The following is a 249921-nucleotide window of genomic DNA, read 5'->3' on the forward strand; positions in this document are numbered from 1 at the left end:
ACTTGTCTTTGGAGCATCTTGAAGATCCCAATAATTAGGTCACCGAATATGATTAGTTTGGATTGTTAGTGAGAGTCTGTTAGCTGCCAGGAGATGTACTGTATTGTAACTGCTTTTTATAGATCATTAATCTCTGGTCTGAGGAGCACAGACAAAGCACTACTAGACGAAAAATATGGGGGACAAACAAGTTAAGTAAATAAGGTTCAGTGTGTACATCTGGAAAAAGCTTGTTTGATTTCACTTACAAAACAGACAGTTTGAAGCACAAATTAGAGCTTGCCCTTAACTTTTCCTCCCTGGATGTAGTATTGTCCTGCTCTTAGTCGTGGACAGACAGGCCAGGCCAGGAAGTGACTGCAGCAGCTGCAGCTGTTGGGTGTAACTAATGTTTCCCCTGGCTGGGTTTACATAAAAGACCCTGGTGAATCATTGCTCTGGGCCAAAGTGTGCCCTGGTGACCGAAACAGAGAGTACCAGCCAGGGGAATGAAAGGCTAAAGCCAGAGTGAGGTCAAAGCTAAAGATTGATGGTTAGGCTAAGGCGGGGTGTTGTCTCCAAGAGCCTTCAGCAGGTGGCGCTATTGATCTGAAATGTATAAGTGTTCTCAAGGTAATGACTATACCACAAAAACACTTCACTACAGCGTTCAACTCAATTACTGTACAGTAGGTTTGAACAGCTTTGAGACAGAAACATCTTTAGTGTGTGGTTCTTCTTTGTATTGAGCTTCTCTATGATAAACTGGCGTGTATATCAGAAAGAGTTTTCCTGCTTTCTGGCCAAAGCCAGAGGACCACAATGGAAATAAGTTGCGAAACATTGTGTAACTTGTGTGGCTGAATTGTGTTTCTAATTTGTGAAATCCAACCCAAATGTATGTGTTATTGGGTGTGTATTTACAGGAGTGGTTTGCAGTGTACGTAGAGCTGAACCAGCAGATAGCAGCGTTGCTGAGTGCTGGAGACGAGGAGGACCTAGTGGAGTTAAAGGGTCTTCAGCAGCAGCTCAGTGATGTCTGTTACAGACAGGCCAGCCAACTGGAGTCCAGACAAAACGTACTGCAGTCAGCACACGAGTTCCACGGCACAGCACAGGACGTATGTATCATTGATTGATTGATTTGAATGGATCATTACAAAATACGTATAAAGCCAAGAACAAGAACTACAGTGACTCCTACTCTAAATCACAAAGTCAATCCCTAGGCCCTTGTGTATATCTTTGAGGATTTGATAGGTGTAAGCAATATGGCCACAATCAGAGGGCAAGATGGAGCTCCAACCACCCATATTGCTTACACTTATCCAGTCATCTGATCTACATACTGTAAGTGCCTAGGGTTGAAGGGATGGGGGTCATAATATACTGAAAAAAATACATTTTCAAAGATTTTACTGAGTTACAGTTCATATAAAGAAATCAGTCAATTGAAATAAATAAATTAGGCCTTAATCTATGGATTTCACATGACTAGGAATACAGATATGCATCTGTTGGTCACAGATACCTGGGAAAAAAAGGTAGGGGTGGATCAGAAAGCCAGTCAGTATCTGGTATGACCACCATTTGCCTCATGCGAGTTGATCAGGCTATTGATTGTGGCCTGTGGAATGTTGTCCCACTCCACTTCAATGGCAGTGTGAAGTTGCTAGATATTGATGGGAACTGGAACACGCTGTCATACATGTTGATCCAGAGCATACCCAAACATGCTCAATGGGTGACATGTCTGGTGAGTATGCAAGCCATGGAAGAACTGGGACATTTTCAGCTTTCAGGAATTGTGTACAGATCCTTGCGACATGGGGCTGTGCATTATCATGCTGAAACATGAGGTGATGGCAGTGGATGAATGGCACGACAATGGGCCTCAGGATCTCGTCATGGTATCTCTGCATTCAAATTGGCATTGATAAAATGCAATCGTGTTCGTTGTCCATGGCTTATGTTCGTTGTCCGTAGCTTAACCCACTATGAGGCACTCTGTTCACAATGTTGACATCAGCAAACCGCTCGCCCACACGGCGCCATCACCTGCCATCTGCCCAGTACAGTAGGAACTGGAATTCATCTGTGAAGAGCACACTTCTCCAGCGTGCCAGTGGCCATCGAGGGTGAGCATTTGCCCACTGAAGTCTGTTGCTATGCCGAACTGTATTCAGGTCAAAATTCCTCAGTTGTGCAAACCCACAGATTCATCAGCTGTCCAGGTGGCTGGTCTCAGACGATCCAGGTGAAGAAGCCAGATGTGGAGGTCCTGGGCTGGCAGTTACATAGTTACATGTGGTCTGCGGTTGTGAGGCTGGTTGGATGTACTGCCAAATTCTCAAAAATGACGTTGAAGGCGGCTAATAGTAAAGAAATGAACATTAAATTATCTGGCGACAGCTCTGGTGGCATTCCTATAGTCAGCATGCCAATTGCACACTCCCTCAATTTGAGACATCTTTGACATTGTGTTTTAGAGTGACCTTTTATTGCACATTTTAGAGTGGCCCTTTATTGTCCCCAACACAAGGTGCACCTGTGTAGTGATCATGCTGTTTAATCAGCTTCTTGATATGCCACACCTGTCAGATGGATGGATGGATTAGCTTGGCAAAGGAGAAATGCTCACTAACAGGGATGGAAACAAGTTTGTGCAAAGATATTGAAAGAAATAAGCTTTTTGTGCATATGGAACATTTCTGGTATGTTTTATTGCAGATCATGAAGCATGGGACCAACACTTTACATGTTGTGTTTGTATTTTTGTTCAGTGTAGTATAGACTACTAACTGTTTGGCCTAGAGCTCTTTGTTGGCTTTGTAATAACGCCCCAGTTTACCCTCCCAGCTGTCCCAACAACTGGATGGTCTACTGGGCATGCTCTGTGCCGATGTGGCACCTGCTGACGGGGCTGCCATCCAACAAACACTCAAACACCTCGAGGAGAAACTCAAGAGCGTCGGTAAGCACAATTAAATGTATTATTCACTGTTATTTTTTTGTTATATGATAGCAAGCCTTCAATAGATAACTGCAGAGTAGAATTAAAAAACTGATATTGAGAAAGGTATTTGTGCTGAAACATTGACAGTCTTAACTATATCCCCTCTTCTTGTATTGTTTTCTAATGGATAACTGCAAGAATAATATTTTACATTTGAAATAACTTTCAGTAGTGTTAGATGAGTAATTCATGAGTATTATTTGATGTGTATTTCTGCCCAGACGGAGCCCTGGTAGGCCTGAGGGAGAAAGGCCAGGTCCTGATGGATCAGATGTCCAACCAGACTTCCTGGTCCTATGGGAAAGACGTGCCCATCGATAACAAAGACAACGTTGATCACATCCAAGGTGTCATGGAGGACATGCAGCTCCGGAAACAAAGGTTTGCTCAGATTTATTTTCAGTCTTTTTTTGATGATGTAAGGCCGCAGGCCTCAAAATGATACTGGAGTTGTTTACAAAGGTTCCACGAGTCAAGCGATTTCTGGAATATCCTGGAATTTTGGCCGTTGTCACGGAACTTGTCATGGAAATGGCTTTTGTCATGTTTTAAAAGAGTTTTGGTCCTGTTTAGATGTGAGGACATGGTGGATGTCAGGAGACTGAAGATGCTTCAGATGGTCCAGCTGTTCAAGTGTGAGGAAGATGCATCACAAGTCAGTAGATAGGCTTCCTTCTGTTCATCCCTGTTTTTTTTTTATTTTTTTTTTTTACCTCTGTTGGTTCTGGACTGCAAACTTAAGTGTGTTGTTATTATTGACATGTTGTTGTTGACATGTTGTTATTGTTGTTGACAATACCTTGTAAACCCCAGCTCATGTCACTGTGTTAACTCTCAGGCGGTGGAGTGGCTGGGTGAGCTCCTTGATGCTCTTCTAAAGACCCACATCAGACTAGGGGACGACTCACAGGAAACCAAAGTGCTGCTGGAGAAACACAAGAAGTTTGTGGATGTTGCACAGGTATGTACTACAAGAGCAGAGTTCAGACAGCTTGAGGAAGACTGAGGGGTTCTCTCTCTCCCGCTCTTGTCACTCCCTCAATTGTTCTGTCTGCCCCCTCCTCTCTCTCTGTCTCTCTTCTCTCTCCATGTCTTTCAAAGGGAAATAGAGGGGGAAGGGGAGAGTTGGGTAAGTTGAGCCAAAGGGGTAAGTTGAGCCACCCTTGTGTCTAGAAAACCATACACAAAGTTAATAAATTGACAAATTATTTAGGAAGAGGTCATCATTTCATGGAGTCTGTCAAGGAATAAACCACATGGAAAAACAGGTAAGCAAGTTAGGTCCAAAAAACAGATTTTCACCAAGTCAAATTAACGCTTGTATCTAAACCAAAGTAGATCATTGTAAGATTGTTCCATACATCAGTTGGGGTCTCTATAAGATTCAGTATGCGGCCCTAAACCTAGCATGAAAGTGCAATGGTAGCTGTGTGGGTGGGCTAATATTGTAGAATAATAGTGAAGACATCACAACTATGAAATAACACATTTGGAATCGGGTAGTAACCAAAAAAGTGTTAAACAAATCCAAATATATTTTATATTTGAGATTCTTTAAAGTAGCCACCCTTTGCCTTGATGACAGCTTTGCACACTCTTGGAATTCTCTCAACCAGCTTCATGAGATAGTCACCTGGAATGCATTTCAATTAACAGGTGTGCCTTATTAATTTGTGGAATTTATTTCCTTCTTAATGTGTTTGAGCCAATCAGTTGTGTTGTGATAAGGTAGGGTTGGTATAAAGAAGATATTCCTATTTGGTAAAAGACCAAGTCCATATTATTGCAAGAACAGCTCAAATAAGCAAAGAGAAACGACAGTCCATCATTACTTTAAGACATGAATGTCAGTCAATCCGGAAAAGGTCAAGAACTTTGAAAGTTTCTTCAAGTGCAGTTCCAAAAACCCTCAAGCTCTCATGAGGACCACCACAGGAAAGGAAGACCGAGGGTTACCTCTGCTCTGGTATGATGAAACTGGCTCTCATGAGGACCACCACAGGAAAGGAAGACCGAGGGTTACCTCTGCTGTGGTATGATGAAACTGGCTCTCATGAGGACCACCACAGGAAAGGAAGACCGAGGGTTACCTCTGCTGTGGTATGATGAAACCGGCTCTCATGAGGACCACCACAGGAAAGGAAGACCGAGGGTTACCTCTGCTGTGGTATGATGAAACTGGCTCTCATGAGGACCACCACAGGAAAGGAAGACCGAGGGTTACCTCTGCTGTGGTATGATGAAACTGGCTCTCATGAGGACCACCACAGGAAAGGAAGACCGAGGGTTACCTCTGCTGTGGTATGATGAAACTGGCTCTCATGAGGACCACCACAGGAAAGGAAGACCGAGGGTTACCTCTGCTGTGGTATGATGAAACTGGCTCTCATGAGGACCACCACAGGAAAGGAAGACCGAGGGTTACCTCTGCTGTGGTATGATGAAACTGGCTCTCATGAGGACCACCACAGGAAAGGAAGACCGAGGGTTACCTCTGCTGTGGTATGATGAAACTGGCTCTCATGAGGACCACCACAGGAAAGGAAGACCGAGGGTTACCTCTGCTGCAGAGGATAGGTTCATTGGAGTTACCAGCCTCAAAAATTGCAGTCCAAATAAATGCTTCACAGAGTTCAAGTAACAGACACAACTCAACATCAACTGTTCAGAGGAGACTGCATGAATCAGGCCTTCATGGGTGAATTGCTGCAGAGACACCATTACTTAAGGACACCAATAAGAAGAAGAGAGTTGCTTGGGCCAAGAAACACGAGCAATGGACATTAGACTGGTGGAAATCTGTTATTTGGGCTTTGAGTCCAAATGTAAGATTTTTGGTTCCAACCGCCGTGCCTTTGTGAGACGCAGAGTAGGTGAACGGATGATCTCTGCATGTGTGGTTCCCACCGTAAAGTATGGAGGAGGAGGTGTGATGGTGTGGGGTTGCTTTGCTGGTGACACTGTCTGTGATTTATTTAGAATTCAAGGCACACTTAACTAGCATGGCTACCACAGCATTCTGCAGCGATACGCCATCCCATCTGGTTTCCGCTTAGTGGGACTATCATTAGTTTTTCAACAGGACAATGACCCAACACACCTCCAGGCTGTGTAAGGGCTATTTGACCAAGAAGGAGAGTGATGGAGTGCTGTGTCAGGTGACTTGGCCTGCACAATAACCCCACCTCAAACCAGTTGAGATGGTTTGGGATGAGTTGGACTGCAGAGTGAAAGAAAAGCTGGCAACAAGTGCTCAGAATATGTGGGAACTCCTTCAAGACTGTTGGAAAAGCATTCCAGGTTGAGAGAATGCCAAGAGTGCAAAACTGTCATCAAGGCAAAGGGTGGATACTTTGAAGGATCTGAAATCTAAAATAGATTTTGATTTGTTTAACACTTTTATGGATACTACATGATTCCATATGTGTTATTTCATAGTTTTGATGTCTTCACTATTTTTTCTACAATAAAGAAAATAGTAAAGTTTTGACTGGTACTGTATATAGATTTCTTTGTTAGAAGAGTACTATATTTCCCTTGACAGAGTGATGCTGAATGTAATAAATGGCTCAACTTACCCCACTGCCCCCTACTAGGTACTAGGTATTGTGTTAACCTGGCTCTCTCTTTCTGTGTCCAGAGCACCTATGACTACGGCCGTCAGCTGCTCCAGGCGACGGTGGTGTTGTGTCAGTCTCTACGGTGCTCCACGCGCTCCTCTGGTGACACCCTGCCACGCCTCAACCGGGTCTGGAAACAGTTTACTGTCACCACTGAGGAGAGGGTCCATCGGCTGGAGATGGCCTGCTGCTTTCACACCGCAGCTGAGAAGGTAGGAAAAGAATGACAGTTGTGAAAATGAAACCTTATATTATCAAGAAGATGTTAATATATTATTGAATTACCTTTGTGACAGCCAAATAATACACCTTCTTCTTAGCAAATATTGCAAAGGTTTTGTCTTCTTTGTGCTCTAGTCAGTGAACCCTGTTTGGAAGTGTTGAATTATTGGGATATGCATGTATGCCACTTAACAGATACTTATCTAAAGTGACTAACAGTTCAGTGAGTACATACTTTTTTGTTGATGGTCCTCTTCTGTTTCCATTCCCTCCTGTCTCCTCCATCCCAGGTGCTTGTCCAAGCCAGCCCAGACCAGGGTGATCTCCCAGTCGAGGTGGAGCAAGAGACCTACGAGGAGGTGGAGACTGTGGGGAAGGCTCTACTGGACAGACTCACTGTCCCTGTTATATTCCCAGACGGGTAAGAAACAATGGACATTTCACACTGAGACATGCCTGGCTTTACCAAGATGCAAGATCTAATGATGCATGCCATTTTGATCATAGACTGTCAATCCTTGCATCCATAGCCCAACCTATGACCCTGCTGAGTCCTTCTGCCCCTTTTGTCCCCCCTTCAGGAGCGAGCAGTACTTTGGCAGTCCTGGAGACATGGCGTCCTCTGCTGAACACATCCGGGACAAGATGAAGCTGGTGGAGGACAGGAAACTGACTCTGCACGAGGAAGATGAAGAGGATGAAGACATTGAGCAGCTACCGTATCAGCAGCTACAGTATGAGCAGATACATGACCAGGTCGAAGAGCTACACAATGATGAAGAACTACAAGACGACCAGGAACTACATGATGAAGAACTACAGGATGTAGACAATGAACTACAAGATGGGGAGGAACTAGAACTGGAGAACGAGACGGACACTTAGGAATGCTAATGGAGCTCTTATAACAGCTTGCCTGGTCCCAGATCAGTTTGTGCTGTCTTGCCAAATCCTATGGCCATTGGCGTGACAATAACCATAGCAGTTGACAAGAGAGCATAAACAGATCTGGGGCCAGGCTGCAGACCTATAACAGCAGCAACTAGCAGTCCACCAGACATTGAGGACAGGAAAGGACACCTCCGACCTTCGACGTTAAGACTACACAGCACCTGACCATCACGCACTCCAGATCTCTAGAATCCCGTTAATCTCCCGGTGTGACCGCATTCCTTCCATCTCGGTTGTACTCTGCCTCGTCCAGCCATATTAATTTACCAATAGCAGTTAAAGATAGAATATGGTCCTCTAGGATCCACTTACATTGCTTACAATACATGACATGGAGAAGAGAGGAGTGGAGGAGGGAAACAAAAGAAAGAAACTGAAAGCACTGACTGGAATGAAGTCTGAAATTGACTATTTTTCCTTAAAGCTTTACCTTGCCTGTCGCTTGTCCCTCTGAATTTGTGTTCACGCTGATCTTGGCCCAGGGGTTGTTTTAACCCAGGGTTAAGGTTAGGCCTGGGTTAAGAACACGTAGTGTGAAAAGCCCTTAAGACAGAGAACTCAAGCTTTTACATGGTTCTACTAAACCCTCTAGAGTGTACAGAAAGCAAAGCACCATCTGTCTCTCTCCTTGTATTTACCTTTGCGGTGCTTTAGAGTTTCTAGGCCTTTCTCTTTCTTGTCAAACTGCATTGTTTGACTATTTTATATTTTCCCTCTGTTGTTTTTTGTTCAATACTTTCAAGTGGTTTCTGGAAGAAGAAAAACAAGTGTAAAAAGCTGTGCCAATATGTACATCTATTCTCATTCTCAATGCCTTTGAATTTGGCACTAACTTCCCAGCCCACTGTTTCCGGTATAGACGGACTGTTGTATATTACGAGGATGGATGGGTGCAGTCAACCAGTCACTTGTGTGCATCAAGTTAAAATGTCTAATCAGACCTTTGTTATAAACCTAGTTTAGAGTGGTAGATCCAAGGCTTTTGTTTTTATTCATAAAATGTGATATGATATCTCTTCATAATTGTCATTCTAATGTATACATACAGTACATACGCCTTTTGCATCGTGAGGCATGCTATTGAAATATTGATTCTGTATTTATTTTGTTTTGTATATTGGTATTTTACATACCAGTCCAAGACATAATGCTTGTGGAGATTTTAGGTTTGCGAGGCTAATCATGTATTTCTTGAAAATCTGGGTCCTGCGAAATAAACAAGCAAACATTTTAAAGATTTCTTGGAGATAATGTAGTTATTTGTCTTTTGATTCATAAGCATAGTCTTACAAGACAATGTTGTCTCGTACACATACACAAGGTATGACTTCAGGCTTCAATTTAATTTGACACATCATGAAAAGCAGGATCGGACTACTTGGGGCCCTGGGGCATATTTACACATTTTTGCCATGAGGCTGAGAGAAAATGTTGCAGTTTTAAAGCTAATATCCTATTCAAAAAATAAATGCCATGATGCTGAGAGAATTTTGCAGTTCCTGCAATTATACACATTTTGACAAAATAAATCCAAATTGGTTGGGGGGCCCACCTACTGCCCTTTCGGTAATTTGGCCCTGATGAAAAGCATATTTTATAGAATAACTTAAATTTACCAGTTGTCATATTAAATAGGATATTTGAAGGTTTTCAATAAAGCTGCCCAGTTGTCAGATTAAATATGATATTTTAAGAGTTTAAATAAAGCAGCCACGCATTCACATATCTTCAAGGTGTGTACTCACAGATTAGACTGAGCTATGAAAAACATGTTACCTCAAGAACAGCTCCTCATGAATAAAGAGTATGGGCATCATAAAATAACCTTCCCTAATAATGGCATAAACCATTCACACATTTAACGGTAAATTCTCAACAGTCATTGGTAATTCACTTCAAATGAAATGCTATTCGACATTACACATTACAATGGTAAACAATTAACACGTTACTCAAAACAAAGACATCATTAACATTTGCATAAACTTTAGCATTTATATTTAAACATTGAATACACCCCTTAACCTGAAATGGCAATTTGGCGCGCAAACTCCTGAATTCATCAGCGTTCGCTTTCCTGGAAGTTCCTGGAGCCAGCAGTTCACACAACGGTTGAAGGGAAATACACACATCGTGAGTCATCTTCAAAACTATCATACCATCTTTAGTTTTCTAACCATTCCACTACAAACACAACTTTCAAGGTATCAAAACACTGGAGTTGTTCAGTATTGCTTTTTGTAAATGTCCCAGCAACACGACTTCATTCAGTAGCCTAGCATCCATATACTGTATTTCCAGATGATGTTCCTACCGCTAGAACGGGGGAGGCCCGTAAGCCTGCTTATCTTCAGAGCCTCGGGCAAAACTGCGAAAGATATGGTTGCTGTAATGTTGGGCCATTGAAAAGAAGCAATGTTGCTTATTTATTATAAATGCTTCTTCAGTATTTAAGGGTGTGTTTGAAGGTTGTATTTGTGGATCTAGGCCAGAGCTCCCTAACTGTCGGCCCGCATTTTCATTGTTGGACATAAAAGACCGTATAAACACCAAATCAGCTCCAAGTGATTTTAATTTTGGATGTCTGGTCCCAAGTATTCCCACTCAATACAGAGACACATCTGATCTCATACAAATGTAAGCATGGTTTAAAATGATGTTTTAGGGAAATATTATATTTGTTCTTCTTGGGAATTTGCAGTATACACATCATTTGTAATTATGTTCCGGGGTTTTGCCGAAATTCTCCCCCCTGCCAGAATCCCCCTCCTTACGTGAACGCGCACACACTCAATTTTTCATTGCTGCGATTTGCCTGCTAGTTAAGATTTCTGCTCTTTACTCCGTTGTCAGTTTAGCCTACATTTCACTGATCTTAGTAGCATAAAGCTTTTTTTATGTCCTGCAAGGCAGCTGTCAATAATCACGTTAGGCTGCGTTTCATTTAATTTAATGTTTATGGCGGTTTGATCGCGGGGGAGGCACTAGTAATATCTGCAGTTTTCGGTTTGGCCATTTGTTTCAAGTGTATTAGTGTATAAATAAATCTCTTTGCCAAAATTCGTCATCTCTCACATGTTTTATTCGACAAGTAGTTGTTCTGAAATGTTTATTGCCTACATTTTACTCCCTCCTCTATGTTTAATACAACACGCATACATTCATTATTAATTTTGGTTGCTTTCAGTTACTTTCTATAGAACAAAACGGGTTGCCTATCCTGAGTGAAGTTTGTTCTATAGAAAGTATTTGACTCTGATGTGTGCCACAGAAAGTATTTGACTCTAGCCACACAATTAAAACCAGTTGAGTCTATGGGGGCGCTATTTCACTATTGGATAAAAAAAAACGTGCCCGTTTTAAGCACAATATTTTGTCACGAAAAGATGCTCGACTATGCATATAATTGACAGCTTTGGAAAGAAAACAGTCTAACGTTTCCAAAACTGCAAAGATATTATCTGTGAGTGCCACAGAACTCATGCTACAGGCGAAACCAAGATGACACTTCAAACAGGAAATGAGCAGAATTTCTGAAGCTCTGTTTTCCGATGTCTCCTTATATGGCTGTGAATGCACCAGGAACGAGCCTGCGCTTTCTGTCGTTTCTTCAAGATGTCTGCAGCATTGTGACGTATTTGTAGGCATATAATTGGAAGATTGGCCATAAGAGACTACATTTTCCAGGGGTCCGCCCGGTGTCCTTTGTCTAAATTGGTGCGTAATCTTCAGTTGCGGGCATTTTCTCCTGGGATTCAGGACAGAAAGCACACTTCCACGAACGATATATCATCGAAGAGATATGTGAAAAACACCTTGAGGATTGGTTCTAAACAACGTTTGCCATGTTTCAGTCGATATTATGGAGTTAATTTGGAAAAAAGTTCGGCGTTTTGATGACTGGATTTTCGGGTTTTTTTGGTAGCCAAACGTGACGCACCAAACGGAGTGATTTCTACTAAACAAATAATCTTTCAGGAAAAACTGAACATTTGCTATCTAACAGAGTCTCCTCATTGAAAACATCTGAAGTTCTTCAAAGGTAAATGATTTTATTTGAATGCTTTTCTGGTTTTTGTGAAAATGTTGCCTGCTGAATGCTAATGCTAAATGCTACGCTAGCTAGCTACTGTTACACAAATGATTGTTTTCCTATGGTTGAGAAGCATATTTTGAAAATCTGAGATGACAGTGTTGTTAACAAAATGCTAAGCTTGAGAGCTAGCATATTTATTTCATTTCATTTGCGATTTTCATGAATAGTTAACGTTGCGTTATGGTAATGAGCTTGAGGCTGTACTCACGATCCCGGATCCGGGATGGCTAAGTGCTAGAGGTTAAGGAAATTAGAAGGGGGGGGTGGGATTTTCGGCAGGCAAGAAAATACCCCCCCCCCCCTCTAAATTCCTTAATTGTTTGGCTAGAGTCAAATACTTTCTGTGGCACACACTACTGGTCAACATGAGCTACCAAAATGATTCAACATGAGCTACCAACATTTCAGAACAACTACTAGTCGAGTAAGACATGGGAGAGATGATACATTTTGACAAAGAGATGTATTTATAGACTAACCCACTTGAAACAAATAGCCAAATTGACAGCTGCCTTGAAGGACACAAATAAAAATAAAATGATTTTACTAAGATCAGTGAAATGTAGGCTAAACTGACAACGGAGTAAAGAACAGAAATCTTAACTAGCACGCAAGTCACAGCAATGATTTTCGGCACAACACCGGCAGCCAACATCGGGAGTCTGTGCATTGGTTGGACAAAGGGAGTCCAGAGGACTCCACACAGACTCCCTATGTTGTGTACCAAATCTAGGTGCAGGGCAGGCTCTGGCTGCTTAGCTTCATCTGTGAACCAGCAGAGGGAGTAGGGTTTTTTGGTGCCTTTTGTACTACTAGTTCTTCAATTGTTCATGTCTATTGTTATTTTGTGAAGCCATAGTAACTATTATAGAAACAAAGAGACACTTTCTAATAAACAAATATGCCTATTTATTTTCAGACATCAAAGGTGTAAACATATTCAAAGTGAGCTTTGTAACACAACAAACAAATATTCCACCACATGGGGGTGATGGTGATACTGTTAATTAAGTTACAATGTTTGAATCCATCCAACCCAGTACCTTTTAAATCTTGAAGGTGATAGATGTTGCTGTAGCTGTTCTCAATGCTTATAATGACATGAAGATGATGGTGAGGCTATATTTAACCCTCTCTGATTTCTCTCAGCTGGAACGGGCTGCTCAGATTGTGCGTCCCAAATGATGACATATCCCCTTTATAGTGCACTACTATTGACCAGGGCCCTAAAGGGAATATGGGGCCTTTTGGGCTGCTCAGAGAGATGGTAGCTGGGACAGAATTATGAGGAGACCCCAGCAGATGGCTGGGTGGGGTGAGGGAGGGAGGCCTTCCAGGTCCTCCCAGTCTGTCCTGGGCTATGCCCAAATCGGCTGATTTGTGTGTGTGTCTGCTCAACTTGACTGCTCTGTCTGTGTGTCTCTGTGTGTGTCTGTCTGTGTGTGTCTGTCTGTGTGTGTCTGTCTGTGTGTGTCTGTGTGTGTGTGTCTGTGTGTGTATGTGTGCTCCCGACTCGGCTGATCTCGCAGTGTCTTACTTTCTCAGCTGTTTCTTTAACTTCTCTAACAGCTGCAACACTAGTCCATGACAGACCTGGGTTCAAATACTATTTGAAATAATGAAAAACATTTTAGCTGTGGTTGATTGAGCTTGCTTGTTGCTTTGCAAACCCTTGTCTTGCACCCCCGGAGATCCCAAAATCTGGCACACCCGGCAGGAAAATGCAAAAAATATTTGTAGATTTAAATTAGTAACCTATTTGAACCCAGGTCTGAGTGTAGTGTCATTGGTTAAGCGTGACATGCAGATCCAAGTAGTCCTGTTAACAATTACAACACATTTCACACAAATGTCTTCCCTTAAGTATCTGAGTCAGGCACTGTTGTTTGGCAGTGGCACATACACACACACAGTGACGTCCCGCAATGTACAGTTGAAGTCGGAAGTTAACATACACTTAGGTTGGAATCTTTAAAACTTGTTTTTCAACCACTCCACAAATTTCTTGTGAACAAACTATAGTTTTGGCAAGTCGGTTAGGACATCTACTTTGTGTGTCACACAAGTAATTCTTCCAACATTTGTTTACAGACAGATTATTTAACTTATAATTCATTGTATCTCAATTCCAGTGGGTCAGAAGTTTACATACACTAAGTTGACTGTGCCTTTAAACAGCTTGGGAAAATTCCAGAAAATTATGTCATGGCTTTAGAAGCTTCTGATTGGCTAATTGACATCATTTGAGTCAATTGGAGGTGTACCTGTAGATGTATTTCAAGGCCTACCTTCAAACTCAGTGCCTCTTTGCTTGACATCATGGGAAAGTCAAAAGAAATCAGCCAAGACCTCAGAAAAAAATTGTAGACCTCCACAAGTCTGGTTCATCCATGGGAGCAATTTCCAAACGCCTGAAGGTACCACGTTCATCTGTACAAACAATAGTATGCAAGTATAAACACCATGGGACCATGCAGCCGTCATACCGCTCAGGAAGGAGACGCGTTCTGTCACCTAAAAATGTACATACTTTGGTGCGAAAAGTGCAAATTGATCCCAGAACAACAGCAAAGGACCCTGTGAAGATGCTGGTGGAAATAGGAACAAAAGTATATATCCACAGTAGAATGAGACCTATATCGACATAACCTGAAAGGCCGCTCAGCAAGGAAGAAGCCACTGCTCCAAAACCACCATAAAAAAAGCCAGACTACGATTTGCAACTGCGCATGGGGACAAAGATCGTACTTTTTAGAGAAATGTCCTCTGGTCTGATGAAACAAAAATAGAACTGTTTGGCCATAATGACCATCGTTATGTTTGGAGGAAAAAGGGGGAGGCTTGCAAGCCGAAGAACACCATGGGGGTGGCAGCATCATGTTGTGGGGGTGCTTTGCTGCAGTTGGGACTGGTGCACTTCACAAAATAGATGGCATTATGAGGACGGAAAATTATGTGGATATATTGAAGCAACATCTCAAGACATCGGTCAGGAAGTTAAAGTTTGGTCATAAATGGGTCTTCCAAATGGACAATGATCCCAAGCATACTTCCAAAGTTGTGGCAAAATGGTTAAGGACAACGAAGTAAAGGTATTGGAGTGGCCATCACAAAGCCCTGACCTCAATCCTATAGAACATTTTTGGGCAGAACTGAAAGTCTGTGCGAGCAAGGAGGCCTACAAACCTGACTCAGTTACACCAGTTGTGCCAGGAGGAATGGGCCAATATTCACCCAAATTATTGTGGGAAGCTTGTGGAAGGATAACCAAAACGTTTGACCCAAGTTAAACAATTTAAAGGCAATGCTACCAAATACTAATTGAGTGTATGTAAACTTCTAACCCACTGGGAATGCGATGAAGAATAAAAGCTGAAATAAATCATTCTCTCTACTATTATTCTGACATTTCACATTCTTAGAATAAAGTCGTGATCCTAACTGACCATAGACTGGGAATTTTTTACTAGGATTAAATGTCAGGAATTGTGAAAAACTGAGTTTAAATATGTTTGGCTAAGGTGTATGTTAACTTCTGACTTCAACTTTAAATACTGAACAGTGATTTTATTCCCTAGTTGATGGAGCATTTATACCCAGTATGAAACCCAGTTTGATTATTCACCTCCTCCACAGTGCTGCCCATTACAGACAGTCAGCTCTCAGTCCTTTAGCCTTGGCATGCATTCTATCTAAGCTCCTCTGTCAAGGCTCAGGGGAAGATCCAGATGCAGACAGTGTCTAAGCAACAAAAGTTTATTTCAAAAACAGGGGGGCAGGCAAATGACAGGTTAAGGGCATGCAGAGGTGTCGGCAGCAGGTAGCCTAGTGGTTAGAGCGTTGGACTAGTAACTGAAAGGTTGCAAGATAAAATCCCCGAGCTGACAAGGTAGAAATCTGCCGTTCTGCCCCTGAACAAGGGCCCACTGTTCCTAAACTGTCATTGAAAATAAGAATTTGTTCTTAACTGACTTGCCTGGTAAAATAAATAAATAAAAATAGGTCAGTAGAGCAGAGTTAGAAAGGTAGAGAACAGCGGTCAGGGTAGGCAGAGGTCATGGCAGTCAGGTCAAGGCAGGCAGAATGGTCAAAAACAGGAACTAGAGAAAGACAGGAGCACGGGAAAACAGGCTTGATGAAACACAACGAACTGGCAACAGAGAACACTGGTATAATTATACTTGGGATAAAGGAGACAAGCACAAAGACAGGTGAAACACCCTCCTCCTATGCAAAATAGTACAATTATTATATTGCACATTATAACTGTACTTTGTGGACATTTTGCATCTTGTCAAATATATCAAATAATGTTTCTACGCACGACATACTAGTAAGATGGGTAGATGATTTAAGTAGTTGTACACTGGGAAGTTTTGCATCTTGTCTACACAGAAAAATGTGTGCTGTGTTGTTCTAAAAGTTGTTGATTTGATACGAAATGACCTCGGTGATCTCTGGTATCCTGAGGCCCATGGTAACAATGGGCCTTACAGTAGGCTTTATCATTTGGACACACACACACACACACACACACACACGCACACACACACACACACACACACACACACACACACACACACACACACACACACACACACACAACATATGCACACACAGACACACTCATATCTATTGTGTTTGTTGTTTGTTTGTTTCTCCAGTTTACAGTAGTATGTCACTGCACCTTAGGAGAGTAACACATACCTCTCACTATTGGATCTATTGATGTACTCCTAACTATCAAAGAGACTCATCACAGTTGGGAAGCTGAGGTCTGTTTGTGTTCCCCTGCTGTTTACCTACTGTATCAGAATCTATCTCTCTCTCTCTCAATTTCAATTCAATTTAAGGGCTTTATTTTCATGGGAAACATATGTTAACATTGCCAAAGCAAGTGAAGTAGGTAATAAACAACAGTGAAATAAACAATAAAAATTAACAGTAAACATTACACTCACAGAAGTTCCAAAAGAATAAAGACATTTCAAATGTCATATTATGTCTATATACAGTTGCCCTTTTCTTGTGGCAACAGGTCACAAATCTTGCTGCTGGGATGGCACACTGTGGTTTTTCATCCAGTAGATATCGGAGTTGATCAAAATTGGGTTTGTTTTCGAATTCTTTCTGGATCTGTGTAATCTGAGGGAAATATCTCTCTCTCGCTCTCTCCCCCCCCCATGTCTCTCTCTCGCCCTCTCTCTCTTTTCCTGCCATTGTGCTGTCGTCAGGGAATAAAGAGCTGATTCTCATTAGGACAATACTAACACCCCCTAACTCTCTGACACTCATACCTCTTTCTATTGGATCTAGTGATGTACTACTAAGTATCAAAGAGACTCATCAAAGTTGGGCCAGCAGAAAGCTGAGGTCTGTTTGTCCTGCTGTTTCCTTACTGTATCAGAATGTACTCTCTCTCTCTCTCTCTCTCTGTCTCTCTCTCTCTCTCTCTCTCCCTTTCTATATCTCTAGTCTCTCTCTCTGTTGCTCTCTGTCTCTCTCTCTCTCTCTCTCTCTCTCTCTCTCTCCCTTTCTATATCTCTAGTCTCTCTCTCTGTTGCTCTCTGTCTCTCTCTCTCTCTCTCTCTCTCTCTCTCTCCGTTTCTATATCTCTAGTCTCTCTCTCTGTTGCTCTGTCTCTCTCTCTCTCTCCCTTTCTATATCTATAGTCTCTCTCTCTGTTGCTCTCTGTCTCTGTCTCCCTCTGTCTCTCTCTCTCTCTTTCTCTTTCAGTCTCTCCCCTCCATCTCTCTCTTTTTCTCTAGTCTCTCTCTCTCTCTCTCTCACCCTGCCTCTATCTCTTTTCCTTCCATTGTGCTGTAGTCAGGGAATAAAGAGCTGATTCTCATTAGGACAATACTAACTCAATACTAACTCCCCCTAGCTCTCTGACACACTGGCTTGTTCCCCAAAGGGAAATTGATATTTTAAATAAAACATCTCTAAAGAATGTAAGTTTCCTCAAAATAAATAATACAGACATGTACTGTGTTTGAGAGAGTGGCCAAATATATCAGGTTTGAAGGTAAGACCCAAATGCAGACTGTGTGGAAGTAACAATGTTTATTACAGCAACAAGGACAGGCAAACGATAGGTCAAGGCAGGCAGGGGTAGATAATCCATAGTAGTGGGGCAAAGGTACAGGACGGCAGGCAGGCTCAGGGTCAGGTCAGGCAGAGGTCGGTAATCCAGAGTAGAGGCAAAGGTACAGGACGATAGGCAGGCTCAGGGTCAGGTCAGGCAGAGGTTGGTAATCCAGAGTAGAGACGATATGCCTAAAGGGGGTGTCTAGCCAGCCAGGCAAGGTAGTGTTAAATAGAAGCAGTCAGCCAGTGAGAGTGTGGGCTTTTCTCTCTTAAAAGATACTTAAACACTAGTGCAACATACCAGTGTGAAGTGTGCTTGGCTTTTGTCTGTAATAATATAATAATAATAAATGCCATTTAGCAGACGCCTTTATCTAAAGCGACTCACAGTCACGTAGAGGGGACACCAATGGAAAAACTTATTCACAGACTTAGAGAAGCAAGATAAAAATCTATCCAGCTATGACAACTCACAGGGTATTTTCCCTTCTATTGGAAGAAAGATAGGCCTACCAATATGATATTCCATGGATGGACTGGTGCCTATGTGGGGTTGTCTGTGTTAGTGATGCACCAATATTATATTTTTGGCCGATACTGGTGTATTGGTGCTAGCTAGTTACCAAGCTAAAGCTAGCTACCCCAGAAGTTCCGGTCAAAGAAATTATGCTTTATTACCAAAGCGGTATTGAAAACACATCGTTCATGGTCGTGTTTACTTGTTTGCAGACTTTTTTGTCCAGCTTTGGCAGTGCTACTGTATCTTTTTTGACACGCAATGACCCAAACAGCGTTCCATAGTATGTATGTTGTGAAGCTAATAGCAGTGACTCTATTACTGAAAAATAGTGAACTTGGTAGTGTGTACCCGGTGCTCGACCAGTCGGCGAAAGCCAACATCACCCACGACGGAGAACGGTTGATTGTCAAGGACAATGAATTCCAGTATCTTGGCTTTAATGGATTTTTGAGCTGTCTCGCTGAAATGTTATTACCCTTTCAAATGACTGCTCAATCCACACAGCAGACATTGTGGGCTAGGTTAGGAATGCTGTGTTGCACGTGTAGCGCAAAATATTACGTGGCGTCATTACTGGATGGAAATTACAAGTGTAATGGCTGTGCTATAAATGTAGATCCTTCAAACACCCCCAAACAGGGAAACGCATCCCAATCAAAGGTGTTATCACGTGCTCCACTAAGGCAGTTATTTATCTTAACTGTGGTAAAAATTATGTGGGTAAAACAAAGCACAAATTAAAGTACGTATCTCAGAGCATCATAGCGCCATTAGGTGCAAAAACTCAACTTACCCAGTTGTGGCCCACTTTTTGGAAGCAAACCACTCGATTTCTGCTTTATATTCCTATTTATACTCGGCTCTGCTTTATATTGGCATCGAGCATGTCACCCTCCCTAGGAGAGTAGGTGACCTTGATCATTTATTGTTAAAATGAGAGGCTGCTTGGATCTTTAATTTAAAGACCCTTGTTCCCTTCTGTCTCAACGTAGACTTTGATCTGAAGCCATTCTTGTGATTATTGTGAATTTGCCGTTGTAATTGTTTGTAGACTTATGTAGTCTAAATTGAATCTGTGCTAACCATTTGCTTTTTGTATATTGTTCGTTGTATGTCCTTTTAATATTTGTGAATTAACCAATGATATTAGGCCATACTTGGCCATGATTACAGACACCTGTGTGTGTGTCTTTTGACACTATATAAACGGGTCACCCTGCAGTGTTTGTGATTATACCCAGATGAAGACAGCGTGTCTGTCGAAATGTTGGACATTACATTTTTGCATCTGAGCTCTTAGAGTGTGCGGCTCTCCTTTATTTTCAAGTTTTCCACTCCGCTAGCCAGCACCTCGCCTAAATAGGTGTGCGTTTCTTTTTCCTCTAGATTGTCATTACGTCATGTATAGGTATGCACGTCAGCTTTGACATCGGTTTTGCAAATCAGCGTTAAACTAGACATCGGTCGACACCGATGTTGGCATTTTTAGCTAATGCCTCCCTCATACACAGACTAGGAATGCACGATATATCGGTGAACATATCGGAATCGGCCGACATTAGCTAAAAATGCCAACATCGGTATCGGCCGATTCCTATATGTTCACCGATATATCATGCATTCCTAGTCTGTGTATGAGGGAGGCAGGAGAGGATAAAGAGGGGCCGAGTGGGACTGGGAGAGAGGCAGGCAGGGAGAGGGGAGGGTTGTGTAGAAAGACCAGAGTGGAGCGGAGCCACCAAACTAGGGGTGTGTCAAATGGCTTCCAGCACAGCACAGTGTGATAATCCTAGTGGATAGTTCTATTTTTAACACACTGGCCAGCCGTGTTCTGCCCTGTCACCCTGCTCTGTGTCTCCTGCTTGTTGAGCTTCAGGCAGTACGTTGATGCTAGTGGCTCTGATCTGTTGTGCTGTGGCTCGGCTGTGGGACTGGAGGGAGTGGAAGGAGGATATAACACCGCTGCTGAAACATACACCTTCCGACTGGATTTTTTTTGCGCCTGTTGGATGAGGGGACAGAGGGGTCTCTCGACTGTTGTTTTTTGCTTGGTCACTCTATCTTCAACTGAAATATTGAAGGACTGTTGAGTTTGGAAGCACCCAGAGACTGAAATGAGAGAACAGGACAGAGACTAGGATTTGCAGGATCCAGAGAGAAGAGAGTGGACAGTAAGGGCTGTAAAGCTCATCTTATACTTTATGAAGTTAAGTTTGGACGGGGGAGACAATGTCCAACGAAAGTGACACTGGAGGTCAACCTGCTGCGACAACAACAATCAGCACTATCGCCGTGCAGGCTGGCGATTCTCAGATTATTGTTACTGTGTTCAAGGTACCAAACTCCTAAAATGTTCTTCAGTTGTATCTTTGGGTTGCTTTGGCTGTCTTTAGTTGTCTTTTTAAGCGTATTTCAGTCCTTGAAAAGCCTTATATAAAACCCATGTATTATTTTTCAGTTTGTTGATATCTCATTTGAACAGAATAGAAGTGCTTAGATATATGCCGCTCAGAACTCTTCTTTGGCCAGAAATGGTCGTTCACTCCACAGTGATGGAGATGGAGAAGATCAATCTTTCCAAGCATTTTTAACAGAAATGTTGTCTAATATTACTATAGTGTTAGTCAGTGCCTATCAAAATAGATTATGGATATGTCTGAATCTGATAGACACTGACCTCACAGTGATCATCCATTGATCTCTTTCTTTCCAAAGTGCTGCTGCTATTAAAGGATCTTTCCCAAATGGCACCCTATTCCCTTCATAGTGCACTACTTATGACTATGGGTTCGATCAAAAGAAGTGCGCTAGCCTACAGTATATATGGAATATAGCCATTTGAGACACAAGCAGACAAAGGCATTTAAAGTTGTCCATGATGTCACAAGCTTGCATAGTCCACATTGTTAAAGCTAGTGTCCTGGGATGTCAATAGCTCTCTCTGTTTGTCCATTATGCTTATAGGACTAGCTCCCAGCCAAACCAGCAGCCTTATCTCAATGCCTCACATACTAACGCCGTACATCTCAACATGTAGGCAGGGCTTTCCCACAGTAGTGATAATAAGACAACTGACATTAGGTAGGTCTTTTTTTTTTCACGTTTACTGTTCTAAGTTATTCTTTTCCCACATGGCAGTCAAATACATGGTAAAGTTCAAATGTACAAGATATTATATATGATAAAACACAGAAAGGAGATTGTTTTCAAGTATTATTTAATATTCCTACTAGAGAAGGAAAAGCCTATGTTTTGTTTTAAGAGAGATATGTTTGTTGTCCTCTGTTGTATCCTCTGGCGCCAATTTTGCTGACCAATTTTGGTCGTGAAGGGGAAAGGGGTAATGGTAACGGTGTTCCCCTGAGTCCCCTTTAAAGTGACTGCCACGGCTGCAATCTAAGGCATGCAATGATTAAAGGGCAAAGCATGCAGAGTAGGAAATAGGCCTAATCTCCACCTCCAGCACCGTCAGCGTTACAGTGCCCATGCACAGTCTGTGGCTGTAACCACATAACTAACCACCGTTGTCATTGACATATGAATTATTGTCTCAGTGAAAGTTTCCTTACATCTGAAACAACAGGCTACTGTAATGAGTGTGACACTATGTATAAATCTTGTAATATAGTTTAACAGTTGTTGGTGATCCTCACACTGCCTAGTATGAACACTTTGTAGCTGTTACAACCACTGTTGTCATTGACAAATCAATTACTGTACCGTCTTTCCAAATATATACAGGCATTATGTAGTAATACTGTCATATAGGCTACAGCAACAGCTGTTGGTGCTTTTTACGGTCAGGGTGACACTTCCACGAAAAGCTTGGCTTTAAGTTAATGTGTGTCACCCAGAGCGGTACCAGTCATTACATTAAAGGAATACCTCAGTTTAATGGATTGACATTGTCCTGGGATGTGTCCCAAATGGCACCCTATTCTCGATATACTGCACTACTTTTGAACAGGGTCCATAGAGCTCTGGTGAAAAGTAGTGCACTATATAGGGAATAGGGTGCCATTTGGGACGTATACCCTAATTGCGTTCCCGGGACAGCACAATATATTGGAAAAGGAGCCCCACATTGCAGACGATATTTCCATACTCTGTTTACACACTGTGAAATTCACAGGAGGACCATGTGGGTGTCCACAGGTATAATATTACACCAACCTGCCCTGCTCGCAGTCGGATCATAAACAACATGTTACATGGCCTTGGCAGGGAAACACAAACAGACCTCGGCTTCCTGCTGGTCTAACTTTGAGTCTCTTTGATTCTTAGTATCAAAGATTGTTCCAATGGATACAGACAGGCCGTTTACTCCTGAAGTATAGTAATAATTATAAACAGGTTGGTTCAAGCCCTGAATGCTGATTGGCTGATAGCCGTGGTATATCAGTCCGTATACCACGTGTATGACAAAACATTTATTTTTACTGCTCTAATTACGTTGGTAACCAGTAGCAATAAGGGGTTTGTGGTATGTGACCAATATACCATGGCTAAGGGCTGTATCTAAGCACTCCTCATGCATAAGAACAGCTCTTAGCTGTGGTATATTGGCCATATACCACAAACCCCCGACGTGCCGTATTGCTTAAATATGTACTGACAGCAAAAGGGAGAAAACAAACACTGTGTTTTGTAGTGTGAGGCACTGGTGCAGCTGCAGTTGACTGAAGCCAATCCCAACCTGTTGGAGATCGGCAGCAACCAGGATGAAACCAAGAAACTACTGCATGAACACGAGCAGCTCCTGATCAAACTCAAGGTAATCCTCTCATTGGAAATAGATGTTACCACTATGGGGTCCTGGGTGGTGCAGTGGTCAAAAGCACTGCACCGCAGTGTAGAGGTGCCACTACAGCCTGGGGTTCGATCCCACCGACCAGGATTCCCGTAGGATGGGGCACAATTGGTCCGGGGTAGGGGAGGGTTTTCTTGGCTCATTGTGCTCTTGTGACAGGGCTGGGCGCAAGCTGTCTCTGGTCGTCAGTCAAACGGTGTTTCCTCCAGGTTAGGCAAGCAGTGTGCTAAGAAGTAGGCGGCCATGTTTTGGAGGACACATGATTCGACCTTCACCTCTCCTGAGCCCATTGAGGACTTAGCCAAGGGACCTAATTCAGGGAGAAAATGGGGGTAAAAAAAATATGCTTGTGGCCATACCATCCTGAACAGGCCTGTTCAGGGTTGGGCCTGATTGGTACCGGGACAGGAGACCACCTGGGAATACCAGGAGCCGTAAAGAAAATATGTACATTCTCTGCCTCGTTCTCGTTGTAGTATTTCTTCTTCATTCCTATAACTAATATGTCGTGATCAGAAATCTCAATTAGCAAGCAAGTCGCAGCAGTGAAGAATTGAGTTTGTGCGCGTTCACGTGAGGGATTCTGGAAGGTGGGAGATTTTCGGCACAACACCGGCCTCGTTTGACTCTGTCTCGTTGAAACACCGTCAATGCTTTTCTTTTCTCAGAGCTGGAACATGAAACTACTTCAGTCACTTTCATTGCCTTGGTGGAAGGTGGAATGTTCATAACAGCCTTTTGATTTATATTATTTCCACTCAAAGCCTTTTCCCCAGCCTTGTTATAGACAAAATGTTCTAAATGGTTCACCCGATATGGATGAAAATACCCTTAAATGAAAGCTGACAGTCTGCACATAATCATTGTGTCATAAAATCCGAAGTGATGGGGCACAGAACCAAAACAACAAAAAATGGGTCACTGTCCCAATACTTTTGGAGCTCACTCATCGCTCACATATGTACATATTGGTGCCAGCCTATTGTAAGGCAGTGTGCTAATAAGAATGTAGCCTGCAAAAAACCCCGGTCCATTTACAATGTTGATTTACATGCAAGTATATGGTAATGCAACAATTTTTAATAAGACAGTGCTCTAAACAGAATGCCTCCTCTGTGTCAGAAGCATGAGTGTAAATCCAAAAAAGGAGGCCTGTATAATGCAGAGACGATACTTGAATGAACTAGGTACAGTATATTTTAGAGACTTCTCTCTTTCCAGAAACATGAGGCAGGCGTGTGGGCCTTGCTGGAGGAGGCAGACAGGACGGCAGAGGAGAAGGAAGATGAAGGGGAGGTGTATGAGGCCATGGCTGTCTCGCTGAGCGACGCCTGGAGAACCATGATCTCACTGCTAGAGAAGCGCCGGTCACTGCTACACCTGGCCTCAGAGTTCTTCGACAGGGCTCTTGAGGTAGGTAGGCTAACAGAAAGGAGATGTTCTAGCTACATAGACCATACATAGACCCTGAGCTCACTGCTAGAGAAGTGCTGGTCACTGCTACAACTGGCCTCAAGAGTTCTTTGACGGGGCACTTGATGTATTGGCCAGGCTAATAAACAGACCGTTATAGCTACACTATAGCTACATAGAACTCACATGGAGCATACATAGACCCTAACAGATCAGAGCTGTATTTCAGTTCATGTACATGTAGGCTATGCCACAAGGGTTTTCATTGTACTAAGCCTGTTAGAAAGTGGAATTTCAACCAGTTCTGTTCTGAAATGGAAAGTCTGTTTTTCATTATTTTGTTTGTTGGAGGAAATATGAAATGGCATGATAGCTATCAACACAGAATCCAGTGTTGTTGTTTTGTTATTACTTTGTTGTTACAGTGCGTCTGTTTCCTCCTCTGAAGTTTGCTTCAAAAGACAAAAGAAAACAGCTCATTGTTTTATCAGCTTTGTTAGCATTTGTGTCTACGTACTGGAAAATAAAGATATATGTTTTTTTCCACTAGATAACATTGTAACTGAGAAGGGTCCGTTTGTACTGCAATTAGATATGAGGGGAATTTACTGCCATTGTGTCACAATGGTGCAGTTTCCATGCCATCAGTCCACAGACAGTGCCTCAGAAGAAGAGCGTTGTGTTTTGTGATATTGTAGGCCTATGTGCTGTAATTTAACCAGGCTCTAACGGCTGACCACCCCGGGTGCTGCCACACAAAGCAGACACATTAGAGTTGGTGTGATGATTATGAAACATGATGAGTGGAAGTGTGAAAGATAAAGGAAGCAGATGGTTCCCCCTGGATAACCTCACTGTGGATGTGCCTGAGAATTAAACAAATAGCAGAACTGTTTGTACTGTCTGTCCTTTTACATGTTTCATCACTGACCAAACAGTGTTCCTTTTTCAATGTTTTACCTCTTTATGACATCTATTGTGAATGTACTAAGCCTTTGGAGATCACCATGAATACATGTGCAAACCCAGAGCACATTCTAGGATAAATTACACTGTTGTCTAACTATACAGATAGATTAATGCTGTCTTCCTCCACCTCCTTCACTGTTGTCTAACTATACAGATAGATTAATGCTGTCTTCCTCCACCTCCTTCACTGTTGTCTAACTATACAGATAGATTAATGCTGTCTTCCTCCATCTTCTTCACTGTTGTCTAACTATACAGATAGATTAATGCTGTCTTCCTCCACCTCCTTCACTGTTGTCTAACTATACAGATAGATGAATGCTGTCTTCCTCCACCTCCTTCACTGTTGTCTAACTATACAGATAGATTAATGCTGTCTTCCTCCACCTCCTTCACTGTTGTCTAACTATACAGATAGATTAATGCTGTCTTCCTCCATCTTCTTCACTGTTGTCTAACTATACAGATAGATTAATGCTGTCTTCCTCCACCTCCTTCACTGTTGTCTAACTATACATATAGATTCATGCTGTCTTCCTCCAACTCCTTCACTGTTGTCTAACTATACAGATAGATTAATGCTGTCTTCCTCCACCTCCTTCACTGTTGTCTAACTATACAGATAGATTAATGCTGTCTTCCTCCACCTCCTTCACTGTTGTCTAACTATACATATAGATTAATGCTGTCTTCCTCCAACTCCTTCACTGTTGTCTAACTATACAGATAGATTAATGCTGTCTTCCTCCAACTCCTTCACTGTTGTCTAACTATACAGATAGATTAATGCTGTCTTCCTCCAACTCCTTCACTGTTGTCTAACTATACAGATAGATTAATGCTGTCTTCCTCCACCTCCTTCAGTTTGCTATCAGAATAGACGAGGCAGAAGAGTTCCAGAGCAGAGAGCAGGAGCTGGCAGATGCGGAGTGTCTGAAAGAACTGCTCATGAAACACAGCGTTATGAAGAGAGGTGGGTATTATGTTGATACACCTATAGTACAGCCTCCCTTGGAGAAATTCTGTATTTATTCCCTTTGGCAAATCCCCTTAGAGTAATGACTTCTGGGTCACTGTTCCAGATGTCTGGTAGATAATACACAACCTCAGTCTGATCCTGACAGTCATTCAGTTCACCTGAATGAAATGAAAAAAGAGATTCTGCACACTACAATCTATGATCCCATGTGGTATGTTGGTGATAACGTTTTGACTACTTAGGTTTTCATCTGGTCCATATTGTTTTCATTTCCAGCACCTGCTCAAAGACGTTGTATGTGCACATGTAATCATATTTTCTTATTCTGGCCCATATCTGTCCCTCGGGTCTACTGGAGGAGTCAATGCTGGTTCTAAACAAGAGAGTCTTTTTAATGAGAAACTTGTCAATGGTATCACATAATTCAGATTTTTGCTGCTATTGGCACTAGCTATGTAATGCCTCCAAGTAATAGTAAATAAACCTCTCCCTCTTTCTCTATCGCTTTCTTGCTCTCGCTCTCCTCTGTCGTTGACACCTCCCCCTCCCTCTCTCTTTCCCCAGGCCTCCTGGAGAAGTCAATGTTGGTTCTGAACAAGAGTCGTGATCTTCTAGACTTCCTGAGAGAGTTCCAGACTGAGGATGGTCTTCAGAGGAGTGAGGCGTTGAGAGGGGCTGACAGCAGCTATGGCCGGGTGGAAAGTCTGATGGAGATACTGCAGGACAGGAGGAGACAGGTGGATCAACACATGAAGCAGCAGCTCATTGACCTGGAAGTGATCCTTAACATCTACCAATGGGATCGCCAGGAACAGGAAGTGAGTCACAAACTGTCAGGAAATGTCTATCTAAGATCAATCCGTGTCAGAAATCTCCTTTTGACTTAAAACTTTCACCTATCTCAGGGATGGGCAACTTTGATGGGAGTGGGGCCAAAAAGAAATCTGAACACATCATGAGTTGCCTGCACCCATGTAGAGTAGAAACAAATGGTCTACCTAGAAATATATTATATAGTACCTTCTGGCTTGTTGAGCCATATGGGGTCATGTGTTAAGCTGATGGAAGTACAGATGCCTCTGGGTTTAATATTCTATCTACTGCTTAGTGTAAGGCAGAGCAGTAATGCAGCATAAAACACTTCCTTTGAAATCATTTACATAAGTACCCAAGTATAAATGCAGTAATGTCCTGACTGCAGTTATAATGTCTGGTATTTTATTCAGGTAACCCACTGGTTCAAAAACAAAGCTGACTTGTACTTTGAAAAAGATCATTTGGGCTCAGCTCTCACAGAAAATGAAGAGCTCCTTCAGGAATACAAAGAGTTTGAAGAGAAAGCCAAGGTATGATACTTTAAATATGAATACACTTTGGGACATATTTGCCAAGTGATTGACTGATATTTTCAACAGTTAACAACAAAGCTATAACAAGCTTTTATTAGGGCATGTCCAATGTTACTGTTATGTGTGAGTATTATAATACTAGGGCCATGAGCATGACATCTAGGTGACTTTAGTATAGAAAAAATATTTGATCTACAGCCAATCTAATATTCCCTGTGTGTGTGTGTGTGTGTGTGTGTGCGTGTGTGTGTGCGTGTGTGTGTGCGTGTGTGTGTGTGTGTGTGTGTGTGTGTGTGCATGCTTGCATCCTGTTCTGCAGGACTGGAGTGTGTTGGTGGAGAAGCTGCTAGCCCAAGCTTCAGAGCTGCATGTGGGGGAAGCAGAGGGCTGTGCTGAGGCTGAGACGGGCCATGTCTCTGAGAGAAGTGTGGCTCTCAAAGCCTTGCACAATCACTTCTGGAACCTCATGATGGGCCGGCTGGCACAGCTACAGGAGAGCAATTCCTTCTTCAGCAGCGCTAACACGGTACAGACACAACTGACTACTATACAACCCCCCCCCCTTAGGAGAGTAGGTACTGCATTAGCAGTAGAAGGTAGCTAGTGTAACTATACATATCACCTACAGGAGAGCAATGGCTTCTTTAACAGTGGCAACAAGGTACAGTAGTTTCTCTACATGTCTTATGGCCATAGATTATCAGGGCCACCAAGGCAATTGCTGATTAGTGGTCCTAGAGATAAAACTGTTCTATATCTATGCTTGTGTACAAGTAACCTTCAGGAGAGAAATGCCTTCAGTGTCATCAAGATAGTCTCTGTAACCTTCTTAAGCACTGCCAATAAGGTACGCTATAACAAAGAAATGGAGGCTAAACTCGTAGGATATAGTCAGACCATCCAAACATGTCTGTGCAGGAAGATTAAAACAATGCAAACAATTCTGCTACTTTCAACGCGTTACAGTTTCTCACAACCTATCCTGGACCTCTTTTTTTTTTAGCAGTGCCAACCAGGTACCTAGTGTAGCGACTGTAGGCTTGTAATACATATCACCTTCAGGAAAGCCTTCTTTAGCAGTGCCAACCAGGTGCCTAGTGTAGCTACTGTAGGCTTGTAATACACATCACCTTCAGGAAAGCCTTCTTTAGCAGTGCCAACAAGGTAGCTACTATACATGTAATATCATGTGCCCGACAAATTTGTGATGAGTAATTATTATTGCAGTACTAAGTGCTTACAACTGTATTTGAGGTACTCTACAAAAGACTAGGGAACTAGTGACATTAATTTGATTTGAACATGGTGCCCTCTAGTGGACAACAAGGACATACTATTTGTGCCATCTACTGCATCATGAATTGTGACTGTTATTATAATGAGCAATATTACATTTATTCAGGACTTCTGCTGAACCATCTGTCATGTTTACATGAGTACTTAATGCATATTGTCCTATCCTCTCATTCCTGTTTTGTCAGGCTTTTGAGGTCCTGGGAACTGTTGAGAGTAAACTTAAGGGGTTGAAGACCCAGACACTATGGTTGCCTGAGTTGGCCAAAAAGCACGAGGACCTGTTGCGAAGCATCAAAGAGTCAGCCAATGACCCTCTACAGAGAGGGCAGCTCATACTACAGAAGGCCAAACCACAGAGGTAAGGAGGGAAAATGGCATCCATATTAGGACATCCTTAGTCCTCAGACTCAAAACCTCATCCCCACCCTAGTCAAGTGTAAAACCTGCTGTGGTCAAGAATCACCACAGACTGCTTATCACTGGTGTAGCAAAACAGAGATTTTGAGTAACATGTGATTTCAATAGTAAAGATGTCACTGCTATCACTGTATTATGAAATCAAATATGCTTGTTATATCCAATGCAGTGTGTTCAAACTAGGCCTTTATATTAATAGATGGATGGATCAAGACTGCGGATAATATGATTACTACATGGAGCATTTCACAGCAGATATGCCTCTTACTATATTTCTAGTACCCAAGTAGAAGGCGTGAAAAGGATGCTGGGATATGTCAGAGACCGGGTTGATGCTCTAAGTCAGGAGTGCCATGCTCACCAAGCACTGGCAGCCAAGAGACAGCAGCTGGTGTCCCAATGTGAAGACCTCATAGACAAGGTAAATCAAATCAAATTGTATTTGTCACGTACACATGGTTAGCAGATGTTAATGCGAGTGTAGCGAAATGCTTGTGTTTCTCGTTCCTACCATGCAGTAATATCTAACAAGTAATCTAACCTAACAATTTCACAACAAGGTACACACAAGCCTTACGATTTGTCCCAAATGGCACCCTATTCCCTTTATAGCACCCTATTCCCACAATATAGGAAATAGGGTGCCATTTGGGACGAACCCGTAGCTATATTTTTATTGAATTACGTTATATTATGCCTTTGAGCTGCCAAAATAAACAGTGCCCATACGCCATACCGGTAAACATGAGACTATCACAATAATTAAAACGAAGATGACAACAAAACTGTAGGCTATTACACTATAATTGATCAATTTCACATGTCAGTCACATGAAAAAATGTGTGAATGGACTTGAAAATGTGTGGAATACTCTCCAAAATGCAGTGTGGGTCAACAATAAAGTGACAATTCGCGAAGGTAGAGATGAGTGGCCAAGACAGAGAGGCGCTCGGACAGCAGTGGACGCATACATTCATAATCATTAGGCTGTACATCAAGTTTTTAATTTAATACATTTTTTGTACTTCATTGTTCTTAATAGCCAGTGTGTATTATTTTTAACATACTACTAAAATAATATAACTTACTTTTATTTACTAGGCAAGTCAGTTAAGAACAAATTCATATTTTCAATGACAGCCTAGGAACAGTGGGATACTGGCCTTGTCCAGGGGCCGAACAACATGTTTTTACCTTGGGGATTTGATCTTGCAACTCTTTCAGTTACTAGTCTAACGCTCTAACCACTAGGCTACCTGGGAAATTGGTTACGACTTGCTATCTATCCCATAAACCCATCAACAAAAATCTATTTTTATCTTCTGTGGTTTGGTAACTTCCTGTTCTTCAACCGACTCTGACTGGACTGAAGAAGACGCACATCTTCGAAAAGTTCAAAGTATGTAACGAAGCCTTCAACTGCAAAGGGGCATTGTGATTCCACTCCGTTGTGGACGGTCCCCATACAAATGAATGCCATCCACCGTAACGTAACGGAGTGCTTATGGTTAATGTGAATGAGGCATTATTATGAATGTCATTATTAATGCAGGACAGTCACTGAATGTCATTCATTACACATTTGGTGTTTTGTAACAGATGTCTCTTCCCATTCGTCAAATGGCGGGTGCACAGTGCATTGTATGGATGTGGGACAGCGGGAATTATTTTAGTGGACGAATGTGCACAGGTAGCCAGGTTTACACAGGAGCCTTGCGATGTGATTGTTTGACAATCAAATGGTTGTGTTTATGCCACATTAAAAGGTTTGCCTAATACATTTTAAAAGTAAAACAACAAATCTGTAGTATTAGGCCCACAGAGATGCTATTAAATGAATAGGTATTCTTAATATGTCTCACTGGGCTGGATTCAGAGTTGAGGTAAGCATGTGCAAGTTTAGACTTTTGAATAATATAAAGTGCATAAAAGCAATATACAGTGGGACAAAAAAGTATTTAGTCAGCCACCAATTGTGCAAGTTCTCCCACTTAAAAAGATGAGAGAGGCCTGTAATTTTCATCATAGGTACACTTCAACTATGACAGACAAAATGAGAGAAAAAATCCAGAAAATCACATTGTAGGATTTTTTATGAATTTATTTGCAAATTATGGTGGAAAATAAGTATTTGGGCACCTACAAACAAGCAAGATTTCTGGCTCTCACAGACCTGCTCTCACAGACCTTCAACTTCTTTAAGAGGCTCCTCTGTCCTCCACTTGTTACCTGTATTAATGGCGCCTGTTTGAACTTGTTATCAGTATAAAGGACACCTGTCCACAACCTCAAACAGTCACACTCCAAACTCCACTATGGCCAAGACCAAAGAGCTGTCAAAGGACACCAGAAACAAAATTGTAGACCTGTACCAGGCTGGGAAGACGGTATCTGCAATAGGTAAGCAGCTTGGTTTGAAGAAATCAACTGTGGGAGCAATTATTAGAAAATGGAAGACATACAAGACCACTGATAATCTCCCTCGATCTGGGGCTCCACGCAAGGTCTCACCCCGTGGGGTCAAAATGATCACAAGAACGGTGAGCAAAAATCCCAGAACCACACGGGGGGACCTAGTGAAAGACCTGCAGAGAGCTGGGACCAAAGTAACAAAGCCTACCATCAGTAACACACTACGCCGCCAGGGACTCAAATCCTGCAGTGCCAGATGTGTCCCCCTGCTTAAGCCAGTACATGTCCAAGAGTATTTGGATGATCCAGAAGAAGATTGGGAGAATGTCATATGGTCAGATGAAACCAAAATATAACTTTTTGGTAAAAACTCAACTCGTCGTGTTTGGAGGACAAAGAATGCTGAGTTGCATCCAAAGAACACCATACCTACTGTGAAGCATGGGGGTGGAAACATCATGCTTTGGGGCTGTTTTTCTGCAAAGGGACCAGGACGACTGATCCGTGTAAAGGAAAGAATGAATGGGGCCATGTATCGTGAGATTTTGAGTGAAAACCTCCTTCCATCAGCAAGGGCATTGAAGATGAAACGTGACTGGGTCTTTCAGCATGAAAATTATCCAAAACACACCGCCCGGGCAACGAAGGAGTGGATTCGTAAGAAGCATTTCAAGGTCCTGGAGTGACCTAGACAGTCTCCAGATCTCAACCCCATAGAAAATCTTTGGAGGGAGTTGAAAGTCTGTGTTGCCCAGCAACAGCCCAAAAACATCACTGCTCTAGAGGAGGTTTACATGGAGGAATGGGCCAAAATACCAGCAACAGTGTGTGAAAACCTTGTGAAGACTTACAGAAAACGTTTGACCTCTGTCATTGCCAACAAAAGGGTATATAACAAAGTATTGAGATAAACTTTTGTTATTGACCATATACTTATTTTCCACCATAATTTGCAAATAAATTCATTAAAAATCCTACAATGTGATTTTCTGGATTTTCTATTCTCATTTTGTCTGTCATAGTTGAAGTGTACCTATGATGAAAATTACAGGCCTCTCTCATCTTTTTAAGTGAGAGAACTTGCACAATTCGTGGCTGACTAAATACTTTTCTGCCCCACTGTATTACATTTAACAGGCACATTCATCCAAAGTAACTTACAGTCATGCGTGCATACATTTTACACATGGATGGTCCCAGGAATTGAACCCACTACCCTGGTGTTAACAAGCACCATGCTTTACCAACTGAGCTACAAAGGGCCAGTTAAACATATCTAAAGTCAGATTACAGCCCATTCTCAGACGTGTAGTAAGGCTAGTTGACAGCCTACGATCAACTGCTAATACTTTCACGTGTGTGTAAATGTCCATGTATTTCAGTTGACTGCATTTGACTGAATTGTGGAACTCATAAAGTAAAAGTCATGTGTTTCTGTCCCAGATCTCGGTGTGGCTAAAGAGCAGCAACGGTGTCCTCTCCAACAACACTGAGCCAGGCTCCCTGCTCTCTCAGTCTGAAGACATGCTCAACAAACACCTGGAACTCTCCTCACAGACACAGGTAGAGTCAGGAATATCACCTGTAGACTTATTCAAATGTATGACCCCTTTGTTTATTTACCCAGCTCTTATACAAAGGTTGGGTCACTTTCATTTCAATTCAGGAATCTCAGTTTACTTCCTGAATGTTGTTTTCAAATAGACCTAACCCTGTCTTGTACTGTAGTGAAGTATACACACTACATGACCAAAAGTATGTGGACACCTGCTCGTCGAACATCCCATTCAAAAATCATGGGCATTAATATGGTGTTGGTCCCCCCTTTGCTGCTATAACAGCCTCCACTCCACTTCTGGGAAAGCTTTCAACTAGATCTTGGAACATTGCTAATCGGCGATTAGGCCTGGCTCGCAGTAGGCGTTCCAATTCATCCCAATTCATCCCAAAGATGTTCGATGGGGTTGAGGTCAGAGCTTTGTGCAGGCCAGTCAAGTTCTTCCATACCGATCTCAACAAACCATTTCTGTATGGACCTCGCTTTGTGCACGGGGGCATTGTCATGCTGAGACAGGAAAAGGCCTTCCCCAGGGTGTTAGCACAAAGTTGGAAGTAAATAATAATCTAGAATGTAATTGTATGCTGTAGTGTTTAGATTTCCCTTCACTGGAGCTAAGGGGCCTAGCCCGAAACATGAAAAATAGCCCCAGAACATTATTCCTCCTCCACCAAACTTTACAGTTGGCACTATGCATTTGGGCAGGTAGCATTCTCTTGGCATCCGCCAAACCCAAATTCATCCGTCAGACTGCCAAATGGTGAAGTGTGATTTATCACTCCAGAGAACACGTTTCCACTGCTCCAGAGTCCAATGGCGGCGAGCTTTACATAACTCCAGCCGACACTTGGCATTGTGCATGGTGATCTTAGACTTGAGTGCGGCTGCTCACAAATGTAAAGTGGTGTCCACATACTTTTGTGTATATATAGAGTATGTGTTACCATAGAGTTTTCTCAACCCTGGCCATTTGTTTTTCAGCAAACAGCCAGTGAGGCAGAGGCCATGGCAGAGCTGATAAAGGAACTGAGAACACTGGGGTATCCTGAAGCCACTGAGTTTTCCAACAAAGCAACACTTCTAGAGGAGGAGCTGAAGACAGTCACCAGGAACATCACATCTCGCATCGAGAATATCCACCTATACGTGGGCTTCTTGCGAATAGCAGAGGAGGTTATTTTCTCTTATCATTTCATGAAACTTAGGAAAGATATGGTTGTTAAATGTCTGTATAGTTTGGTACAGTGGTGTCTGACTAAATATTGTTACCTAGTTATGTAGTGTACATTAAACTTGATGTATTTCATTCATATTATGTTGAAAACACAGGTGATTTAACTGAAATGTGTCAATAAACAAAAGGGAAATCAATCTGAAATGCAATGTTGGGGAAGCTACTCTGAAAATATAATTTACCAAGCTGCCAGTTACTTAACCCTAGAAGATGTTAAGCTCGACTAAAGTTACTCTTAATAAGAAAAATATAGTTCAAACTACTTAATGAAAAACTATCATATGTAAATTTCAAATGTCATAGATGACAAATTGCAAGAACAGATCACTTTGGGATCATATGTTAACAAAATGTGTAATTTAGCCTATTAAACACAAAAACAATGTTTCAAGTGAGAATCAGGCAGGTCGGATGCCGTAAAAGAAAGTCAACGATTGCTTTCTTTACCCATATTTTAATTTCCTTTTGCAAGAAGAGTAATGTTGAGTTCCAGTAGTTAGTTGTACAACCACATGGCAAAAAAAAAAAATTTGCTACTGAAAACAATAACTAGATTTGAATTTAGTTCAACTACCACCAAGCTTCTGCAAAAAGTAGTTCAATTACTAGTTGAACTTCTTGTAGTTCACTACTCCACAACACTGCTGAAATGTAATATTCTGAAATGTGTGACTCCTATGCTTGTTCAGGTGGAGGAACAGATGCAGAGTCTACATGAAAGCTATAACAGGAAGCAAGAGGAGGAGGAGGAGAATGAGGAGAGTTTAGTCACTTCTAAGGAGATAGCTGACGCTAAGTGGCAGTCCATGTTGGAACGCTTCCTCACCATGCTGGACCTGGGAAACAACTACATCAACTTCTCAAACATGGTGAGAGACATTATTACATCTCAACCCCTCCATGCACTGTTATCCAGGTTAACGTTGAGCCTTCCTATAAGCCATTGCTTTTCTGCCTACACATAATAATAATAATAATACCTTTTATTTAAGCACTTTTCAAGACACCCCAAATCACTTTACAAGATAATCAGCAGGATAAAAAGCAACAATATCACACATTTAAATAAGTAAGTACAGTATATAAAAGTACACCAAATATTTGTATTACCTTTATTTAACTAGGCAAGTCAGTTAAGAACAAATTATTATCAAATTATTATTTTCTATGACGGCCTAGGAACAGTGGGTTATAACTGCCTGTTCAGGGGCAGAACGAGAGATTTGTACCTTGTCAGCTCTGGGGTTTGAACTTGCAACCTTCCGATTACTAGTCCAACGCTCTAACCACTAGGCGACCCTGCCGCCCTGAAATATAAAGATAGACTAACCATGGACATCACTAAACATAATGACAGACTAACCAGGGCAATGAACTAAACAGGGTTTCAGCAGTGGAGTTAGTTAGAGAGGGTCTGAGTCGTGAGATGTTTTTTAGGTGGAAGAAGGCTGACTTTGTGATGTTTTGGATTTTGTGTCCATTTGACAGAGTGGGGGTCAAATGTAACACCCAGTTCCTGACTGTGGAGTTGGGAGTGGATGGTGCAGACGTCGATTGTCATGTTGAATTGACCCAGTTTCTTGATGAGGGAGTTGGGACCCAGTTTCTTGATGAGGGAGTTGGGGCCCATGAGCATGATATCTGTTTTGTTGTCATTTAGTTTAAAAAGGTTATTGCTTATTAAAACTAAATGATGATAAAACAGAGGTCATGCCTAAATTAGACAAACCTTACAACCATTGATTATTGCATTTCATTATAAGTATGGTTAGCATGGTTATTATGTCTTGCTTTGGAAAAATAACTTCCACCCACATCCAGGAGCCCTTCGTAAGGGCTGTAGGATACAGATAACAATGGATTCTTTATGTTGACATCTTCAGGTGAGTGAGAACCTGAACCTGAATGTGAGGGCAGCCATCGGTGTGGTGGAGAAGACCATGGAGGAGCTGAACAAGAAGAAGGTGGATCTGTCAGACCTCTGGACCTCCTGGCAGCTCCACGTCAGTCAGGTGAAGTCTGTCAAGAAACAGTGGATGAAATACAAAGAACAACTGAAAAAGGTACATAAAAATATGTATGCAATGTATACTGAACAAAAATATACACTCAACATGTAAAGTGTTGGTCCCATTTTAGATGAGCTGAAATACAAGATCCCAGACATTTTCCATACGTACAAAATGTCTCTCAAATGTTGTGCACAAATTTGTTTACATCCCTGTTAGTGAGCATTTCTCCTTTTCCAAGATAATCCATCCACCTGACAGGTGTGACACAGGTGCACTTTGTGCTGGGGACAATAAAAGGCCACTCTAAAATGTGCAGTTTTGTCACACAACACAATGTCACAGATGTCTCAAGTTTTGAGGGAGAGTGCAATTGGCATGCTCACTGCAGGAATGTCCACCAGAGCTGTTGCCAGAGAAGTGAATGTTAATTTATCTACCATAAGCCGCCTCCAACGTCGTTTTAGATAATTTGGCAGTATGTCCAACTGGTCTCACAACCGCAGACCACGTGTAACCACGCCAGCCCAAGACCTCCACATCCGGCTTCTTCCCCTGTGGGATCTTCCAAGACCATCCACCCGGACAGCTAATGAAAATGAGGAGTATTTCTGTCTGAAATAAAGCCCATTTGTGGGGAAAAACAAATTCTGATTGACTGGGCCTGGCTACACAGTGAGTGCCCTATGCCCTCCCAGGCCCACCCGTGGAGGCGCCCCTGCCCAGTCATGTGAAATCCATAGATTAGGGCTTAAAGAATTTATTTCAATTGACTGATTTCCTTATATGAACTGTAACAGTAAATTCATTGAAATTGTTGCATGCTGCATTTATATTTTTGTTCAGTATATATCCATTACAAATTCCTGAATCACAACCAATTTATTCTCAATTGATCATAAATGCAATCTCATTTAGTGTCAAGAACCCCCCTGTTTTCTTTTTTTAATTTAGTTTTTTTTTTACAGACTGTTCATGACCTAAATAGTGTGGAGGAGGTTCTTGTCCCAACCTCTAAAGTTGATCTGGGAAGTGATCTTCAGACTGTGTCCAAGCTACTGGAGAACTTTAACCTAGCTAAGCCCCACTTCCTGGTAAGAACTATAGCCTATTGGCCTGTCATAAATAGTAGGTAGAAGAAATCATAACATTATTATGTATAATATTTTTTACAGAAACCCAATGTTTAATACTTTTACAATAGTACCAATAGTCTATGTTAGTAGTTAGTTAGTATACACTTTACCATATGTATACAGTATCTTTACAGTGGCTCTAAGTAGCATGACACTATGCCTACATTTGTGTTCTGGTCCATTATGTGATATCCTATAGGTAAATATGTATTATTATTCTACTATATCTCTATTTCCTGTGTGTCCCCTGTAGCAGTTGAATGCTGCGGTAGAATACATGGTGAAGACATCAGAACTGTTGGCACTGAAAGGAATTCCAATAAAAGAGAAGAATGAGAAAGTCACAGAGATGCTTCACCTTCATCAGAGAGTGAAAGATAAAATCAAAGAGTACGAGTCTGTCCTCAACATGGCCGTGAAGTTCCACCAGCTCTATGATGAGGTAACAACACATCGTCTAAGGGTGCGCTACCACCCTATTGGGTACAACCCTATTCCCTAAGGAATAGTGCACTACATTTGAACAGGACTAATAAGGTGCATTATTTAGGGAATAGGGTGAAATTTGGGACGCACTCATAGTCTTACATACTGTATCAGGGAGGGTGTTATCTTTGCTGTAGTCTCTTCAGAGTCATTGTATCTGGGTCTGTCATGGAAAACTATATTTGCTGTGTGTTTGAGAGAACACATGGCATCAGTTTAGGATAGCGCAAAGCTAACCTGCCCTTCACAGACATGTTCAGCTTGAAATGTCACAAATACTGTAACTATCAGAGAGTTACTTACCTATCTAGCTTTTCTGTAGACACCAAAGAACACAGGATCAGTTAAGAGAGGCCCTGGAGATACCTCGTGGACCTTTTTAGACAGAAATGTACCATAAAAGATTGATATTTTGGATGCTTTGCAGGTTTCCCAGAAAAGATACCGCAGAAGACACTAACAGAATATGACCGCATTACTTAGTAATTTTAAAACCAATTATTTAACAGCTGGTGATATACAAACATCATTAAACACACATAGATTCTGATCAGAGAAACAAATAAACAGCCTCCTAATTGGTTCATTGTTTTGTCCCCAGTTGGATAAGCTGTCAATGTTGGAGCCTGTGACGGGGTTCAGCGAGACAAGCCAGGCTAAGATCCAGCTGATCCAACATCAGGACAGACAGAGTCACATCAGACACCTGTACAAGTTGGCTATCTCTCTGGGAGGAGATATCAGCAACACTGTACAACAGTTGGTGAGAAGACACACACAGCCACGTCAGACACCTGTACAAGCTGGCTATCTCTCTGGGAGGAGATATCAGCAACACTGTACAACAGTTGGTGAGAAGACACACACAGTCACGTCAGACACCTGTACAAGCTGGCTATCTCTCTGGGAGGAGATATCAGCAACACTGTACAACAGTTGGTGAGAAGACACACACAGTCACGTCAGACACCTGTACAAGCTGGCTATCTCTCTGGGAGGAGATATCAGCAACACTGTACAACAGTTGGTGAGAAGACACACACAGTCACGTCAGACACCTGTACAAGCTGGCTATCTCTCTGGGAGGAGATATCAGCAACACTGTACAACAGTTGGTGAGAAGACACACACAGTCACGTCAGACACCTGTACAAGCTGGCTATCTCTCTGGGAGGAGATATCAGCAACACTGTACAACAGTTGGTGAGAAGACACACACAGCCACCTGTACAAGCTGGCTATCTCTCAGTAACACTGTCGGTGAGACTGCAAGGCAACACCTGATCATTCACCGCTGTTTGTCTTGACCCTGAGTGTTTATTTTTATTTTTTCATTTAAAACTTTCCTTTAATAGTTTTTTTCCCCAGGGACAACCCATACTAATGATATGCTAAATAATACATATTAGTGTACTTTTGAAGATTGTTACATTTCCTGATCATGATCTAATAATAAAATAATTATCTTTCCTGCCGTCCCAGCACGACACAGGTTTCTCTGTACAGCGTCTGCATGAGCGTCTGGAGATACTGGAGAGAAGATGTGTTAACTGGAGTGCTGAAGCCAACAGGTGTGAAGAGAGCCTCACTAGCAACGTGTACTACTGTGTCTTCAAGGAGGAGATCACTGAGGTGAAACCCTCTCACACACACACACACACAGACACACACACAGACAGACACACTTCTTCAGTGAAACAAACAGTGAAACAAACAACCCTTTGGCTTTATCTCAATTAGTCTATTAGTGTGGGTCAGGGCTCTCCAATCCTGTTCCTGGAGAGCTACCCTCCTGTAGGTTTTTACTCCAACCCTGTTCCTGGAGAGCTACCCTCCTGTAGGTTTTAACTCCAGCCCTGTTCCTGGAGAGCTACCCTCCTGTAGGTTTTAACTCCAACTCTGTTCCTGGAGAGCTACCCTTCCTGTAGGTTTTAAATCCAACTCTGTTCCTGGAGAGCTACCCTCCTGTAGGTTTTAAATCCAACTCTGTTCCTGGAGAGCTACCCTTCCTGTAGGTTTTAACTCAAACCCTGTTCCTGGAGAGCTACCCTCCTGTAGGTTTTAACTCCAACCCTGTTTTTGGAGAGCTACCCTCCTGTAGGTTTTTGCTCCAACCCGAGTTTTAGCTAATCTGATTCAACCAGCTAATTATTGGTATCAGGTGTGCTAGATTAGGGTTGGAGTGAACCTACAGGATGGTAGCTCTCCAGGAACAGGGTTATGCACCCCAATTTATCTAACCCAGGCCACAGATCAAGATCTCAATTTATCTAACCCAGGCCCCAGATCAAGAGCTCAATGAATCTAACCCAGGCCCCAGATCAAGAGCTCAATGTATCTAACCCAGGCCCCAGATCAAGAGCTCAATTTTTCTAACACAGAACTCAGATCAAGAGCTCAATTGATCTAACCCAGATCAATAACTCAATTGATCTAACCTAGGCCCCAGATCAAGAGCTCAAGATTGGGGCTTTTAGGACTGTGATCCTTGTCTCTAGAGGGTCTATATTCAAAGTGACATTCCCTCCCTCCCTCTCTCTCCTCCCTCTCTTTTTCCTTCCCCCTCCATCCATGTCTCACGTTACTCCAGTCAAGAGAGCAGATTCCTCTCCTATCAGCTGTGAAAGGGAGAACCAAATGAGAGGCCTCAATACCAGGGCCTCATCCCCTACTTATTTAGGAATTCCCTTGGCCTAAAAATGATTATATCTGCATGTCATATGTAGGCCTGTGGGTGGTACTAATCTAAAGTTTGCACACGTCTTTATCAGTGAACATGTTTCCTGTTCCAAATCTATTCATGCCACTCTATTTTTACTCCAACACACCCTTTATGGCACAGCCAAGAGGTTTGTCCTCTACCTCCATCCAGTGGACGATGTTGTCAGTATGTAAGTGTTGATACAACTTGAGATGCTCTGTTTTAATATAATTTTTGGGGTCCATTTCTTATTAATTCACCACTATATCAGTTTTCATTGTTAATAACTGCCATCAGAATGTTGTTTTCATTACGGTGTTTCTGTTACCTCACACTGCTTGTTTATACATACCCTAGAAAGGCTCCATCTAATGTATAATACAGTAGATGAGGGCATAATTATTATTTTCTGGTTAGGTTATTTCATCTGGCCAGCAGAGGGAGTCGCTGTAGCCTCCTGAGAGAAAGTAGAGCGGTCCTAAATATATCACCTTGCTTGGACCATTACTTGGAATACATGTGATACAGGTTGACATACATCTCTGTTCTCACTATGCTAAGGACACCATACAGTTGGCTGAGCATACCTAGACTTTTACCAGACACTGCTGCAGGGGTGTACTCTTTCGGTGCATTCGGAAAGTATTCAGACCCCTTGACTTTTTCAACATTTTATTACAATACAACCTTATTCTAAAATGGGTTATATAGTTTTTTCCCCTCATTAATCTACACACAATACCCCATAATGACAAAGCAAAAACAGGTTTTTGTTTGCAAAAAAAAAAAAAATGATATCACATTATCACATTTCAATATCACATTTCCATAAGTAAACCCAGACCCTTTACTCTGTACTTTGTTGAAGCACCTTCGGCAGCGATTACAGCCTCAAGTCTTCTTTGGTGTGACACTACAAGCTTGGCACACCTGTATTTGGGGAGTTTCTCACATTCTTCTCTGCAGATCTTCACAAGCTCTGTCAGGTTTGATGGGGAGCATCACTGCACAGCTATTTTCAGGTCTGTTCGATCGGGTTCAAGTTCAGGCTCTGGCTGGGCCACTCAAGGACATTCAGACACTTGTCCCAAAGCCACTCCTGCGTTGTCTTGGTTGTGTGCTTAATGTCGTTGTCCTGTTGGAAGCTGGACATTCACCAAAGTCTGAGCTCCTGACCGCTCTGGAGCAGGTTTCCATCAAGGATATCTCTGTACTTTGCTCCATTCTCTCTGTACTTTGCTCCCTCCATCCTGACTTGTCTCCCTGTCCCTGAAAAACATCCCCATAGCATGATGCTGCAACCGCCATGCTTCATCGTAGGGATGGATTTCCTCTAGACGTGACTCTTGGCATTAAGGCTGAAGAGTTCAATCTTGGTTTCCAGAAAATCTTGTTACTCATAGTCTGAGAGTCCTTTAGGTGCCTTTTGGCAAACTCCAAGCGGTCTGTCATGTGCCTTTTACTGAGGAGTGGCTTCTGTCTGGCCACTCTACCATGAAGGCCTGATTGGTGGAGTGCTGCAGAGATGGTTGTCCTTCTGGAAGGTTCTCCCATCTACACAAAGGAACTCTGTAAGAGTGACCATCGTGTTCTTGGTCACCTCCCTGATCAAGACCTTTCTCCCCCGATTGCTCAGTTTGGCCAGGCTTCTTGTGTGGTTCCAAACTTCTTCCATTTAAGAAGGATAAAGGCCACTGTGATCTTGGGGACCTTCAATGCTGCAGACATTTTGTGGTACCCTTTCCCAGATCTGTGCCTCAACACCATCCTCTCGGAGCACTATGGGCAATTCCTTCAACCTCATGGCTTGTTTTTTTTTGCTCCGACGTGCACTGTCAACTGTGAGACCTTAACTAGACAGGTGTATGCCTTTCCAAAGCATGTCCAGTCAAGTTGTAGAAACATCTCCAGGATGATTAATGGAAACAGGATGCACCTGAGCTCAATTTTGAGTCTCATAGCAAAGGGTCTGTAAACTTATGTAAAAAAACTGTTTTCGCTTTGTCTACACTTTGCATAGATTGATGAGAAACATGTATTCAATACATTTTAGAATAAGGCTGTAATGTAACAAAATGTGGAAAAGGTCAAGGGGTCTGAATACTTTCCCAATGCACTATTTAAAAGTTGGTGTTAATTCCATTTAAAATCAGGAAGTACAGTAAATTGAAATTCCAATGTCAATTGCCTTAAATAGCATAGGAATTTCTGTTTACTTCCTGAATTGACATGGAATAAACTCCGATCATGTCTTATGTAATCGTACAGACCACTCTACAATAATGTTTTTGTGCATGAATAAAGATACATTAGTAACAACTAAGTATTTCATATTAATAACATCAGTGTTAAACTGTAATGGTATGAAATTGAAAGAAATTTAGCTTAGAAATTGAAAGGAGGGACTCTCTCTTTGCTGTGCCATGAAATAGACAGATGGGATATAGCTTAACAGAATTTACCAGGATTGACCTTTTGTAGCAGGTTAAGAGAACTAACGCAGCAGGTTAGGAAAAGGGTTAGGCTTAGCTAAAAGGCAAAAAATGTCAACTTTAGATGTCCATTTGACTAGCCAAAAGCCTTTTATAAATATGGATGAGTAGACATGGTATTTTATTAGCAGGAGCAGTTGCTGCTGCCCATCAGCTGGGGTGAGACTCAATTTAAAGCCGATCAAGCTCTGACCGTACCCTCAATATACAGTAGCACAGCCTAGGCTAGGCCTACTTCCCTCAAGGGCCATACTGCTCTGGTTCTGCAAACTAAAGGCCCATTTTTATTCTTGAGCGGATGGTCAGGGGGCCGGAGCATAAATTCTAGACTGCAAATTGACCGCAAGAAGCCCAAACATATCATATTTGACAAATGTACCATTTCAAACCTTGCTTATAACTTACAATCATATACAGTATATTTCTATTATGCTGTTACGCAACACCCTGCTACAACTCAACTCTCCGTGAAGCGAAAGAGGTATGGGCTGTAGGTGTGAGTAAGGATGACAAAAGGCAGAGAATTTACCATTTACTAGGAATGTATTCCTTCACACGGTAATATGGGGAAAAGGGGCTGGACAGAACCAAAGAAAGTAAATATCAAAGCCCCTTCTATCTAACCTGCCTAACCACTACTTACCTAATTTAGCACCACCTGGTGCCCTAACCAAAATACAGGGTGTGCCTGTATTAGTGTGCCTAGACAGTGAATATACTATGGGTATATGTATGCCCACGGGCCTCTTGCCTAAGCACTCCCTAGGTGCCTTCCCCTTCCCCCCTGGGAACAAATGAAACAGAATATTAACAATTTCAAACACACTGAGAAACACGTCATCAAATAGGCTCTGACTGAGCAACAAACTCACAGAACATACCACAGTTGTTCCCATCTACAACTGACATAGTACACACCAACTGCCTGAGAAACAACCAACATATGCTATAACCATCAGCCTCCTCTCTCAGCAATCATCTTTCTTCAATGACCTCTCAGCAATCATCTCTCTCCTGAACAACAGGCTTTTATAACTGGAGAAGGAGTCTAATGGGATACAGCTGTAACTTGACGAGGGGGCGGGGTCAGATCCACTTAGCCGTGGAGTCGACCAATCAGCTGCTTGGGGGATTTCAGGAAGCCATTTCCTGAAACACACTCAAATACAAACTACAACACAGAAACTGGGGAACGTAACATATGCATGGGAATCTTTGTCATCTGTAATCTCGAAATAGTATTTCTTAATGGGTATGTTTATAGTTCTCTAAAGGTTATTTACTTTGGTTCTATTAAGTTATCAGTGGGTCAGGTCTCAGTTAGGTCTCTGTAGCATCTGGCTCAGTAGCTATACAGTAATTGCTTTGCGACATCAAACAGACTTTCCTTAATGTTTCCTTGTTTCTCTCTCTCTCTCAAAATTCACTTTAAGGGCTTCATTGGCATGGTAAACATATGTTAACATTGCCAAAGCAAGTCAAGTAGATAATAAACAATAAAAATTAAAAGTAAACATTCCACTCACAAAAGTTAAAATATTAGACATTTCAAATGGCATATTATGTGCAAATTGTTAAAGTACACAAGGGAAAATAAATATGGGTTGTATTTACAATGGTGTTTGTTCTTCACTGGTTGCCCTTTCCTTGTGGCAACAGGTCACAAATATTGCTGCTTTGATGGCACACTGTGGTATTTCACCCTGTAGATAAGGGAGTTTATCAAAATTTGGTTTGTTTTCAAGTTATTTGTAGATCTTTGTAATCTGAGGGAAATATGTGTCTCTAATATGGTCATGCACCTCATTTTGTTGGCAGTGTGCACGTAGCCTGTCTTTCTCTTGAGAGCCAGGTCTGCCTACGGTGGCCTTCCTCAATAGCAAGGCTATGCTCACTGAGTCTGTACATAGTCAAAGCTTTCCTTAAGTTTGGGTCAGTCACAGTGGTCAGGTATTCTGCTTAGGGCCAAATAGCATTATAGTTTGCTCTGTTTTTTTGTTAATTCTTTCCAATGTGTTAAGTAATTATCTTTTTGTTTACTCATGATTTGGTTGGGTCTAATTGTGTTCCTATCCTCGGGCTCTTTTAGGGTCTGTTTATGTTTGTGAACAGAGCCCCAGAACCTTGCTTGTTTAGGGGACTCTTCTCCAGGTTCATCTCTCTGTAGGTGATGTCTTTGTTATGGAAGGTTCGGGAATCGCTTCCTTTTAGGTGGTTGTAGAATTTAATGGCTTTTTTCTGGATTTTGATAATTCTGCTCTACATGCATTATTTGGTGTTTGACACTGAGGATATTTTTGCAGAATTCTGCATGCAGAGTCTCAATTTGGTGTTTGTCCCCTTTTGTGAATTCTTGGTTGGTGAGCAGACCCCAGACCTTAAAAGGCAATGGGTTCTATAACTGATTTAAGTATTGTTAGCCAGATCCTAAATGGTATGTTGAATTTTATGTTCCTTTTGATGGCATAGAAAACCCTTCTTGCCTTGTCTCTCAGCTCGTTCACAGTGTTGTGGAAGTTACCTGTGGCGCTGATGTTTAGGCCGAGGTATGCATCGTTTTTTGTGTGCTCTAGGGCAACAGTGTCTAGATGGAATTCATATTTGTGGTCCTAGCAACTGGACATTTTTTGGAACACCATTATTTTTGTCTTATTGAGATTTACTGTCAGGGCCCAGGTCTGACAGAATCTGTGCAGAACTGAACATGGCGGTGTTTGCTTACTGGATTAAAGACCTCCTCCATTTCTGTCATTATTGAAGAGATTGTGATATCTCGCATCTCAAAATAATGTTAGATCCCTCACTTCCAAGGCAGTTATAGTCAATTAACTCAACATAATATTGTGTGATTGGCCAGACTGAAACATGGCTTAAGCCTGATGAATTTACTGTGTTAAATGAGGCCTCTCCTCCTGGTTACATGAGTGACCATATCCCCCACGAACACCACAAATATTGCTAACATATACAATAGCAAATTTCAATTTACAAAAATAAGAATTACTGCATTTTCATCTTTTGAACTTCTAGTCATGAAATCTATGCAGCCTACTCAATCACTTTTTATATCTACTATCTACCTCCTGGGCCGTATACAGTGTTCCTCACTGAGTTCCCTAAATTCCCCCAACACCGCTTTCCATGAATTTGTATAGCAGACCCTCTTGCCAAAATGGGTCAAAAGCTTTTTTGAAATCAACAAAGCATGAGAAGACTTTGCCTTTGTTTTGTTTTGTTTGTTTGTCAATTAGGGTGTGCAGGGTGAACACATGGTCTGTCTTACAGTAATTTGGTAAAAAAGCCAATTTGACATTTGCTCAGTACATTGGTTTCCCTGAGTAAATGTACAAGTCTGCTGTTAATGATAATGCATAGGATTTTCCCGAGGTTGATGTTGACGCATATCCCACGGTAGTGTGTGTGTGTGTGTGTGTGTGTGTGTGTGTGTGTGTGTGTGTGTGTGTGTGTGTGAAACAGACACTCCCCATGTACCCATCTCAGCTAGGGAAAAAGATAGTTAGATATAGTTATACGAGGTTCCCAAAATGGGATGTACAGGGAGGCTGGTTAGGCTGCAGCTGTCCTTGTCTGACATATGAGCTGGCCATTCGGAGACTCTACACCTCTGCAGAAGGCCGTCGGCTGATACAGAAATGGCCCTACTGTATAAATCACGTCTCCAGTCTTAGCCAATAAATGCACCAAAATAATCCTTACACTGAGTGAATCTGAATCCAACCCTGCTCTGCTACACTTTTCTGTTTTCCTGCCAAGATAGGATACCCTAACCCAGCCACCCTCCCCCTCCTTCATATCTCTGGTGGTGCTGTTAGATGGTACTTGTTCAATGTTCTGTAACTGTATCAAAGGGAGTGAATTACAATGGATTTACATGTCAACGCAGATAAGAAACACAGGATGATGATGATGATATGAGGCTTTTATGTCTTAACTGATTTAAATGTTTTGTATTCTGATTTAAAACATTTGTTATTAATAGATCATGATTCTTTTCATTTCAGCTGAGAAAGTCATTCAAGGACCTCAAGAAGAAATTCAACAACTTGAAGTTCAATTATATGAAGAAAAACGACAAGTCAAGGAACCTGAAAGCAGTGAAAAACCAAATCCAGCAGATAGAGATTTATGTTGAAAAGTTACAGGTGAGACACACCCTGTTTGCCACTACAACAACAACAAAATCACATTTCCCTCATTCCCTGCTGTTCAATGGTTTTGAAATCATTCCTAGGTCATGCATATTTTGTTTGCCTCTTTCTCTCTTGATCCAGATATTGCAGAAACGAGTGCAGGTATTTACAGTTAAAGTGACTTCCAGCACAGAGAAGCATCTAATAGGCAGTAACCCCAGAGAGATAGAGGATGCTGTTAATGAGCTACAGAGACAGCTGGGGGACTTTGACAAGACTGTGGAGGAGTACAAGCAGAATCTGGACATGAGCATAAAGCTGCAGCAAGCCATGGATGAGGTGTGGATGGAGAAAACATAAGACAAATAGTTTACCCTCTAATTGCCAATTGTGGAGGAAAAATGTTGGATAAAAAAATCAACTAACATCTTGTCAGAAAGCATCATAAAGGAAATGGAGGAATTCAAGGAATTGGATATAGCGTATTTTGTGTTCGCCTAATATCTGCTGCAATTGTCTCACCATTTTTTCTGCTTTTGAATTTCAGTATAACTTCTGGTGTGATGAAGCAAGTGCTACAATTGTGAGAGTAGGGAAGTACTCTTCCCAGTGTAAGACCAGGGAAGCAGTGTCTATTCTATACAAGCAGTTTGAGAAGTTTGTTTGGCCCACTGTGCCCCAGCAAGAGGAGAGGATCAGCCAAATCACAGAACTGGCTGTCTGTCTGCATGGTAAGGAAACAATAAACCACCATCTTGACTTTAGACAGAATTCTAAAATGCTATTTCAAAATGTGGGGTGACATGTCCCCCTGTTCTTATTGGAAGTCACACCCATGACACTGGCATTGAGGACTGTATGAACTGTTTTTAATGTACAGGTGCTGAGGAGGGAAATAAGTATACGGAGAAAACTGTCACCAGACACAATGAGATAGTGGAATCGATAAAGGAACTATCCAATGGATTGATGGATTTGGAGGCTAAACTACAGGTACGATGAAAAAAGCGGGTTATTTTCCTCAGATATTTTACTAGAAAATGCCTCTTGAAAATATGTGATTGTTCGCTAATTTCAGACTGAGGCTTTGAAGCAGGAGCCTGAAATAAAAGAATTGGATAATGACATACAAGAGGAAAACAAACAAGAGAAAAAATCTAACCAAGAAACAGAGAAAGCTGAGATGTACCCCCAGGAGTCTCTTGATGTGGTATGTTTATTGATAAGGAAACGATATACCATTTTGTTGGCTTCAGTGGGTTTTGGATCCCACTTCTGAAACCATCTGTAATCTGTCAAAAAATATATATATATTTTCAGTCTTCAGTTTTTTATCATACTGTGTGAAATGTGGGTTCCATTTATTTTTTGGACATTATAATGTATGATTTCAGCAGTCTGAGCTGAAAGAAACTGGACACACTCCCGAACTAACCATGGGAATGAACGGGAAAGAGGTACCCATCAAAATAATTGAAAACACAAGAAGCAAGAAACCTCAAATCCGCAAAACAAGGAGCCAGGAACTACCAGATAAACTCCACCCACAACATCACAACAAAGTGTTATCAGAGAGCAGGTACCTTCAACCACCACTATCTACACGTACATCCTCCACTCACTTACTCACTCACACACACACACACAAACACATACACACATACACACATACACACACACAGGGCCGTGCACAGACCTTTCAGGGGACAGGTGTTAAACAACCTCTTGAATCTAGGGGGCACTATTTTCATTTTTGAAAAAATAACGTCCCCAAAGTAAACGGCTATTTTGTCAGGACACGATGCTAGAATATGCATATAATTGACAGCTTAGGATAGAAAACACTCTAAAGTTTCCAAAACGGTAAAAATATTGTCTGTGAGTATAACAGAACTGATATTGCAGGCGAAAGCCTGAGAAAAATCCAATCAGGAAGGGACGCTTATTTAGAAAGCTCTGCGTTCCTATGCGTCCCTATTGAGCAGTGAATGAGATATCAACCATATTCCTTTTTCTATGGCTTCCCTAATGTGTCTACTGTCACAATACATAGTTTTAGGCTTTATTTTGAAAAATGAGCCTGAACGTCAACATTGCGTCAGTGGTCAGCTGAAGTCTCTCAGAGTGTTTTGTGCGTAAAGGACAAATGCGGCCATTGTTTCTCTCTTTCCTACTAAGAAGCCACCAGTCCCGGTTGATATATTATCGAATAGATATTTAAAAAACACCTTGAGGATTGACTATAAACAACGTTTGCCATGTTTCTGTCGATATTATGGAGCTAATTTTGAATATTTTTCGGCGTTGTAGTGACCGCAATTTCCGGTCGATTTCTCAGCCAAACGTGAAGAACAAACTGAGCTATTTCGCCTACAAAAATAATATTTTTGGAAAAAAGGAACATTTGCTAACTAACTGGGAGTCTCGTGAGTGAAAACATCCAAAGCTCATCAAAGGTAAACTATTAATTTGATTGCTTTTCTGATTTTCGTGACCAGGTTGCCTGCTGCTAGCTATGCATAATGCTATGCTAGGCTATCGATAAACTTACACAAATGCTTGTCTTGCTTTGGCTGTAAAGCATATTTTCAAAATCTGAGATGACAGGGTGATTAACAAAAGGCTAAGCTGTGTTTCAATATATTTCACTTGTGATTTCATGAATAGGAATATTTTCGAGTAATATTTATGTCCATTGCATTATGCTAGTTAGTGTCAGTTGATGATTACGCTCCCAGACCCGGGGTGGGTAGTATCAAGGTTTTAATGGGCATCTCCATGAGCATAGGAATATTTGTTTATGCAACAAAATATATTACTTTAGTGCCTTGCTGCAAACAGGATACATGTTTTGGGATATTTTTATTCTGTACAGGCTTCTCTTTTCACTCTGTCAATTAAGTTAGTGTTGTGGAGTAACTACAATGTTGTTGATCCATCCTCAGTTTTCTCCTATCACAGCCATTTAACTCTGTAACTGTTTTAAAGTCACCATTGGTGTCATGGTGAAAACCCTGAGGGGTTTCCTTCCTCTCCGGCAACTGAGTTAGAAAGGACGCCTGTATATTTGTAGTGATTGGGTTTATTGATACACAATCCAAAACGTAATTAATACATTCACCATGCTCAAAGGGTATAATGCACAAGGTGTAATTTCGAAATTTTGTCTTGTCAGTCATTGCATACCTTAGAGAGTTATTTATAACTTAACAGAAATGTTAAGACATGTCCAGATTAACTAGCCAATGTCAGCAAACGTTTTTTAGCCCATAGATTTTGTTGTAATGTTTGAGTCACTCAAATATCACATGAATAAACATTAGGCATGGCAAAATATGTAGAACTGCAACATTCTCTCCACCAACAAGAAGGGTGTGAACAGTTTGTGTCATGAACAGTGCTTGTGCCCATAGAAATAGACATGGCGGGAGAGTGGGATGTTCTCCAATGCTGGATGGGGGGCCTGAGTGAAGAAAGAGAACCCCTGGTCTAGACTATCTGTGTTGCTGCTGCCGACTGAGGAAGGGATGGAGTTGGTTCGGAGCGAGTGTCGTTGATGCAGCCTATTTACTCTCTTTCTGCCTCTGTTTTGCATGTATCAGTCAACCAGACCAAATATTGGTGATGTTAATCAAATGTTATGCTTCTGTAGCAGTACTGTTGATATTTACTAACTAGGTAGCTTGAACGTTGACTGCATCTCAAGCCATGCATGTTTGGATACCGGGCTTGCGCAAGCTCTGTACAGGGCAGACCAACAAGTGCAACCAACGGACAAGGTGTGAATGTGGGAGTGGCGAACTTGTTGCCACAACTTGCAGGCAACAATGATGAAACTTGATAAAAAATATAATACTTATACCACCACCCAAAAGGGCAGTGGCAAGTGGGACGGCAAAGGGGCATGTGCTGGGCACAGGTTGACTCCTATCTGTGCACGTGCCTGCACACGCACACACACACACACACAGATTCCTCTCCCCTTACGTTTTTTGTTTTGTTGACTTTCTTTTTTGGTTTATTCTGTTTCTTTGTAACTATTATAAATAGACTTTGGCTCCATGAAAACGCTCTATAAAACTCATGTATTATTATAATTATTATAGGTATCAAACCCGGGAGTTGTGCTCGGAGACCAGGAGAGTGGAGACTATCACCAGCAGGTTGACGATGGAGAGAAAAGAGCAGCTGAGCACCTCTTTCTCATGTATACAGACCTTCAATCTGTCCTGTTCACCGCTGGAGAGGGACAGGAAAGTCCATACGCTCAACGAGGCAGGGATCAAGTCTCTGGTCACCCCTCCTCCTACTATTCTTCCTCCTCTTGCCTTCGCTTCGGCTCCCAGCTTCTCTGATATACAGAGAGAGTTCCAGAAGAAGGAGAGACAGGGCCCTGCTCAGAGGAACTTCCCTGGGTTTCATACTTCTAATACTGATCAGGTTGGTCTTCTTAAGTCCTCAAACAATTGGTTTCCCCTGTTGTTTGTCATTTCCTGAAGTCCTTGTTGTTTTTGAGGTATTATCATGACTTATTATCATACTTCACTACTACTGGGGTTTTCTGTCCCAAGACCCCATACATAAGGGATCTATCTGTGTGTGACATGCTTTTATTTTGACCTCTCCCTGTTTATTTTTTCGAATCCTTACAGGATGAGCCTTTCCCCCAAGATGCATCACTTCTGCTGCCGCCCGCAGGTGGTCTGACGGAGAGGAACCTTCAGCTGCATAACCTCATGACAGAAGAGTCCCTGTCTAACGACGAATATGAGTGCACTTCCCCCGACGACATCTCCCTGCCCCCGCTTTCCGAGACCCCAGAGTCCAACATCGTCCTATCAGAGAATGGCCTGGACCTGGATGGTTTCTGTCTCAGCTCCCAGTCCCACACCATTCACATCAACCAGTACAGCCACCAGTTACACTCCACACATAATGATTACAGCAACAGCCAGAGCCAACAAAGGATCAGAGAGCAGACTGTAAGCTGTCCCTCTCCTACAGGGGGCCTCAACACCAAGTTCAGACCAGAGTCCTCTTCTTTCGTCCACAGACCCCTGACTGTCCCAGCACCAAGCCTGGTCTCAAACACACTCTTCAATATTATGAAAAGCAGGGGCATCCCCAACCTTCCAAATGCCAACCTCCCAAATCTTCCACCGGTCGGCCCCCTAGGCCTAAACGAGTGCCACCAGACCGTGTATTCCGTGCATGAGAGCTCTGTCACAGAGACGCAGGAGAAAGTGCATGACCCTAGCACCATGATGGTTCGAGGATCTGCCTTCCCCGCTGCTGCCGCCGCTAGCACTCTTAACACGCATGCTACCCCCTCCCCATTAACCACCACAGCAGTCACACTCACAGACCAGGGCCAAGACCCAGACCTCTGCAATCCCACAGCCATCAGAGAAGAGATCAGGCAGCCTGGTACCAGCCGGTCCATGGGGAGCACCCTAGCAGGCCAGGGCCCTCCTCACTTCTCCAAACTACTGTCTAGTCCCACAGTTATGGAGGGGTCGCCTGTGACCCTGGAAGTGGAGGTCACTGGATTTCCAGAGCCTACTTTAACATGGTGGGTAGCTCATAGACTTTAGTCATTCATTATCATAGAATCTGTGTCTGAAATGGCATCCTATTCCCTATGTTGTGCACTACTTTTGGCCAGAAGTAGTGCACTCTAAAGGGGATAGGTCAAGGTGTAATTTCTGACACAGATGGAGTATTGGTGCAAGTAGAAATGGAACAGTAGAACTTCATTATTTTAATAGAATCTGTATTATTTTGACTCTTCATAAGCATGAAAAGTCTGGTTACAGTAGTATTAACAGTCACTGCTTTATGTGTTGGGGATATTTTATTAATCAATTCCAAAAGGATCATTCAGGTGGAGAGGAAAGGACACATTGAGAAATTATAAGATAGATTTCTAAACTGCATAAGTAGTGTTAAATCTGAATCCCAAGTCATGTTTTGTGGATAACGTAATATGAATTTATTGGACTAAAATCCTTTACTGTTGTTTGACTTATCTAGCCTTTTGTTTTGATTCCTGTTTAATAACACAACTTTGATAGCACGTTTGATCATTAATGGCATGTTCTAATTTTAAATAATCTAGTTGTTTTGATTGATTGTGCTTCAGCTCACCCTTTGATAAACAGGAATGTGATTTGTGTTTTTCTTGTTGTGATTGTGTGATAATTGACTTCTTGCTTTAGGTTCAAGAATGGAGAGAAACTGACCAATGATGAGCACATAGAACTGTCCCAAAAAGAAGGCAAACATGCATTGTTTATACAGAAAGTCACTGAGGCCGACGCAGGTCTCTATGTGTGCGGTGCCGTCAACTCAAGTGGCACCCTGTCCTCTAGTGCCGCCCTTCAGGTGAATGCAGGTAACAACAGATGTCCCGATCCCAGCTGCCCTCTTCTCAAGCTGAACTGGCACACTTGTTTTGGCACTCTGTGTTTTATCCTGTATCTCCTGTACCTACTGCTCGTATGAAGAAAGAAAAATATATATTAAGCTTTTTACTGCCAGTACCTTTTCCACTCTCACAAAAATGGGAAGTAGTGTTGACTTTGAATAGTAGTACACTGGGTAACCCTAACTTCCACTGTATGGATGCATGCGGTGTCACCTCCAAACCTGGACACCACCACCACCCTATTACACCCAAAACCACGTGTGTATGAAGGTCGGGTTCATTTATTTTGTAGATTTGTATTTAATCTCTGCATAAAAGTATTATCTCAATTAATTTATATCTCAACTAACTCCTTCGTATACTTTCAACCCCTTCGTATACTTTTGTCTAGAAAGTCAGTGCGTTGAGTGTGCCTCCATGACTAAAATGGTCTCCAATTACAGAATCAAGGTATTAATTTACAAATAAAATGCTAAAATCAGTAATTTAGCCAATTTCTCTTTATTGTATTAGGCCCATCCTAAACTTCAAAGCTCTGAGATTAGATGGTAAATTGTTTCAGCCAAATTACCTTATTAAATGTATTTTAAATAAAGTAATGCAGCTTCCGAGTCAAAAGTTTCATGAATTGTTTGTGCTCCCTCTACTACCATCTTGTTATATCCGTTGTATGGTTCTACAGTTTAAGGGTCATGTAAGATGCACATTTATAAAATTATCAGATTTTTTTGTTGCTGTTTTTGTATTTCACTTTATCACTTCACCCCCCCACCCCCACACTAAAATCAAAATACACTTAATTAAGGGAAACATTACTTTTGAATTATTTGAAGATTTACATATTTTCATTACCAATTGACTATAGCTAGGTTTCCATCATGCAAATATTCTAAAATCTACATTAAAACAATATGTGCATTTTCAGACCAGAGATGTGTTTCCATCAAATTGACTGGTGGATAAAAGTCTGTGCGTAATGAAGTAGTGTACAGAATTATATTTTTTTGCAGTTAAAAAACCCATGTACCGGATAAAAAACCCAAGTTAATTGGGTTTGCATCGCATTTTCAACTCTACTAATGATTTTTTCACAAAAATATATATAGCGTTATATAGCAAATGTGCCTACTCTGGTGCCCACTCTGGTGCCCACTCTGGTGCCCACTCTTAGCCAAAAGCTCACAGAAACGGTGTGTGTATATGTAACAGTATAACTTTAGACCGTCCCCTCGCCCATACCCGGGCGCGAACCAGGGACCCTCTGCACACATCAACAACAGTCACCCACGAAGCATCGTTACCCATCGCTCCACAAAAGCCACGGCCCTTGCAGAGCAAGGGGAACTACTACTTCAAGGTCTCAGAGCAAGTGACTTCACCGATTGAAACGCTATTTAGCGCGAACACCGCTAACTAGCTAGCCATTTCACATCCGTTACATATAGCCTACACTACTGTTCAACAGTTTGGGGTCAATTAGAAATGTCCTTGTTTTTGAAAGAAAAGCACAGTTTTGTCCATTAAAATAACATCAAATTGATCAGAAATACAGTGTAGACATTGTTAATGTTATAAATGACTATTGTAGCTGGAAATGGCTGATTTGTTTATGGAATAGCTACACAGGCGTACAGAGGACCATTATCAGCAACCATCACTCCTGTGTTCCAATGGCACGTTGTGTTAGCTAATCCAAGTTTATTATTTTATAATTATAATTGATCATTATAAAACCCTTTTGCAATTATGTTAGCACAGCTGAAAACTGTTCTCCTGATTGAAGAAGCAATAAAACTGGCCTTCTTTAGACTAGTTGAGTATCTGGAGCGTCAGCATTTTGGGGTTCGATTACAGGCTCAAAATGGCCAGAAACAAAGAACTTTCTTCTGAAACTCGTTAGTTTATTCTTGTTCTGAGAAATGAAGGCTATTCCATGTGAGAAAATGCCAAGAGACTGAAGATCTCGTACAATGCTGTGTACTACTACCTTCACAGAACAGCGCAAACTGGCCCTAACCAGAATAGAAGAGGAGTGGGAGGCCCTGGTGCACAACTGAGCAAGAGGACATTAGATGTCTAGTTTGAGAAACAGACGCCTCACAAGTCCTCAACTGGCTTCATTAAATAGTACCTGCAAAACACCAGTCTCAACGTCAACAGTGAAGAGGCGACTCCGGGACGCTGGCCTTCTAGGCAGAGTTGCAAAGAAAAAGCCATATCTCAGATTGGTCAATTTGATGTTATTTTAACGGACAAAAAATTTGCCTTTCTTTGGAAAACAAGGACATGTCTAAGTGACCCCAAAATGTTTAACTGTAGTGTACATGATAGGATTATTATGGACATTATTATTTATCAAACGGCATGATCATGTCGAATAAGACCCTTAATATTTATTAGAAAGGAGCATCAAGTTCATCAATTTTCACTTTCACCACCCTATGAAGTTCATCATAATTTATTTAATCTCTAGCCTAATAAACAGCATGCTTTCCCGAGTCGTACTGGGAGGACAACACATGTCTCCAAGTTTACTTCGATATGATGGTTATTATATCAATATTTGCAAATGAAAGCGTTTCCAATGCCATTTGTTGCATAATTAATTTTAGAAACAAAATGATCCCACCTTGCCTAGCGTATTTTTTTCATCAGATGTACTTTACTCGCATTAAAAGGTTGGATGGAAACCTGGTTTATGACAAAAACGGGCTAAAGAATTGAGTATTGTTTTGTTATGACAAGGTAGGACTAGTTTGGTAGTTATAAATCATAATCTTTCAAATCAAAGGGGAACATTTCCATCATTGAAATACCTGGAAGTTGTATGGACTGCATTTAAGGTTGACTGCTCTGTTGTTGTACTGTATGTTGTGGGGTAACACAATCTCTCAGGTCAAATTGTGGTTCCGCAGGTTACACCTCTTCACTCCAATCCACCTCTCCACTCCACTAACTACTTCAGTCCTCACACAGTGATGATAAGGCTGGCTCCCCTCCTGTGGTAGAGGGCTGAAATATTGCAGATACAGGCTTAAGATTGGCCTTTATCTGCAACAGATAGGCAAGCCATGGGATATTCTTGATAATATCACATACAGTGGGGAGAACAAGTATTTGATACACTGCCTATTTTGCAGGTTTTCCTTCTTACAAAGCATGTAGAGGTCTGTAATTTTACACTTGAACTGTGTGAGGCGGAATCCAGGCAAAGATCCAGAAAATCACATTGTATGGTTTTTAAGTAATTAATTAGCATTTTATTGCATGACATAAGTATTTGATACATCAGAAAAGCAGAACTTAATATTTGGTACCGAAACCTTTGTTTGCAATTACAGAGATCATACATTTCCTGTAGTTCTTGACCAGGTTTGCACACACTGCAGCAGGGATTTTGGCCCACTCCTCCATACAGACCTTCTCCAGATCCTTCAGGTTTCGGGGCTGTCGCTGGGCAATACGGAGCGCCCTCCAAAGATTTTCTATTTGGTTCAGGTCTGGAGACTGGCTAGGCCACTCCAGGACCTTGAGATGCTTCTTACGGAGCCACTCCTTAGTTGCCCTGGCTGTGTGTTTCGGGTCGTTGTCATGCTGGAAGACCCAGCCTCGACCCATCTTCAATGCTCTTACTGAGGGAAGGAGGTTGTTGGCCAAGATCTCGCAATACATGGCCCCATCCATCCTCCCCTCAATATGGTGCAGTCGTCCTGTCCCCTTTGCAGAAAAGCATCCCCAAAGAATGATGTTTCCACCTCCATGCTTCACGGTTGGGATGGTGTTCTTGGGGTTGTACTCATCCTTCTTCTTCCTCCAAACATGGCGAGTGGAGCTCTATTTTTGTCTCATCAGACCACATGACCTTCTCCCATTCCTCCTCTGGATCATCCAGATGGTCATTGTCAAACTTCAGACGGGCTTGGACATGCGCTGGCTTGAGCAGGGGGACCTTGCGTGCACTGCAGGATTTTAATCCATGACGGCGTAGTGTGTTACTAATGGTTTTCTTTGAGACTGTGGTCCCAGCTCTCTTCAGGTCATTGTCCAGGTCCTGCCGTGTAGTTCTGGGCTGATCCCTTACCTTCCACATGATCATTGATGCCCCACGAGGTGAGATCTTGCATGGAGCCCCAGACCGAGGGTGATTGACCGTCATCTTGAACTTCTTCCATTTTCTAATAATTGCGCCAACAGTTGTTGCCTTCTCACCAAGCTGCTTGCCTATTGTCCTGTAGCCCATCCCAGCCTTGTGCAGGTTTACAATTTGATCCCTGATGTCCTTACACAGCTCTCTGGTCTTGGCCACTGTGGAGAGGTTGGAGTGATTGAATGTGTGGACAGGTGTCTTTTATACAGGTAACGAGTTCAAACAGGTGCAGTTAATACAGGTAATGAGTGGAGAACAAGGAGGGCTTCTTAAGGAAAAACTAACACTTCTGTGAGAGCAGGAATTCTTTCTGGTTGGTAGGTGATCAAATACTTATGTCATGCAATAAAATGCAAATTAATTACTTAAAAATAATACAATGTGATTTTCTGGATTTTTGTTTAAAATTTCCGTCTCTCACAGCTGAAGTGTACCTATGAAAAAATATTACAGACCTCTACATGCTTTGTAAGTAGGAAAACCTGCAAAATTGGCAGTGTATCAAATACTTGTTCTGCCCACTGTAACATTTGAGAAGAAAAGCAGTTTGTTCTAATGAATAAATTGCTTTATATTTTATAATTGTACACATTTGTCTCCGTTGGTAGACTGTTTCTTTCACCTTGCATACCAACTTATGATTTTCACAGGGGCGCAACTTTCACTGGGGACCCGGGGGGACATGTCCCCCCCACATTCTGAAATTGCATTTTTGTCCCCCCCCCTGTGATACAAAACAAGGCAACAGTGTGCTTTAGGACCATGCGGATGCCTCCGAGCGTCGGGTAGGCTGTTTGGAGTGTTTATCCGACTGGATTAAAACATCTATATAAAGTTATATACCCCTCACTTCTAAAACCAACGTTGTGCCCCTGGATTTTCAAATATTGTGCACAAGCTCATCTAATTTGATGTCTTGATTTGATGTCCTCCTGAACCTAATGGAACGTATCAAACAATGCGATAGAAAATAGTGTAACTTGGTCTCCCCCAGTCTGTGGATCTACTCCTCAGTTCCTTTCAAAGCCAGAAGATAAGCATCTCCTGGTGGGAGAAGATCCCTTCCTGAAGAGTGTCATTGTAGCTTGTGGAGAAAGCAGGGTGAGTTGTCTAATACTACTTTAAATGGCCTATTATTAGGTGATATATTTTTATTTGTGATATTTTAAGTTGCCACTATAACTTGTGAAGAAAGCAGGGTGGTACAAGATTCTAAATAGGTGAAAATATCAATATCATGTTTGTCTCCCTTGCGGATTCAAAGCCAAAGTGATACTCATGTCATTGTAAAGAAGAGTGCTATTGTGTCAGTCTCTGGGAAGTATGTGTGAGATGCCAAATAGGAAGAGGGGGAAGTCTGCTGTTCTGCAGACGAGTTGGTCACTGGTAAATCCTATTTTATTTTTTCATCCTCTACAATTGAGAATTCAAGTTACTGTCATTACTGTGAGACATGGATGTCTTATGTATGGGTTTTTTACGTGTTAGAATGTCCTTATGTAGGTACTCATCAAAGTGTTACCCACATTCATCAATCAATCAATATCTTTGTTTAAATTGAGAAATTTGTAGTGCAGTCAGGGTTCAACATTAAAAACAGTAACAACCATAGAACAGATATACACACAAGTTAAATAATGACATTATGTAACATGTAACTGTCCATAGATTTGATTCTGGGATGTATGACCCCTAAACTATCAATAAATGTGACATCTCAATTTACACCGTTATCTGTATTCCCCCCGCAGAGCCAAACCAAAGCCCAGGCAGTCGTCATGATCAACACTGAAGATCCAGATGGGAAAACTGTACATGCATCCTCAACAAGTAAACAACATAAAAAGTAAAGAGGGGCAGGAGGGAAAATAGGGAGTCTGGGGACTTGAATAAAGAAATGATGTATTTATTGGAGTTTCACAGCATACACGTGTGTACATTTTGTGGCAATTTGCCTATTGCATGTAGTCCCTTTGTTTGCAATTAAAGCCTTTTTGTGAAAACTGTTTTGATGTATTGTCCAATATCAGAATGAATTATTGAAGATTATCTTTTGGAGTACAGTCAATTTCATTTTCTTATGTTTTGAAAAACATTCTGTGAGTGAGCATTTTGATAATGTATACAGACAGAAATGTCGCAATGTTGCAGGATACCTTTCCTGCAATGCAGGACATGTAAAACCTGTGGTGTATTTGAGGTTTAAAAAGGCTTCTGAAATTTGTAATTTCCACTTAAAAATTTCAGAGTTGATTTTCCCTTATGAAAAAAATTTCATCAACCCTCATGAAAATTTTAATTGAATTGTATTTCACATAACCTGTTATAGCAAAATGACTCAAATTAAGATCATATATCTGTATTTTTTATTTAACTGGGCAAGTCAGTTAAGAACACATTCTTATTTACAATGTCGGCCTACCCCAGCTAAACCTGGACGATGCTGGGCCAATTGTACGCCGCCCTATGGGAATCGAACCAGGGTGTCTGTAGTGCCCCCTCAAGCACTGAGATGCAGTGCCTTTGACCGCTCCACCACTCGGGAGCCCTTGCATTTGGAAAGTATTCAGACCCCTTGACTTTTTCCACATTTTGTTACGTTAGACTTTTTCTAAAATGTATTTAAATCGTTTTTTTCTCTCTCACCAGTCTGCACACAATATCCCATAATGACAAAAGCAAAAACAGTTTTATAGAATTTTTGCAAATTTATCAAAAGAAATTCAACGGAAATATCTTTATATGTGTTCAGACCCTTTACGATTACAGCCTCAGTCTTCTTGGGTATGACTCTACAAGCTTGGCACACTGGTATTTGGGGAGTTTATCCCATTCTTCTCTGCAGATCCTCTCAAGCTCTAAAAGGTTGACAGGGGAGTGTTGCTGCACAGCTATTTTCAGATCTGTACAGAAATGTTTGATCAGGTTCAAGTCTGGGCTCTGGCTGGACCACTCAAGTACATTCAGAGACTTGTCCCGAAGCCACTCCTGTGTTCTCTTGGCTGTGTGGTTAGGGTCATTGTCCTGTGGGCAGGTTTTCATCAAGGATCTCTCTACTTTGCTCCGTTCATCTTTCCCTTGATCCTGAGTAGTCTCCCAGCCCCTGCAGCTGAAAAACATCCCCACAGCATGCTTCACCGTAGGGTGCTTGGCATTCAGGCCAGAGAATCTTGTTACTCATAGTCTGAGAGTCCTTTAGGTGCCTTTTGGCAAACTCCAAGCGGTCTGTCATGTGCCTTTTACTGAAGAGTGGCTTCCGTCTGGCCACTCCACCATAAAGACCTGATTGTTGGAGTGCTGCAGATATGGTTGTCCTTCTCGAAGGTTCTCCCATCTCCACAGAGGAACTCTGGAGCTCTGTCAGAGTGACCATCAGGTTCTTGGTCACCTTCCTGACCAAGGCCCTTCTCCCCTGATTGCTCAGTTTAGTGGACAGCTTTAGGAAAAGTCTTGGTGGTTCCAAACTTCTTCCAATGAAGAATGATGGAGGCCCCTGTGTTCTTGGGGATGCTTGGTACCCTTCCCCAGATCTGTGCCTCAACAAAATCCTGTCTCTGAGCTCTACGGACAATTCCTTTGACCTCATGGCTTGGTTTTTGTTCTGACATGCACTATAAGCCGTGTACACAGGGGACAATGGGGGACAAATGGGAGACCTCTTTGGGGGGTGGAGACAAGCACAAGACAGGTGAAACAGATCAGGGCGTGACAATTACCCCCCCTCTAGGGACGCCACCTGCTGTCCTACCTGGGCACATACCTGGTTGACCGGGGTGCCGCCGGTTCCAGGAAGTTTCTAGTGGGATCCAGCACCTCTCCTCCGGGGCATAACCCAGTCAACCAGGTACTGGAAACCCTTGCCCCGAGGTCAAACACTCAGGAGGCATCTCACCGTGGACATCGGATGGCAGTCGATAAACGGGGAGTGGGGGTGGGCCTGGAAACAGGAGACAAAGGGCTGTGAGACAAAGGTATAATCCTAGACACATGAAAAGTAAGATGTATAAGGATGGTACGGGGCAACAGAAGACTAACAGCAGAGGAGCTAAGGACATTAGAAATGGGGAATGGACCAATAAAACGGGAAAGGTTTACGAGACTCCACCCGGAGGGGCAGATCCCACGTAGACAGCCATACCCTCTGCCCGAGACGATAGCGGGGAACTGATTTCCGGTGGCTCTCTTCCATGTATGCCGACAGCGGCGGACGAACATTGGGGCAGAGTGTATGTTGACCTATTCCTCTTGCTCAGGGAAGAGTGGGGGCTGATAACCCATGGAGCACTCAAATGGCGAGAGCTGTCTCCTTGGCTGAAGGTAACTTGGGGAGGGTTATGAAATGGGTGGCTATAGAAAACCTATCCACCACTGTAAGGTTGGTGGTGTTGCCATCAGATGGAGGGGGACCAGTGACAAAGTCAAAGTATATGGGACCAGGGACGATGAGGAACAGGGAGTTGTTGAAGGAGGCCAGCCGGGGCTTGCCACAGAGTCTTATTCTGAGCACACTGTGCATGCAGCGATGAATGCGGAGAGGTCAGAAACCATAGCGGGACACCAAAGCATTGTCGGAGGATGGCCAGGGTTCGGCGGGAGCCAGGATGGCAGGTTAGCTTTGAGGAATGAGCCCACTCCGGGACCGAGGACCGAGCCAAATCTGTGACGAACCCCCGGTTAGCCCCCCCGGGTTAAATTAAATTGTGTGAATAACAGAGCTCAATGTGCCTGCCTAGAGTTGAGGTGCTTGGCGGTGTGGAGATATTCTTATGGTTGGTCCACACCAAGAATGGATGTTCCGCCCTTTCAAGGCAGTGCCTCCACTCCTCCAATGCCATTTTGATCGCCAGAAGTTCCAGCTGGATTGAGATGATGCGACAGGAAGGCACAGGAATGCAGCTTTTGGTCCCGGGCAGACCGCTGGCAGAGGACGGCCCCAACTCCAACATCAGAAGCATTGAGCTCTACCACAAACTGACGGGTGTTAGGGATGAATTAGTTAGGTAACATTCATAAATAAGATGTTTTATGAATATAATGATGCTTATGTGAGATATGTCATTAGAATGTCTTCTTTTGGATAATAATGTTGGCAGTTTGCAGTTATCCCTTCTCTGCTAGGGCTTAGACACTAGGGGCCCAGAGAGGGGAGAGGTCAGGCTTGTCTTCTTATGGGAATGTGTCTATAACTATTGAATGTCCCCTCTGAGGTTGCCCTTATCCTGATTTAGTATATGGCCTAGGAGGCTCACTGTCTTTTCTGATCTTGTCCAGGAGGGGGTGTATTTGAGATGGGTGTATCTAGAATTGACAATTGATATATGCCACTGGATAAGGTCATGTTTTGGTCCTAAGTGGTACCAAGAACGAGATGAAAACTTTGTTTAGGAGACCAAACTGAACAATAATTTATAGCTAATGCTATCTAGCTTTGGGATACTCCTCTTTCAAGTAAAAGGTTATTTGTGTAATGTTCCTAAGATCTGTTATTTGTCATGTGAGTTGAGATGAGTGTGTCTTGGATATAAATTATACTAAGAACTGTTTTGTAAGCACTCTCAGAGAATTCATTTATAGACACCGAATTGATCTGAGAGTCACAGGGCTATGGTGAAGCTCATATAATTAAAGATGGACTTTATAATATAACTCTGACTTGTGTGTGGTTTGCTCTCTCAAATGTTTAGAAATACAGGAAATTACCACGACACGGGACAGGTCCGGATGGATGTGGATGGGGGCTGTTTTGAACCGATGCGTCAGATCCAAAAACGCATGGTAAGCAGCTGGGGACCACATGAACAGAACCTTGGGACAAGTGAGAGCAAAGAAGGGGAAGCCAGGGTGCTGTAGTTCCGAAAGAAGCGGCAGTAGAAATGTGCAAACCCCAGAAAATGTGACAGCTGCACTCTGGACATGGGTTGAGTCCAATCAACCACTGCTCTCACCTTGTCAGGATCCATTTGAATGTTCCCTGCTGTGATGGCGTATCCCAGAAAGGAGATAGTGGAACGATGGAATTCACACTTCTCAGCCTTGACAAACAACTGGTTCTCCAGGAGTCGCTGCAGGACTTGTCGGACGTGAGGACATGCTCCTGAACCGAACGGGAAAAGACAAGGATGTCGTCAAGGTAAACAAACACAAATCTGTTCAACATGTCACGGAGCACATCATTGACCAGAGCCTGGAACACTGTGGGAGCGTTGGTCAATCCGAATGGCATCACCAGATACTCGTAGTGCCTGCTAGCTGTGTTAAAGGCTGTTTTCCATTCGTCTCCTTCCCGTATCTGAACCAGATGGTATGCGTTCCGAAGGTCCAACTTCGAAAATACAGTCGCCACCTGGAGAGGCTGGAACGACGCAGAGAGGAGTGGTAGTGGGTAACGTTTCTTTACCGTGATGTCATTGAGGCCCCGGTAGTCGATACACGGGCGGAGGGTTTTGTTCTTCTCCACAAAGAAGAACCCTGAGCCGGCAGGATGAAGGACGAATGCTCCAAGCAGCCAGAAAGCCCTCAATGTACTCCTCCATGGCCTTGGTCTCCGGACCAGACAGGGAATAGAGCCGTCCCTGAGGTGGTGTAGTACCAGGGAAGAGGTCAATGGCGCAATCATAGGGTCGATGTTTAAGAAGAGATACGATGCAGGCCTTATTGAAAACCTCCCGGATGCCCTGATACTCTGCAGGGATGGTGGCGAGATCCAAAGCTTTACCCAAGCACATGGGAGGATGTCCAGGGGCAGGCTGCGCCACCTAGAGGCAATGTGCGTGGCAAAACGGGCTCCACCCCAGGATAGAACCCATAGATAGCCCAGTCAATCAGGGGGTTGTGCCTCTGGAGCCATGACAATCCCAAAACCACAGGTGTATGAGGAGATTCAATGAGCAGGAACTGCATGGACTCACTGTGATTCCCTGACACTCTCAGATTGATAGAAATGGTGCTGTGATTGATCCTGCCAATAGAGCGTCCGTTCACTGCTCTGGCGTACATGGGAACGGACAGAGATTGTGTGGAGAGTCCCAGCTCCGACACCAAGGCAGTGTTCATAAAACTCTCTAAATATCTTAAACCCTGTTTTTGCTTTGTCGTTATGAGTAGATTGATGAGGATTTTTTTTATTTAATCAATTTTAGAATAAGGCTGTACAGACTATTATACATCTTTGTATATAAAGACAGGAAAACGTACACGTCCTTATTCAATAAGACAGTCATTCAAAGCTAAATGTTTTGTGTCAAAAGAAAGGCAGATGAACCCAAGCAGTGACAACAGTGCCTGGGCAATGTGAAGTGAAGTGAGTGACAGGTGTGAGCTTGCATAATATAGCTTCCCATCTCCCATCAGCCCCTCTGAGTGGCAGACCAATAAGGAGAGTGGATGCACTGATGATGCTGATTTGCCCAGGGGTATAAAAAGTAACACAACCATATTGTCACTTCTGAGCAGTTGGAGCATTCCCAGCCTTGCCTCGGGTGTAGGGATTGCATAAGGGAAAAAAACAAAACTACACAGCTACACTGTGTGGTTTTGTTTTTTGGGGGTTCTTTGAGGCTAAACTGTTCTCACATTGGATTTTCTGTCAACATTTCTGGATAAGGAGATTTCTGATGAGATAAAACTCCTGGGCTTCCCACAATCAAATCCAGGCACTCTTGTGGATACAAGTAAGTCATTGTAGTTCATTAAACCTTAACCTATACTAATGCAGTGCTTGTCAATTAATATTGTGTTATCTGTATATACTAATTCCAAAAGTATAACGTGACAATTGGTGATTTCCACCTAATTGGAGACACGTGTCTCAAAATATATTATGGGAATCATTTAACATTATGAATGTTTTATTTTAAATACATACCTTATTAAGAACTAATGCCTTTAATTCTAGGTTTTTTCTATTTGGTGAAATGATTTGAGAAGCTCCCAGAATAGCCCGTATTAGCGTTAGAGTGGTGTCCCAGCTGCGGAGCAATGTCTTTTTAAGGGAATCAGCAGCAGGGCTATCAGTTGCACCTCCAGTTATGTGTCACATGGTGACTGTCAATCAAGTCTGGTACCGAGTATTTTTAGAGCGTTCCAATTTGTGTTACATGGCTCATCAAAAGTTTACAGTTTTGGATAGTTTTCATACATTATCGATATGATGCAGGTTATAATTGATTGTTAAGGCAATGCCTTAGTTAATTGTTGCGCCAATGTATACTTTCTGAACAGTATATACTCAGGCCATTGTTTAATGATCTGTGGAGATTTCTCGAGGTGAAGTTTTTCAAAGGTATACTTTCTGAAGTGATATTCTGTATATCCGGATGAAGATCAACTGTTCTCTGCTAGCTTCATTGATGTTCCATTCTATGGAAGTTGTGATATTGGGTTTCATTAAGGCTCCCAAGTGGTGCAGTAATCTAAGATAATGCATCTCAGTGCAAGAGATGTCACTGCAGAACCTGGTTTGAATCCAGGCTGCATCACATCCGGCCGTGATTGGGAGTCCCATAGGGGCCAGCGTCATTGTAAATAAGAATGTGTTCTTAACTGACTTGCCTCGTTAAATAAAGGTTCAATTTAAAAAATGTAAAGGCCTAAGGAATCTTATATTTGATGTGCGTTGTATCTAAGGATGAAAGGTAATGTGATACTATAGTGCTTAATGGCTCATATTTTTGGGTTGAATAATGTATGTCAATAAATGATGGATTCTAGGCCTGTACTGGATTGAAAGTCCAGGCCTACTAAGTTTAAGCTGTTCTATCTATAGTCCTAAACAAGTTCTTAAAATATTAAGCTTTACATTTGCAGTGTTTTGTACATTGTTGGAGATGACACAGTCTTTAAATTCATGACTGGTTTATTAATACTTAATTCCAAAACCTCATGTTGATATGTTATCCAGCTGCTATTTAAAGATGACTTGGTGGATTATGTTGTATCTGGAACTGGAACGGCAATGGCAGACATTTTAGCACTTAAACATAGGCCCAGTCAAGGCATATGTGTTGTATAGGGCTAGTGTAACTGTAGGCCTAACAGCTGACGTCAAGGGATATGTTCTGTTCAGTTTGAGTTATAAATAATCTATTACACACCTATTAGTTACATTGAGTAACACTTGCCTTACCCTTAATACAGTGTACATACAATGTAACATTGAGTAATTACAGTACTTGTTACACTGAACTTACAGGAATACTTGCACAGTAGTAAGGTCACTGTAATGTAAAGTGTTACACTGTAATTTATTACCTTAACTTGAAATATATCAACATTAATTTAACTGGAAATCATTAAACAGTGATGTAAGGCCAGTTGGCCATCTGTTATTTAAGTGTGTGTGTGAAGCACAGATCTCCTGAGGGGTAGCTAGCTAGCTTCCAGTTGTTACTGTCTTGTCTGTGAGCTGTCACACGGAGCTGTGGCCCTGGTGTTCGGCCTAACACCCAGATCTCATGGATCCTCTGATAGCTCAAGTGACAGTAAGCCAGGTGTTGGATATGACACAAGTCATTAGATACTCATTGGCTAATAATACATGCTGGGTTCATTTGATGTTAAGGTTTAATTTGCATATGTAAAAGATGTCAAAGAAAGGTAGACTCATCTTCATTGGCTTGGTGATGTGACACAAGTGACGGAACACTCTCATAAACTAAGAATTGAGTTCAAATGTAGAGTTCAAATGTATTTGCCATAAAACTACTGTAAAAGATGTCAAAGAAAGGTAGATTATTCTGATTAAACCTAGTCCTGGAATCAAAGCCCTTTCGATGGAGAATCTCCATTGACAATGCTTTTTAGTCATGGATTTGCTTTGTTCAGGGATTTTACCATTCAATTATTGTAAAAGATTAATAAGGTAGATTTATGGTGTGTGAGTGATTTGGTGATGTGCTTTGTTGTATCTCTTAGGGTGCCGTCCACAATGTCAACACAGGCACCAACATTTACACAGCCTCTGCAAAGCGGTGTGGCACTAGAGGGTAGTGCTGCAACGTTTGAGGCTCAAGTTAGTGGTAAGGAGATCTCTTATGTTCTTCAACTATACCTCATGAATATAGCTGAATGTCCAAACATACAGGACCTAATATATTGTTATATTTGAGTTTCTTCAAAGTAGCCATCCTTTGCCTTGATGACACCTTTGCACACTCTTGGCATTAGAAATGAATAAAAATGAAGAAAAACCCTTGAATGAGTAGGTGTGTCCAAATTCTTGACTGGTACTGTAGATGCAGTCATTGATTGAATCATTGTTGTAAAACCGCAGATATAAAGCCTTTTCACAGAAACATTTTAAGAAGTCTATAAACAAGTAATAAGTACCCTATTAATGGATTGGATTCCCAGACACAGATTAAGCCTAGACTTTAGTAAAAAGCTCTTTCAATGGAGAATCACCATTGAAAATGCTTTTGAGTTCTGGACTAGGCTTAATCTGTGTCTGGGAAGCCGGCCCTATGTGATATTACAGGCCTTTTGTAGCTCCTGAGAGAAAATGCCTCAGCTTTCCTCTGAATTGTAACTGCTTGTTCAAAATCATCACCATCTTCATCTCTGCTCAGTGCTGACTAGAATGTTGACTTGATCTAAAGGTAATCCAGTTCCTGAGGTGAGCTGGTTCCGTGATGGCCAGGTTCTTTCCGCTGCCGCTCTGCCCGGCGCACAGATCTCGTTCAGCGATGGCCGCGCTGTTCTGATGATCCCTGCTGTGACAGCCGCACACAGTGGAAGATTTTCTGTGAGAGCCACCAATGGTGCTGGACAAGCCACTAGCACCGCTGAACTTCTTGTTACAGGTGAGAGAACCAGAGTATTGTGTTATGTTATTTTTTTTGCCTACATATGCACTGTGGTTTCTCCTAATGGTTACTAATGGTTACTGCACTAAAAACATTGGTAAAACATTGAACGTTTGTGTCTAATCTTCTGCAAAACTCAGGGGTCTTTCAGGGCCTCTTGCTTGGGCCACTTGATAAAACAGTGGTGTTGTTTGAGGTTGTTCTAGCTAGCCAATGCTTTGGCTTGCAGTTTTAGACAATGTCTTGCATCATACTAAGAGTAATCATGGCTGCAAACATGAAGGGCAGCCAAAGATAGCATAGTATTCATTATGAATAAAGCTCTTAAAAGCAGCCTGTCCAAGTGACTGACCACCAGTACTGTAGGCCTTCATTGCTCGCTACTTTACAGAATTGTTCAATTAACAGCACTCATTTGCAATGATGAGAGTGGTAGCTGCCATGTTGTTTACATTTTACACATCCAATATTGAAATCGGGAAACTGTTGTTTGCCACTTACTATTTTACCCAAAGCAAATGTATGTTCAATCACCTTTAAAGTAAAACAATACAGTAGGTGTTATAATTGACCACCATGTCTACTGCTACCACTGACCCCGGGCTTGGGAGCAAATGTAATTATCGGACCATTTGGATCACAATCTATTGCAGAATGAAAATTAAGACAAATAGTGTTACAATTTCCCCTGGTCTCCACCAGTTGCATTTGCCCCCCGTCTACCCTAGCCAATGGACATCTGTGGTGCTGCTCACTTCCACCACTTAAAAAATAAAAAATCACATTTTAAAAAACATATTTTTCCATTTAATTTATTATAACAGCGGAGACCACGCAGCCCAACTTTATTCAGAGACTTCAGAGTATGACCGTGAGACAAGGAAGCCAAGTGAGACTGGATGTTCGTGTTGCAGGAATCCCTACACCTGTGGTAAAGTTCTACAGAGAGGGAGCTGAGATACAGAGCTCTGCTGACTTTCAGATTGTTCAAGAAGGAGACCTTTACAGTTTGTTGATTGCCGAAGCCTTCCCAGAGGATTCTGGAACTTACTCTGTAAATGCTTCAAACAGCAGTGGACGGGCTACCTCCACTGCTGAACTACTGGTTCAAGGTGAGATAAAGTTGATCCAGTTGATTTGTGGTGTGTGATTATGGGCAACATGTTCTGTCCTTAAATTTGCCGTGCTCCAACCATATCGCCTGCGACACATTTTAGCGTGCTTTGGGCTTTTAAAAATCCGCCATTGTAACAGCCTTCTCTGGGTTACAAGATAATTCCTGTTTCAATTATTTAATTGTGCATTTCCTTGCTGTTTTTTGGACAGAAAATATAATTAATCTAGCCTAGAGAGGTGACTACCTACACTGTAAGGCATTTTTAACTCAAATACTTCTAGTGAGTTGATCTCAGTCATTATTACTTAAAATGTTTATGTGGTACAGACTCAAAACTAAATGAGAAGTCACATCAACTCTATTTTTTAAGTTAACTTTTTCCCCAGCATGCTCTACCGAATGTAGGTTTTTGGAATTGTTTTTAATATCTGTGTATTTGCATGTATATTGAGTGATTTATTTCTCTTTGTGTAGCATGAGATTTATCACATACATTTTTCTAAACTAATACCATCATTTGTTTTTTTTACCTGTTACTGAAATGGTTTTTCCATATGAAATGGCTTATGTAGTCTCCTCACACTGTTCCTAACCCTGGCAGTCATTATGATACAAATATCAACTGTTGGATATCCTAACTCTGGCTGGATTCCAATAGGAATTACACATCACTTTGCAAGCCAGCATAATGTGACTTGCAGGAAGGGTTGCGAAATTCAGGTACATTTTCAGGTTTTCCAGAAATCCCAGTTGGAAAATTCCTGGAAATCCTTCAACCAGGATTCTTTTGAAAATATGAACATTTTGGGAAAGTTACCAGAAGTTTGCAACCCTACTTGCAGGCCTGATGTTGCCTGTAGTTCATGAGTTTCAAGGCACCTGTGTTAGGGTAAAGCTAAGTCTCAAAATAAGACTTCATGAAATATGTAATGTATTGTCATAGAGAACTTATTATAATTATAACATGTGCCCATTAACTCATTTTGTTAAGGCTGCAGGACTGAACATGAATGAATTATGTCACTAACAAACACACTCATGGGTGGTAACTCTACAATTCACTCGAAAAGGCAAGTCACACTGGGAAATGATTTTGGAGGTGTGGCTTAGTGGGTGTATTCCATTATTTTTTCAAGCTGATACAACTCAAATCTGGAACCCCTTCAGGGTCAGAGTGACTCTATCAATTTGATTAATAACTACAGAAATAACGTTAAGTAACTGTAAATATATTAAGTACGCCTTCAATGAGCCAATTCACTGAAACTGAATGGAAACTGTGATAGGCTCAAAGGGCCCGTGGGCAGTGAATTCCATATTGACATGTAGCCTAAACTGAATTTGATTTACAACTTGTTGTCATCATGTTCAATAATTTGATGGATAATTCATATTTATATTTGTTTCTGTCTAGGGGGAGAAGCTGTGCCTGCCAAGAAGTCCAAAACTGTTGTGTCAGCCTCCTCTCAGACCAGAGTTGAGACAAGGGTAAATAGACATGAATAGACATAAATAGACATGCCATTTTTATCTCTGTCTGTCTGTTGACGCTATCTATCATTCAGATAAAACACTAACCTTTTCTGTTGTTTTATTTTCAGAGTATGGAGGCTCATTTTGAATCCTCATCCATGCAAATGTGTGTTGAAGGTGGTGTAGTGAGCCACCAAGCACACATGACCCCACCACGTGTGCCTCCAAAGCCAACCTCAGGCGGACGTCATCAGTCACCATCACCTGTGAGACGTGCCAAGGTGCCCACTCCGGCCCCTGTCAGGTAAAACACTTTATATCAATCCTACATAAAATAAAGTGTTTCATTGAATGCCACAGACAGTTAGTTTACCTCAATCTCCATAGGGAATAAGACCATGGTTATTTTATAATACAGAAATTACATGGTATTTAGGTTCCCAATAAATTACCTTATGAAACAGTAATTACATACTAAACATATTACTTACTTATTTGTCTATTAACACTACAAAACACAATTTTGGTAATATATGAATACTACACATTTTTAAATGTTTTGATATTTTCTGTCTCTTTGTTTAACACAGGCCTGTATCCCCCTCATCAAGACTGTCTGTGTCCCCAATCAGACCAGTTAAATCCCCACTGACCACACGGAAAAAGGTAGCCCATGGTCCTAATGTCCCCCCACCATGGAAGCAGGGAGACTTGGTGGAAGGTTCCAGCAGCTATTCCAGCAGCAGGACTTCTAGTGCCACCCATGCCCAGGCCTCCATGTCTGCCACCCATGCCCAGGCCTCCATGTCTGCCACCCAGGTTCACATGGAGCAGCACTGGGAGGGCTCTTATGGATCGCAAACGACTGGTGTCGCTGTATCTGGTGTCGCTGTGAGAGAGGTAAGGAGATTCCTATTTCATAGGAGCCCCTCTCTCAACTCTCTCTGTGGCAGAGACATCTTGAGGCTGATTGGTGTATGTGCATGAGCGTTCATAAGGTAAGATTGTGAACGGCTTTGATTCGCTGATTAGCTTTCTTTTTGAGGAAACGGGCCTAAATCAGTTCAAATATCCTGTACAATGAATATTTGACTTCATGGATGTATTTTTGGATCTAACATGGCTTAGGCTCGGGTTGTCTGAATTTAGAAAGTAATGATCCAGCCCTCTAGAGATGTGATGATTGTAGCTATTTAAGATTGCATCTATTATCAATAAGGTGATAGTGACATGTGTATGCAGCTATTATCAATAAAACTGATAATGACTTTGATTGGATCCTAACGGTACTAATGTATGCTAGGAGGCACAGCATGAGGTGGATGATAAAAGCATTGCTGTAGCTACTGTGGTAGCAGCTGTGGACCAAGCTTGCAGCCGCAAGTCTGCTGGTTTTACACCAGAGCCGGTTCCAGAGCCGGTGCCAGAGCCGGTGCCGGTGGTGCAGCCCGGTACAGAGACACAGCACCTTTAGCACCTCTTCTACTGTGGTGTTAATGTCCACAACAAGGGAACAGGTAGTTCATTCATTAAAAAGTACAACCCTGTCGTCCTTCCCTTCACTTCCATTATTTATTTATTTCCCTTTCTTCTGTCACCACAGCCCACATCGGTAGACCCCACTCACGCTTAATAACATTATCCCTGATGAACATAGACAGTTTTCCATGTTAAATTGGTGTCTTTTCCCCGTACCCACATATTTGACCTCACAACCATCTGTGATTTTGTAGCATTCCTTATGGTTCATTTTTCACATTCCCTTTGGTGTGTTGAGCTCTCCTCTAATGTTGATATGTGTTATTAATATTATCATTATTTATACACCTAATATACTGTATAACTATCCTGCTCCTGGCCAGTTCATAATATAGATCATGCCAGACTCTATAGCTGTTGAATCAGCTATAGAGACACGCACTGATGACGCTGTGCTACAGCACAGAGAAATGGAAATCTCCACTGTCACATGTATGATGACAACCAAGAGGCAGGAAGCTTAAAGATTGCACGTACTGTATTGTTTTGTTTACTTCTCTGAGCACTTTCCCAAATCGCTCACAGTATGTTGGCACTATTTAAATTGAAGTCACTGCATGAACCCATTTTCTCTGCACTTAAGGCAGTGATTTAGGTACGTATTTTGAACATACCGATTAGAAGAGGCAATTTTAGTCTCAAATCTGTTTAGCACGTGTCCGAGGGCACACAAGTCTGTTGAGCAGATCCTTGGTAATTCTATTGTGCACCTGCATGATTCATTTTCAACATTACACAACCTACTCAAACTAACACAATTCCATGCTTTAACGATGACATGTTATTACCAGGTAATGCACATCAAGACTTGTTTTATATACAGGGGTGTGGAGTTTGTCCAGAGTGTTTGTAATCAGAATGTGAATCTGTTTGCTGTTGAAGTGACTGCTGCTATGGATGATGTGTATGCTATCTATGTGCTAGATGACATTCACTGCTTGTTGTCTCAAAGGTTGAGGGTGGGAAAAAAGCGGAGGCAAAGGCTACAGTTGTTGCTGCTGTTGACCAAGCACGCGTTCGGAAGCCAATGCATGGAGAGAGGGGTCATGCTGGAGAGGAAACTTATGAATCTGATTTAAAACAGCAGTCAATGCTGTCTACCACTGAGCAACAAGTCACAGTGACAACTGAGGCTGTGCATATACCAATGATACCACCAATGGCAATTCAAACAACAGCTGATGACCAGAGTATTCATGTAACCCAGGTTTGCTATCTTTTTATTATGAAAAGATGCTTATTGCCAAGTTTTCTCCGATAACATTATATGTAATGTCCTGCTTGTTATTCTAATTTCTGCATTGAGTTTATTGTCCTCACTCTATCCACACTCTGTTGGTTACTTTAGATACAAAGAAGTACAGAAACTACTATCGCCCACGTGGATGCTGCCCCTGCGCCATCCCCAATTCCACATTTCACAGTTTCAAAAGTTATGGTTCCTAAACCTGACCATAGCTATGAGGTAAGCATAGGTCAAATCAGGCAAGCAGTGGTATACAATTGTTGTAGTGCTTCAGTTAGTATACAGTGCATTCAGAAAGTTTAGACTTTTTCCACATTTTGTTTCGTTACAGCCTTATTCTAAAATGTATTAAATTGTTTATTTCCCCATCATCAATCTACACACAATACCCCATAATGAAAAAGCAAAAACATGTTTTTAGAAATTTTTAGCAAATTTATACAAAATAAACAAATGAAATATCACATTTACATAAGTATTCAAACCCTTTACTCAGTACTTTGTTGAAACACATTTCGCAGCGATTACAGCCTTGTCTTCTTAGGTATGACGCTATATGCTTGGCACACCTGTATTTGGGGAGTTTCTCCCATTCTTCCCTGCAGATCCCCTCAAGCTCTGCCAGGTAGGATGGGGTCTCTACATTTTCAGGTCTCTACAGAGATGTTCGATTGGTCCTGAGCGCTCTGGAGCAGGTTTTCATCAAGGATCTTTCTGTACTTTTCTCCCTTCATCTTTCCCTCGATCCTGACTAGTCTCCCAGTCCCTGCCTCTGAAATAAAGTTGTGGCCAAAAGTTTTGAGAATGACACAAATATTAATTTTCACAAAGTCTGCTGCCTCAGTTTGTATGATGGCAATTTGCATATACTCCAGAATGATATGAAAAGTGATCAAATTAATTACAATTAATTTCAAAGTCCCTCTTTGCCATGCAAATGAACTGAATCCCCAAAAACACATTTCCACTGCATTTCAGCCCTGCCACAAAAGGACCAGCTGACATTATGTCAGCACGCACAGTGAGGCGAAGACTTTTGGAGTGGCAAAGAAGCCACTTCTCTCCAGGAAAAACATCAGGGACAGACTGATATTCTGCAAAAGGTACAGGGATTGGACTGCTGAGGACTGGGGTAAAGTCATTTTCTTTTATGAATCCTTTTTTCTATTGTTTGGGGAATCTGGAAAAAAGCTTGTCCGGAGAAGACAAGGTGAGCGCTACCATCAGTCCCGTGTCATGCCAACAGTAAAGCATCCTGAAACCATTCATGTGTGGGGTTGCTTCTCAGCCAAGGAAGTGGGCTCACTCACAGTTTTGCCTAAGAACACATCCATGAATAAAGAATGGTACCAACATATCCTCAGAGAGCAACTTCTCGCAACCATCCAGGAACAGTTTGGTGACGAACAATGCCTTTTCCAGCATGATGGAGCACCTTGCCATAAGGCAAAAGTGATAACTAAGTGGCTTGGGGAACAAAACTAAATATAAAATATTTTGGGTCCATGGCTAGGAAACTCCCCAGACCTTAATCCCATTGAGAACTTGTGGTCAATCCTCAAGAGGCGGGTGAACAAACAAAACCCCACAAATTCTGACAAACTCCAAGCATTGATTATGCAAGAATGGGCTGCCATCAGTCCAGAAGTTAATTGACAGCATGCCAGGGCGGATTGCAGAGGTCTTGAAAAAGAAGGGTCAACACTGCAAATATTGACTCTGCATCAACTTCATGTAATTGTAATTGTCAATAAAAGCCTTTGACACTTATGAAATGCTTGTAATTATACTTCAGTATTCCATAGTAACATCTGACAGAAATATCTAAAGACACTGAAGCAGCAAACTTTGTGGAAATGAATATTTGTGTCATTCTCAAAACTTTTGGCCACGACTGTACATCCCCACAACATGATGCTGCCACTACCACGATCACGGTAGGGATGGTGCCAGGTTTCCCCCGGACGTGACGCTTGGCATTCAGGCTAAAGAGTTCAATCTTGGTTTCATCAGAACAGAGAATCTTGTTTCTCATGGACTGAGAGTCTTTAGGGACCTTTTGGCAAACTCCAAGTGGGCTGTCATGTGCTTTTTACTAAGGAGAGTCTTCCATATGGCCACTCTACCATAAAGACCTGATTAGTGGAGTGCTGCAGAGATGGTTGTCCTTCTGGAAGGTTCTCTCATCTCCACAGAGAAACTCTGGAGCTCTGTCAGAGTCACCATCGGGTTCTTGGTCACCTCCCTGACCAAGGCCCTCCCCCGATTGCTCAGTTTGGCCGGGCAGCCAGCTCTAGGAAGAGTTGTGGTGGTGCCAAACTTCTTCCATTTAAGAATGATGGAGGCCACTGTGTTCTTGGGGACCTTTCAATGCTGGAGACATTTTTTAGTAACCTTCCCCAGATCTGTGCCTCGTTACAATCTTTTCTTGGAGCTTTACGGCGGTTCCCTTGACCTCATGGCTTGTTTTTTGCTCTGATGTGCATTGTCAACTGTGGGACCTCATGTAGACAGGTGTGTGCCTTTCCAAATCACATCCAATCAGTTGAATTTACCACAGGTGGACACCAAGTTGTAGAAACATCTCAAGGATGATCAATGGAGATAGATTTTGAGTCTCATAGCAAAGGGTCTGAATACTTATGTAAATAAGGTATTTCTGTTTTTTATCCGAATGCTCACTTCATCCGTATACTGTACATCGTTATCCATCCCATTATATTTAGTGATATATATTTAAGTGATCGTCCTTAATATTGCTAAACAAAGCAGGTAATATCTTAATGCTTTGTTCTGATTCGTGATGATAATGGTATTTTCCTTGGTTTGGTCAGGTTTCAGTAGCAGGTTCTGCTATTGCCACACTGCAGAAAGAGTTATCCTCTACCTCTGCACATGTTGCTCAAAAGATGATTTCAACAATCAGTTACAGACTGAGATAGGCGCTAGGTTTACAGGGGGAATGGAGCAAATGTATAAGACTTTGGAAACAAAGGTTTGTAGTCTGGAGTGTTGTGCCCTCTAAAATAACACTGTGTGGAGTCTCACCTCACTGATTGGTATTGGTAAACCTCCTCTTCACCATAACGCTGAAGCCACGCTACGTCCCCTTTGTTTCAGAATCCATTTGCTTCATAAAGAACACCTAGCTTGCTCTCCTCTTCTTCCTCTTCATTTATCTGTTTCCAACCTGTTGTCACAACTCTTCTTCTTTCTAGGATTAATTCTTAACTTGCGTCCATTTCACCCGTGTTTCACCACTCCTAAAGTCATAGTTCAGATACTGTACTGTTTGTGACTTTTTGTAACTTATATGCATTTTAACAGATTGTTGAGACTGCAGCAGTCCCATCCCATGCAGAAGAGCCAGTTGTGCCACCTACTCTTGTAGCTGTAAGTATTTCTCTAGTGGCTTTATTTCAGGTTATATATACATTATTGCTGTCTATTCAAACATAATTTCTAACTTCATCTATGTCATCTTTGTCAATATTTTGTAATATATTTAAAAATATATTTTTTTCAGGGCTTGAACAACGTGACTGTGACTGAGGGTGAATCTGTGACTCTGGAATGTCAGATCACTGGTCACCCTGCCCCTGGCATCATGTGGTTCAGAGAGGACTACAGAATTGAGAGCTCCATTGACTTCCAGATCACTTATGAGAGTAAATGTGCCCGTCTGGTCATCCGCGAGGCCTTCGTAGAAGACAGCGGTCGCTTCACTTGCACTGCTACTAGCGAGGCTGGAACCATCAGTACATCCTGCTACCTGCTTGTCAAAGGTAAACAGGCAGTTTCGTTTTTTACATTCCTGTCTACAATGACTACTTACTGTTGAGGTTGAATACTGTACTGCCAAATGGTTAATTGGGTGTATTGGTTTATGAATGTGCTAATACTTGTATACATCTTTCTTCTAGTAACTGAGGAGATTGAGACCAGGGAAGAGATGACACAAGAGATGACACAGCAGGAAACGATGACAGAGCAGAGAACTGTCACTATGTTTGACTTTACAACTAAAGAGAAACAGTGAGTGACAACTATTTTCTACCACTACATTTGCAAACTCTTGGCAGGTATAATTATGTATTGTGTGCTAGATGTTGACAAGGGAAAACATAATCATTCTATGCTGCTCATCATACATTATGAAATCAATTGCCAGCAGATCATAGTGAATCTTCCCTGTTTGCGTTTTTCTAATGAGGATGAAAGAAGTTGGAGTAATCCTGTTTCAGATTCATTAGTAGAGGGTCCTCACTCAAAAATAACACATTTTCAAGGTTATTTTATGCTCAACGTTTTAATGTTTCGACTGTAAGGTCATCGTAAATCTAATCTTATTTCAGGCACTTTTTGAGATACATTTGCCCTAATTACTGTATATTTCCAATGTCCTTCTAGCTTTGCTGTTGAAGCAAAGGAGGAGACCATGTCGGAGGTGAATGTCACCACCACAGGATCACCAGTAGATACTGCAGATGCTGTCGCTCCCTTCTTTGTTAAGAAGCCAACTGTACAGAAGTTGGTGGAGGGCGGAAGAGTTGTCTTTGAGTGCCAGATCGGAGGCAGCCACAAGCCCAACATTATCTGGAAGAAGACTGGAGTGCCCCTTACTACAGGATACAGGTAGCCTACTTGTGACACATTTTCAATGAATCTCTATTATGCATTTGTAAGAGTGCATTGATAATTGATTGTACTGTTTACAATATATTACTTATTCATCCATTAGATATAAAGTGCACTACAATAAGGAGAGTGGAGTGTGTAAATTGGAGATCTCCATGACGTTTGCTGATGATGCTGGAGAGTACTCCATCGTAGCCAGGAACCAGCTTGGAGAAGAGTCTGCCTCTGCCAGTTTGCTGGAGGAAGGTCAGTCTCTTTAATCAGAATGTTGTTTAATCACATGGACTACAAATCCAGTAATATGATGCATCCTAAATGGCACTCTGTTCCTTACATACTGTAGTGCACTACTTTTGACCAGAGCCCTATGGTCCTTGGTCAAAAGTAGTGCATTTACATAGGGAATAGGGTACAATTTGGGACACACTCATTTTCTATATCTGGGACTGTGAAACCAACTATATCTGGGCCTGTCTTAACTTTCGTTTATACATTGTATATTTTGTTTACAGGGGAATATGAAGAATACATAAAGAAACATGAAATGACCTATAATACTGAAGTGACTACGGTGCAGGCGAATGTTTCCCCTGTTGTTGTGAGCGAATATGACGACCAGAAGTACATCCAGAGAATGGCACAGATGCAAAGCTTTGTTAGAACTCAGGTATTTGGATGTATAAAAAAACTACACTCTAACCTGGGTACCAATCTGTTTGACACGGAGTACAATGAGTGGAATGTTAGCACAAATCGACTGGTACCCAGGCTAGCAGTGCGCTATCATTGTGACGTTATCGTATTTGATTTGTTCTCAGCCACTTGTTTTGAGACAAGACATGCTTTATTCCAATGTGTTTTTACAGGAACTCCAGATTTCTTCATTTGAGGAGAGGATTATCCACGAGATTGAGATCCGCATCCTGCAGATTACCTACCAACAAATTGTGACTGAGGATCGGGAAGAGATGGTGACTTGTGCAGACCGTGAGGCTGTACAGTCAGCCTTTGCCACTCCAGTTAAAAACTACAGCATCATGGAAGGAATGGGTGTTACTTTCCACTGCAAAATGGCAGGAACTCCACTACCCAAGGTAGTAAAGAAACCATGTATTTTTATTTGAAACAAAGTGTCCATTCCACTTCATTTAAAATGTTGTATATTTTATAAAGTCAACAAGTTTTTCTTGTCTCTCAAAAGATCGTATGGTACAAAGATGGCAAGCGTATCCATCATGGCGGCCGTTACCAGATGGAGAGTCTTCAGGATGGTAGAGCCAGCCTGCGTCTTCCTGTGGTGCTGCCGGAAGATGAAGGTGTTTACACAGCATTTGCCAGCAACATGAAGGGAAATTCTGTAAGCTCTGGGAAACTGTATGTGGAGCCCACTGCCGTTGCAGTAGCTCAGCGTTACACACCTGAACCTCAGGCAATGCAGAGAATTAGGTGAGATTTTTATTTAATATTTTAATTTATTAAATATATTTTTTTAACATCATAAAAACATGCCAAGTATCACTGATTTTGGTATTTATTTGCTCAGGTCTCAGTCCCCAAGATCTCTGAGTCGTTCTCCCGGACGCTCTACAAGCTGCTCTCCCGGGCGTTCTCCCGGACGCTCTACAAGCCGCTCTCCTGCCCGCTCTCCTGCAAGCAGGCTTGATGACACTGATGAGAGTCAGCTGGATAGACTGTACAAGCCTGTGTTTGTCTTGAAGCCACAGTCATTCAAGTGTGCTGAAGGGCAGACTGCCAGATTTGACCTGAAAGTAGTTGGTAGACCCATGCCTGACACTTTCTGGTTCCACAATGGTAAGTGATGTGAAAACATGATACATTGTCTAGGATATGTTTTATTAAAAAAATATTAAAACTATTATTCCTTTCTTTGTTATTTTCAGGACACCAAGTTGTCAATGATTACACCCACAAGATAGTGGTGAAGGAAGATGGAACTCAGTCACTGATTGTGGTTCCAGCCATGCCCCATGACTCTGGAGAGTGGACGGTAGTTGCCCAAAACAGAGCTGGGAAAAGCTCTGTGTCCATAACACTTACAGTTGATGGTAAGATCTTTGTATTGTATCTGGTATACTCATTCCTCATTTTAAAGCAAAAAAAATAATTGTCAGTTTGTATTGATACATAATAAACCAGGGCTTTTCAATGTAGGTCCTGGAGGGTCGAAACACTTCTGTTTTTCATCCTCTCCTTGCAGCCCTCCAGGGGCAGAATTGAAAAGCCCTGTCATATACAGTGCATTCGGAAAGAATTCAGATCCCTTGACTTTTTCCACATTCTCTTACATTACAGCCTTATTCTAAAATCGAATAAATAAGACATTTTCCTCATCAATTTACACACAATACCCCATAATGACAAAGCGAAAACAGGTTTTTAGAATTTATTGTAAATTTATAAAAAAAATGTTAAGTATTCAGACATTTTGCTGTGAGACATCCTTGAGATGTTTCTACAACTTTACTGGAGTCCACCTGTGGTAAATTCAACTCATTGGACATGATTTGGAAAGACACGCCTTTTTATATAAAGTCCCACAGTTGACAGTGCATGTCATAGCAAAGACCAAGGATTTGTCTGTAGAGCTCTGAGACAGGATTGTGTCAAGGCACAGATCTGGGGAAGGGTACCAAAAAATGTCTGCAGCATTGAAGGTCCCCAAGGACACAGTAGTCTCCATCAATCTCAAATGGAAGAAGTTTGGAACCACCAAGACTCTTCCTAGAGCTGGCCACCCGGCCAAACTGAGCAATCGGTGGAGAAGGACCTTGGTCAGGGACGTTACCAAAAACTCGATAGTCGCTCTGACATGGCTCCAAAGTTCCTCTATGAAGATGGGAGAATTTTCCAGAAGGACAACCATCTCTGCTCCACTCCACCAATCAGGCCTTTATGGTAGAGTGGCCAGACAGAAGCCACTCCTCAGTAAAAGGCACATGACAGCCTACTTGGAGTTTGCCAAAAGACACCTAAAGACTCTCAGACCATGAGAAACAAGATTCTCTGTTCTGATGTAACCAAGATTGAACTCTTTGGCCTGAATGCCAAGCGTTACGTCTGGAGGAAACCTGGCACCATCCCTACGGTGAAGCATGGTGGTGACAGCATCATGCTGTGGGGATGTTTTTCAGCTGCAGGGACTGGGAGACTAGTCAGGATAGAGGGAAAGATAAACAGAGCAAAGTACAGAGAGATCCTTGATGAAAACTTGCTCCAGAGTACTCAGGACCTCAGATTGGGGTGAAGGTTCACCTTCCAACAGGACAACGGCCCTAAGCACACAGCCAAGACAACGCAGGAGTGGCTTCCTTGAGTGGCCCAGCCAGAGCCCGAACTTGAACCCGATAGAACATCTCTGCAGAGACCTGAAAATAGGTGTGCAGTGTCACTCCCCATCCAACCTGACAAAGCTTGAGAGGATCTGCAGAAATGAATGGGAGAAACTATCCAAATGCAGGTCTGCCAAGGTTATAGTGTCATACCTAAGAAAGCTTGAGGCTGTAATCGCTGCCAAAGGTGATTCAACAAAGTACTGAGGAAATGTTCTGAATACTTATGTAAATGTGATATTTCAGTTGTAGTTTTTTTTATAAATGTGCAAACATTTATAAAAAACTGTTTTTGCTTTGTCATAATGGGATAATTTGTGTAGATTGATCAGAAAAAAAATAAACAAAACAAAATGTAGAAAAAGTCAAGGGGTGTGAATCATTTCCGAATGCACTGAACCATTGTTGAATGATAGCATTGTTCTCATGTGTGTTTCTCCATGTACAGCCAAAGAGAACCTGGTCAGACCCCAGTTTATTGAGAAGCTGAAGAACGTCAGTGTCAAGAAAGGCACTCTGGTTGAGTTGGCTGTCAAAGCCATCGGAAACCCCCTGCCTGACATTGTTTGGCTGAAAAACAGTGACATCATCTCCCCACAGAAGCACCCAAATATTAAGTATGTGATTTGCCCCACCTGCTATCTCAATGTGCACATGCCTTTGATATACATCATGTGCACCACATACCTCTCCAGTCCTTATGACATGTATATTGTTACTATCTTTATATTACAAGGCTGTACTGATTTACTAACAATGATGTCTGTTGTAGGATTGAGGGCCTCAAGGGACAAGCCAAATTCTATATCCCACAATCTGTGAGTTCTGATAGTGCCTGGTACACTGCCACAGCCATTAACAAAGCTGGAAGAGATACCACTCGCTGCAGGGTCAACATTGAAGTGGATGTTGCTGCACCTGCACCGGAGAGGAGACTCATTATCACCAAGGGAACCTACAAGGCCAAGGAAATTGCAGCTCCAGAGATGGAATCTCTGCATCTACGTTATGGCCAAGAGCAGTGGGAGGAGGCTGACCTATATGACAAGGTCAAGCAGCAGAAACCGCAGTTTAAGAAGAAGCTGACTTCCGTCAGGCTGAAGCATTCTGGTGCTGTCCACTTTGAATGCAGACTGACCCCTATTGGTGATCCCACTATGGTTGTTGAGTGGTTACTTGATGGCAAACCCCTTGCAGCTGCTAACAGATTGCGCATGGTTAATGAATTTGGCTACTGTAGTCTTGACTTTGAAGTTGCCTATGCCAGAGACAGTGGTGTTATCACCTGCAGAGCCACTAACAAATTTGGAGTTGACCAGACCTCAGCTACACTCATTGTAAAGGATGAGAAGAGCCTTGTTGAGGAGGGCAAGAGGGAAATATACAGAATTGATGAGATGGAGCGCATGGCTCACGAAGGAGGTCCTTCTGGAGTCACTGCAGATGAGTATTCAGAGAAGTCAAAGCCTGAAATTGTCCTTCTTCCCGAGCCAGCAAGAGTGTTGGAAGGTGACATTGCAAGATTCCGTTGCAGAGTGATTGGTTATCCTACACCTAAGGTCAACTGGTACCTCAATGAGCAGCTCATTCGCAAGAGCAAGAGAATGAGACTTCGCTATGATGGCATTTACTATCTTGAGATTATCGATATCAAGTTATATGATGCAGGATATGTCAAAGTGGTAGCAGAGAACCCTGAGGGCACAGCTGAGCATCTGGTGAAGATAGAGATCACACAGAAAGAGGACTTCAGATCTGTTCTCCGTCGCATTCCTGAACCAAAGGCACATGACACTACTGAACATGGAAGAATTAGCTTTGAAGTTGTGAAGGTTGACAGACCTGCTGATGCCCAGCCAAAGGAAGTTGTCAAACTGAGGAAGACTGAAAGAGTCATCCATGAGAAGTCCACAGAGGAGACAGACGAGTTGAAGAGTAAATTTAAGCGCAGGACAGAGGAAGGTTATTATGAAGCCATCACTGCTTTGGAGCTCAAGTCCAGAAGAAAGGATGAGTCCTATGAGGACATGCTTAGGAAGAGGAAGGAAGAACTGCTTCACCATCAGAAACTGTTGTCTGAGGCTAAGAACAAGAAAGACTTGGAGGAGGGAAAACTCACCATCCCCACAATCAAACCAGAGAAAGTACAGCTCTCTCCCAGCATGGAAGCTCCAAAGATCTTGGAACGCATTGCAAGCCAGACCGTGTCTCAGACCGAGGAAGTTCGCTTCAGAGTCAGAGTTGTTGGCAAACCGGAACCTGAGTGCCAGTGGTTCAAGAATGGAATCATACTGGAGAAGACAGATCGTATTTACTGGTTCTGGCCTGAAGACCACGTATGTGAATTAGTGGTCAGAGATGTCACAGCAGAAGACTCTGCTAGCATCATGGTCAAAGCCATAAACATTGCTGGAGAGGCTTCAAGCCAGGCATTCCTGCTGGTGCAAGGTAAATTATCTATTTCAATGCATATGAAGCTTGTATTCTACAAATAGTTAAAAGTTGTATGTAATTTTGCATAAAGAAACATAGAAAACTGTTCTGTTTACCTTAAAAAATCATATTAAATGTGTATTTCCTTTGTTTCACTTTAACCACGACAGTTATTACCTTTGCTCAACAACTAGAGGATGTGGAAGCTAAAGAGAAAGACACCATGGTGACCTTTGAGTGTGAGACCAGTGAGCCTTTTGTCAAAGTCAAATGGCTGAAGAACAATGCAGAGATTTTCTCTGGAGACAAATACAGGATGCACTCAGACAGAAAGGTTCATTTCCTTTCTGTACTGACCATCAACATGAAGGACGATGCAGAATACAGTTGTGCTGTTGTTGAAGATGACCACATCAGGACCACTGCCAGACTCAATGTGGAAGGTTGGCAGTTTTTCTTACTATACTATATCACTTTCACGGACTTCAACAGTTATTTTCAACTGTGAAAATAGGGACGTTGGAATACGTTAATTATAGAACAGTAACTCTGAAACTGTTTAACTTAAAATGTTCCTATCGTGCAGGTGCTTCACTGTCAATCGTGAAGAGGCTGGAGAACATTGAAGTGCCTGAGACCTACTCTGGGGAGTTTGAGGTAGAATTGTCTCGAGATGATGCTGAAGGTACATGGTACTTCAATGACAAGGAAATCACGCCCAGCAGCAAATATGTTACCTCCTCCTGTCGTGGACGCCATACCTTGTCTGTCAAAGACATCAAGAAAGAAGATCAGGGAAAATATACTTTCAAAATGTACGATATGCAGACCAGTGCCTCCCTGAAGATGAAACGTGAGTTGTGACTTTGTTATTAGAGTGGTTAGCTTCTTCTCTTATTCTCAAGACAACCATTACTGTTGAAAAGGTGGGATGAACAGCGTAACAATGTCAATGTCTGTTCCTTCAGTGCGCCCTGTGACACTGATGCAACCCCTCACTGACCTGACAATCTGCGAGGGTGACATCGCTCAATTAGAAGTGCGATTCTCTCAGGAAAACGTTGAGGGAACATGGATGAAGAATGGCCAAGCAATCTCCGCTACAGATCGCATCCACATCGTTATCGACAAACTGGTCCACAAGCTGCTTGTTGAAAATGTGAGCAGAGATGATGCTGCAACATACTCATTCTTTGTCCCAACTCAGGATATCGCAACCTCTGGGAAGTTGAACATTCAAAGTAAGCAACTTTTATCAGTTTGACTATATTCATATTGGTATAATTATATTGTGAATCACCAGATTTTTTTAATTATATTTTTTCCCTGTTTTTACAGCGGTTGAAATTTTGAGCCCACTCACGGATGTTACCGCAGTTGAGGGCACCAAGGCTGTTATTGAGACTGAAATCTCTGCTGCTGATGTTACCTCTGTGAAATGGTTCCACAATGACAAGCTTGTGATGCCCAGCGAGAGAATCCAGATGCTTGCAAAGGGATCCAAACAGCACCTGGTGTTCCACAGGACCTTTGCCACTGATGAAGGAACCTACAAGCTATGTGTTGGCAAAGCTGACTCTAGCTGTAAACTGACTATTGAAAGTATGTTTTTTTACTGTGTGTGTTGCAAGTTCATTCAGACCCCATTTATACAGACCCTTTTCAACTTATTTTGTTATTTTACAGAAATTCATATCGTGAAGCATATGGAGGATCAAGTTTGCACAGAGACCCAGAATATAACATTTAAAGTTGAGGTTTCCCACCCTGGCATTGCCGCTGTGTGGACATTCAAGAAACAAGAACTCAAAGCTGGTCCAAAGCACAAGATTGAGGCCAAGGGCAAGAATTACAGCCTGACTGTCATTAACATCATGAAGGATGAAGATGGGCAATACACATTCGCTGCTGGTGAACAAACATCCAGTGCAAAGATTACTGTGTCAGGTATGTTTAACGTCTTCATGATATTGTACATAAACTCCTTCTGAAAAGATCCATTGATTTCCACTGCTCTGACTCAAAGCTGTCTGCTGAGATGGAAACGATTAGGGTGTTTTCACATATAGTCATTTTTAAAAGAACCAATCTCAGTCCTCTTGAAAGTGATCTCTGGAGTAAAACATGCCAACATTCCTTCAATGCACTCTAGGTTTTTACTAAGTGCAGGAAAAGCCATTCCATCAGAATGTGCTGTCGTACAGCCAGATACATTTTGGAAGCTAATATATTGCATTTAGTTACGAAATAACTAGTTACAAAATAAGACATCATAATTGTAATCAGAAGATAGATACTATTACCATGTAAATATTATTGATAACATAATAAATAGCAGCAGAATAAATGCAGATGAAATAATGCTGTGATTTAAAATTGTACACCCAATGTAAGCTACTAACCCTTTAAGAAGAAGAATTGATTTTGTACCCTGTTGTGATTCTCAACAAATATGTTGATGTCTTCTCACACTATTCAACCCCCACAATCGAATAAACAGTTTATGAAGCTCTCTTAGCCTATAGGTCACATATTGCAAACAAATATTCCTAACTAAAAATACCACACATACTTAGGAAATTCTGTGCATCCTTGACAATCGCTTTTCTTTCTTTTTCACCATTATTTAACCAGGTAGGCCAGTTGAGAACAAGTTCTCATTTACAACTGTGACCTGGCCAAGATAAAGCAAAGCAGTGTGACAAAAACAACAACACAGAGTTACACATGGAATAAATAAACATACAGTCAATAACACAATAGAAAAATCTATGTACAGTGTGTGCAAATATAGAAGATTAGGGAGGTAAGGCAATAAATAGGCCATGGAGAAGAAATAATTACAATTTAGCATTAACACTGGAGTGATAGATGTGCAGATGATGATGTGCAAGTAGAGATACTGGGGTGCAACAGAGCAAGAGGATAAGTAACAATATGGGGATGAGGTAGTTGGGTTTACATGTACAGTGATCGGTAAGCTGCTCTGACAGTTGATGCTTAAAGTTAGAGAGGGAGATATAAGACTCCAGCTTCAGTGATTTTTGCAATTTGTTCCAGTCATTGGCTGCAGAGAACTGGAAGGAAAGGCGGCCAAAGGAAGTGTTGTCTTTGGGGGTGACCAGTGAAATATACGGGTGGGTGTTGCTATGGTGACCAGTGAGCTGAGACAAGGCGGGGCTTTATCTAGCATAGACTTATAGATGACCTGGAGCCAGTGGGTTTGGCGATGAATATGTAGTGAGGGCCAGGCAACGAGAGCATACAGGTCGCAGTGGTGGGTAGTATATGGGGCTTTGGTGACAAAACGGATGGCACTGTGATAGACTACATCCAATTTGCTGAGTAGAGTGTTGGAGGCTATTTTGTAAATGACATCGCCAAAGTCAAGGATCGGTAGGACAGTGAGTTTTACAAGGGTATGTTTTACAGCATGAGTGAAGGAGGCTTTGTTGCGAAATAGGAAGCCGATTCTAGATTTAATTCTGGATTGGAGATGCTCCTCTGGAAGGAGAGTTTACAGTCTAACCAAGTGATCTAGCTGAGTTTTCATAGGGTCCAGTGAGTAGCTAGGCGAGCTGGAGACACAGCAATTCAGACAGCTAGCGGGCCGGGGCTAGCAGGCTAGTAGAAGGGCCTTCGGGGGATGTCGCAACGGAAGAGCCTGTTGAAAACCCCTCGGACGGTTACGTCGACAGACCAGTTGTAATGGATCGGCGGGGCTCCGTGTCGGCAGTAAAAGGGTCCAGGCCAATTGGCTAAATAGGTATTGTTGCTTGCACAAAGGCAGAGGTAGCGGTCCTGCTGCTGAGTTGTTGCCCTCCTACGGCCTCCTCCACGTCTCCTGATGTACTGGCCTGTCTCCTGGTAGCGCCTCCATGCTCTGGACACTACGCTGACAGACACAGCAAACCTTCTTGCCACAGCTCACATTGATGTGCCATCCTGGATGAGCTGCACTACCTGAGCCACTTGTGTGGGTTGTAGACTCTGTCTCATGCTACCACTAGAGTGAAAGCACCGCCAGCACTCAAAAGTGACCAAAACATCAGCTAGGAAGCATAGGAACTAAGAAGTGGTCTGTGGTCACCACCTGCAGAACCACTCCTTTATTGGGGGTGTCTTGCTAATTGCCTATAATTTCCACCTGTTGTCTATTCCATTTGCACAACAGCATGTGAAATGTATTGTCAATCAGTGTTGCTTCCTAAGTGGACAGTTTGATTTCACAGAAGTGTGATTGACTTGGAGTTACATTGTGTTGTTTAAGTGTTCCCTTTATTTTTTTGAGCAGTATATATACGAAGAAAAAAATATATATACATTGGACAGGACAAGACAAACAGACGTCTGACTGCTACGCCATATTGGATGGATATTAATCGCTAATTAATATCAACCAAAAAAAAGCATGTTTTTTCCGCGAACCTGCGCATCATCATCTTCTCTCTTTTGTGGCACCATTGTGAGGGGTTATGGCAGGGGAAACGGTGTTGCAGTAGTCTATTGTGTGGTGTTTATGGCAGGGGAAACAGTGTTGCAGCAGTCTGTGTGTGGTGCGGGAATAATGACAAGTTAATAACCTCTTATGGATAGGGGAGACGCTAGCGTCTCAACTGACCAATTGCTGGGGGAAATGCAGAGCGCCAGATTCAAATAAAATGCTATAAAATTCAAACTTTCATTAAATCACACATGTAAGATACTCAATTAAAGTTACACTTATTGTGAATCCAGCCAACATGTCAGATTTAAAAAATGCTTTTCGGCGAAAGCATAAGAAGCTATTATCTGATAGCCTGCACCCATCTGCACCAGCAGTAAACAAAGGAGCTAGCATAGCAGGCACTACACAAAATGCTGAAATAAAATAGAAAAGATGCATTACCTTTGCACTCCAATATGTCCCACAAACATCACAATTGGTCCTTTTGTTCGATTAATTCCGTCCATATATATCGAAAATGTCCATTTATAAAGCGCGTTTGATCCAGAAATAAACAGCTCACTACAAAATATTTCAAAAGTTGCCTATAAACTTTGCCAAAATATTTCAAACTACTTTTGTAATACAACGTTAGGTATTTTTAAACGTTAATAATCGATCAAATTGTAAACGGGGCAATCTGTATTCAATATAGGAACGAAAAGAAACCAGCACTGCTTTTCACGTCTTGCGCAACTCACAAAAGTGTCCCCAGCTACTTCTTCATAGCACAAAGGAATAACCTCAACCACATTCCAAAGACTGGCGACATCGTGTGGAAGCGGTAGGAACTGAAAATAGGTTCCTATTAAATATCCAATGGCAAAGACAATATAGTGAACATCTGAACAGTTAGTCCTCTGGGTTTTGCCTGCTACATAAGTTCTGTTATACTCACAGACATGATTCAAACAGTTTTAGAAACTTCAGAGTGTTTTCTATCCAAATCTATGAATAATATGCATATCTTATATTGTTGGCATGAGTAGCAGGAAGTTGAAATTGGGCATGCTATTTATCCAAAAGTGAAAATTCTGCCCCCTAGCTTTAAACTGGGGAGCTTTGTGTTCAAGGGAACCAGACAGCGGAATTCAAGTGAACCAAACTCAGACAACCTCTCGAGATGTTCTCAGTTCGGATTGCTTCAGGGGCTCTTTGAGGGGTCTGAGTTCCTTTGGAGTGTTCAAACTGCACAAAATATTCAGCAAACTGCACTGAGTTTACAAAAATAGCCTGAAAGGGACCAAGTCTAAAAACATCAAAAATTCCTTATTTCCATTATGTTAATGATTATAACTCCACCTTTCACTACTACTTTCACTTTTAGCCTGTTATATAAAACTAAACCGTGTCTCCATGTTCCCAGGTGGTGCCATAAACAGACCACTCCAGGACGTGACTGTGGCTGAGTCTCAGACAGCTGAGCTGGAGTGTGACGTGGCCAACCCAACTGCTGAGGGCAAGTGGCTGAAGGATGGACAACCTGTGGACTTCAGTGACAATGTCAAACATGTGAAAAATGGAGCTGTCAGACGTCTTGTTATTACCATAACTAGACCCCAGGACATCGGTGAATACACTTACCAGGTTGCAAACTCCAAGACAACAGCCACCCTGAGGGTTGAGTGTAGGTGTTACCTTTTGAGCAGAAATGTTTTGTTTGTTTTCAACTGGCATTAATATATGGCTATCATAGGATTACTATATGCCTGCTGTTATGTAATGTTTATGTTTGATTTCATAGCTGTGAAAGTCAAGAAAACCCTGACGAACCAAACTGTCACTGAGACACAGGAGGCAGAGTTCAGTCTCGAGCTCAGCCACAAGAATGTGAAGGACTCACAATGGATTAAGAATGGTGTAGAGATCCACCCTAGTGAGAAATATGAAATCACAATTGATGGCATGATCCACACCTTGAAGATCAAGAACTGCGACACACGTGATGAATCAGTTTATGGATTCAAACTTGGAAAACTATCTGCTAATGCAAAATTGAACATTGAGAGTAAGTTAAAATATGAACTGTCACAAATTGATGTATACAATCAAGTATACAAATGTATCTATACTTGAGATGTTTCTACTTACCCTTTGAGGTTTTTGACTCTTGTCAATCTTTTTTTCAGCAATTAAGATTGTTAAGAAGCCTAAAGATGTGACATCACTATTGGATGCCACTGCCTCTTTTGAGCTGAGCCTGTCTCATGATGACATCCCTATAAAGTGGATGTTCAATAACGTCGAGCTTAAACCAAGTGAAAACATCAAAATTCTGTCTGAGAGAAAAGCTCACAAGCTGATCATCCAGAATGTGAAGACTAACAGCCATGGAGAGTACACTGCTGTAGTTGGAAACCTGCAATGCAGTGCATCTTTACATGTTGAAGGTCGGTATTGCGTTTGTGATGAATGGACTAGAGTACTGGGTATATGATCGACGAATACTCAATTGATACCTTTTACGTAAATGTTGATTTCATGTGATTTTTCCAGCTCTGCGTGTCACAAAACCCATCAAGAACATTGAAGTCCCAGAGACCCAGGTGGCCACTTTTGAATGCGAAGTGTCACATTTCAATGTCCCATCCACCTGGCTGAAGAATGGAGTGGAGATAGAAATGAGTGACAAGTTCAGGATTGTGGTGCAGGGCAAACTTCACCAGCTCAAGATCATGAACACTGGCAGTGAAGACTCTGCAGAATACACCTTTGTCTGTGGAAATGACAGAGTCTCTGCCACTTTGACTATCAATGGTAAATTCACTCTTCATTATCAAGGAAGTAATCCCCAATCATTTTGTCAGTATTGATCGTAACATTTTTCTTATTTCCTTAGCCATTTTGATCACCAACATGCTGAAAGATCTCAGTGCACAGGAGAAAGACACCATCACATTTGAAGTGAATGTCAACTATGAGGGCATCACCTACAAGTGGCTGAAGAATGGTGTTGAGATTCGCTCCACTGACAGATGTCAGAGCCGCACCAAACACCTAACTCACTCTCTCACCATCCGAAATGTTCATTTTGGTGATGGTGCAGAGTACAAGTTTGTGGCTGGTTCTGCTGCGTCATCAGCAAAGCTTTATGTTGATGGTATGTTCTTCTTTTTCTTACATTTTCTAAAACAAGGTTTTCTTTGATATTTCACAAACTTACGTCTTATATCTGTGCTCTCTTTGTGTTTTAGCTCGCATTATTGAATTCACCAAACATATCAAAGATATCAAGATCACAGAGAAGAAGAGGGCCACTTTTGAATGTGAGATCTCTGAGCCTAATGCTCAGGTGACGTGGATGAAAGATGGACAGGAACTGGACATTTCCGAAAGGTATGTCTTATTACCAGGAATATTAGACCAGGTAAAAATAGTAATGGATATCATAATATTCTACAACGGGTTGGACAAAACAGGCATTGTGATTGGTTGAGACGTGTCCTAAACCATACTAAAAAAACTGTTTAGCACGGGTAAACCTATGACGTAAAAATGGGAATCTTGTTTTCTGTTAATCTGAGAAATCCCTGCTCATCCACAGCCTCATCAGGTCAGCCAGACAATTCATTAACGTGATCTCCCCTTTAAAAGGCATATTTTACAGGGGGTTGTACAAACGTTGCTGTTTATCTCTCGACATAGTTTCAATATTGACATTCGATCTCCGCTCTCCAATTGACAATTAACATGTCCGGAGGAGACTGACATCTTTTCTCAGCCAGTCGAAATCATGAATCAGCATAATTTTTATGGATATACTATACAAATAAATATCAATAGAAGAACAGGTCAAATTAAATGCAGCTAATTTGGTGTTATTCTAGCTGCACGGTTTGACGTGACTGTGTTAGCCTTGGTTGGCTAGCTAGCAAGCAAGGGATTTGTCAGCCACCTTGGCAACAGAACATTTAGAACGAATGACTGGGTAGCGTCTATAGATATAGAATTACAAGACTTCACTCTGGCAACCTAACCATTAGAATGAAGAGACATATTTTCTCAGCCAGTCATGAATCGCCATAATTTTTTATGGATATATACAAAGAAATGTCAATAGACTGGGTTCGCGCCCAGGCTCTGTCGTATCCGGCCGCGACCGGGAGGTCCGTGGGGCGACGCACAATTGGCCTAGCGTCGTCCGGGTTAGGGAGGGGTTGGCCGGTAGGGAAATCCGTGTTTCATCGCACACCAGCGACTCCTGTGGCGGGCCGGGCGCAGTGTGAGCTAACCAAGGTTGCCAGGTGCACAGTGTTTCCTCCGACACATTGGTGCGGCTGGCTTCCAGGTTGGATGCGCGCTGTGTTAAGAAGCAGTGCGGCTTGGTTGGGTCGTGTATCGGAGGACGCATGACTTTCAACCTTCGTCTCTCCCGAGCCCGTACGGGAGTTGTAGCGATGAGACAAGATAGTAGCTACTAAAAACAATTGGATACCACGAAATTGGGGAGAAAAAGGGAGTAAAAAAGATTAAAAAAGAAATGTCAATAGAGAAACAGGTCGAACGACATGAAATGTAGCTATTTTGCTGACTTACCAGCTTCAGTTTGATGTGATTGCTTTAGCTGTGTAGTTGGGTAGCTCCTCTGAACAGTGTCCTGACGAGACAGCACATTTTCTATGCCAGGTGAAATCGCGCATCATAAGCTCATTGTTATGGATGTATCCAAAACAGCTTAAAGAAATGCAAATACAGCTACTTTGCTGTTATTCTAGCTTCCCTGTTTGCCCTGACTGTTAGCCATAGTTGGCTAATAGCCAGGGATAATAACATTGCCAACCAGTGTGGCAACATAACTTTTAAAACGAACAACTGTGTCACGTCCACAGATACAGAACAAAAATATTATCTGGCAACAAAACAGCAACCACCATGTGTCAGGACAAGGCCTATATTTATGTTGAGGGATGAAATAGTAGCCTATGAATACATTTATTAAAATAACGTTTTTTATTTCATTGGTAACCTATTGTAGAAAAGCAATTGTACACACGAGGTTGTGCTGATTCACAGTACTTGAATCCGCCTCGAACTTATCACCGCAGCACAGCCGTGCTAAAAAAGTAGTTTAGCACTCCCTCTGGTGTACAATTGCTTCGATCGAATCTTAACTATTAATTTGTATCCTAACTCTTATTTCTAAATGCCTTGACAGATACACTGTATCCACTGAGGAATTCCTGCACCGTCTAATGATCCAGTCCGTCTGCATGTCTGATGCCGGAGGGTACTCTGTAATCGCTGGTGCAAGCATGTCAAAGGCTCATCTCACCGTGGAGGGCAAAGATGTCTGCATTACAGAACCTGCTGAGAACAAAATGACGGTGAATATAAATATCACACATTTTTATATACAGAAAGAAAAACAACCTTTTTCTTATCCATTTAAACATTATTGATATGATTATTAATTTCTAGGTTGTTGAGAAACAAAGAACAATGTTCGAGTTTGAAGTCAATAAGGATGACATTGAAGGTCGCTGGCTGAGGAACGGCATTGAGCTCCAGTTTTCCGTTGAGCAGAGGTTCAGCTATGCATGCATTAGAAAGCTTCATCGTCTGACCATCACTGAGACCTGTAGAAGTGATGCAGGAGAATACACCTTCATCGCTGGCAGGAACAGGAGGGTGGTGACACTTCATGTCAATAGTAAGTCAAACTTCATGATATACCTTTAACGTAGTAACTGTGCAGTTACATGTCATTGCCTGTAGAGGACATAGCAGTGCCAGAGAACCAGAGAAGAAGCATAGCAAGTATAGACTGGATAGATACAGCATGATATTTTTTAACAGCTGGAATCAAAGTGATGATGACCAAGGTTTATTCCTCAGTCTTCCATCTTTCTTCATACAATTTATTTGTAATAATTGTTTTCATTTTAATTTAGTCCCCGAGCCACCTCAGATCATTAACCACATGCAGCCCCTGTCTGTGGAGTCCGGCAAACCTGCTCGCTTCTCTGTGGAAGTGACTGGCGTCCCCCAGCCCCAGGTGTTCTGGTACAAGAACTCCCAGGCTCTCTCCCCTGGTTTCAAGTGCAAGTTCCTGCGTGATGGGAATGAACACTGTCTGCTGCTCATTGAAGTGTTCCCAGAGGACGCGGGGGTCTACAATTGTGAGGTCAAGAATGAAGGTGGTGTTGCCACCAGTTCAGCTGCACTGAATGTCGAAGGTAACCATTACATTTTTGTGTGATAATAACTCCAAGTCAAGGGAAATTATGACATAACAGAAGACCATTTGTTGTCAGCTAGTTGTAAAGGTACACCATTCATACAAATGTAATGCATTCCTTATATGATTATGTTATCGTATCAACATTTTGAAGAGGGCTAAGATTCCCATGATGTGTTTGTTTAGTCGCAGAGGATATTACCCTACTTTTATTCACCCAATAGAAAGCTGCGTGGTTCAGCATGGTGAAGTGGCCAGGTTTCATGCTTGTGTATCCAGCATGCCAAATCCAGAGATTAGCTGGTATCATAACCAGCAGCCAATTAAGCCTACTAAAGATATTGTTTTTCATTCTGATGAGATGACAAACACCACTAATTATAGTTGCTGCTTTCTCTGAGCATGCTGGACAATACACTTGCAAAGCAACAAATAATGCTGGAGAGGCGGTGTGCACAGCAGCCCTTGCAGTAACCAAAGAAGAAGTTAACTTGTTATTTAACACCACCAACCAACACCTCTTATTAAACTATCCAAACGACTTCCTTCTTCTTGAAAGAACCCTATTTTTCCCATGTTTCTGTTTACTAACCTCACAATTTATACCTCACAATTTAAAATAGAATAGCATAAATGTGTTATTCACTTCTTTAGTTCTAATACCTAGATGCTTCATTCTTCTGTCACTTCTTGCTCTCCTTGCAGCTTGAGTAGGTAGTACATTCTCCTTCTGTCATTCCTTTCTCACTCCTTTCTGTCCTTGGTTGTGAAATCCCTCTCAGCGAAAGCTCTGTGGACTGTGCATGTTGTAGCCTATACTATCTGGAGTTGAATCCAACTGTCAAACTGCTTTTTTTGTTTGTACCATCAAAGTGGAAACATGGTCATATGATTGTAATCAGTGAAAGAGTTTGAAATAATTAGTTAGCATAACCTTTGTCCAGCAGGATGTCTCTTCGAGGAAATGACATCTGAGCTAAGCATTAAGTCCAATATTGCTCCTTGAAATGAGCATTCTCAAAATGTATAGATGGATCAGTACAGTATCTTTTTCTTTAATTTAAAAAAACTATATGGCTCTCACATACAGAGGATGAAATGAAGCCAAAATGGAAGGGAATTGGTACCCATCATCATCTTAGATTACTGTCTTAGCTGACAGCAACTCTTCATTTCCTTTACAGTAACCAATATGAAGGAAGAGATTGAAGCAACCATTGAGCAAGAAGTCAAAGGTAAGACTCATTTACCCTTTATTACTGAAATGTACTTTATCTATCCCTTAGTTGAATGACATGAATCTGAGTATATTGATAAGTGATTTCTGAATGTTCACACTGCATGCAAGCAGGCAACATGTTTTTGATGGAAAATGTTAATCTTATGTATTCTTCAATGTCCACATAATGTTAGGTCCTTGTATTATATTATTGGTTATTGTATAGCAGGCACTGATGAAAACGGCTTGGTTTTAGAGAAAAAAAATGTGGGTATATCTATCAATCTTATCCTTTAAGCACGAGGGTTCATACTGTATTGTAATGGTTCCCCAAAAAGGTACAGGATGTGTATCTTTTAAAGTTTACAGACCAGAGGAAACTATCCTTTAAAAGATATGGAAATAGCTACATCTTTTAATTGCTTCTTAAAATGTCTTGCATCTGGAACTCTCCTTCCTCCTGCAAATATTTCTTAGACTGGCTTGCAGAAAGTGGTATGTGATTAATTGTTGTTTGCTTTTTAAATAACATGATTATACCTGTAAACTATATTAGTTCGAATAAACGCCTTCTCATACAATTGTAGAGCTGCTCTTACAAGTTGTACTTTTTTGTATAATTTGAGAGCCATGTTTCTCATTAATTGTTTTTGAATAATTTACCCTCATTTAAAGGATTAGAAAGGGCGTTTATTCATCTTTCTGCAAGTCAGGTAAGGAATATTTAGCTAAATCACACACTAAGTTAAGCAAAAGCAAGCGTATTTAAAAAAACAAATCAGTTTATTTTGCAATAATTATGCTTTTTAAGAAATTTATGTTCTGAAGAAATGTCCACAGAAGAAGGAACAAAACATCCAGCAATTTTCGTGTCAGAATCTTTAAAAAAGAATCCAGTCTTGCGTTTATTCGAACAAATATGGTGAGTGAAATAGTTTTTTATGGCTTTGTGACTTGCTGCATGTAATTTAATATTTTCATTAATATTAATTTCAACAATTTGAAAATGTTCTTTTTTTTAACCCATTTTATTGAAATAATTTTTATTTTATTTTTCAGAGTTGTTTTATAATAAAAGGACTGTGTTTCGAATGAACAGAGGGCAGATGCGCGGAGCCTTTTCAGACTTGGATCAAGCCAACAATTCTTCCATCAAGCCATCTTTTCAAAAAAAGCTGAAGTTCCAGAATGTTTTAGAGGGGGAACCTGCTGTGTTTAGATGCAGATTGGTAGCTTTCCCAACCCCAACCATAATATGGTTTCATAACAATAGACAAATTCATAAAGAAAGCCGTCGGAGAATACGAACAGAGAGCACTTTGCACATGCATGAAACTAGTTTAGTCATTGATAGTATAAAAGACAAAGACTCCGGCAGTTACAAAGTAATGGTTATTAACACAGAGGGGTCTGCAGAGTCCATATCATCACTTCTGGTGTCAATGAGGGAAGAACAAGAAGGCAATGATCTAAGCCACATGAGACGGTCAACTAGACTTCACGGAAGCCTAGACTCGTTGGTTGATCAAAAAAAGGAGAGCAAATTCAGGGTTAACTTGAGATGTGTTGGGTCTCCATTTGATCAAAAGTTCAAACCTAGCGGCAGATCTAGATCTAAGGATGCACCGGTTCACACCTTGTACTTCAGAAGTTCATCACCAACAAGAGGGAAAGATAAAGAAACTAATCTGAATGAAACAGCATCTGAACGGGCCCTCTCTCCACCTTCTATATTTGGTGGAGAAAGAGTTAGTAGGTCTGAAAGGTTTAACGACAGATACAGTGATATCTACTGTGACAGACACACTGGCAGATTCAGCGACAAGTTCAGTGACAGGTGCAGTGATAGATTCAGTGACACAGAAAGCCTCCACGAAGAGGTAAAAGCCAAGCTTGGCCTGTTACAAAGTGCAGTCAAACGAAAAAAGAGGCTCTCTATGTCTACGCTGTCATCAGAGTTTGACTTGGAGTCAAACGTGAGTGAAACCAGCTATGTAGATTATGTTGATCAATTAAGGGTCAAGAATCCTGCCTCCTTACCTGGAGACTTGCAGCATGCTCGACATTTTGAAAGAAACGTTAGAAACGATAAAGTGTCTGCCGAATTCTATGGTAGATATGACAGAATTCCCACACATTGTGCTGAGTCAACACAGCCCCGCGTGAGACATTCATTTGAACCTCAGTCTCGAACTAGGGCCATTCAAATGTTAAAAGATGATCTAGAAGCGACAGGAAATGAAAAATACTTTGATGAAGGAGTCTCTGAAACACATATGGATAAAATGGTCCTTACTCAAGGGGAACCTCAACATGAGTTAGGATTCGAACATAAGATAGGTAAGGATTTAGAAAATCGAGGTGCACACTACATAGGAAATCAAGGTGAGGACTATTTAGATAAGAAGTTGTCTGAAGACTTGAAGACAAAGATGGAGGGGCCCTTTATCTTAGCTTGTTCTGAAACAAGGAGATCTCTAAACATTGCTGAAAAGGATGATTTTTCCAGAACAAGCACAAACAAACCACTGAAGGAAATATTTTCCAGTAAGACAACTAATACACAAGAGGATACTGTGAAGAGCACTGAAGAACAATTTGAAAAACAACCCAGCTTTGCAGAAAACCGGTATGAGAACATTGAGAGTGAATGTGAAGATAAACCTTTAGCCTTGCGGATTAGAAAAGGGCAAAAAGGAATGCAGATGGACCAAGAGGAACAGTTTAAGCATGAAACCGACCATTCAAAGGCAAGGGATTTGTCATACACGCAATCTGAAATATTATATGGTGAGGAGGTAGAGAGAAAAACAGACACAAAAACTGAAGAGAAATCTTGTGAAGAGCATCATCCATCCCTGGTAAAGGTCTGCTTACCCCTGGAAAATGTGTATGGAGTGAAGAGTGGAACTGAACAGAATTTGTCCCTTTCCCAAACCAAAGAGGAGAGTGCCAGTGAGAAGAAAACAGGAGAAGAGAACACTGTATCACGAGAAAAAAATAATGAATTGAATTTGTCCCATTCCCCAAAAGAGAGGCATGTCAATATGTATGGTGAGGAGGTAGATAGAAAATCTGCAACAGAAACTGAGGCATTAAATTTCCAACATTTGCCCAGTTCTCAGAAAAAGAGTCCTGCAGAAAGTAGTGAGGTAACATGGGAAGAGCACCATTTATCCCTGAAAAAGGTCAGTTTATCCCTGGAAAATATTGCCCCTTTCCAGATTGTTTCACTTTCCCAATCAAAAGAGAGGAGTGCCAATGAGAAGAAAACAGAGGAAGAGCACCATCTATCCCAGGAACATATTTATGGATTGAAGAGTGAACCTGTAGAGAATTTGTCCCGTTCCCCAAGAGAAAGGCGTGCCAGTGAGAAGCAAACACAAGAAGAGCAGTGTCTTTTATCCCGGGAAAAGACCCACAAAAGTGAAATGTTTGGGAGTGAGGAAGAGGCTCTGGGACATCGAATCATTAAATGGCAGCAAGACGTCTTGACTGAGCAGGAGATAGCTGTTGACTTGGATTCTGATTGGGTTGGTGCAGAGTACTCCCCATATATCGCTAGGAAAGTGGCGGAGTCAAAAATGTCTGCTGAAGGCATTACTCTTGGATCAACCGCTCACTCTGAGGCAGATTCAACGAGAAGAAGAAAGCCTTCCCCAGAAAAGACAGACTATGAAAAGTTCCCGACTGAGGATGTTCCTCATGGTTTCAGAGATGAGAGAAGGTCCTCACAAGAAAAGACTGTAAAGGAACATGTCCTTACTGAGAATGATATCCCTCCTGAATACAGATATGACAGGTCTTCACCAGAAAAAACAATGAATGAAAAGTTTCTTACTGAGGATACCCCTCATGAATACAGAGATGTAGGAAGAAAGTCTCATCCAGAAAAGACAACAAAGGAAATACTTCTCCGTGATGCTAGAGCCCATGAAGGTTCAAGAAGGCCTTCTCCAGAAAAGACAACAAAGGAAAGGTTTCTGAGTGAGCATGCCCCTTATGACTACAGAGATGAAAGAAGAAGATCTTCGCCAGAAAGGACGGCAAAGGAAAAGTCCCTGAGTAAGGATGTCCATCATGATTTCAGAGATGAAAGTTTCCAATGGCCCCCTCCTCCACAAACCGTTGTAGATGAAACAAGGCTGCAGGCAACAGAAAGTGAGTATTTTGTGAGCGAAGAGGAAGCTTTGGCTCAGCGCATCTTAAAATGGCAAGAAGACGTTCTCACCGAACAAGAAGAAGCTGTTGAATTAGAGTCCAACTGGGCTTTGGCTGAACATTCACAACACTCAAAGAAAAGCGATGTCAGTGGACCTCAGGAAGGTTCCTCTAATGAACCTGTGAAAGAACGCTCACCTGTGAAAGAACCCTCACTTATGAGACAGCATCACATTGGTCAGTATGAAAGTTCCTCTTTTGAACCAGTCTCTCATCAGAATGAGAAGTCTCGTACAATGTCTCTTGGGTCCTCGCATGTGAAAGAGCACTCTCATGTGAAAGAATCTTCACCTATGAGACAACATCAGATTGGTGAGAATGTCTCTCAAGAGGATTGGGCTATGGCTGAACTTTCACAACACCATCGTAGGAGAACTGATGTCAGTGGAGATGATGCCAATGAAGGTCCTTCTTATGAACCTGTTTCTCATCATATCAAGACGTTTCATCAAATGTCATTTGGGTCTCACTCACCTGTGAGAGGGTCCTCATCAGTTAGAGAAACCTCACCTGGTAGAGAGCCCTCCCCTGGCAGAGAACGCTCACATGACAGAGGTCAATCACCTGTGAAAGAACCTGGTAGAGAAGCCTCACTTGGTAGATGCTGTTCACCTTCGAGAGAACTTCACATTGGTCAGCATGGCTCTCAAGCTGAAGTTGGTGCAGAAGGGCCTTCTAATTGTGAATCTGACTTGAGACACAATGACAAAGTGGCTATGGGGGGGACTGCAGAGAGGAAAGAAGATGGCAAACAATCCAGCTCAAAAGAAAACCTTCACCAAATGGACATGCCTCAGGGGACAAACGAAGTTAAGACTTCACCAAAAACTTCTGTACCTATCTTTGTGAGAGAAATCTCATCCTTGAAAGTAAAGAGGGGAGAGATGACAGACTTTAAATGTTGTTTTCGGGGTGACCCTCAACCAATTGTCACTTGGCTCAAAGATGACCAACCAATCGGTCAAAACCCAGACTTTGATGTTCTCACCAAATTGAATGAAACCACGCTAACCATCTACTATCCCACTATATACCATGAAGGGACATTTAGTTGTGTTATAACTAATACATTCGGAAAGTCAACCTCCTCTGCTACACTAGAAGTTACTGAAAGTAAGCAATTAAGAAAATTTCCATCGCCAGTGTCTTCGTATAAAGTGAAAGTGACAACAGAGTATGAAATGAGTGAAGAAGATCTTGACCAAATGATTGACGATGAACTTGAATCGTACAATGGTGTTGAAATGGATGAGAAATCTTTACTACAGGTGCCACAGGCTGACTTGCACAGACCTCGTGCTTCAGACACTTCACAATATTATTGTTCTCCTGTCGAGATCAGGATCACTGCTCCAACACCAGTTCCATTCGAAATGATTGGAAAAGAAGCAGAGATGTCTGAGGACGATGGCAGTTCCCATCCTATGAAACACAAATTCACATTCTGCTATGATGCCGCGCAGGTAGTCAGTGAATCTGAGAAGATACGTTCTTCAGAAGGCCAAACCGGAAAGGTTGAAATCAGATCTGATGTGTCCTTCCAATCTCCTGTGGCTATTGCTAGATCTTCTGAGGTAGAAGCAACCATGGCTGGTGAAGGGGAACAACATATACTATCTGGAAATTGTGAAGATTTGAAGCAGTCCCCTCTGAGTGATACTGGGCATATTTCTGACCCGACATTGATGCAGACTTTGGACAAATCTGTAGGTTCCCACAACCCTAAGGATAATGTTTCAAAATTATCTAGATCAGAAGCAGACATGGCAAGTGAGAGCAAACAGTATATACTATCCAGAGTTTCTAAAGATTTGAGGCATTCCCCTCTTAGCCATACTAGTGATATTACTGATCAGGCATTAATGCATGAGCTGGACAACTCTATAGGTTCCCACAGCCCTGAAGAGTATGTTTCAAACGTATCTAAACCAAAACAAAGTGTTTCAAAAGAGGCACCTACTATTACTGGGTGTGGTCTGCAATCATCTGCTGTGCTAGTCAAAGTGTCACAAATTAAGCAGGCATTTGAGGCACCTGCATTGTCAGAGGCACCTGAATTGTTAGATACCACTTCTGTTGATGAAGTGAAAAAGTCCACAGAGTCATATTTCCCTGAGGAGGATATCCCAGAAGTTGTAATCCATCTTGATCATGATGATAAGTCATTGGCAACTAATGTTGTGGAAGGAACTCCACTGCAGTCCAAACAAGACACTATGTTATTAGAAGGTAGTGATACACAGATTCTGAGAGCAAAGCTAATTTCAGCCAAAAGTGGGCCAGAGGTTGTGTTACTCGGTGGTGCACAGATTTCTGCCAAAGTGAAATCAGTCTCCCCCAAATGTGCCCCAGAGTGTGTCCAGACCATGTCTCATACTCTGGAGGAAGACAATGAAATCTGTATGATTTCTGGAGAAACTGTTGCGGAAGCTGACATAATTGACACCCACAGTCACTTAAAACACTGTGTTCCCCTCTCAAGTATAAGAGAGGTGCAGGTGTCACCAAAGCCTGTCAGACCTGAGGCAGTTAAAGCAGTAAAGACTAGCCATTCAACAGAAAGTATGGGACCTCATGTAATAGATCAAAATATGATAGAGGACAGTCTTTGTGAAAAAATCCCAGTGTCGGAGACCCCAGATGATGTTTCAGCGTCAGTCTGTGATGAGTCTGTAAAGCTAAAAAGATTATCTGGCTCATTTGCAACTCCAGAAATTCATAGATTGGACACTCAGTCTTCTGTTGGCAATGACATGACTGATATTAATGAAAACTTGTCTCTATCTGAACTCTCAAAGGATAGCACATTTGTCAGTGTTTCTTGGGCACATAGTGAAATTGTTAGTGAAGAAACAGCAGAGGAAAATGAGGAACATGCTGTTGCTGAGAGTGGTGAGCCTTCAGGGGTTTCAAAATCAGTTAGCGTCAAGCTCAAAGGAGATGGATGTACAGATTATCTTGCTGCACAAGGTTCACAACATCAAGCAGAGGCTAAACCAGAAAGTGCTGATCTAAGTACAGCTGTCAGTGAAGGTGCTTCAGGTGTGACCTCACTTGAGGAGGAGGTAGTGATCTTCAGTACTGTTTATGACTACTACCACCCACCAACTGAATGGGGCAGACCCTTATCACCAGAGTCAGAAATGTCCATAGAGTGTGGTAGCACATTTAGTGAGGAATTAACCGAAATCGAGCAGTTCTATACTCCAGATTCTTCAAATGAAATTTTGCAGCTCCCTAAAACTCCAGAATCTTTCCACACTCCTGAAACTGAAACCCCGGCAGGTTATATGACCCCTAATGAGTATGCCTTCTCTCCTCTTGAACGTAAAAGACCATCCACTGACTCCAGTGAGAGGTTATTTTCTCCTGCTAAGTTCTTGAGGTCACCCGATGATGAGGGCATTGAGACAACACCCCCTGCATTTAGATTAGATGAAGGACGTTTCCTCTCAGAGCGTGCCCTTGGCCTTGGAGGACTACAGGAAAAAGTCCATGGAATCCCTCCGGCTTTCCTCAAACCTCTCACCAAAAGGAGAGTTTTTGAACACGATTCATTATCGTTTTATGTTGAGTTGTTTGGGTTGCCTTCACCTGAAGTGAAGTGGTTTAGAAACAAAACCCAATTTGTTGCAGATGAAAGGATTACAATGGACAGAGATGGTGACAATATCTCGCTTGTTATTCAGAACATTACGAAAGCTGATCAAGGTGAATATATTTGCGAAGCTGTTAACTATGTAGGAGAGGCAAAAAGCGTTGCACTAGTTGTAGTTATATCCAACGAGGTCAGATATATGCCCCCACCACCGTCAGTCACCCATCAGCATGTGATGGAGTTTGATGTTGAGGAAGACGATGACTCATCGAGGTCTTGCTCCCCTCAGGAAATTCTATTGGAGGTGGAATTGGATGAAAATGAGGTTCAAGAGTTTGAGAGACAGGTGAAGATAATTACCATCCCAGAATACACCGCTGACAATAAAAGTATGATAATATCACTCGATGTTCTTCCGAGTATGTACGAGGAGAGTGGAGTTGACTTTGTAACGCAGGAAAGGGATGATTTGAAAATAGCTTTTGAGGTCACAGAAATGCCGCCTCGCTTCATCAACCCAATTTGTGATATGGAAACCCCTGAGAATACAACTGTAATGTTTGAGTGTTCTCTGATGGGAATTCCATCACCCATAGTATCATGGTTTAAAGGTAACAAAAAGGTCCCTCACAATAACAATAAATACTTGCACTCATCTGATGGAGACAATCATTTCCTTAAGATTAGGAACGTCAGCGCTCATGATAGTGGAATATACTCCTGCCGGGCCATCAATGTGGTTGGGGAAACTCTTTGCAGGGCATCTCTTCTTGTGTTGAATCCTAAAAGCTTTATAGGAAAAACAAGAGGGAGAGAATTGACAGCTGTGTCACTTGGTAGTGCTAAAGTTCAGCCTCAAAAGTTTGACTTGGTTGTTGGGAATCAGTTTGATGGTGAGCAAGCATCAGAAATAGAGCTGGAATTTGAATTTGAGCAGGAAGCTGATGAATCACAAAAGGCTGTTAGACTTGTAGCCATGACGAACAATGAGATGAGCGAGCTGGGACAGAAATATGTCAGTATAAACTTTGGCCTTTTCGCAGAGCCCGCCAAAGATGACAAAATAGATTTCAAAGGAAAGTCATCAGAATTGTGTAGTTTCCAGTTTCAAATGACTGAAACTCCACCAAAATGCATTATTCCTTTGACAAACGTTACCACAGCAGTAGGAACTCCAGTGGTCCTCCAGTGTTTAGTGAATGGTAAACCTCATCCCACCGCTGAATGGTACAAAGATGGCGATCCAGTGAAAGACACTCGGTACATGATCCAAGAGAAAGCATCTGGACATTTTAATTTGATCATCACAAATGTCACCCAAAAGGATGCCGGAGAGTACAAGTGTCTTATCCAAAACAAATCTGGATATACTGAAACAACTGCTTTGTTGAAAGTGTTCTAATCTCTTCATGTCATTTGTTTTTTGAACTCAATTAAAATGTTTTTACTGTATGTAAGTGTAGATCCTATTTATTGTGTATAGTGTGTACTCACTTCACACATCAGAATGATTATACATGTTATAATCATTTTTGGTGAAGGGGAATGTTTGCTTTTCAAAACAGTAAAAAAAAAGTTAATGCTTAAATGTTTTATTTAAGGTGACAAAATGTGTATGAATACTTACCACGCATGTGTAATCAAAACATTGTTATCAAGGCATTCGTGTTAGGCCCATATTAAGATCTTGTATCAAAATGTCCAATGTTTTAATTAGCCAAATAGTTCAAATGAATCATATACGTATGCATCCATGATAACTCAGTGTTGTTAGCATGATAAAGTATATGTTATTATTTATGGCATAGTGCTTAGAATCACTGATGTGCAGAGTTTAGTTAGTTTTATTTATCTTTTGATGAATGAATGAATTTGAAAACAATCTGGTACACAACAAAAACATTTATCAAATACAATTCAAATGTAATATTGAATGTACTATTGTAGAGTATATTTTTTTCATTAGGACCACAATGTAAAATTACACCATTCAAAATAAAACCTTGGGGTTGGCTGTAAAAAAAAATTAAAAGGGTCATTATATACAAACTGTGTGTGCTGTAAATACATGTATGATTCACTGAATATTTAAGAGGCAATTATATTCTTAATGAATACTATATATTTGGGGTTATAAAATATTCACAAATTTGACTGATCTGAATGAACAAGCAATGGATTCATTTGGACATGGGAGTAATTGAAATACATTATTTATTTGTACAGATATCACTTTAGTTAGTCTCTAACAGTGTTTATTTATGTATAAATAAAGGAGGTATATGCTGATGTCAATGATTGTCTGGTGTTGTCTTGATATCACCCTTTATGCAACGGACACACAATTGACCAGCATAACCCTTTCTTTTATGGAAACTTCATCTCAATCTAGCTCAATATTTTTTACGCAGAATATTCTAGCTCGACTGTGACGACAGTGAAAGAAGAACAAGATTTCTACACTACTGACCTTAAGTTACCTCACAAAAAAAACCCGCTATTCTAGTACTTTAGAGAATAAAAAAGAAAAGCCTATATTTTTGACCCAACTCTCACCAGCAGCTGTCAATGTTGGAGAGGCAGCTAGATTTATTGTCACAGTATCTGGCCTTCCAAAGCCTACTGTTTTGTGGTTTTATGGGAAAGTCATTACTTCTTCATCAATTTACAAATTGGTTCATGAAAAAGACAAGTACGCTTTAATAATATCTGAGGTAAAAACAGAGAATGAAGGTGAGTACTCTTGTACAGCTAACAATAGATTTGGCCAGACAACCTGTACTACTTACCTGGAGGTGAGAAAGAGAGCTTCAACTACAGCTGAGCAATGGGTTGAAACATTTTTCAACGCCACTGGTCAACCACCTAATTTCACTAGCCAAATCAAACCTATAACATGCCAAGAGGGAGGTGAGGCTTACTTTAAAGCCACTGGTCAACCACCTAATTTCACTAGCCAAATCAAACCTATATATGGCTTCATCAACATGAAGGGCATCCAACAGCAGGACAGTGGTCTCTACACATGTAAGGCTTCCAACCCATCTGGGGAGGCCTCTTGTAGTGCTGACCTAATTGTGTTTAAAGAGTCTGTCTCTGTATCTCAGTATAAGGAACACATGGTTGTTCAAAAATATTATAAAGTATCCATGTCAGCTGAACAAGCTACAGAGTCCCACTTGTATTAGGTCAACCTTCCTGGAGAGGCCAGGGCCAGCATTGGCACAGAGGACAGGGCCACCATTAGCACAGAAGACAGCCACGTTGTAAAAACCCTTAGAGAGTTGGATAACTCAGCGACTACTTTCCAAAAAGAGAAGGTCACCCATCAGGCTGCAGTTCTGCAGTCACATGAGGTACAAGAGAGAGTGTCTGTGCGTGTCACCCTTCCACTTCAAGTTTCAGTAGTTCCTAGGAAACAGCTCCGTACAACTGCCTTTCATACATCTGCTGTTCAGGAGAGCCCAAAGCTCACAAACCAGCACTGTGACCGTATCCAAAGCCCAGAAGTCATAGAGCTTCTATCTTCAATAGAGAAGCATTCAAAATTAATGTCTGCCTCTTCTGAGGAGATAACCACCTTGGCGAGTGTAAGCACAGAGATATCAGGTGACAGGCATGCAGATCAAGTAAAGCCAACCTCCGACCAAAACATCTTGTCAGTAGTCATCAAGTTGAATCCCAACTGTCAATTTTAAAAGAACGATCACAAGAAATTCTTATTCACAAGATATTGTATTCCGCTATGTCAACTGAAAAACAGATGATTCCTGAGGGACATACAACAGATGTGCCCTCTACTGATTCTGCTCTTCAGTCTTCAGTGACAAAAGGATCGTTCAAACCAATTCTCGCCTTAGTTCCGGAGACTAAACAAGCATTATCAAAAGAGACTAAATTCCCCATGCAGAGACCGGATGCAGAGAAGGCTCTCCTTCGTAAGGATTACGTTATGAAATCTGCGCTGACAGCTGAGGAGAAGCAGATGTTACAAGCGGAACACACAGAACAAGTGCAGAGTTTAGAAAGTGCTATCTCATTATATTCTCAGGCAGAAAGTAACCCACAATGAACGGAGATCTGTAACTTGCGAATATACCACTGAGTTTGAGGCCAAGAGAGACACAATGACCATTCAGCCCCAAAAACAAACCCCTACCGCATTACATCTTCAATCAGTTCATCCAGAAGGTGCCTTAACCAAAGAGGGAATTATTACCATTGAAAATCCAGACCAACAGACAGCTACACAGAAGCAGGAGAAAGATAGACAACATGCAGCAACCTCAGAGGAAAGAAGCGCAGATTATTCCAAAGATCTTGATGTGTCCATGACAGGAGTTCAGTCAGAGCTTAGATCAGAATCCAGACCACAGAACATTCTTCAGGTCACTTCACAGCCCATGCAGCTACCCAAAGAAACACCATTTACTAGTGATGTGAAACAGCACCGTGCATTGATCCAAAAAGAAGATTGTTGGAACATCATACAAGTTACACATGTGGCAGATAGTCAAGCATTAGAGGAAGGACATACTGTGAGTTTGACAGCTGTTGACAAATGTACATGCAAAACCAAAATAGATCCTAAAGTACCTATTGAGCCCATACAAATAGTGAAGAATGCGATCACAACTGAGAGTAGTGCACTTCTGGAAGCTACAGATCAAGATTTTGCCATCCTTAGACAGGAAGGACAGTCTGTTAGTCAGTCAATAACGATGGATGAAAAGTGTATGTTGATAAATAAAATGTCCCAACAAAAAAACAAATCAGAGTCGACAACAGTTAGTGTTAAAACTCAAAATGAATCTTTTCATCTCAGAGTCTGGAGAAAGTCAAACTCTTCCAAAGGAGCTCACATTTGTTATTCGGTTTCAAAAACCAACAAGTTTGGACATCAGACATCAGTTGAAAGATGCACTTCAGTCTGCTGTAGCTCTTGATCAGCCACTTATATTAGCAGATGTTTTTGGCAGTTTGGAGGCTACTAAGGTACAGGAAGTGAAGGTATGCAAGGAACCGAAACATGCAATGTTCACTTATCTTATCACAACACCAGGTGCCCCTATGGAAATAACAATTGTTTTTGAAGGTCAATACCCCCAGACTGCAGATCTAAGGACTGAACTCCAGGCAGCTTTCTACTCAATTGTCTATCGCAAGCAGCATGTTCTTACATCTGACCAACCCAGCACAATGCCAATCAACAAGCCCCAAAGACTACAGGTTAGCAGTGCAGCCTCCAAAGAAATGCTGTCATCGATAGTGGAGACTGAGGAACTTAGTGTGGTGCAAGAGTCCAAAATAACTCACTCCAAATTGGTTGCTCCAGCAATGAAAGTTAATACAGAATTACATGCTGAGTTTGAACAGTCAGTACAGGTGGATAGAATGACTGACTGTAACTGTATGACTGTAAACTCTTATGAAAGAGATGTAGGTATGACTGATATCACCACTGACATGCCCATGACCTCCATTCCAACTGAACAGTCTTTAGATGTACTCATCCAAAAAGAACACAGGGAGGAATTTATTTCAGAAGAGGTCAGAAAATATGATCCTCCAGAAAAGTTCAAAGATTATCCAGATATTGACACTTTTCTGGAGGACATTGCCACAGGGGAGCATTGTAAGGTTACACACACTGTGACAGTAAAGTAGATCAGGCAAAGAGTTCAAGTGTTCCAAAGAACATGACACATACTGGAAAGCTGGAAAGACCACAACATCATCAAGACTCACAATTGATTCAAAAGGTTGGATAATTGAGGATAGTTTTATTTTTACTCATCACCATACACATAAACAAACTACATTTTTCTAATGTAACATTTTAAAAAATTCTCATCTTGGCAGCAAACTCATACTTTATTTCATATATTGAAATGTGTATAATTGTCAGAATGCTTTTACCATACTTTCAATCCCCCACCACTAATTCACCTTAGTATTGTTTTATATCATTATCCACATGCTTATTTCTTCTATTTCATGCTCAGGTATTTTCACTATTCATGCTTATAATTTGTTTTTGCGTCACTCATTAACTATTACATTTCACTCTTGGCCTTTCTCCACTGGGCACTGAAACACTTTTGCATGTTTTCAGGTGCAAATTTGTCATGGTTTCATTAATCATGATGTGATGAAGTCACTTTCCTTCTTCCTCCTCTAACCATCACTCCTGGAATGCATCCCACCATACCATTGCATTCCACCATCCCTGTTCCAGCTCTGTGCACTTGTCTACATGTTCATTTTCACATCATTATCTACCTGTGTACTAATTTACTTTTATTTTTGTGCACCTTATAGTGCCACCCGTTTTCAGGTACAAAATCATGCCCCTGGAGATCAATGTTGGCAGCGGAGCCAAGTTCGAATGTGAAATTGAAGATGCACCAAATGTGAACTTCAAATGGTTCAAGTCTGGCACTTCGATCAAAGAGAGTGCCAATTGCTGCATCCTCAGTCGGCAACTGACATCTTCATTGGAGCTCCTGAGCCCAACCAAAGCTGACAGTGGTGAATACAATTGCAAGGCTACAAACCAGCATGGCAGTGACACCTGTGCCGCCAAACTGACAGTAATTGGTGAGTCCTCTGTTTCCTTTAACAATATTTATTCAACTCTATGTACAGTATATTGATGTTTTCTTTTCAGGTTGAATGTTAAACAAAGAATTGTAATGTGCACCTGTTCTCAACCTTTGTATAGTGTACCGGTTTGTCATGTAAATTAGGTATCCATATCCTATTACCTTTTCCCTATCTTTAATGTCTTTTTATAGAGATGTACCCGCCAGTATTTAGTACAATACCTGATCCTATGACTTTATACGTGGGCAAACAAGCATCATTCCAGTGTGTAGTTACTGGCTCTTCGCCAATGACTATTGTCTGGCACAAAGACAATATTGCTGTTTCTTCTTGGGGGAACTTTCAGATAGCGTCTGACAAGACTAAATACTCCCTACAAATCAAAAATCTTCAGCTGATCGATCAGGGTACTTACATTTGCAAAGCATCGAACAGCGTTGGCACTGCTACATGCAGTTCAGAGTTGAGGGTTATCAACAAACCCAGTTTCGTAAAGACCTTCGAGACCTCAGTGTCTTCAGCCATTGGTAATACACTGAGGCTCGAAGGTCAAGTGGACGAGGACACTGGAGTGTCCATCACCTGGATAAAGGATGGATAACAGTCTTTTGAAGAAAATGTTGTTGTTCTTGAAATTACTAAGGCAAAACTGAAAGAGCTTCAAATGATTATGGGAGTTCAACTTGTTCTAGGATGTTGATGGCACAAGGTAAGGTCTTTATGTTGATATCTTGTCGTATAGCAGTGTGTGTGTGACTACAGATACTAGTTTAGAAAATGCAACCGTTTAAATAAAAAATACATAATTTAATTATATTTTAAGCCACTAATGCTATGCAGCTACAACATATTCTTATGTTATTTTTTATGTCACAGTATTCTCTTTGGTGGTTACGTATTGGTTATTGTTTGACAACACATTTACTGTTTTGCAACGCAATACTTCTTTCAGAACCCCCAACCTTTGTTTAGAAAATGGAACCAAAGCTAATGTGGAAGCAGGGCATAGCTGCTCGGATGCAGTGCATAGTCAAAAGGATCAGCTGAACTCAAAACTTCCTGGTCTCTGAATGACAACGATCTCAGTGATGGAGATAAACATACAATCACTTTTTGCAACTTTGGAAATAATCAATGTAAATGTGTTAGATAGCGGAAACTACACTTGCGAGGTGTCAAACGAAGCTGGTAGTGAGAGCAGCATCACTGAGTTATCTGTAAAAGGTTTGCCACCATTACATATTTTATTTGCTTAAAATTATTTTTCCACAAATTACAGATAGCTGTATTATTTTATTTAATCTGATCTTTACTCTTAGATACCCCTTCCTTTTGAAAAGATTTGCAAATGGTTGAGGCAGTGAAGGAAACTCCTGCCGTACTCGAATGTGAAATTAAAGGAACAGCTCCGTTTGAATTCATCTGGTTGAAGAATAAGAAACCAGTCTTCGCCACAGATCAAAAGTATAAGATCATCTATCAGGAATCCATTGCTCGTTTGGAGTTCTGCTCATTTGAAAGTGCAGACATTGGAGATTACCAATGCTGCATAGCCAATTATGTTGGTAAAATCACCACAAAGACACTGGCCAAACTTAAAGGTTGGTATAGCTGGTAAATAGAAAACTCATATTGATTTGTCTAAATATGTTTTCTAAATAACATGGTTCATGGAATTGATAATATTTGTATAGAACCACCAACATTTGCGAAGAAGATTGAAACCATTACAGCAACATTGGGATATTCTGTGAAACTGCAGGGCACATTAAAAGGCTCACCCCCCATTTCCATACAATGGATGAAAAATGCACTGAAATGTTGAGAGATGATGATCCAAATATCAAAATGACATTTGAGAACAACATTGCTATTCTGTCAATAACAGCTGTTGCCATTAGCCACGGCGGCAAGTACACTTGCCAAGCAGAGAATGAGACTGGACAAAACAAATATGATGCCACTCTAACAGTTTAAGGTTGGATAACAACGATTGAAACATTTATATAAAACATATACATGATATATACATTTGTAACATTTACACACATAATACTCTTGTGACAACTAAATCTAATTCATTTGACTTTATTGTAGAACCTGCTAAAGTCTTAGAGAAAGCATAATCCATCAACGTGACTTCAGGGGACTCTGCAACCTTGGAATGCAAAATCGCTGGAAGCCCAGAACTTAAAGTCAAATGGTTCCATGATGGAAAGGAGATGAAAGGGAATCGAAAATATAAAATCACTCTAAAAGATAATATTGCCATCTTAAAGATTATTGCAGCTGAAAAAGTAGACTCTTCCGAATACACGATGGAAGTGTCCAACCGTGTTGGAAAGGACCAGTGCTCATGCTCTATTACCATGCTGGGTTAGCTTTTCTTCTATTACCATGCTGGGTTAGCTTTTCTTCTATTACCATGCTGGGTTAGCTTTTCTTCTATTACCATGCTGGGTTAGCTTTTCTTCTATTACCATGCTGGGTTAGCTTTTCTTCTATTACCATGCTGGGTTAGCTTTTCTTCTTCGCTACTTTCAAAAGTTGTTTTTCATTAAATCTATTTTAACTTGCAGTGTGAAGTAACATTTTCTTTCCAATAAACAGATTATAAATCATACTACTCTCTTTCACAAAGTCTCTGAAAAGACTTGATGGAATTATGGGTAACGATATTTCAATGGATTGCAAAGTATCTGGATCCCAGCCTATGACTCTGTCTTGGTTCAAAGATGAGAAAGAGATTAAGTCTGGAGATGGATATCTACCTGAAATCAAAGACAACTCAGCTGCACTGAAAATTACTAAATTGGAAAAGGTTGATGCTGGAGTGTACACATGCCGGGCAACACATTCTACAGGATCTAAAGAAAGCAGTGGAACCTTATATGTCAAAGGTTCAAGTGGTTCAAGTGGAGGCACATTTTTTATCAAGAAAGAGACCTACTCAAGTTTTTTGGAACTTCACTCAGTAAAACCCACCGACTTGGCTAAATACACATGCCAAGTGGCCAATGACGCTGGAACGGTGGCATGCACGGCTGTCTTGTTTGTGAAAGGTGCCCTTTCTTCATATACATTCCCAGCTCAATATGCATTTGTTGTCCTTGCATCAATGTGGGTTTACTTGTCTGATAATCAATGTCAAACTTTTTTTTAGAACCTCCAATGTTTGTGATGAAGCTTGAGTCTACAAAACTAGTGGTGAGAGGAAGTGCTGTGAAGCTGGAGTGTAAAGCAACCGGCACCCCTGAGATCATTTTTAAGTGGTTTAAGAACGAGATTGAGATGAGACAAAATGAGAAATACAAAATGGCTGTTACTAACTCAGTTGCCTCACTGGAGATTGTCAACTGCTCTGTTGATGATAGTGGAGATTATGTTTGTGTGTCATCAAGTGATGCTGGTAGTGACCACTGCACCAGCAGAGTTACAGTTAAAGGTTTGTTGAGTATTCTGTATTCTGACTTCATTGCCATTTTCTTTTAGAACCTCCAATATTTACGAGGACCTTTGAATCCAAAGAACTTATCAAAGGGTCTAATATTACTTTGGAAGGACAGCTTGCAGGCTCCGCTCCATTCAACACATCTTTTTACAAAAACACAAAGGCGATCAGAAATGATAAAAGACACAAGATAGTCTTAAAGGATGACATAGTTACCCTCCAGATGTTGGCAATTGATGCCGGAGATGCTGGAAAATACCAGTGTACAGTAGAAAATGAAGTTGGGAAGTCATCTTGTGATTGTGAAATGACACTGAAAGGTTGGCGTGAAAACCTTACTTTTAAGTATATTTATCTGTTAATTTCGGTATACTTTCAGTTAAAATATTCTTAGCTTTTCCACCTATAGAACTGCCATCATTTGCACAAAAGATAGAGAATATGAATTCCCTAGTTGGCAGTGAGATTTCTATGCAGTGTATTCTGAAAGGATCAGTACCTATAACTGTGTCATGGCTGAAGGATGACCATGATGTCAAAGATGGTGAATGTGCTCAGGTGTCCTTTGAAAACAGGACATCACTGCTGCGTATTTCAAATATTCAAACCAAACATGCTGGGAAATAAACTTGTCAGGCCAAAATGAAGCTGGCAGACAGAAATGCTCTGCGTTATTGGTAGTCAAAGGTTGGTTGATGTTTATGAGGATAAAATTGGATTTTATACTCTGATGTTGAAAACTCATTGTTTAATCTTATATTTATCACAGAACGAGCTGGACTAGTAACCGGAAGGTTGCAAGGTTGCAAGTTCAAATCCCCGAGATGACAAGGTACAAATCTGTCGTTCTGCCCCTGAACAGGCAGTTAACCCACTGTTCCTAGGCCGTCATTGAAAATAATAATTTGTTCTTAACTGACTTGCCTAGTTAAATAAAGGTAAAATAAAATAATTAAAAATAATAGCTCTGTACTAAATATTCTCCATACAGAGAAAAGTGATAGTGGAGATTACACCTTTGATCTTTCCAATGACGTTGGAAGCAGTACTTGTGAAGCCACAGTTTCTGTCCTAGGTCAGCTAATTTACAAATATTTTAATCAATATTTTGAGCTTTTTGTACAGGTATACCTGATTGAACAGTATTCTCATTACTTTATTTTTTATTTATGCTAGATCAAATCATGAAACAATCTTTCACAAGAAAACTGAAGGAAACAGAGAGTATCAAAGGATCATTTGCCCACTTGGAATGTCTTTTGTTTGGCTCTCTGCCCATATCTGTAATCTGGTACAAAGATAAGAAAGAGATCAAGACTGCTGATATTCTGAAGAGCTCAAATGCGTCTTTCAATTGTCAAGTCATTGGCACAGGTCCGTTTGAGGACCTGTAGCACAAGGATTTAAATGAAATGAAATCCAGCACAAAGCACAGCCTCTCACAAGTACAGGACATTCTGAATCTTGAAAAACAGAAATGTTATGGTGTAGATGTTGGTGAATACCAGTGTACCGTCTCAAATGAGGTTGGACGTTGTTCTTGTAGAACTACTCTTCGTATAAAAGGTTAGTTACTTAAAATATGTACTATTGTGATAGGTTACATAACTTCCATGATGACAACACAATTACTTTAAATAATTGATCACTGCCAATAATTGTTTATTGGTTTGATTGGTTTGATGTTAGAACCACCGTCATTTGTGAGGAAAGTCGAAAATGTCACAACTGTCTTGAGAAAATTGGCTGAATTTCAGTGTGTTGTCACTGGGTATCCAAATCTGTCTGTGCAATGGCAAATATCTGAGAACTGGATCTTGGAAGATCCTAAAATTGAAAGGATCTTTGAAAATAATGTGGCAACTCTAAGGATTCCGGTCTGTGAAGCCTATCATAGCGGGAAATATACCTGCCAGGTGGCAAATGAGGCTGGTCAAAACAAGTGCTTTGCAACCCTCATAGTGCAAGGTTTGTCTTTTAAATTAGTCTGCTAGCTAGATATAAATTGTGTCTTTCTGTCTTTAAAATGTATGAATTTGATTAGAAAATGTATATTTATATGCATTTTAGAACCACCTCAGATTACAGAGAAACCAGAAGTGATAAAAGTAACTATTGGGATCCAGTCAGTTTAGAGTGCAAAGTGGCAGGCACTCCTGAGCTCAAAGTGAAGTGGACCAAAGACAGCAAAGAGTTCAAGTCAAATCCACAATACAAACTTAGCTTTGAGAACAACCTTAGTAGCCTTAATATGCAGACTACACAAAAGGAGGATGCAGGTGACTATCAATTTGAGGTTTCAAACCACATTGAGACATGCAGTTGCAAAATCAAGTTGATTGTACTAGGTCAATGCAAAATCTTAAATTGAAACAAATTGGTATGATAGTATACCGCTTATGACATGATATGCAATGAACACGGGCTTGACTGTTTTGTTGTTGCTCTTGTGAAAACAGAACAAACTATCCCTCCAAGCTTCACCAAACCTCTGAGTGAAATACAGGAAATATTGGGAATGCTTGTTCAAATGAATTGCGAAATATCTGGATCTCTTCCTATCACTGTGGAATGGCAGAAAGATGGGAACAGAATTGACGTTGGTGGAAAATATAAACTTGTTCGTCAAGACATTTCTATGTCTTTGGAAATCGAACAGCTAGAGAGAGCTGATGCCGGCACTTACTCTTGCAAACTGACAAATAAAGCAGGAAGTGTTGAATGCAGTGGGGCAGTGAAGGTGAAAGGTCAGAATTTATCAAAATTATATACATTTTATATATTTCTCTCTCGTGTTAGGGTCAGGCCAGCTGATTAACTTGGTTGCTATTGTTTCTTTAGAGCCACCAAGCTTTGTTCTGTTGCCTGAGTCTCATACTGCCCTTCCTAACTCCAACATGCGATTTAAGAGCACGTTTAAAGGAACACCTCCTTTCACAGTGAAATGGTTTAAGGATGACACTGAATTGATCACTGGACCTACATGTTTTATTGGACTGGAAGGATTATCTTGCTTCCCAGATCTTTACTCAGTTGGAGTTTTGCAGAGTGGAATTTACTCTTGTCAATTTAAAAATGATGCTGGCATTGAAATATGTAGTGCTGCTTTAATGGTGAAAGGTTGCAACATGCTCTTATTTAAACTCATGCATTGGCTTCCATCTCCCCATCTTTCCTCAACTGGCTTCGATTATTCCGTCTGTCCTCGATTGCTTTTATCTGTGCTCTATTGCTTTGCATTTTCACAGCTCCTCCACCACCTCCTTTTCACAGCTCCCTGACCAGTTCACAGCTCCCTGACCAGTTCACAGCTCCCTGACCAGTTCACAGCTCCCTGACCAGTTCACAGCACCTTTACCTGCTTCTCCATCACACCAACAAATGTTGTGTCACTCTTCCCATTTCCCTTGACGCATTCTTCTTGCCTTTACTCCTTAACAGATGCATCAAGTCATCAAATTACATATTTTTGCAGTTCATTGCAAGCCTCATATTCTTTCACTGTGTCAAGGTGCATGTGCTTCAATAAGCTAATTTTGCAAAATGTTGGCTTTGCAGAACCTCCTGAATTTGCGCTAAAATTGCCAGTCACAAAGTTTGTGAAGAAGTGCGAGCCACTCCGTCTTGAATGCAAAGTTAAGGATTCCCCCTCTCTGCGAATGCAGTGGTACAAAAATGACACTAAGATCACAGATGGTGACAACTATAGACAATCATTTGTTGACTCAATGGCAGTCCTTGAGCTGCGCACCACAAGATTTGATGACAATGGAGTCTACACCTGTGAAGCAACCAATGACGCTGGAAGTATAAGCTGCAGCACAACTCTTAGAGTCAAAGGTTAGCCAGTAATAAATGACATTGGATTTTGATATTTTACATATTCCATTTAATATTCCATAATAATCCATTATTAGTATAGTGTCTGTTGGTGGTATTACACCGGTATGTATTTGAAGCTTAGCTGCGTGTAGCAAACAGCTGCTTCTTAACGATTCTCAATATTTTGTAGATGCACCATCTTTCCTCAAAGTACCTCGGCCAATTGAAGGAATGAAAGGAAAGGATGCTAGCCTACACTGTGAGATGTTTGGCACAGCACCCTTGGAGATTACCTGGGCCAAATACAAAACGCCATTAAAGGAACGTAGGAAATATAAGATTGTGAATGAGGATACTGCTGCCACTCTTCATATCATTGGATTGGAAGCTTCAGATTTTGGAGAATATAAGTGCAAGGCATCAAACAGTATAGGATATGAAACATCCTGTACTACAGTTAAACTCAGAGGTTAGTAGAAATGCGTCATCGGTGGGTATTTTTTGATTTTTTGATCCTGCTTCATGATGATTTATTTTTAGCCTCTCCATTTTTGTCCTCTCTCAGAACCACCAACGTTTGTGGAGAAATTGTTGAATACGACATGCACATTGGGTGAAGAAGTCACCCTGAAAGCCACTGTCAAAGGCTCTCAACCAATGACTGCATCTTGGTTACAGGATAAGGATCACATTCTCAGAGATGGTGACATCCAGAAAATTACATTTGAAAACAACCAGCTCCCTCTTAAAGTATTTAAAGCAGACTCACTGGCAATGGGCAAATACACGTGCCAACTCCGAAACGATGCCGGAGTTGTGGAATGTTTTTCTAACATAACTGTATTAGGTTTGTACATTTCCATTTTGTCTCTAATTCCATTTTCTCCCCTAATTCGCTTAGTTTTTTCCCCAGTCATTGCTTTTTTTATTATTCAGTTTCTGTAAGCACACCTCTGCTCGTGTTCTTTATTTTCAGAACCCGCTAAAGTTGTGGAGAGACCAGAGTCTTTCAGCGTGACTGCAGGTGATATTGCAGCTCTAGAAGTCAAAGTGTCGGGGACACCAGAGCTGAAACCAAAATGGTTTAAGAATGGAGTCGAGCTCTCCTCTGGCCAGAAGTACAACATCTCCTTCTCAAAGATGATCTCCAGCTTGAAAGTGTTGTCTGCAGAGAGGATTGATATGGGAGAATATACATTTGAGGTCAAAAATGAGGTTGGCAGTGATCTCACCAAATTAAACCTCACTGTCCTAGGTGGGTGGCCCCTTCCTATACACAGTATGATATGAGATTTTTCTAATTGTCTAATTTCCTAGTGTTTTGCCTAATGCCTGGTTACTAACCCTGTCCTCCTATAACAGATAAAACCATACCTCCAACATTCACACAGAAACTGAAGGAATCTCATCTTATTGTTGGAAAAGCTGGTGAAATGGACTGCAAAGTCTCTGGTTCTGCACCTTTCACCATTACCTGGTACCATGATGAAGAGGAGATCAAAACTGGACCAAATTATGAGATTTTATTCAGTGACAACACCTGCACACTTAAAGTGCCCGCTCTTAAGTGGTCTGACTCTGGAGTGTATAAATGCAAAGCCGTAAACAAGGCTGGAACCAATGAGACCAGTTCCTCTTTCATTGTGAAAGGTCAGTAAATATACATGACTTGTTTGGGCTTCGTAATTACTATTGCTTTGTGATGTAACTGATTTAATGTCAGATGTCTGCAAGCTAAAAAGTATGTATTTTTTGTATTTAGAACCTCCTTCTTTTGTGATGCCACCTCAGCCATTGGAAGCAATGCCTGGAACAAATGTAACTTTCTCAGCAATTGTCAAAGGAAGTGCCCCACTGAAACTGAAGTGGTTCAGAGGCACAAAGGAAATTGTGTCTGGAAAAGGCTGTGAAATTGCTCTACGGGACAATACAGCTACTCTGGAGCTATCCAAAATTGACAAATTCCACGCTGGAGAGTATACATGCCAGATTATTAATGATGCTGGGAAGGAAAGTTTCCTAGTTAACCTGTCTGTGAAAGGTTGGTCAATAATTGAAAATATTTATTTTTATTATATATTTTTATTAATAGAATTAAAACAACATTTATTTATTTTTTAATCAGAATGTGGACTAACAAACTTCTGTATGATTTTACTCAGAACCTGCTAGCTTTGTTAAGAAGCTGAACGACCACTCTGTTGAAAAGGGAAAATCATTGATACTTGAGTGCACATACACTGGAACCCCAAAGATATTTGTCACCTGGTATAAGGACGGCCAACAGCTATATGCCTCTTATAAGCACAACGTCACTACCACAGAGACCTCCTCCATCTTGGAGTGTTTAAACAGTAACGATAAGGAAGCAAGTGGGGAATACACTTGTGAAGTTTCCAATGACGCCGGAAAAGATACCTGCAAAGCACAAGTGTTCATTTTAGGTTAGTTTGCCTAAATTGACCTGGTAATTTATTGGGATTGTCCTATGCTGTATATATCTGATGTACATGTGCATGTTTCTGATTTAACTGTTTATGTCTGTCACTTTAGAACCACCTTATTTCATTGATCATTTGGAGCCAATGGAAGTTACTGCTGGTGATGCAGTTTGTTTGAAATGCCATGTTGGAGGAACCCCTGACATTAAGGTGGCTTGGTATAAGGCCGACGGAAAAGTGAGGTCTTCCCCTGCTTGCAAAATAGAGTATTCCAAAGGCATTGCTTGCTTGAAATTGAGCAAAGCAGCCGAGGCTGATATTGGTGAATACACATGCAAAGCTGAAAACAGAATAGGATCAGCCTCATCCAGCTGTCGTCTCTCTGTCCAAGGTGATGCCCTTTGTCTTTTTTTTAGGAATGTTCTCTTTTTAATCAGAAAATATTCAGCTTTGACTCTGCATTGGCTATGAAATTAACAACTAGTATGAAGAATTTTCATATTTTTTTGCAGCTAATGTCATATTTTTTTGTTAAATTATCCTATTTTCAGAGGCAAAAACGCCACCAACCTTCCCCAAGAAAATAACCAGCATTCAACAGACTGAAGGAATGGAAGTCAAATTGGAGTGCCGTGTGGCAGGCTCCTCCCCCATTGAGGTCTCTTGGCTTAAAGACGGTGAAACTGTGAAATCCACCGACTATACCATGAGTTATGATGATAACACGGCTGTCCTACAAATATCCAGAGGTGAAATGAGACACTCTGGGGAATACACTTGTGTTGCTACCAACAGTGTTGGGACTGCATCCTGCAGAGCCAAACTCACTCTTAAAGGTCGGTCGTTTGTTCCTCAAAGAGGTTGTTTTTTTACTTGCTGACTGAGAGACAGTGCATGTTCTGTATTAGTACAGTGTCATATTGTACAGTATCAACGCTTTCATTTCAAAGAATGCTGTATGTTCCAACTCTTTCCCATCATTGAACTTTTAGAGCCAAGATATCCCCCTGTCTTTGATAAAAAGCTGTCACCCATGGTGGACATTTCAGTGGGTGATAGTGTGGAATTGGAATGCCACATGACTGGATCTTTGCCATTAAAAGTCACTTGGTCAAAAGATCACAAAGATATTCGATCAGGGGGAAATTACAAGATGGCCTGTGTGGATAACACCCCACACCTCACTATATTGAAAGCAGATAAATCAAATTATGGCCGCTACATTTGCCATGCCACTAATGACATTGGGAAGGACTCTTGTTCCACTGAAATTACTGTCAAAGGTATTTGGCCCACTGCCTCACAATTTTAGTCCCTTTCATGTTTCTTGAGAGAAACTTTTGGTATAGTACTGTTTGCTTTAGCCTCCTCTGTCACATTAAGTGAACAATCTTGTTTTGTAAACCATTAACGCTTTAACATTTATTTTCAGAGCGTAAAATCCCACCTTCATTCACCAAAAAGCCCACAGAGACCCTAGAGGAAACGGAGGGCAAGATGGTAAAGATTGAGGCACGTTTGTCTGGATCTCAGCCCATGACCATTAATTGGTATAAAGATGACAGTGAGATTCACAGCTCTGATCACTATGACATGTCTTTCAAGAGCAATGTGGCTGTGTTGTGTATCAAGAGCTCCAAAGTCTCAGACTGTGGCAGGTATACCGGCACAGCAACCAATGAAGCAGGCACTGCCTCTTGCAAATTGACAGTTACCATAACTGGTAGGTCCATATTATTATTTGTCTACTATGTTGTGTTTCTCCATAGAAAGTTAGATATAAATAATGTGTGTCTGCGTTACCATATGCCATGTATGTTTTTCCATGACTCTTCCTTATTAATCCAGAACACAAGAAGCTCCCTACATTTGACCCCTCTCTAAAACCTGTCACGCTGACCGAGGGTGAGAACCTGCACCTTAGCTGCCATGTCCATGGATCACCTTCTATGAAGATTCAGTGGATGAAGGACAGGAAAGACTTGAAAAACAATTCCAGCAGTAAAATACGTTTTGCCGATGGTGTTGCTTCTTTGGAGGTCATGCACGTATCAAAGAATGATGCAGGGGACTATCTCTGCAAGGCAACCAATGAGGCTGGTAGTGAATTCTGCAAGGCCAAAGTAACTATCAAAGGTACATGTTCTGGACCCTATTTTTATTCAAATCATATCCAAACATTGGTTGAATCAGCTGTCGTGAATGAAGGGTTATGGTTTTTATAACAGACTTCTTGAATTATGCTTAATGGCAGAGAAATCCAAAGCAGCACCTGAACCTGCTGCAGAGGAACCAACTGCAGCACCAGTGAAGAAACTGGACAACTTGTTCTTCATCGAGGAGCCCAAGCCTTGCCATGTAGCCGAGAGTAAGTGTGATGAAAAGAGATTTAGAAGCATTTAATTAGTATTCCATTAACAGCCTACAGTTTTTATTAATAGTTGGATATCTAACATTTCCATAGCAAGTGATGTCTTCAATATGTTGTGTTAAATTCACAGAGGGCACTGCAACTTTCATTGCCAAAGTTGGAGGTGATCCTATTCCTAACGTGAAATGGATGAAGGGCAAGTGGAGACAGATCACTCATGGTGGTCGCATCACTATTGAGCAGAAGGGACAGGAGGCCAAGTTGGAGATCACAGAAATAACAAGGTCTGACTCCGGACAGTACAGATGTGTCGCAACTAACAAAGCTGGAGAAATAGAATGCAACACCGACATGCATGTTGAGGAAAGGAAAGAGGATGTTGGAGTTGAGGGAGACTTCAGAGCAAAACTGAAGAAGTAAGTGAATCTCTCTTTGACGATTGTGTCGCTACCGTTCACATTTCACAAGAAACTACACAAATAATATTTTCCATGCATATCTCTTCTATGTTTTTTTCTCCACAGGACTCCATCTAAACAGAAGAGTCCTCAGGAAGAGAAAGACATTGACATTGTAGAGTTGCTCAGAAATGTGGACCCTAAGGAGTATGAGAAATACGCCCGTATGTTTGGAATCACTGACTACCGTGGACTTCTTCAGGCCATTGAGCAGCTGAAGAGGGAGAAAGTAGAAGAAAGTGGAAGATCGGTAAATTCATTTAACATTAAGTTGTATTCAATTGAATTTAATGGCTTTTCATTTTTTTCTGAACACAATTAAATTCAATACTGAATTTCATTGCTTTTTTAAAGACATAATGGTGATACTCTAACAAGTTCTGCTATGTCTTTGGGTGTGATTTAGGAACCGGAGAGAGAGAGAGAGTTGGATGAGGATTTGGTCGCTCTTGTGGCTGATTTGCAAAAGAGAATGGAACGTACTGAGGTAGGTTCCTCATTAGCTGTCACAATGAAATGTCTGACAATAACAACAGCAGTAATTCATCATATATTGTATGCATATTCATTTACATTAATGTCTAAGCTTATATTTCTTATTTATCTGCTTGTAGCCGGTCACCGTGAATAAGGACATAACAGATCAGTCTACAGTTACCAACAAGGTCGCTACTTTTGAGTGTGACATCAAGATCAACTTCCCTGAGATCACCCTGTCCTGGTACAAGGGAACTCAGAAGCTTGACAACAACGACAAATATGAAGTCAGCATTGTTGGGGACCGTCACATCTTGAAGATCAAGCAGTGTCAAACCAAAGACCAGGGCAACTACCGTGTTGTATGTGGCCCACATATCTCCAGCGCCAAACTGACTGTTATCGGTGGGTATCGATGGTTCTGCATTTGTTTATTTTGTACTTACATTAATGTTATTGATTTAAGTCATTATACTGTATCGGTAAAACTAATAGAGATGCACTTTTGTTATTTGTTTCTTTACAGAGCCTGAGGTTGAGAAACATCTGGAGGAAGTTGCGGGACAGGAGGGGCAAACATGTACTCTTTCTTGTCAGTTTTCTATCCCTAATGTCAAAACCCAATGGTTTAAGAATGGAAAGCTCTTAGAAATGAAACACAGATACTCGTATGAGGTGGTCAACAACATTCAGAGGCTCTCGATTAAAGACCTCAGACCAGAAGACCAAGGACGTTATACCTGCAAATATGAAAACCTCGAATCCACTGCAGATCTCTTGGTTGAAGGTTTGTATAGATTTAACCATATAATGGGTTGATGTTGCATCTACCTTCATGTTGTGGAGTGAAGGTCATCCCAACCTGACCTATTTTTATTCCTTCGTCACATATTTTGTCACTAATATTTCAGTATTTTCACTCATTTTCAATTTTTTTTACTTTTCATTTGACATTTTAATTTTAGTCCTGGAGCGCTCTGATAATACATGTACACTACCGTTCAAACATTTGGGGTCACTTCGAAATTTCCTTGTTTTTGAAAGAAAATCAAAATTTTGGTCCATTAAAATAACATCAAATTGATCAGAAATACAGTGTAGACATTGTTAATGTTGTAAATTACTATTGTAGCTGGAAACGGCAGATTTTTTATGGAATAGCTACACAGGCGTACAGAGGCCCATTATCAGCAACCAATGCCGCTTTGTGTTAGCTAATCCAAGTTTATCATTTTAAAAGGCTAATTGATTATTAGAAAACCCTTTTGCAATTATGTTAGCACAGCTGAAAACTGTTGTTCTGATTAAAGAAGCAATAAAACTGTCTTTCTTTAGACTAGTTGAGTATCTGGAGCATCAGCATTTGTGGGTTCGATTACAGGCTCAAAATGGACAGAAACAAAGAACTTTCGTCAGTCTATTCTTGTTCTGAGAAAGGAAGGCTATTCCATGCGAGAAATTGCCAAGAAACTGAAGATCTCGTACACTGTGTACTACTCCGTTCACAGAACAGCGCAAACTGTCTCTAACCAGAAAAGAAAGAGGAGTGGGAGGCCCCGATGCACAACTGAGCAAGAGGACAAGTACATTAGAGTGTCTAGTTTGAGAAACAGACGCCTCACAAGTCCTCAACTGGCAGCTTCATTAAATAGTACCCGCAAAACACCAGTCTCAGCATCAGTAATGAAGAGACTCTGGGATGCTGGCCTTCTAGGCAGAGTTGCAAAGAAAAAGCCAAATCTCAGACTGGACAATTAAAAGAAAAGATTAAGATTTGCAAAAGAACACAAACACTGGATAGAGGAACTCTGCAAAGGGGTTTTCTAATAATCGATTAGCCTTTTAAAAGGTTGGTATAGTCATTAGCATTTTTTTTGTTTTCCAGCTGTCTGAATCTCATAGTTATTTTCATGAAGTTTAAGTTAATATTTAATCTTCCTTTTTCACAGAAATTGAATTAGCAAGGGTACCCCATGGTAAGTATTTGATTTCTAGCCACACAAACGTTCAATTGTATCACAATTATTAATCAAAATTCCAGTCAATTTATCTTATATGACTTATATTTTATATATCTTTAATATTTAAACCAAATTCAACATCCTTTAGATGTCCCTGATTCATCAATACAAGTCCCTGATATGCCATCTTCAGTCACTCTCAAAGGTAAGAATGGGACATAAGATAAGCCATTAATTATACATTCCAGGTGGCTACCTCATGAAGCTGGTTGAGAGAATTTTAAGAGTGTGCAAAGCTGTCATCAAGGCAAAGAGTGCCTACTTTGAAGAATCTCAAATATAAAATAACACTTTTTTGGTTACTACATGATTCCATATGTGTTATTTCATAGTTGTGATGTCTTCACTACTATTCTACAAGGTAGAAAATTATAAACATAAAGAAAAACCCTTGAATGAGTAGGTGTGTCCAAACTTTTGACTGGTACTTTAAATCTAAACTAACCTTATGAATCTGAATACTCAACATATATCTGTTTTTTTTAAAGAATCTTATGAATACTATTATGAAGAAGAGATGCAAATGAGAGAGTTGGAAATGAGAGGTATATAGCCTTGCATTGTTTTATATTAATCGTCTTTCCATTAACATCAAACCCCTTTAATTCATCATAAAACAATTAGCTAACGTTCGATTATTGTGTGAGATTTATGTCATATTAATAGTAACCATTATCACTATCGACATGTTTTTACTTGTTTATTCACGTTTGCATGAATAACTTAGTAACTTGACCTAACTACTGTTTCTGTCAGTGATCACCACCATCAATTTAACCAACTCCATTTGAACATGTTTGTACACGTTTGTACACCTTCTAAAAAGATTATTCAGTTTTGTAACACGACCTAACCAGTATTCCAGCATTTCCTCCTGATCTCCACGATCATCTGCACAACTAAACATGTTTTTCATATTCCAAAATGTTAGTAGTACAGGAAATCTCTACAACCACAGGTATCCCTTAGAATAGATGTTACCATTGGAGTTTGTCTTCTAGCAGCTAACTCAAGCGGGCAAACAGTTCATCTTTAACGTTCCACCTTGAGACACATCATACTACTACATTGGTATTAACATGTTTGGTGCTTAAAATACATTGTTGTCTGTCTTTGTATGTTTGAGCCACTCTTTGAAAATATCTTGGCACAGAATATATGGGCTCCTACTCTTTGTATGTGTAATCTTGCCGTAGTGCACTAGCATGTGTTTGGAACTCAGACACACATGTCAGGTCTTTCTCTCTCCTTTGTTGTCTCACAGGAGTCATTTCATTTGTGTGTTTATATTTGTGTGTTAGAACCGTAAACCTCTCTCCTTAGCCTCGTTGAAACAAAGATACTAATATATTCTCATTGTCTTATCAGCCCCGAGAGTACCTGTTGAGGAGGTGTCTGTCCAGAGTAAGAAGGTTGGAATGAGGGAGGAAATGCCACAAAAAGGTATTGGAAGAATAGCTTTTGTTTGTCTTCGATTTACAGCAATGTTATGGCAAAGTTCATTATCTTGTTAATGTGTGGCAAACATGGTCGTAATCTTGTTTGTTTCAATTGGTAAACTCTTTGAGAGCTTGTTTTTGATTTAACCTTAATGTAAGTTGTTGGCAAAGTTCATAATCTTTGTTCATGTGTAATTAATTAAACTCCATGTTTACAACTTTATTTTCTTTTAGGTGTTCCCTGTAATGTCGTGCTGAATTCTTTTGCATGTCTTAGTTTAGACTTGGTTTGTACTGTCAATATTAATGATCTTTTACTCTTTGCTCTTAAATTGATCACGCATAGTGGCTTATGTGTTTGTCTGTACGGCCTTCCCCAATATTATGTGCTTATTGGATGTCCACATTAGATAGATGCTTTGCTAACAAAATGAGTGTCTTTAACGTTTCTGAAGAGCACAAGAAACCAGAGGAGAAGGCTAAACCAGCTGAGGCAGCAGAACCACATAAAGGTATCCAAATATCTGTATTTCTAAGTTGTTTATTTCGTGTTTAATCTGGTTGATGTGTGTACATGTTGATCATTTACCTACGTTTGTCCCCCCTGTCTACTTTTGCTTGACTGTTTGTCTGCGTAAAGTAACCAACTTCCACTACTTTAAATTACATTATTAGATACATTTTATTTGTCCCAACACATTAACTCAGTGATAAGTTAGCATAATAGGGAAAATGAACTTACTGTGATGATATTTCCAAGTTCCTGAAGCCAAAAAGCCAGTGGAGGAGAAGATAGCTGCAAACGTTGTCCCAGAGAAACACCCCTCTCCAAAAGGTATAGTCTTACATCAGAAATGATGCGCTTGTCTAACCGTCTTCTCATGCTCGCCACGTATTCATCATTTTCTATTAACTAAAGCAGTAACTTTGTTTTTGTTCATTGTTGGTGTGGATTTTTCTTTATTTTCATCAACTTATTAATTTCCTTTAACTGTAATTATTTTGTATTTATTTGAATGACTTCTGTAAATTCTATTCTACTTTTTTTATTTTGGTGGATGTAATTGCTCCCTTTCAATATCTTAGAAGAACATGAAGAAGCAAAGATGCCTGCCCATAAGCCAGCTGAGAAACCTGAACAGGTTCCACTAAAGAAAGGTAGACTGCGTTTTCCTAAGTGCTTCAGACATGCTCCTAATGCTGCTGTAGCTCTTGAATATGTTGTCTTCTTGTCAGTTTCATACCTGTCTACACAGTTTCTAAATCTTCTATGCAGTGCTTTCTAACATTGCATATTATTATCCCAAGGGATTGTGTGAATAAGCCTGTGTGACTAAGTTTGTTCACGTTTGTCACTTTTTTAATTGCGTTTAGAGAAGTTGTCTCAATCTTACTCTCTTACCATTTTATGGCTTTCACTCGTTTTTTTTTCACCCGCCTTTTCTTGATATCCCATAGCTTATATTGTTTTTAATGTTGATGTCTGTATTACCTGAAGATGTGCCTCAAGCTGCACCCCATGTTGCTGAACCAAAACCAGAGCCTGAAGTTTCACCTGCGACTAAGGTTGAACCTGAACCAAACCGTGCGCCTATAAAGAAACCAGAGAGTCCACCAACCAAAGGTATTTATATCATGTGTTGTGTGGAATATTTATTCTCCTCTCTAATGCACCTCTCCTTTGTTTGTGGAATCGTACGTGTTTCTGTATCTAATATGTTTAAATAGCTTCTAACATAGAAGCAAATCTTTTGTGTCATATGTGTATGTAACATGTAAGTATTACCTTGGTTAGTGAACTCTAAATCAAAGTGCATGTTACTTGAAGTTCCTGAGGAGGTTAAGAAACCAGAGGCTTCAAAGCCAGAACCAGGAAAGCCGACAGCAGCTAAAAAGCCAGAGACAGCCTCTACGCGTGATCCAAAGGAGCCGGAGCCTACTGCTGCTGCTGCAAAGAAGGTCCCATCACCACAAGGTATCAGTATCTCTCAAAAGAGAGGCAGCTTTCTGAGTCTTTTAAAAACATGTCTGCTCTTTATACTCTTCTGTTTGTCAGTCCATCTTTGCCTGTCTTTTTCTGACTATGGCATTACAACGTTTAAGACTAGTGTTCTCCTCAATTGAGGACGTGTTGCAACCACATTTATGTTTGTCTCGTGTAAGTACATTTATCTCTGCTATACAACATTCTTTATTCGATATTTCAAGTCGATTTATGTGTAATCTGTCACTCTTTGTCTTGTTTTTGGCATAATGGAATCCATATTTGGAATCAGTATTTGTAGTTTTCTGTTTGTCAGTAATACGTCTGTTTTCTGTACTTTCATCACAGCACATAGTATATTACTGATCATTTGCATGTTCTTTTGAAGTGCCAGAAGCACTAAAAAGGCAGGAGGTAACTCTGCAGCAACCAGCTACCATCCTTCAAAAAGAGGACAGAGAGGACATAGAGCCTCAAATACACTCTGTGCCAGAACAAGGTATGCTCACTATAGGTTGTCAATGCTTCTTCCATTCATGTTTAATGACTTTCTTCTAATCAACCCAAGCTTTGAACATCTCTGTCTTGTTTTTATCTAGGTTCTGTATTTTTTCTAACTTCTACATCACAATGTTATATGAACTGTTTGACTTTTTAAGTGTTTGTGCACAGCTGAAAAGTCTTCGCACCAGATGCTTTATATTGTCTCGTCATAATCATTTTCATACAGTCTTACCACTCGACAGAGTGTGATTTGTGGAATGTCTGTGTTTGAATCTACTGTCTTGAATATCTTCATGTACTGTATATGCAGGTTTTTAACAAAGTTGAATGTTTTTTTAAGTTCACGTGGAGGAAAGAAAACCAGAACCCCCAAAGGCTGTCAGAAAGCCTGAATCAGTTATTGTGCCTCCAAAGGAGAATACACCGCAAAAAGGTAGGGATTTATATACTGACTTATGTACTGTACATACTGTGTACTGTGATGTCTTAAGGGTCTTCTTGAACTCTTCTTTGTCCTATGTTTACCGTCTTCCACCGCTCAGTTTTCTCTGTTTGATAGTCTATACACAAGGGTAACACTTTACTTGAACTATCATCATGATGCTGACTCCATGGTGTTACAATATAACATCCTATTAGACTTATAGTTTATCATAAGTTGTTAAGTCTCTTTCAGACATCGGTCATGATGTGTTTGTGACCATGTAAAGCGTTGACGATCTCTTTGTCGAATTTGATGTATCTTATGTGAGAACACTTCTGTAAATCTTCTGTGTTGCCAATGTCTTTTGTGTGTGTGTGTTGTTTGTGTGCGCTTGAAGTGATCGAGCCCAAACAGAAACCTGTACCTGTTGAGATGGTACCTGAGAAAGTACCTACTGAAAAGGCACCTGTTGAGATGGTACCTGAGAAAGTACCTACTGAAAAGGTACCTGTTGAGAAGGTACCTGAGAAAGTACCTACTGAAAAGGTACCTGTTGAGATGGTACCTGAGAAAATACCTACTGAAAAGGTACCTGTTGAGATGGTACCTGAGAAAATACCTACTGAAAAGGTACCTGTTGAGAAGGTACCTGAGAAAGTACCTACTGAAAAGGTACCTGTTGAGAAGGTACCTGAGAAAGTACCTACTGAAAAGGTACCTGTTGAGATGGTACCTGAGAAAATACCTACTGAAAAGGTACCTGTTGAGAAGGTACCTGAGAAAGTACCTACTGAAAAGGTACCTGTTGAGAAGGTACCTGAGAAAGTACCTACTGAAAAGGTACCTGTTGAGATGGTACCTGAGAAAATACCTACTGAAAAGGTACCTGTTGAGAAGGTACCTGAGAAAAAACCTACTGAAAAGGCACCTGTTGAGATGGTACCTGAGAAAAAACCTACTGAAAAGGTACCTGTTGAGAAGGTACCTGAGAAAATACCTACTGAAAAGGTACCTGTTACTAAACCTAAAAAGGAGATGGAAGAAGAAAAGAAAGTTCCAACTTCAGAAATAGAAGTTATGCCACAAAGAAAAGGAACAGGTATTCTAAGTGTTCTGTGTATTTGTGTGTTCAAAATTCTAAAATCTTACTTCACTTAGATATTTATAATGGTACACCAGTACAGCTCTCTTTTTTCATCTGTGTTTTTTTTACGCAATGTTTGTCTTTATGTTGTGTTTTGTCAATAATCTCTTGCAACCACCATTTGGTGTGGAACTCTCGAAAATACCTTTAGAACTTCAAATGACTTCCAGTCTGCAGATGGCTGAGAAAAGGAGATCTTTGAAAACTCACAAGGTTTCTTACACGATGGAGAGAGCTCCTCCAATAGAAGAAGTCTTTCAGCATGAAGAAGTGTGGCACGCAAATGCAGAGGTATCATACAAAGACAAAGGGGATATATTGGACAAGAGCACTACATTGATGTCACGACAGGAGATTTCAGTAAAGACAGAAGATACCGTACCAGAAAAAGTACCCGTCCAAAAATATAAAAAGTCAGATATGAAACACTCTGTTAGCGAGCTTTCCAAAAGGAAACATAGAGCTACAAAGGTTCTTACTAGGTCTGATCTAGATGCATATTTACCAGTCAAAAAGGATAGATCTCTTCAGATGGAGTCTCCTGAATTGTCTACAAAAGCAAAAGAAACACTGCTAAGTGTTTACCCTGCAAGTATAGTGTTTAGAGAGGAAGAGGAGACATGCATCAAAACTAAGGGAACTATTTATGTTGATGTAATTGAGTTAAAGACAGAAGAGGTTACTATTGAAGATGTACCTATCCACCAAGCAGTTCAATCTATAGAAGAACATTTTGTCCAAAAAGTTGACAAAGATGATACAAAGGACAGGTTACCTATACAGAAGGATACTGGAGCTTTGAAAGTATTATCTGACAAAAAAACAGGACACCGGATTTATTAAAAAATATGAAGAAGTTACTGAAATGAAACAAGGGAGTGCTAGTATAAGTGAAGAAATATCCATGAAAAAGTATATTCATAGACCGTCGGTAGTTGAGGGTGAAAGCAAGGTAATAGAAACAGATAAGAAAGTGCAAAGAGAGAAAGCAGACATTGTCAAGAAAAAGAAAATTACCACCAGGGTATCAGAGAAGAAGGATAAGTCAGGCAGAAGACAGGAGATCTCTGTTATAACAGACAATAGTTCTCCAAGAGAAGCTTCTACCCAGGAACATGAAGAATACACTTTGAATCAAGAGGCATCTGTTATGGATGTTTCACAGAAAACAAAGAGAGCCAGAGATAATATTTTCCCCAAACCAACAGATAAACATGCTTCTGAAAGTAGATCTAGCCAAGAAGGTTTTTCTCAACCAGTAGAATCCATAGAACCAGTAGAATCTTCTATCAGAGTAGAATCATTAAGGCAAAACATATCAAATCTTCAAGTTGACACAGGAAAGGACAAAATACCTTTGTCAGAAGGTTTCTCTCCCAAAAACCTGCCGTTGCCCAAAGAGAAAGGACAGGGATTAGTTTGTACTGAAGAGATAACTCGTACAGTTGAGGACTTCAAAATAAAGAGACAGGTAGTTGAGAAAGACAAAACTTCCAAAGTAATTCAATCCACAGAGGAAACTTTTGAGAAGACTCTTACTACGAGAGAGGAAACCACTGAAGAGATACCTCGTACAGTGGAGGACAAGCGAACTAAGAAACAAGTAGTTGAGAAAGGCAAATCTGCCAAAGTAACTCCATCCAAGGAGCAAACATTAGACAAGAGACTTACTAAGAGAAAGGAAACCCCTGAAGAGATACCTCTTAGAGTTGAGAACTTTGAATCAAAGAAACAGATACTTGAAAAAGGAAAACCTGCCAAAGTAAATGAATCCAAGGAAGGAACTGACAAGATACCTTCTATGAGAGAGGAACCCCTCGAAGAGACACCTCTTATAATTGAGGACATCCAAACTAAGAAACGGGTCACTGACAAAGGAAAACCTGTTAAAGTTATTCTATCTGAGGAGGAAACTCTTGTCTCACAGAATGAGGACAATATATCTGCGCCACTCTTGCACCTGTTTTGTGATTCTGTGTTGTTTCTGTGTATTTTTTGTGTATCCTTTGTGTTCTCCATTTGATCACTTCTTTCTTTGGTATTTTCTTGGTGCTGGACTGCTTACCCCAATCTGTAGTATATTGATCTTGACCATGGTATAATTTTTTTTCAAGAACCGGCAATGAAGAAGGAATCACCTCCACAGACTGTTGAACCACTCACAAAGAAAGTGCCTCAGCTAGAGAAGACTGTTGTTGCTGAAGGGGTGAAAGAATCTGACCCATTTGCAAAGAAAGTGGCTAAACCAGAGTCTAAACCAGAAATCAAGCTAGAGTCCAAGCCAGAGAAGAGGGTTATTGCTGAACAGCCTGCTGAGACACTTGTAAAGAAAGTGTCTATGCCAGAATCTAAGCCAGAGCCTAAGCCAGAGGCTAAAACAGAGCCTAAACCTAAACCAGAGGTTAAACCAGTTCCTATGCCAGAGTCTAAACCAGAGGTTAGGCTAGAGGTTATGCCAGAGAAGAAGGCTGTTATTGAAGTAGGGGTGAAAAATGTACCACAGTCCACTGAGCCACAAGTGTTAAAGCCAGAGCCTAAGCCTAAACTAAAGGCTAAGCCAGATCCTAAGCAAGAGCCTAAAGTAGAGGTTAAGGCAAAGCCTAAGCCTAAACTAGATGCTAAGCCAGAGCCTAAAGCAGAGGTTAAGCCAGAGCCTAAGCCTAAACCAGAGTCTAAGATAGATGCTAGGCAAAAGCTTACACCAGAGAGGAAGGCTGTTACTGTAAGGGTGAAAGAATCACCTCCAAAGCCTGCTGAGACACTTCTAAAGAAATGGACTATGCCAGAGAAGACAGTTATTGCTGATGTGGTGGATGAATCACCCCCGGGACCTGTTGAGCCACTTGCAAAGAAAGTAGGCAAACCAGAGTCTAAGCCAGAGACCAAGACAAAGAAGATGGCTATAGGTGAAGAGGTGTCTCTGTCAATTAAAGAAGATGTTTCTCCTCAAAAAGGTATAACCAGGGGAATTCTTGAAATACAAATCTTCACTCTTAAAATCTTGCTTTTTGGTCTGTTGTTTGTCTGTATGTTTTGTGTTTTTGTGTTTGGGATATTTTCTTATTTGTCTGTTTTCTGTTTGATCACATCTTTCCTTGGTACTTTCTTGGTGCTCTACTGCTTACCCCAATCTGTAGTGTCTTGGTTTTAATCATAAAATTACTTTATTTTAAGTACCAGCAAAGAAGAAGGAAACACTCCCACAGCCCACTGAGCCGCTTGTGAAGAAAGTGCCTAAGCTAGAGTCTAAACCAGAAAAAATGAATGCTGAGAAGGTGAAAGAATCACCTCTTAAGCCGTCTGAGCCAATTCCTAAAAAAGTGTCTAAGCCAGAGACAATGGTTATTGCTGAGCTGGAATCACCACCTAAGCCTACTAAGGCACTTGTAAAGAAAGTGGCTGAGCCAGAGACTAAGCCAGAGAAGAGAGCTATTCTTGAAGAAGATGTTGTTCCCAAAAAAGGTATAACAAGAAAACCTGAAATATGAATCTTTAAAAAATCTTTATATTTTGTGTGTTATGTCTGTGTCTATGTTATGCATGTTGTATGTTTTTCTCTGTGTGGTGTGTGCTCTATTTGATAACATATTTCTCTGATACTTTCTTAGTGGTCCAATGCTCTGTAGTATCTTGATTATGACCATATAATTTTATTTCAAGATCCAGCAAAGGAGAAGCCAGAGAAAACAGCTATTGCTGAAGAGGTGAAGGAGTCACCTGCAAAGCCTGCTGAGATACTTCTTAAGAAATTGTCTTCGCCAGAGTCTAAACCTGAACCTAAGTCTGAGCCTAAGCCAGAGAAGAAGGCTGTTGCTGAGCCTCCAAAGCCAGCAGAGCCACTTCTAAAGAAAATGTCTAAGCCAGAGTCTAAACCTGAGCCTAAGTCTGAGTCTAAACCAGAGAAGAAGGCTGTTGCTGAAGTGGTGTCTCTTTCAAGTGAAGATGATGTTGCTCCCCAGAAAGGTATAACAAAGCCAATCCTTGCTATCCTGTTTGTTATGTTTGTTTGTGTGATGTATTTGGGACATTACATATTATCTATTATGTGTCTTTGTGTGTTGAAATCATGTTTCTTCTCAGTGGTTTAATGTCTTGATTTTGATCATAGTATAATTTTATTTGAAGTACCAGAAAAGGAGAAGGAAACAATTCCAAATCCCACTGAGCAACTTGCAAAGAAAGTCAGCCCTCTTGAAGGTACACTTCTGTTAAATGTTTGTCATTTATTTTCTTAAAGTTCTTTCTATACATTCGTGAATGAATGCTTCTTGGGCAAATCTAAATCTTAAACACTATTTTGAAGCACCTCGAGAGAAAAAAGCTACAGAGGAGACCAAGCCTGTCACCCAAGAGCAAGAACAAGACAATTTAAAGCCAGGTATTCAGCGAAGAATGTTCCAAATAATATGGATATAAAATCACAAACTAATATCCTATTAATATTCTGAATACCATACCATCCAAATAAAACAAAGCATGCTTTCTTCAACCTTATTCTAGACATAGAGGGTTGAGACTAGTGTATTTGGCTTGGGTTTCTCCAAGTCACTTAACAACAGGTTTTAGTGTTCATTTCATTCAACAAGAATGTTACCTCTTCATTTCACAAAGCATTCCTGTTTTTTTTGTCTGTCCTTTCTATAATATTGTATGTGCATGTTATACTATTTAAATCAGCTAGGTGCCACCTCTAATCTCCTTCTCAGCAATACTGGGGTTTTGTATGTCATGCCATTTTGTTTGTCTTAACTACTGTATGTTCTCATCCTGAAATGCATTGATGACAAAAAATGAGAGCATTTAATATTTTCCCTCATTTATATCATCACTTGATAATATTACTTCAATTGTCCTGATCTTTGATTGGTTATGGGAGGAATATCCCTTGAAATTCCAGGATTGGTTCCTCAAGACTAATACCCAACACCATCCAAAAGAGAAATGAATCAGTCTCTTATAGAAAGTGATTGCGTTGGTTTCCTCAATCATATCTCAACGTCATAACCGTACATGATACATTGAGGCTTGTATCCCATATATCTTCAAATGTATGTTCTTAAGTGGACAATTTTTTAAAAACTTTTCTATAATTTTCCTGCTAGGTGAAGGCAAGCAGGCACCAGGACCAGCTAAGAAAGGTATGATGAATACTTGTTTTCCTCTTCATTGATAATCCCATTTCCATATTCCGTGCATAAAAATAAATATCCAGCTCAAACTTTTAAATATCTGGTGGCATTGTTGTTTTCTGTGAATTTTGTTTGTTTCTTTGTTTGTTGTGTGTTGTGTGTCTATTGTTCAATGTGTAAAATCTCAGGGTTTGAATGTTTTCTGGTGTAATGTTTTCAATGTTATTATTTTGTTAAGTGAGCTGTTATGTGCAATGTGAAACCTTTGCTGCAGTTCTCCGACAAAAAGCTCAAATTCACATTGAGGAAGAAGAAAAACTTGTCCCGCCAACCTTGAAGAAAACAACCAGGATTTCCAAAGACTTGGAGCAAGAACATGATATTATATCACTGAAGAAAGTACCTTCAGTCTCCTTTGAAGATCTGCCAGCACCACTAAAGAAACCTCCAAAAATGACAAAGTGTACAATCCATGACTTTGAAGAGAGAGTGTATGATGAAGGTGAAGTAACAATATCTGAAAGATATGAGGCAGAGAAAATAAGCAAGACCGATGCAATCAGCAAGATACCTGATGGAGCTAAAGTAAAGACACCTAAAGAAAATGAACCAACTGAAGACAAATGGTCTCGGCAGACCATTCCCAGAGTTGAAAAAGAAGGGGACAAAATTACTTTGAAGCAAATTCCCAAGGGGGTGAAAGAAGAGGCACCAACAGACCCAAGTTTAGCCCGAAAGAAACTGTCCAGATTACCATCAGAAGAAAAAGAACAAAAAACTGTGAAGTTAAAACTGTTCCAAAAATCTTCTAAAGCTGTGACCGTTGAGCCAGAGAAGGACAAAGACAAAGAATCTGTGGTTTTCAAGAGAGGTGAGAGACAACCAAGCGATGAAGACATTAAAGAACCTGTTGACCGTAAGAAAGCTGATAGAGTTCCTAGTGCTAAAGAAGAGCCACAGGCAGTCAAATTAAAACCAGTGGCCAAAGTTCCTGAAGATGAACAAGTCCAGGATTCTGACAAACCACTGACAAAGGTGAAAAGGATTCCAACACAGGAGCAAGAGAAGGAAAATGTTAAATTGAATCCATTTTCAAAGTCACCTAAAGCCGACACTGAAGCTGTGAATCCTGAGAAGGAGCCTGAGACAAAAGAAACTGGGAAAAAAACTCAACATGAGTCAAGTCCTCCAAAGACAGCACCCGTAAAGAAAATGGAAAAGAGTCCTCAAGTGGAAAAGCCAGTACAGTTAAAAAAGGTTGATCACGTGCCAAGAGAAGCAGAGGACAAAGAAGACAAACCTTTAAAGCATGAAGAGACACTTAAGAAAATGGTGGATCTGAAAAAGACTCCTTCACCTAAGGTTGAAAAACCACAAGAAATAGAAAAAAATACTATGGAGAGGAAGCCCAGGGCAGAAAGGACCAAAAAGCTGCCCAAAGAAGTTTCACCAAAAGATTCATTTGAATGTGTTACCCTAAAAAAAGTTCAAAGGAAATCACCACAAGAGAAAACTGAAGGAGCACCACCAAAGAAGGTGCCAGGAATGAAAGAGCTTTCCCCCAAAGCGGTACAGTTACGAAATCTCTCCACTCAGCTAGAGGAGGAAGTCTTTGAGGAGGAGCCAGAGGTTGAGGAGGAATCTGACAAGGAAGGTTGGGGATGGGAACTTGTCCCTCGTGATAGTTATGGGTCCACAGAAGACTGGGGAGAGGAAGGTGATGCACTTGAGACCCCTGGAATGCCAAGACGAGGTGAGATGAAGGCTGCAGCGAATCAACATTAATGGCTCAGAAAAAGTCCTTCACCCCAAATAATCTCCATCCATTTTCAAAAAAAATGTTATGTTCTACATGTTAATGTTTGTCATCATTCCGTATTGTTTCTTCATGTCGATAATTTTCATCAGAAAAAGTATTTTATCCCAAACAATCTTCATCCATTTCCATCTTATTCTATGTGATGTTTGTCATCATTGTGTGTTGTTTCTCCATGTCAGTCTCCATGTTTGTGTTATTTGTCTGTCAATCCATGTAAAAAGCACATGTTTAGCATGTTGTTATTCTACATGGTATTTGACATTTTGTATTATATACCCATTTCCCATCATCCGTTGTCAATTTGTTTTCATCATCACCCTTCATCTTTATTTATCTCACCTTATGTGTGTACAGTTCTGAGTAAAAATTTGGGATTTGATTGTGATCTGTCTTTACGTTGTAGTCATTCTAAAAAACGTGAACAGATGGGAGGGATTTTACAAGGGATTTGATTGTGATCTGTCTTTACGTTGTAGTCATTCTAAATATCTTAAACAGATGGAAAGCCAGCAGAAGAAGCAGGTGCAGGTAGAGGTGCAGGCAGAGGCAGAGGCCTCAAAGGTAAGACTGTATCCATGTGAAAATAATAGCTTTTTTAGAGTGCTGCGTTAGCACACTACTCTTTTCCTGCATAGTATTTTTCAAGCTTATTCTCTTTCGTCATAGTGTTGTCACTGTAACTAAATTTGAACGGTTTACATTTTAATGACTGTTCCAACTTTAAAAACGTGCAGACAGGTTAAACGTACATTTCTTGTCAATAGCTTTTTAATATAATATATTCTTCTTAAACTATTAAGATTTTTGTCCTTCCCAAAACCTTCACTATTCTAAACTTCTCATAATTCAACAATGACATCCAACATTCTATTCACTGTGAACACTGGCTTTTGAAAGAAGTTAGCTACTTTGACTACTTTCCCAGCAAGTTGGACAAAAACTCAGTGTATGAAATCTTTGTCTCATTCCCTGCTTTTCAAATAAGCAATCAGAATATAAATATATTTTAGAACTATTTTTGTAGCCGCATCAGCTTCTTTCTTTTGGTGCTAGTTATAACAAAAATAGTTGCTATGCAGGCTGGCTAACATTCCCTTGCTAGCTAGCCAACTAACTTAATTATTCATTCTTCATAATAAGGAAGCTATCTTACTGTCTTGCATATTACAGTAGTAAGGCTAGCAGTTAATACAGTAGCATTTGCTGTTGTATCTAGCATGTTGAAAATGAAGCAAGGATGAGAGTTAATGACAACAGTATCGCTACTGGTCAAGTCCAAGTCAGGGCTGAGTTACCAACTGTTGCGTCTGGGTCACTGGGGGGCAGTGGATGCGCATTGATAATTCAAAAGGAACTGGCATTTGCCATGGATTATTGTGAATAACAAACGCCTATCAACCAATCTGCATCCATGATCCAAACCTCCATTTTAGAAAGGCTACTATCCCACTACTATTTATGATATAGTCATTAGCCTGATTCTACTACACTAGCCTATATTTTTCAACACTAGCCAGCCTCTAACAATTTAAACTTTCATAAAAATAATTTTGGACAGCTGACGTAGCACTCACATTTTCTATTAGGAAATATCATGGTAAGTGTAAAAAAAAAGATTCGTTTGAAAATGTTAACACTTTTAACTGCTGTAAACACGCAAAACATCTAATCTGTGTAATTGTGTCTAAATTGTAGCAGGCAAAACTCCATCCCCTGGTGAAGGCAGGGGTAGAGGACTGAAACCCGGTGGTGGGGGAGGAGACAAACCCCCAGATGCTAATCCTTTTGGATTCCAGCTCAAAGCAGTTCCCCTGAAGTTTACGAAACCACTCAAAGACATAGTGTTACAAGAAGGTGATGCTGTTGGTGCATCTGCTACGTTTGAGTGTGAAGTTTCACCTTCTACTGCTGTAACTACATGGATGAAAGATGGCAGCAACCTAAGAGAGAGTCCAAAACACAAATTCACCTCTGATGGCAAAGATCGCAGACTGGCCATTATTGACGTCCAACTGGTGGACACTGGAGAATATACTTGTGTTGCCAAGCTGGGCAACAAGGAAAAGACAACAACCGCCAAACTCATTGTTGAAGGTATTTCAGAGAATTGTCTTAATTGAAAGAATGTGAATTATTTCCATTATATAAGAAATTACTAACAATTAATTAATTATGTATTTATAAGAATCATATTTCTGTACAAAATCATGTGAACCACTGAAAAGCTGATAACAATTAATTTCCAGGTGATGTAGCTTAAATAATGATTGTTTACTTAATGTCATGTTTTATATTGTCATATAAAAATGTATACCGTATAACTACACAATTTGATGGAGAGTACTCCCCTTTTTGATAAAGTATTCCTTAATCTATGTAGCTTTTGTCACGTTTAAGTTGTGATGATAATTGTATGTATATATTATTGATATGGGTTGATGCATTGTACCTTTATATTTTGATGCAAATAATTTGTATGCACATTTTCATGTAAATAATGACATAATACCTACCTGTTCAGAACTGCCCGTGAAGTGGGTGAAAGAGCTGGGTGAGGAGACGTCGGTCCTGAAGGGGCAGCCTATGTACCTGACCTGTGAGTTGAACAAGGAGAGAGAAGTAACCTGGATGAAGAGTGGTAAGATCCTCAAGGTAATCGCTGGAAAGGTGGCCATCAACGTCATTGGAATGCAACAAGCCGTTACGATCCAGAACATGGGAGATGACGACGCTGGAATCTACGCATGCGAGTGTGAACTCATCAGGACCAAAACAACTGTCAAAATCATTGGTATGTAGAGCATTCCCTAAATAAACCATTGACACTTATCAACAATATAAATATACTGAATCTGTTAGTGTACATACGAAAACTGATTACAAATAAATGTTTACAGAAATTGTCAGAGACTGGCTGGTGAAACCATTGAAAGATCAGCATGTGAAACCCAAGGCCACTGCCACTTTCAAATGCGAGCTCTTCAAAGAAACCCCCAACTGGAAGTGGTTCAAAGGCAACAACGAGATTACAAATGATCCAACTGACAAGACTGAGGTCAAGAAAGAAGGCAAAGTCCTGACTCTCACAATAAAGAATGCACAGCCCGAAGATATTGCAGAATATACTATGGAGGTTGAAGGCCACAGATACACAGCTAACCTGACTCTTGGAGGTTGGTTGCACAATCACTCATATCTTGTATGGTGTTGAATCCAGTAAGGCTACCTAATGAATGCTTACTCTATACTTTTGATATTTTTACAGAACGTGAAGCTGAGATCTTGAAGCCTCTCTCAAGTTGCGAGGTGGTCGAGAAAGAGGATGTTACATTTGAAACGGAGATATCTGAAGAGGATGTGCCTGGAGAATGGAAACATAAAGGGCAGGTCTTAACAAGATCACCGGTATGACTTGTCTTATGATTTGACTGTAATATTTGCACGATCACTAAGCGTAACCACAATTTTTAGAAATGTTGAACAGTCTTTGATATCTGTTTTCTTGTTATTGTGCATTTTCAGACATGTGAGATCAAAATGGAGGGCAATAAACGTTTCCTCACTCTGAAAAGTGTTCCACTGGACGCGTCTGGTGAAGTGTCTTATACAGCTCTGAATGCTGTCACTAGTGCTGTGCTCACAGTCAAGGGTAAGCAGTTGTTCCAAGAGCACATTATGTATGTGTGTATGTATGTATGTATGTATTTGCATTATATATATTTTTTAAAGTATGTGGACACCCCTTCAAATTAGTGGATTTGGCAATTTCATCATCAGCTGTTGCTGACAGGTATAAAATCATGCACACGGCCATACAATCGCCATAGACAAACATTGGCAGTAGAATGGCCTTACTGAAGAGCTCAGTGACTTTCAACGTGGCACCGTCATAGGATGCCACCTTTCCAACAAGTCAGTCCGTCAAATAGAGCTGCCCCGGTCAACTGTAAGTGCTGTTATTGTGAAGTGGAAATGTCTAGGAGCAACAACGACTCAGCTGCGAAGTGGTACGCCACACAAGCTCACAGAACGGGACCGGCGAGTGTGTAGCACTTAAAAATCGTCTGTTCTCGGTTGCATCGCTCACTACCGCGTTCCAAACTGCCCCTGGAAGCAACGTCAGCACAATAACTGTTCGTTGGGAGCTTCATAAAATGGGTTTCAATGGCCGAGCAGCCGCACACAAGTCTAAGATCACCATGCGCAATGCCAAGCGTTGGCTGGAGTGGTGTAAAGCTCGCTGCTATTGGACTCTGGAGTAGTTGAAATGCGTTCTCTGGAGTGATGAATCACGCTTCACCATCTGGCAGTCCGGCTACCTGCCCGAATGCATTGTGCCAACTGTCAAGTTTTCCGGAGAAGGAATAATGGTCTCGGGCTGGTTTTCATGGTTCGAGCTAGGTCCCTTAGTTCCAGTGAGGGGAAATCTTAACACTACAGCATACAATGACATTCTAGACAATTCTGTGATTAAAGGAATTCTGATTAAAGGATTCTGTGACTAAAGGAAATCTCTCAATGGCAAAACTGATGATGATAGGTAACCCCTGCTTTGTTGCTTCATTCAAATTGTTTGTCATTCAAGGATTTGCCCCACGCTACAGTACATAAATACAGAATGCAAAATCAATCAAATGTATTTATAACGCCCTTTTTACATCAGCCAATGTCACAAAGTGCTGTACAGAAACCCAGCCTAAAACCCCAAACAGCAAGCAATGCAGATGTAGAGGCACTGTGGCTACGAAAAACTCCCTTGAAAGGCCAGAACCTAGGAAGAAACCTAGAAAGGAACCAGGCTCTGAGGGGTGGCCAGTCCTCTTCTGGCAGTCCCGGGTGGAGATTATAACCGGAAATGGCCAAGATGTTCAAACGTTCATAGATGACCTGCAGGGTCAGATAATAATAATCACAGTGGTTGTAGAGGGTGCAACAGATCATCACTTGAGGAGTAAATGTCAGTTGGCTTTTCATAGCCGATCATTCAGAGTTAGAGACAGCAGGTGCTGTGGAGAGAGGGTCCAAAACAGCAGGTACGGGACAAGGTAGCACAGTCGAAGGCAGAACTGTTGAAACTGGAGCAGTAGCACGGCCAGGTGGACTGGGGACAGCAAGGAGTCATCAGGTCAGGTAGTCCTGAGGCATGGTCCTAGGGCTCAGGTCCTCCGAGAGAAGAGAGAGAGAAAGAGAGAGAGAGAAAGAGAGGGGGAGAGAGAGAGAGAGAAAGAGAAAAAAAGGGAGAGAGAATTATTACTTAAATTCACACAGGACACCAAATGAGACAGGAGAAATACTCCAAATAAAACAGACTGATCCTAGCCCCCAGACACAAACTATTGCAGCATAAATACTGGAGGCTGAGACAGGAGGGGTCGGGAGACACTGTGGCCCTGTCCAACGATACCCACGGACAGTGCCAAACAGGCAGGATATAATCCCACCCACTTTTCCAAAGCACGTCCCCACACCACTACAGGGATATCTTCAACCACCAACTTACTACCCTGAGACAAGGCCGAGTATAGCCCACAAAGATCTCCCCCATTGCACGAACCCGAGGGGGGCACCAACCCGGACAGGAAGATCACGTCAAAACACTCATTATCCTCATGATTCCATGTTCCAGCGGGGGATGCATACTTCGTGGTGAAGTTGCAGGATTATACAGCAGTCCAGAAAGTCGAAGTCGCTCTGGACTGTGAACTCATGAAAGATGTCCCAGACATGTGGTATCTTAATGAGACTGAAATGAAGGCCTCTAAGATGGTAACCATAAGGGCTGAAGCGAATCGAAGAATGTTGTCCATCAAGAAAGTGGAGGACTGAGATAAGGGACAATACGTATGTGATTGTAGAACGGACAAAACCATGGCAGATATTAACATTGAGGATAAGCAATTACAAATGTTTGTTAAGTAACAATCATTTATTTTGAGAACGTTCTTGTAGTTTTCTTGTAATTGTAATGTTCTCCATCCTGACTTGCAGCTCGAGATATAGAGATAACTCGCCCAATGTATGACGTTGAGCTCTTTGAGGTGGCCAGTGGAAACTGAACTGAGAAGTCCTTACTCAATCCCCTGTATCCCCTTACTCAATCACCAAATCATTCTAACTGTTGTTTGACCATTCTACCATTCATACCATTACGTGATCATCCATTCTCATCCTTTACGTGATCTTGAAATATTACAATGAAACAGCCCATATAATTATCTTCCTTCCTCCTTTTCCCATTCATCTTCATCTAATGTGGACTATTTTCTATACAAATTTTGCTACTAATTTATAGGACATTGAAATGATAGAGGATGGTGCAAAGCACACATTAATATTATACAACCTCAAGGCCCCCTTGTCAGGGGAGATTCTATTTACAGCTGCTAATGCTAAATGTGTTGCTAATCTGAAAGTGAAAGGTGAGATGTTTAGATTTGATCATGTAAATGTGAATATTCTGTGGTGGTTCTCTACGCATTGCCATGATGCCACATTATCTCTGTTTCCTTCTGAACTACAGAGAGTCCAATTACATTTGTCACACATTTGAGTGATGTACAAGTGTATGACAAATATGAGGTCAGATTTGAGTGTGAGGTGTCCAGAGTGCCTAAGGGCTTCCGATGGCTCAAGGGATCTCATGAGTTGACAGCTTATGATAAGTTTGATATTACCCATGAGGGAAAGAGACACTGGTGGTCAAATCTGCCGCATATGAGGATGAAGCTGAGTACATATTTGAGGCAGAGGACAAGAGAACCACTGGCGAACTAGTTATCCAATGTAATCTGAAGAAATGTTTCTGTGGCCTCCCGGGTGGCGCAGTGGTTAAGGGCGCTGTACTGCAGCGCCAGCTGTGCCATCAGAGTCCCTGGGTTCGCGCCCAGGCTCTGTCGTAACTGGCCGCGACCGGGAGGTCCGTGGGGCGACGCACAATTGGCCTAGCGTCGTCCGGGTTAGGGAGGGATTGGTCCACCAGCGACTCCTGTGGCGGGCCGGGCGCAGTGCGCGCTAGCCAAGGTTGCCAGGTGCACGGTGTAGCTTATCACATGACAACATCCAGGTCACCTGGTACAATGTGCGTTTGCATCCCAGCCAAGTTGTGCACATGTCAGACGATGGCAAGATGCACAAATTGACCTTCAAGGGGGTGTCCATTGATGACACATCCATGATCAAAGTAGAGGCCATGGACAAAATCTCAGAGGCCATGCACACAGTTCTCGGTTAGTATATCGTTAAAACCCTTGAAACGTTCAATCAAAATAAATCTATAGAATCTGTAGATGGAAATAAGCCGTTGTCGAAACTTAAATATCACACACACATCATGGTTTCTTTTTCATGAACAGAGGGAAAGCCTTACTTCACGACAAAACTGCACGACTACTCAGTCACTGAGAAAGATGAACTGACGATGATTTGTGAACTGAGCAAGCCCAATGCAGAGGTGAAATGGTTCAAAGGTGACCAGCAAATCACTTCCTCCAAGAACGTGGTCATCAAAGCCGATGGAAAGAGGCGTATGCTGATCATTAAGAAGACAGAGAAATCCGACATTGGAGAATACAGCTGTGATTGTGATGCGGACAGAACCACGGCCAAGCTCAACATTGAAGGTAGCCTTTAGTGTTTTTAGCTCAGCATTTGAGGATTGCAGTTTATATTTTATTTCATTTATACAGACACTTGAGTTGTCTTTGTGTTTCTTCTACAGATCGTGACATTAAGTTTGTCAGGCCACTGTACAGCGTGGAAGTGACAGAAACTGAAATCGCCAAGTTTGAGACCGAGATCTCTGCCGATGATGTCCACGGTCACTGGAAACTCAATGGAGAGGCCCTTCATCAGTCTCCTGTAAGAAAAATATCCACTTCATTATGACTACATACAGTAATTGGACATTCCTTAGTACATTTCCTAGCGGTTGAGGAGACAGAGAAGTAAAAGAAAATAGATGGTATGTATAATTTGACGAGGATCACTTAGTAACTGTTAGTGTATTCTCTTTCAAGGACTGTGAGATTAAGGAGGAGGGTACAAGGCATATCCTTATCCTGTACAACGTTCGCAAGGATCAGGCCGGAGAAGTTGACTTCCAAGCTGCCAATGCTAAATCCAATGCTCAGCTTAGAGTTAAAGGTGAGAATGATTTAACACATACTCACACTTTTATTTGACAATAAGATAAGCACTTATTTGATAAAGTTATACTCTGTAAGATATGCAAGTAGGCCACCAACAAAACGTTTGATCAGTTCATTTGTTTTTTGGTGGGCTTCAATGATACATTTCCCAACTGTTGGTTGAAGTAAAGTAAACCGCAGAGCTGTCAGATGAGGATATAGTCAGGCATTTACAGCCCCTTTTAATTAGGTGTCAAAAGTTTTACAAGGGAGGACTAAAGCTATCTAAAGCTATCTAAATAAGTGTGTCATAAAAAGTGTTGAGGTTTGGATTTCAATTCTGGCACACTTTTTATATATCTAAATATCTACTTGCTTGCAAAACACTCAAGGCATTGCTATGCAATGCAATACTTAGCCATGATGCAACCGTTTTTGGGGTAAAAGTTGGGTAACAGCGTACCCCCAAAATTGAGAGGGGTTGATTGACAGGGACAGATTGCCTAGCCGGTGGTGTGGCAGGGGGTGGGTTAAAGGCCAATCAGGTGTTGTGGCTATTTTAGAATCCACATGCCTTATCTAGAGTGGGCGGTTAGTGATTGGCAGAGCTACAACATGCCTGCAACTCAAAGTTTTTTTGCTGACCATATACATCTCAAGGAAACCGGGTATGCAAATGAGGAAGGCCCCTCAATGTCAAGTCCCTCTGCGCTAGTCCTATCAGTTGTCCTGGTGGTTTACAGGACTCCAGAGCAGTGGCCAGCCGTCAGGGCATCCGCAAAATGAGGATTAGCAATTAGGTTTATCTTGGGATTTGGGAGTGACTAACAATGTCTTCTCCTCAATCTAAAGCGCGGGTGATCGGCCTGCTGCGGCCTCTCAAGGATGTTACTGTTACTGCTGGGGAGACCGCCACTTTCGACTGTGAACTGTCATATGAAGGAATTGCTGTGGAATGGTTCTTAGGGGGTACAAAGTTGGAGCCAAGTGACAGAGTAAGTGTTTATACTGCAACATCTGAAATATTTGTTACCACAACACTGACACTCCCTCAAGTAATTGATATGGAAACATGTCAAGACTTTGAATTGTACTTATGAACAACAGTTTTTCCAATATGGCAGACAAATACCTGTTGTCATGGAATTTACTACCTGGATTATAGCATATTCTCATATCCCAAATAGTTTTAATGTTTTAACAAGATCGAAACATTGTCCTTGATTTTACTTCATCTTATTCCAAATTGTCTTGAATTGAAATGGATCTTAGCCAGTTTGTCATGTTGCATTATTTACATTTAGGTTTTAATGTTCTCTTGTGCAACCTACATGCTTTCTGCATATAAGGACCTGTGAGGATCAGGATTCCAGCTGGGGATTTGATCCGGGTTTTGAGATAACGCGGGAGGGCTTTTCTGCCCTGCAAGCGTTCTTCTAGTTATTTTTAACTGCTTCAAGTGTGTGTGTCCAATGGCAGGTGGCTTGAAGAGTTATTTGACAGTTATCATTTTAAAATATGAAACATGTGTTGTAATTTCATGTAGAAATTGGCTTTGAATTGCTTTGAGTTATCTGTTAGGTCCTTACATACCTATGTATATTGTCTAGCCTAGTTATTTAATTAATTCCAGTGTGTTTGAGGTGTGAAAATGTTAGTTATATGATAGGTTGATTGATGATGTTGCATAGCCTGGTTTGCCCTTCAGTTACATACAGTTATATGGGTCCTATTACCTATTTTAATGATGATTGAATTCACATCCTTGATCATTTGATGTGTCGCCATACACAATGTTAGCGAACATTTGATTATTTTGAGGATAACTGTGATTACTTTTGTTCCACTAAAAATCTTACATTTAGAATATGTAGGCTATTATTGTATTGTGGCTATGGCTGAATAGTCCAAAACATGATGATTTATGCTGTCAAATGTTGTTTGTAAAATATGATTGCATGTGATGTCATTTGCACTGTTATAATAACAATATAAGAGTATAGTCTACCTTGCAACAGAGACAGCTAAATAACTTGTATATACTGTAACCATTTGTCAAAGGCCTGTGAATGAACTGCCATGGTCTTCATGTTTTCACATAGTTGTTATGTCATTTGGCATATCATGACTATTTGTAATGGGGGGAAAATATAGAACCTATGTTGACTGTGATTGCTGTACCACTGCACCATAAGCGGTAGGCCTATATTGTTTACATTCAAGAGGAACATTTTGACTTTATGGAACGCCTACTGTAAAATACTGGATAAATGTGGTCTTAGTTAACCACCTTACCAAACCTCTGGTAAAAGGGAATAGTCAGGGTGTAACTGGAGTTCAAATTGAGCCTAGGGTTCCCTCAGGGAGCCTTCGGTCCCTTGTCACCAGCTGCTGATGTTCATTCACGGGAAGAAGTAAATAGCTTGACCCCGCATAGCTATCACCGTCCATCTGATTTATCAAACTGCTTGATTTGCACAGGTGGTCACCCGAGCAGAAGACAAAACTCACACGCTGACTCTCAGAGATGTCAAGATTTCAGAAGATGGAGAAATCAAACTCACTGCAAAGGATTTCCAGATTGAGGCCAGACTACATGTGAATGGTAGGTTAATCTATGTGTGTTATGTGAATGATAGGTTGCTATTACTGTTTGTGGTGTTTGGTTGCTGTTGTTGGGATTCTTGCCCCCCATGGAGACTTGGTTTCTATTACCATTCCAAATGTAGAATTGTCACGCTTCGTTCCTAATTGGTTGATTTCTTCAAATGCATTGGTGGTACGATATTGTGCATATGATTTGGTTAAACAACAATACAGTTAAAATATTTACACTATACTGCATATTGGACTGATAAATCACTATGGAAGGTGCTTTATAGACCAGGTTCATGGTAACATACTTCGCCTGCCTATGTAAATGCAAGGTAAAAATGCAAAAGCCACATATTTTAGGCCATTTTATGTAAAGTGGGATCATTGTAAGTACATTGTGTCATGGATTTAGATTTTTTTTTTAGACATTAGTTGTCTTCTCTATGCAAAGCACAGACAACAATGTAAGTGGGCCAGGTGTTAATGTTCTGGGAGCCTACCCAACCAGTCTGAATTCTATGGGAATTCCATCCACAGTTGATTGCCCATCAGCAAAGAGGTGTGCATTAAATATGAGTTGAGAGCCTGTGAGACACAGTCATGTATGCTTTTGTAACAGTACATAAGTGTTCCTAAGAAGCACTGAAGAAGTATAAAACAGTATATGCCTTCCATAATTACGATATAGCGATATCCCTTGCAATATAACAATATAATGGTGTGATCCAATTATTTTTGAAGGAAGAAAGGTGTCCCCATGATGTCAAGTTTGTCTACAAATGTATGAAAAGTGTAAATGTGTAATTGTACAAACAACAAACAGGTTGAAGGAATTATGTAACATAATGTGTAGCATACACTGTAACTGTAACTACAAAGTCAAAACATAGGTTTTTAGGCCACTTAATCTTAAGAAGGACTGTAACAATAAAAGCAGTTGGTGACAGTGATAGAATTTGGTAAAATGATTTTGTTGGCTTCCTAAGCTGTTACGACATGTAAAGCACGAGTCAAGTGTAATTAATGTGTCACCTCACAGAACCACCAGTTGAGTTCACCAAACCTCTGGAGGACCAGACAGTTGAGGAAGAGGCCACTGCTACATTGGAGTGTGAAGTCTCCAGGGAGAACGCTGAGGTCAGTTGGTTCCAAGATGGACAGGAGATCCTCAAAACGAAGAAATATGACATTGTTGCCAATGGCCGCGTGAGAAAACTCATCATTCATGGCTGCACTCTTGATGATTCAAAAACATTTACCTGCGACGCCTCAGAATTCAAAACCTCTTGCTTCCTTAACGTTGAACGTAAGTAAAGTATTGATTAAAACCTTTCATATAGTTTGTTTGTTTGTAAAGACTTTGGTGTATTTGCATTACTGGTGTAGTAACACTATGACTGTGTCCTTACAGCTCCACATGTTGAGTTCTCTAAGCCACTCCATGATGTTGAGGTCAAAGAAAAGGAATCTGCCAGATTTGAATGCGAAGTATCGCGCGAAAATGCCAAGGTATTGATTCCTGACCCTTCACCCCTCACCTCCCCCACCCTACCACTCTCCCCACCCCTCACACAATACATGCACATTCAAACACACCTTCAAACACACCTTATTTTATAATAATATAATATAGTTGCATGTGGAATTACAAAATATAATATTAATGGTCATGAATAGTCAAAATCATGTTTTTCATGAAATTGTTTGGTTTATATTTGAAGGAAACCAGATCAAAGTACGATGACCAAAGTAGGAAAAATGACTTGCTTCTATACTAACAGTCAAACGTTTTAGAACACCTACTCATTCAAACGTTTTAGAACACCTACTCATTCAAACGTTTTAGAACACCTACTCATTCAAGCGTTTTAGAACACCTACTCATTCAAACGTTTTAGAACACCTACTCATTCAAGCGTTTTAGAACACCTACTCATTCAAACGTTTTAGAACACCTACTCATTCAAGCGTTTTAGAACACCTACTCATTCAAACGTTTTAGAACACCTACTCATTCAAGCGTTTTAGAACACCTACTCATTCAAACGTTTTAGAACACCTACTCATTCAAGCGTTTTAGAACACCTACTCATTCAAACGTTTTAGAACACCTACTCATTCAAGCGTTTTAGAACACCTACTCATTCAAACGTTTTAGAACACCTACTCATTCAAACGTTTTAGAACACCTACTCATTCAAGCGTTTTAGAACACCTACTCATTCAAGCGTTTTAGAACACCTACTCATTCAAGCGTTTTAGAACACCTACTCATTCAAGCGTTTTAGAACACCTACTCATTCAAACGTTTTAGAACACCTACTCATTCAAGCGTTTTAGAACACCTACTCATTCAAGGGTTTTTCTTCATTTGTACTATTTTCTACATTGTAGAATAACAGTGAAGACATCAAAACTATGAAATTACACATAACACAAACTTTTTCAGAATGACTGTTGAGGACCTTTAAGACTGAGAGTTAGTTGTCTTTCCTGTCTTACACTGTGTTTCATTCTAGTGTGCTGTTACATTTTACTCTTTGTTTCCATCATAGTCTTTATCAGTACATATTAAAGGTATTATACCGTCATTGTGGTCTTGGTTTTATGACTGTTTCTGGAAACAGGTCCGTTGGTTGAAGGACAGCAGTGAAATCAGAAAGGGAAAGAAATATGAAATAATCGCCAAAGGTCGCCAACACATCCTCATCATCCACAAATCAGTGTTCGATGATGAAGCAGAATATGAATGTGATGCGAAGGTCTCCAAATCCTCTGGCATGCTTACAGTCGTCGGTGAGTCTGGCAAACTTTCTCTTTCTCAAAAGGTACATCCAAAATAGCACCTTATTCTTTATATAGTGCACTACTTTTGACTAGGGCCCATATAGGGCTCTGGTCAAAAGTACTGCACTTATATGCCATTTGGGACTCAGAAAAATAGATTAATTTTGATGTCATATACTGTAATCGACTTATCATAATATATTGCCTTGACGTTATATTGTATTTCCTTTGCAGAGGAAGAAGCTACGTTCACCAGGAACCTGTCTAACGTGGAGGGAACAGAAGCAGACAGTGTGAAGATGATTTGTGAAGTGTCGAAGGCAGACGCTGATGTCATGTGGTATAAGGAAGACCAGGAACTTCCCGAAGGAGGAAGATACGATCAGATCGTAGACGGCAGGAAGAGGATACTTATCATCCAGGATCTCAAAACAGATGATGCTGGAGAGTACTATTGCAAACTGTCCAGCTCAAAGACAACTGGAAACCTGAAAATAAATGGTAATGGAATCAGACATAAGTTCTGTTTAATTTAGTCAGCTAAAGACTGTGAGGTGAAGAAAGTGAAATATCCTGAGTAGTGGCTACACACCAGTACCGTTATGAAAATCAAATCATGGGATGCAGGTAAAGTATTTGTGTAAATAAGAGCATATACACTAATATGTCTTTGTTCTTCTAGAATTGGCTGCTGAGTTTATCGCCATGCCTCAGAATCAGGAGGTGGTTGAGGGAGAAAAGGCTGAGTTTGTCTGCTCAGTCTCTAAAGACACATTCATTGTCAAATGGATGAAGGATGATAAGGAGCTAGAAAAGGGGGACAAGTATGACATTGTCTGTGATGGCAAGAGAAGAATACTTGTTATCAAGAACTCTGAACCCAAGGATGAGGGAGCCTATGTTGCCCTCATTGGCACCACCAGAGCTACAGCTGATCTGTTTGTTCTTGGTAGGTCATCAATGTTGGTTTTCTTTTCTATTACAACCTCACCTACCTGTATGTGTATTTGTGTCTTTTGGAGGGGTTGAGATAAAGTAGATTGTCTGTTTGACCTTTGTGTACAATTGGGCAGTAAAGTAATCTTCTAACATCTTCTTGTGTGGCACTACCTGAGGCAGCGTTGGCAAAATATTTAATTCCGTCTACTAACTTCCTTCATTTTGATTTCCACAGAAAAACTCAGGATCAATACACCAATCAAAGACACAGAAGCCAAAGAGGGACAAGAGATCATCTTCAACTGTGAGGTGAACACTGAGGGAGCTAAAGCTAAGTGGCTGAAGAACGAGGAGACCATGTTTGAGAGCAGCAAGTTTGTCATGATCCAGAAAGACAACGTGTTCTCTCTGAGGATCAAGGATGCTGATAAGTCAGATGAAGGAAACTATACTATTACATTGACAAACCAACGTGGTGAACATGCCAAGAGCTCTGGCAAACTTACAGTAAAAGGTGAACATAGTTTTGTTATCTATTCTACCAACGGCTAATTTGATGTAGTAGTATGTCTTATTTTTGTTTGAAGTTAGCTACATGACTAACTGATTTTTTACATTTGATCTACAGAGGAGAGTCTGAAGATCATTGTACCTCTTGAGGACTGCGACACACAGGAGAAGAAGACTGTTAGCTTTTCTTGCAAGGTCAACAGGCAGAAGGTTACTCTGAAATGGATGAAGGCTGGTCAGGAGATCACCTTCAGCAAACGCATAATCTACAGGTTGGACCAATATAAGCACACACTGACCATCAAGGACTGTACTCTTGCTGATGAAGGTGAATACACCGCCATGGCTGGTGATGACAAGTCTACAGCTGAGCTGATCATTAGTGAAGCCCCCACTGACTTCTCCGCACAACTCAAAGACCAGACCATCCCCGAGTTTGAGAATGCTGAGTTCACCTGCAAACTCACCAAGGAGAAGGCTGAGGTGAAATGGTACAGGAATGGACGTGAAATAAGAGAGGGACCCAGGTAGGAACACGTTTAAACTGCTATGAGGCACGGTCACTGTTGCTTTACTGTCACTGTTAAAACTTAAAAGCTACTTTGCCCCTAAGGGCCACCATAGGAATTTAATTCAATAATAAAAGGCGTAGTGTAACATGATCCATTTTCGTTTTTTACAAGGTACGTCTTTGAAAAAGAGGGCAAGACCTGCAGGCTGCGTATCAAGGAGTGCAGACCAGATGATGAGTGTGAATATTCCTGTGGCGTAGATGAAAAGAGATCACACGCCCATCTCTTCGTCGAAGGCAAGCCTCTTGAGTTCATTATATGATTCTGTTTGTGTGAGTCCATATTTCTAACTGTTCTGTATTAAATTAATGCTTCACTAATTATATTTTTTATTTGTGTGTAATGTTTATTCCAGAGAGTGCAGTTGAGATCGTCAGACCACCGAAGGATGTGTTTGAGCCTCCAGGCTCAGATGTTGTATATGAAGTTGAACTGAACAAAGACAGAGTTGAGGTAAAATGGTTGAGGAACAACATGACCATCGTCCAGGGTGACAAATACCAGATGATGAGCGAGGGCAAGGTCCACAGGCTCCAGGTGTGTGAGATCAGGCCTCGGGACCAAGGAGAGTACAGAATCATCGCCAAAGACAAGGATGCCAGAGCCAAATTGGAACTGGCTGGTAAGTTGTCATAACTGTTATATCCTCTCTGATTCCACACTACATATATCCTTTTATTATTTGATCTTATAATTGTTTATCCCTCTACAGCTAAGCCAAATATCAAGACTATGGATCAGAGCTTAGTAACAGATGCTGGAAAGCCCATCGTCATGTTCGTGCCCTACAGCGCGTATCCTAAAGCTGAAGCTGAGTGGTTCTATGATAACGTCAGCCTGCCCAAGGACAACATCCACACCGTTGGAGACAGGACAGAGTACAGGCTGAAGGACCCTAAGAAGTCCGACCAAGGACGTTACAATGTTGTCATCAAGAACAAACATGGACAGGGAGAGGCATTCATTAATCTGGATGTCATTGGTAAGTTGCCTTCAATCCATTCTTGTGTTTGAATATATTTTTCTTGGGATCTGTTCTTGTTCATGGATTCCATTTATTAATGTATTGTTGTCTTCCACAGATGTCCCTGGACCTGTGAAGAGTCTTCAAGTGCTTGACACCGCCGACGGTGAGGTCAGCCTGGCCTGGGAAGAGCCAGAGAGCGACGGTGGCAGCAAGATCATTACATACGTGGTGGAGAGGCGTGATGTCAAGCGCAAGACATGGACTCTTGCTACTGACCGCTCTGACGCTCCAGAATACACTGTGACCGGACTCCAGAGGGAATCCATGTACCTATTTCGTGTTTCTGCTCGCAACAGAGTGGGCAGTGGACCAAATATTGAGACAGAGAAACCTGGTGTTTATGCCAAGAACAAGTTTGGTAAGCAAAATATTTCATATTGTATCACCTCATACAGTATAAGTTTGTTCAAAGTAACAGTTTTCAACAATGAACTAGAAAAGTTAATTACAACCTTGTGTTATATTTCAGATGTTCCTGATACTCCTCAGGATGTGAGTGTTGGAAACGTGAGTAAGTTTGGAGCCACAGTCTCCTGGGAAAAACCAGTGTCTGATGGAGGGGCTGAGATCACCTCCTACATAATTGAGTCCCGTGACAGGACCTCTGTGAAGTGGGCCGTGGCTATGATCAGTAAAGCAACAGACCGCAGTGCAATCATCAACGACGTCATTGAGAACAAGGAATACATCTTCCGTGTCAAGGCTGAAAACAAGGCTGGCATTGGCAAACCAAGTGCTGCTACCGATCCAGTTAAGATCATGGACCCCATTGGTGAGTTATTTCAGTTAGTTTAGTTTCTGAAACATTATTACTGAAATGTATGCACTGTTTTAACATGTTGTTTTTGTTATTCAAGAGAGGCCAAGCCCACCACAGAACCTGGTGCCCTCAGAACAGAATAAGAACTCAGTCCAGCTGACATGGGAGACCCCATTGAAAAATGGAGGCAGCATGATCACTGGATACATCATTGAGAGATGTGAGGACGAAACAGACCATTGGCTCAGATGCAACGCCAGGCTATGCCAGGATCTCACCTACAAGGTATTTATCCTATAAGGTGAAAAGTAGCTAAATGGTTTCTTAGAGATTTCATATCATATTGGTAGTGTAATTGTCAGAGGTTTTGAGTGGTATTCTGACTTGAATGGAAGTCTCCCATTGACATTCATTTACTTGGAAGTCTGAGTTGCTCACACTTATCTCAACTCTGAATGGGGCTCTTCCTTCTTTTCCTCAGATATCTGGCCTGAAATATGGCAAGAAATACAACTACAGAGTGATGTCTGAGAATGCAGCTGGAGTGTCTGACCCATCCAACACACTGGGACCCATGCTGGCTGATGATACACATGGTACATTTGGTTAACTTTGAACTAACCTTGACGTCGTTCATCACTTTAAATGTTGTGCATTTCATAACAATTATCATTGTTTTCTATCTTCAGTTGGCCCCACAATGGACCTGAGTGGATTCAAGGATGGCCTTGAGGTCATTGTTCCCCATCCCCTTACTATCCGTGTCCCTATCTCTGGATATCCCACACCACACGCAAAGTGGAGCTTCGCTGATAAGGAGCTCACTGCTGGTGAACGTGTTTACATGATTACAAAGAGTACCTACGTAGAACTGACTGTCACTCCAAGTGTGCGTCCAGACAGAGGTGTATACGCTCTGACCCTGGAGAATGATATTACCAGTTGCTCAGGAGAGATTGAAGTCAATGTTATCGGTAAGTGACGTGATGAGCCTTGTGGTGAAACACAACATACTGTATCTTGATATTGTCAACTGCAAGACCCTACTTTTCCCTTCATATCTCTCTTTTTCTATTTGTTCAGCATCCCCAAGTGCACCCAAAGACTTTAAGGTTGCCGAGGTGACCAGACAGCATGTGCACCTGATGTGGGAGGCACCAGAGCATGATGGAGGAAGCCCTCTGACTGGGTACCAGATTGAGAAACGTGACGTATCCCGCAAGACCTGGGTCAAGGTATGGATGAACATAAGTCTTCAAACCACCCAGCAATATACATGTAATAACTTACTTATTTAGTCCTCTTTGTCCCGGTTGGGACAAACAAACTTTTGTACTCTTTCTTTGGCCACAGCTTGTACCCTGTTATACATGAAATATTATTAAGATAAACATAATAACACGTGCCACTGACTGTCTTTCCCCAGGTGATCACTGGTGTTCAAGACCAGGAGTTCACTGTCACTGATGTTGTTGAGGGCAAAGAATATCTGTTCAGGGTTACTGCCTGCAACAAGTGTGGCCCAGGAGAGCCTGCCTACATTGACGAGCCAGTCAATGTGTCCTCCCCTGCCAGTAAGTATTCACTAAGTACAGTAGCAGGGACAATGTCTATGCTGTGCACACAAGTGAAGGGAACTTAATCTATTGTTTTGATGTCTCAGTCATTGACATACCTGTCATTTGAATTGTAGCTGTGCCAGACTCACCTGAGAACCTGAAATGGAGGGACAAGACAGCATCTGGCATCTTTCTGACCTGGGAACCACCCAAGTGGGACGGCGGCACCGGAATCAGGGGCTACAACATAGAAAGATGCCAGCGTGGGACAGACAACTGGGAATCCTGCGGAGATCAGGTCCCTGAGTTTAAGTAAGTGGAACTACAGAAAAAAGGCTCCAAGTTGGTTGTTAAAAATCATTTTGTTCAAGTAAGACTAACATCTTACTTTCTCTTAGATTGCAAGTGACTGGTCTGATTGAGGGACAGTGGTATGCCTACCGCGTGAAGGCCTTGAACAGACTGGGTGCCAGCAAACCCTGCAAGGCTACAGATGAGATATTGGCTGTTGATCCTAAAGGTATGTGTTGTATAAATGCTCCACGTTTGTATATGTATTGTGAATAATCCTACATAGTGGCGGAAATATGTTTCTGTATAATCTGTATAACACATTTTCTGTATAGACCCCCCAGAGATTCTTCTGGATGTCAAGTGTCTTGCTGGACTGACCGTCAAAGCTGGAGCTAAGATCGAGCTTCCAGCTGATGTTCTTGGAAAGCCCGTACCTAAAGTGAAGTGGACCAAGGGTGATGTGGTCCTGAAGGGAGACGATAGGGTCTCTATTGACGACAAGCCTGGTCACTCCGTCGTTACGATCAGCAAGACAACGAGAGAGGATACAGCTACCTACATCGTTGAAGCCCACAACAGCTGTGGCCGTGCTACTGCAACCATTGACGTCAACATTCTAGGTACCCTATTTTGTTATTTTTTTTTGTGAGGAGTGTCTAACCTTTTTCTGAGGAAACACTCCTTTAAAAAATATTTTTTTAATGATCTAACATTGTTTTCTATTTGTCTTGAACAGATAAGCCTGGTCCTCCAGCTGCGTTTGATATCTCTGAGATCACCAACAAGTCCTGTTTCCTGGCCTGGAACCCTCCCAGAGATGATGGAGGTGCAAAGGTCACCAACTATATTGTGGAGAGAAGAGCCGCAGACAGCGAAATCTGGCACAAGCTCTCCTCCACTGTCAAAGAGACTAACTACAAGGCCCTCAACCTTACGGCCTTCAAGGAGTACATCTTCAGAGTGTTCGCTGAGAACCAGTTTGGTATTGGTGTGCCAGCGGAACATATGCCAATTATTGCCAGATACGCCTTCGGTATGTTAAGTTTATGTTTTGTATTTAGTCCAGGGTATATAATGGTATTTTCTTTTTAGTATTATTTTGTGCAGTGGGTTGTTGCTAAAATTGTCTTTAACTGTTTTTCAGATTCTCCCGGTGCACCAACCAAGCTGGAGCCTTCTGATATTGTTAAAGATGGCCTGACTCTGAATTGGTATGAGCCTGAAGAGGATGGTGGTAGTCCTATCACTGGATACTGGGTTGAGAGGTTTGAACCAGATCAGAACAGATGGATCAGATGCAACAAGATCCCAATCATAGACACCACATACAGGTAAGACACTAGAATACATTTAGGTAATGAACACCGTAATGTTTACATTTTGGTAATTGAAGGCAGTAATGGCCGCATTGATTTAATTTCTGGTTGATGCTAATCATTTGATGGTTGGGTTGGTTATTTGATTGTTTCTGATTTGCAGAGTCAAAGGACTACCCACAAGGAAGAAGTATAAGTTCAGAGTCATGGCTGAGAATCTCGCCGGACCTGGAAAATCAAGCAAGGAAACTGACCAGATATTGGTCAAGGATCCTATTGGTAATACTTCCAACATATTTTGTTAACAAACCATTGATCTTTTATGAAATGTGATGTCATTGACCAAAACAACATGTTGTCTATTCCTACAGATCCTCCATGGGCTCCTGGTAAGCCAACCGTAAAAGACGTGGCAAAGACCTCTGCCTTCCTGCAGTGGACCAAGCCTGAGCACGATGGTGGTGCCAAGATCGAGGGCTACATCATTGAACTCCTGAAGAGTGGAACTGAGCAATGGGTCCGTGTTTCAGAGGGAATCAATATCCTGGAGCACTTCCTGAGAGGCCTGATGGACAGACAGGAGTACTCCTTCAGGGTCCTTGCTGTCAACATCGCTGGGGAGAGTGAGCCCAGCGATCCTAGCGATCCAGTTCTGTGCAAGGAGAGACTCAGTAAGTAACTGACTGTGTCCCAAATCAATCAATCAAATGTATTTATAAAGCCCCTTTTACATCAGCAGATGTTACAAAGTGCTTTTACAGAAACCCAGCCTAAAACACCAAACAGCAAGCAATGCAGATGTAGAAGCATAATGGCTAGGAAAAAAAACCCTAGAAAGGCAGGAAAGGGCAAGAAACCTAGAGAGGAACCAGGCTCTGAGGGGTAGCCAGTCCTCTTCTGACTGTGCCGGGTTGAGATTATTAGAGTACATGGCCATTAAGGCCAGATTGTTCATCAAGATGTTCAAACGTTCATAGATGACCAGCAGGGTCAAATAATAATCACAGTGGTTGTAGAGGTTGCAACAGGTCAGCATCTCAGAAGTAAATGTCGGGTTGGCTTTTCATAGCCAAGCAAATGGCACCCTAATCCGTTTATAATGCTATGGTCAAAAGTAGTGCACTACAGATGTAGGATCTTAATTTGAGCCAGTTTGCTACAGCAGGAAAATTATTCAGCCACAACAGGAAATGTGAATTATAATCAATTAACATTTTTGTAGGGGTTGTTACGTTTTTTGTAAGGGAAAATCAAGTCTGACATTTCAAAGTGGAAACTTCAGAAGCCCTTTTAAACCTCAAATACATTACATGTTTTAAATTTCCTGGTTAGCTGAGTTGATGGTTTCTGATGACTCATGCTTGTCAATTTGTTTTCCAGATCCTCCTACACCCCCACGCTGGATGAATGTCATCACCGTCACCAGGAACAGTGCTGAGCTGAAGTGGACAGTACCAGAGAAGGATGGTGGTTCACCCATCACCAACTACATTGTTGAGAAGAGGGATGTCAGGCGTAAGGGCTGGCAGACAGTGGACACCACTGTGAAGGAGCTGAAGTACACTGTCACTCCACTGAATGAGGGCTCTCTCTATGTGTTCCGTGTGGCTGCTGAGAACGCTGTTGGACCCAGTGAATTCTGTGAACTGGAAGACTCCATTATGGCTAAAGATACTTATAGTAAGATCATAATTTATGCGTATAGTATTCTGTAAGTGTTGTTCACTTACAACATGCATAGGTTGCTAAGTACTGTTTCCTATTTTCAGCTACCCCTGGACCACCATATAATCTCTCTGTCAATGGTGTGTCAAAGAGACATGTTGACCTGCAATGGGACGCCCCCAAGAATGATGGTGGCAGACCAGTTCTGAGGTAAAGATTGATCAACTTTAGTTTTTAGGAGTGTCATAGAGTGTCATATTGTCATATAAGCGTGTTTATAACATTTGGGAATATTTTCGTGCGTCAGATACTCCATTGAGAAGAAGGAGAAACTTGGTACCCGCTGGGTAAAGTGTGGAAAGACCTCAAGTGATGACTGCAAGTACAGAGTGACAGACGTCATTGAAGGAACCGAGGTTCAGTTCCAGGTCCGCGCTGAGAATGAGGCCGGTGCTGGACATCCTAGTGAATCAACAGAAATCATTGCTATTGAAGATCCAACAGGTGGGGTTTTATCCGTTTTTAAAGTGAAAACTGTGTTTTATGGTTACATTTGTTTGACTTGCATGAGTAATCTATTAGGTATAGTCTAGTTCCCAATGAAGCAACCCACATCTCCAAGATTATTATCATTGTCTCTGCATTGCCTTTTATAGGTGCACCCTCTCCTCCAATTGAGCTTCATATCACTGAAGCCAGCAGAGACCATTTGTGTATTGCTTGGAGACCACCAGAGAGAACTGGTGGCAGTGCTGTAACTGGCTACCATATTGAGCTGTGTGAGGCAGGTACTGAGAAGTGGATGAGAATCAACTCTCGCCCAATCAAGGAGCTCAAATACAAAACAGAGGAGGGCATCACCCCAGAGAAACAATATGTCCTGAGAGTCCGTGCCATCAACTCTGTTGGAGTTAGTGAGCCATCTGACATCTCTGAGAAGGTCTATGCCAAGGACCCTGACTGTAAGTAAACCTTCCATAATGTATATTTCCCATTCCATAATAATAGCCTTCCCAGAAATGCATGAAATACTGATATCTGATTATATTTTTCCCTCATGAAGGCATCCCAACCCTTGAGTTTCAAACAAAGGACATTGTGATTGTTGAGGGAGAGAAGTGGCATCTCCCCATCCCATTCAGAGCAGTACCCAAGCCCAAGATAACCTGGCACAAAGACGGAAAGGAGCTGAAGGATGATGAGAGAATGAGCTTCAGACAGGAGTACCTCTCCTGTCACCTGGAGATCGAGAGCTGTCTGCATTCAGACTCTGGCCAGTACAAGGTCACCCTGGAAAACTCCCTCGGAGCTAGCAGCGGAACAATTAATGTTAAAGTTGTTGGTACGTTTCAGTGTCAAAATACTATTATATTACTATACTATGATATTCCATGGTGTCCCTAATAGCGTAATCATTACATTTTACATATTTGATCCTGAAAATATTTGAAATTTTGGTTACTAGTACAGGCATACTACAACTATCAAGACTCTTCATATCCATTTTATTTTGACAGGCCTGCCCGGTCCCTGCAAAGACATTGTTGCCAGTGAAATCACCAAGAGCTCTTGCAAGGTTTCCTGGGACCCTCCCAACTATGATGGTGGCAGCCCTGTTCTCCACTATGTGCTACAGCGCAGAGAGGCAGGCCGGAGGACCTACGTCAACATGATGTCTGGAGAGAACAAGGTCAGCTGGCCTGTCAAGGATCTGATCCCCAATGGAGAGTACTACTTCCAGGTCAAAGCTGTCAACAAGATTGGTGGCGGGGAGTATCTTGAGCTCCGCAACCCTGTGATTGCAGAGGATCAGAAGCGTGAGTGAAATATTAGTTTTTTGTCCAAGGAATACATTGATTGATAACAGGTGCAACTCTTGCTCACAATTAAAGTGAATTGTATTATCCAAGCACGCCTACATTTCAAAAGAGGTGTATTGAATTTATGAAATGTTCCTTGTTCAACATTTAAGAGAGCCCTGACCCTCCATTGGATGTTGAGACCCACAACCCTACTTCCAAGACCATCACCCTCACGTGGAAACCTCCTATGTATGACGGGGGTTGCAAGATTATGGGCTACGTTCTGGAGAAGATGATGAAGGGTGATGAGAACTTCACAAGATGCAACGACTTCCTTGTGCCTGTGCTGTCCTACACAGTGAGGAATCTCAGGGAGGGAAAACAATACCAGTTCCGTGTACGAGCTGAGAACGCTGCCGGAGTCAGCGACCCATCACGCAGCACACCAATGGTGAAGGCTTCTGATGCTGTCGGTAAGGAAGGATACATCTTGTTCAAAACATCCCAATGCTACGATTTTTCAGACCGGTAATTTGTCATTTCTAAATGTGTTTGTTTTCTTTTCAGAAACACCCAAGGTGTTCCTCAGTGGAAGCCTGCAGTCCGGTATGAGCATCAAGAGAGGTGCTCAGATCAGACTGGGCGCCAACATCTCTGGATCCCCATACCCTCAAATCACATGGTACAGGAACGACGTCGTCATTAGACCAGAAGCCATGAAGAAGAGACCAGAAAAACCCATTGTTAAGAAGAAGAAGGAGGAAAAGAAGGAAGTGAAGGAAGGAGAAAAGAAGGAAGGAGAAGTAAAGGAGGGTGAAAAGAAGGAGGTGAAAGATGAAGAAAAGAAGGAAGTCAAGGAGGGAGAGGGAGAGGTTGAGGTCCCAGCTACTGAGGCCCCAGCTGCAGAACCTGCCCATGAGGAGCCTGAGGAGGAGGAACTCCCTGACTACCCAACCCTCCAGGAACGTCTCACCATCCATGACAAGAAGAGGGGAGAATCCTCTTGCATTGTCAGGGACACCATCAGGGGTGACCACGGAGTGTACACTATCAAGGTTGAGAACGACCATGGTATTGCCTCTGCAACTTGTGAAGTCAATGTGCTAGGTGAGATATCATCTTCTTTTAACATTTATACATGTTTTTATAAATTTAGTAGGGTTGTTGCCATTCATAGTTATTTTTCAACCACATTTTGAAAACCTAATATAAAACCTCATATTTTACAACTTACAGATGCGCCTGGACCTGCAATCAACTTCCGGTTTGAGGAGATCAGGAAGACCTCTGTCATCTGCAAGTGGGATCCTCCCATGGATGATGGTGGCAGTGATATCCTGAACTACACCTTGGAAAAAAAGGACAACTCCAAGGTGGAGATCGGATGGATCACCGTAACCTCAACGCTCAGGGGATGTAGATACCCCGTGACCAAACTGATAGAGAAGAAGGAGTACATCTTCCGGGTCACTGCTGAGAACAAGTTTGGTCCTGGACCACCATGCATTTCTAAGCAACTTATTGCCAAGAATCCATTCGGTAAAGCATTTATTTTTATGAGTTTTATCATGACATTGAAGCCTATAACATTCCAAATCAGATTGTAACAATGATGTCAGTTCAACCAGTTTTTCTAATCTGTGTTAGTTAGATTGTACTTTGTTCTTACAACTGTCATTTTAACATCTTATTCTAGACCCACCAGAGGGTCCTGGGAAGCCTGAGATTGATGGCATCACAGCCAACTCCATGCTGGTTAGCTGGGAGGAGCCAAATGACATGGGCAGCCCCATTCTGGGTTACTGGGTAGAGCGGCGTGAGATCAACAGCACCCACTGGACCAGAGTCAACCGGGTTATTTTGGAGGATACGGAACTTAACGTGGAAGGCCTACTGGAAGGTCTGACATACATCTTCAGGGTGGCTGCTGAGAACCAAGCTGGGCCTGGGAAGTTCAGCATCCCGTCTGATCCTATGACATGCCAGGATCCAATCTGTAAGTCAACAAGATTATGATACCATACCTTTTAATGTCCATTTGCATGGAAATTCATTTTGTGAGGTTAAGCATACGAAATAGACCAAATCAATACACTATAATATAATACAACACTGATTCATTATGATTCAAGTTCCATTATCTAGCAATGATCAGATACAATATGTCATCGTTGATGTGTTTTTCACATAGTGCCACCTGGGCCACCGTTCCCAAGAATCATTGATACCACTGAGTCTTCCATCGACGTGGAATGGGATCCTCCTGCCTCCAACGGAGGTGGAGACATCCTGGGATACCATGTTGACAAAACTGTAGCAGGCACCAAAGACTGGTCCCGCTCCACAGAGAGACCCTGGAAGACCCGGGTCTTCACTGTGTATGGAGTCAGAGAGGGAGCCAAGTACCTGGTCCGTGTGATCGCAGTCAATGGAGCCGGTGAAGGAACTCCTGGCTTGACTGAATCAGTCTTTGTCAGAGATCCTAAAGGTAACAGTAATCAGAAAGCTTACAATGTCAACAAATGTATGCTTAATACAATACAACAATGGAGGCCTGTGTAACATTGAATTGGAGGACGGGCTCATTGTAATGGCTGGAATGGAATGAATTGAATAGTATCAAATCCTGCTTTTCCATTCATTCCATACCAGACATTACTACTAGTCGACCTCCCTTCATTAGTCTCCATGAAAATATTCAAGCGTCTTTGTGTTTTTGGAAAGCTCTATATAAGTCCTATGTATTATTATTATTACAACTTAGCTAACGTTGATGAACGTTGATTATGTCTACAGAGGCTCCAGTGGTGGAGCTGGATCTCACTGTGAGGAATGGCGTAATGATCAGAGCTGGGGAGCCACTGATTCTGCCTGCCCTGGTCACTGGTAGACCTCCTCCAGACATCAAATGGACCAAAGATGACGGTCCACCGGACAAAAACCACGTCGAGATAGAAAATGTTGGAAAGGAAAGCATTCTCAGTATCAAGGCTGCCACAAGAAAGGATCCTGGCAAATACCAGATCAGTGCCAGGAACAACAGTGGAATCAAGTCTACATGGACAAGGGTTGAAGTCATGGGTATGTATTTTGGATTCTGTATTAGCTATATGACATCACTAGAACATTTTGAGCATATTTCACATTTAGATGTACTTTGATGACGTAAAGCTAGGATTAGAGTTAGAGGATAGTTGGTTGAATAGTTTTTAATAGTTAGTGGAACATCTATAAACCATCTGTTGGAGACTATCAAAATAATAATAATGTGTTACCTTACATGTTGTAGACTAGCACCCTGTCCAGGGGTGTTCTTTAAGCTGCCTCAGGCTCCTGCACTATGGGCCATTCTGGCTCAGACAAAGCTACGTACCGACACACATGTTGTTTTACTTGGATGTAACCCTTTGACTTATCCTCTGTCAGATGTTCCCGGGCCTGTGCTGGACCTGAAGCCTGTGGTGGTAACCAGGAAGCTGATGATTCTGAACTGGTCCGATCCTGATGACGATGGCGGCAGTGATCTGACCGGCTTCATCATTGAGAGAAGAGATCCCAAGATGCACACATGGAGACAGCCCATAGAGACACCCTCATCTAAGTGTGAGATTGTGGGTATTGTTGAAGGGCAGGAGTACATCTTCCGGGTCGTAGCGAAGAACAAGTTTGGCTGTGGCCCACCTGTTGATTTGGGCCCTATTGCTGCAGTGGATCCCAAAGGTAATGTCTACATATTGTTGCGTCATGATAATGTTTTCTGTGCAGGTCAGATCATTAATAGAAGTCAATCACTATATTTTCATTGAAGCTCCACCAACTTCACCTGAGAGATTCCACTACACTGAGAGGACAAAGACTTCCATCAGCCTTGCCTGGAGGCCTCCCCGCAATGAAGGAGGCAGTCCAATCTTGGGCTACTTTGTTGAGAAGAAGAAGCACGATGCCCCAGCATTTGAGCCTTGTAACACAGAGATGTGCAAGGACCTCTTCATGACCGTCGAGAACCTTGAGGAGCTGTTTATGTATGAGTTCCGTATCAAGGCTGTCAATTTAATTGGATCAAGTGAACCTGGAATTCCACTCACCATTGTCATTCAAGATGATGAACGTAAGTCCTCCTAGTTCTATGTTCTTGTTTTTTCCCCCATATGCTAAAATAGTAAACACATTGAATTGAATTTAATTTAATTGGACTGAATTGAATTGAATAAACTTGTCACTGAGTTGCTCCTTCTATTTCAGTTCCTCCTACTGTGAGAATGTTGAAGACCTTCAAGGGAGATGCCATCACTGTCAAGAAGGGAGAGCCTATTGAAATCCCTGCTGAGGTGACTGGTCTTCCAATGCCCAAGGTTGAATGGTTGAAGGATGAGGTGATTATTGTAGAGCCCACTGAGACTCTGTTGATGGACACCAAGGAAATCAACAGAATGCAGTGCAATACCAAGCTCAGTATCCCTGCAGCAGCAAGACTGGACAAAGGCATCTTTACGGTGATCGCCTCCAACCGTCTTGGGTCGGCTAGTCACACCATCAAGGTTAAGGTGTTAGGTAAGTGATCTGATATTATGTATATTTAGAGAATCAGTATAGACAAAGCAATTAGCTCACTTTTCTGCAAGAAAAATAACATAACAATTAGCAAAAGAAAGGTATTGTAGTTGACTGACTGTTTTCTGACCTCTTTTTCATCTAATTTCACAGACCGTCCTCTGCCACCTAGGAATGTGAATATTGGTAACATCAAGGCTGAGTCCTGCCATCTTACCTGGGACGCACCAGAGGACGATGGCGGAAGTGAGCTCACTAACTACATTGTTGAGAAGCTGGACATTCTTCCTGAGGAGGAACCTGAAGAAGAATATGAGGATTCTGAGGATGAGGAGCCTAAACCTAAGCCTGAGCCTAGACCCATTCCTGTATGGACGGTGATCACCAACAGCATCATTGAGAAACGATTCGGGGTCAGTATATGTTTGAAAACATGAAACAGATTGATATAACATTTGGTAACATTTTAGTTAAAACCTGCCGGTATAATGCTTAATAACAGGCCTTAAGCATGTATGGTAGAGGTCTTCACTGTTCCACCTGTACCCGAATACCAGAGACCAGCTCCGGTTAATAACAGAGGAGAAAAAAAAGCTTTTCTGCTGTTTCCCTCACGCGGATTGGACCGGGTCTGGACCCGACCGGGGTCAGGTCTGGTCAGGTCTGTTCGGACCAGGTCTCTATCTTTTAAAAATGTATTTATTTAGATAGGGGCCGGGTAGGAATGCCCCAGTTCATTTTCACATTTTTGGACCTGTGAAGACTTTATAATGTCTTAAATGGAGGCATGTAACATGTTGTCTCAAATCACATTTTATTTGTCACATGCGCCAAATCCAGCTAGTATATCGTGAAACGCTTGCAACGATGCAGAGTAAAAAAAATAAATAAAGTAACACAAGAAGAATAAAATAAACAAGAATAGAGCTATATACAGGGAGTACCAGTACCAGATCAATGTGCAGAGGTACAAGGTATTTGAGGTAGATATGTACAGTATATGAACGCAGGATAAAGTGACTACTGTAGTCATCACGATATATATTAATAAGAGTAAAGTAACCTTTTACAGTAGTGGGCTAAATCAGAGTCACACAAATCTACTTTTTCTTTGTAGTCTTAAACAGATCTACTTGTCAGATATAGAGTTGAAATGTAATTAATGTTGTGTGCCTCCCTCACAGAAGACTGAAATATAACAAAACCGTTATAAAACATATAAACACCCGATTTTCAGCGTTTTCTTTTAAATAATGTTTTTTAATCATGAAAAATATCAAAAGCATTACACCCATGGCCTCCCGGGTGGCGCAGTGGTTAAGGGTGCTGTACTGCAGCGCCAGCTGTGCCACCAGAGACCCCAGGCTCGGTTGTAACCGGCCGCGACCGGGAGGTCCGTGGGGCGACGCACAATTGGCCTAGCGTCGTCCGGGTTAGGGAGGGCTTGGCCGGTAGGGATATCCCTGTCTCATCGCGCACCAGCAACTCCTGTGGCGGGCCGGGCGCAGTGTACGGGAGTTGGAGCGATTAAACAAGATAGTAGCTAACAATTGGATATTGGGTAAAAATTCAACAAATAAAAAAAACATTACACCCATTAGGCCACTAGAGGGGGCAATTTGGTCATTTGACCAGGAAAGAGTGACAGAAAAGAGCGACAGAATAGAGTAGCACCAGCAAATGACGTATGTGTGTGTGTGTGTGCAATGTGTATGTATGAACAGTACCAGTCAAAAATGTGGACACACCATTCAAGGGTTTTTCTTTATTTTTACTATTTCTACATCGTAGAATAATAGTGAAGACATCAAAACTATGCAATAACACACATGGAATCATGTAGTAACCAAAAGAAGTGTTAAACAAATCAAAATGTATTGTTTATTTGAGATTCTTCAAAGTAGCCACCCTTTGCCTTGATGACAGCTTCACTATTATTCAACAATGTAGAATGGTACTGGTACTGACTGGTACTGTATGTGTGGTTGTGTTGTGTTGTGTCGGTATGCTTGTCTGTGTGTGTGTGTGTGTGTGTGTGTGTGTGTGTGTGTGTGTGTGTGTGTGTGCGTGCGTGCGTGCGTGCGTGTGTGTGTGTGTGTGTACACTGAGTGCACAAAACATTAGGAATACCTGCTCTTTCCATTACATAGACTGACCAGGTGAATCCAGGTAAAAGTTATGATCCCTAATTGATGTAATTTGTTAGATAAGTGTAGATGAAGGGGAGGAGACAGGTTAAATAATGATTTTTAAGCCTTGAGACAATTGTGTGCCATTCAGAGGATGAATGGACAAGACAAAATATCTAAGTGTCTTTGAACGGGGTATGGTAGTAGGTGCCAGGCGCACCGGTTTGTGTCAAGAACTGCAATGCTGCTGGGTTTTTCACTCTCAACAGTTTCCTGTGTGTATCAAGAATGGTCCACCACCCAAAGGACATCCAGCCAACTTGACATAACTGGAGGAAGCATTGAACTCAACACCAGCATCCCTGCGGAACACTTTCGAGTCCATGCCCCGACGAATTGAGGCTGTTCTGAGGGGAAAAGGGGGGCTGTACCTCAATATTAGCAAGGTGTTCTTAATGTTTTGTACACTCAGTATATGTAGTGTATGTGTGTGTGTCAATGAGTGTGTATATGGTATGTACTGTATATATAGTCTAGTGAGTGTACATAGGGTCAGTGCAAGATCTAGTCAGTGCAGAGAGTTTGGGTACCATTAATTGACTATTTAGCAGTCTGGCTATTTAGCAGTCTTATGGCTTGGGGGTAGAAGCTGTCTCGGAGCCTGTTGGTCTGAGAGCCGATGCTGCGGTATCGTTTGTCGGACGATAGCAGAGTGAAAAGTCTATGGCTTTGGTGGCCAGAGTCATTGTCCTTTTTTCAGGGCCTTCCTCTGACACCACCTGATATAGAGGTCCTGGATGGCAGGGAGCTCAGCCCCAGTGATATACAGGCTGTCCTCATCACCCAATGTAGCACTTTGTGGTCAAGGGCAGTGCAGTTGCCATACAAAGCAGTGATGCAGCCAGTCAAGATGCTCTCTATGGTGCAGCTGTATAACTTTTTGAGGATCCTATGTCAAATATTTTCAGCCTCTCCATGTACTATATATCAAAGGAAACAACAGTGACATAGATTGCAATAGGTTGAGACAGTATCATGAATGCTAAGAGTGGACTTCATTGAATCATTTAATGATTTACTAAATGTTTCCAAATGTATTTTCAAAGGTTTGGAATCTGGAAACAGGTAGCCAGTGCCAGTTCAGAGTGAGAGCAGAGAACAGGTATGGACAGAGTGACGCCTGCGAGACAGAGGCCACCGTCATCAAGGATCTGTACGGACTCCCTGGTACTCCAGAGAAACCACAGATCGCAGAGCACACCAGGTCCTCCATGCTTGTCACATGGGACCCTCCACGAGACAACGGTGGATCCACTATCTCTGGCTACTGGCTGGAGAAGAGGGAGAAAGGTTCGTCTTATTGGGCTCGGGTTAACAAGGCCCCGGTGACGAAGCGTGCTCCTAAGCGTTGGGAGTTCCAGGTCGTTCGTATGATCGAGGGGTCTGCGTATGAGTTCCGTGTCATGGCTGTCAATATTGCCGGTATTGGACCCCCCAGTGGACCTTCCGATCCTGCATACGCAGTGGACCCTCTTAGTAAGTATCATTCTCCCTTTTTCTACAGGTTACAAGAACAAGACCATTCTTTTAGCTGCTTTGGAAATTGTTTGGAAGAATATGTCAGTATGTGCCCTATTGACAGACACAGGGTTTCCATGTAATAACCAGAGATGGTGACCTTGATGTTTTCCCTCTGTGCCCCACAGTGAAACCCGGCATGCCAGCACCACCAGAGGTCGCAGACAAAACCAAGCACAGTGTCAGCCTCACATGGTCTCCACCTGAGAAAGACGGTGGAAGCTCCATCAAGGGTTACATCGTTGAGATCCAGGATGAAGCCTCTTCTGTTTGGAACAGAATCACTGATCTAGAGACTCTGCATGAGACCACTGAGATCACTGTCCCAAGTCTCAAAGAGCTGAAACACTACAAGTTCAGAGTCACAGCCGTCAATGACATCGGCGAGTCTGACCCAAGTCCCAAGACAGAAGTCCTAATTGAGGACGTACATGGTAGTTAGACCTACTTATTCATCCATTTTGTAAAAATGTGTTTTTTTCAAGTCAGCAGTCAAGTTTGAAAGATTAACCACTTTCAGGAAAGCAAAAACCTTCATAGATGCATCATATGATACAGAACACATGCAAAACAAATTTGACTGATGGAGAAAATACTAAAAGATCGTTTTGGAGTGAAGTGTTCCTTCAACCAGTAGTCACAAGTTTATTGTTGTTTGTTTTAATGACGCCTTTTTATGTCACAGTGGAGCCGAAGATCCTTATCGATTGTGTTGTGGAAGATTTGCTGTGCGTCCGGGCTGGTCATTCCTTCAGAATCCCTGCCATTATCAAAGGGCGTCCCGTTCCTAAGGTGACCTGGGAATTCACTGGACCAGCAAAGACCCACAAGAAGAATCGCCTTCATGTCCTTCCAGTTGACTCAGAGGTAAGGCATAGTACAGATACAGCTACCATACATCAAGGAGAGAGGAAGTAACACATAACCGTTGTTATAAGTAGTAAAATAATCATGTTGTCTGACCTTGATGTATAAATATGCAGATTTGACCTTTCTTTACCAGGAGTAATGAGTTAATTTTCCTTTGTTTAGCTTGAATCTACTGATACTACCGCAAACATCACTGTACCTGTGTGCTTGAGGACCCACTCTGGACGATACACCATCACAGCCAAGAACAAGGCGGGACAGAAACATGTCAACGTCAGAGTCAATGTTCTCGGTCAGTGATAAAAATGAGTGATAGAAAAGACACTGTCAAAAACCTGGGGGAAAAAACAGACAAAGGCTCATATCCAAATGTATATTATTTATTAGGACATAAAACATGAATGAGAAACACAACACGTATCCCATATAATAAGATGTATTAACGTCTGTTGGACTTCTGTTTTCAGACGTGCCTGGTGCTCCTAGAGGGCTCAAAGTAACCGACATCACCAGAGCTACTATGAGGTTGATCTGGAAACTGCCTGCTAACGACGGTGGCGAGAGGATCAAGAGTTACTTCATTGAGAAGAAGAATGTGACAGGAAAGGCCTGGACCATAGTAAACCAGTGCTGTTTCAGCCAGGCCTACGTTGTGGAGGGACTGCTGGAGGGACAGGAGTACGTGTTCCGTGTGCGGGCAGAGAACCGTCTGGGAATGGGACCTTTAACTGAGACCACTGAGCCTGCTAGGGCAAGAGACCCCATCTGTAAGTTTGAAATTAATTAGTAACAAATTCAAATGTAGTAATATTCATTTGGAACAAAAGCGTCTGCTAAATGATATACAGTGTATATATATATATATATATATATATATATATATATATATATATATATATATATATATATATATATACACTACCGTTCAAAAGTTTGAGGTAAATAAATAAATCAGCCCTTTCCAGCTACTATAGTCATTTACAACATTAACAATGACTGCACTGTATTTATGATCAATTTGATGTTATTTTAATGGGCACATTTTTTAAATATTCTTTCAAAAACAAGGACATTTCTAAGTGACCCCAAACTTTTGAACAGTAGTGTATATATAGTAGTAATGCGTGATATGTACACATGAAAGTTTGTGAAACGTAGGTTACACAGTGTACACCTTACTAGTAAGTTCCCATTCTTTATTCCCATTTTCAGACATACCTGATCCCCCAACCCACGTCAAGGTCAATCTGGTCACCAAGGATACAGTGACCCTGACATGGGTGCCACCTAAGAACAACGGTGGTTCTCCTGTGAAGCACTACATCATAGAGCGCTTGAGTTGGGACACCAGCGGCCCGGAGAAGGAGACATGGAAGCAGTGTAACAAGCGTAACGTTGAGGAAACCATCTTCATCATTGAAGATCTGAAAAATGGCGGAGAGTATGAGTTCCGCGTCAAGGCTGTGAACGAGGCTGGCCCAAGCAGATCTTCGGCCACCGCTGGACCAATCATCATCAAGGACCAGACATGTAAGTAAAGAGCCCATTTAAAAAGAAAGTTAACGACAGAAAGCACACTAAATTCGTTCTGAATGATTTAATGGGTAAGCCACCAGCATTTCAGCAGTAGTGCATTATTCAGGATGACAGCACATGTATGCTGTTGTAAATGCTTCTAAATAAGACCCATTTTGTTTACAAAAACATTGCTATGAAAATAAAAACGTTGAATGACTTGTACTGACTCCGTCCTCCATTGTTTAGGTGCTCCTACCATTGAACTGAAGGAACAGATGGAAGGGGAAGAGGGACTAGACGTCCATATTGTGGCTAGGATACATGGCTGTCCATTCCCCTCCCTCGTATGGCAGAAGGCTCCCATTGCCAAGCCTGAAGACAAGGCTGTAGTGCAATATGATCAGCATGTCAACAAACGGATTGTTGATAACAAATGTACCCTGCTGATCCAGCAGTCCAAGAGAGACGACAGCTCCCTTTACACTATCACTGCTAGCAACAGTCTGGGAAAAGCCTCTAAGGACATCAAACTCACTGTCCTAGGTGAGGAACCTCTCTCTGAATGTATTTCTTTCTTTCTGTTTGGTTAGTCCTCTTGATTGTGTTGTAATATGACACCATTTCCTTCTTTTCTTCCTCAACTCAGGACGACCTAGCGTACCAGTCGGGCCGATTGAATTCAAAGAGGTGTTTGCCGAGAGGATAACACTTGCATGGAAACCACCTAGAGATGACGGTGGCTCCAAGGTGACAAACTATGTCATTGAGAAGCGTGAGGAAAACAGAAAGTCATGGGTGCACGTTTCCAATGATCCCAAAGAAGGCCTCTATACAGTTCAGAGGCTGACTGAGGGCCATGAGTATGAGTTCCGTGTCATGGCTCAGAACAAATATGGAGTTGGCCCACCGCTGTACAGCGAACATGAGAAAGCAAGGAATCTCTTCAGTGAGTTGAATGTACTATTGTATTATAAGTCAATGTCACCGTGGATATACAGTATTTCTTTTAACCAACTTCTAAATGGTTCCTCTCAACAGCTGTCCCTGGCCAAGTTGAGAAGCCCTTAGTGGAAGATGTGACTCTGGAGTCTATGGTGATTGTATGGGGTGAGCCAAAATACGATGGTGGATCTCCAGTTAGTGGTTACTGGCTGGAGCGTAAAGAGACCACGGCTAAGCGCTGGACCAAAGTGAACCGCGCCCCTATCAGGGTCATGCCCCTGGGTCAGGAATATGAGATCACTGGTCTGCAGGAGGGAGCAATCTACCAGTTCCGTGTGACCACAATCAACGCAGCTGGAATGGGACTTCCCAGTGTCCCATCGGATCCTGTTCTTTCAAGAGACCCTATTAGTAAGTTAACGTATATAGGTCGCGTCCCAAATGGAATCCTATTCCTTATATAGTGCAGCATAAGGCCCTGATCAAAAGTAGTGTACTAAATAGGGAATTATGGTTACTTTTGAGGTGCAGAAATATAGTTTTTCTTACATGGGAAAGGTGTATTTTTCTATTTTCAATGTATTATATAGCTATGTTGTTTCTATTGTTTGGCCTTCTGGCATTGTAAATGTCATGTTGTTTGTGTGTAGCTCTCCCCGGTCCCCCAACCCCCAAAGTAACAGACTGGACCAAGTCAACAGTGGATCTGGAGTGGATTCCACCTTTGATTGATGGTGGATCTAAGGTCACTGGTTACTTTGTTGAATACATAGAAGAGGGAAAAGAAGCAGAAATAGAAAAGCAGAAGGCAGCGGAAGCAGACAAAGTAGGAGTAGTAAAACAGAAAAAAGTGAAGAAAATCATATTCGATGAAGACGGAAATGAAATATCAGAATCAGAAGAAGAAGAAGAGGTAGTAGGGATAAAAGACGGATGGGAAAAGGTAATTATCTAATACAATTATTTCTCAAACGTATTCTTTTACAAACTATTTTGATATTAAATGCAACAACCTGGTAAATTCAAGTCTAAATATATTCAGATAATATAACATTTAGTGTGTCAATGTTTGTAAAATCTTATTATTATTTTTTTTTTTCAGGCTAAAGACAAGGAGATTAGAGGCACTAAGTTTGTTGTGTCTGGACTGAAAGAGCTGGGAAGGTACAAGTTCAGAGTGAGGGCAGTGAATGCTGCTGGCGTCGGTGAGCCTGGTCAAGTTGCCGAAGTTATTGAATGCAAGGACAGAACAAGTAAGAGACAAGACAACTATGATATGATATACAGTTTGATTATCCATTTGTTAGTTCCATGAAAGGGCCTCTGTCCCAAATGGCACTCTATGTAGTGCACTATATAGTATAGTGCACTACATAGGGAATAGGGTGGCAGTTGGGTTGTAGACAGAGTGTATGCCATCTTAAACAAACACACACATGTTATTTTAGTTGCCCCTGAAGTGGACTTGGATGCCTCAGTGAAGGAGAAGATTGTAGTCCATGCCGGTGGTACCATCCGCCTCCTGGCCCACGTGTCAGGCAAGCCGGCACCAGAGATCACATGGAGCAGAGATGACCAGCCTCTACCAGCAGAGGCTAAGGTTGAAACCACTTCAATCAGCTCTGCTCTGGTTATCAAAAACTGTAGACGCCATCACCAGGGTATATACACCCTGAGTGCAAAGAATGAAGGAGGGGAAAGGAAGAAGGCTGTCATTGTGGAGGTGTTGGGTAAGAAACAACTTTACTTCTTCTTCTCGTTGGTAAACTTCAGTATATCTCAGGAGATATCCTGAGATACACATGTATCAAGTTTATCGGAGTAGGAGAGCTGATCCAGGATCAGCACGCCTACTCTGAGACGCTTTGTGAATACAGGCCCAGGAGTTGAATGGTATTGAAAACTTGTTTACATGTGTTTCTCAGATGTTCCCGGCCCAGTTGGTCAGCCGTTCTCTGGTGTGAACCTCACCATTGACTCTTGCAAGTTGACCTGGTACTCCCCTGAAGACGACGGTGGCTCAGCCATCACCAACTACATAATTGAGAAGAGAGAGTCTGACCGCATGGGCTGGACAGCAGTCTCTTACACGGTCACCAGGCACAATGCTGTGGTCCAGGGTCTCATCGACGGAAAAGGATATTTCTTTAGAATCGCAGCTGAGAATATCATCGGAATGGGTCCATTTATTGAATCAGAACGACCAGTTCTCATCAAAGATCCTATTTGTGAGTTCCTGCCTAATACCCGAATGACAGCTTTCTAATTTGCTGTTACAAAAATGTAACGTAAGTGTATACAAATCCAGCAATTATTTATAATATTACATTGGGCCTGATAGGATGTTTGTGTCCTTTTTCCATGCTAGCTGTTCCTGAGCGTCCTGAGGATCTAGAAATCACAGCCATCACCAAAGACTCCATCAGTTTGGCCTGGAGACCACCTAAGTACGATGGTGGTTCTGAGGTTACATGTTATGTGCTTGAAGCTCGTCTGATTGGAAAGGATAACTTCACTAAGATCGATACTGATGACATGCTGATGGATAGGAAGTTCACAAAGGGAGGTCTCAAAGAGAATTCCACGTATGAATTCCGTGTCAGTGCTGTCAACGTGATTGGTCAGGGAAAGCACTCTTTCTGCACCAAGCCAATCCAGGTCAAGGAAGAACTTGGTAAGTGTTGAATAAGGGTTAGATAGTCATTCTAAATCTTAATAAATATATTGGTGACTGTTATTTATTTTTAAAATAAAAAATAATGGAAAACATCCCTTCTTTGTTCTTCCATCCTCAGAGCCCCCAACGATCGACTTGGACTTCCGTGACAGACTGGTTGTGCGTGTGGGAGACGTGTGCACCCTCCAAGGCCGCTTCACTGGGAAGCCAGCACCTACAATAACATGGACAAAGAACGAGGAAGAGCTGAAAGCAGATGAGGAGGTCACAATGACCAACACTAGTAAAACACTGTGCTTGGCTATGCCCAAGGCCAAACGAGAACACAGCGGCAGATACCAGGTGGTGGTGGAGAACATTGTTGGCTTACGTAAAGGAATTTGCAGTCTCAGTGTTGTTGGTAAGTTGGTGAGGGTGTTCTTTGTTGTTCTTAATTGACAAACCTAATGTCACTTTTATTTAACCCTTATAATCAAAATATGTTTGATCATTGACTATTGATTGATCCATATCTGATAGATGATTAATGATAAAATGCTAATATTTTCTCTCAGATCGTCCCCAGCCTCCAGAGGGCCCAGTGGTCTTCAATGAGGTCTACAGGAACTACATGGTGATTTCTTGGAACCCTCCTCTGGATGATGGTGGATGTGCCATCTCCAACTACACCATTGAGAAGAGAGACACAAACAGAGATCTCTGGATGCCGGTGACAACAGCTTGCACCAGGACAACATGCAAAGTACCTAAGCTGATTGAGGGCAGAGAGTACATCATCAGAATCTGTGCTGTGAACATCCACGGCATCAGCAACCCACTGCTGTCTGCCGAGACAAAGGCTAAGGATGTCTTCAGTAAGCTATTAGATAAATACTGAGTAGATATAAGTTACGTCCATAAAACGGAACCCTATTCCTTATATGGGGCACTACTTTTGACAAGTAAGGAATAGGGTGCCATATGGGATGCAACCATACAATATTTTGTCATGAATGCATTTTGCTTCAACTGATAAATTCTCTGTCCAATTGCAGAGGTGCCAAATGCACCCAAACAGCCCACTGTGCAGGAGATCTATAAGGATCAAGCCCTTCTGACTTGGGAACCACCTGCTGATGGTGGGAAGCCCATCACTGGCTATGTCATTGAGAGGAAGGAGACCATGACTAATAGATGGACTCGCGCATCCGGAAAAGACCGCATCTTCCCCAAAGTAGAGTACTTTGTTCCAGACCTCCTCGAGGGCTGTGAATATGAGTTCCGTGTCATGGCTGAGAACGTTGTGGGTCTCGGTGACCCCAGCCCTCCATCAAAGCCCATATTTGCCAAAGATCCAATTGGTAAGTGACTATGCAAAAATAAATGAATACTTTACAAAATTTCTATCAAATTTAATCAACGGTTTCTTCCTTCAGTGCTTCCAAGCCCCCCCGTGCTGCCAGAAGCTGTAGATTGGACAAAAGAGTCTGTGTCACTGTCTTGGCAGCCACCAAAGGACTGTGGCAGGGGCAAGATCTTTGGCTATCTCGTTGAGTTCACTAAAGCTGGAGAGGAGTGGCAGAAGGTGAATCAGACTCCTGATTCTTGCCAAGAAACCAAGTTCAAGGTCATTAACCTGGAAGAGGGAGAATATTACAGATTCAGAGTAACTGCTGTGAACTTTGCTGGTGAATCTGAACCTGCATACACCACAGATCCAGTGAAGGCAGAAGACAGACTTGGTAATTTCACATATACATATCATTTTCATAATTTGGGTAATTCATTATCATTGAAATAAAAAACTGAATTATAACATATCGTTTTTCTACCCCCAAAAGAACATCCTGAATTGGATGTTGAACTGGGTATGCCTCGTGAGTTGAAAGCCATGGCCGGAACCCATATCAATCTAATTGCTGGAATCAAGGGAATTCCATTCCCCAAAGTCACATGGAAGAAGAACGACGAAGATGTCCCCACAAGAGTTGACATTGAGATCAATCCGCTAGGATCCAAATTGGAGATGCGCTACTGTGTCCGTTCTGACTGTGGTGACTACACTCTGAACATTGAAAACTCATCTGGTTCAAAGACTGCCACATGCACAGTCCTCGTCCTGGGTAAGGGATTTTTCAATTCTGTCAGAAATAAATGAAGACAGATGTAAAGTGTTTAGCATGCTGGGTTGCTACAATTATGTTATTCTTTACTCTTTACACTATTAGACAAACCTGGTCCAATCCAGCACCTGAGGGTTTCAGAGGTGAGAAGCGATTCAGCCTATCTCTCCTGGAAAGACCCAGAGGACAATGGAGGAGCACGTCTTACCAACTTTGTTGTGGAGAAGAAAGATGTGGCAGCTGCACAGTGGGTGCCAGTGTGCTCTTCGTCTAAGAAACGAAGCATGATGGCCAAGCACTTGATGGAAGGAACATCGTATTTGTTCCGCGTTGCTGCTGAGAATCAGTTCGGCAGAAGTGAATACATTGAAACAACCAAAGCCGTCAAAGCCATGAATCCACTGTGTGAGTATCAATCAAACCAAATACATTAAGACCTATGGGTGTATTGTTATGTACGTGGTATCTTGATAACTAACTTGACATCTGTAATCTAATCGCATCCCATGTGGTATATTTTCAGTCCCACCTGGTCCACCAAAGGACTTGCACCATGTAGATGTCGACAAGACGGAGGTCTGGCTTGTGTGGAACTGGCCTGACCGCAACGGAGGTAGCAACATCATAGGTTTCCTGGTTGAGTACCAAGAGGAAGGAGAGAGAGAGTGGGATGAATGGAACACCGTCAGCATCCCTGAGAGCCACATTAGTGGCCTCGAGGAAGGAAAGACTTACAGATTCCGTGTGAGAGCGGAGAACGCTATCGGACTGAGTAGACCAGACACCACTGTCCCCGTCCTCTGCCAGGAGAAGCTTGGTGAGATTTGCTATATATTTACTTAATGGTTTGGTTTCTCCAACAGAGATTAATCCTAGTTGTGTACTGAAAAGCAAGTTTAATAGAGATTCTCCATTGAAAATTATTCTTATTACAGGACTAAACTTAATCTGTGTCCAGGAAACCGCCCCTATCTGTATTGATTTGTAGACAACATAATTGCCATCATCAAACAAATTTTAACAATTAACCTGCATCTTCTTCTCCATCTTTTCACAGTGGCTCCAATCGTTGAAGTTGAGGCCAAGCTGATCGAAGGGATCATTGTGAAATGTGGAAGCACTATCAGACTCCCTGCGATCATGAGAGGCATCCCTGCGCCTACTGCCAAATGGTCCATTGATGGAGCAGAAATTGTACCCGAAGGCGCAGTTAAGATTGAGAGTGACAACTATTCAACAGTTCTCAGCATCAATGAGTGTATGAGAACCAACAGTGGAACCTATATTCTCACAGTTTCCAACCCTGCAGGAACCAAGACTCTGGCTTTGAATGTGACCGTTCTTGATGTGCCCGCTGCTCCCATTGGACCAGTCAATGTCCTTGAGGTTACTCCTGAGTACATGCTTATTGACTGGCGTACTCCAAAGGATGATGGTGGAAGCCCTGTAACAGGTTACATTGTTGAGAAGAGAGAGGCTAAGAAGGAAACCTGGGGAGGTGTGAGCTCTGGTAGCACAGCTACAAAGCTTAAGATCCCTCGTTTGCAGAGCGGTGTTGAATATGTTGTGCGTATCCGTGCAGAGAACAAAATGGGTATCGGCGCTCCTCTTGAAAGTGCACCAACTGTCGCCCAACACACGTTTGAAGCCCCTGGCCATCCAGGCAAACCAAACACATGGGACATTGCAGAAGATGCTCTCACTGTTGGGTGGACCATGCCATTGTTTGATGGAGGCAGTCAAATCACTGGATATATAGTTGAGCGTAGACACAAAGGCGGTAAATGGATCCGTGTCAACACGACACCCTGTAAGGATCTCAGAATCAGAGTACTTGGTCTCTTTGAGGGAAATGAGTATGAGTTTAGAGTTTTCGCTGAAAATATTGCTGGTTTCAGTGGACCTTCTGCCATATCAGACCCAGCAAAACCCTGTCGTCAAATTAAAGCTCCTGGACCTCCAGTTAACCCCAGAATCAAGGACTACAGTAAGGAAAATGCAGACCTAGTCTGGATTAAGCCCAACAAAGATGGAGGCAGTCCAATCATGGGCTACATTATTGAAATGCAGAAAGCTGGCGGAGAATGGGAGATCATCAACAAGGATGGTCACATTAAGCAGTGTGCTTACAGAGTTAAAGGCCTTGAAGAACACTCAGAGTACAGGTTCCGCATTAGTGCTGTAAATATGATTGGAGTTGGAGAGCCTAGAGAATGCCTTGGATCGGTGGTTGCCAAAGACATCATGATACCTCCAGAGATCGAGATGGATGCCTCAAGCCGTGAGCGTTTGACTGTCCGAGTTGGACATAACATCAACATCATCGGTTACGTGAATGCCAGACCCGATCCAGAGATTATCTGGAAAAAGGGTGATGATGTTTTGGAAACCGCCAAGCACACAACACTAACTCAGAACTTGCCTGTTGTTCAACTGAGAATCAAAGAGGCAACCAGAGCAGACCATGGAATATATGTTTTGAAGGCTAACAACTACAGTGGTGAAGCCGAAGCTACAATAACTGTGAATGTGTTGGATAGACCTGGACACTGTCAGAATCTGAAGGCCACCTATGTGACCAAAGACTCTTGTATGGTGTCCTGGGAGAACCCTGTAGACAACGGAGGCTCTGAGATTACAAACTACATTGTTGAGTGCCGTGAACCCAGTGTGAGGCTTTGGTCAATGATCTCATCTGACTGCACTAACCGCATGGTTAAAGCCAAACTCATGGAGGGCCACGAGTATTTCTTCCGTGTTTGTGCTGCGAACAAATGCGGCCCTGGGCCCACAGCAGAGACTAAACAACCAACCCTTGCCATCGATCCCATTAACACGCCTGGTGAGCCAGAGAACTTCCACGTAACCGACGTGGGTAAGAACTTTGTCTTCTTGAAATGGAGGAGGCCAGACTATGATGGTGGAAGCCCCAACATTGGTTACGCTTTGGAGAGCAAAGAAGCAGGAGCGGCAGAATGGGTGCCATTACACGAGGATCTGATTACAAGTACCTACTTCATGGCTGACAAGTGTGTGGAAAAACAAACCTATCAGTTCAGAGTGCAGACATGCAATGAAGGTGGAGAAAGTGACTGGGTGAAGACTGGTGATGTACTTGTTAAAGAGGAGATCCAGAAACCAGTACTTGATGTAAAGTTAGCTGGAGCCCTTGTGGTTAAAGCTGGAGAGTCTATCAGAATTGAGGCTGGACTCAGAGGAAAGCCTCAACCAGAGGTGAAGTGGGTGAAGGACAAGGCCACAGGAGATAACCCCAGAGTTAGTATTGAAACGGGCACAGATTACTCTAAATTCCTTTTGACCAAATCCAAACGTACAGACACCGGAAAATATGTTGTTACTGCCACAAACTCTGCTGGAACCTTCACTGGATACGCAGTTGTTAATGTCTTGGATGTCCCAGGGCCTGTGAGAGACGTGAAGGTGTCTGGAATCGGAGTAGACAAATGTAGAGTTGCATGGGATCTCCCAGAAGACGAAGGTGGATGTGAAGTCGATAGCTATATCATTGAGAAATGTGAGACAAGAAGAATGGTCTGGTCCACATACTCTGCTTCACTTGTCACCAACTATTGCAATGTCACCCGACTAGTAGAAGGAAATGAGTACATCTTCCGCATCAGAGCAGAAAACAAGATGGGGACAGGTCCTGCAGTGGAGAGCAAACCTGTCACAGCTAGGACTCAGTTCAACAGACCTGGACCACCAGAATCACCAGAGATAACCAAGATCGGCAAGGAGGAAATGACAGTCGTATGGGCCCCACCAGAGAATGATGGTGGAAAGTCTATCACTGGTTATATCCTGGAAAGGAAAGAAAAGCGTGCTGTCAAATGGGTGCCATGCACAAAGAGTACCATCTCTGAGAGACGCATGAAAGTCAGCAACTTAATTCCCAACCACGACTATCAGTTCCGTGTCAAGGCTGAAAATGAAGTTGGACTGGGAGAGCCAAGCAAACCATGCAGACCAGTAGCAGCCAAAGATCCAATTGGTACAGCATTTATGTATTTTTGAGACATTGTATTATTATTATTATTATTGGTTATTCATTTTCCCTGTTGGCTGTACTAACATGCAGACATTTTGTTTTCCTTGATTCCAGAGGTTCCTGGTCCTCCAGGCAGTTTCAAGGTGATTGACAGCACCAAGACGTCCATTACTCTTGGGTGGGCCAAGCCTATCTATGATGGAGGTGCTCCTATCATTGGATACATGGTTGAAATGAGAGACAAACTTGAACCTAAACCTGAAGTGATTGAAGCTGAAGCTGTTCCTGAAGATAAACCTGCAGATGAAGCTAAGCCTGAAGGTGAAGCTAAGCCTGAAGCAGCAGCAGGAGAAGGTGAGGAAAAATATGAAGAGGAAGCTGAGGATGAAGCTACTGCAGTTGCAGCTAAAGCTAAAGCTGAAGCTAAACGTAAGGAGAAAGAAGAGGGCTGGAAGAAGTGCAACACTGGTGCTGGTGTGCTGGTGCACACAGAATTCACCATTCCAAACTTGAATGAGAAGCAGATGTATGAATTCAGAGTCTCTGCACAGAACCAGGTCGGTTGGGGTCGTCCTGCTACACTCAAAGAAGCTGTCAACCCCAAGGAGGTCCTCGGTAAATAAATACTTTATGATATAGGCCTAGATGAAAACACATCCAGTTGTTATAGAACTGTAGCTTATAGCTAATATTGTATAATGATTTCTTTATGTCTGATGTATGTTGTCCCCCTTCTCTCACCCACTAACAGAGGCACCAGAGATTGACTTGGATGCCAGTCTAAGGAAGGGCTTCATTGTTAGAGCAGGCTGCCCCATCAGGCTCTTCGCTACTATCAGAGGAAGACCATCCCCCAAAGTCACCTGGAAGAAGCTCGGTGTTGATAACGTCGCCAGGAGAGGGCACGTAGATCAGATTGATACTATGTCCTTCCTTGTGATCCCTGAGAGCACTCGGGACGACTCCGGCAGATACTCTCTCACACTCTCCAACTCCGCTGGGGAGAAAGCTATATTTGTCCGTGTTAAAGTATTGGGTAAGTCACTGAGGTCTATCCTTTCACTTTTTATGTCAGTCTGTGGAATGACACTGTGATTCACTGTGAAAGACTTTAAACAAGAAAAAATGTATGTACATTTAATTCTTTACAATGTCAAATTAATGTTATTAGTTTGATTACAGTATAATTGTTTGTACTGTTTGATTACAGTATAATTGTTTGTACTCTTATATGGACTGTATCCAATATTGATGTTACATTTGTTGAACAGATACTCCTGGACCTGTGGGAGGATTTGAGGTCTGTGATGTGAAAAGCACCGGTTGTCAGCTGTCTTGGCTCCCTCCAGATAATGATGGTGGCTGTCAAATCCAGAACTACATCGTTGAGAAACGTGAACTCGAAAAGAAGACTTGGTCAAATTGTATCAACGACTTGAAGAAAACAAGCTTCAGAGTCACCGGCCTCACACCTGGCTGTGACTACTACTTTAGAGTTATGGCAGTCAATAAATATGGCATTGGTGTTCCTAAAGACTCTCCAAAAGCCTACCTGACAACTGATCCTATAAGTAAGTGCACTGTTACAGTATGTCTTATATTGTAATTAAATAGTGGATAGTGTAAGTGGATTTTATTGTTTTGTGTTTTGATTCACATAAATATCACATTTCTTTAAATAGGTGAACCTGATCCACCCAAGAAGATGGATGTGTTGGAAGTGACAAAGAACAGTGCCACTCTGGGATGGCTGAAACCTTTGAGGGATGGTGGAGCTAAGATCAATGGCTACATGGTTGATTACAAAGAGGATGGCGAACCTGAAGACAAATGGACACCATATTCCGTTGTTAAAGACTTAACCATTGTAGTCGTTGGACTTAAAGAGGGCACAAAGTACAAGTTCAGAGTTGCAGCAAGAAACGTGGCTGGAACCAGTCTGGCAAGAGAAGCTGAGGGAGTATTTCAGGTCAAGGAGCAGCTGAGTAAGTCGCAAATATATTTTTTTAAATCCCAGAATTACCTTGTCTGGATTTAGTTTGGTATTCAAAAAAGCGTTCCTGTTGCACACACCTTTTTAAGTCCTCATTTTAAGAACATGTTTTCCTCTCTTTTTTAGTGGCACCAAAGATCATCATGCCTGATAGTGTCACAGTAAAGGCAGGAGAGAAAATGAGAGTTGACGCTATTGTGGCTGGAAAACCTACACCATTCTGCAAATGGAGGCAAGGAGCCGATGATCTGTTGACATCTGATCGTCTCATGGTGCAAAAGTCTCCAAACTGCATTTCACTCATCATGAAAGACGTCTCGAGAAAGGACAGTGGTTATTTCAGTCTTTCTGCTGAGAACAGCACCGCCAAAATAAGCCAGATCCTTAGAGTCGTAGTACAGGGTAAGTTTTATTGAGGAAACTCGAAATAGTTGACTAACACACTGCCAGAATGCATAGCCTAAATGAATGCTGTTGGTACATGTCTTCATTGCACAGATAAGCCTGGGCCTCCTGATGCTCCCCTGGAGATCGCTGAGCTTGATATTGATGCCTGCACACTTCAGTGGAACCAACCCAGTGAGGATGGTGGAAGCAACATCACTAACTACGTCATTGAGAAGTGTGATGTGAGCAGAGGAGACTGGGTCATAGCTTCTGGCTCATGCACCACAACCAGCTACAGAGTTGGCAAGCTTACCCCTGGAATGGAGTATGGCTTCCGTGTCCGAGCTGAGAACAGATTTGGCATCTCGGAGCCAATCTATTCAGAGAAAATTATCGCTAGATATCCCTTCGGTGAGTTAAACAAGACAAGGTATAAGCATGGGCCCCCCCACCACCCCCAAAAAGCCTATTGTACAATGAATTATGACTTTCTAAGTAATCTAGGCCTCGATTCAATCAGATCCGCTTTAGCCAACATCCACATAGTGGTTATTTTGACGGTGTCGAAAGTGGAACTGTGTTATAGCTGTCAATTTCATAAGTGGCTCCTGGCATTATACCCAAAGTGGACATTGCCATTGGCTGCATCAAACCCATGCAGCCTTGTTTACAAGTTCGAACACTGGAATATGAGATGTAATCTACACCTCGTTGGTAGAAAACCTCATTATTTTGTAATTATTTCTATATAGCCTACACTTTCTTCTTCTGAACATCTAACGCGAGTGGGGCGGGTGTGGCTTTCTGACAATGATCGCAAGAGCAGCTTCTCATTGATTTGACGGCTCCTAGGCAGTTCCACCTCCGCCATCGCCAGAACATTCGTTATGCGGGTGTCTACTGTCGCCGGTTAACGTTGATCGGATTGAATCTAGGCCATATTCTTATGTACATTATGTACAATAAATTTGTTTTACAAAATGTTTGTTAATCTTGCAAACTAACTCCACATTCTAATTCCAGATGTCCCAGGCGAGCCCAGAAATCTGTGTATCACGAAAGTTAAGAGTGAAGCAGTGTCTCTTTCCTACGAGACCCCATCAACTGACGGTGGCAGTCCTCTTACCGGATACTGCATTGAGCGTAAAGAGAGGAACAGCCTTCTCTGGGTAAGAGCAAATGAGTCCGTTGTCCGCGGACTTGAATACAACTGCACAGGCTTAATGGAAGGTCTGGAATATGCATTCAGGGTGTCTGCCCTCAACAAGGCCGGCCAGGGTAAACCAAGCAAACAGACTGACTGGGTCACAGCAAGAACACCCATCGGTAAGTAATGAGCATGTGATGTGCGGCTTACCGTGTCCCTCACTGGCTTTGAAATCTGCAATCTGTCAATTAAAACTGTTGTCATTTTCTTATTCTAGATCCACCTGGGAAACCTGAGGTAATGGATGTGACAAAGAGCACTGTTTCACTTGTTTGGACTCGCCCCCAAAATGATGGAGGTAGCAAGCTCATTGGATACTATGTGGAGTACATGAAGATTGGTCAAGAAGTAGAGAAATGGGTTCGCTGCAATGCCAACTGCCAGAACGTCAAAACAGAAGACTATGTTGTAACTGGCCTGGAGGAGGGAGCCCAGTATCACTTCAGAGTTTTCGCCAAGTCAGCAATCAACATCAGCTTGCCTTCTCAGATCTCAGATGCCATTCCAGTGTTTGCAGAGAATGGTAAGGCACTGCGCCGTCAGAACATTGACAAAACAAAGTGTTTTTTTGAATCAATTTTATGACTAAATACAATTTTTTTAATCCCAAAATGATTCAAAATAAATGTGGATGCATGGTCAACACAGACCTTTTACTTGATGTGATGTGTCTCTTGTTTCTCCAGTTCCCCCCAGGGTCGAGCTGGGATTGGACATGAAGAACATGATCATAGTGAAGGCTGGAGAAAATGTCTCCTTTGATGCAGTAGTGTTTGGAAAACCATTGCCCAAGGTTACATGGAAGAGAAATGGTGTTCCATTGAAACTGGTTGATGGGATGAAGATGACACAGAAGAGACACACACACATTCTGGAATTGTTCTCTGTAGCAAGGAAGGAGTCTGGAGAGTACACTATTTTAGCTGAAAATCCCAATGGCACTAAATATGCCAATATTAAGCTCAAGGTTCTAGGTATGCAAAATTATAATAACAGTTAAACTAAATGTGTCTTTTTATTATTGTGCACAAATTCCAAACTGATGTTGTAGTTTCATGCTAATACATTTTATTTTTGTATTTGTATACAAATAAATTTGTAAACTCTTTATAACGGCTTGAGATATGTTAGTGTGATGTATATGAATGTGTTTGTGATGGTCTGCAAGAGAATACAGAATACAATATTCATATATTCAGAATCAACAGTTGATGTGTAATATAATCTGTGTTCTCCTTAGACAAACCTGGCCCACCAGCCGGAGTGAAAGTCACCAAGGTGTTTGCGGACCGTATTAAGATGAGGTGGGAGCCACCTGTTGCAGATGGAGGCTCTGAAATCATCAACTACATCATTGACAAACGTGAAACCAGCAGAGCGAACTGGGCTCTGGTCACCTCCAATATCAATGGTCAACTGACCGATTGCACAGTAGATAAACTCATGCAGGACCATGAATACCAGTTCAGGGTCAGTGCTGAGAACCAGTATGGTATTGGAGACCCCATCCTCACTGACCCTGTCATGGTCAAGAATCCATATGGTAATATTTCAAACATGTTTGAATACACATTTCTATATAAAAAAATATTTAAAAAAAAATATATATATATATATTTATATACATATATTATATATAATATTTTAATTTGATTGTGTTGGAAACAGTGGGACTTCTTCTGCTTGTGCAATGTTTAAGTGTTTTCTTCTTCTCCTTCTCTCTCTTTCTCTCTCATTTGCAGATGTTCCTGGTCCTAGTGAGCCACCAGTTATTACCAACATTACAGCCAATTCTATGACTGTCAGCTGGAAAGCGCCTGCTGATGATGGTAAAGCTACCATTCTGGGTTACATGGTTGAGAAACGTGAAGCGTCAGAGCTCAACTGGGCTAAAGTCAACCGTAAACCAGTGATTGACAGGAGCATAAAAGCTGCCCAGCTCTCAGAGGGATCTGAGTATGAGTTCAGAGTGATTGCCATGAACAAAGCTGGATTTGGCAAACCAAGTGATGCATCCAATGCTGCCCTTGCTGTGGATCCTGTGTGTAAGTATAACAACAACATTTTCTCACTTAAATCATTAAGGATTACATGTCCCAACACTTCTCGCTGACATTCTCTTATGTTCTTCCATCTTCAGATCCACCTGCACCACCTGCTTTCCCTAAAGTCGTCGACTCAACACACAGCACCATTAGCTTGTCTTGGACCAAGCCTGCTTACGATGGTGGTTGTGAAATCTTTGGCTACCTTGTCGAGTGCAAGAGAGCTGATGCAGCAGACTGGACGAAGTGCAATGTGCCCAAAAATCTGCAACAAACCAAGTTCCTGGTTACTGGTCTCATTGATAAAACAGAATATGTGTTCCGTGTCTTTGCTGTGAACAAGATCGGATACAGCGAGCCAAGTGAAGTTCCTGGGAAACACGAGGCCAAAGACATCCTGAGTACGTCAACATTATCAGAAAACTCTCAAGTCTGTACAGAACAATTACTAATATAAGTAACCCACACAATTGTAAATAAGCATGTAGTGCACTACTATCTATTCAACTAAAATACAACCATGTCTTTTCTAACTCTCTACTACTTTCTATTTTAACTTGTAGTTGCCGCTGATGCTGAGCTGGATGCTGACCTTCGCAAGGCACTGGTCCTGAGAGCCGGAGTCACAATGAGACTCTATGTGCCACTGATAGGACGTCCCCCACCCAAGGTGGTGTGGACCAAGGTCAATGCCAACCTCAAAGAACGAGCAGGAATCATGATCAAAACAACCGAATGGGATACCCTTATGTACATTGAGGATATCAACAGATATGATGCTGGCAAATACGTTTTGTCTCTTGAAAACGAGAGCGGAAAGAAGTCTTACACTATCGTCGTGAAGGTCCTAGGTAGGCTATGATTCTTGTCTTAAGATAATATTATTTTGAGAAACAAAATTTGGTTTTACCTTCTACATAATGCCATAAAATAATATAATGCATTATTTTTTCTGTAGATACTCCTGGTCCACCACTGAATCTAATTGTGAAGGAAACATCTCTGAACCATGCATCCATCGGCTGGGATCCTCCTCTGATTGATGGAGGAAGCCCAGTGAAGAGTTACATTGTTGAGAAGCGTCTTGCAGAGAGAAAGGCATGGTCCTGTGTCATAGCCGAATGCCCCAAATCTACTTTCAGGATTCCTAACTTGGAAGCTGGACAAGCCTACTGTTTCAGAGTCTTGGCTGAAAATAACTATGGTATCGGAGAAGGTTGTGAGACTGCCGGAGTTGTAAGAGCTTCAGGTATGGTTTATTGGATGTGATCATGTGTTTTTTTTAACTATTAGATGTTAAATGCCATTTGTTAGTTAGATTTTTAATAATCAAATGATCTTGTTATCTGATTTCAGAACTACCTGGAGCAGTTATAGATTTTAAGGCACTGTCGATCACTAAAGATTCCATTCATATTGGCTGGAAAAAGCCAATCAGTGATGGTGGAAGTCACATCAGTGCTTATCTTCTGGAGCTTCAGGAAGGTGAAGAGAAGTATACGGAGCTAGTGAAAGGAAAGGTCATGTCACATATGATGGTTGAACTTAAAGAAGGAAAGGAGTACTCTTACAGGGTGAAAGCAATAAATGAGTCTGGAGAGGGACCACCTTCGGAGCTCACTGTGATCGCTAAAGATCAAACCGGTAAGTCCAGTAGTCCAGTGTTAATTAGCTAGGCTAATAAACCACTCGTAAAATACACCGGAGACAAAACGCATGGCCATTTTAGATATATATATATATATCTATTGGTAATCTTCAAGTTTTTTTGTGTTCTATTTTAGCATTATGTTACTGCACTTATAATTTTATCTGGTTCATAGATTAATAAGCATTGTGTTCCTAACTTGCAGTCGTACCTGATTGTGACTTGAGTGGCATCCCAGATCTGTGTTATGTTGCCAAGGAGGGAAGCACAGTCCGTATCAACGTCCCTATTGTTGGCAAACCAGCTCCTTCAGCCATCTGGAAGAAGGGACATGTTTCTCTGGGAGACAGTGGAAGAATGTCAGTTGAATCTACACCTACTTTGACAACTTTGCTCATCCGTGATTGCCAGAGAGGTGATGCGGAAAATTATACAATCCTGCTAAGAAACACTGCAGGAGTCAAAGAAGCAAAGATGCAGATAAAGGTGGTTGGAAAACCAGGAATCCCAACAGGACCGTTCAAGTTTGATGAAATCACTGCCGATGGAATCACTCTGGAGTGGGGTCCACCAAAGGATGATGGTGGGACTGAAATATCCAACTACATTCTGGAGAAGCGGCAATCAACGGCCAACAAGTGGGCTACTGTGGCATCTGCGATCCAGAAGAATACTATGAGAGTTACCAGGCTCCATGATGGTACTGAATACATCTTCAGAGTGTTCGCAGAAAACAAATATGGAGTTGGAGAATGCCTCAAATCTGACCCAGTGGTGGCTCAGCATCCATTCAGTGAGTTCTTGTCATACATTGAAAATATAAAATAAAATGTTTGAAAGAAAGAGTTATTAGGACTTCAGAAATCTGTATTCATCAATAGTTTGATGATTGTACTATATGGCAATAATTTCACGAAACTGAAAACATTCTTGCTTCACCAGATGTGCCTGATGCACCTGCACCACCAGAGATTGTGAGCATTCGCCATGAGTCGGCCATTTTAAATTGGACTGAACCTAAAGAAAATGGAGGCTCACCAATCACTGGTAATTATGCAAACAGTATTTTTAGTAATCCATAGAATTTCCATGGACTGTAAGGAAAATGGACATGGACAATGAACTATTCCTGATATTACTGTTGAAAGCATTTGCTGAATGGTAAATAATAATGTATTGTTGTTATTATTATTATTATTATATTTGCAGGCTATCATGTCGAATTCAAAGAAAGGAACAGCTTGATGTGGAAGAGAGCCACTAAGACCCCTATTAGGGTAAAGGACTGCAGAGTGACTGGACTGATTGAAGGCCTGGAGTATGAATTCAGAGTCATGGCAATGAATGCGGCCGGTTTAGGAAGGCCAAGCAGGGCAACAGAACCAGTCATCGCCCTTGATCCAATTGGTACATTTTTTCATTGTCTTTCTCTTTCTGTCCTATTGATATCACATGAAATCCTTCAACATGTTCTCTAATCTTGATAATTTACTGGATTTTTTGTTCCTCCACAGATCCTCCTGGTAAGCCTGATGTCATCAATGTAACCAGAAGCACTGTCACACTTATGTGGACTGCACCCAAGTACGATGGTGGACACAAACTGACTGGCTACCTGGTTGAGAAACTGGAATTGCCAGGAAAGACATGGATGAAAGCAAATCATATCAATGTCCAAGGCCTTGCGTTTACTGTGCAAGACCTGACAGAAGGCAGCAGCATGGAATTCAGAATCAGAGCTAAGAATGCAGCTGGCGCAATCAGTGTTCCTTCAGAGCAAACTGATACCCTTATCTGCAAAGATGAGTATGGTATGTTTTTAGTTTTTTTCTACTTCAAAACAAAGCCAATAGAATAGGGCATGGAAAGTAGCCTAATTTCTCTTCCTCATTTGTTCACAGAACCACCAAGCATCTCTATCGATCCAGACATGAAGGAAGGTGTCTCTGTCAGAGCTGGGGACACCATTGTGGTATCTGCTTCCAAGATCCTTGGCAAACCTCCACCTACAGCTGTGTGGTCCAAGGCAGGAAGAGAATTCAAGACCTCAGATATTGTCCAAATCACAAGCACTCCAACTACTTCAACGTTGTCTATTAAATATGCCAGCAGGAAGAACACTGGAGAGTACACAATTACAGCCAGCAATCCTTTCGGTATCAGAGAAGAACATGTTAAGGTCAAGGTTCTTGATATCCCTGGACCTCCAGGCCCCATTGAAGCTAGCAGTGTGTCAGCTGAGAAGTGCACATTGACATGGTTGCCACCAGAAGAGGATGGTGGCTGCACAATCAAATCCTACACACTGGAGAAGAGAGAAACAAGCCGTCTTCTCTGGACCAAACTTGCTGAAAATATCTTTGATTGCAGATTTGTTGCAAACAAGCTTATCAAGGGCAATGAGTACATCTTCCGTGTGTCTGCAGTGAACCAGTATGGCACTGGTGATGGAACACAATCCGGCCCAGTCAAAATGGTTGACAGCTTTGGTAAGTTGCATGAATATTCAGAATATTCTATTGACGGTACTGTAATTATTTCCACATCATTGTTAATATATTTTGCTCCTCCTTTTCTCCAGGCCCACCAGGCCCACCCGGAGTCCCAGAGATTGACAATGTCAGCAGGAACGCTGTCACCATTTTCTGGAAGAGGCCAATTAAAGATGGCGGAAGTGATATTAGAGGTTATCAGGTTGAGAGGAAAGAGAGAAGAGGAATGAGATGGGTGAGAGCATCGAAGAAAACTGTCTCTGACCTACGTTACAAAGTACAAGGACTCACGGAAGGTGTTCAATATGAATTCAGAGTAACTGCAGAGAACAAAGCTGGCTTTGGGGAACCAAGTGAACCATCTGCCCATGTAATGACAAAGGATATTGTATGTAAGTAAACACAAAGGGTAATTTTCAAAACAAATTATTTATTCCAGGCCGTCATTGTAAATTAGAATGTGTTCTTAATTGACCTACCTGGTAAATAATGAAGGTTAAATAAAATGTAAATAAATACATGTGAATTGTATATAATTTATAATGGCTTCGTGATGAACGTTATTATGAAGTGAAACCCAATAGATCTATATAATAATACCAGGTGATATGTCTTCTTTTTAGATCCACCAGGACCTCCTTCCAACCCAAGAATTACTGACACCACCAAGACAACAGCCACATTCAACTGGGGCAAACCCCACTATGATGGCGGCTTGGATGTAGCGGGATACATTGTTGAGCACAAAAAGGAAGGACATGACGATTGGGTCACAGACGTCTCAAGACTGAGAATTACAGAATATGTTGTCTCAGACCTGAAGGCAGGTGGGAACTACTATTTCAGAGTCACAGCCATGAATACAGAGGGAGTTGGTGAACCAGCAGAGGTTGAAGAAATTGTTGAACTTGGGGATCGTGAGACACTTCCTGACTATGAGCTTGACGCTGAGTATAGAAAAACCCTTGTTGTCAGGGTCCGTGGATCCATTCGTATCTTCGTACCAATTAAAGGACGTCCAGTTCCTGAAGTAACCTGGATGAAAGATGACGCCATTCTTGGTAAAGGTGGCCGTGAACACATTGATATTACAGAGTCGTATACTCTCCTGGTTATCCCTGACTGCACAAGATATGATGCCGGAAAATACATGCTGTCATTGGAAAACGTTGCTGGTAAGAGAGACGGATTCGTTAATGTCAGAGTACTGGATTCACCAGGACCACCTGTGAACTTGATACCACGTGAAATCACCAAAACAAGCATCACTATGCAGTGGGAAATCCCCATCATTGATGGTGGATCAAAGATCATTAACTATGTCATTGAGAAGCGAGAAGCCACAAGAAAAGCTTACACAGTAATCAGTACAACCTGGCAGAAATGTTCCTTCAAGTATGACAACTTGGATGAAGGCTCTGAATATTACTTCCGGGTATCCGCTGAAAATGAACTGGGCGTCGGCGAGCCAGCAGAGACACCTGAGACAATCAGAGCATCTCAAGCACCCACTGCCCCTGAAAATCTGTATGTCACTGACGTATCAGTGGACACCGCAAGCCTTGCGTGGACGAAGCCAAAACATGATGGCGGCAGTAGGATTACTGGATACGTTATTGAAGCACAGAAGAAGGACACAGAGACATGGACCCATGTGAGAACTGTAAAAGCTCTTGACTACACAGCCACAGATCTCATTGAAAATATGGAGTATGTGTTCCGCATCATGGCAGTAAACAGCTCTGGCAGAAGTAATCCACGTGAAAGCAGACCTGCTATCATTAGAGAACAAACAGCAGCACCTGTGTTTGACCTGCGTGGAGTCTACCAGTCCTTGGTCATTGCTAAAGCTGGTGATAACGTGAAGGTTGAAATTCCTGTTCTGGGTCGCCCCAGGCCATCAGTTTCATGGAAGAGAGGAGAGGACACACTTAAACAGACACAGAGAATCAACACTGATACTACTGCAACTTCAACTACTCTCCACATCAATGAGATCAAAAGGACCGATGGTGGTACATTTTCGATGACCGGCAAGAATATACTTGGAACAACGACAGAGACAATTACTGTTGAAGTCCACGATATTCCAGGACCTCCTACTGGACCAATTAAGCTTGAAGAAGTTTCATGTGACTACATTCTCATGTCATGGGAAGGTCCGGAGAATGATGGTGGCGTACCCATTAACAATTACATTGTTGAAGCTAGAGAAACCACAGGCACATCATGGGTTGAATTAGCAGCAACAGTTATCCGTACGACATTCAAAGCTGCCCGTCTCACAACAGGAATCACATATCAGTTCCGTGTTAAAGCCCAGAACAGGTATGGCATTGGACCCTGTATAGTCTCAGAACAAGTGGTTGCTGCTTATCCATTCGATGTGCCAGGACAACCAGGCCTTCCTGAAATCGTCCACTTCAACAAGGATTCCATGACTATTAGCTGGGATGAACCAGCGTCCGATGGTGGAAGCCCCATTTTGGGATATCACATTGAAAGGAAAGAGAAGAACAGTATCCTATGGCAGAAAATCAGCAAAGCACTTGTAGCGGGGAACATGTTCAAATCAACAGGCTTGGTGGATGGAATTGCCTATGAGTACCGTGTTATTGCTGAAAACATGGCTGGTTTGAGCAGGGCAAGCAAGCATTCTGAGACTACCTTTGCTCTGGATCCAGTGGACCCACCTGGCCAACCAGTGGCATTGAATGTAACCAGACATGAGGTGACTCTTCAGTGGACAAAACCTGAAGGTGATGGAGGATTCTCAATAACTGGGTACCAAGTAGAAAAGAGAGAACTCCCAAACGGACGCTGGCTTAAGGCCAACTATAGCAACGTCCTTGAGACAACATTCACTATTAGCGGGCTCACAGAGGATGCTACTTATGAGTTCCATGTTTTGGCAAGAAACTCAGCTGGCGCTCTCAGTAAGCCATCTCTACCATCAGAGGAAATCACTTGCAGAGATGACATTGAAGAGCCCAAACTTGAAGTTGATACAATCTATAATAGTACTGTGGTTGTGAAAGCAGGAGATGTCTTCAAACTTGCTGCCAACGTAACAGGCAGACCAATCCCAACACTGCTATGGACCAAAGACGGGAAGGAACTTGAAGATACGGCAAAGTTGGAAATCAAACTCTATGACTTTTCTACAACATTAGTCAACAAAGATTCGCTAAGAAGGTGCGGCGGCACATTCACTTTAACTGCCAGCAATCCTGGTGGTTTTGCAAAGCATACCTTCAATGTTAAGGTTCTTGATAGACCTGGACCTCCAGATGGTCCACTTGCTGTAACAGATGTCACTGCTGAGAAATGTATCCTGTCATGGTTGCCACCATCACATGATGGTGGTGCAAAGATTCTACACTACATCATTGAGAAACGTGAAACAAGTAGACTTGCTTGGACAAATGTAGCGTCAGACTTACAAGTGAACCGGTTTAAAGTTACCAAGTTGTTGAAGGGTAATGAATATATCTTCAGAGTTATGGCTGTCAACATGTATGGAACTGGAGAGCCCCTTGAGTCCAATCCAATGGTTTCTACAAATCCATATGTGCCAGCTGATGCTCCAACAACACCTGAGGTGACAACCATCACAAAGAACACCATGGTTGTCTGCTGGGAACGCCCTGATCACGACGGTGGAAGCAGCATTTTCAACTATGTTGTTGAAAGGAGAGACAAAACTGGTCTTCGCTGGGTTAAATGCAACAAGAGGACTGTAACTGACCTGAGGTACAAAGTATCGGGGCTCACACCAGGGCATGAATACGAATTCAGAATCATTGCAGAAAACAATGCTGGTTTAGGTACACCAAGTCCTTCAAGTGAATTCTACAAAGCAGTAGACACAATATTCCAACCTGGACCACCTGGAAATCAAAGAGTCTTGGACACAACCAAGTCATCCATTACAGTTGCATGGAACAAACCTGTATACGATGGTGGTTCTGATATCATTGGCTACATTGTGGAGACCTGTCTACCTGAGGAAGATGAATGGACAATTCGAACCCCTAAGAAGGGATTAGTTGGTATGTCATTTACCATCACTAACCTGGTAGAAAACCAAGATTATAAAATCAACATTTGTGCAGTTAACTGTGAAGGGGTTGGAGAGCCAGCACAAGTGCCTGGCACACCAATTGCAGAGGATAGGCTGCTTCCTCCTGAAATTGACCTTGGTGCAGAGCTTCGTAAGGTTGTCTGCGTTAGAGCTTGTGGCACATTGAGACTCTTTGTACCTATTAAAGGAAGACCAGCTCCTGAGGCCAAGTGGTCCAGAGAAAATGGAGAGCCTGTTACGAGAGCAACTATTGACACCACATCATCATTTACCGCTCTTATGGTGGAAAATGTTGACAGATTTGACAGTGGAAAGTACATGTTGACAGTGGAAAATGCCTCAGGAAGCAAAACAGCATATGTGAATGTCAGAGTGCTGGACACACCTGGAGCACCACAAAGCCTCATAATCAGAGAGGTCACCAGAGACTCAGTATCACTCATGTGGGACGCACCCCTTATTGACGGTGGCTCCAGAATTAGAAACTACGTTGTGGAGAAACGTGAATCAACAAGAAAAGCTTACTCCACAGTTTGTGCTCAATGCGTTAAATCCAGCTGGAAAATTGGTGGCCTGGAGGAAGGAAACACATATTTCTTCAGAATTCTGGCTGAGAATGAATTTGGCATTGGCCTTCCAATAGAGACTCCTGAGGCAGTCAGAGTATCTGAGAAGCCACTTCCACCAGGCAAAGTAACTCTTGTTGATGTTACAGGCACCAGTGTCTCTCTGTCTTGGGAAAAACCAGATCATGATGGAGGAAGCAGAATCTCAGGATATATTGTTGAAATGCAGGGCAAAGACAGTGAAACTTGGACCCAGTGTGCAGTTGCAAAAATCACACAGGCTATTGTTCTTGGACTGACACAGGGTGAAGAATATATGTTCCGTGTGTCAGCACATAATGAAAAAGGAACCAGTGATCCTCGTCTACTTAGTGTATCTGTGGTAGCCAAAGATCTTGTCATTGCGCCAGTATTCAAGCTGCTGTTTACCACATTCAGTGTATTGGCAGGAGACGATCTCAAGATAGATTTGCCATATTCTGCTCGTCCCAAAGCAGTTGCGACCTGGCTCAAGGATGGTGTTGCACTCAAAGAAACAACCAGAGTCAATGCTGATGCCACTGATACACATTTGCATCTTGTGGTCAAGGAAGCCAGTAGGGAAGATGTGGGCAAGTACACCATCAAACTTGTAAACACAGCTGGTGAAGCAACAGTGGACATTGGGGTTGTTGTTCTTGATAAACCTGGTCCTCCGACTGGCCCAATCACTCTTGATGAAGTCACTTCTGACAGTGTGGTACTGTCCTGGAACCCACCTACATATGTGGGTGGTTGTGCCATTAACAACTATGTAGTAGAAAAGAGGGAAACTACCTCCACAAATTGGCAGATTGTGTCTGCAACAGTTGCAAGAACCACCATTAAAGCAGCTCGGTTGAAGACTGGCTGTGAATATCAGTTCAGGATTGCTGCTGAGAACAGATATGGAAAGAGTCCAGTACTTATATCAGAAAATATTGTTGCTCAATATCCATTCAATCTCCCAAGCGCTCCAGGGACCCCAGTTATACAATCATCTACAAAGGACAGCATGGTTATTGTATGGGAGAAGCCTGGTAGCGATGGTGGGAGCAAGATTTTGGGATATCACCTTGAGAGTAAGGAGAGAAACAGCCTCCTCTGGGTGAAACAAAACAAACAGCTGATCCCAGACTCAAGGTTCAAGCTTGGTGGTCTTGATGAAGGTATCGAATATGAGTACAGAGTTTATGCTGAAAATATTGTTGGGGTTGGCAAAGCTAGCAAATTGTCAGATATTCGTGTAGCAAGAGATCCCTGTGACAGTCCAGGCAAGCCTGAAGCTGTCATTGTCACAAGAGGAGCTGTCACTCTCCAATGGACTAAGCCAGATTTAGATGGAGGTAGCAAAATCACTGGCTACGTTGTGGAGAAGAAAGAGCTGCCTGAAGGGCGCTGGATGAAGTCCAGTTTCGCCAATGTCATTGAGACCCAATTTCTTGTGACTGGCTTAGTTGAAAACCAGTGCTATGAGTTCCGTGTCATTGCAAGAAATGCAGCAGGTGTTTTTAGTCTTCCATCAGAGAGCACTGGGTCTATTACAGCAAAGGATGAAGTTGATCCTCCTAAAATAGAGATTGACTCAAAGTACTCTTCAACAGTTGTTCTGATGGCTGGTGAATCGTTCAACCTTTGTGCAGATATTTTCGGCAAACCTGTGCCCTCAGTCCATTGGATGAAGAACAACATAGAAATAAAAGATGCTGCACGCCTTGAGATAAAGAACACCGCTTTTAAAGCATCTTTGAGTGTTAAGGAGGCAATCCGTGTTGATGGAGGCCAATATATCCTACTTTTGAAAAATGTAGGTGGAGAGAAGGCAGTGAACATCAATGTCAAAGTGTTGGACAGACCTGGTCCACCAGGAGGCCCAATTTCTATCTATGGAGTCACAAGTGAAAAGGCTTGTATTGCCTGGAGACCACCAGCACAAGACGGAGGTAGTGATGTTTCTCATTACATTGTTGAGAAGAGAGAGACAAGCAGATTGGTTTGGACTCTGGTTGAACCTAAAGTGCAGACTCTAAATCTGAAGATCATAAAACTTGTTCCTGGAAATGAATACGTCTTCCGAGTGATTCCAGTAAACAAATACGGAATTGGTGAGCCTCTTGAATCCGAGCCAATGATTTCCAAAAATCAATTTGTGACACCTGATCCACCAACGGATGTGGAAGTCTCTACCATCACAAAAGATTCAATGGTGGTAACGTGGGAAAGACCTGAAAACGATGGTGGCAATGCCATTTCTGGATTTGTCATTGAGAAGCGTGACAAAGAAGGTGTGCGCTGGACCAGATGCAATAAGCGTACAGTGAGTGAGCTGCGCTTCAGAGTAGCAGGTCTTCTTGAAAACCGCAGCTATGAGTTCCGAGTTTCATCTGAGAATGCTGCTGGAGTTGGTAAACCAAGTAAACCCACTATTTACTATAAAGCATTGGACGCTATCTTCACATCAGGTCCACCAAATAATCCCAAAGTTACTGACACAACAAGAACATCTGTGTCCTTGTCATGGGGCAAACCTATCTATGATGGTGGCTGTGAGATTCAAGGATACTTAGTGGAGGCCTGTGAAGGAGCAACTGATGAATGGACAATGTGCACTCCACCTGCTGGAATCATAAACACAAAATTTACAGTTACAAAACTACTAGAGAAGCACGAGTATAAATTCAGAGTCTGTGCCATAAACAAGGTTGGTGTTGGTGAGCATGCAGATGTCCCTGGATCAGTTCTTCTAGAGGAGAAATTGGAAGCACCAGATCTTGAGCTTGACTCTGACATGAGGAAGATGATTAATGTCAGAGCTGGAAGCGCTCTTAGGTTGTTCGTTCCTGTTAGGGGACGGCCAGCTCCTGAACTGAAATGGGGAAAAGCTGATGGAGAACTCAAGGAGACAGCACAGATTGACAATACAAGCAGTTACGCCTCACTTCTGATTGAAAACGTTGACAGATTTGACACTGGCAAATACACTGTTAATGCAGAGAATTCCAGTGGAGTTAAATCTGTCTTCATCAGTGTCAGAGTACTTGATTCACCTAGTATGCCTGCAAATTTCGCTATTAAGGAGATAACAAAGAACTCAGTCACCCTAACTTGGGAGCCACCTATTTTGGATGGTGGGTCTAAAATTAAGCAATATCATGTTGAAAAACGAGAAAGCACTAGAAAAGTGTATTCCCCTGTCACAACCTGTCACAAGATGTCGTGGAAGATTGAACCACTTGTGGAGGGAAGTATCTATTTCTTCAGAGTTCTTGCTGAAAACGAGTGGGGCATTGGCTTACCTGCAGAGACCCCAGAACCCCTAAAGATTTCAGAGGTACCTCAACCTCCCGGTAAAGTAACAGTTCTGGACGTGACCCGTAACAGTGTCTCTCTTAAGTGGGAGAAACCAGATCATGATGGAGGCAGCAGAATAAGCCATTATGAGATTGAAATGCAATCCAAGGATAGTGACAAATGGACATTGTGTGCTCAATGTAAATATCTTGAAACTACTGTTAGTAGCTTAGCCCAAGGAGAGGAGTACCAATTCAGAGTAATTGCGGTCAATAGCAAAGGAAAGAGTGACTCTAGACTTCTGGCCAATCCAGTAGTAGTAAAGGACCTTGTCATTGAACCTGACATAAGACCTAAATTGACACAGTACAGTGTACAGGTTGGCTATGATCTGAAGATTGACGTTCCCATTGCTGGACATCCTAAACCAGTCATTACATGGACAAAGGATGGTGCTGCCCTGAAACAGACCACAAGAGTTAATGTTGTCGACAGTGCACGCAATACACATCTAACCATCAAAGAAGCAACAAAAGACGATGGGGGATTGTATAGTATTAATATTACCAATATGCATGGCTCCAAAGATGCCACCATTGAAGTAATCACACTGGATAAACCTGGCCCACCAACAGGCCCAATCAAGATGGATGACATCAGTGCTGAAAGTATGACACTTACCTGGGAACCACCCTCATACACTGGTGGCTGCCCAATTTCAAATTACGTTGTCCAGAAAAGAGATACAACCACAACCAACTGGGTAGTAGTCTCTGCCACTGTGGCGAGAAATACCCTGAAAGTGACAAATCTAAAAACAGGTGCAGAATACCAATTTAGGATCTGTGCTGAAAACAGATATGGCAAAAGTTATGCTATTGATTCTGAACCTGTCCTTGCCCAGTATCCCTTCAAGGAGCCAGGACCACCAGGAACACCTTACGTATCTTCATACACTAAGGATTACATGGTTGTGGAATGGCACAAACCAATTTCAGATGGAGGCAGTGCCATTTTTGGCTATCACATTGAGAGAAAGGAAAAGAACAGTATCCTTTGGACAAAGATCAATAAATCCCTTATTCAAGACTGTAGATTTAAATCTACTCCTTTAGAGGAAGGTATTGAATATGAATTTAAAGTGTCTGCTGAGAATATTGTTGGCATTGGCGCATGCAGCAAACTTTCTGAGGGATATGTGGCACGTGATCCTTGCGATCCTCCTGGCACCCCAGAGGCTATCATTGTAACCAGGCACTCCGTGAAACTGAAGTGGACAAGACCACAGTATGATGGTGGCAGTCTGATCACAGGCTATGTGGTGGAGAAACGCAATCTCCCAGAGGGAAGGTGGATGAAGGCAAGTTTCACAAATGTCATTGAAACCGTATTCACAGTTCTTGGTCTAACTGAAGACTGCAAATATGACTTCAGAATCATAGCTAGGAATGCCGCTGGGTCTATCAGCAAGCCCTCTACGAGCACAGGATCCATCACAGCAAAGGATGAAGTTGATCCTCCAAAATGTGAAGTTGAGTCAGTGTACAATCAGGTTGTTATCATCAATGCTGGGGAAACATTTACACTTGAGGCCGCTGTACAAGGAAAGCCAATTCCCACAGTTCAATGGTTCAAGAGTGAAGCATTAGTGGAGAATTCAGCCAGGGCTGAGATTATGAATTCAGATTTCCAAGCAAAGCTTGTTGTCAAAGATGCTATCAGAGTGGATGGAGGACAATATACTTTGCTTCTAACTAATGTTGCTGGAGCTAAAACTGTAACGTTCAATGTGAGAGTATTGGACAGACCTGGGCCCTCTCAGGGACCCCTCACTGTCAGCAATGTCACATGCGAGAAATGCTCACTGTCCTGGCTTCCTCCAAGAGCTGATGGTGGCAGCAGCATTTCCCACTACGTCATTCAGAAGAGAGAGACTAGCCGTCTTGCATGGACTGTGGTTGCTAGCGATTGTGGAGCTACAATGTTCAAAGTCACAAAGCTTCTGATGGGAAATGAGTACATTTTCCGTGTTATGGCTGTCAACAAATTTGGTACTGGTGAACCTCTTGAATCAGCCCCAGTTATAATGAGAAATCAATTTGTTACTCCTGGACCACCTCAAGAATTGGAAATAGCCAATATCGCAAGGGATTCCATGACTGTGTGCTGGACTCGCCCAGAGGTTGATGGTGGAAGTGACATTGCTGGTTACATTGTTGAGAAGAGAGATAGAGCTGGAATCAGATGGACAAAATGCAACAAACGCAGAGTCACAGACCTTCGCTTCAGAGTGACAGGCCTGACAGAGGATCATGAATATGAATTCAGATTATCTGCTGAGAATGCTGCAGGAGTCGGCCAACCAACTGAACCAACTTCTTACACCAAAGCCTGTGATCCAACCTTTGAGCCTGGCCCTCCCACTAATGCACATGTGGTTGATACTTCCAAGAACTCCATTACACTCGCATGGAGCAGACCCATTTACGATGGTGGAGTCAATATCCAGGGATATGCTGTGGAGATCTGCAAAGCTGATGAGGATGAATGGACCATATGCACTCCACCAACGGGAGTGAATGCAACTACCTTCAAAATCACCAAACTTACTGAGCATCAAGAATATAAGGTGCAAGTATGTGCCATTAATAAATTGGGTATTGGTGAACCTGCTGAAATTCTAGGAACCGTAAAACCGGTAGATGCCATGTTTGCGCCAGAGATAGAGCTGGATTCAGAGCTAAGGAAAGGAGTCGTTGTGCGTGCTGGAGGATCCATGAGGATCAATATTCCATTCAAAGGACGTCCTACTCCAGAAATATGCTGGTCCAAGGATGAGGGTGAATTGACTAACAAAGTTCAAATTGAGAAAGGCACCAATTTTACTCAACTGTCAGTAGATATCTGTGACAGAAATGATGCTGGAAAGTACACTCTGACCCTGGAAAACAGCAGTGGTTCCAAGTCCGCATTTGTTTCTGTCAAAGTACTTGATACACCAGGAGCACCCGTAAACTTCACAGTGAAAGATATTAAGAAAAACTCTGTCAACCTTGTTTGGGAGCCCCCACTCATTGACGGAGGCGCGAGGGTCAAGCATTACTTTGTTGAGAAGCGTGAATCCACCAGGAAAGCTTATTCCAACATTTCGAACAAGTGTACAAGGAACAGTTTCCATGTGGGTGATCTCAATGAGGGGGTAATTTATTACTTCAGAATTATGGCTGAGAATGAATATGGTGTAGGCCTGGCAGCAGAAACAGCTGAGCCAGTGAAGACATCAGAAGTCCCTCTGCCTGTAGGAAAGGTCACGTTGACTGAGGTGACTAAGACAACCGCTTCGATGGCATGGGAAAAACCAGACCATGACGGTGGAAGTAGGATAATGGGATACTACATAGAAATGCTGCCTGCAGGATTAGAAGAATGGATCCTATCCACAACCACAAAGACATGTGAGGGAACTGTAGAAGGCCTAACCGCAGGTCAAGAATACCAGTTCAGAGTTTCAGCCTTTAATGACAAAGGAAAGAGTGACACAAGGGTATTAGCTGTGCCTGTCATAGCTAAAGATGTGACTATTGAACCTAGTTTTGTAATGGCATTCAACACCTTTAGTGTCCAACATAGTGAAAATCTGAAGATGGAAATACCAGTGAGAGGATGCCCAGCACCAAAAGTGGTATGGACAAAAGATGGACAAGCAATCAAAGAGACAACCAGGTTGAATATTTCAAGAACAGCATCATCAACAATCCTTGCTATAAAAGAGGCAACTAGAGTGGATTCTGGCAAGTACAAAATCACAGCTACCAACAGTGTAGGAGAAAAAGTTGCAGAAATCGGAGTGATCATCCTCAATAAACCTGGCCCAGTCACAGGGCCTATAAAGATTGAGGAAGTGAGTTCCAATTATGTAAACCTTGCATGGGAACCACCTGCGTACACAGGAGGATGTCAAATAAACAATTACATTGTGGAAAAGCGTGACACAACAACCGTAGCATGGCACTGTGTGTCTGCAACCGTTGCAAGAACAACTATCAAAGTTACCAAGCTGAAAACCGGTACTGAATACCAGTTTAGGGTGTTTGCAGAAAACAGATATGGAAAGAGTCCGTCATTGGACTCAGCAGCTGTTGTTGTGCAGTATCCTTTCAGTGAACCTCTTGCACCTGGTACTCCATTTGTGTCATCAGTAACTAAGGACAACATGGTTGTTGAATGGAAAGTACCAACCAGTGATGGAGGCAGTCCAATCCTTGGTTACCACCTTGAACGCAAAGAGAAGAACAGCATTCTCTGGACTAAGTTGAACAAACTGCTCATTCCTGACTGTCGATTCAAAACAAATGAACTTGAAGAGGGCATTGAATATGAATTCAAGGTCTTTGCTGAGAACATTGCTGGCATGAGTCCACCTAGCAAGATTTCTGATGTTTGTGTTGCCAGAGACCCATGTGATCCTCCTGGTACCCCTGAGGCTATTGATATTACCAGGAACCACGTTACACTGTCATGGACAAGGCCTCATTATGATGGTGGTAGCCTGATCACAGGCTATGTTGTTGAAAGGAAGAAGCTTCCTGATGGCCGTTGGATGAAGGCTAGCTTCACAAACGTAATTGAGACTCAATTTACAATCTCAGGTCTGACTGAAGAGTGTGAGTATGAATTTAGAGTAATTGCAAAGAATGCTTCTGGTATTTTCAGTACTCCATCTGAAAGCACTGGAGCAATTACTGCTAAAGATGAAATTGAAGCACCAACAGCATCAATGGATCCCAAGTTCAAGGATTCTATTGTTGTCCATGCTGGTGAAACATTTGTTATTGAAGCTGATATTTTGGGAAAACCACTCCCTGAAATCACATGGTTGAAAGATGGAAAAGAAATTGACCAAACTACCCCAAGAATGGAGATCAAAACCACCATTCAACGCACTATTCTAACAGTCAAGGAATGTATCAGAGTAGATGGTGGACACTTTGTCCTGAGTCTTAGCAACGTTGGTGGGACAAAATCTATTCCTGTCAACGTGAAGGTTCTTGATAGACCTGGTCCACCCGAAGGTCCAATGAAGATAACTGGCGTGACTGCAGAGAAAGCCTATCTTCACTGGAGTCATCCATTGCATGATGGCGGTGCCAGCTGTTCTCATTATATCATTGAAAAGAGGGAAACCAGCAGACTGTCATGGACTGTAGTTGAACCCAAAATCCAAGCTATCAGCTACAAAGTGACTAAACTCTTGCCTGGCAATGAGTACATCTTCAGAGTTACGGCAGTGAATAAGTTTGGCATTGGTGAACCTCTTGAATCAGACCCAGTTATTGCACGTAATCCTTTCGTGACACCCAGCGCTCCCTCAACACCTGAAGCAAGTGCTATTACAAGGGACTCAATGGTCCTTACATGGGAACGTCCAGAAGATAATGGTGGCTCAGACATTGATGGCTATGTCCTGGAGAAAAGAGATAAAGAGGGAGTTAGATGGACCAAATGTAACAAGAAAAGACTTAATGACATCAGGTTCAGATGCACCGGACTCACCGAGGGACATTCCTTTGAGTTCAGAGTATCTGCTGAAAATGCTGCTGGTGTTGGAGTGCCAAGTGCACCAACAGAATACATAAAAGCCTGTGATGCCACATATCCACCTGGTCCTCCTAACAACCCTAAGGTGACAGACCACTCAAGCACAACTGTGTCCCTCTCATGGGCAAGACCCATCTATGACGGTGGAGCAGCCATCAAAGGATATGTTGTTGAGATGAGAGAAGAAGGGGGTGATGAATGGATAACCTGTACACCATCAACTGGTGTCCAAGCAACACACTTCACAGTGAAAAAACTGAGGGAAAATGCAGAATACTATTTCCGCATCTGTGCAATTAACATTGAAGGAGTTGGTGAGCATGCTGATGTTCCAGGGTCTGTAGTTGCATCTGAAAGAATTGAGGCCCCTGAGATTGAACTTGATTCAGACCTTAGGAAAATGGTCCAAGTACGAGCAAGTGCAACACTGCGTTTGTTTGTCACAATCAAAGGAAGACCTGAACCTGAAGTAAAGTGGTCCAAGATGGACGGCCCTCTTACTGAGCGTGCCCAAATTGAGGTCACAAGCTCCTACACAATGCTTGTCATCGACAATGTCAACAGATTTGACACTGGCAAGTATGTGTTGACTCTTGAGAACCTTAGCGGTCAAAAATCGGCATTCATTAATGTCAGAGTGTTGGACTCACCAAGTGCCCCTGAGAACTTTGAAGTCAAGGACATTAAGAGAGATTCTGTATCACTATCCTGGGAGCCTCCTATGATTGACGGTGGAGCTAAAGTCACACATTACATTGTGGAAAAGAGAGATACTACAAGACTGGCATTTACAAGTGTTTCAAATAACTGTGTAAGAAATTCCATGAAGATTGATGACCTTACAGAGGGTGGAATTTACTATTTCCGCGTCAAAGCTGTCAATGAGCTTGGTGTGGGTTTGCCAGCAGAAACAACAGAACCAATCAAGGTATCCCAAGCCCCCTTGCCTCCAGGCAAAGTTACAGTTGTAGATGTTTCTCGTGACAGTGTGTGTCTCGCATGGGAAAAGCCTGATCATGATGGTGGTAGTAAAATCACAAGCTACACAGTAGAAATGCAAACCAAGAGTGATGAGAAATGGACTGTATGCACTGAGATTAAAGCATTGGAAGCAACTATTGGTGGACTCACAACTGGAGAGGAATATGCATTTAGGATTACTGCTGTCAATGATAAAGGCAAGAGTGAACCTAAGCCACTGGCAGATCCTGTCGTAGTAAAGGACATTACAATCAAACCTATCATCGATCTGATGTTCAACACATACAGTGTCAAGGCAGGAGACGATCTAAAGATTGATGTTCCATTCAGAAGCAGACCTGAACCTGAGGTTGCATGGAAAAAAGATGGAGCTGTATTGAAGCAGACAACCAGGGTGAATGTTCTAGCAGCTAAGAATTCATCGAAAATTACAATCAAAGATGCAACCAGGGAGGACTTCGGGAAGTATGAGATCACTTTAACCAATGCAGTTGGCAAGAAATCAGCCACAATATCTGTTATCATCTTGGATAAACCTGGCACACCAAGTGCAATCAAAGTAGATGAAGTAAGTGCTGACAATATTTCACTGTCTTGGGACGCTCCACTCTATGATGGAGGATGTCAAATCAACAACTATGTTGTGGAGAAGAGAGATACCACCACTACAACATGGCAGATTGTTTCAGCCACAGTTGCCAGAACATCAATTAAAGTTCCCCGCTTGACACAAGGCACTGAATATCAGTTCCGTATTGCAGCTGAAAACCGCTACGGCAAGAGCCATGCCGTGGACTCCGCGCCAATTGTTGCACAGTACCCCTTCGAGACACCTGGCCTTCCCACTTCCCTCCATGTTGCCCATGCTACAAAGTCTGGCATATTGGTTGCATGGGGTAAACCAGCCAGTGACGGTGGAAGTCCAGTCATCGGTTATCACCTGGAAATGAAAGACCATAGCAGTATTCTCTGGACAAAGATCAACAGAGGTCTCATTGCTGAAACAGAATTCAAAGTGATTGGCATTGAGGAAGGCTTGCTGTATGAGTTCCGTGTTTATGCTCAGAATGTTGCTGGAATTGGACCTTGCACCAAAGCATCTGAGCCTGTAGCTGCAAGAGATCCTTGTGATCCACCTGTTAACCTTGAGGTCATTGACATCACAAGAACTTCAGTTTCCATTACTTGGCAGGCGCCAGAGAATGACGGTGGAGCCAAGCTGACTGGCTACATTGTTGAACACAGGGAGCTTCCAGATGGGCGTTGGCTGAAATGCAATTTTGCCAATCTCCAGGACACATACTTTGACATTACAGGCCTTACGGAGGACGTACAATATGACTTCCATGTTATTGCAAAGAATGCAGCTGGATTACTCAGTGAGCCATCTCTGGGCACAGGTGCCATCACAGTCAAGGATGAGGTGGATTCACCTCGCATTGAGTTGGAAGACAGGTTTAGGCAATTAGTAGTTGTCAAAGCTGGAGATATTTTGAGAATTGATGCAGATATTTCTGGGCGCCCACGTCCAGTCATTGCATGGACAAAGGATGGTAAAGAAATTGATGCCAAGGCAAGAGTGGAGATTACTTCAACACACAGCACCACCACATTGATAGTCAGAGACACTATCAGAAGGGACACTGGCCAGTACATTGTAACTCTACAGAACGTTGCTGGTACAAGGTCCTTGGCTGTAAATTGTAAGGTCCTTGACCGTCCTGGACCATCCTCTGGACCATTGGCAGTCACTGGTCTAACAGCAGAGAAGTGCACTTTGACCTGGGGACCACCTCAAGAAAATGGTGGTGCAGAAATCATGCACTACATCGTTGAGAAACGTGAAACCAGCCGTCTCGCCTGGACTTTAGTATATGGAGATATGAAGGCTACAACATGTAAAGTCACTAAACTGCTTAAAGGAAATGAATACATCTTCAGAGTAAGGGGAGTGAACAAATATGGAGACGGTGAAGCCCTAGAGAGTGAGCCCACCAGAGCCAAGAATGCATACACTGTCCCTGCAGCACCAACATATGTTGAAATCACCAGTATCACAAGTGATGCAATGACAATCTGCTGGGAAAGACCTGAATCCGATGGAGGAAGCAGCATTTATGGCTATGTTATTGAGAAACGAGAGAAAATTGGATTGCGCTGGGTACGTGTGAACAAAAAGCCTGTGTATGACCTTAGAGTCAAGGCATCCAATCTCCGTGAGGGTGCTGAATATGAGTACAGAGTTTATGCAGAAAATGCTGCAGGCCTGAGTCTCCCAAGTATTCCTACCGAATTAACAAAGGCGGAGGATCCCCAATTCCTGCCATCTCCACCACCTAAACCGAAAGTTATTGACTCAACTAAGACTACTGTTACTCTTTCATGGAATAAGCCATTGTTCGATGGTGGTGCTCCTGTGACTGGATACTGTGTTGAATATAGGAGAACAGACGAATATGATGATGACTGGTGTGTCGGTGTTTCAAACACAAAAAACACTGAATTCACCATCGTTGGATTAACTTCTGGAGCAGAATATCTGTTTGTGGTCAAATCTATCAACAAGATTGGTCTCAGTGAGCCAAGCCCCCCTACGGATCCACAGGTGGCTAAAGAGAGAGAAGAGGAACCAGTATTTGATATCAGCAATGAAATGCGAAAGACAATCATTGTAAAGGATGGCAGTTCATTCACCCTAACTGTGCCATTCAGGGGCAAGCCTGTCCCTAATGTTATGTGGACCAAGGCTGCTGTTGATCTGAGAGTGAGGGCCAGTATTGATACCACTGACACATTCACGTCTATCACAGTGGAACAAGCAACAAGAGATGACTCTGGAAAATATATTGTGACTCTCCAAAATATAGCTGGAAAAGTCGCATGCACATTAAATGTCAGGGTTCTTGACTCTCCTGGGCCACCATCTCATGTTGGGGTCAAGGATGTCACGAAGACATCTGCAACAGTTACATGGGATACTCCAGATAATGAAGGCGGTGCTGCTGTAAAGAACTACCTTGTTGATATTCGTGAGGCAAGCAAAAAGGGATGGACCAGACTCACAGATACCTGCCCTCGTCTGACCTACAAAGTGACAGACCTGGTGGAGGGAGGAGTGTACTACTTCAGAGTCTCTGGTGAAAATGAATATGGAGTTGGCGTATCAGCTGAGACCAAAGATGGAGCAAAGATTACAGGTATACTAAAATTGAAAATCTAAAACAAAATGTTAATTTAAGATGTTTTTTTTTTATCATATGGAGTTATTAAAATCTCCATGTTTGTTGATTTCAGAAAAACCCAGTCCACCAGCATCACTTGGAGTCAGCGATATAACCAAGGAAAGTGTTTCACTTGCATGGGGCAAGCCTGAGCAAGACGGAGGTAGCAGAATCACCAGTTACCAAATTGATGCTCTTGAGAAGGGTCAGGATAAATGGGTGAAAGTTGGTGTCACCAAGTTCACCCACTTGGTGGTCTATGGCCTGACGCAAAATGCTGAATACTTCTTCAGAGTTCGTGCTGAAAACCATGCTGGATTCAGTGACGCTAAAGACATGATTCTGCCTGTAACAGTTAAAGACCAGCATGGTGAGTTTTTCCCCAGTCCTACATTTGTATATTATATTTGGGGCGGCAGGTAGCCTAGTGGTTTGAGCATTGGGCCAGTAACTGAAAGGTTGCAAGATCAAATCCCCAAGCTGACAAGGTAAAAATCTGCTGTTCTGCCCCTGAACAAGGCAGTTAACCCACTGTTCTTAGGCCATCATTGTAAATAAGAATTTGTTCTTCACAGACTTACCTTGTTAAATAAATAAAAAATCACAAATGAATAAGGGTAGAGAATTGCTGAGCATAATCCAAGGTATTATGTGTGTAAAGTTGGTAAAAGTTCGTACAGTATTGCATTTTGATTTGATATCTTCAATGAAATAATAATTATTCCTTTGTCTTAATAATTCTTCATATTCTTTCAACAGACCCTCCTGAGATCAACATGAAGAAGTTCCCTCACAATACAGTCTACGTCAGAGCAGGATCAAACCTGAAATGTGAGATCCCACTTACTGGTAGACCAATGCCAAAGGTTTCTCTTTCAAAGGACGATGTTGCACTGAAGTCAACTACGAGATTCAACTCTGAAGTAACCCCTGAATACCTCATCATTACTCTCCGTGAGAGCATTGCTATTGATTCAGGAAGGTATGACATCTGTGCCTCCAACACAAGTGGAACCACCAAGTCTTTCGTTAACATTGTGGTCCTGGATAGACCAAGCGCCCCAGTTGGTCCTATTGAAATGACTGATGTGACTGAGGACAGTGTGAGTCTGAAGTGGTCTCCTCCTCGTTATGACGGTGGAAGCGTCATTTCAAATTACATAATCCTCAAACGTGAAACAACCAATGCCAACTGGACTGAGATCTCCTCGGCTGTCGCAAGATGCACCATGAAAATCATGAAGCTTACAACAGGATTGGTGTACCAGTTCAGAATCAGGGCTGAGAATCGCTACGGCATCAGTGAGCACATCGACTCTCCAACCGTCAGAGTGGATCTGCCCTACAGTGAGATTTATACTACTCTATTATTGAATATGTTATGTTTGTATTTCTTATATAGATGTGCATATGTAAAAAAAAAAAAAAAAAAGTAAAAAAAAAAATACAGAATATACTAAATGTTATTTTCTTTCATTTTAGCCATCCCTGTAGCTCCATCAGCTCCTATGGTTACATCTGTAACCAGAGAGAGCATCACTGTAGCCTGGAAGGAGCCAGCCTCCAACGGAGGAAGCCATGTTTTTGGATACCACCTCGAGATAAAGGATAGAAACAGCATCTGTTGGCAGAAGGTTAACAAGACTGTTATCCGTGCCACACACTACAAGGTGCCAAACATTGCTGCCGGCCTCATCTATGAGTTCAGGATCGTTGCAGAAAATGCAGCTGGATGCAGTCCACTCAGCAAGATCTCAGACGCAGTACTTGCAATTGATGCTTGCGGTAAGTAGACTTGGTTACTCTCGTTTTGTGGTTGAATACCATTGTGTGACCTCTAAACTTTACAAATCAACTACTGTACCTGAACCTCCACATCTATTTTTTGCAGAGGCTCCAACCAATGTTAGGATCACTGACATCACGAAGACTTCCATCAGCATCGCATGGCAGAAGCCCAATTATGATGGCGGTAGCAAGATCACAGGATACCTGATTGAGAAGAAAGAGGGCGAGAAAGACAGATGGACGAAGGCCAACTTGACCAACGTTTCCGAAACACATTATACTGTGACAGGACTTACTCAGGATGAGACCTATGAATTCAGAGTCATGGCAAAGAATGCAGTTGGATCAGTTAGCAATCCATCCATCATTGCAGGCCCTGCAACTTGTGTGGATACATATGGTGGGTTATGTTCCAAATATGATAAAAGTAGGAATTTAAGATTTAATTGAACTATGAATTAATGTAATGTCTCTTATGTGTTATCTCATAGGTGCTCCTGAGATTGAAATTCCTGATGAATATCGCGAGGTTGTGAAACACAAAGCTGGAACCACTGTCGAGCTTAGATTTGGAATCATTGCCAAACCAGCGCCTACAATTGAGTGGTACAAGGACGGAAAGGAACTTGACCCCAGGTCCCAGGCTCAGCTGGTACAGAACAACGCTGCTGATAGTTCAACTCTTATCATCAGAGATACCACACGTCTCAACTCTGGAACATATGAGATGAGACTGAAGAACTCTTTGGGCTCAGCATATGCCTACGTCAGAGTACAAATTCTGGGTTTGTATTGCTCCTTATCCTTTTTATTTTGGTACCTATATTTAATAATAATAATAATACATTGAATTTATCATGTGCAGTGAATGCATTAAAATAAATAAAAACAGCAAACATCTAGACAGGGAAACTGACACATTATTATTAAAGGAGCCAGGAGTCTGAATTGACTTCAGGTGGTCTGTGAGTGCATTCCAGAGGTGGTATTGAAAACCATATGGAAAATGACTCAATACAAAGTATGTCTAATGTGCGATTGAGCAAAATGAGAAAATAAATGTCTAATGTTCTGTCATTATTAGATAAACCTGGACCACCACCTGGCGAGATTCAGCTCAAGAAGGTCACTGCTAACAGTATCACCATCATGTGGGATCCTCCTGAGGATGAGGGTGGTGCTATGGTCACCCACTACATTGTGGAGAAACGGGAGGCCAGTAGAATTCAATGGTCCATTATCTCTGAGAATTGGGCGGAATGTATCGTGAATGTCCCAAGACTGATCAAAGGCAATGAGTACATCTTCCGTGTCCGGGGAGTTAACAAATATGGAGTTGGAGACCCACTGGAATCTGAACCCGTAGAGGCAAAGAATGCATTTGGTAAGGATAAAACATACGGCATCTGTCCAGCTACCTGAACATATTGTATTATGGTCCTAACATGCTTATATTCTTTTGCAGTTCCTCCAAGTCAACCTTCCAAGCCTCAAGTAACCATGATCACACACTCTTCAATGACGGTGGTATGGGAAAGACCTGGATTTGATGGCGGAAGTGACATAAACGGATATTACCTGGAAAAACGAGAGAAGACAAGCTTGCGTTGGTTCAAGGTTATCAAAGACACCATTCGTGACACGAGACAGAAAGTCAGCAACCTGCTCACTGGAAAGGACTATCAGTATCGTGTATGTGCCGTTAACAAGGCTGGAGCTGGTCCGTACTCCAAAGAGTCTGACCTCTTCAAAGCTGCTGACGCAGTTGGTAAGTGATTCTCCTCATTGCAATACTTACATTTGCATTTTTGTTATTGCTCTTATCCTGAGCAACTTAAAGTCAGAACATAGAAGGTTTCATGTTTCTTCTACTACTTGTTTATTTAGTTTCTCTTACATTTGACAATGTATTCCTAATTCTAGACATACCAGGTGAACCAACCAAACTCAGAGTAGTCGACTCCACCAAAACATCCATCACCCTGGGCTGGGTGGCGCCAGTGTATGATGGTGGCAGCGAGATTACCAGCTACATTGTTGAGCAGATGAACTCTGAAGAAAGGGAATGGGTTGTCATCAGCCACAATGGAGAAGTGAGGACAACAGAGTATGTTGTGAATCACCTGAAACCAGGAACCTATTACTTCTTCCGTGTATCTGCAGTCAACTGTCTGGGACCCAGTCAACCAATCGAGATGTACCAGCCTGTTCAATCCAAGGATATTCTTGGTTCGTAATAAAATATTTACAACATTGTATTACTTAACATTGTATTTACTTAACTTACTTGACAAATCTCTTACCTATTTTTCTATCTTTCCCTATCCGTCTAACAGAGGAAGCCGATCTCAATTTGGATGTTCCCATGACAACTCAATACACTGCCAAGGCAGGAAGGGATATTGAGGTGTTTATTCCACTGAAGGGCAGACCTGCACCAAACTGTACATGGAGAAGACATGACAAGAACATGGCCAGCGATGCAAGATACACTATCACCAGCACAGAACGTACAACAGTTCTTGTCATTCCAAAGGTCACCCGCGACGACTGCGGCAAATACTACCTGGAGATTGAGAATGGTGTTGGAGAGTCCAAGTTCGTCACTGTGTCTGTCAAGGTTCTTGACACCCCATCCACTTGTCAGAAACTGATCATCAAGAATGTCACCAGAGGAAAGTTGACCCTGAGCTGGGATGCTCCTCTAATCGATGGTGGTTCCCCAGTCACCAACTACATTGTGGAGAAGAAAGACGCTAACAACAGAGCGTATACAGTCGTGTCATCAGAATGCCCCAACACATCATACAAGATCGACGGTCTGTCGGATGAAATCGCCTACTTCTTTAGAGTGTCTGCTGAGAATGAGCATGGTACTGGTGATACATGTGAGACTGCAGAGCCAGTCAGGGCCACTGAGACCCCCGGACCAGTCAAAGAGCTGGTCGTGACAGACGCTACTAAGACATCAGTGACACTTCACTGGAGCAAGCCCGACCATGATGGTGGTAGCTACATTTCAGACTATGTCATTGAGACAAAAACTAAAGAGGAAGAAACCTGGACTGTTGCTACAACATGCAAGCGTTGCACATGTGAAGTTAAAAACCTGAAGGAAAATTCTATTGTAGACTTTAGAGTGTTTTCTAAGAATGAGAATGGCAACAGTGACTTCTCTCAGATTGGGCCCATAACAGTAAAGGAGTTTATTATTCCACCTGAGGCCAACATGATAGATTATCCAAATGGCGAACTCTTTGTTCGCGTCGGTCAAAACATCCATATTGAGTTGCCATTTAAGGGTAAACCAAAACCATCCGTTGGATGGATGAAGGAAAACATTCCCTTGAAAGAAAGTGAACAGATTCGCTTCCGTGAAACAGACAACAAAGTGTCTATAACAGTCAGAAGTGCAAAGAAAGAGAATGCAGGCCTATACACATTGATTCTGGACAACAAGCTTATCAAGAACTTCTTTGATATCAATGTGATCACTCTCGGACCCCCCTCTGTGCCAGTTGGACCGGTCCGATTTGATGAGATCAAAGCACAGGGCATCATTATATCTTGGGATGAACCACAGGACAATGGAGGTGGAGACATCACTTGCTACAGTGTGGAGAAACGAGAGACGGCCCATGCTAACTGGAAAATGGTTTGCTCTAGTGTGGTGAGGACAACATTCAAGATACCCAACCTTGTCAAGGGCACAGAGTACCAGTTTAGAGTGCGTGCAGAGAACAAATATGGAGTGAGCAATCCTTTGAATTCACCAGACGTGATCGCCCAACACCAGTACATGCCACCAGGTGCACCAGGAAAACCAGTCACATACAACATTACCAGTGATGGCATGACTATCCAATGGGAAGCACCCAGCTTTGATGGTGGCTCACCAATCACTGGCTACCATGTTGAAAAGAAGGACAGAAACAGCCTTCTGTGGACCAAGGTCAATTCCAGCATAATATCTGCCCGTGACTACAGAATCATTCAGCTGATTGAAGGACTGGAGTATTCCTTCAGAGTGTATGCAGAGAATAATGCTGGCCTGAGTCCTGTCAGTGAACAGAGCAAACATGCCCTTGCAATCTCCCCAGTTGGTGAGTACACAATGTTTATGACTGTCTATGACAGATGTTATAATGTAGCTGTTATAAAGGCTTTATGAATGCATACATAATAGGGGCTATAGTAAAAGGTTACCTTGTTGTTTTTTCCACAATGAACAGTGTGCTATCATGAATGTGATAACTTTATGAGTAAACACTTTACACATTTAGCAACCTGACCTTTCACTTCCCCTTAGATCCACCTGGTACTCCTAACGTCATTGATGTCACACGAGACACCGTCACACTTAAATGGGATACACCCAAGAAAGATGGAGGCTTTAAGATTGTGGCGTACAGTGTGGAGCGACGCCAAGGCAGAGGCAAATGGTTGAGATGCAACTTCACAGACATTAGTGATTTGCAATTCACCATCACCGGACTTTCTGCTGGTGATCGCTATGAATTCAGAGTGATTGCCAGAAATGCTGTCGGCACAGTCAGTCCACCCACGCAGTCTTCTGGCTATGTAATGACCAAAGATGAAAGTGGTAATATACATTATATTAAATATATATTCAATATATTAAATATACATTATACTGTAAATGATACAACCTAAGTTTGTCTGTATGTGATTAAATGTAGCATTAATTGTATGTTTTTGTGTCTTTCTCTGTTTAGTTTCTCCCGACATTGAGTTCAGTGCTGATACTGCTCTTGTGTACAAGGCTGGTGAAAACATCAAACTGAACTGCAGTATCACTGGACGACCAGTGCCTCAGGTCATATGGTACAAGAACGGTAAAGAGGTCGACAAGAAGATGTTGATTGATATCACAACTAACATCGGCTCCAGCAGCCTTTTCATCAGAGATGCTGATCGCGACCACCGCGGAGTGTACATGGTGGAAGCCAAGAACAGCTCTGGAACAAAGACAGAGAGTGTCAACATCAGAGTCTCAGGTTGGTTTATAGATACAGTAGATTGTTACATTCTTTATTGTCTCTCAAATTGTGATGAAAATTATTTAAGTGGATGGATTCATGCTTAACCATTAGCAATGTATGCTTTCTTCAGATACCCCTGGACCACCTGAGGGACCAGTCCGTTTCACTGGTATCACTACAGAAAAGGCAACTGTCTGGTGGAACCCGCCAGAGAACGATGGATGTGCTGCAATCCTCTATTATACGGTGGAGAAGAGAGAAACATCTAGGATCTCCTGGGCAATGGTGACAAGCAAGTGTGAAGCTTGTTCATTCAACGCCACCAAGCTGATCAAGGGAAACGAGTACCAGTTCCGGATCTCTGCTGTCAACAAGTTCGGAGTTGGACGTCCTCTTGACTCTGATTCATTCATTGCACAGATGCAATTCAGTAAGTTCCACCAACCAACAACTACTAAAGTGATCACTGACATGTATACTTATGTGTTATTAACTTCAATTATTATGTTTAACTAACACAAACAAATGTTGTTTTGTTTCACAGCCGTTCCAGAAGCCCCAGGAACACCAGACGCCACAAATGTGACTGGAGACACCATCACAATAGGCTGGACAAGACCCAGATCAGATGGTGGAAATGAGATCAAGCACTACATCCTGGAGAGACGTGAGAAGAAGAGTTTGCAATGGGTGAAGGTTTCATCTAAAAGACCAATCACTGAGCTCAGACACAGAGTGACACACCTGACTGAAGGTAATGAATATGAATTCCGTGTCATGGCTGAAAATGGTGCCGGAATCGGACCAGCAAGCAGCACATCAAGACTCTTCAAGTGCAGAGAGCCAACAAGCGCACCAAGTGCTCCTTCACTGGTGAAGGTCACCGACTCCACAAAGTCATCTGTCACCCTGGAATGGATCAAGCCTGTGTTCGACGGTGGAATGGAGATAATTGGCTATGTCATTGAGATGTGCAAGGCAAGCCTTAATGAATGGCACCAAGTCAATAGAACAACTTGCATCAACACCACATACACCGCTAAAGGTTTAATGGCGGGTGAGGAATATAGGTTCCGTGTGCGTGCAGTGAATGGGTCTGGAAAAGGAGAAGCATGTGCAGTTCCTAATCCAGTGCAAGCTGTTGATAGACTGACGTCACCAGAAATCACCCTTGATGCAGACTTCAAACAGACACACGTCGTGAAGAACGGTGCCACCGTCACTCTTCATATTGCCTTCTGTGGTAAACCAGCTCCGCTGGCTACATGGACCAAGGCAAGTGGAGAACTTGGTGTTATGACAGATGTCAACACAACTGACACATACAGTACCTTGACCATTGAGAGCTGTACCAGATATGACTCTGGGAAATATACCTTATCTCTTGAGAACAACGGTGGCCGCAAATCTATCACATTTACTGTGAAGGTGCTTGATACACCTGGACCTCCAGGAGCTATCAGCTTCAAGGATGTGACCAGAGGAGCTCTGACAATGCTGTGGGACGCTCCAGCCAACGACGGTGGAGCCCGTATTCAGCACTACATTGTAGAAAAGCGTGAGGCTAGTCGTCTCAGCTGGAAGTCAGTCAGCGAAAAATCCTCACGTCAAATGATCAGAATGACCAACCTAGGCATAGGTGTGCCTTACCTGTTCAGAGTCATCGCTGAAAATATGTATGGCAGGGGAGAACCCTGTGAGATGACTGAACCAATTACTGCAACTGAGGTGCCTGCTCCACCCAAGAGTCTTGACATCATTGACACTACTAATTCCACTGCTATCTTGGCCTGGCTGAAACCTGAACACGACGGTGGCAGCCGCATCACAGGTTACATTGCTGAAGCCAAAGCAAAGGACTCTGATCGCTGGGTTGTTGGCGGTCAAACCAAACTCCTGAAGTTAGTCATTGAGGGCTTGATTGAGAACACAGAATATGACTTCCGTGTCAAGGCTATCAATGAGGCTGGTATCAGTGTCCCAAGAGATGCCTTAGCATCCGTTGTCATCAAGGAGCCTAAGATTGAGCCCACAGCAGATCTCAGTGGCATAACCAACCAGCTCATCACATGCAAGACTCACGATGCATTCACCATTGATATCCCCATCAGTGGCAGACCAGCTCCAAAGGCCACCTGGAAACTGGAGGAGATGAAGCTAAAAGAGACTGATAGAGTGATCATCAAGACTACCACAGAAAAAACCACCCTGGTGGTAAAAGACAGCAAGAGAGCAGACAGTGGAAAATACTACCTCACTCTGGACAATGCCGCCGGAGCAAAGACATTTGCTGTTAGTGTCAACGTTGTTGGAAGACCCACTCCACCCGTAGGACCCATTGGAATCTCTGCAGTGTCATCAGAAGGCTGTTCATTGGCTTGGACAGCACCAGAGGATGACGGTGGAACGGATATAGACAACTACATCATTGAGAAACGTGAATCTGGATCTACATCCTGGCAAGTGGTGAACTCAAGTTGTAAACGCACCACGATCAAAGTCAGCCATCTGACCAAATACATGGAGTACACCTTCCGTGTCTCTGCTGAGAGCAAGTATGGCGTGAGCAAGTCCATCGAATCCTCAGCTGTTGTCATTGAGCATCCATTCGGTAAGTTCTATGTACCTACATGTGTTAAATCAATTTACATTTGCTGTAATAGTTTGAAAAAGACACTAACGATGAATTGTATTTATCTTATTCTCAATATCAGTTCCACCAAGTCCACCAACCCGCCCAGATGTGGTGACAGTATCTGCTACTGCTATTGGGATCAAGTGGGATCTGCCATATGCTGATGGCGGCAGCAAGGTGACTGGATACTGGATAGAGAAGAAGGAGAGAAACACCATTCTTTGGGTCAGGGAGAACAAGCTCCCATGCCTGGATACCCAATTCAAAGTCTCCAGTCTCATTGAGGGCCTGGAGTACCAGTTCAGAGTTTATGCAATGAATATTTCTGGTCTCAGCAAAGCCAGTGAGGCCTCAAGACCAGTAGTGGCTTTGAACCCAGTCGGTAAGTGCAACATTCAAAGGACATTTTTCTAAACATTTTGAGTCTCTTTGATCCATGTTGACATTTGACCTTTCTGCTGATTGTACATTCTTATTCTGTTTCCATGTAGATCCTCCTGGTAAACCAGAGGTGACTGATGTCACAAGGTCCTCAGCTACTATTGCATGGGGTATACCATTCAATGATGGTGGCAGCAAGATTGTCGGATACGTCGTGGAGCGCAAGCCATGGAGTGATGATGAGTGGGATGATGCCCACTGGTTGAAGTGTAACTACACCACCATCACGGAGACTCACTTCACAGTCAGAGGACTGGGTGAAGGAGAAATCTTTGAATTCCGTGTCATTGCCAGAAATGGAGCCGGAGTTCACAGTGCACCATCTGAAACAACAGGACCGATCACCTGCAAGGATGAATACAGTAAGTTACTGTTAGATACTGTTAAGTGACTGTTACGTTTACTCGTAGATAAACGTACATTTCACCACATTTATTTTTTATGATTTATATTTTATTTTTGTCTATAGCTCCTCCCAAAGCTGAACTTGACAGCTCTCTTGTTGGAGAGCACGTCACTGTCCGGGCTGGGTCAGACCTGGTCCTTGATGGTGTAGTTGGTGGTAAACCCGAACCCATAGTATGGTGGGCCAAGGGTGACAAGGTGCTGGAGCTGGGAGAGAAATACTCCCTGACATACACCAGTTCAAGAGCCATGGCCATCATCAAGTCCTGCAACAGAAATGACACTGGAAGATATGTTCTGACCGCGAAGAACGCCAGTGGAACCAAGACAGTGGCTGTCAATGTTAAAGTACTCGGTAAGAACATGGAAACAAATTGGAGCTCAACAAAATGTCTTCTTACACTGACTATTACCATAATAACACATTTGTATGTTTCACTCTGTATTTCCAGATACACCAGGGCCTCCTGAGGACAAGATCACAATCACCAGGGTGACAGAGGAGAAGTGCACTGTGTCTTGGAAGATCCCTCTGGAGGACGGTGGAGATCTGGTCACTCATTACATTGTTGATAGGCGTGAGACCAGCAGACTCAACTGGGTGATCATGGAGACTGAGTGCAAGACTCTGTCTTGTGTCAGCTCCAAACTGATCAAGAACAACGAGTACGTATTCCGTGTCAGAGGAGTCAACAAGTTCGGACCTGGTGTGCCCTTGGAGTCCGAGCCTGTCATCGCCAGAAACGCATACAGTAAGTGTGCATCCAGTGGCCATCTCATTTTAGTAGATTCAAAACAATTTTAGTCTGATTCTAAGGCAAACCCTTATTAAACATGATTTTTTCCCCTATATCATTGCAGCTATCCCATCACAACCTGGAGCACCAGAGGTCACGGCTGTAGGAAAAGAGCACGTCATCATTGAATGGATGAAACCTGAGAGTGATGGTGGAAGTGAGATAAAGAATTACCTGGTGGACAAACGTGAGAAGAGCAGCTCCAGATGGACTAGGGTCAATAAGACCTTTACCATCTACGACATCCGCCTGAAGATCTCTGGTCTGCTGGAAGGCAGTGATTACCAGTTCCGTGTTACAGCCGTGAACACAGCTGGAAACAGCCAGCCCAGTGAAGCCTCTCAGTATGCCTACTGTAGAGAGCCAACATGTACGTTTTTTAATGTTATTTTTATTTTACCTTTATTTTACTAGGCAAGTCAGTTAAGAACAAATTCTTATTTTCAATGATGGCCTAGGAACAGTGGGTTAACTGCCTGTTCAGGGGCAGAACGACAGATTTGTACCTTGTCAGCTTGGCGATTTGAACTTGCTACCTTTCGGTTACTAGTCCAACGCTCTAACCACTAGGCTACCCTGCCGCCAGTGATTAAACAGTCATTGTCTTATAATCCATCTTTAGAATCTTACCGTTTTTGTTTCTAAAAGTTGACTTATGGTTGACTTTTGAAACACTGAAAAACTACTGCTGTTGAATAACCCATACTGTATTTTGTCTTTACCGATTCCAGACACTCCAGCCCCTCCTTCAATTCCACGTGTGATAGATTCCACCAAGCATAGCATTAGCTTGCAATGGACCAGACCAATGTATGATGGTGGTGCTGATGTTGTTGGCTACGTGGTGGAGGTGCTTGAGGAAGGAACCGAGCAGTGGTACAGGGCCACTCAGAAGACTCTGAAGACCAATTTGTTTGTTGCCGCTGGACTTCAAAGCAACAAGAAGTACAGCTTCCGCGTCGCAGGAGTCAATAGTAATGGCACTGGGGAATTCAGCGAACCAAGTGTGGAAATTGAGCCGGTTGAGAAACTTTGTAAGTTTGTTTTTATGCTTTTACTGTCAATACTTCACAATGGCAGCATTAGTAATGTAAATGGTAACTTGGTACAACTGCCGTTTATACCAATGTATACATTGAAGCCCAGCCACTCCTTTACACTTTTACAGTTTTTATACATATGTTGTTAACATGCTGTCATTTTGGTCCCAACAGCAATCCCTGATCTTGATCTTCCTGATGATCTGAAGAAGACGGTGTGTCTGAGAGCTGGTAACACTCTGAGGCTGTTTGTCAATGTGACTGGAAGACCTGCACCAGTATTGACCTGGAGGAAACCTGGCATTGACCTGCAGAGCCGTGGGTTCATTGATACAACTGACAGTTACACTCAACTGATTGTTGAGAAGGTCCATCGTTACGATTCTGGCAAATACACCATTGAGGCTGAAAATCCATCTGGCAAGAAATCAGCAACCATTCTCGTCAAAGTTTATGGTATGTTATGAGGTTACGTTGTCATACTTAAGATGGTTAAATGATTAAGAACTATCTGTAAACCATATAATTATTTAAAGAATAGTGAATTATATGATCTCTGTGCTGTGAACAGTCAGTTAATCCTTTCTGTATTTTCCAGACACTCCTGGACCACCCGGTTCAGTTAGAGTCAAAGACTACACAAAGGAGTCTGTCGTCATCACATGGGATGTACCAAGTATTGATGGTGGAGCCCCTGTGAACAACTACATCATTGAGAAACGTGAAGCTTCAATGAAATCCTACAAGACCGTTACAACAGAATGCAGGAAGACCTTGTTCAGAATTACTGGCCTGGAGGAATCAGTACACTACTTCTTCAGAGTGTTACCAGAGAATATATATGGTGTTGGAGAACCATGTGAAATACCTGAATCAGTGTTGATCTGTGAAGTTCCCAGCCTTCCTCAGGATCTGCACATTGTGGATATCGGCAAGACCTCAGCAATCCTGAACTGGGAAAGACCTCTTCACGATGGTGGAAGCAGACTGACGGGCTACGTCATTGAAGCTAACATCGTTGGATCAGACAGATGGAGTGCAGTGGCCACCGTTAAACAGTCCATGTCCCAGCACACCGTCACTGGTCTGACAGAGAAGGAGACTTATCTCTTCAGAATCAGAGCTACAAACAGCAGAGGAGTCAGCGAGCCTAGGGAGATTACAGGACCTGTGGTCGTTCAGGAACAACTACGTATGTTATATTCTGAATAATATCTGATATACATGGCAGTTAATCTATTTAAAATATGAAAGGTTAGATACATCTTCGAGATGTTCTAATTTTCAAAAACCATCTTTCCTTTTACAGTGGCACCCTATATTGATCTGACCGGCATACCACAGAAGATTGTCCATGTGCCAGCCGGTAAAAAAATCAACATCAATATTCCTATAAAAGCCCAACCTGCTCCAGTTTGCAGCTGGTCCTTCAATGGTGCAAAGATGAAGGATAGTCTTGACCGGGTTAAGATTGAGTCTAATGGAAAATACACCAAACTGACTGTGCGTGAGACAACCATTGATGACACTGGTAGCTACACTCTTCAAGTGAAGAATTCCATAGGAACTGCAACAGAGATACTCAAAGTTATCATTCTTGGTAAGTGTGTGTGTTCTTGGAAAGCTTCCATACTTGTGTTTGTGCGTTCTTATGTTTTTGTTACTGCGTCAAGTACTAACCGTCTGCTTATTTCTATCTAGATAAACCTGGAATACCCATTGGACCAATCACAGTTGATGCTGTTGATGCCACATCGGTAACGGTCAGCTGGGAGCCACCAGAGAAGGATGGCGGTGCCAACGTCAGTGGCTATGTTGTTGAGCAGCGTGACGCTCACCGCCCCGGATGGCTACCAGTGTCCGAATCCGTCACAAGACCCACATTCAAGTTCACCAGATTGTCTGAGGGAACTGAGTACGTGTTCCGTGTGGCTGCAACCAACCGCTTCGGCATTGGAGGATTCTTGCAGTCTGAAGTTGTTGAATGCAAGAGTCTCAAGAGTAAGTCATCGTAAATCATAAAACACATTAAATTCCACCTTTTGACAATATGTATTATACACTATGATTTAAACACCAAAACAGTGAGAAAAGTGCCCAAATTTGTGGACTTAGTTTTGATTTTTACCTCTTTTTCGTGATATCCAATTGGTAGTTACAGTCTAGTCCCATCTTATATTTCACCTTTATTTAACCAGGTAGGCAAGTTGAGAACAAGTTCTCATTTACAATTGCGACCTGGCCAAGATAAAGCAAAGCAGTTCGACACATACAACGACACAGAGTTACACATGGAGTAAAACAAACATACAGTCAATAATACAGTATAAACAAGTCTATATACGATGTGAGCAAATGAGGTGAGATAAGGGAGGTAAAGGCAAAAAGGCCATGGTGGCAAAGTAGATACAATATAGCAAGTAAAACACTGGAATGGTAGATTTGCAATGGGAGAATGTGCAAAGTAGAAATAAAAATAATGGGGGTGCAAAGGAGCAAAATAAATAAATAAATAAAATACAGTAGGGAAAGAGGTAGTTGTTTGGGCTAAATTATAGGTGGGCTATGTACAGGTGCAGTAATCTGTGAGCTGCTCTGACAGTTGGTGCTTAAAGCTAGTGAGGGAGATAAGTGTTTCCAGTTTCAGAGATTTTTGTAGTTCGTTCCAGTCATTGGCAGCAGAGAACTGGAAGGAGAGGCGGCCAAAGAAAGAATTGGTTTTGGGGGTGACTAGAGAGATATACCTGCTGGAGCGTGTGCTACAGGTGGGAGATGCAATGGTGACCAGCGAGCTGAGATAAGGGGGACTTTACCTAGCAGGGTCTTGTAGATGACATGGAGCCAGTGGGTTTGGCGACGAGTATGAAGCGAGGGCCAGCCAACGAGAGCGTACAGGTCGCAATGGTGGGTAGTATATGGGGCTTTGGTGACAAAACGGATTGCACTGTGCTAGACTGCATCCAATTTGTTGAGTAGGGTATTGGAGGCTATTTTGTAAATGACATCGCCAAAGTCAAGGATTGGTAGGATGGTCAGTTTTACAAGGGTATGTTTGGCAGCATGAGTGAAGGATGCTTTGTTGCGAAATAGGAAGCCAATTCTAGATTTAACTTTGGATTGGAGATGTTTGATATGGGTCTGGAAGGAGAGTTTACAGTCTAACCAGACACCTAAGTATTTGTAGTTGTCCACGTATTCTAAGTCGGAGCCGTCCAGAGTAGTACTGTTGGACAGGCGGGTAGGTACAGGTAGCGATCGGTTGAAGAGCATGCATTTAGTTTTACTTGTATTTAAGAGCAATTGGAGGCCACGGAAGGAGAGTTGTATGGCATTGAAGCTTGCCTGGAGGGTTGTTAACACAGTATCCAAAGAAGGGCCAGAAGTATACAGAATGGTGTCGTCTGCATAGAGGTGGATCAGAGACTCACCAGCAGCAAGAGCGACCTCATTGATGTATACAGAGAAGAGAGTCGGTCCAAGAATTGAACCCTGTGGCACCCCCATAGAGACTGCCAGAGGTCCGGACAGCAGACCCTCCGATTTGACACACTGAACTCTATCAGAGAAGTAGTTGGTGAACCAGGCGAGGCAATCATTTGAGAAACCAAGGCTGTCGAGTCTGCCGATGAGGATGTGGTGATTGACAGAGTCGAAAGCCTTGGCCAGATCAATGAATACGGCTGCACAGTAATGTTTCTTATTGATGGCGGTTAAGATATCATTTAGGACCTTGAGCGTGGCTGAGGTGCACCCATGACCAGCTCTGAAACCAGATTGCATAGCAGAGAAGGTATGGTGAGATTCGAAATGGTCGGTAATCTGTTTGTTGACTTGGCTTTCGAAGACCTTAGAAAGGCATGGTAGGATAGATATAGGTCTGTAGCAGTTTGGGTCAAGAGTGTCACCCCCTTTGAAGAGGGGGATGACCGCAGCTGCTTTCCAATCTTTGCGAATCTCAGACGACACGAAAGAGAGGTTGAACAGGCTAGTAATAGGGGTGGCAACAATTTTGGCAGATAATTTTAGAAAGAAAGGGTCCAGATTGTCTAGCCCGGCTGATTTGTAGGGGTCCAGATTTTGCAGCTCATTCAGAACATCAGCTGAGCAGATTTGGGAGAAGGAGAAATGGGGAAGGCTTGGGCGAGTTGTTGTGGGGGGTGCAGTGCTGTTGACCGGGGTAGGAGTAGCCAGGTGGAAAGCATGGCCAGCCGTAGAAAAATGCTTATTGAAATTCTCAATTATGGTGGATTTATCACTGGTGACAGTGTTTCCTATCTTCAGTGCAGTGGGCAGCTGGGAGGAGGGGTTCTTATTCTCCATGGACTTTACAGTGTCCCAGAACTTTTTTGAGTTAGTGTTGCAGGAAACAAATTTCTGCTTGAAAAAGCTAGCCTTGGCTTTTCTAACTGCCTGTGTATAATGGTTTCTAGCTTCCCTGAACAGCTGCATATCACGGGGGCTGTTCGATGCTAATGCAGAACGCCATAGGATGTTTTTTTGTTGGTTAAGGGCAGTCAGGTCTGGGGAGAACCAAGGGCTATATCTATTCCTGGTTCTAAATTTCTTGAATGGGGCATGTTTATTTAAGATGGTTAGGAAGGCATTTAAAAAAAATATCCAGGCATCCTCTACTGACGGGATGAGATCAATATCCTTCCAGGATACCCCGGCCAGGTCGATTAGAAAGGCCTGCTCGCTGAAGTGTTTCAGGGAGCGTTTTACAGTGATGAGTGGAGGTCGTTTGACCGCTGACCCATTACGGATGCAGGCAATGAGGCAGTGATCGCTGAGATCTTGGTTGAAAACAGCAGAGGTGTATTTAGAGGGCAAGTTGGTTAGGATGATATCTATGAGGGTGCCCGTGTTTAAGGCTTTGGGGAGGTACCTGGTAGGTTCATTGATAATTTGTGTGAGGTTGAGGGCATCAAGTTTAGATTGTAGGATGGCTGGGGTGTTAAGCATGTTCCAATTTAGCTCGCCTAGCAGCACAAGCTCTGAAGATAGATGGGGGGCAATCAGTTCACATATGGTGTCCAGAGCACAGCTGGGGGCAGAGGGTGGTCTATAGCAGGCGGCAACGGTGAGAGACTTGTTTTTAGAGAGGTGGATTTTTAAAAGTAGAAGTTCAAATTGTTTGGGTACAGACCTGGATAGTAGGACAGAAATCTGCAGACTATCTTTGCAGTAGATTGCAACACCGCCCCCTTTGGCAGTTCTATCTTGTCTGAAAATGTTGTAGTTTGGAATTAAAATGTCTGAATTTTTGGTGGTCTTCCTAAGCCAGGATTCAGACACAGCTAGAACATCCGGGTTGGCAGAGTGTGCTAAAGCAGTGAATAGAACAAACTTAGGGAGGAGGCTTCTAATGTTAACATGCATGAAACCAAGGCTATTACGGTTACAGAAGTCGTCAAAAGAGAGCGCCTGGGGAATAGGAGTGGAGCTAGGCACTGCAGGGCCTGGATTCACCTCTACATCGCCAAATGAACAGAGTAGTAGTAGAATAAGGGTGCGGCTAAAAGCAATAAGAATTGGTCGTTTAGAACGTCTGGAACAGAGAGTAAAAGGAGGTTTCTGGGGGCGATAAAATAGCATCAAGGTATAATGTACAGACAAAGGTAAGGTAGGAGTGGAGTGGAGGTAAACCTAGGTATTGAGTGATGAAGAGAGAGATATTGTCTATAGAAACATCATTGAAACCAGGAGATGTCATTGCATGTGTGGGTGGTGGAACTAATAGGTTGGATAAGGTATAATGAGCAGGACTAGAGGCTCTACAGTGAAATAAGCCAATAAACACTAACCAGAACAGCAATGGACAAGGCATATTGACATGAAGGAGAGGCATGCTCAGTTGAGTGATCAAAAGGGTCCAGTGAGTGGAGAGGTTGGTTGGGGGTCACGGCGATTTAGACAGCTAAATCGGTAGCAAGCTAGCATAGGAGCAAGCTAGCATAAGATGGAGGTCTGTTATTAGCCAACTCTTGCGGAACGTCAGTAGATTAGTGGGTTTCCGTGTGGTAGAGGGGATGAATCCAAATCACACAACAACAACAAAAATAAAAACAATAGATATAGTTATAGAGGCCCAAGAAAAAAAATAAATCAATAAATAAAAATTAAATAAAAATTGTCCGATTGTCTATTCAGATAGCAGCCGATAAGATAGCCAACGGCTAGCAGGCCGCAGATGAGCGCCCAGGCAACGTTGCGCCGGAGGAGCCAGCCGGACAGTTCCCTCGGGTAGACAACGTCGGCAGTCTAGCCGTGAAGGCCCGGTGGGGCTCCGCGTAGGCAGCAAAACGGGTCCGGATAGGTGACTGCAGCCCAGGAGTGATTGATGGAACTCTTCAGCTGGCTAGCTCCGGAACAATTGATGTTAGCTCCGGAATCGACGAAAGCCGATAGACACACGGATAGCAGCTAGCTAGCTGCGAGATCCAGGCATGGACGTCCAGAGCCAGCGGCCGAAATCCAGGGACATGGAGAGAAAAATTGATCCGATATGTTCCGCTCCGAGCCGCGCTGCGCTGCACCGCGCCGTACAAAACTGGCGATAGATTCTCGAGCCAAAGGACAGCCGATGACCACAAACCGTGGTCAGCTGAGTACCAACGATTAGCCAGTAAATAAGCTAACTAGCTTCTGAACTAGCCCCTGAACCAGCTTCAGAGTAGCTTCTGGACCAGCTTCTGGCTAGCTCCCGGCTAGCTTCTGGCTAATTTCTGGCTAGCCTCTCGGAGGATCACAGATCTGAGGTAAATAATACTTTTTTATATAAATATAAATTGGTGAAACGGATTGCAGGAGAGTGTTCTGAAGATGAGTTTTTGGAAAATTAAAAATGTATGTGAAAAAAAAGTTGTAAATATATATATATACGGGACACGACAGGACGAGGACAAAAATACGTCTGAACTCTCGTACGGACTCGGGAGAGGCGAAGTTCGAGAGCCATGCATCCTCCGAAACACGACCCATCCTCCGAAACACGACCACATTGCTTCTTAACACATTGCTCATTTAACCCGGAGGCCAGCCACACCAATGTGTCAGAGGAAACACTGTACAACTGGCGACCGAAATCAGCATGCATGTGCCCAGCCCGCCACAAGGAGTCACTAGAGCACGAGGGGCATAGCAGTCACTACAGACCCTGGTTCAACCCCAAGCTGTGTCACAGCCGGCCAAACCTTCCCCTAACCCGGACAATTTTGCACTGCCTCTGTGGATTGAACCCGGGTCTGTAGTGACGCCTCTAGCACTGCGATGCAGTGCCTTAGACAGCTACGCCACTCGGGAGGCCCATTTTTGATGAAGTTAAAGAAACGAGATGATGGTGGCATAACTGATCTAATGTGAAATCTCTAATCTCTCCACAGCCGTACCCAGTGCACCAAACAGACCTGATGTACTGGATGTGACTCATGAAGGAATGACCATCACATGGCAGTCACCAGAAGAAGATGGAGGGTCCCAGGTGTCTGGATACATAATTGAGCGCAAAGAGGTCAGATCTGAAAGGTGGATGAGCATCGTTAAGAACCCGGTCACCATGACCAGATACAGATCATCTGGTCTGTGTGAAGGCAATGAGTATGAGTTCCGTGTGATCGCCCTGAACTCAAGAGGCTCGAGCAAACCCAGTATGGCATCTAAACCAGCTATCGCCATGGATCCCATTGGTATGTATCTGTAATCCTCTACCTTGTTTGTCATGCCCAACATTGGAATAGGAAGTAAATTAAATCATGATTATTTTTTACTATTTTGTAATGTGTCATTCAACTCAATGATCTATGGGTCCAATTCCACTGGAACTTAGCACCCATTTCAAAGATGTATGCATTACCACAACTATTCTATTTGTTGTCTTTATCTAAACAGAGCCTCCTAGCATACCACAGTTCCCCATGGTTACAGACACCACCAGAACTTCTGTGTCTCTGGCTTGGAGTCCTCCTGAGGAAGAGGGTGGTTCCGTCGTCACTGGTTACCTGATTGAGATGCAGAAGGTGGACCAGGTGGAATGGACCATGTGCAACACGACACCCATAAAAATCTGTGAATACACTCTGACACACATGCCTCAGGGAGCTGAGTACAAGTTCCGTGTGATGGCCTGCAACGCTGGTGGACCCGGAGAGCCAGTCGAGATCCCAGGAATCGTCAAGGTTATAGAAATGCTCGGTAAGAGATTAAATATGTGTTTAGAGTGCCATGAAGAGCTGTATTTTCTATTTTGCTTTTGAAGCTTGTGTCAAATGTGAACTAATCTAATGATCATTTCAGACTATCCTGACTACGAACTGGACCCCAAATACGAGGAAGGCTATGTGGTCAGACAGGGAGGAGTCATCAGGCTGTCTGTGCCAATCAAGGGTAAACCAGTCCCTATCTGCAAGTGGACAAAGGAAGGCCGAGATGTCTCTCACCGAGCTATGATCGCCACCAATGATGATATCACTGAACTTGTGATCAAAGAAGCCCACAGAGACGACACCGGAACATATGACCTGGTGCTAGAGAATAAATGTGGCAGGAAGGCTGTCTACATCAATGTTAAAGTGATTGGACGTCCAGACGCACCGGAAGGTCCCCTTGAGTTTGATGATATCCAGGCTCGCTCCGTACGAGTCAGCTGGAGACCTCCCTCTCAAGACGGTGGCTCTGATATCCTGGGTTACATCGTTGAAAGGCGTGAGGTATCAAAGGTAGCATGGTACACTGTGGACTCAAGAGTGGTGGACACAGCTCTGGTGGTCAAGGGACTGAAGGAGAATGTTGAATACCACTTCAAGATCACTGCTGAAAACCAATTTGGTGTGAGCAGATCTCTCAAATCAGATGAATGTGTCACTCCGAAGACACCCCTGTGTAAGTATTATTTTTATATTCATAATACTTTTTCTGCAAATGTGAAATGTGTAATTGTGTTAGTTATCATTCCTCACTTCTTCTATTTACAATTATGCAAATATTTGTTTGTATACAACAGCTCCTCCAGAACCTCCAATCAACCCACCAGAGGTTATGGATGTCACAAAGAGCACTGTTGCTCTATCTTGGGGCAGACCAAAGGATGATGGTGGCGCCCGCATTTCAGGATATTACGTTGAGAGGAGAGAGGTGTCCACAGAGAAGTGGGTGCGTCACAACAAGACACACATCACCACTACAATGTACAGTCTCACTGGACTCATCCCTGATGCTGAATACCTGTTCCGTGTCGTGGCACAAAACGACATTGGTCAGAGTGAACCTGGACCAGTATCTGAAAATGTTATATGCAAAGATCCATTTGGTAAGTATATAATAGGTCTTTATATTATACATTTAATAATATATAGAAATAATATAAATAATGCAGTACTTTAAAAGATGAATGATTGCAATTTCATTGTTAACTCTCTCTTTGGATAGACAAACCCGGTCAACCAGGTGAGATTGATATCATCTCTGTTGCCAAAGACTTTATCACTATTCACTGGCTGCGGCCAGAATGTGATGGTGGCAAAGAGATCCTGGGTTACTGGATTGAATTTAGACAGGCAGGAGAAAGTGCCTGGAAGAAATGCAACAAGGAGCGTTCCAAGGACAGACAGTTCACCATGGGTGGTCTGATGGAGGCTACGGAGTACGAGTTCAGAATCCTTGCAGAAAATGAAACCGGAATGAGTAGACCTCGCAGGACTGCCATGGGCATCAAGACTAAACTGAGCTGTACGTTGGTGTAATATTTTAATTGTCAATTATCATAAGATACTGTAAGTGCCTTACATAATGAACATCAGTGCAATGCATCATTGCTTTTCACTTGAAATAATGTTAATTCTCTGATTATATTTCAACAGTGGGAGAGGCTCCTAGTCTCAAGGAAGACATGGCAGATGTCATTGCAAAACTTGGTGAATCAGGAACTCTGACATGCCAGATTATTGGACGTCCCCTTCCTGAAATCAGATGGTACAGATATGGTAAAGAGCTGATCCAGAGTCGCAAGTACAAGATGAGTTCTGATGGTCGCAACCATTCACTGACAGTGGCCACAGATGAACAGGAAGATGAGGGCATATACACTTGCAGAGCTGTCAATGAAGCCGGTGAAACAGAGTCCAGCGGCAAGCTGCGCTTGCAGGCTACACCTGCTTTCCACCCTGGATTCCCATTGAAGGAGAAATACACTGCAGGGTGTGGAACAAGTCTTCGTCTCCATGTTGTCTACATTGGCCGTCCAATTCCTCAAATCATGTGGTTCTATGCAAAGAAGCCTCTCAACGCTTCTGAAAATGTGATCATTGAAAACACTGAGAGTTACACTCATCTGGTTATAAGGAATGTACAGCGTAAGACAAACGCTGGAAAATACAAGGTGCAATTGACCAACAAATTTGGAACTGTTGAAACCACACTCAAGGTTGAAATTCAAGGTAACAGTTTGTTTCCACAACTATTATTGCGATAATATCATTGGTAATTTTATAAACTGAACCAATTTTTTTGCTTTGTTTTCAGATAAACCTACCAAACCCGAGGGGCCTATTGTTGTTGATGCTGTGTTGAAGAGTGCAGTGATCATCAGCTGGAAACCACCGAAGGATGACGGTGGATCAATGATCACCAATTACATTGTGGAGAAACGAGAAGCAAAGGAAGGCGAGCAGTGGCAACTTGTGTCATCGTCAGTCTCAGGAAACACTTGCAGGATTCCAAATCTGATTGAAAATGCTGGATACTACTTCCGTGTTTCTGCTCAGAACCAATATGGAGTCAGTGAGGCACTTGAGGTTCCAAGTGTTCTCATTATCAAGAGTCCATTCGGTAAGTATTCTTGCTGATAGTGATAAATATAGCAAATAGATCATGTTTACTGTAACGATTAAGAGAATAAGGCACTTCTATAAGATCGATCTCATTGTTTGTTCCTCAGAAAAACCTGGAATTCCCATGCAGCCTGTTGTCACAGAAGTGACCAAGGATTCTTGTCTTGTGTTCTGGAAACCACCAAAAGACGATGGAGGTGCAAAGATAAATAACTATTTCCTGGATAAACGAGAGAAGAAACAGAACAAATGGATCGCTTGTACATCCAATGAAATCCATGAGACACATTTCTCTGTAAAAGGCCTTCTTGAGGGCTTTGAGTATGAGTTCCGAGTGAAATGTGAAAACATGGGTGGTGAGAGTGGTTGGAGTGAGGTGTCAGAGGCCATCATTCCCAAATCAGGTCTCACAATGAAACCTCCTGTCTTCAGAGAAGAAATGAGACCAGAAATGATTGTGAAGTTTAAGTCAAATGCTACATTTGTCACCAAAATTGTTGGACATCCCATCCCTGCCGTGAAATGGTACAAGAATGGCAAAGAAATTGTTTCAGATGGAATCAAAATCAAATTGCAAGAATTCAAGGGAGGCTATTACCAACTTATTATTGCCAATGCTGAGGACAGTGACACAGGTGTCTATCAAGTCAGGGCAACAAACCAAGGAGGATCTATCTCTACAACAGTGAATCTGACTGTTGAAGGTAAAAAAAAATTGATAGGCTGTTGAAAAGAGGAAATGTTGTGTTAAACATACATATTTTTATTTTAAAAAGTTTGAAATCCCTTACATTTCAGAACAAATGTAGGTCAGTTTGCATTTTATTTGCATTTGTTAAGAATTGATATACTCAAATAATTTATATTCTTTATCTTCTGTCTACTCCTAGTTCCTGCCAAGATCCACCTACCTCTAGAACTGCAAGGCATGGGGGCAGTACATGCTGTCAAGGGTGAAGTGGTTACCATTAAGATTCCAATCAGTGGCAAACCCGACCCTCAAATCCAATGGCAGAAGGGACCAGAGATCATGGGATCATCTGCCCACACTCAAGTGATTGTCACAAGATCATTTACTTCACTCGTCTTTCCTAAAGGAGTTCAGAAGAAGGATACAGGTTACTATGTAATCACTGCCAAGAACCGATTCGGAGCTGACAAACAGACCATTGAAGTTGCCGTGGCAGATGTACCAGATCCTCCTAAGGGCATTAAAGTCAGTGAAATCACTAGAGATTCCATCACTCTAACCTGGAGTCCTCCTGAAAAAGATGGCGGAAGCCCTATCATCAACTACATTATCCAGAAGTGCCCCACATCAGGTGACAGGTGGATCCGCGCTGGTAAAACCAACGAGCCTAAATACACCATGATCGCTCTGTTTGGCAAGACAAAGTACCAGTTCCGTGTCATTGCGGAGAACCAGTTTGGTCTAAGCGATCATTCTGAACCAACTGAGCCTGTTACAACAATAGAGGATAAATCTGTTATCAGAAACTACGATGAAGAAGTTGATGAAGCTAGAGAAATCACCAAAGAAGAGGCTCCACATTCATCAAAAATCAAGATGGTGGCTGCCCAGTACACAATATCTGAAGAGCTGGCACGTGCCGGAACATTTGGCGTTGTTCATCGCTGTGTTGAAAACAAGTCCAAGAAGACATTCATGGCCAAGTTTATCAAGATTAAAGGTACTGATCAGGAGCTGGTTGCTAGGGAAATTGAGACACTAAATCTTGCTAAACACAAAAACTTCATGTACCTACACGAGTCCTTTGGCAGTTTGGAAGAAATGGTCTTGATCTACGAGTTTATCTCAGGTGTGGACATCTTTGAACGACTTGGCACAGGCAACTTTGAGCTCTCAGAACTGGAGATTGTTAGGTACCTGAGACAGGTGTGCTCAGCTCTGAAGTTCTTGCACAAACTCAACTATGCTCATTTTGAAATCAAACCTGACAACATTGTCTACACCACAAGAAAGAGCACAAACATCAAAATTATTGAAACGGGCCAGGCTAGATTACTGACTCCTGGAGAAAATATCAGAATCAATTTCACTGCACCAGAGTACTGTGCACCTGAAGTCCACTGCCATGGTCTTGTCAGCACTGCAACTGACATGTGGTCAGTTGGTGTGCTAACCTATGTGCTCCTCAGTGGACTTAACCCCTTTGCAGCAGAATCAACCACAAAAATGATTGAAAATATCTCAAATGCAGAATACATCTTTGACAGTGAGGCCTTCAAAGAGACCAGCATCGAAGGTATGGACTTCTGTGACAGACTGCTGTGTAAAGATCTGAAGAAACGTATGACTGCTCATGAAGCTTTGGAACATCCTTGGCTTAGGTTGAAGCTGGAACACCTCAGCACAAAGACTATCAAAACATTGAGACACAGAAGATACTACCAAACATTGGTGAAGAAAGACAGAGAGACAATCGTCTCAGCAGCGCGTGTTGCTTTTGGTGGTGGATTCAGGAGTTACAGAGGTTATGCAGTTGGCAAAGTCAAGATTGCGTACCCTGTAGAAGGTCTGAGAGCCGGTCCAGTCATGCATGGATCTTCAGAGGAAGGTGGGCATGTCAGATTTGTTTGCAACATTGAAAATTACGATGAAACCACAAAAGCAATTTGGTACTTTGGCACCCGCCAGTTAACAGCAAGTCACAAATATGAAATCAGCTACTTCAATGGAGTTGCTAGCATCTACGTCAAGGAAATTGAAACATCTGATGATGGTGTCTACAGATGCAAAGTTGTCAGTCAGGATGGTGAAGATAGCACCTATGGAGAACTCTTCGTTGAAACAGTGAGATGCTATCGTGAACACTTTATTGGACGCTCACTTACAAAGAAGAGAAAGCTTGATAAGCAAAGACTTATGCAAAGACCACCAGAGTTCACTCTGCCTCTGTACAACCGCACTGCTTACATCGGTGAAGATGTTCGTTTTGGTGTAACCATAACAGTGCATCCAGAGCCAACAGTAACATGGTTGAAGGCTGGACAGAAAATCAAACGAAATGATAAGAAGTACACTTTCATTAGTGACAAGGGTCTTTATCAATTGATGATCCACAATCTTGAACTTGATGACGATGCTGAATATACTGTTATGGCCCACAACAAGTTTGGTGAAGATTGTTGCACCGCACGTCTGACAGTGACACCTCACCCTGTTAGTGAAGACACCATGAGGCCAATGTTCAAACGGCTGTTGGCTAATGTGGAGTGTGTAGAGGGCCATAGTGTCCGTTTTGACTTGAGGGTCTCTGGAACACCTGCACCAACCCTGAAGTGGGAGAAGGATGGCAGGCCATTGGAATTCAACCAACAAATCGCAGTTGTCCAAGAGGATGTAGACTATCACGTTCTGCATGTCAGAGAAACTCTTATTGAGGATTCAGGTCTTTACAAAGTTACCGCAACAAACTGTGTTGGATCAGTGTGTTGCCAGGCCACACTGAAGGTGGACCGCATTACATATAAAAGAAGAGAATATAAGAGTGAGGTGGAACAACAGAAGTATGTTCAACAACAAATTGACAAGACACTGAAAATGGCACAATGCCTTTCCACCACTGAAGTTACTGGATTCAACCAAGTGGCTCAAGAGGCTTTGAAACACGCTGCAGACATATACAAGCCAGGAGTGAGCACCAAACACTGCGAGGGTGAATTTGATATCACAGAAGAAAAACCATTCGTAAAGATCGAGGAAAGGAAACTTTGCATGCCATATAAAATTCCTGAGCCACGTGTCCATGATGCAAGTGCTCTGGATGAAGACCTGTTGATTAAACACTTTGTACCTTTGTCTGACATGAAGTGGTACAAGAAACTCAGAGACCAGTACGAAATGCCTGAGCGGATGGAGAAGATTGTACAGAAGAGACAGAAACGCATTCGTCTCTCCAGGTGGGAGCAATTCTATGTCATGCCCCTTCCTAGAATCACTGACCAGTATAGGCCTAGATGGCGTATTCCAAAGCTCACACAAGATGACTTGGAAACAGTAAGACCAGCAAGACGGTCACCTTCTCCTGGATCAGAGGCATCCTTCAGATCAAGAAGACGCTCCCTGGGTGATATGAGTGATGAAGAGCTTCTGCAGCCCATTGACGATTACCTCTCAATGAAGAAAGCTGAGGAGGAAAGGCTCCAACTTGACGAGGAGCTTGAACTTGGCTTCTCTGCCTCCCCAAAAAGCAGCCCTGTCCGGTTCGAGTTATCTGCTCTGCGTCATGAAGCGAAGAAACATGTTGCAAGAAGAGGAGTATCACAAGTAACCGAGCACAAGGTCAAGAGAACAGAAGTTTCACAGTTCATGAGGAGGAGAAGATCACTGTCTCCTACATACATTGAGCTGATGCGCCCTGTTTCTGAGCTGATAAGAGCTCCTCGCCCATGTCCTCTAGAGCCAGAGGAGATTGTGGAAAGGAGATCACCCACCCCTGAGAGGACACGTCCACACTCCCCCAGCCCCCCAGCTTCAGCTGAGAGATCCTCCCGCTCATCCTCAAGATTTGAGAGGTCAGCCAGATTCGACATCATGTCCAGATACGAGTCAAGAAAGGCTGCACTGAAATCTGAGCGCAAGTACCAGACAGTGACCCAAACACCCTTCAGCCTCGACCACGCCCCACGTGTGACCGTGAGAATGCGTTCTCATCGCGTCCCATGTGGTCAGAATACAAAGTTCACTCTGAATGTCCAAGCGAAGCCTGAGGCTGAGATCCAGTGGTTCCACAATGGACAACTGATTCAACAAAGTGAGAAGTTCCGCTTCACAAACATGAGTGGAGTGCTGTCTATACAGATCTGTGATTGTCAGGCAGAGGACAGTGGCACGTACCGTGTTGTTTGCTCAAACTCAAAGGGAGAAGCGTCCGACTATGGTATCCTTGATGTTTCTGAAGGTGAATTCTCCACATATACATCACGTCGTAAAGATGAGGTGGCTCCACAACCATTTGTTCCTGATATCACAAAGACAGACCATTACCACATATCATCCTTCAAGGCAGCTTCCTCCTCAGCAACACACATGGAGGTGAAGGAAAGTAAATCAAAGTTAACTGAAACATATGAAAGATATGATACATCTGAACGATTTGTATCTGCATCTGAAAAATATGCTGCATCCGCTAAGTATGCATCAACTGAATACTTATCATCTGCAGCATCCTTATCGTCAGCATCTTCTGGAAAGTTTGAATTGACTGAAAGATACTTGTCGGGTGAAAGACATGCATCGTCTGAAAGATACGCATCATCAGAAACATATGCTTCATCTGAAACAAAAATTAGGGCTATGGAGGAGTCAGAAGTTGAGCAAGTGACTGTTCATAAAGTCAAGTCGACTCTGGCAGCCAGAATAATAACTAAACCACAGTCTGTAACAGTTAATGAGGGAGAGACTGCTCGATTCACTTGCGACATTGATGGTGAACCAGCACCAACTGTTACATGGATGCATGAGGGACAAGTCATTGTATCCTCTCATCATCGTATGGTGTCAACCACGCAGTACAAGTCTACCTTTGAAATTTCCTCTGTCCAATCTTCTGATGAAGGAAGCTACACACTGGTGGTTGAGAATGCTGAGGGGAGACAAGAGACTCGGTTTAGCCTGACCATTTTCAGAGCAATTGTTGAAGAGGAGTTTGTTGTCTCAGTGAAGTCACCAGAGCCTGGATTCAAGTCTCCTGAACGAGTAGCTTCACCTCCCAGTGTTCCCCCAACCCCTACCTCATCAATCAAGTCTCCTGAACCAATCATGTCACCCGCTAGTGGGAAGTCGCCAACCCCATCAATCAAGTCTCCTGAACCAATTACTTCGCCTCCAAGGGTGAAGTCCCCTCCCCCAGTCAAGTCTCCTGAGCCAGTCATGTCGCCAAAGGGAGTGAAATCACCTCCCAGGATCAAGTCTCCTGAACCAGTTGTATCGCCTCCAAGGGTGAAGTCCCCTCCCCAAGTCAAGTCTCCTGAGCCAATCATGTCGCCAAAGGGAGTAAAATCACCTCCCAGAGTCAAGTCTCCTGAACCAGTTGTCTCACCTCCTAGGGTGAAGTCCCCTCCCCCAGCCAAGTCTCCTGAACCAAAAGGAGTGAGGTCACCTCCCCAAGTCAAGTCTCCTGAACCAAAAGGAGTGAAGTCACCTCCCCAAGTCAAGTCCCCTGAACCAAAAGGAGTGAAGTCACCTCCCCAAGTCAAGTCTCCTGAACCAATCACACCTAAGAGAATCAAATCTCCACTAACTGTGAAATCCCCAACTCCTAAAGCTCCAAAGATTGTCCAACAACTCAACGCCGAAAACTCAAAAGACAAAGTGAGAATGTCCTGTGTATCTGAAAGCAGCGTGAGAGAAGTTGTGTGGTACAGGAATGGAGTGAAACTGACACAGAGCAGTCACTATGAGTTCCACATGTCTGTGGATGGGCATTGTTCCCTCATTATCAATGACCTCTCTGAGAAGGACCAGGGAGAATACTCTTGTGAGCTTATCTCAGAAGGAGGAGTCTCTGCTAAATCTTCATTCTCATTTGTCGGCCAAGTGTTCCAATCCATCTACACTAAAGTCACAGCTTATGTGCAGCAACACATGGCCATGAAAGGTAAGTTCTGCCATAAAAAGTATTTTGATTAAACTCAATTCTGTACCAATTCTATACACGTTTGTACATGCATGTTTCTAGTGGTTCCTTGTCTCTTTTCGTCTATTTCAGTGAAAACCAAACAAGTAACAAAGAGTCAAAAAGAGGCATCTATGGCTATGGCTTCCCATACAAGTTCAGAACAGGTCGTTAAGAAGGAAATCCACGGAGGAGCTCAGATGATGATGATGGGGGAGAGTGCTGCTCTTAGTAGCATGCAGGAAAGCTTCTCTTCCCAATCAGCCCACATGGCTTCTTCTTCTATGCACCAGGAGACCTCTTTCAGCAGCTCCAGTATGTCTAGCATGGCTGCCATGGCTGCTGAAATGCAGATGGAAACCATGTCTCTATCTAGCATGTCTTCCATGACATCTTCCCATACCATGAGCTCCAGCAGTATGACCGAAATTATGAGTCACTCTCACCTGGAGGGGTCCTCCATGAGATCCATTGCACAGGGTATGCTAGGTGAGTATCTCATGCATGCTTATGGCATACAAGTCTTACAATGCATTATAGCCACATTATAGGGCATTATACCTTCAGGCTTTAAACAAGTAATGCTGCAAAGCTGCTACATACAGTTTTGGACTTGTAAATTAATGATATGTACCAGTTGATTCTTGAAGAATATAACTAATAAATGCCTCATGAGCTTAGTTCAACTGTCATACCTCACCAGAATCCAAAATAGAAACTTGTTTTACTCCAATGTTTTTAACAATGTAAGTGTAAGCAAACACTATATCACTATAAAATATGGTTAAAAATATAATTTTGATATCATGGATGGTCAGTCCTTGCATCCATAGTCTATGAATTTGAGAGTGGCTCAATTTCTCCATCCCTCAGCTTTTTACCGAAACAGGGGAACATTTTAATTGTTTCAACTTCGGATTGCCCCTTTAAGTAAAATATTTGCCATATTTGTAGTGGTGTAGTTGTCTAAGTATTTTTTTGGTTTTCTCTAAAAGGTGCAACAGGTGCACCAAGAATTGAAGCTCTCCCAGAGGATATAACCATTGAACTTGGGAAGGTTCTCACCGTAGCCTGTGCTTTCTCCGGAGAGCCCACACCTAACATCGAATGGTCCCGCAGTGGAAAAACCCTACCTGGTGAGAAGCATGGCGGTAGGTTCCATATCGAGACCTCAGAGGACCTCACTACACTCATCATCACCAGTGTGAAAGAGGAGGATGCTGGAGTGTACACCCTCAAACTGTACAATGACTTTGGATCTGACACTGCAACAGTAACTGTAAGCATTCGATCATAAAACTTAAAAAACAGTCCAAATATTTCTATCCTCCCCTTTCCCAACTTCAATGCTTTTTATTTATTAATTTAACAAAAAATAATCTTACTTGATAAAGACCTGGATTTCTGTTATTGTAAATATGAACTATTTTTATACCAAACATGACATTAATTTATGCCAAACTAGACTAAAGTCTAAAGTTGTTATAAAATGTGCCATATTGGATAATTATGACTTAGGATTTTTGATCCATTTTTCTGTGACATGTACATAATGTATATAGCCGAATTTAACGGTTATGGAAAATGTATGAATTGTTATTTATGACAATATTAACTGAAACAAAAGGAACTAAATGTTTAACAGGAGAAAGTTTCACATGAAACGAATACCCTGAAAAACCTGAAACTAAACTCCGTGCCTCAACAAAAAGTTGAAGTCTTAAGATTTCCTCAACAGGTAGAGAGGTTCCCTGTTGAAGTTTATACTAAATCAGAGAGACGAGATGTTAGACACTGTTTGTTATTACCTGCAGTGTTATTATCATACTCCTATGAATTGTAACATGATCATAAGACCCTGAGTGCTGTTTGCATAAACCCTCATGTAAGTAGCACAACTAGGCCTTGTGTTTTGGACTGACTATGTCATACCACCATTTAAATGACATGCTCAAGGTGCGAGCGGCCTGCACTTGAGCTGAAATGTTTTTTTTGGGTGCTCTGTTTCTGGCAAATGACTGCTTGATTGATTTTCGGAACAACATCAACCTGGCCATTACAAATTGAAAGTCCATCAGGCACTTTTTTTGCAGAATCAGAGCCATCTCTTGGAGGTTTGCTTGAGTGCGTTACTTTTGTGTGTTAGCTTTAGAATTTCACCTTGTCAGGTGTTAGGGCAAACATCAAGCAAGTGTACCACAGCGACAACACCTGCTGTGTTAAAATTAAAAGAAAACCAAATGTATTAACTGTACTGCCCTGCACTTTCGTTTGATTTAAATTAGAATTGTAGAATGAAATGCAACCTCCCCTTGATTTAATAAAGCATGATATCAGCACTAAAATGTTTTATCATTTGTGTTCATTATTGGTATGCAAGCATGTATGAATGTATGTGTGTGTGTGTGTGTGTATGTATGTACACTATGTACTGTATGTATGTATACACTGAACAAAAATATAAATGCAACGTGCAACAATTTCAAATATTTTATTGAGGTAAAGTTCATATAAGGAAATCAGTCGATTGAAATAAGTTCATTAGGAAGACCTGCTCTTTCCATGGCAAAAACTAAACAGGTTAAATCTACTTCAATCAGTATAGATGAAGGGACGGCTTTGAGACTATTGAGACATGGATTGTGTATGTGTGCCATTCAGAGGGTGAATGGGCAGGACAAAAGCGGGTGCCACTTATTAGTAGGAATGTGTTCTTAATGTTTTGTACACTCACACTACATGACCAAAAGTATGTGGACACCTGCTCATCAAACAGTTCATTCCAAAATCATGGACATTATTATGGAGTTGGTCCCCCCTGTGCTGCTATAACAGCCTCCACTCTTCTGGGAAGGTTTTTCACTAGATGTTGAAACATTGCTCCAATTCAGCCACAAGAGCATTAGCGAGGTCGGGCATTGATTGTTGGCCGATTAGGCTTGGTTCGAAGTCAGCGTTCCAATTCATCCCAAAGGTGTTTGATGGGGTTGAGGTCAGGGTTCTGTGCAGGCCAGTCAAGTTCTTCCACACCGATCTCAACAAACCATTTCAGTATGGACCTCACTTTGTGCATGCTGAAACAGAAAAGGGCCTTCCCCAAACTGTTGCCACGAAGTTGGAAGCTCAGACTCGTCTAGAATGTCATTGAATGCTGTAGAGTTAAGATTTCCCTTCACTGGAACTAATGGGCCTAGCCCGAACCATGAAAAATAGCCCCAGACCATTATTCCTCCTCCACTTTACGTTATGCATTGGGGCTGTTAGCATTCTCCTGGCATCCCCCAAACCAAGATTAGTCTGTTGGACTGCCAGATGGTGAAGCGTGATTCATCACTCCAGAGAACACGTTTCCACTACTCCAGAGTCCAATGGCACAGAGCTTTACACCACTCCAGCCAATGCTTGGCTTTGCAAAAGGTGATCTTAGGCTTGTATGCGGCTACTCGGCCATGGAAACCCATTTTATGAAGCTCCAGACAAACAATTAATGTGCTGACGTTGCTTCCAGAGGCAGCTTGAACTCGGTAGTGAGTGTTGCAACTGAGGACAGATGACTTTTAAGCACTACGCGCTTCAACACTTGGCAGTCCCGTTATGTGAACTTTTGTGGCCTACCACAATGTGGCTGAGCCACTTACAGTTGACCGGGGCAGCTCTAGCAGGGCAGAAATTTGACAAACTGACTTGCTGGAAAGGTGGCATCCAATGATGGTGCCATGTTGAAAGTCATTGAGCTCTTCATTTTGGCCATTCCACTGCCAATGTTTGGTTATGGAGATTGCATGTCTGTGTGCTCCATTTTCTACACCTGTCAGCAACAGGTGTGGCTGAAATAGTGGATCAACTAATTTGAAGGGGTGTCCACATACTTTTGTGTTTATATACACTACCGTTCAAAGGTTTGGGGTCAGGTAGACATGTCCATGCTTTTAAAAGTGAAGCAGAGTTCCCCTGTCCAGTGTCTGTGTTCTTTTGCCCATCTTAATATTTTATTTTTATTGGCCAGTCTGATATGTCTTTTTCTTTGCAACTCTGCCTAGAAGGCCAGCATTCCGGTGTCGCCTCTTCACTGTTGACGTTGAGACTGGGGTTTTGCGGGTACAATTTAATGGAGCTGCCAGTTGAGGACTTGTGAGGCATCTGTTTCTCAAACTAGACACTCTAATGTACTTGTCCTCTTGCTCAGTTGTGCGCTGGGGCCTCCCACTCCTCTTTCTATTCTGGTTAGTAGTTTGCGCTGTTCCGTGAAGGGAGTAGTACACAGCAATGTACCAGATCTTCAGTTTCTTGGCAATTTCTCACATGGAATAGCCTTCATTTCTCAGAACAAGAATAGACATGAGTTTCAGAAGAAAGTTATCTTGTTTCTGTCCATTTTGAGCCTGTAATTGAACCCACAAATGCTGATGCTCCAGATACTCATTTACAGTGCCTTGCAAAAGTATTCACCCCATTGTCATTTTTCCTATTTTGTTGCATTACAACCTGTAATTTAAATGGATTTTTATTATGGATTTCATGTAATGGACATACACAAAATAGTCAAAATTGGTGAAGTGTAATGAAAAAAATACCTTGTAACAAATAATTCAAAATAAATTCAAACGGAAAAGTGGTGCGTGCATATGTATTCACCCCCTTTGCTATGAAGCACCTAAATAAGATGTGGTGCAACAAATTACCTTCAGAAGTCACATAATTACTTAAATAAAGTCCACCTGTGTGCAATCTAAGTGTCACATGATCTGTTCTGAAAGGCCCCAGAGTTAGCAACACCACTAAGCAAGGGGCACCACTAAGCAAGCAGCACTATGAAGACCAAGGAGCTCTCCAAACAGGTCTGGGACGTTGTGGAGAAGTACAGATCAGGGTTGGGCTATAAAAAAAATATCCAACATTTTGATCGTCCCACGGAGCACTGTTAAATCCATTATTAAAAAATGGAAAGAATATGGCACCACAAAAAACCTGCCAAGAGAGGGCCACGCACCAAAACTCATGGACCAGGAGGACATTAATCAGAGAGGCAACAAAAATACCAAAGATAACCCTGAAGAAGCTGCAAAGCTCCACAGCAGAGATTGGAGTATCTGTCCATAGGACCACTTTAAGCCGTACACTCCACAGAGCTGGGCTTTACGGAAGAGTGGCCAGAACATGTTTGGTGTTCGCCAAACGGCACGTGGGAGACTCACCAAACATATGGCAGAAGGTACTCTGGTCAGATGAGACTAAAAGGTAGCTTTTTGGCCATCAAGGAAAACACTATGTCTGGCGCAAACCCAACACCTCTCATTACCCCGAGAACACCATCCCTGTGGGGATGTTTTTCATCGGCAGAGACTGTGAAATTGGTCAGAATTTAAGGAATGATGGATGGCGCTAAATACAGGGAAATTCTTGAGGGAAACCTGTTTCAGTCTTCCAGAGATTTGAGACTGGGACGGAGGTTCACCTACAAGCAGGACAACAACCCTAGCATACTGCTAAAGCAACACTCGAGTGGTTTAAGGGGAAACATTTACAGTGCCTTGCGAAAGTATTCGGCCCCCTTGAACTTTGCGACCTTTTGCCACATTTCAGGCTTCAAACATAAAGATATAAAACTGTATTTTTTGTGAAGAATCAACAACAAGTGGGACACAATCATGAAGTGGAATGACATTTATTGGATATTTCAAACTTTTTTAACAAATCAAAAACTGAAAAATTGGGCGTGCAAAATTATTCAGCCCCTTTACTTTCAGTGCAGCAAACTCTCTCCAGAAGTTCAGTGAGGATCTCTGAATGATCCAATGTTGACTTAAATGACTAATGATGATAAATACAATCCACCTGTGTGTAATCAAGTCTCCGTATAAATGCACCTGCACTGTGATAGTCTCAGAGGTCCGTTAAAAGCGCAGAGAGCATCATGAAGAACAAGGAACACACCAGGCAGGTCCGAGATACTGTTGTGAAGAAGTTTAAAGCCGGATTTGGATACAAAAAGATTTCCCAAGCTTTAAACATCCCAAGGAGCACTGTGCAAGCGATAATATTGAAATGGAAGGAGTATCAGACCACTGCAAATCTACCAAGACCTGGCCGTCCCTCTAAACTTTCAGCTCATACAAGGAGAAGACTGATCAGAGATGCAGCCAAGAGGCCCATGATCACTCTGGATGAACTGCAGAGATCTACAGCTGAGGTGGGAGACTCTGTCCATAGGACAACAGTCGTATATTGCACAAATCTGGCCTTTATGGAAGAGTGGCAAGAAGAAAGCCATTTCTTAAAGATATCCATAAAAAGTGTTGTTTAAAGTTTGCCACAAGCCACCTGGGAGACACACCAAACATGTGGAAGAAGGTGCTCTGGTCAGATGAAACCAAAATTGAACTTTTTGGCAACAATGCAAAACGTTATGTTTGGCGTAAATGCAACACAGCTGAACACAGCATCCCCACTGTCAAACATGGTGGTGGCAGCATCATGGTTTGGGCCTGCTTTTCTTCAGCAGGGACAGGGAAGATGGTTAAAATTGATGGGAAGATGGATGGAGCCAAATACAGGACCATTCTGGAAGAAAACCTGATGGAGTCTGCAAAAGACCTGAGACTGGGATGGAGATTTGTCTTCCAACAAGACAATGATCCAAAACATAAAGCAAAATCTACAATGAATGGTTCAAAAATAAACATATCCAGGTGTTAGAATGGCCAAGTCAAAGTCCAGACCTGAATCCAATCGAGAATCTGTGGAAAGAACTGAAAACTGCTGTTCACAAATGCTCTCCATCCAACCTCACTGAGCTCGAGCTGTTTTGCAAGGAGGAATGGGAAAAAATGTGTCTCTCGATGTGCAAAACTGATAGAGACATACCCCAAGCGACTTACAGCTGTAATCGCAGCAAAAGGTGGCGCTACAAAGTATTAACTTAAGTGGGCTGAATAATTTAGCACGCCCAATTTTTCAGTTTTTGATTTGTTAAAAAAGTTTGAAATATCCAAAAAATGTCGTTCCACTTCATGATTGTGTCCCACTTGTGGTTGATTCTTCACAAAAAAATACAGTTTTATATCTTTATGTTTGAAGCCTGAAATGTGGCAAAAGGTCGCAAAGTTCAAGGGGGCCGGATACTTTCGCAAGGCACTGTACAACATCCGTTCTGCAAGTCACATTCTGTTAAAGGTCCCAAAAGCACACACATCCCTGCAGTTTTGCCTTGAAAATTAACACAACGTGCCTTTGGAACACAGGAGTGATGGTTGCTGATAATGGGCCTCTGTACGCCTATGTAGATATTCCATTTAAAAAATATGCCGTTTCCAGCTACAATAGTCAGTTACAACATGAACAATGTCTGCACTGTATTTCTGATTAAGTTAATGTTATTTTAATGGACAACAAATGTGATTTTAGTTTAAAAACAAGGACATTTCTAAATGACCCCACATTTTTGAACGGTAGTATATATATATAACACAATACCTCATCATGTAAAAAAAAAAAGAAAACATATGTATAACCTATTACCTAATAGCCATGTAGAATGAGGTAACTGATAACAAACACAGTGCAAGGTATGTCTACTCATCAATTCTAAATTAAGCCCTTTTGGATTCTGGCTGAACACACACATACACACACACACACACAGAGATAGGGCCCGTATAGGCTGGACAAATGTAGCACAACGTAATATGAGGCTAAGCATGATTGCTGAAGAGAATACCTTCATGAAGTTACAAAAATGATATATTTAAAGTTGACTCCACGCTTGATAAACTCCTATACCAAGAAAAACATAAGAAGGACAAAAGAAGATGCCAAAGTAGACACCTTCGTTGAGAGTCTCTTGGTTTCATTTGTTGTGGTAAGTGTGCACACATCCAGCAGATGGCATAAGTCTCAGACGATTCAGAGGCGAGGGAAAATAGCTTCAAATATTAGTGCTGTTCCTAAAGTTTCCATCAACAGCATTTCACCCATATGGGTCTTCATCTTTGTTGCCAGCCTCTATTGACATTTTCCAGAACAATCTGGCTGAGGGCAGCCTCCTTGCTACACCTCTGAGGGGGTGTTTGATATCTCTGAAAGCCTTTCACCACCTAGAGGGGGTATTAATTGTAGCCTGTTATACCATTCAGCCACATGCTAAATCTCACAAATACCAAACAAAGAGCAGCATATCTAATTGTTAGACAGGTTTACTGGAAATTGGAACATTAAATGCTTTTATTTTCCATAATATGTTTTTATTATTTTCCATAAGTGAAGTAATAAATGAAAAATTAAACTGCATTATTCTGAAACTATTGGAAAATGCTTCACAACTTCTCTACTAAAACTACAGTCATGGCTGAACGGCTATATTTCCGTTGTAGTTTTTGGACTGTGGGGCCACTGGGATCGCTAAAATTGTCCCAAGTCTGATGCTCCACCCCTCATCTGCAGCTTCCATATTTGTCCATGTACTTGTTTGCATAATGCTTACCTAAAATAGGGGGACATATTATGCATAAAACCCCTGTTATAAAAGGGGGTGTTATGCTCTTTTTTACCCATTTGTTGAATGAATTGAAAATGAAATCAACGAAGATGTGTACCATTCAATTGGATTTAGGTGAAAAATGTGGTGAATAAAAAATACAACAATGCGTAGAGGGATGGGTATGTTTCTCCAGGAGATGGCACTTGTGCTTTCTTTTAGAACGAATCCCAACCCTGTGGTCCCAACTGTTACAGCAGGTTTCCCCAATTGGCGGCCCACGGGCTGTTTTATTTGGCCGCCCAAGTTTTCAGAAAAAAATTAATCGCTTTTGGAAATCTGTTCCAAAGTATTCCCACACACAGAGAGATGTGATTGTATACAAATGATACCAATTAATAATTGATTGGATTTATATAGCACTTTTCTACTAACTGAGTTACTCAAAACACTTTGCATAGTATGGGGAAACACCATTTTTGTGTCAGAAAGCTCATCACATATCAGCTATCTGGTGGAGAGGTGAGGAGTGATAAATGCCAAATAGGAATGAGGGGGATGATTCGGTGGCCTTGATGGATTGTGGCCAGGTTGGGATTTTGAATGACCACAGAGATTCAGTAAACCAGTTTTAATGCCTCATCCAAAAGATGGCACCGGACGCAGGGCAATGTCCCCAAATGTAATCAAGGTTTGAAATGATTATGCTTTAGTTAAATATTAAATATGTTTGGGCTTATTGCGGTCAATTTCCAGTCTAAAACACTTGTTTATTATGTTTCAGCCACATGACCATCCGATCAAGAAAAAATTGGCCCGTGGCTGAATGTTGCTCTGTCATACAGTGTGTATAGGAATGACACAAACCTTGTGAATAGGTGTCTGGACAAGTAATACATGACTGTCTCCCAGAAAGAGAAATACCTGACTATAAAAAAATGTGTTCAAACATCCTTGGCGCAGACAGTAAATAGCCAATTTTACTATATTTGTTATACATAATTTGCAATTGTCATTTGTTCATTTGTTCTTAATTTAGTTTGATATATTATATATTGTTATACAATATATTATAGTATATATATGTCTACATGTGTTATATATTGTTAAATACTGTCTAATACTTCTATACCATTTTATTTTAT

At 42.1% G+C, this 249921-nt stretch overlaps 3 protein-coding genes across 7 annotated transcripts in view; all 3 read left to right on the forward strand.

The window, feature by feature from the left end:
* The window catches only part of LOC110501767 (SEC14 domain and spectrin repeat-containing protein 1), a 57086-nt gene extending 48052 nt beyond the window's left edge, over positions 1–9034 (forward strand). For both annotated transcript variants that reach the window (XM_021579545.2, XM_021579547.2), the window contains exons 13-20: positions 906–1100; positions 2839–2953; positions 3217–3376; positions 3569–3650; positions 3834–3956; positions 6636–6827; positions 7128–7258; positions 7419–9034. In XM_021579545.2, coding sequence (XP_021435220.2) covers positions 906–1100; positions 2839–2953; positions 3217–3376; positions 3569–3650; positions 3834–3956; positions 6636–6827; positions 7128–7258; positions 7419–7722 — 1302 coding nt within the window. In that variant the 3' untranslated portion in view covers positions 7723–9034. The remainder of the gene's footprint in view (positions 1–905; positions 1101–2838; positions 2954–3216; positions 3377–3568; positions 3651–3833; positions 3957–6635; positions 6828–7127; positions 7259–7418) is intronic.
* Positions 9035–20237: 11203 nt separating this feature from the next.
* On the forward strand, positions 20238–54946 carry LOC110501768 (coiled-coil domain-containing protein 141). 4 transcript variants are annotated; one of them, XM_036959127.1, is made up of 27 exons: positions 20238–20637; positions 20672–20828; positions 23146–23268; positions 24526–24717; positions 26551–26659; positions 27230–27483; positions 27892–28011; positions 28334–28540; positions 29496–29668; positions 30007–30148; positions 33584–33703; positions 34680–34871; positions 35622–35801; positions 36816–36995; positions 37910–38035; positions 38331–38519; positions 39165–39326; positions 40046–40195; positions 47779–47919; positions 48049–48246; positions 48455–48638; positions 48788–48900; positions 48986–49117; positions 49305–49486; positions 52014–52347; positions 52560–53479; positions 54126–54946. In XM_036959127.1, exons 2-27 carry the CDS (start codon positions 20724–20726, stop codon positions 54409–54411), a joined length of 5214 nt encoding a protein of 1737 aa, XP_036815022.1. In that variant the 5' UTR covers positions 20238–20637; positions 20672–20723; the 3' UTR covers positions 54412–54946. The 4 variants fall into 4 exon arrangements, with proteins under 4 accessions (XP_036815022.1, XP_036815023.1, XP_021435224.2 ...); XM_021579549.2 differs by having other exon boundaries at positions 20241–20637; positions 49302–49486; XM_036959128.1 differs by lacking the exon at positions 23146–23268 and having other exon boundaries at positions 20240–20637; positions 49302–49486.
* Positions 54947–65923: 10977 nt separating this feature from the next.
* LOC110501775 (titin) lies at positions 65924–242648 on the forward strand. The gene is made up of 192 exons (XM_036959133.1): positions 65924–66151; positions 68394–68497; positions 69077–69280; positions 70108–70395; positions 71815–71888; positions 72002–72177; positions 72464–72773; positions 74761–74877; positions 77986–78051; positions 78185–78443; positions 78582–78693; positions 79069–79293; positions 79400–79542; positions 79809–79963; positions 80163–80390; positions 80498–80742; positions 80840–81108; positions 81198–81362; positions 83095–83263; positions 83419–85094; positions 85250–85522; positions 85666–85932; positions 86048–86320; positions 86418–86681; positions 86766–87026; positions 90932–91192; positions 91310–91573; positions 91695–91955; positions 92062–92322; positions 92405–92665; positions 92760–92901; positions 94721–94889; positions 94984–95215; positions 95457–95741; positions 96928–96978; positions 111103–111381; positions 119637–119915; positions 120023–120310; positions 120423–120701; positions 120823–121104; positions 121214–121492; positions 121653–121937; positions 122094–122384; positions 122534–122824; positions 122950–123237; positions 123356–123469; positions 123603–123888; positions 123997–124180; positions 124337–124417; positions 124545–124812; positions 124934–125194; positions 126357–126383; positions 126517–126573; positions 126917–126973; positions 127797–127871; positions 128323–128379; positions 128628–128702; positions 128954–129025; positions 129366–129491; positions 129696–129842; positions 130240–130350; positions 130696–130788; positions 137026–137061; positions 139370–139432; positions 140567–140965; positions 141393–141662; positions 141769–142044; positions 142137–142276; positions 142394–142520; positions 146224–146490; positions 146589–146728; positions 146887–147013; positions 147850–147992; positions 149479–149602; positions 150632–150898; positions 151004–151101; positions 152220–152388; positions 152614–152880; positions 153062–153328; positions 153554–153832; positions 153947–154355; positions 154512–154636; positions 154756–155022; positions 155113–155382; positions 155483–155785; positions 155897–156199; positions 156285–156472; positions 156669–156783; positions 156877–157161; positions 157271–157422; positions 157614–157761; positions 157881–158058; positions 158145–158266; positions 158373–158660; positions 158777–159073; positions 159185–159371; positions 159520–159635; positions 159728–160027; positions 160737–161036; positions 161126–161231; positions 161329–161525; positions 161678–161983; positions 162085–162363; positions 162539–162838; positions 162994–163296; positions 163391–163930; positions 164060–164362; positions 164520–164819; positions 165015–165311; positions 165620–165904; positions 166250–166543; positions 166632–166931; positions 167066–167374; positions 167528–167787; positions 170610–171039; positions 171210–171515; positions 171767–171948; positions 172114–172243; positions 172419–172718; positions 173164–173481; positions 173716–174012; positions 174116–174415; positions 174508–174822; positions 175062–175354; positions 175514–175664; positions 175860–176141; positions 176337–176639; positions 176780–177085; positions 177207–177488; positions 177643–177942; positions 178123–178428; positions 178504–178809; positions 178909–179190; positions 179296–179595; positions 179714–180007; positions 180248–183202; positions 183314–183814; positions 183951–184235; positions 184471–184770; positions 184882–185184; positions 185319–185594; positions 185691–185990; positions 186603–186905; positions 187004–187309; positions 187473–187760; positions 188027–188329; positions 188529–188831; positions 188927–189232; positions 189395–189682; positions 189790–190080; positions 190188–190475; positions 190685–191272; positions 191422–191526; positions 191689–191886; positions 191994–192290; positions 192381–192968; positions 193061–193363; positions 193595–210706; positions 210804–211100; positions 211490–212077; positions 212213–212515; positions 212622–212918; positions 213010–213303; positions 213603–213902; positions 213984–214286; positions 214442–214747; positions 214855–216621; positions 216828–217121; positions 217255–217536; positions 217652–217951; positions 218066–220132; positions 220236–220538; positions 220648–220959; positions 221067–221357; positions 221455–221754; positions 221864–222169; positions 222531–222833; positions 223014–223295; positions 223438–224031; positions 224149–224439; positions 224541–224840; positions 230222–230524; positions 230727–231029; positions 231132–231716; positions 231838–232143; positions 232263–232562; positions 232694–233269; positions 233355–233660; positions 233770–234366; positions 234553–240285; positions 240397–240792; positions 241299–242648. Exons 2-192 carry the CDS (start codon positions 68407–68409, stop codon positions 241598–241600), a joined length of 78777 nt encoding a protein of 26258 aa, XP_036815028.1. The 5' UTR covers positions 65924–66151; positions 68394–68406; the 3' UTR covers positions 241601–242648.
* Positions 242649–249921: the final 7273 nt, after the last annotated feature.

This window comes from Oncorhynchus mykiss, chromosome 22 (genome assembly GCF_013265735.2).
Source record: "Oncorhynchus mykiss isolate Arlee chromosome 22, USDA_OmykA_1.1, whole genome shotgun sequence".
Classification (NCBI taxonomy): domain Eukaryota; kingdom Metazoa; phylum Chordata; class Actinopteri; order Salmoniformes; family Salmonidae; genus Oncorhynchus; species Oncorhynchus mykiss.

Excerpts from the sequence above, each read along its gene's own strand:
- LOC110501768 (XM_021579548.2), top strand. The coding sequence starts at position 20,724 with ATGTCCAACGAAAGTGACACTGGAGGTCAACCTGCTGCGACAACAACA. Across the intron at positions 28,541-29,495 it reads TCTTCAGCAGCGCTAACACG|GCTTTTGAGGTCCTGGGAAC; the intron begins GTACAGACACAA and ends CTGTTTTGTCAG. Across the intron at positions 47,920-48,048 it reads TTTATGTTGAAAAGTTACAG|ATATTGCAGAAACGAGTGCA; the intron begins GTGAGACACACC and ends CTCTTGATCCAG.
- LOC110501775 (XM_036959133.1), top strand. The coding sequence starts at position 68,407 with ATGTCAACACAGGCACCAACATTTACACAGCCTCTGCAAAGCGGTGTG. Across the intron at positions 87,027-90,931 it reads TGCAAAGATTACTGTGTCAG|GTGGTGCCATAAACAGACCA; the intron begins GTATGTTTAACG and ends CCATGTTCCCAG. Across the intron at positions 233,270-233,354 it reads ACTCAAGGTTGAAATTCAAG|ATAAACCTACCAAACCCGAG; the intron begins GTAACAGTTTGT and ends CTTTGTTTTCAG.